The 226,911-nt window shown below is 40.1% G+C and overlaps 18 protein-coding genes across 42 annotated transcripts; 10 read left to right on the top strand and 8 right to left on the bottom strand.

The window, feature by feature from the left end:
* Positions 1-10,311: 10,311 nt before the first annotated feature.
* On the top strand, positions 10,312-21,505 carry tpm1 (tropomyosin 1 (alpha)). Of its 9 annotated transcripts, none has more exons than XM_085282165.1 (10): positions 10,318-10,581; positions 10,971-11,096; positions 14,888-15,021; positions 15,278-15,395; positions 15,706-15,776; positions 16,511-16,586; positions 16,784-16,846; positions 16,957-17,026; positions 17,650-17,728; positions 18,733-19,039. In XM_085282165.1, the coding sequence occupies exons 1-10, from the start codon at positions 10,468-10,470 to the stop codon at positions 18,734-18,736; spliced, it is 855 nt and encodes a 284-aa protein (XP_085138291.1). In that variant the 5' UTR covers positions 10,318-10,467; the 3' UTR covers positions 18,737-19,039. The 9 variants fall into 9 exon arrangements, with proteins under 9 accessions (XP_085138294.1, XP_085138293.1, XP_085138291.1 ...); XM_085282163.1 differs by lacking the exon at positions 10,971-11,096 and adding an exon at positions 11,274-11,399 and having other exon boundaries at positions 10,328-10,581; XM_085282168.1 differs by lacking the exons at positions 17,650-17,728; positions 18,733-19,039 and adding an exon at positions 20,644-21,505 and having other exon boundaries at positions 10,312-10,581.
* Positions 21,506-24,391: 2,886 nt separating this feature from the next.
* On the top strand, positions 24,392-28,533 carry lactb (lactamase, beta). 3 transcript variants are annotated; one of them, XM_085282159.1, is made up of 7 exons: positions 24,392-24,899; positions 25,005-25,071; positions 26,699-26,889; positions 26,985-27,282; positions 27,375-27,540; positions 27,670-28,209; positions 28,366-28,533. In XM_085282159.1, the coding sequence occupies exons 1-6, from the start codon at positions 24,525-24,527 to the stop codon at positions 28,193-28,195; spliced, it is 1,623 nt and encodes a 540-aa protein (XP_085138285.1). In that variant the 5' UTR covers positions 24,392-24,524; the 3' UTR covers positions 28,196-28,209; positions 28,366-28,533. The 3 variants fall into 3 exon arrangements, with proteins under 3 accessions (XP_085138285.1, XP_085138284.1, XP_085138287.1); XM_085282158.1 differs by lacking the exon at positions 28,366-28,533 and having other exon boundaries at positions 24,393-24,899; positions 27,670-28,324; XM_085282161.1 differs by lacking the exon at positions 28,366-28,533 and having other exon boundaries at positions 24,395-24,887; positions 27,670-28,324.
* Positions 28,317-30,623, bottom strand: nrg4 (neuregulin 4). The gene is made up of 5 exons (XM_085282162.1): positions 30,579-30,623; positions 30,352-30,391; positions 30,138-30,231; positions 29,847-29,999; positions 28,317-29,729 (listed from the first exon to the last, which is right to left on the bottom strand). The coding sequence occupies exons 2-5, from the start codon at positions 30,359-30,361 to the stop codon at positions 29,657-29,659; spliced, it is 330 nt and encodes a 109-aa protein (XP_085138288.1). The 5' UTR covers positions 30,362-30,391; positions 30,579-30,623; the 3' UTR covers positions 28,317-29,656.
* A 2,048-nt stretch (positions 30,624-32,671) lies between these two features.
* On the top strand, positions 32,672-64,003 carry tmem266 (transmembrane protein 266). Of its 2 annotated transcripts, XM_085282156.1 has the most exons (13): positions 32,672-32,717; positions 33,137-33,234; positions 33,566-33,969; positions 35,400-35,499; positions 42,007-42,195; positions 54,462-54,616; positions 55,681-55,754; positions 56,649-56,705; positions 56,910-57,048; positions 57,614-57,729; positions 58,109-58,301; positions 62,159-62,221; positions 62,301-64,003. In XM_085282156.1, the coding sequence occupies exons 4-13, from the start codon at positions 35,486-35,488 to the stop codon at positions 62,936-62,938; spliced, it is 1,638 nt and encodes a 545-aa protein (XP_085138282.1). In that variant the 5' UTR covers positions 32,672-32,717; positions 33,137-33,234; positions 33,566-33,969; positions 35,400-35,485; the 3' UTR covers positions 62,939-64,003. The 2 variants fall into 2 exon arrangements, with proteins under 2 accessions (XP_085138282.1, XP_085138281.1); XM_085282155.1 differs by lacking the exons at positions 32,672-32,717; positions 33,137-33,234 and having other exon boundaries at positions 33,259-33,969.
* Positions 64,004-64,109: 106 nt separating this feature from the next.
* Positions 64,110-72,086, bottom strand: etfa (electron transfer flavoprotein subunit alpha). The gene is made up of 12 exons (XM_085282157.1): positions 71,938-72,086; positions 69,780-69,929; positions 69,176-69,257; positions 68,743-68,825; positions 68,421-68,520; positions 68,159-68,269; positions 67,907-68,008; positions 67,708-67,776; positions 67,534-67,616; positions 66,465-66,530; positions 65,513-65,593; positions 64,110-64,369 (listed from the first exon to the last, which is right to left on the bottom strand). Exons 1-12 carry the CDS (start codon positions 71,974-71,976, stop codon positions 64,334-64,336), a joined length of 1,002 nt encoding a protein of 333 aa, XP_085138283.1. The 5' UTR covers positions 71,977-72,086; the 3' UTR covers positions 64,110-64,333.
* A 2,409-nt stretch (positions 72,087-74,495) lies between these two features.
* On the top strand, positions 74,496-78,866 carry isl2a (ISL LIM homeobox 2a). Of its 2 annotated transcripts, none has more exons than XM_085281096.1 (6): positions 74,496-74,705; positions 75,148-75,337; positions 75,738-75,952; positions 76,327-76,613; positions 77,407-77,574; positions 78,023-78,866. In XM_085281096.1, exons 1-6 carry the CDS (start codon positions 74,513-74,515, stop codon positions 78,137-78,139), a joined length of 1,170 nt encoding a protein of 389 aa, XP_085137222.1. In that variant the 5' UTR covers positions 74,496-74,512; the 3' UTR covers positions 78,140-78,866. The 2 variants fall into 2 exon arrangements, with proteins under 2 accessions (XP_085137222.1, XP_085137221.1); XM_085281095.1 differs by having other exon boundaries at positions 75,693-75,952.
* A 1,218-nt stretch (positions 78,867-80,084) lies between these two features.
* Positions 80,085-138,278, bottom strand: scaper (S-phase cyclin A-associated protein in the ER). Of its 4 annotated transcripts, none has more exons than XM_085282151.1 (31): positions 137,958-138,278; positions 131,099-131,216; positions 130,239-130,315; positions 128,744-128,941; positions 126,169-126,269; positions 124,949-125,062; positions 124,324-124,439; positions 123,939-124,225; positions 123,099-123,443; positions 121,716-121,883; positions 121,501-121,567; positions 121,298-121,415; positions 120,846-120,957; positions 120,282-120,422; positions 120,043-120,198; positions 119,810-119,952; positions 119,189-119,270; positions 118,942-119,094; positions 117,637-117,744; positions 113,798-113,934; positions 110,011-110,076; positions 109,455-109,581; positions 101,941-102,056; positions 95,386-95,509; positions 93,249-93,478; positions 91,537-91,692; positions 89,216-89,450; positions 87,671-87,820; positions 81,959-82,150; positions 81,050-81,098; positions 80,085-80,811 (listed from the first exon to the last, which is right to left on the bottom strand). In XM_085282151.1, the coding sequence occupies exons 1-31, from the start codon at positions 138,126-138,128 to the stop codon at positions 80,714-80,716; spliced, it is 4,455 nt and encodes a 1,484-aa protein (XP_085138277.1). In that variant the 5' UTR covers positions 138,129-138,278; the 3' UTR covers positions 80,085-80,713. The 4 variants fall into 4 exon arrangements, with proteins under 4 accessions (XP_085138277.1, XP_085138278.1, XP_085138279.1 ...); XM_085282152.1 differs by lacking the exon at positions 137,958-138,278 and adding an exon at positions 136,741-137,114; XM_085282153.1 differs by lacking the exon at positions 123,099-123,443.
* An 830-nt stretch (positions 138,279-139,108) lies between these two features.
* Positions 139,109-143,517, top strand: rcn2 (reticulocalbin 2). 2 transcript variants are annotated; one of them, XM_085282149.1, is made up of 9 exons: positions 139,109-139,168; positions 139,595-139,735; positions 139,829-139,931; positions 140,014-140,210; positions 140,294-140,407; positions 140,533-140,626; positions 140,727-140,866; positions 141,278-141,362; positions 142,318-142,455. In XM_085282149.1, exons 1-8 carry the CDS (start codon positions 139,166-139,168, stop codon positions 141,323-141,325), a joined length of 840 nt encoding a protein of 279 aa, XP_085138275.1. In that variant the 5' UTR covers positions 139,109-139,165; the 3' UTR covers positions 141,326-141,362; positions 142,318-142,455. The 2 variants fall into 2 exon arrangements, with proteins under 2 accessions (XP_085138275.1, XP_085138274.1); XM_085282148.1 differs by lacking the exon at positions 141,278-141,362 and having other exon boundaries at positions 142,318-143,517.
* On the top strand, positions 142,998-152,408 carry pstpip1a (proline-serine-threonine phosphatase interacting protein 1a). The gene is made up of 15 exons (XM_085282147.1): positions 142,998-143,127; positions 144,104-144,204; positions 144,292-144,366; positions 144,492-144,526; positions 144,617-144,723; positions 144,844-144,906; positions 145,443-145,547; positions 146,984-147,029; positions 147,258-147,337; positions 147,891-147,989; positions 148,074-148,170; positions 148,350-148,434; positions 148,535-148,611; positions 149,316-149,413; positions 149,581-152,408. The coding sequence occupies exons 1-15, from the start codon at positions 143,098-143,100 to the stop codon at positions 149,710-149,712; spliced, it is 1,230 nt and encodes a 409-aa protein (XP_085138273.1). The 5' UTR covers positions 142,998-143,097; the 3' UTR covers positions 149,713-152,408.
* A 291-nt stretch (positions 152,409-152,699) lies between these two features.
* tspan3a (tetraspanin 3a) lies at positions 152,700-156,458 on the bottom strand. The gene is made up of 7 exons (XM_085282150.1): positions 156,259-156,458; positions 155,158-155,349; positions 154,897-154,971; positions 154,582-154,683; positions 154,307-154,459; positions 154,098-154,181; positions 152,700-153,562 (listed from the first exon to the last, which is right to left on the bottom strand). Exons 1-7 carry the CDS (start codon positions 156,319-156,321, stop codon positions 153,470-153,472), a joined length of 762 nt encoding a protein of 253 aa, XP_085138276.1. The 5' UTR covers positions 156,322-156,458; the 3' UTR covers positions 152,700-153,469.
* A 1,492-nt stretch (positions 156,459-157,950) lies between these two features.
* Positions 157,951-160,329, bottom strand: ch25hl1.2 (cholesterol 25-hydroxylase like 1, tandem duplicate 2). Its single transcript, XM_085282146.1, has one exon. The coding sequence runs from the start codon at positions 159,623-159,625 to the stop codon at positions 158,792-158,794; it is 834 nt and encodes a 277-aa protein (XP_085138272.1). The 5' UTR covers positions 159,626-160,329; the 3' UTR covers positions 157,951-158,791.
* Positions 160,330-160,503: 174 nt separating this feature from the next.
* LOC146569684 (uncharacterized) lies at positions 160,504-165,904 on the top strand. 3 transcript variants are annotated; one of them, XM_085282145.1, is made up of 13 exons: positions 160,504-160,684; positions 161,944-161,987; positions 162,131-162,691; positions 163,229-163,288; positions 163,402-163,454; positions 163,539-163,683; positions 163,782-164,122; positions 164,219-164,447; positions 164,534-164,648; positions 164,822-164,933; positions 165,035-165,146; positions 165,419-165,531; positions 165,725-165,904. In XM_085282145.1, the coding sequence occupies exons 3-13, from the start codon at positions 162,143-162,145 to the stop codon at positions 165,792-165,794; spliced, it is 1,899 nt and encodes a 632-aa protein (XP_085138271.1). In that variant the 5' UTR covers positions 160,504-160,684; positions 161,944-161,987; positions 162,131-162,142; the 3' UTR covers positions 165,795-165,904. The 3 variants fall into 3 exon arrangements, with proteins under 3 accessions (XP_085138271.1, XP_085138270.1, XP_085138269.1); XM_085282144.1 differs by having other exon boundaries at positions 161,779-161,987; XM_085282143.1 differs by lacking the exon at positions 161,944-161,987.
* A 2,450-nt stretch (positions 165,905-168,354) lies between these two features.
* ch25hl1.1 (cholesterol 25-hydroxylase like 1, tandem duplicate 1) lies at positions 168,355-169,384 on the top strand. The gene has a single exon (XM_085281094.1). The coding sequence runs from the start codon at positions 168,380-168,382 to the stop codon at positions 169,217-169,219; it is 840 nt and encodes a 279-aa protein (XP_085137220.1). The 5' UTR covers positions 168,355-168,379; the 3' UTR covers positions 169,220-169,384.
* A 4,327-nt stretch (positions 169,385-173,711) lies between these two features.
* kti12 (KTI12 chromatin associated homolog) lies at positions 173,712-180,099 on the bottom strand. Its single transcript, XM_085282142.1, has 9 exons — positions 179,868-180,099; positions 178,100-178,151; positions 177,936-177,988; positions 177,798-177,853; positions 177,634-177,713; positions 177,353-177,512; positions 176,515-176,577; positions 174,592-174,660; positions 173,712-173,941 (listed from the first exon to the last, which is right to left on the bottom strand). Exons 1-9 carry the CDS (start codon positions 180,016-180,018, stop codon positions 173,798-173,800), a joined length of 828 nt encoding a protein of 275 aa, XP_085138268.1. The 5' UTR covers positions 180,019-180,099; the 3' UTR covers positions 173,712-173,797.
* A 1,131-nt stretch (positions 180,100-181,230) lies between these two features.
* Positions 181,231-189,598, bottom strand: znf592 (zinc finger protein 592). The gene is made up of 9 exons (XM_085282140.1): positions 189,435-189,598; positions 186,772-189,023; positions 186,140-186,318; positions 185,872-186,045; positions 185,625-185,784; positions 184,847-185,110; positions 183,565-183,677; positions 183,339-183,480; positions 181,231-183,255 (listed from the first exon to the last, which is right to left on the bottom strand). Exons 2-9 carry the CDS (start codon positions 189,001-189,003, stop codon positions 182,755-182,757), a joined length of 3,765 nt encoding a protein of 1,254 aa, XP_085138266.1. The 5' UTR covers positions 189,004-189,023; positions 189,435-189,598; the 3' UTR covers positions 181,231-182,754.
* Positions 189,599-191,803: 2,205 nt separating this feature from the next.
* Positions 191,804-200,758, top strand: slc28a1 (solute carrier family 28 member 1). Its single transcript, XM_085282141.1, has 18 exons — positions 191,804-191,912; positions 192,188-192,267; positions 192,341-192,423; positions 193,229-193,320; positions 195,188-195,377; positions 195,474-195,615; positions 195,825-195,938; positions 196,392-196,466; positions 196,552-196,632; positions 196,731-196,811; positions 196,927-197,052; positions 198,007-198,137; positions 198,241-198,409; positions 198,959-199,156; positions 199,249-199,330; positions 199,431-199,529; positions 199,623-199,728; positions 199,871-200,758. The coding sequence occupies exons 1-18, from the start codon at positions 191,909-191,911 to the stop codon at positions 199,989-199,991; spliced, it is 1,974 nt and encodes a 657-aa protein (XP_085138267.1). The 5' UTR covers positions 191,804-191,908; the 3' UTR covers positions 199,992-200,758.
* A 942-nt stretch (positions 200,759-201,700) lies between these two features.
* alpk3a (alpha-kinase 3a) lies at positions 201,701-221,334 on the bottom strand. Of its 6 annotated transcripts, none has more exons than XR_014893389.1 (16): positions 215,073-215,440; positions 214,488-214,758; positions 214,028-214,060; positions 213,542-213,663; positions 213,020-213,137; positions 211,581-212,931; positions 205,892-208,247; positions 205,310-205,457; positions 204,633-204,760; positions 204,493-204,528; positions 204,127-204,401; positions 203,934-204,022; positions 203,607-203,824; positions 203,456-203,504; positions 202,842-203,364; positions 201,701-202,769 (listed from the first exon to the last, which is right to left on the bottom strand). XR_014893389.1 is itself a non-coding variant. In XM_085282134.1 (16 exons), exons 2-16 carry the CDS (start codon positions 214,613-214,615, stop codon positions 202,736-202,738), a joined length of 5,424 nt encoding a protein of 1,807 aa, XP_085138260.1. In that variant the 5' UTR covers positions 214,616-214,758; positions 221,192-221,334; the 3' UTR covers positions 201,701-202,735. The 6 variants fall into 6 exon arrangements, 5 of the variants coding, with proteins under 5 accessions (XP_085138260.1, XP_085138259.1, XP_085138261.1 ...); XM_085282134.1 differs by lacking the exon at positions 215,073-215,440 and adding an exon at positions 221,192-221,334 and having other exon boundaries at positions 203,026-203,364; XM_085282133.1 differs by having other exon boundaries at positions 203,026-203,364.
* malt3 (MALT paracaspase 3) lies at positions 216,512-225,047 on the top strand. 2 transcript variants are annotated; one of them, XM_085282138.1, is made up of 15 exons: positions 216,512-216,625; positions 216,836-216,897; positions 217,021-217,148; positions 217,248-217,386; positions 217,471-217,646; positions 217,777-217,873; positions 218,360-218,407; positions 218,529-218,732; positions 219,280-219,457; positions 219,576-219,650; positions 219,817-219,944; positions 221,223-221,372; positions 222,342-222,496; positions 223,113-223,229; positions 223,317-225,047. In XM_085282138.1, the coding sequence occupies exons 2-15, from the start codon at positions 216,861-216,863 to the stop codon at positions 223,638-223,640; spliced, it is 1,956 nt and encodes a 651-aa protein (XP_085138264.1). In that variant the 5' UTR covers positions 216,512-216,625; positions 216,836-216,860; the 3' UTR covers positions 223,641-225,047. The 2 variants fall into 2 exon arrangements, with proteins under 2 accessions (XP_085138264.1, XP_085138265.1); XM_085282139.1 differs by having other exon boundaries at positions 216,555-216,625; positions 216,818-216,897.
* The last annotated feature ends 1,864 nt before the right edge of the window (positions 225,048-226,911 follow it).

Below are 226,911 nucleotides of genomic sequence, written 5' to 3'. Positions count from 1 at the left end.
CTTAATTTGAGGAAAGTGTTTAGGAAACAAAAATTAAAGGTTGAATTGAATTTGCTAAAGGAAACTTCAGAACCTGCTAATAGTTTTTGAGTATTTAAAAGCTTCATGACACACTTAGTAATCCCTTGCACCGACAGTGTAAATCTCCGGCATCCTGAATGTTCTAAACTTGCTGTGTTGGAAAGTTTGTTTTGCTGTGTCTTGTGCCATGCCTAATCCCTGCAGTCTGGCAGCCATTTAGTCCAGGCTTTGTTCCACGCTCAAGTTCCTAAAAGTGAAGCCAGGCTAACACATAGCTGGGCCAAATGACACTTGATCACCTCTACACTTTAATCATTTCAGAGCTAATCTAAGGTCTGCTTAAGGCTGATACTGGTTTATATGTTTTCCAGTTTCAGTGGCAGGCATTTTAATATAAGGTCCGAAGTAATGCAGGAATGGAATTAGGGCTTAACACTAAGAAAAGCCTATGTGAGCTTGGGAGTTGTCACACTGGAAAGCTGTGTAGGCACTTTTTGATAATGCTCTGTCAAATTTTAGTTTTCCATGTCCTGGTTTGGGTTTCAGGGATTTCTTTAATAGTGTAAACAGCGGTGAATGCTTTATAAATTAAGAAAAACATTCATAAGTCTCATGCTAAAAAAGCCTCTATGTGAACTCACTGTATCATTATTATTATTTTGAATTCGGTTCAGGTAAGGCTAAACCAAACAGACTGAGAAAGTATAAAGGTCTGTGAATTCACAGAGAGTGAGACAGCCTTTACCCTGAGCTATTTTTTCTTTTCACTTTTAGAGAACGTGATGAAAGAGGAAGAGAGGTTTGGAAAAAATGCACATCAGGAAAGGCTTTTGGGTTTTTGGGCTGGGCCTTTTTGTCCACAGCGTGCTACTGAGGTTTTCCTCTTTTATGTTGTTGCCTTTGTGCACAGACAACATTTTAACCTGACAGTGTCCTTCTTGGGTCTTTCTCTGAACAAGCAGCCTGTGAACAAAAAAGTTATTGCTAGCTATGATCTCTGGGAATACAAGATGTTTTTCTTTCCAAGCGCACTCATTCTTCCACCTTTTTTACGGTAACATGTTTTTTTTTTTTTATAATCCTACTGAGACACATATTTCAGTGCAAAGAAGTCTAGAAGAAGGCCATAAAATAAGCTTATCAGTTCTTCAGCAGCCGTGTCAGGCTGAAAGTAATTTTCAAATTATTCAGGCTGATACAACACTGGAAACCAGTATTGTTTATGGGTTGAATGGCTACTTGGCTTCAGTCCATTTTTTCCCAAAACTCTTACAAGGTCCAGACCCAAACAAGGTATGATAACATAAAAGAAGAACATATTTAACAAGCTGTTCCTTACAAAACTCTCCATGGAATTTGCTTTTCCTGTTATTTATATTATATCTTCTCAATATTAGCATGGTTTTAATGTATTTTCCAAATCTGAAATTCAACCCTGCATCTGGGGAAAGGCACTTTTACAGCCAAACAAAGTTTTCTTCAGCTGAAATGATAAACCACTTCATGTCTCACAGATACTGCCAAGAGCTTTGTGTAAATATGCTTGTACTGTCTTGGTAATCACATTGTCTAACAGTTATATAGAAGAATACAGTGAGGAATCACAGCATGGTTTTACCTAAATGAATGAGGTCATTGTTTCAGAGGATGCCTGCTGTTTAGGCATACTCACATACCACTGCTCTGAGAAGCAGAGCTCCCTAACATAAACCTGGGAGACAGCAGCTGATGGATCTTAAAGAGCATTTCACTCCACTCTGGAAAACATGACTATTTTAGGTAATTAGCGGGGTTGTCCCAACATGTTGACTTCTCCACTTACAGTAACTAACAGTGTATAACCTTTAATTTAAAACTAAACAGAGTCAATATAGATGATCTCTTTCATAACTTTGAGCTCGTTATTGTCTAATTGCTGTGATTTCACAAGCTTAAAACACAGGTTAAAATAATAGTACAGGTATGTTCATACTTGGACTACATAAAATAGAATACACCAATTTCCAAAAGATAAGAGCATAATGGGTGTATTTTTTTAAAGGTAGGTAGGTTAGAAAACAGTCACACTCAGAATCTCAATCGGCCTGCTGAGTGACAAAATTCACTGTCTACCTTTCCCCTGACAGCACAGCAGCTCCTTCAGTCATCGCGTAAGGAAGGCACAGTATTTCTCAGTCAGCAATGAGAGGAGGGCTATATTGGGACTGAGCTGAGACTTAAAACTTGGGTGCTAAATTTGGAGAGCTTCACAAGTAACATCAGGAATATCTATTAAATGATATCCTCTGACTCCAAACACGTTCTTCCACAGTCAGGTTTTCCTCAGCAACTTACTTACACTTTGCTCAGTTTTGCTGAAAACGGTGTCGTGATAGAGAGCTGAGGAGCAGCCTGTCTCAGATGGTGCTGCCGGATGCATCTGATCTGCAGAGCCTCCTTGGATTTAAGCTGTCCAGAATGAAACGTAATACTCCGCCATCCAAATGCTTCTGTCTTAATAAGGAGACTTTGCTTAGCACTCGTCAGATGACAGGCCGCATTTCTGTGGAGGAGAAAAAAAAGAGTCATTGGCTCCTTTCTTCACTCAATCCTGTGGCCTCCCCACCCTGTGTTAAAGCTGAATAAACACTCTCTGCTCAGCGAGGTTTTCTCAACACTGACATCAAATTTCACACAATTTTGGTGTGAGAACCTACATTTAATGTGTCATTCTATTATTGTATAGACATAGGGGGCTTGGGGGCACCCCTGTTATGAACACAGAACATACATACATAATATATATGTACATATTACTCCAAAGTAATATGTACAATACTGTGCAAAAGTCTTGAGCCAAACCTCATTTCTTCATACTTTGTTCTCAAGGAGCAACAAAAGTGGTTTCAAACAATAGCTCTCCAGGCTTTCTGAAGGTATTCCAAAGTTTTTCTTCGGACACTGACTGCTTGTCCTTATTCTTATCCAATCATTGCAAAGGAGGTTTTTTTTTTTTTTTGATTGATTTTTTTTTTTTGGGGGGGGGGGGGGTTGTTTGTCTGTTTGTTTTTGCTACCCCACTTATCACTGATCTATCACTGATCTATTCAAGCACATAATATGCACCTAACTCAAGGGATGAACCAATATGTGTCTGCACAACTTTTAAATTGTATCTCCAGGTTCTTTGTTACTAACAGCCTGTTATAAAAACACAAGTGTTCTCATTTTCTTGGTCAAATCTACAGAAATACCAAACTCAGGAGAAAGGCACAATGGTGAACACAGAAAAGTAATGTCAGATTTTAATCCACCATACAATACCATCTGGAAAACATCTCATTAACAAAACATTAAGAAACAATTCTAAATACACTGCCAGTGGAAAAGCAAACCATGGATAGAAACACACAGTGGAACACTATCAGTGGTAGATTGGCCTCCCCAGACCCCAAACCTCAACATTATTGCAGCAGCGTGGGGCCATTTCGACAGATGGCAGAACAAAACGCAGCCAATATCCAAATAAGATGTTTGAATGTCCTTCAAGTCGCCTGGAGAGCTACTCCTGAAGACTACTTAAAGAAATTACAGAAAAGCATAACTAAGAGAATCCTTGGTGTGCTGAATAAAGGTGGTGGTTAAACCAAATATTGACTTTAAATCTTGCCTTATATGCCTTATATATTGTCTTTCCATGTATGTTCATGCATGGAAAGACATGCTTCAGTAATTTGTTACAACTATTTCCAATTTTTCTGATTGAGACTTTTCGACAGTAACTTCTTTGATTCTGTGGGGTTTTGATGAAAACAGTTCTGAAGATGCACTTGAAGCAACAGTTGACGATTTTTTTCCCAAAATAGCAAAGCCATTAAGAGCATATAAAGGACATGTGCTAATTGCACAAAGGTCAAAATGTGATTGATTAGGAAGCTAGGAATCATAAAGGAATAGCATTTAGATACCTCAGCTAACTTGACTCTATTCCTATAAATATAGTGGTTTAGGCCAGTTTCTTAAGCCAACACACTGGGAAGCCACAAGCGCTCACAAATGTGCACTCTCATTGCAATTTATCTGCTTCCCCCAGGCCTGGAAAAAGGAAAGGGTTGTTTTGCTGCCTTCCAAAACCTGACTGGCTCACTAAAAGTAGTTTGTGCAGAAAAAAAAAACATGCTTTAGATGAAGCCCCCCCACAAATATGCCAGTGATCCCACATCTGTCCATTGGCTTAATTCTGCCTTTCATGAAGTGAATTTCAGTGTAAATAAACCATTAAGTTTGCATATAAGCATGCATCAGTGCTCTGAGTACATTTTGCTGATAACATTTTCTGCATTTGTACTGAAGTACGATTTAATTCATCTAATTCACGAAGCAAGATTTTACATTCATGTCCTGGTGTTTTTATTTAATAAAGGGATCCTCCCACCACCAGTCTTTCCTGTTCTTTTGATGGGAGTGTCTTCGGGCAGCCTCAGCATAATGATCCTTTTATCGTACTGTACATTGTTATCTCTGACATCCAAGGCCCCAGCGCAGGAACTAAGCAGACCACACCAAATGAGTGTCTATTTATTTTCATGTCTATCCGCTCAGCTGCTTTATGACCGACTTTGCACAACTGTTTTATCTAGATCCCTAGCTGTGTGGTGAGTCGTCGCTTTGCTGGGAAAACTGTCGTGGCATCTGATCAAACGTGGGGCCACAAGACAGGCTTTGGTATGAAAATGCAGGTGTTGCAGAGTTGTGGGTTCCTGTGGCATTTCTCGCTGCGGAGAGGCCACTGTGACCCAGGCACAGTGAACACAGTGCGTGTGTTCAAACAGCCAGCCAGAACCACACTGGAATGTCTCATCACCAGAGGTTCTCACACACACTTCACATTATGGCCCTTTCATTTAGTCAGCTTGAAGTCTGGAACTCATACGAAAACATGATATGAACCATCGTCTCCTGTTTTGGATTTACAACATGCAAAGTCTTTTGCTTACTGACATGGCAGTTGTAAGTAAGGAAAATCACTCTCCCTCGAAAAGAATTCTCATGAGAGGATGCATTAAGAAAAGTTTGTATGAAGTGATTTAGATTACATCAAGCAAAACCACAGAAATACAACACAATCTCAGCATCCTCCTCCTCTGGCCATCCGTGCCAGAGAGCTCTGACAGGCAGGGAGAACAGTGGCTGAGCTAGAAGTGCATACCAAGACATTTTATAGCCCCAAGGAATGAAAAGAAATATCGAGTATGCTTTTGGACCTCACAAAAAGCCCCCGCAAGTTAGCCCTCTCATATGTCTACCTCACTTACACCAGAGAGCCCATATATGGACACATATATGAAAGGTTTTTCGTTCGTGCGCAAACACGGAAACTTCTAGCCCTGTGACACGAAGGGCAAAAGATTGAAGGCAAATATTTGAATAGAGCTATCCTCGAGATATTCGGCAGCTGCGAACTCAGATGTACAATGCGACAATAATTGGTTGAGTACGTCAGCAAGCACAAAGCAATAGATGGGCATTTAAGTTAATGATAGAAAAACACACAGGAAAGAGGTTTAGAAAAATGTTTTAACAGCTTTAAATCCACCAAGAGTAAATTTTTGGACTCCTTATCTGGAACCGGGAGATGTCAAAGCTGCCTGTAAACAACAGTTCACTGCACTTCCGGCTTGACTCGCCCTTCTGTGTACAAATAAAAACAAAGGCCAAAAAATGTGATTTTGCTGGAGACATATTTGTAAAGCTGACTGTCTCACAAATCAGTGTTTTGTTTTTTTTTCCTTTCACTATTCGTGCCTTGACATTTCTTGGCTTTTGAGAATTTGATTTTACACTAGGATTGTGGCATGGCATCCCACATAAGTGTGAAATGAATCGTGACAGTTCCCCACAGATGCCAACCCCACCCGCTTCTAGTCTAAGCTGACTGAGCAGCATCAGATATGGCTTACAATCTTCCCTCTCTGTGTGTCCCCCCTCTAAGAGGGGAAGAACACAAACAAACTGTCTGGGAGGCGCCCTGCCGAGGCCACAAATATTCCTCCATTATGACTTCTACCCACATTTGTGTTTGCTCTACTGAACGTGTTAACTTTTGGAATTTTCCTCCATAGCTCAGCTTTTTCTCAATAACTTGTTGTGGCTTTGGTATTGTCACAGAGGCTTTTCTGCAAACTTGAAAAATGAGCTTTAAATCTCAGCTTTGACCGATTATGAATTTCAAAAATGCATTTAGAAATTTATTTCAGGACTCCCAGGGAGCATCATAGACATACCGTATGTGTTTTTTATAAAACTGAAAGGTTTGTGTCTCATTCGTGGACTGTAAGAGGATTTTCTTTCCACAGCCTGTGGGATGACAGATCCTTTCTTTTAACAGCACCTACTTGTGCTGTAGCAAAATCTTGGCACTGGAAGAAAGCTACCCATCTTCAGTGGAACACCTGCAGCTGAATTATGTTGACCTTCATACCAAAGGAATTTGCTTTTGGCGAAAACTGTGAATTCTGATCAGCTCATACTGTACTTTCAGTGTTTGTCATTTAAACAATAGGTTTGCTGGGATTAAAACAGAACAAGGAACGTGCCGGTGTGATTTACACCCTTAATGACAGATTTATCACCACACAAAAAGGAGTGACTCAAAGTGTCACAGCCTTATTGCAACTATCCATCAAGTTAAATACTGTAGCTGTCTCTGTGCCATGGTTGGATGTCCACATGGTTAGATGTCCACCTGTGCTCAATAATAAACCAGTTCAAGTCTTACGACTACCAGTATATGTCAGTGGAACATTACTGTGGATAAACCAATCATCAGTAGGGCATGGGCTGGGCTTGGGTTACATCTTAAGTTGCACCCTCCCAGAACCCCATCTCAGTTTTTGCTATGCTAAATGCCCCTGCATGGAGCTATCTAATCACGGGGGTACCGTCCCAAAGGGCCAAGAAGTTTTCTCTCTATATATATCTGGATGATGTCTGCAGAAACCTTAAGATGTTATTTGACGAGGGGTCTGCAATCACTGTACTTCACTCAGCAGCCATGCACTCAACATGGAGGAGAACCGCCCTTGAAACGTTCACTGCTGTGTATCGGTGCAATCAGTAATACCGTGCATCATTAGAAAATAATCACTCACAAGTTGGCTTGTGGTTTCAAAGCATATGGCAAAACCTCAGGAAAGTTTTTAAGTGTTTTCCTGGAAGAACTTCCAGTCTTTGCATCCAATAACCTTTGTAAATGCACACAACACAATAAACAGAACAGAAGCAAATGGATCCTTTCTCTAATGTAGTAACATTTAAGCCATGACTAGACCCTGAATATCTCTCCCAAGTGTCTTCTTATGCAAACATGGGTTCAGGCACAGCGGCCAAGTAAAGCTCGGCTACTCCCAGAGCGTCAGCTGAGGAGAACCGGACATTCCACATACAGAGTGGGCTGTCATTGTAGGACTAACAGATTAACTATTACAGTGTTACAATATTATAAAGCAGCTCCAAATGGCTGCTTTGTGTCATTTAAATTCGGGAGGATCACAAACGGTCCGTAATTGAAAGACTTTCTTTCTACCAGCTTTTGACCTTTTTGCGTCTATATTTATGTGTTTAACATGCTCTAATTCGATTATGTATGGCATCCTTTTTTAAACCCTTATTTATAAACATGTGAGCTGCAAAAGCTTTCACTGATTTGAATTTGAATATGACGATAGCCCCACCTGTCTCACTCAGCTGTCCCCTCCTGCAGACCAAATCATGATACGGGGAGACAATCAGAATTCCAACATGACAGAGTATCCCAGACCTGTCCAGAAAACAGGCAACAGTTGTCTGATTGCAAGTCTGTGTTTTCAACTCACAGTAGGACGGAATTCTTCCTTGACTGTATTCCCCTCAGTTGTTTCCACCTCTAAGGATAATTGTTAAGAATATTCATGGCCTTTAAATGAGTATTTACTGTTTTCAACACAAGAAATTCTTTACTGATGCGGCAAAGCTTTGTGGGAGAAGACTGCATAATAAGAGTGAAGTTATTTATAATGTTCCAACAAGTAAGTCCCAAGAAAGCATTTATCTTTAAATCCCAGCTTCAATGCTGCATATTGTAGGACGTAGGCTTAGACTTATTTAAGGTTGGCAGCTTTAATGGGCTTCAGAGACCGAGTTTTTTCTTTTCTTTCAAAGAGCTCAAAATTACATGTCTAGATCTTTTCTTTTTCTTTTCTTTTTTTCATTCTGCAGCCTTGAAAAAAAAACACTTTTTCCATGTGGTGGCTTTCTTAAATGCCTTAAGCCTCAAATACTGAAAGAGTTTGTTATTGCTTTCTCATTTGTAAAAATGAAAGAAAACTTAAGTGTTACCTTCAGCTGTGAGAGTACCTTTAATTTTCCAGTGGAATGCAACTTGGAGCTCGGCAGGTTTTCACTAATATCTGGATTTCATTCAAAATAAACATATTAGGCCCTGGGACATTCTTAATGTGCCAACGATTTACAGTAAAACATGATAAAAGGAGCTTATTTTCATTCCAGGGGTGCTACAGGAACTCTGGCATGCCTTTTAACTGGAAATACTGTTTAAGATAATGAATATGGAATTCCAAATCAAGAACAACCAGCAGTGCACTATAAATTATACATTACTGAAAACATAAATGGCAAACTGTGCATAGGTATTGTAACCAGAAACATCCACAATACTGTGAACGATATGGCAACAAACAAACAAAAAAAGGACTGAACACTCAAAGCGTTAAATAAATGAAGTGGCTTAATTTACTAAGTCAGTCATGCAAGACTCAAGAAAGACCTCTTCAGCAACCTTGCAGACTTCCTTATTTATAGAGAAAAGCTTTCCAGAGCTTTGATTTTAGTGTGAGAGAAAAGCAATTAGACACAAACTCTGTAAACAGTGTCTTTCATTGCCATTAATAATTAGAAAACAAAGGCTGTCCCCAGATTAGCAAAATGCATTTTCTTTTAGGGCTCATGACAGTCAAATGTAAAACAAACAAACAAAAAAACAACCACTAATGGCTAAATTGGAAAGAGACAAATAAATCAATAGGATAAGAAGTCTCATCTTTCTCTGGCACTGTAAAAATCATAATTTGCTCCTTATTATGTAATTATTTCTTTTATTCAGTCTGCTAAGCATAGCAACAATATTCTATAAAACAGGCCAAAGCCTGAGCAAGACAGCGATTATTTTAAGAGACATATCTAATGCCTTTAGACCTTCCACTCTTGGCACAGTGTCTTGGATCCATTACAGACTAAGGCAGGTGCATGGAAGAAAAGTCGATCCTAAAAATATCCTTGAGAAGACTAAAAGACACTTGGAGTGTCCTCAGTCACCGTAGTGTGCTTTGACTTTTCACTAAGTTACTGCAGAGGGATCATTACTTGATATAATTTCTGTTAGGCATATTGTTATAATCGCATTGAATAATAATTGCTTAAATTTAGTAAGGCTAGTAATAAATATGCAATATGATGTGAAATTGTCTTCTTCATTAGTTTTTAAAACAGTAAACATTTCACAAATCACAAGCCAATCAGTGACTTAGCCGCTCTTATTGAAGTACAAAGCTGCCAGGATGCTGTGATGCCAGACAAATGACACATCAACGGTTTACATGAGGGATATCTGATACATTATCAGGTAAACACTTCCCTCTGTTGAGCCCCCTGGACTGTGAACAATGCCTCTAGGGCTTGCGTGGCTAACCAAAAGCATCTCATATCACAGAGAGCCACTACAGCATATTCCAAGTGAACTTACACTCAGCCACCCAAACACACTCAGGCAGAGATAAAGAGCTACCATAGACTACACGGTGACAAAAGCTTGTTCTGCAGCTGGCTCTGGTCACTCTCCCAGCTTTTCCAAAGTAAGAAGAGATGCAGGAAAACAGGAAGGCACTGCCACTGTGAAATAAGGCCAGAAAACGTAATTTCCTTGCAAATTAAACATATGCCAACTTTCAGAAACTTTGGGAAAGTGCAGGCCACTCAATTCAGAGACAGAGGCTGCATGTTGCTTTTAAATGGGTGACCGGGGCGTTAACGCAAACGTAAACAGTCTTTTTCTGCATCTTCTCTGACATTAAATGGCAGGAACCCTTTCCGTGGGAGCATACCCATACTCGTCACACCCCATATAAAGGCGTCTCAGATGTATAGGAGCAACGAATAGCCAAGCAGATCCTTAAAAAAACGCCGGAGCACCCACACACGCCTCCTCCCAAAAAGTATTGGATGTCCAAAGGAATCCAGTCACTCCCCCACCACCACCACCTTGAAAGTACATATTTGACAGTGCAAAGTCAGGCAGAGCCTGCACTCCAGCTTAGCGTTCAGTTAGGCACAGACGCCCCAGCCCCTCTCCCACTCTATCCTTGGTTTTCCGTTGGACGTTTTGTCGGTGCCGCCGAACAACACTAAGCAGCCATGGATGCCATTAAGAAGAAGATGCAGATGCTCAAGCTCGACAAGGAGAATGCCTTGGACAGAGCTGAGCAGGCCGAGTCAGACAAGAAAGCAGCAGAGGACAGAAGCAAACAGGTCGGCTGTTTTTTGGTTTTTTTTGTCCTTCTTCCTTTTGTGGGAAAACCCGAAAGATGCAGTAAAAATGCAGGAATACCAGTTTAAATGGACCGCCTCCTTAAAACGGATTAATTATTTTCATGGATAATCCCAGTTAAGGATTAAAATTAAGAATAATCCATCCTTTAAACATTTTTTTTGCATTTTTAATGTCATTTTTGAAGAATGATAAAAAAGAAATCATCCTCTCCACTGTTTTAGCAACTGTTGATGTAATCCATAAACCATATAACCCAGAAATCATTTTTGATTAAGTCAATTTAAGAGAAATGTCACTTGATCGTTGAAAACTGCATGTTTCTGTTATATTCTGTTTAACTGTATAATTTGTTCATATGCATGTGAAGTTAGAGGACGATATAAGAGAGATGGAAAAGAAATTGCGTATAACTGAGGACGAAAGAGATAAAGTGCTCGAGGAGTTCCAAACAGCTGAAGAAAAGCTGCTGACTGCTGAGGAGGTCGCCACCAAGGTATCTGATCCTGAAGTGCATGGGCTTCCCTAACTTTTCTCCTGTCTCTTTCTTTTCCGTGTGCTGTCCCCTGTCTCTCTCTCTTCTCTGTGTGTATGCGCTTTTGCGCCTGTGCGCGCTCACGCAACTCCGACCCTCCGCTGATCACCCCTGAAACTGTCCTGCACTGAAACTCAGCTTGAGGACGATTTGGTAGCTCTGCAGAAGAAACTGAAGGGAACTGAGGATGAGTTGGACAAGTACTCCGAGGCTCTTAAAGATGCCCAGGAGAAACTTGAGCTGGCTGAGAAGAAAGCCACCGATGTAAGTAAGGAAGGGATTTACAATGGCACCATTCCTACACGCTACCCCACATCTTCATTCTGCCACCTCTAAGGGAAGCGACAGTTCACCACCACTGCTCCAATCTGTGGATGGGTTTTTCCCCAAAGCTGATACACTACAAACTTTTATTTATTTGTTTGTTTGTTTGTTTTTAATCAACCATTTAGACCCGTAGTTGGAACTGTCGTTTCTTAAATTGTCACACGCACAATCACAGTCCAAAGAAAGTCGGTTTAATTGTTCAAATATAGCACTTTCAAAACATCTATTTTTAAACTCAGTTCATCCTCCCCTGGAGCCTCGTCGGTATTTCTGTACAAATTTGTAACAATCTCTCGTGTTTGTGGACCGTGATCTCCGCCTTTTAGGTCTTTTCAGAGCGATAAGTCATGCAGACTGAACTCACAGCCTTCCCAAAAAGCTCAAGCGCCTAGATAAATATAGCCCACTGCTATATATGGTCAAGATAGAGCTCACATCTGCGTGCTGCGCTCTTTGCTGACCAAAGGAAAAAACGGTTCCCTATCAAAAAGTCTTGGGCAGCACACAAATTAAAAAGGAAAAAAGAAAGGAAAAGAAAGCTGCAGCATTTTTTTTCTCGATTGAATAAAAAGTTCTTTAAAAAAGAAGAAGAAAACTTTGTTTTGTTGCCCCACTGTTTTATCCCCTTGGTAATAAATGCGTGACAAAAATAAATAAATAAATAAAATAAATTATGTAAAGAATTTAGATTTTGTCATCTTAATGGCCTCATAAAGTTAGGTTTTTACGACAGGGGTCCCTCGAATGACAAGAGGTGACGGCCAACATCAAGTTCGGCAGATAGAGACGTTTGCTTATAAAACTCAATCAGACGAATCCGGTTGCAGAGGGGAAACAAGCTGTAATAATCTTTTAATTGGATCTCAAAGTAGGGGGTAGGTGGGTGGTTAGGCCAAAGTGGGTCAAAAGTCAATTGAGTAATTGAGTCTTCTCAGCTCGTATTTGATTGGACATTTCATTCCCTATAGAAAGCGTATTGTGGTGCCCCCCCACCCCCCACCCCACCCCAAAAGAAAAAGATATTTACCAGATAGTTTGTGGGTTGTTCGAGCAACTTTAACTACTACTTGTGTTTTATGGACTTGTTTTTCCCTTACATATTTTAGGATTGGTTGTTCCGTGATATTTGCAAAGTTTCAACGGCAGCCTGTAATTACTGTAGCCAGTGAAGACTTATTGAATGTCCTGCACTCTCCAAAACATTTCACTGCCACGTATGTACTGCTCGCGGCTGACCCGCAGAGGGGGCTGTAGCACAGTGTACGCTACGAGTACGCTCCGTTGTGTGTGGGTCTGGGTGTGTTCACGTCATTAAACAGCATTGGTATTTTGTATCTTTTACATTTTATTACATTTTATTATTTTATAGTGGCAGTGCAGCATGTTATCGCGGTCTAAAGTTTTGTACAACCCCGCAGGATACCGGTTATTTTTTCATGCTTCGTTTGAAATCACCGTACTTCCTGGTAAATACATTCACTGCACAGTGCGTCTCCAGAAGGCTTGCGCACTCTTTCGCCTCTCTTCACGCAGCCCTCTGCACAACCAAGGACGTCACCTCGTTCCTGGTGAAATTCTCGGAAACTGTGCTGCAGCGCAAAAGTGTAGTCCTGTTTTTTATATTATATATCTAAGTATATACAACGGTACATAAACAATGGCAGGAGTGACATCGCTGGATGCAGTGAAACGAAAGATCAAATCCTTACAAGAGCAGGCAGACGGTGCTGAAGACAGAGCCGAGAGATTACAGAAGGAGTTGCTTGCGCACAGGAAAGCCAGGGAACAAGTAAGCATGTTTATCGCGCTTAGAGCCTACCTGCGAGCGCACAATTGCCTCCTTTTTGTCTCCCTCTCTCTGTATCATTTCCTGTGCACTTGTGTAGAGTTCATGTAGGGCCATAGTTTGAATTGATACACAGTGAGATAGCGGGATTGCTCTTGACCCACCCCAGTGCTGGAAGCTGAGCTTTTACTTGGCTCTCCGTGTGCCACCGCAAGTCTCAGATGAAGCTTTGATAGCCCGCTGCTCCTGGATAAGCGCCTCTAATTGGCAACGTTAGGCCGCTGATGCCCTGTTGGCTCAGCAGCAACTGTGGCACTTTGTGTCATTGTATTGTCTCATCTCCTTAAACGAGTTCACTTGCATTTCCTTTACCGGTAAACCTGACTGTTTATATATATATATATATATATATATATATATATATATAATATATATATATATATATATATATATATATATATATATATATATATATATATATATATATATATATAAATATATATATATATATACATATATATATATATATATATATATTGCGATCCTTTAATTCATTGCTCCAGCCCAACCAGGAGCAGGCCACACATTTGAATAAAGTATTTTCAGCAACCAGGAAACTACCACTGTGGCAACATTTGAAGGTGCCAGTGTGCTCTGTCAGCTTATGCTCTTTGACTTGCCCTTATAAGGACAATATAGTTTCACAGCAACGAGCAACAGAACATAGCGGTAGTTATCTATACGGGAAATAAATCTTAGTGCACAGGCTCGCAGCAGTCAGAGTTAATCTCAGGCTTAGTGTAACAGCTTGTAATTAATGTTGACAAACTACAATGTATTAGAAATAGTAGTGACCACTAATGGGTTTATAGGTCATTAGAAACTTCCTCATCGTGCTTTAAAAACATCCAGTGCATTCTGGCCCAGCGCTGCACACTTTAACCTAAGGCTGCAGGGGAAAGCTTCTGAAAAGACTTTTGCCTCGTGTGCAGGCTTCTGCCGAATATCCGCTTTTCAGTGACACCAGTGCAGGTCTTAATCCCTGCTGAGCAGTGTCAGAAAGCAGAAGTAGCTACATGTTTGAATAATCATAAAAAGACCCACCTTTTTTTTCAATGTGTGCTCGTGTATATCAGCTTTTCTGCAAAGATACCACCCCATTTAACACAGATTCCATAGCTTACACTGATGACCAGATAAATTACACTTAAATGTTTCAAACCCCAGGGAGCCTACTTTGTAGCTGTACAATGCAAGCAGTCATTTTCAGAATTCATTAATTGTGCCAGGCCCTTTTGACTTGAGCCTTGTTAATGTCCTCTCAGGGGAGCTCAGTAATGAGGCGCGGCATTCAGCCTTATGTTAGTTTGGGGAAATTATCATTATACATAGTCAATGAGGAGTAGGCCTGGTGGGAGGGCTTTTCCCAACAGGTGGCTCACAGATAACACTTCAGAACAACCACGATTACACTCTCTCAGTGGGCATAAAAACAATGGTGGCGACACCTACTCTAATAAACAAATACATTCACCGGTTGCTTTCTTTGGACCGACTTTCTTGTTGTGCTATATGTGACTGATTTGTTGAGCATACCTGCAAAAACAATCTCCCGACATGATGTTTCTTCTTTCCTTAGGCTGAGGGAGAGGTCGCTTCCCTTAACAGACGTATCCAGCTGGTTGAGGAGGAGTTGGATCGTGCTCAGGAGCGTCTGGCTACTGCTCTGACCAAGCTGGAGGAGGCTGAGAAGGCTGCTGATGAGAGTGAGAGGTGAGTTTTGTGAGGCAGCTCAGGCTCAGACAGGGAGGTAAACAGGCCATGTGAACATGTTTCCACTCCTTTGTAGAAGTGCCTCTGCTCTTTTTTAATATCGGAAAACATTTAGGTATTCACCTTAGGAGCACATTAAAGATTTACTTGCCAGCACTACTATTTAACCACATATGGGTCCTCAGGGAAAACTGCAGGAAGTCTGTCAGGTCTCACCACTTAATTCTTAACATTCTTTGACTGTTCCCGCACACAGAGGCATGAAGGTCATTGAGAACAGGGCCATGAAGGACGAGGAGAAGATGGAGCTGCAGGAGATCCAGCTGAAAGAGGCCAAACACATCGCTGAGGAGGCTGACCGCAAATATGAGGAGGCGAGTTTTTTTTAAGCATTTAGCTTTGAAATTGATAGCTCTGCAACAGACGTTAATTCAGTTATAACAACCCTGAGCTCTTCATTCTGTTAAACTTGTTTTTACCCAGTTATAACACTTGAATTTTCACTGGAAAGTTTATAATATGTCCTGTATCCTTTAAACCTTGTTTATAATTCACCAGAATCGGCGTTGCAAGAATAATCGTAAGCGGGTGAAACACTCTGGGCTGGATGTAACCCAGTGCTAACTTTCTCACAGTCATTTCATGGTTCTTTTTTCTAAAAACGTTGTTGTGCTACACCAAAAGGTTGCCCGTAAACTGGTCATCATTGAGGGTGATCTGGAGCGTACAGAGGAGCGCGCTGAGCTGTCAGAAGGGTAAGTCCTTTTGCCTTTTTTTTCACACACAAAATCTTTGCTTAAACTTGCACGTATGCTGGAATTGAAATACTCAGGAAGCTTCGAGCGCTAACACTTAAAAGTCTAGTAGTTGTTTCCATTTGAACAGTGTGCCCTGTGTTCTTACTGTATGTGCTGATTATTTGCATGCCCCTCGTGGTTTGAATGGTTTTGGCTTGCACATGCGCGCCACACCCACTAACAGGCGTGCTCGAAGAGTGGAGGATGAGCTAAGGGTTTTGGAGCAAAGCATGAAATCACTAGACTCCACAGTCATACAGGTACTGCAAACAGAAAGCATAACACACTTGTATCTCTGAGTGGCTCTTCTCACTGCTTTGCTTGCTGTGCTTGCTCCTCTCCTTCATTGTGCTCTTTAATTCCAAGTGCAATTAGACTGTTTCATGCCTAACATGGCAGGGGCTGTGCAAGAATAACACCACAGAAAAGTATGATATTTCAATCCAAACAGATAAAAAACACACTGCTACTGTGTTTTCTCACATTCCTGCTCTGTTAAGGCACTTTTGAGGTACTTGGCGTTCCCTCCTTGTTAAAACCCTGTAGTTTTTATTTATTATTTTGTTTCCTCTCCCCCTCCTTTCTTCTTTTTCCCTCCACCTTTTTATTTGTGTCTACCTTCGGATCTGTCCATCGTCGTCTCCCTCCTTTTTCCTACTCGTCCTTGGCAACTTTATCCCCTAAAACACCAGCAAATGCTCTGAGCTTGAGGAAGAGTTGAAAACTGTGACCAACAACCTGAAGTCACTGGAGGCACAGGCTGAGAAGGTACGTGCCATCCTTCCGGGCGACTGCATGCTGTCAAACCCTTGCAGCTCCCCTGCAGACTTGATGGATGGGGCGCAGAAGAGCCTCTTCACTTCTGTTTTTTTTTTTTAAACTCATTTCTATAAATGCAGTGAAAGTATTTATCTCAACGCACATGTTTGCGATTCCTTATAGCTGTTGTTGCTTTTGACCCACAGTACTCACAGAAGGAGGACAAGTATGAGGAGGAGATCAAGGTCCTCACTGACAAGCTGAAGGAGGTACAGTTTCACAATGCCCCATCTGGTGTTTTAGACTCACACCAGGATAATTTACACAAGTTTCCACATCAAGTGTTGGACTGACTTCTGAATCTGTCTCTGTAATGCAGGCTGAGACTCGTGCTGAGTTCGCTGAGAGATCAGTAGCCAAGCTTGAGAAGACCATTGATGACCTGGAAGGTATGCTTTTTGGGGTTTTTTGTTTGCTTGCTTTTCTGCCTCCAAACTCAGAATGCTACTATGATTATTTTTCCAATGTTTATTGTATCATTGGAAGTGTTTTGGGTAAGTGTTTCAAAAAATCTCCTAGGTCCCTTTTTCACATTTCTTTTTGAACTCTATCCTGTTTCATCTTCTCTTTTTTTTTCAGACAGCATCTTATTTCTATTTTGGTACTTCTTATTCTTTCACTATTACATTTAGTTGGTTGCTTTTTTCAGTTCCAGTTAGGAATGGGTGGTTTTAAAGTTAAGCAGCGATATCAGGCTTAGGTGTTGATTTAGTCTTATAAGCACCACATTGCAGTGAAATACAGCCCATTTCTCAATGGTGCTGAAGAATCTAACCTTAGATCTGCTGCACATCCACTCTGTCTTTCTGGTGTAACTTTGTTTCCTTTTTTCCCCCCTCGTTTTTCTGTCCTCTCTCCATGTTTTTTTTTCCTTCCCTGTCCTGCAAATGGTCTGGATGCTTCACCTTCCACCTCCTTGTGTCATGTTCCTCCTCCACCTTTTGCTTTCAATCACCGCCCTACCTCCCGCCCCACCCCCAACATGAACCTTTCACTCCTGGCCCACCAATAGATGAGTTGTATGCCCAGAAACTGAAGTACAAGGCCATCAGCGAGGAGCTGGACCACGCCCTCAACGACATGACTTCCATGTAATTTTTCTACTTGCCGTACCTGCTTGTTTCCACCATCATGCCCCCTCTCTCGCCTCTGGCCTGCACCTGTGTTACCTACACATCAAATGTCTCACCTCTTTTGTCTCCCTCATTTATTATTTTACATGCTCACTAGAACTAAACATCTCATCTATACTAAAATTCCTTTTTTATATATAGTCTTATATATAAAGTTTCAAGTCTTAAAACAGAAATTTGTTCCCTCTGTACTTGAGCTGCTCCTGTAATAGATAATCCTGTCTTTAATTGTGTCCTTATGATGATACTGTATGCCTTTTGTGTCAGTATCTTTGACATTTGAGAGTACAGAAAAAAACGAATGAAGTCAGTTCATGCATGAGCAGAACGCAGCATGATAATATTTAGATTCTTTTATGAGTTTATGTTCAAATGCCCATTGTAATATCGTTGGACATTTTCACTTCTTAAGCAATGCATGCAAGCTGTTGATTGACAAAAACTGCAATAATGATTTTTTTTTTTCACTGAAACTGGTTTACATCCTGATCCTCATGGTTACATGTAGTGTCCCCATTTCTACTAATATGGTCTACTTCCGTTGAGAAGAAAGGCCCACACATGTGTTTGTGATAGCCTCCTTTGCTATGTCAATATACCAGGTGAGGAGAAGAGGCCATAGCGTAGCACCAGTGTGGCTGAGCCCACAGTTTTTCCTAAGTAAAATTCCCAGTGTGTAAAGATGAGAGCCACAACTGTCTGTCAGTTGAGCGCTGCACCTCGTGATGTAGCAGGAAGGTGTTGATGTAATCACAGGAAGGACTTGCCCCAACCCTTCAGTGTGTGTGTGTGTTTGCAAGTGTTTTCCAATACACAGGATGCATTTATACTGTGCATTGTGGTTTTTGTGGTGCCCTTCCGTGACTCCCGTGTGTCTGGTGTATTTTGGTTGGCATTTTACATTTCCGTAGGTCCCCCTCCTGCTCCCCCCAGGTTCACTCTACTTCTTCTCTTCCACACAGATAAATTGTTTACACCTCATCAAAGACGCCTCCTGCCGGCTGAGCAGCATCTGTCTGCTCTCTCCAGCCTTTTCTCCATTTCCCCCCCCCCCTTCCCTCTCTGTCTTTGCTTCCCTTTCCCCCTCATGTCTTCATGTCAACATTACTTGCATCCCATCACTTGTACAGAATCCTAGAATCTTTCTGCGTTGTGTAAAAAAAATAAACGTCCTTCCTTCTATGTAAAGCTGTATCTCTTTTCTCTGTCCTTTTTATTTTTCATTCATATTTATTTTTCACTGGCTCTAATAAAACCAGGAAGCCTTGATTTTAAGTTATGCTATTGAATCATTTTCTCTTTTTTTTTCTTTTCTTGCATCTCAACAAACCACTAGGTCCTCACTCTTCCTTGGTGTAGTTTTATGGATTTCAGTCGATGCTCATTTTCTTCTTCGTCCAAAGTTTTTCTTTTCTGTGAAGCTGATATAATAGGAATATCACAGCAATACTGAAAGCACAGAAACCTCCAGCATCTGTAGATACTTGACTGAAATCTGAGTCTAGTTGACTGATGCATGCAAGCACTTTTGAACATGTAGTATTGTGATGGGAGTAATTGGCAGGAAGGATGTTTGAGCTGGTGGTAATTGGTGTTGGGCTGTTATCAGCAAGACTGTGGCAACGTAGAGTAATGGTTGGCGTGCAGAACAGTATGTAAGAGTTGTGGAACCTCATCTGACGATGAAATATTGGATGAAACTGACTGACATCAGTGATTATGACAAACAGGCTTTGTATGATATATGGTATCTTGTCATATATTTAAATAAATACACCATGACACATTCAGACTCTTTGTATTAAAGTCATTGCCATAAATTGTGAGAGATCAAGATTAGCAGGAGTGAGCATGAAACCAAATTTGGCCTAAAGACTGGCTGAGGTTTAGCAGCCACATTAAAGATACTTACAGGAAACTGAGTGAATAATCAAGACAGAGTAGTGATTGAATTCATGATTTATTTTTCTGTTTCTTCATTTTTCAACTTAAATGGTTCCATTTTAGGATTTAGATCTTTGGCTCTTTTTTTGTCACAATGCTCTATCTTCTGTTTCTTATTCTATGCACAGCCCTGGCTCGCCTCTTGCAGACAAAAAGAAAAAGCAGGAACCATCAAAATACTTTATTTTGTAATATCATCTATTATTATGGCTATTTAGACCTTTTACAAAGATTAAACCAATCTCTCGGTGCTCCTTTCTAGAGAAGGTAGATGTCAAAGGGTATTCCACTTTCTCTTTTCCTGTTTTCCTCTGATTTCCTATTCTCTCTGTTTTTTCAACTTGCTTTCTGACTGCAAAGATCGCCTCTACCATCAACTTGAGAAAAACCGCCTTCTCTCTAATGAACTTCGCGTGGCCTTGAATGAGGACTAACTTGTTCATGCGTTTGTTCCGTTCACTGCGGTTTTGCTTTCGGTGTGCGTATGACAATCGGATCCAGCGTAAGCTCCAAAGCTCTTCCGTTTGCATTGCCCGAGTACGATGCCTGTGCTGCTCGATGTGTCTGTGTCGCTGCTGGTGGAAGTGTATTTGAAACCGTAAAAATCAGGGATTATCTTTACATATAATTTTCTAACCTTTAGTTTGGCATTAATAAACTGTTATAACCAACACTATAATAATCTACCTGTATACTGTTGCTGTGTGTTCTGTGTCAGTTGCAGTGTATTTGTAATCTGCATGACTGCTTGCTATTCTGTGTGTTTCTGTTTGCTGTCAGTGCTGTGCAGGTCGGGTTAAAAAGCACTCAGATTTACCAACTGACCTGAACAATGTAGCCAGCTTGATTATTAATACAAGCTAACCAGCTGACTCACTTGTATGTGCTTGTGTGACATTAAAATGTTTTCATTTTGATTGTTCTAACAGAGAAAGTATCACAAGCTAAAGAAGAGAACCTCGAAATGCACCAGATGCTGGACCAGACTCTAATGGAACTGAATAATTTGTGAAAGCACGGTCTGACCCCTCCCCTTGCCCCTCACACACACATACACTGTGGTTTTGGCTTTATGTATTTGCACCTTGCTTACTGTAAACCCCTTCTTCTCGTACCTTGCCAATGGTGGAGAACAAACAGCCAGATGCTATTCTTATTGCATCGTTCTGCCTTCAGCAGAACTCAAAGGGGAAGTAACGCTTAACCATTCCCTCTCATGAAGCCTAAACTGAGAAACACGGTTGTTTTCGCAAGCCAGTTTTTATCTTTGCCTTTTGCAATCCTTGATTTTTTTTTTTTGACAAGTCATCTGGTGAAATGACCATTGACCAAGTACCATTGGTTACAAGATTGTTTTCTACAACTGCATTTAAGCTGATCTGGTACGTAGCATTCTGCCTTGATCATGCACATACCAAAGGACAAAGTGGAGAAATTTTGCACTTAGTAAAACCTCAGCATTATTCATACAACAAACTATGTTAAAAAAGAGTCATTGCACCCCAGTGAATATACACATGAAAGTCATCACAAGTGTATGTATACCCTGACAGTCACTGTCAGTATGTATACTGGTGCTACTGTAATGTTAAAGAAATGGCACAAGACTTCAGCCCTTTTTGTTGTTGTTGTTTAAAACCAAGGTTCAAAATTGTTTCATTTTGTCTGTATAGTATGATTTTTGGTGTACCGGTAGTGCTTTGTTCTAGCATTGTTTTAATGTAGACGTCTCAAGTGTCATCATATCTAAAATGTAAAAAATATAAATATAAATAAAAGCATGTTTTGAAAGTTTTGTAACTTTGTTTGTGGTACATACGTAGACTTTTTGTTTTGTTCGTCAGAGGTGACCTGTAGTTGAATGAAGCTTGATTGCAGTGCAAAAGAAAAGAGAAAGCTTATTTAATAGATTTTATTTTATCTTTCCATATGTAAAATGTATTACATTTTTCAAATAGCTAAAAATTAAATAAATCTATTAATTTTGCAGCATTTTCAAAACTTCTCTCTCTTGTTTCTTTTCCTTGGGCCTCAGTTTGACTGCCATCTGTTCAAAAGCATTGTAATGTGTTTCTTTGGTTCACTCCAGCTCACCCAAAACAGCTACTATATTTGTTCAGTTCAGTCATTTACCCTCTGAAATCTTCTAAATAATTGATCCAACAAACTATAATAATTTTACAATAAAACATCAGATATACACTCACTGGACACTTTATAGGTACATTGTGCTAGTACTGGGTTGGATACTCTTTTGCCTTAATTCTTCATGGCATAGACTCAACAAGATGCTGGAAACAGCATTTGTTGTCGGTTAAGAGATTTTGGTCCATGATCCCATGATAGCATCACACAGTTGTTGTAGATTTATTGGCTGCACATCCATTATGAGAATCTGCCATCCCAAGGGTGCTCTATTGGACTGAGATCTGGTGACTGTGAATGCCATTTGAGTACATTATCATGTTCAAGAAACCAGTTTGAGAGGATTTGAATATTGTGACAAGGAGCTTTGTCCTCCTGGAACCAGTCATCAGAAGATGAGTACACTGTGGTCATAAATGGAGGGACATGGTCGGCAACAATATTGCGGCATTTAAATGATGCTCAGTTGATATTAAGGAGCCCATAGTGTACCAAGAAAATATTCCCCACACCATTACACCAACAACCCAAGACTGAACTGCTGATACAAGGAAGGATAGAATCATGCTTTCCTCTTATTGTTCTATTACAGCAGAAATCAAGACCAGGTAATATTTTTCCAATCTTCTATTGTCCAGTTTTGGTGAGACTGACGGAAGTGGCATCCAATCTGGTCTTCTGCTGCTGTAGCCCATCTGCTTCGAGATTCAGCGTGATGTATATTCAGAGATACTCGTCTGCATACCTTGGCTGTAACAATTAGTTATTTGAATTACTGTTGGCTTCCTATCAGCTCAAAGTAGCCAGCCCATTGGCCTCTGACCTCTGACATAAACAAAGGCATTTTCACTCAGAGAACTGCAGCTTACTGGATCTTTTCTCATTTTTGGCCCATTTTCGGAAAGCCCTAGAGATAGTTGTGTGGGAAAACCCCAGTAGTTTGGTAGTTTTGGAAATATTCAGACTAGCACATCTGGCACCAACAACCATGCCACGTTCAAAGTCACTTAAATCACTGTGAAACCCATTCTGATGTTTGATATTAACTTAAGCAGGCAGCCTTTTCATCATATCTGTATGTCTAAATGCAGTAAATTGCTGCTATGTGACTTAACTTTTGGTGTTAAGCAGTTGAACATAAGTACCTAACAAAGTGGCTGGTGAGTGTACTATATAGTATGCGAAGTACTTCACTTTACTTGATAGATATCAGTGAAGTTAAAGTTGAAAAATAAAATTAACTTTCACGTACTATATGCACATACAGTACAATTAATATATTAGTCACTAGTTTATGTTGGCACAGAACACTGTGCTTGCAGCAGTTAAATAACTGGCAAGCCCACTGACATTCCTTTGCTGCTACAGCAGTGGAAAGATAAGGGTCTGTGTGTGGGTGAGAGAGAAAGAGAGCCAGAGTTTATTCTCAATGCGGTTGCACAAACCTGAAGTTTGGTCTCTAGCTTGTGTATGTAGGCCTATTGTGGTTATATGGGTTGGCATTCTTAGACACTGCAGATGGAATGCTCCCCACTGTCTGTTCATGTGTGTCTGTGTTTTTTTAAGCAAATGCATTTGTATATTAATGAAATGCATATTAAGAACGATGACTTCACTTCATCTAAATATCAAATTATGTTAAACAAATTATGTTTAGAAAGCACTGTTCAGCATCACCTTTTCAAAACTGCCAAACCAATATTAGCTGGTTAGCCCAATCCCCAAAATCAAAACGGGGTACTGAATACCCTACAATCCCACGTTCACTGCCGGGAGATCAGGATTTACCCATGATAATAACACACCTTGTAAAAAGTAGTGTAAACAAGTTGCTGTAAATTCTATGTTAACTTACTGACATCCAGCTACAAGTCTGTTACTGTAAATTTAATTCACATGAGATCCCGTAATTTAATTACTATAAATTAAATAACTGAAAGCTATCATACATTTAATTTACAGCATATTTACTGTAGATAATACAGCAAATTACTACCAGCGACTTTACTGTAAATGCAGTTGTAGCATGATGTAAAAGTGTTTACAGTAACGTTAGCAACTTTACTGTAACTTAAAGTAACTTTAACTTTAAGTAACTTTAAGTTACTATAAACAGTTGTTTCCAGTAAATTAATGGTGTCCAGCTGCCAGCAAGTTGCTGCACAGAGTTAAAACAACCTATGTACAGCACTTTCTCGTCTGAAAGCCAGTTTTTTTACTTTTACTTATTTATTTGATTGTTTGTGTCATTATTAGTAAAGTTAATCTACAGAATAAACGGTGTTTTTAGCATTTATTTCTCTAAATGAATATCCCTGCTGCTGTGTGCTTGTCTTTGTGTGATTTGTTGTAGTATTGTTAGCACTGAGTAGGCCAACATACACAGTACACACGTCAATAAATGCTGATATTGTTCAAGGACAAGGTTTTATGTTCCCTGGTCTCACCCAATGACTGTATAAAAGTCATTGGTCTCACCTCTAGCTACAAACCCTGCCCTATTCCCCTCGATCAACGTTCTTTGAATCATGATTTGATTTATTTGGTCTTGTTCGAGGCGTTCCGAACGAGGACGCGTACAGGAAGTAAACAAGCTGTTGGTAACGGTGAGCAGATCATTGACTGGAGCCACTTGTCGCCGACAAAGAAGGAGTGCTTTCTCACGATGTTGCGTTTGTTTTTGTCCAGGCAAAGTACTTTTTGTACCAAATGCAGCATGTTAGCAGCACGCGAGTCGCCTGTGACGACCCCGCGTGCAGGAGCGCGAGCCAGGCAGCAGCAGAAGTCAGATAGTATTTTTATTCAGCAACAAAGGCGATATGTGGGAGGACCAGCCTTTCGTAAATACCGGTTAAAGTCCACGATTTGGATGTATGGGGTTGGAGTGGGGATCGCTTTAGCTGTCGGGCTGAAATACAGCAGCGACGGTGCCAGCAGTTTCTGCGATGTTAAAGTTACGAGAGCAGAGAAGACGGATCGATACAAAGATGCTATAAAAGTTAGCAGAGACCTTGTGGAGCGGATAAAGGTAGGCACAGAGGTAGGCTTATAACTTGCTTTGTAATTGATTGACTAGTGTCCCTTTGCGCTGTCTTATTAACCCGAAGCCCACCTGTAGCAACTCGGTGTGTTTGTGTGTTGGCAGGATGAGGTCGGTGCTCCGGGAGTGGTAGTTGGCGTCTCTGTGGATGGGGCTGAGGTCTGGTGTGAAGGTTGGTGACCATGCATCGCACTATTTTCATCCCATCCCATAATTCCCACATGCACAGTGTCCCACATTTTTAATGTAGGGAGTTTACAAAAGTTTTGCTCAAAGTGTGATTCAAAAACAGCTAATCCAACACAAACATGACGTGACCGCACAGAAAAACAGCTGAAATAACGACTGCTATTATAGAAAAGAAAATAACCTTCTCCCATACGATTCTGAGAACAAACTAGGGCTCATTTCGGTACCTCCGGTGTGTACACTTTTGCTTTAAAATATAAATTAAATAAATAAGGGAGCGCGCACACATCGGATGTTGATGAATGAAATGGTAAGTCTTAAAATATATCCTACCATACACTGTGTAATTTGTTGAGAACAAAATTGTGTAATAATGGTCAGTGGAAACCATTATTATTAACCCCTTGAGCGCTGGATTTTTTTACAGGGTTCTGAAAAACTAAATACAGCCTTACTGCTTCCATTTGAATTACATGGATAACTCACAGCTAGGTGGTGCTAGTCAAATGCAAATGCACACTCACTGATTATCAGCAAGTGTGAGTAGTGTGAGCCCTATAGGCTTCAGTTAGCATGTTAAATGTTAAAGTTCATGTCAGTATAATTAGAAAAAAATAAGCAAATATATCTTGTTTGGACAGGGTTTCAGGAGCCTCTTCTCTCTAAAAAAAAACAAACAAACAAAAACATGGCATGTGGAACTATGTCCTTTATACAGATCAGACCAACATGGAGATGTTTGGCAAAAAACAAACAGCATATCAACACAAACGCCCCATACCAGCTATCAAGGCACAGGACTTGGGCACCTTGCAGGCACTGATTCAGCCATGAGCTCCTCTATATACCAAAGTCAAATGTGAGTCCATCTGTCTGACAGCTAAAGCTTGGGGCAAACTGAGTCATGTGATAGGACAATGATCCCAACCACAGCGGCAAATCTACAACAGAATGGCTGAACAAATCAGTCAAAGTCCATACCTGAGTATGACTAAAATGCTGTGGCAGGACCTTAGGAGAGTAGTAGATAAATTAATCCCCACAAACATCAATGAACTGAAGCAAAGTTTTAATAAAGTGTGGGTCCGAATTCCTCCAGAATAATGTGACAGACCAACTAAAGGTGATACTACAAGCTACTGAATCATGGAGTGCACTTTAAATATGTAAAAATAGACACTGTTACAAATGTTTTAACAGTAATGTAACACTGGCTAAAGGTTAAAAAGGTTAGCAGTTGTTGTACAAGAATGGCAGCAAGTCCTAAAATTTGTTATTGTTGCTATTGTCACTGTTGGCAGGCTCTGAGTGGCTCAAAACAGACATTTTAGGTCAAAGCATGTAGCTGCTTTTGACTCAACTGGAGGTAGCCCACTGGTATCTGCTTGTATTAGTATTTCTGCATATTTATCATAGATTGTATTTAAATTGTGCTTTGTTGCAGTGCTAAAAAAAGATACATTTAAAGGGTCTGTGTTCAGTTTCCTTACTGCAGAATGTTTTAAAATATATAATTTATTAGGTTAATGAGTCATCTGTAAACACCGGTATATTTCCCTAAAAATGCATTGCCATTCTTATGACTTTTTAAAACACTTTATCTAATTTAGGAATTGGTTATGCTGATTTGGAGAATCGTGTCCCATGCACGCCAGAAACAGTGATGAGAATCGCCAGCATCAGTAAGCCCCTCACCTCTGCAGCTGCTGCACGACTGTGCGAGGAGGGGAAACTAGATCTTGATGCCCCAGTCCAGAAATATGTCCCACAGTTTCCCCAAAAACAGTTTGATGGGCAAGACGTAAGCAATTTCAAATACTGCAAAAAAAAAAATGACATGCAGTATCTCGTTCTTCTAGCATTTTATCTATTTGTTTGGTTTGTATTGTTTTTAAGGTCACAATAACCTCACGTATGCTTCTGTCCCACCTGAGTGGCATTCGGCATTATGAGAAAGATGCAAAGAAAGTGAAGGAGGACAAAGAGAAAGCCAAGCGACTTTTAAAGCCCCCGGTTAAAGAAAAAGAGAATGAAAAGAGCTCATCTGAAAGCAAAGACAACAAAGCCGCAACAGATCAGAACACCAAGAAGAAAAAAGAGTTTGAGCACGAGGAGTACTACTTAAAGGACAACTTTGAAAGTGTCATTCAGTCTTTGGACCTTTTTAAGAATGACCCCCTCATTTTCAAACCTGGTAAAGCTCAAACTTTATTTCGTTGTTTCTCTGTATTCACAGTTACAATGCTAACATCTTGATGAGATGTATGTTTTACTCCATGCATGCAGGCACAACCTTTCTGTACTCCACTCATGCCTTCACGCTGCTTAGTGCTGTTGTGGAGCGGGCTGCTGGTCGGCGATTCCTGGACGTCATGATGGATATGTTCCGCGAGCTGGGAATGCTCAATACAGTGCCCGATGAGAATGACCCTATTATTTACAACCGCTCTAGGTAGTGTATAATCTCCAGTCTCAAGTTATGTCCAAATTGCCTTAAAAACATGATGCTCATGCTTGTTTGTTTTTTTTTTTGATGAGGTATAGCAGTGAGTTTGTACTACCTGTCTATGCGATTCCACAGGTTTTATCATCACAACAAGCGCGGACGTGTTGTGAATTGCCCGTACGTAGACAACTCCTACAAGTGGGCAGGAGGTGGTTTTCTTTCCACTGTGGGAAACCTGCTGCTCTTTGGAAATGCTCTGCTTTACAGCTACCAGGTGGCTCACTTGCAGGATACTAACGGCTTGCTTCCTGGATTTCTCAAACCCAAAACAGCGATAGAGCTTTGGGCACCAGTTGATGGGACTGAAGCCAGCTGGGATAAGGACGGACTGTATGCTCAAGGCTGGTTGGTAGTGGAGAAGGTGCAAAAATATGGCCAGTGCAGGAAGCGCAGACACTATGTATCACACACAGGAAGTGCTGTGGGCGCTAGCAGTGTCCTCCTGGTGTTACCCAGCGAAGAGATTGACCAGTGCCAAGGACAGACCCCGATCCTCCCACAGGGGGTGGTGGTCACCATCATTGCTAACATGCAGTCCGTGGGACTCAACAACACTGCACTGAAAATTGCGAAGGAGTTTGATAATGCCAGAAGGAAGTAGAACTGTTTACACAGGTGTGTGAGTTTACCTGCAAGAAAACTTTGTGATCTTGTGTCATTTTGATAGAGCTTTTCAATGTGTCTGAACTTTAAGGAAATAAAATTAGTCTTAAGTATCCATTTATATAAATGTTTTGAGTTTATTTACATTAAGCATTTTCTCAATTACAGCATTAAAGTAAGGAAGACATTCTGCCACTAGACGGAAGCAGTCCCCGCCTCCCCCCAAAACAGACTCTGATACAAGTTTCTTGGATTTATATAGAAGGCAGTTCAATTCTCTTTAAAACGTAACACGTCAATCCAGAACATTTTTTTTAAATAAATTACTACTTTTAAGTAAAAAACATTTCACTCACAATTTATTTAAATCAGCTTTGCGTATTTTCTTCCTTTTAGGGCTGTCTATATACAGATATTTCCTTAAAGAGGGGGGGGGACACTGACTACATATTTTTTGCTCTCTAATGGTTTCACTGTAGCATTTTTAAAATACCAATATCAACAGCCACAGTGTCAGTCCTGACCTAATGCTGGCAAGAATTCTAAAGTGAAACCATTCAGTCAGCATTTACAATGTTGTTTCCGCCCACACATTTTTTTTATTTATTTATTTATTTTTTTAAATTTGTTAACAAATACAAACTATGGGAAATGCAGTCCAACAAGTTTGGATTTCCTCCTCTGTGCAGCAAATTGAAGCCAATTTGGTGACACCATTCTCATAAAACTCCTGGGATCACCCGTGCCCCTGTTTTTGTTAGATTTAAGGACACCGATGAATAGCTTGGGATAAGCGAATTATACAGACCCCCTACACACATGCATGTGTGTTCATGCATGTGTCCAGAATTGTGGGATCCAGTTTTAAGTTTTAAAAACTGCAAAGTGCTGACATCTTTGTAAAGTGAGATCTCACTGACTGGTCCAGGACACCTCAATGAGCAATTATACTTTAAGAGATGTGATTAGATGTGAGATTAGGTTAAGAGTGGAGGTTTGGAATGAAGCATTGAAGAGGAAGAATTACTAGTGCGTTAACGTCTCACAAGTAAATAAGAGTGTGTAATGGCATGTCACCAGAAATCACACATTCAAATCATTTAAAAAAAATGATGGAATATATTTACAAATGCAAAATATTTTCTAATAACATACAGAAACTTAGTTTATAATCCCACAATTGCCACAAATTTTAAAAAGTCACACTTAAACTGCACTTTAATATGTTTTGACAAGGTGAAATGTGATTTAACATCAGAGCAATGGTGGTGTGACACTCGTCAATTTGCCCTTTAAGGTCAGTGCAGTAGTTTTTCACTCTCATTTTTTTTTCATTTTTTTTTAGCTTTTTTCAAAGTCATTTTCAAAACCTCAGATAGCATGACAAGATAAATGACACTTCTCACAATTCGTTCCTGAAACCATCAAATGCACCACCAAATCAAATCAGAAGGAAGGATCATGCTCTTGATTGTACCTTCCAGTATTCTTGGTTGTGGTTCTGTTGTCTCTGTTCCTTCGCTTTTCGCATCCTGTGTGGTGGTAAGTAATGGTTATAAGCTTAGAAAGTATGTACAGTAATACAAAGACGTCCTGGTGCTACTTACAGATGCTTTGAGAGTGTTTACCTAAAACCACAATGTACTTACTTGCGTATGTAGTAGACAATAAATCCCAGCACTATCAAGATAAGGAGAGTAATGACAATCACAGCTGCAATTAAACCAGCCTCATCTGAAATGGGCTGTGTGACTCCGAGCTGGAACTGTTCACATCTGCTGCCTTTGTAGTTTGGGTTGCACCTGCAGGCAGATAGCGTTGCACAAATATTTGCAAATTCACAAACAACATTGCCAGGTTGGGTAGTGTCCATATTTTTTTACATTAAGACTTTTTTTTCTAAGACAATTAAAAACACTGATTGATTTCAATAAACTTACACACAAGAAAGTGTGTCCATGGAAGATATTTTATAACATGTCCCTCCATTCATGCAGTAGGTGGCATCCTCTGCACTGCAAGGGTTTCCATGATCTACAGAGATAAAAAGAAGGTAGGATAGCTATAACAGAGCTGGAAAGATGCTTTTTCTTAATATATAGAATTTGTTCGCTCCTCAGAGGGTTTTAGTTTTATGATTGTTGGTATTATTACCTGACATCATTGGTAATGTTCTGTTTTTCCTGCTGTCTCACTAAGAACACAAGGAAGAATTTTGACAAAGAAAAGTACATGAGCACTCAACACGAGGAAAGCACGTTTTTAGGCAACATGTAAACAATTTCTGTGAATCTGACAGGAGTCATAGCGTTATTGATTATTACGTTAGAGAAATAGATCTCTAATATATCTGTTTGAATAAATCAACAATCTGCCCTTACCAGCTCATAAAATCCCAGCTTTTGGGTGGTTAGCGCAGCTCCTGAGTCTAAGTCATAATGACACCTGGATCTCAGAGAACGTAGTCTTGAGAGTGAGCTCCTCCCTAGGCCTAAAAAAATGTTGAGATTGCAGTTTGTCCGCATTGCAAGTTAAGTTAAAGACACTTTACCCTACTTGCCTACTGGTGTTGGCCAGAGGGGCCGATGGCGCGATATGGCAGCCTCGCTTCTGTCAGACTGCCCCAGGGCAGCTGTGGCTACAACTGTAGCTGCCTCCACCAGTGTATGAATGTGAGAGTAAATGAATAATGGTATTGTAAAGCGCTTTGGGTGCCTTGAAAAGCGCTATATAAATCCAATCCATTATTATTATTATCATTATTAAATGTCAGGATACAGGCTGGTAATGTTTTAACATGAAATGAACAGTATTGTTGTTTTTGTTGTTGTATAAGCAAATCAAAATGGTTTTTAGAGGTCTGCAGAGCTTCCTGGAGGTCATTATATGGCTTATATGACCTCTGTGAGTGTTAGAATCGAATGAAGACTGATTACATGACATATTGGTTTTGCTTTTGTAGGATAAGTTTCGTCAGAAAACAGGTGACGAAACCGACTTCTGTGAATGCGAGCTTGGTATGTCTGGGTTTGGTACAACTGAAACTGAATGGAGTGGCATGCAAAGAATGTGTGAATGTAATCGTGGGATGAGTTTATAGTCAACGGAAGTACTGCACTAATTCTTGCATAGAGATAATTACTACACTGCTTAGAACCGTTAGGTGACAATAAGCTGGCTATTTTTAATCTTTTATGATCATGTTTTTCTAAATTTATGTAACCCAGCATCATCCAGTGTGGCAACGGTAAACTGATTTAATTAGTTATCTGTTCAATTTGTGATTATTTAATGCCTCCTACGCTTTTCATTTAGCTAATATACCGAGGCACTGTTTTTCAAAGGATGTACAGTTAAGAACTAATTAACAGTAGCCAATCACTCAATGAGGCTTTATAGATAAGTTTGATTTGTATATACGCTGCTTTGTTTGCTTTATTCTGCTCTTAAAACTTTAAATTTATCAAGAAATACTTTGTTTTATGACCTTTATGAAATCCCAAAAAGTTGATTCCGATCATCATCATCAGTGAAAGAAACATTTCATCACTCATCAGAGTGACTTCTTCCGTCTCAGCTGACTGCAAGTTTCCCCAATCTTATAAACAATACATTTGCAGAATGACTGAAACTAGAAGCACTGACAAACCTTTTGGGATTTCCTTACCTGGATGATTGAGCATGCATCAAGACCTTGATGAAAAAATACAAAAGGAGACGTTCACATTTTTCAAAGCTGTCTTAAAGCATTAGCTGATGCTCATTTATTGACCTACTTTGAAACAGGTTTGACTTGCTGTAATTATTTTGTTCTATTCATATAGGCCATTACAAAAAGGCCTTTCATAATGATCATCTAGTTGGCAGTTGGAGTAAATATCCAGTGGGAGTAACTGTCTTCTTGTAACTACATTTCTTATTTGTTTTTCTTTCTGCTGCAGATAAGGAGGAAAAGACTGTATGGAAATAAAAGGTTTTCAGAATAGAAAGGCTGACTTAGCAAGATATGCAGTTAAAATTATATTAACTTATCTCATGATAACCTAAATATATTTTTAATGATTTTTTTCAACTTTGTAATATGTTATATTTTTCTTTGTATTACATCCTTAAATTGATGCTTGATCCACTTCTAAGCTCATCCTGACTTGCATTAACCTGCAAAATTTCTTCTTATAGTTTTGATTTTATTGTACTTCAGTGACTACGAGGCATCCATGGACTGATCTAGCACAGCAGCCCCAGTGCTCCCTCCACCATGCTTCACAGCTGGATTGAAGTGTCCCTGCTCCAGTGCTCAAATGCCTTTGTTTCCTCAAACCTCGTCTACCTTTTTTTCCTCTTGCCAAAAAGTCCAGTGTTTGTCTCACCTCTTCACAGAACAGAAAATTAGGTAGACTGTGATATTTTTGTCAAGCTGTAATGATCTTGCTGTGTTCTGGGTGTTTCTTCGCCTCTTTCAGGATTGCAGGATTGCTGAGCTCGATAACCCACCCTTCCAAGAAGTGTATGGAGAACAGGTACACACATACTTTTTATTCAGCCTGCGCTTTGAGTGTGTGTGTTTAATAAAGATAGGACAGTGCCATTGTTTATTAGTTTCATGGGTTGGTGTTTAGGTATCATTTTAATTTAAGTTTTAGAAATCTATTGGAAAGTGGTGGTAATTTTCTTTTAACTGTACCGGTACTTAAAAAAGTTGCAGTGTCATCATACATTTATAAGTGCAGGCTTGATAGCTTAGTGCACTAAAAGTGAAAAACCTCATGAGCATCTATTAAGGGATGACTTACTGTTTTTTATTTTCTGCAAAGGGATCTAAAGCCTTGGCAAATTGTTTAATACCGTTTATAAAAGCCATTAGTCACAACTTATGAACCCTTTATAAATGCTGCCTTATGTGATGTTCGGGGATCTAAGTCCTGTTAATGCATTTTAGGATGCAATTGAAATGTCGCAGAGAGCCTGCTGCTGGGTGTGCTGCAGACTGATAAACTGCATTAAAATCACCACCGAGGGTCACAGAAACACTTCACTGTGAGTATTAGTGATATGTTTTTCTTTTTTTCGCGCGGGTGGGTTGTTATCGCGAGGAGCTCTGAAGCTCAAGAGGTGAAGTGAAGCGAGAGTGGGCTTTTTCCCTTTTTTTTTTTTTTTCTTTTTTTTCTTTTTTTTTTTACGTCGACGCTTCCAGGGTGGCATAGAAAGGAGGACTTTTGCGGGCTCTGATGGCTTAGTGGGTACACTGACTGCATACATGCTTTATATGACATCATTGCGAGGGTTTGGGGTAAATCTTAGGCTATCCGTTTCCCTCCCGGAGCACTGCTTGTCACACATCTGTAACCGCTGGAATCCTTTTTTTCAGCACCTGGACAGCTCCCGCTCGTGAACCTCTTATTATTATCGGGCACATGGAGTCCCTGATGTGATTCTGGGGGAAGCCCTGCAAGCACATCATGCCTCCCTGCGAAGATGTCGTTATCACCCTGATTCAGTGACAGCCTCGTCGTCTCCTTCTGAAGGATGGTGCTTACAGTCCGGAGTAGGTGTTTTTGTCGTGCGCTATCTTCTGAGAGGCGATACGGGTGCTTGGCCAACGCAAATCTAAGGCTAATCGCAACCTACACACAGCAAGATCCGAGCTTCCCTCACACTGATCATCATCATCATCATCATCCACGGCGAGGAGGGAGATATAACCATCATCACTGCGAGGGCAAAGGAGTCACGACCACACTTTACACAATGTAGAGCAAGACAACACAAGAGGTTAGTGTGTTTAATTCCCCCCACCCCCTGTTTCTCTTTTTCGAGGGGGTGTCTAATCTAAAGCGCACCGAGGAGTTGATGTGTCTCAGTTGGGTTGAGCATGAACATGAATGAGGCTCTATGGCCTCTAAGAACAGCGCGGAAAAAAAACAAAACAAAGCACGTTAACAGCTAACTGTTCGTGTAGCAATGACTTGGTGAAAAACGTTTGCAAGTGAATCTCGATTGCGCTAAATACAGAAAGCCTCAGACAGAAACGAGTCACAGGGAACTGAGAAGAGCCCAGGAAAATGTGCTGCATTTGTGGACCACCCCCCACCCACCGACCCTCGCTGATGAAGTACTTACTGAAGGCTGTACTTATAGTAATAAGGGTCAACTCAATTTGCTGATTGTGAAATTCGAGCTTTCTGATAGAGAGATGTCCAGAAATATTTTTGGTATGTAGTGCATTATCTCCAAAAAGGACTGGCACATATCTTTCAGTAGACTTGCCTTTCCAGTCACCTCCACAGTTACTCCTCACTTTTGGCACAGTGTTAACCTTTTTGACTTTAGTCACCTCTCACTGGCCAGTTCTTTCTTTCTTCTTGCACGTTTAGGGGGGTGCTGCAACGAAACAGTATCACCCTCAGCCCTTGAATGACCTGGGCTGATTTATCCTGAGTAGCATTTAATCTGCTGTGCTTCACTACATTACTCTGCTGTGAATGCTGACTCCTCACCTCTGAATGTCCGGAGGCTTTTGCTATGCCTTTGTATCTAAAACACTACCGCAAATTCATCAAATGCCTTCTAAATAATGAAGGCATGGCCAACACTATGCTATCATTGCCATTATTTTGCTTGTAATAGTCAAGATTTCATTCAATCTTAAATAAACGGGTGGCTGTGTTTTTGACTTTCCTCCCAGGTCATGATGTGTCCGTTTCAGTAACCGGAATGGGCTTTCACTAAACAGGCTTGGACATCAATGGTTCTCTATCCTGTGGCACAAAGAGCTAGCATCCTGGTGCACTTGCTATGCAAGAGGTGTGATGTTCCTCAGCCCCTGATTCACAGAGCGGAGCGTATATTGGAGGAGATTTAAAATCCATTACAGTTTATTGCTCCCCAGGAAAATAGTTGAACAGAGCATAGCTAAAGCTGGAGTTGGAGCAAGGCACCTTCAGGAAAAACATAAGCACCGATTTTTCATTGATAGCTCTGAATGCATTTGTGCTGCACGGCTACAATGTAGACGCCTCATAATTTTGAGAATTGCTGTTTATTGTTAACCTTGGGGCAATCTGCCCACAAGACCTATTAGTTGCTGCTCTGGAGCTCCCAATCATAAGCCACAATAAGTTTCAGAAGAGGGAGCTTTCCTATTATTTACCTCTTTATGTGCTTTGTCTGTTTTTATCTTGTGTTTCCTGTATGTGTGGCAGGAGCCCAGTCTCTGCAGCGGTGAAATCATATTTCACACTTGGGGTTATTTAGCGTGGACGTCTATTTGCAGCAACAAGACCTCGACATGAGCAACACTCAGTAAGTATAACACCCTCCGGAGTCTTGTTTGAAACCATGTGTACGAGAGAGTGTGAAATCTTAAATCTCTATTTATGAACATGTTGTATTATGCGCAGTTAGTCTCGGTGTGGTGGGATATGATTAGCAGAATGGGACCTGCACATGCTCGTGTGCCTCCCGTGAGTGACTTTAAACAGGGGATCAGGGAGAAAGTAGCGCTTGTCCTCGTCCAAGTATTTCCGGGAGCGAGAGAATGGACTGCCATCTCTTAACATTCAGGAGGGATGTTCACTTGTCATCTTCTCTTATTAATACAGTTTTTCTCAAATGTTAAAACACAAAAGCCAATCCTGTAACCCAAATGACCAGTAGTCTAAACACATTTACTAAATGTAGCCACCATATTCCAGTACCATAAACACATGTCACATGAAGACACAATTCACAAAACACAACCCTCTGTACTCATAAATCTAAACACATTTTTCCTTGCTAAAACACATGTTGCAAAACAACTCTGCTCATATTCTCAAATGAAAGCCCATGTGATGCAAAATGCTTGCCACAGTCCCCAATCTTTGAACACAGGGAACACACCTGGCGTCATTCACTACACACAATGACTCAAAATTGAAGACACTTGTTGCTAATGCTGTACCCACATGTAAAAGCAAGTTCAGAGTGCACAGTATGCTGAAGGTTCCAAACAAACACAATGGATGAAGGCAGAGTCAGGGGAAGAGGAATTTGATGCAGAGGAGGGAGAAGAGCTGGCCCTGGAAGAAGAGGAGCAGGCCAATGAGGAAGAGGAGTTCAAATGAGAGGAGGAAGAGGAGCGACCAACGAGGAAGAGGAGAAGGCCAACATGGGAGAGGAGAAGGTCCAGGAGGGAGAGCAAGACAACCTCGCACCATCATTACGGACGAGATGCGAGCAACAGCTCAGCGACATGATGCCGCACAGTGATTGTGGTGTGTGTGTGGTGTGAATAACGTAAATAAAAAAACTTCACACCCTGTTCATGTTTTCAAGATTACTGTTGTGTGCAATAGATTCTGTTTTTGCATTGAGTTGTGTTACAGTAGTGTACGTACATGCAGGATTTTCTATAGATTTATACTACTCATATGAAACTCACAAATCTAAATGCCTAATCCTCTGCAGAGATCTACGACGATCCGTTACTGTATAGTTTCTAAAATATGCATTGGCAGTTATGAAACAAAGAACCTTCTCACAAATTGAGCATTGTGTTTTCAATTGTTTTGCTGTAGTGTGTAATGCTGTGTATAGTGTTTACAGTTTTGACAGCTTCGAGCTGCTCTCTTGGTGTGGGAGTTTGAGTTTTGCAGTGGGAAGGTGTGGTTGTGTTTATGTAGCTTTAGAGAAGGGTGTTGTGTTTGGACATTGGGGGACCTGGTGGTAACGTTTGTGACATGTGTTTTAGCATTTGAGAAAAACTGTAATGCTAAGTGCAGCTGACTGTCTGAGAAGTGGCAGATGTGGCAGATGGGGAAACTCGTTCAGATCTTCTGAATTATTTTCACCGCTTGAATCTGTATTAAATCTCCCACCTCCCTCCCACATGTGGTGTATTATTTTTTTCTAGAAATATGACGTTTATATTTTTATATGATTAAGTCTTTTTTCTGAGTGTCGTAGATTGGACAGATAGATTAGATTCCCCTTTAAGATTCATTAAATAGCTTAAAGTGTCTAACTATATAGCATATATGTGGCACCAAAACCAAGAAGTAATTGCGTCTTCCTCACTGTCTGTATAGTCAGTGAGGTAAATTAATGACCTTGTTCTTTTATGCGATAGACCTTTTTTTTTAAATAAAACACCTCTATGAGCCACGCTGTTAGACTAGGTGATATTGGTGCTGGTCTGTATTTGTTTTTTAGCAGGGATCTCTGGATACTACACGTGAATGTTTCAGGCATCAAAGTCAAAACAAGGTCCCACTGAAACTCAGCATCACAGGGGTTGCCAAAAATATCTGATCCCTATAAATGCACCATTGTGGCAGAGGCTTGTGATGAAATCATGACAGCGAAGTGCTGTGCACCAAGGAGCAGCCAGTTTGTCCGCATTCTAACTCACTGGGTAAGACAAAGCAGCTGGGTTATAGATGGTCGGCCAGAGATACTGTGGCAGCGAGCGCTCCGAATGACAATGATACCAGTGCCCTCTGCAAACCAACAGTTCGTGCTGAGGCAGCACTTTTCAATGCAGTGACAGAAGCTGGAGATTTATTGCTCTGAACAGGTTATTTAAAATATTAAGTGACAGGCAGCAGTCTTAACCTTTCTGACAGAATCCAATAATGCATGCCATCTTCTTTTTTATTACCTTGTTATCATATGTTGTTGGCAGTTTAAAGTCAATATTAGTAATTATTAATATAGCTACAAAATTCTCATACATAAACAAGACGAAGTAAACAAGATGAAGTAAATCATGTTCATCCATAACTCAATGAATACAGAGATTTGACATCACTTAAATAAGCTAAATTCAGTTTCAGTCTTTCTTTCAAACTGAATTTAGTTTAGTTTAGTTTAGTTTAGTTTAGTTTAGTTTAGTTTAGTTTAGTTTAGTTTAGTTTAGTTTAGTTTTGCACTCACGGTTAAGGTTACTATTAGGTTGCTGGTTCAGTTCCAACAAATAACAGAAATCCCCTTTGAGGTTGGGTCAGGAAGTGTAAAACTCTGCCAAATCAAGCACACATAACTATCTACTTCCTCCTCCTCTTCTTCTTCTATATAAGGTAGTTTTTACTTCATTGGTGTTTAGATTAATTAAAATACATATTAAATTACAGTTTCCTTACATGACAACCTTAAAGACCTGGCTGTATTAACCAATGCCATGTGTATGCATCTGTGTGGCATTTCTAAACATTAGCTTGTGAAGAAGAAAATTGCATATTTTGGGTTAGTGTTAAGCTCTCAGTTTTACTCTGTATAGGTGCAAGATTTTCCCTGCAGCCATGCATGCTCTCTCTTAACCTTGTTGCTTCCTCGTGGCGTGTACTAATATTGCATGCTTCCGAAAAGAGACTCGCCTTTGGCATGCTGCCGGCTGTCCTTGCCTGCATCACTGAGGGGGGCAGCAGGGTGTTCATATGTGAAGATTCCACTCACTCCCTACAATGGCAACCAGCCACTCCACTGCACCCTGCACATAATCACTCCTGGCCTGCTTTGTGATTGTCTGAAAATGTGATTTTGATGCACTAAACAGTTTGTGGCTGTCATCAGTCATTAGCGTCCTTGTTGCAGCTGGTCAGAAGTGCCAACTCGACAGATAACAACGCAGGCATGTTTTGTAGAGGACAAAGTTATATATGGGCGTTTGACCCTGAAGCTGAGCACCAATTTCAAGCTGGACTCGCATAACAGTCAGTCATTTTATCTACGAAAATCAGGGTAGAGTGTTTTGTTTTTGTTTGTTTGTTTGTTTGTTTGTAGTCCTTATGTGCAAATCTAAGAATATATTTCAAGTGAATTCTTGTGAGAAGAACAACATGAGCTTTCAAGGAAGTCCAATACACAGCTGTTAGTCAAGAAATAAATCAGGAAAGAGAAGGACCTATTTTCTTTAAAGGTCTCCCTACGTTAACATTTACCATGAAGGTGGGTCTGCTCAGTGATCTTCTACTAACTGGTTCCACCCTTTCTGCTTCACCTCCAGCGCAGAGGTTGTAGAATTCACCAGCCCAGTGGCTTTTGATCCCTCTGCCTTGTAATCAATGACTTCCCCCACTGTTAAGTACTCCGGTTATTGATGTCTCCTCGCTGGCTGCACTGGGACTGCAGCCAAGGAATGTGACTCTTCTCTTCCATGGTGCCTTCTCCTTGTCTGCTATTGGTTGAGCTTGTGATATCACAGCCCTCCCTGCACATTTAAGTTTTAAGATCTCATTCCTAGATCAAGTGACACCTTGTCTGGTCCTGCCAAATATAGCTAGCGTCACGGAGCACACAAAAAACCAAAGGGGGGAAAGATGGTTTGCTCTGCAATGCCATTTATAAAATTTGACAAATACAGTTTTGTTCAAAGTGTATATAAAAGATGGATGTAGCCAACATGATGTCACCTAGGGGTTTCTAGACTGTGCATTTTGAAGCCTCAACATCAGTGTTTTGGTCTCCACTGTGTTACTTTTTTGAAGAGCAGCTGAATTACTAAGTTATCGTATAAGACCTGTAAGCCTGGTAAATGGTAAATAGACTGCACTTCATACAAAAACTTTTTTCTATGCTTAAGTTCTTTCTAGTTAATGTTCACACACACGCATTCACCAACGTTCTCATTAGTAAAAGGGTGGTTGTGACTCATGTAGAGCAGATACTCTACTAATCGGAAGGTTGGTGGTTTGATGCATGCCAAATATCCATGGGCAAGATACTAACCCCGAGTGTGAGCAGATAGAAAGTGTAGAAAAGGGGCTTGTATGAATGGCTAAATGAGGTGCTCAAGTAAGAACCAGATCGTTTACCATTTAGTAGATGACCAGCCACCTGACCCTACTTATTAGATGTATTCACAGACTGTGTGGATGCACTGCACAGACATTATTAATTCGAATTATTGCTAAGTTGTCATGGTACTGGGTCGTGTGACCCAGTGTTCTGAGTTTCTTGATGTTTTGTTATTCATTTGAGTCAAGTTCATTTCAGTTTATCTAGTTACATTCTGTCATGCCTAGGTTACAGTTTTAGTTCATGATTTATCAAGCTTCCTTTTTGTCTCATCCCTGTGTTAAGTTTCCCGCATCGGCTGGTCATGTTAAGTCTACGTGTGTTTATCTGTCATGTTTCATGTCCAAGTTTTCTTTGTTTGTCAAGTTCGAGTCATGTCTGTGTCTTGTTATGTCATAAACTTCCATTAAAATGCCCCAAAGGGCACCGACATCCCATATCAGCACACCTAACCTATCACATCTGTCAGTCAAAGCTACCAGGCCCTGTGTGACAGGTGTCACTAAAATATAGAGCACAAGCATGCTGTGAACTAGTAGTTATTGTGTGAATGCTGTTCCTGTTTCTCTTTATTGTGTGGATGCTGTAGGCGTCCACACGATTTTCACCATTCAAATTTCACAATATTCTGCTACTTCAGCTCATTCCTGCTATATATTTTTGTACTTTTAACTATTATACTTTTTAAAATATTAAGCTTTTTATGAATTTTTTTGTCCCATTGAAATGAATGGACCACATTATCAGTGTGGTCATTGACTTTGCTTGCTGGGGTGAGCTGTGTTTTAGCTCAGTGAAATGAGCAGCCTTTTTCAGAGCAGGAGGCCCAGATTCAAATCCCGCTTATGGCAACATTTTTTTCAGTTAACTTTTTTAACTCCTTTCAACACAAATTTCAGCTTCTTCACCCCTTTTCAGCAGAATTTTCAGTTTTTTCACCACTTTTCAGCAAAAATTCCAGATTCTTCTATACTTCTTTACCCCTTTTCAGTAGAAAGGTTTGCTTCTTCACCTCTTTTCACCAGAATATTCAGCTTCTTGGCCTGTTTTCAGTGGAATTTTCAGTTTTTTCACCTCTTTTTAGCAGAAAGTTCAGCTTTTTCACCTGTTTTCACCACGAATTTCAGTTTCTTTACCTCTTTTCAGCAGTATTTTCAGTTTCTTCACCAGTGTTCAGCACAAGTTTTTGTTTCTTCATCTCTTTTCAGCAGAATTTTCAGCTTTTTCACCTCCTTTCAGTTACCTGAGAACCAGTGAGATGAGTAGTTACCTTGGGACCAGGAGGCTGCGTTCAAACCCTACTCATGGCAGCATTTCTTTTCAGCAGACAGTTTAACTTTTTCACGTCTTTTCAGTACATATTTCAGCTTCTTCACCCCCTTTCAGCAGCATTTTTGGCTTTTCACCTCTTTTCATCACAATTTTCAGTTTCTTTACCTCTTTTCAGCAGAAATTCCTGCTTCATCAGCTGTTTTCAGCAGATTCACACTGCATTTTCGCAGGAAATGCAACTCTTCTAGTTAAAATTGTAACTGTGCTCAGTTCAGGCAAATTTAAGTCATGGGTTTACACAGATTAATGCAAAACGGTGGCTTCCTGTAAGGTATGGGGCCAATCCACATTTATTCTACTTTGCTGTAGAAAGCAAGAGTCTTTTCTCATTAAAGCTGGTGTGTGTTTTGTTTTAGTGAACATACTATTTCCATGTGTGCAGTTAGGTGTTGTGAGGCAAGAACACAAAGAATTTCAGGATGTCGTGGTTGCACTGACTGAGACGTTTTCCTGGTGAGAATATTGGGTAATTTAAATAAGCGGCACATTTTCATGCAACCTTGCTCTAAAGGCTGCATGAAGCACTGTCACTTGTGCTTTATAACTCTCGCTGCTGCACACAGACAACATGTAGATACCAGTTGTCGCTATCGTATAATCAGCTAGAACTTGCAAAATTACTCATGGATGACTCTATCAGCAACCACTTCAGTTCTCTGACTTCACTGCTGCTCTGTTTATGGTGTGTATTGCATGTGACAGGGCTCCTCCCCAGACCGGAGCCTCAGAGCTGGAGGTCATCTCCCAGCAGGTAGAGGACGACAACCAGTGTGTGGCCCCCGTCCAGCTGGTCAGCTTCACCTACAGAGATTTGCCTTTGGCGGCACTGGACATATCCCTCGCTGGATCCCAGCTCATATCTAACCCAGATGAAGAGGATAGCAGAGAGGGGTGAGTCCCATCATTTGTTTGCTTGGCAGCTTGTGGTACCCCTTGGAGTGATTATATAACTAATAAGCACTTGTAACAAATAAAAGCAGCACAATGAGGTCAGCTTGTGATTTGTGTCTCAAACTTTGTGCATTTTGAGACAATTGGAAACAAACCAGTGGCACGATTGCACATGGAAATTTTCTATAATTAATTTGTGTACTAAAAAGTCCCAAGATGTAATTATGTATTGATTGATGTTCTGGATATTTGCCTCCACAATTAGGAAGATACTAGAGATATGGTGACTGAGTCATTGTGTCTGCTTTTTGCGTGTTAGTGCCACATTCATAAGTAAGGCAGAATTGCAATTACTGCAATCTATAATCTACCCTGGCGGGGGAGAAGCTCTGCCATCACTCTCTCCATTGCTCGTTATTGCACATTGTAATTACACCTGGCATATTGAATCATTCCGCATTTTATATTGGAGTCCGAGAGTGGGGGATATTTGGCACTGAATTTATTAGTGTCACTGTGTTAAATGGACAATGTCTCCACTGATCTGTTCATTTCAGCTCAATGACACAGCGATTTCTCTCACCAGACAGGCTTCTGTTCACAATGTTGATTTCTGGCAGGAAAAAAAAAAGAGCACCATAGCTGTCCTGAGCTGTCAGAGCCCTGGTTCTCTCCATGAAGCCTGCTTGTCCTGCGTTTGTGTTGTTTGCTTATCACCATATCGCCGTTTGGCCCAGTGTTCTCAGGATAGGACACACCCCTCCTTGAGCACCCCTGTAGCGAGTGTCCATGGCTTTCCACTCAGGACGCGTGACTCACAACCCTTTTGGCATGCTGCAATGCTGGCATCCATGCAGAAAAAGAAGACGAAGAGCATAAGGTTAATTGGAGCATCCATTTTTTTATTTTTTTTGGGGGGGGGGTGCCATCCAAGCCCTGGTGTGTCAGATGAAAATATCCCGCTGGACTTTGCCTGATATGGCCTTGTCCAGGATGATGGCTCTGCGGGATGAAGGGCGAGAACAGATGGGTCCTGTCCCGAACACCCGCTCTGTTATCGTACCTCATATTTTTCTCGCTCACTTGCTCACAAAATGAACAGAAAACAAGTGCATAGCAAAGCCACGGCAAAAGGGCAGGATCTGGCAGCCCAGCAAAATGATCATCACAGCAGGCAGTCTCAAAGGACACCATATGAAGCCCTGGTGCCCCAGAGATTTAGCATTGTGCTATGAAAAACTCATGCGGTGTCAAGATGTGACTGTGGAGGATTTATGAAATCACCAGTGTAAATATGATTTGTGATGAAAAGTAAGTGGGTATTTAAAGCTGATTGAAGAAACCCCCTCTTTGTTTTTGGCGAGATTTGGAAGCACTCAGCACACTGATGAAACTATTAAGCAATCTCTCACCCATGAGAGCGTCACGCTGTGTTCGATGACCTTTTGTAGATTGGAATTCCTGATTTTCAGGTCACTGGAATTCCAGCCACATACCTGTCATTACTTTCACGAGTGCATTTGTCATTGTCGCTCTCGGTGACAGCTCCAGCGTCACAGGTTATAGCTACCTTTATGAATCAAGTGTGTAGCATCCAAGGAATGACACAGCGGTGGCCACAGGACTTTAAATCAGTCAATGCCAGCCTTCAATCAGGAGTGATGACTTGATCAAGCTATTATTATCTATAATTGCATTGGCCTGTAAATACATTTTCTCTTGTTTATTGGAATGTGCTCTTGTGAAAACTCTTCTACTAGGCATGTAATTGGCTAAATTTAGCTCTCTGTAAGTGATAGTTTACGGGACAGTAAACCTGCTTTGGTCGTGTTTTGGTTTGCAGTTATTTTTTGCTTCTGTGTTGGTGATTAGAAATCCTTTTCTTTTTTCTAGCTATCATCACTTACTTTCACTCACTAACTTTGGTTGTTGTTTTTTTCTTTTTTTTTGGTTTCTTTCTTTTTTTATTCCTGTGAAAAGTGAGCAGAAAAACAGCATACCAGAGATGCACATTTAGTCCTCAATAACAGCTTCTCATGGCTCTTTATCAGGAGATGTGGGCGACTACGTAGGAGGTGGATGTTCTTGTGGACTACCAGGGGCACACACAGTACTTGCAGATTCGGTGCAGTGGTGAGCAGGGAGGAATTATTAATAGATTTTTGGCTGCTCACTTTTCCCCAAAACTTGCTGTAATGTCCATATTCAGGGCAGTGCAACTAGCCATCCACCTTTGGTGACTTAAATATGGCCCCTTATCTTTTTATATTAAATAATAATAGTTTTTTTGTTGTTGTTGTTGTTGTTGTTTTTAATATAAACACACTAACTACCCAGTTGTAGCAACCTAATCAACCTTGTGGCATTTAATGTGTAACAGGGCTAATGAAAATGACCAGACCAGCCAGTTGTTTGTGTGCATCTAAAGCACATACCTACTGACTGTTAAAATATTGTAGTACTTGAATTATTTGCAAACCTGGAAGCTGTACAGAAAAAAAATAGCAGCGCGGTGAAGTGGGCATCTGTTCAGTCACAGGTTACTCTATTTCTTCAACACAAAAAATCTGTTTTGAAGCTGTGAAACCATCACTATCCCTCTAAAAAAAAAAACTCTCAGAACTCTGTCGGCCAAGAAAAAATTATGACTGGTTTAAGCAATGGTACAGTAGCAAGGTGGCATATTTAGTTTTACTTTACTCCTTGAGCCTAATGACCTTTAATACTAGGTGGAGTCTGATGCAACAACAGTGTATACACACAAAAGCCAATTGTACACTGTTTCCCACACATAAAGGAAGAATGTAGACTGTGTGGACCTCACAACACATGTTCTTTAGAATCAAGCAAGTACACTGAGGTGGGGTTGAAAATCAAGCTCAGAGCTTGCATGTATTGTTATAATAAATACCTGTTGTTTCTAAACACACCTATTTATACTAATATGTACAATTTACCATTCACAAAGTTTATTACAGATCATTTAGTTCATGCTCAGTTTTATTGGGTGTGTTATTATCATTGGAAATTGGTGGTGTAAATAGCTGTGAGGCTGCATATTGGCTTTCTTTCCTTGTGTGAGCTGACGCGCCTCTTTGTCTCTTGTTTGCTATTCGACTGCTGCCCATGTTTGTGTCTGCTGGGGTCCTCTTTAGTTTTTTCTTCAGATTTTTTTCTTCTGTTTGTTATTGAGATCACTAAATACATATTTCCAGTTGTTTTTCTCTTTTCTGCTTTGCTAACAAGTGTTTTAGAGTCCCATTTGGGACTTCTTTGCTGTTTTCTTTAGCTGTTATGGCTGTTATTCAAAAGCTATTTTGCAAACAGAAATTCTTTGTGGAAGTAACAATAAGGGAGTGCCTGCATCTGTTCATGCGTAAAGGTTGGACCAAAAATCAGGCTTGTGGACATGCACACTGAGATTTATAAAAGGACAATATATATGCCCCAGATTACTGATATGCTTTTTTACAAAAAGAAAAGAATGTATCTGCACAATTCTGTCAGTCCAAACGCACTTTTAGATGTGTATCTACAAAGAGTTTTATGCTTCTTTCCCTTAAAGAGTGTCTGCCTGGCCTCAGCCTTTAAACCCTGAGCTGTACATCCTAAGCTTGTCCTGTCTTATCATCCCCAGATCAGCCTGCTGTCCACAGCAGTAGTAACATATGCCACTGATTTCCAGGGGCCAGACTAGGAGGTGTGAAGCACTGCAGCAATGACAGATGGTTCATATGGGTTAACCTGCCATTTTGAGCGGAGAAGAGAGGCGGAGAGGAGAAATGGAGCACACGACTTTCCTCCGCACTTTAATTCTCCAAGCTGCCAGCTGCAGATCATGCTAGATGATTCTGTTTGATGAGTGCCATTTCTCTGTGTGTTGTGTGGAATTAGCCCCGTGCCATGTTGCATGGAAATGTTAGACATTAGATAAGGAAAAATTGTGCCCAGGCACCTGGACTAATTGCACTTGCTAACAAAATCTTTATTTACTGCCTGAATTAAAGCTCTCCACCCTCTTTCTCCCCATGAAAATGCATTAATATAGCAGCATGTCAAACTGCACATTATTAAAAAAAAGCCCAGGGTTGAAGTGCTCAAGGTTGAAATAAGATGTAATAATTAAAAAAAATCCAGACTGTAGAATATAGCTATGAAGTACACTGCCAGAGTCTAGTGTGAAGCTTGGCAGCAGCAATATGTCATGGGGCTTTGGCACCAGAGCCATACTGTACCTGTTCTTTGTTGATGGATGTCTGAAAAGAGAACAGGATTTCTCTTTTTTTTCTCTTCCCTCTGACTCTATTTCAAACACACACAGTAACAGTCCTCTCTATCAAATTGGCTCTCTTGCCTGGCACCATGTGCGACACAATAGATGACATTTGAGTGCAGGGTTTGAGGGTTTGTTAATATTCACAGACATGCAAAGTGTGAGATTGCTTTTTAGGCTGAGAGCGAGAGAGATCAAGTGTCCTGGTGAAAAACCATTTATCAGGGACAGCTTGTCTGCTGCTCTGCACATGGAGCCCCATCCATCTCCATTTGCTTGGTATCTGTGGCCCATTTCTCTGGCTGGGACTATTGCCGAGCCCCTTCTGCTAGGCTGTACCATGGAGTGAAGTGATGATAGCTGATTGCTTTCCGAAACCAGTGGAAATATCTGGTTATACTGAGAAGCTGCATGGATTTTCCCAAAGAAGGTTAGAAGGATGCAGGTGGCACACCAGACACACATGCTAGGTCCTTAACTGTACTTATTGACACATGCAAAAAGAAGCAGACCAATAATATTTTTCGGACAGTATCAGTTCATCAGTCATAAAATGATTTTTACACAACATAATGCAGGAAAAAAAATGCTTGAGGTGATGCAGAAGTAGTGTCATGCTCAAGTCAGAGGGGTTCGAACCACTCAGTCATGATGTATTAGTTACAGTACATCATGCATAACCATTTGCCACTTTTTAGGTACACTCATTAAATTGCTTGTTGTTGCAAGAATCTAATTAGTCAATAATATGTCAGCAACTCAATACATGTAGGCATGTAGACATGCTTGGGATGACCTGCTCAATGAGGACAAAAGATAAAAACTTCGATGATGGCATAGTTGTTGGGGCCGAATGGGGGCTGAGTATTTCACTGCTGAGCTACTAGGATGTTATCACAAAACCACAGAGTTTACAGAGAATGATAAAGAAAAAATATCCAGTGAGCCACAGTTCTCTGGATGAAAGTGCCATGTTGATGACAGAAGTCAGAGCAAAATGACCAGACTGCTCTGGGTTAATAGGAAGCCAATAGTAACTAGTCGTTACAACCAAGGTATGCAGAAGAGGATCTCTGAATGCAGAATCCTGCCTTGTATTAGCTGTTTAACCTTGTGATGGTGGTGTAATGTTTTGAGGGATACTTTCTTGGCACACCTTGGGCTCCTTAATATCAGCTGAGCATCATTTAAATCCCACAGCCTACCCGAGTGTTGTTGCTGACTACAGTGTACCCATCGTCTGATGACTTCTTCCAGGAGGACAATGATTCATGTCCTAAAGCTCAAATCATCTCAATCTGGTTTCTTGAACATGATGCGATTACCGTGTTCGGACGGCCTCCACAGTCACCAGATCTCAATCCAATAGAGTACCTTTGTGACATTGTGAAATGAGAGATATCTCATACCAACATATCTGCAGTGTCTGTGTGATGCTATCATGCCAACATAGAGCAAAATCATCACGGGATGTTTCCAGCATCTGGTTGAATCTATGCCACAAGTAATAAAAAGTCAAACTTGCTACTAGGTATTTGTTATAAAATATGAAGTACAAAGAATTTATTATATGATGTATACATATGATAATTTTTACATTCTTAAAATAATTATCTGTATTGGTCTATTAGTAGTATATGATTCAATAATAAACCCATATTTTTTAAAAATCTTGAATAAATCTTTTTACCTTGGTTTTTACCTTGTAAGATATTACTAGCAGCACTTAAGGTGATTTGCTGCTTAGCTGGTTTCTTCTTTCAGGGTTTCTTTCCTTCTTTTGGTTCTAATAAGACATGACTTGATGACTCATCGGGCATTTTACAGGTTGTAAGTAGGCATTTGATTTCATATTCAATAAATCTGGGCAGTGCTTTCTCAGGAAACTGAAGTTCTCAAGTATGAAAAAAAAAATCAGTGTTCTGTATCGTATCTATTATGAAATGCCTCTTTAAGTGTAAAAAAGTAAGCTAAGAGATAGGTGTAAAGCAGAGTGCTTGAAGAGCCTGAATGAGATTAAGTCTTCTCAGTGCTGCTGTGGAGTAGCCTGCAGGCGCACACGGTTGTGGTCCATTTTCCCCTGTCCGATCCTGCTGAGTTCAGCAGATTGGTGCGAATTGGTTCAAGTTTATAGAGGAGGAACCACAGGGCTATATAGTTATTTGAGCAGGGCGAGAGAAATTGAGAGGAGACAGACAATCTGAGTCAAGCAGCACTTCAAAAATGTCTTGCTGTCAGATAGATCCACACGATGTCTGCAACTTAAACCAGAACATAGGATATCAACATAACCACTTAGATGAAAGTATCCATACAGCTGTATGTGCAATGCACATGTGTAAGCACAAAGATGTTAGGATGCAGAATCCAGTTATCAACAAATCCATCCCTCCATCCATCTTATTCAATTCAGGCTCATGGGTGGGCTGGTAACTATCCAAGCTATCGTTGAGCGAGAAGCAGGGCACGACTAGGACAGGTTTACAGTCTGATGCAGGGCTGATAATTTACAAATCATTTTAACAGTTGAAACTCATTATTGGACGTCACGGTGGGGCAGTGGTTAGCACTTTTGTCTCACAAGAAGAAGGCCCTAGGTTTGAATCCACCATCTGGAGTTTGTGTGTTCTCCCCATGTCTACACAGGTTCTCCTTGGGTACTCTGGTTTCCTCACAAGACCAAATTAGGGGATCCACCTTTTGTTAGGATAATTTGTAAACCACTACACTTCAGAGCTTAACCTTCCCCAGTGTTTATTTATTGAGAAAGCAGAGAGGGTGACATCTTTCTCTGTCAGTTTATCTGCTCTTTTTGTAACTAATTGAGGTGTGGATGTAAAAAAAAAGAAAACAAAGAGTTATTTGTCTGTCTCTTTGTTACCATGGTGGCCCTAGTGGGTTAAAGAAAGGTCAATGAAGGTATGTGACTGACCTGTTACCAATTAACCTAATTAGCCATGAGACTTTCTACTGTTAAATGTTTTATAGCCTTGAAGGCAAAATAATTTTGTCTCAGATTCAACATTTAATATCTGTGTGTACTATTTTCAATGAAATATAGATGATTTTGATGATTTGTAAGTCATTTAATTCATAGACACACATCCCAGAAGCTTTATAAAATTAATCTAAGGAGCAAATACTGCATCTGTTTGGTTAAACTCATGTTCTGTGCTCGTAACCTGAAACCAGTGGTCACATTCATTCATTCTGAATGGCCACTAGGCAGTGATCTGGGTCTTGGCCTGGTATTGAATGGACACTTTATGTATTTTAGACCTAAATCATAATTAATGGTGAATTTATGGCAAATGTCACCGCTCTGCACCCTGGTGTCCTTATTTTATTTTCACTGAATAGCCAGTCAAGAGTTTCAGAAGGTAATTTACAAGACAGCATCAAGAGCAACTGTATATTAGTGCTTAATGTTTGCAGTTGTTTATTGCTTCCCTTTATGAGTGTGTGCGTGTGTGTGCTGTAATCAATTAATCAATACCTTTGAGGAGCTCATAGTCACTCATTCCTTCTGGATAAATTTTCCCATTTGCAGCCTCCCCCCTTCTCTCCTACCCTACAAACTTATACACACAAATAAAGCACCACTTCCCTTATTTAATTACCATCTAACTTGTACCTGATGAGTTTACGCTGTATTTTATCTTGTCTCAATTACTGGAGACAGTATAATAAAAGACATGCTCCTAGCATCCTCATCTCAGTGAGAGTTACTTAGCTGGGGATGGAGCCAAAACGCTGTCCCATCTGTGTGAATGGGCCCCAGCAGAGCAACCAGACACTTTCATCAGTGCCAGTCATTCTGCTTAACGTCTTTGTCTACTTTGTTGCTACTATAGTGGCCATTCTGCAGCCAGCATCATGTACAGCATTGATCGATCTTATGATCTAATCCCCTTTTTCGCCGCTGCTGCCGGACTCCCTTCGATCTTTTGCCGCTGCAGCCACTGGTACATTGATGTCTTTATAAACCTGTCCACAGTTCATGCTACCCCGCATCTTTATTTCTTTAATTTCCTCTGTACACAGTGTCCCTTAAAGTATACACATGATGTTTCCCTGTGCACATACAAGGCACTTCTTTTTTTTAGATTTGTCATACTTGCATGTTTCAGATCATCAAACTGATTTTAATTTTAGACAAAGAAAACCCAAGTAAAGACAAAATAGTTTTTAAATGATGATTTAAAAACTTAACTGCTCCTTTGTTTAAAAAAAGAAAAAAAGAGTAAATGCTCTCCCTTGTTAAATCATTAACTACCATTAGTAATAAGGGTGGGAGTGGGGGGGAGGAGGAAAGGGTTACAAAGCCATTTTTAGGGCTTTGGGACTCCAGCAAGGAAACCTGGAACAGTGGTTGATAGTGAACCTTCCCAGGGGTGGCCAGCCTACCAAAGTTACTTAATAATTCTCAACTCAATAATGACTCATTTGGGTCACAAAAAAACCCAGGACAACATCTGAAGAACTGCAAGCCTCGCCTCTGTTAAGGTCAGAGTTGATGATTCAATAATAAGAAAGAGACTGGGCAAAAATGGCATTGATGGGAGAGCGCCAAGGAGAAAACCACTGCTGAGCAAAAAGAAAACAGAGACTCGTCTCACATTTGCCCAAAAAAACAAAAACATCTTGATGATAAAATTGAACTTTATCAGGTTTGAGACTTGTTACATCTCGATTAAAACTAATATAGTATTTCATAAACGGAACATCATACCAGCAGTCCAGCATGGTGGTGATAGTGTGATGGTCTGGGGCTGCTTTGCTGTTTCAGGACCTGGACAACTTGAAACCATAAATTCTGCTCTCTACCATAAAACCCTGAAAGAGAATGTCCGGCCACCAGGGGCTGAAGGGAAAAAAAGAAATGAAACAAAATAAAGCTTTTGGAGACTTAAATCTGATTGAGATGCTTTGCCATCATCCTATATTGGCCCCCAAAACACTCAAAAACGCTCCAAAGTGGCTAAATTCAAACAATTCTGCAAGAAAGAGTTGGACAAAATTCTTCCACAGTGATCTGAAAGACTTATTGCCAGTTATAACAAATGCTTGATTGCAGTTCTTGCTGCTAAGGGTGGCACAACCAGTTATTAGGTTTAGGGGGCATTTTTCCCCCTAATATATAAAATTACCATTTAAAAACTGTATTTTCTATTTACTTGGGTTATGAAGCATTAAAACTCGCTTAACGAGCAGAAACTTTTAAGTGTGACAAATACGTACACAACTAAAAAAAGAGGATGTGGCCAATTCTTTTTCTTATTATATGCGTGCATGAGAAATCCTTGAGGTATTACTCATTTGGTCTGAACCTGACTTGACCCCGCAAGAAAGTGAGGTGATTTTCTTCCTTGGCTTGCTCCATCACTGAAGCCTCACTTCCTCATAAATACTTCAGGTTCTCAGTGTTCAAGGTTTAAAGCGATTTCCCTAAAATTAAGTTTCTGAGCTTGGGCTAATCCATCACTGCCATTTACTCTGCTTCCAGACAGGGTTTTTCTTTACAGGTTTATTAAATTAATACCTTTTCTGCCTGGCTTGTGGGAAAGGTCTGAATGAATTATGATTCCACACAGTATGAGTTAAATCATGCTTTTCAAACATGAAGATAAGTGAGGTGTCTCTCTTGGCGTGTGTGTTGCTCATTCTATCTCACTCTATCTAACTAATGGTGCACAAATGTCCTGTGACTGTGTGCGAGGCACATCATTAGGTAAATCTTTCTCTTTTTTTTTCTTGGCTCTTCTCCACTGGCAGATGGGGTTTGACATTGTTCCCTGGGAACGGATTGGTGCTGGGGAAAGTCTCCGAGGTATTTGCTAATGATACCGTTATGCTGAACTACCTCTTTGTCACCTCAGGTGTTGAGCTACTAATCTGTTAGTATTGGCTGGTACAGAGGGTTGTTGCAGAGGGCCGAGAGCCACTGGGAGAGCAGTGGCACAGTGTGGCCAAGCTCCAGCCCCTCTGCTGACCTTGGTGAAGGATAGAAAGGATATGAAGCTGTGCTACACCAGAGCTGTAACTGCAAAACTGCAGCACTGCTCAGGATCGCCTCTTTCTTCCCACTTTCAAAGACAACCGTGTACTACTACAAAAGCCATTTCTGAAATGGAAGCATCAGGGAAATGAAAAAACAAAAGGTCTAAGAAACAACAGCAGTCAGTCATACAGGCTGCAAATAAGTCACCATTACAGCTAATTTATGTATATAATTGATTCTGAAGGTAAAAATAGATATGAACAATGCTGCTGTTCTTGTCTGCAAAAAAATCTATCTATAGGACTGATGGCCAAAATTACAAAAAGGACCTAAAAATGAGAAAAATCCTTGAACTAAATTTGTATCTTTCTCTGTTCTCGTTTTCATTCTTCCTGTTCCAACTGCCCCTCCTTCCTTTCTGGCTCTCTCTCTGATTCTCTTTTGGATGAATCCCAATGCCTTTGAACCGGCTGCACCCCGCTTTCTCTCTCTCAGTGTCTGCCTCCTTCATTCTGAGCTCAAGCAAAGGAAAGAGTAGAATAAATTGCATCCTCTCTTCTCCTCTGACAGACATTGCCCGTAGCTTTACTCCTATGGGGGACAGGTAACAACAGATAGTGGTTATTTTCAAAGGACAGCACTGCCTTTCTCAGTGATGCTTGTGAAAAAAGATGGCAACCCTCGTGTGTGCGCATACACACTTTCCTGTTTAGAGTACCTCTGGTTAGCGTGCCTGGTTGGATGCATGACTGTACACGCATTGGAAAAGCCCTGTGTGGCTCCTGCAAATGTATCAATATTTACCGCCCATAACTCCCTACGCATCTCAACAGGTCAGTTTCTGATTGGAAAAACTTGAAATGGAGCTCAAGGGTGGATTTAAGGCAAGTGTGACACTTATCTTCAGCCACAATGTACCTGTGCAAAGAAGAAGCACACTAGGGACACTCCAGACTAATGGAGTGTTCATATATCACCGTGGAGATGGCTGTATAAGGCACCAGTGGGAATAATAGCATGTAAAGTGCATCAAAGCCGGGATCGGGCAGTCCAACTAATACAAGCTTTGCCTCTACTTCACTCTCAAACGCGCAGGCAGGTATGAGAGGAGAAACAATTCTTGTGCTGAGAACAAAACAAAGTTGAAGAAATTGTCATTTAGTTAAGAAAACATCTGCGTCATGCGTGTATATGTGTCATGTGTGTGTATATGCATCCTCCAAATGGTGCAAGTGCAGCCCCACTGTTGTACCAGGAGAGCTACATTATTGAACCAGTCAGTCATACAGAGCTCAAACACGAGGGAACCAAGAAGTTAACTTTCAGCCAGGCTCTTAACAAAAAAAGTCAACAAGCTAGACAGTTTCCTGAAAGAAAGTTTTGCCTTCTCAAGCAGTGAAAAGCAGAGACAAGAATTTCAATTTAAACTTGAGTGACCTTTCACCTCCTTTCTTGGTGCTCTGATGTTTTAGCACTAAATATATCTTTACTGTCTACAATTAGTGACTGGTATTGATTTAACTACACTGCTTAATGATGGCAGAAAAAAACAGACCTTAAAAACTGAAGGAAAGGTTGCAGAAAAAGCCAGAAAGAGAAGTTTTAAGAGGAACTGAGGGAAAGGACACCCTTTAATTCATACTTACGATTTCTTCATACTAATATATCATTTCAGTCCTAGCGAACTGTGTATTTATAATTCACATTCACTTTTTAAAATTCTTAAATCTAAGACTGTAAATTCGTTCATTCATTTCTTGCATTTTTTATGGCGTACATGAGGAATAGTGCCCTCTGCTGAAAAACATTTTAGGAGAATGCTGAACTGAGAAGGTTGAATACACTACAAATTTGCTCAATTTTGATGTTCCGTGTGTTTTATTGATTCGACCTTGAGTGTTCCCGTCAGATCTGAGTTCTGTTCAGCGAGACTCACGGCGTGTCTTCTCTGCCTTTCTGTGTCTCACACCGCCTTGCTCCCCCTCCACTCAGGTCAAACTGGCTGAAGCCATGCTGTGGACGAAGGGCAGCGCTGTGGCAGGTCTGTCTGCTGTCGGCAGGCTTCAACTGCTTCCTAGTGGCCTGTGTCATTCTGGTGGTGGTGCTGCTGCTGCTGGAGCTGCTCATAGACACCAAGCTGTTACAGTGTGAGTGAAAAATGAGGGGAAAATGTGGCTGGGATTTTTTTTTAAAAAACTGGATACACCCTCATTTGCATAAAATGAATCATCAATGAAAATCATTGTGACGTAAATGTGAATTTAAGCAATCCTTGTCAAAACTACAATGATAATATATATTTATTAGTATTTTTTAAATCGTATAATATATTATTTTATAAGTAAAGAACTTTGACTAGAATACATTTCAGGCAAGTTTTTGTTTTTGCAAAGAAACTAAATCACTGCTAACCTCATCTCGTAAATCTACTGTGTAATGAGAGAGTGTCATTTATGATCTGTTCTGGGACCCAAGGCTCTGATCAATCACGGTCTGGGGGGAAAAAAACCTTCCATTAGTATTCCACAGTTAACACTGAATGGCAGGTGCTTGAAATTCCAGTCCGACCCATCTCACCCCAGTATCACCTTTTATCTACATTATCTGGCTCGGTGGAGACATCCTCATCTGTCATGAGCAGAGAGTCGGGAGCGTTGGCCTTTTTGATGTCAGAGGGCTAACACACATGGTCTTACACCAGCAATATCCAAATGCATTCAGGTCTTTACTGTTCCCCCGGGACCGACTCACTGACCAGACAAAAGGAAAGTGAGACAAATGCATGAAGGGAGATAGCGGACAAAGGAATCGAGCAACGCGGAGTCGGCTGCCGGGTGATTGTGGGGAGGACTGGAGGAAGATGAATTGACTGATAGACAGATCACTGAGCACAGCAAACAGAGACAGATGGGGAAGACGTGGGGTGTGACGAGAAGCGCTTCAGCTGACAGCGTAGTGCTGTTTGAGCTTGTCCACAATTAGCCTGATGAATAGAAAGAAGGCGCGTGCATGCACAGTATGCACTGGTTTCATACTTGTCATGATGCCTCATTCTTCAGTTGCGTTTTCCACAGATTTACTGCAACCTGTCAGTGTTATGCAGCATGTACACTGCAGGTTGTTTGTTATATTCCTAACAAAATCCAGCATCAATCTTTAACCACAGCTATCTCCTGATCAGTTTTTTCCTCTCTTTTTTTATTCCCTTTAGTTAATAATGCATTCCAGTTTGCCAGCATCATCCACTGGATCAGCCTGGCCATTCTTTCTGTGTTCTTCACTGAGGTGAGTCTTCCTCCACTCGACGCAAAACAACAGTCTCACTTACAGCTGATGCAGCTGCCTCTTGATTAATGCTACGTTGTGCAGTATGTGTGGGCAAGTGAGTTACACTGGCAGATTCTCATTACAATACTAATAACGCCATGAAATGCCCGATGCCCTCTGTCACGGCATGATTAGATTGTGATTAGTGCAGGTGAACAAGAGCACACCTCCATTTATCGCGCTCATATATAAAAGATTTAAAATCGTGCACACGTACCCTGAATGTGCACGTATAACCACTGCTGTTAAAGCTGGCACGCCCGGTTCCTTCTTAGGTTGTTCGATTGATCTGCGGCATTTGTTTTTAAACTGAACCCTTCGGGCTTTTCTGTGCTGCCAGTTTTAAATAATTTCGAGGCCCCAGGTAAGTTCATTGTATTGTATTGATCACCGTTTCCCTCAGAGCCAGCCGCATTTGTCTTAGTTTCTTAAACTTGACCATCTGAGTGGTAACTTTTGTTTCGCTGGAGTCAACAGAGGGAACCCCTCAGTGTTACTCTGAAGCAGTGGATTCAGCAGTTTGACTGGTTTGTGGAGTTTGTTCAGAATGGCAGAAGATGGAGGTTTGTTTGCTCTCCGCAGTCGCTGCTGTGTCAGCAGAAGGAGATAGTGCGGTGCCTCTAATTTTTGCTCTTGCTGCGTGTGAATACAACTGATGAATTCGCACTGAAAGAATAAAAGAGGGGATGAAATGTCCCGTTTATTATTGACAATGACCACAGACTGCACTCTATCTCTCTCTGTCTCTCTCTCTCTCTCAATTTAGCTGTGATTGTATTCGTCCATCTTGCTCCTTTGTAACTTGCTCACTGTCCCTATCTCTGCCCCCCACCCCCATTCCTACTGTCTCAGACCGTGTTCAGGATCGTGGTGTTGGGGATATGGGATTACATCGAGAACAAAGTAGAGGTAGGCTCCCGTGAGTCCCATTAGTCCTGACTTGGGGCCCTCTTTCACTGCAGTGTCATTCCTTCAATGTCATAGCTCAGACTGGCAACTACATAAGCTCAGAGCAGTATAGCAGTAACCTGGTGTGTGTGTGTGTGTGTGTGTGTGTGTGTGTGTGTGTGTGTGTGTGTGTGTGTGTGTGTGTGTGTGTGTGTACTTTCTCAGGTGTTTGATGGAGCTGTCATCGTACTCTCTCTGGCCCCCATGGTGGCCTCCACAGTGGCCAATGGCCCCAGCAGCCCCTGGGATGCTATCGGTCTCATCGTTACGCTGCGGATCTGGAGGGTTAAGAGGATCATTGACGGTAAGGCTGGGAGGGGCTGGTGTCCCCTACATCCTGTCCTTTACTGTCAGTTAGATAATGCATAGTGCACCCAGTGGTATCAGCCTCTTTAATCTGCAGGTTGTTGGCTCACTTGAGACTTTTATCATTTTTTTATTATTATTTTTACCAGTAATGATAGTAGAAGGACATAATATGCGATAATGGATTCAGTACTTACAGAAAAGCCACTATAGGCAAATAATTTGATCATTTTTTCAGTATTTTCATTTAGAGAGAATAAATAAATCCTTTTTTCATGTTCATGTCCTTTCTTATAGTTTTTCTAAGAGATACTTTTTTTTTTTTTAAAAAACACTTCTGTTTCAAGTCAGCTGTCAGCACCTACACCAACCACTCAAATGATGCTGTGAAATCTAAAGCACTCCAAAAATATTTTCAAATCTTCTCTTAAAACATACAGATCTTTTTACACAAGCTTTGCATGTAGTAGTCCATGTCATCTGTCACCAACTTTGAAAATATGATGGCTTTTATTTACAAGATAAAAATATCTTACTGAGTGTAATATGTCCTTTTCTTCCAGCCTACGTCCTGCAAGTAAAGGTGGAAATGGAGCTGGAGATCCAACAGTATGAGAAGGCCAAGGCTGTGAGGGAGGAACAGCTTGATCGACTCACCCAGATCTGCCAAGAACAGGCCGTATGTGTCCTTATCTCTTCTCTATCCCTCGTGCAACTTTATAGCTGTGTCTGACCAGCAGAGGGCAGCAAAGTGATGTGCACTAAAATAATAAATCTGCACTCAAAAGGACAAAGATGATAAGACAATCGATATGCATAATCTTTTTGCTGCAGTCTGGATATCACATAATCAGCACTATGCAATACCTCAGAGCACTATATGGGGTTGCGGTTCTGTCATTGTTTTAAGTCACATTACCAAAATAAAACAGTGAACATCACTGTGTTCTCCACTTCAATCCAGAAATGAAGACAAAGACTGTTTGTGTTCAAAACACTTGTGTGTCTTATTTTAAAATTCTTCTGTCCTTTTCTCTCATCTCTTTTTCTTTTGTTAGTTTGAAATCAGGCAGCTCAGGGCCCACCTGGCTCAGCAGGACCTGGATCTTGTTGCCGAGCGTGAAGCAGCCATGCAGATCCACCATATGTGGGGTAAACAGAGCAGCAGTTTCCAGGAGGTGGACGGTCTGGCCCCTGGGGCCTCTGAGCATCACAGGCCAAACAAAGTTAGAGAGCCTGGGGGTGCTGCAGGTAACTGTCCAGAATACCCAAGCTCTTTGTATTACAAGTTATCAATGACCTGTGTGCATGGGAAGGAGTCCAGGCTGCGCTTTCCGTGGTAAATCACGTCCATGCTTACACATGGAGAAGGGGGAATTTGTAGACTAAAAGAACCTGGCCAACCTTTGGGCTGGTTAGAAATTTTGAAAGAAATCCCTTCTGACTCAAAAACCTTGAACATTGCTCCGCTCTTCATGGTGGAGTGTTGGGCCATTAATCGTGGCCAACATACACGACACAGTGTCAGTGTCCTGTTTTCAAAAACGTTCAGCTCAGAGTCCACATCAAAATTCTGGTGCCGCACATAGATGGACTATAAACCTTTCACACAGTGACAGGTCATAACTTACAGGACTTAAAAGCAACAAAGCACTGTCAGTACAGGTGATGTCAGGGCTCCAAACACTGAGGCTTTTCCTTTATCAAAGCTATAAATCACAGTGCGATCTATCATACATCTGAGCCACAGTGTTTCTACTCAGACAACCTTTTAACTGGGCCTGAACCTCATATACTCATGTGGTATTGATCATTTGGTGATGGTCCTTTGGGACCTTGGAAAGCACTTAAGAGAAACTGTTTGACTCATTTACTATCTGTGAAACATTTCCACACACCAAAAGTGTTCATTACCATTGAGCTGAAATAATTTGTAAGCTAATATATTAATAGTAATTACTGATTAGTTGTTCAGTGGTAATAATATTTCAACCAAAAAGTATAAAACATTTGCTAAATTCATATTTTGTAATAAAATCATTTTCCTGATTTATGTTTTATGTGATTGTAAGATGATCACCTTTTCAATTTGGACTGTTTTGTCACATAAAACAAGTACTTGAAAGAGTTTATTTTCATTTAAATTAAAGCACTGGTGTCAAACATAAGGCCCGGGGGCCATAATCGGCCCAGCAAAGACTCCAATCCGGCCCCAGTGAACATGTTTTGAAAATGAAAATTCAAAAACCCTGGATTAACGGAGATGTTCGCGCGGCACTGGCGGCACGGAACACCGCCTTTGCCTCCGCGAACACATCGGACTACAAACACGCACATTACCAACTCCGGAAGACGATCAAAGCAGCCAAACGTGAGTACAGGGACAGGGTGGAGCAACAGTTTGACAACCCTCGGAGTATGTGGCAGGGACTAAACACAATCACAGACTTTAGAGGGAAAACCAGCACACCGCAGACCACGGCCTCTCTGTGTGAGGATCTAAACGTATTCTACGCTAGATTCGACACAGCGAACACCATGAGACCGGACAGTGTGCGCACCGCGGATGACGTCAGTGCGCACACTGTGTCTGAGGAGGATGTGCGGAAGTGCTTCAGGAAGGTGAACGCACGCAAAGCTACTGGTCCGGACGGGATTCCCGGCCGCGTCCTCAGGTCATGCGCGGCTCAGCTGGCTGGAGTGTTCACGCACATCTTCAACCTTTCCCTCTCTCTGTCTGTAGTCCCAGCCTGCTTCAAAATGGCCACCATCGTCCCTGTACCCAAATCCTCCACCATCTCCTCATTGAACGACTGGCGACCTGTAGCCCTGACCCCCATCGTAAGCAAATGCTTTGAGAAGCTGGTCAGGGACTTCATCTGCTCTGCACTACCCGACTCACTGGACCCTCTACAGTTTGCATACCGCCACAACAGGTCCACTGATGATGCCATAGCCCTGACACTACACACTGCCCTGTCACACCTGGAGAAGAGAGACACGTATGTGAGGATGCTGTTTGTAGATTACAGCTCAGCATTCAATACCATCGTTCCCTCGAAGCTGGACAGGAAACTGCAGGATCTAGGACTGAGCAGCTCCCTCTGCAGCTGGATCCTTAGCTTCCTGTCTGACAGACGCCAGGTGGTCAGACTGGGCAGCATCACCTCATCCCCCATCACACTGAACACTGGTGCTCCACAGGGGTGTGTACTGAGCCCTCTCCTGTACTCACTCTACACCTACGACTGCACAGCCACTAACAGCTCCAACATCATTGTGAAATTTGCGGACGACACTACAGTGGTGGGTCTTATCACCAACGGTGATGAGACGGCTTACAGGGAGGAGGTCAGCGCCCTGACCCACTGGTGTCAAGACAACCATCTCACCCTCAACGTCGCAAAGACAAAGGAGTTGATAGTGGACTTCCGGAGGTGCAGAGAAGTACACACCCCCATCACCATCAACGGCGCTGCTGTGGAGAGAGTGAGCAGCTTCCGGTTCCTTGGCGTACATCTGGCTGAGGATCTTACGTGGTCAGTACACACAAACAAAACAGTGAAGAAGGCGCAGCAGCGCCTCTTCTTTCTCAGGAGACTGAAAAGATTCGGCATGAGCCCCCGCATCCTCAGGACCTTCTATCACTGTGCCATTGAGAGCATCCTCACTGGATGCATCACCACCTGGTATGGCAACAGCACCGCCTACAACTGCAAAGCTCTCCAGCGAGTAGTGCGGTGCTCTGAACGGATAATTGGAGGTGAGCTTCCCTCCCTCCAAGACATCTACAGGAAGCGGTGCCTGAGGAAAGCGGGGAGGATCATCAAGGACTCCAGTCACCCCAGCCATAAACTGTTCAGACTGCTTCCATCAGGAAGGAGGTTCTGCAGCATCCGGTCCTGTACCAGCAGACTGAGAGACAGCTTTTTCCATCAGGCCATCAGACTGCTGAACACTTCATAGACACCTCAGCTTCACTACTGGAACTTCAACATTATGCACTCCACACTGTATATAAATGCCACTTGTTTTGCACATATTCAACTCTGTATATTTTATATATTTTATTATTATTATTATTATTATTTTTATTTTTTTATTTTTTTATTTGTTTATTTTTTTTACTATTTAATTTGTAAAAATGTGTATACACACACACACACACACACACACACACACACACACACACGTAGGAAAATATTTAGTATACACATCCAGAAATGCATACACTATTATATATTGTACATATATTTATTAGTTTCAGGTTGGCCATTCTTGTATTTTGCTCGTTTGTGTTGTTGTGTTTGCACATCTCTGTTGCTTGTGGGGCTCGCACACAAGAATTTCACTCGCATGTGCTGTGCCAGTGTGCCTGCACATGTGATGTGACAATAAAAAGTGATTTTGATTTGATTTGAAATGTGAAGGAGGGCATAGATTTTGGGCTTTTAACTGTATTTAAGTTTTACACTTTTTCCTACTGATAAAGACCTCCCCCACTGCCATTCATACTACACTACATTAAGTACTAGATGAGCAATAACAATTAAAATAGAGAAAGGTTCCAGCTTTTTCATTATCTGCCAGAGAAATTTCTATATTTTTTAGTGTGTGAACAGTTTGTGTCTACTATGCAGTTCGTCTTGTTTCCACATGCTTAAATAATGTGAGTTGCTGTCATGTGATTCGCTGATTAGATATTTGCGTTTACCAGAAGCTGAACAGTTGGACTCAATAAATTATTGGTTAGTGAGTGTCTAGATTTTATTGTATTCCAAGTCACCAGTCATACACAATTTCAATTATGCAATTTCAAAGTAGTTGAAATTCTTATGATGTAGCTTGATGTTAATAAATTGTCCCTTAATGTCAAGAAAACTATATTCATGATTTTTGGAAATTGAAAAGAAGATGAAGAAAATATTGAATGACAGATCTGTAATAATAAAATTCTATGATGATGTAAAATTTTTAGGCATTGTGATCAATTGCAAATTAACATTGAATGAACAAACAAATAATCTGTAGTCCATGCTTTTAGTTTGGACAACAGATCAGCTTCCACGTTCACTCTGAATTCCATTTTTCCTCTTTTGTCTTTTTAGATCATCATGGTCAAGATGACATGAACAACTATATCAGCCAGTACTACAGTGAGCCAAGCAGTGGTAAGCTTCAGCAGACTCTTTCTTCAATCAAAGTGGCACCACAATATTTCAGGCTCTTACACATTGTCTTATTTTGTAGACACAGGGATCCCAGACCCAGCGCGAGTCATTACAACAGCAGCCATAGATGTGCACCTGCCTAACAACCCGAGTCAGCTACCGCCCTCTTTGGTAAGCGCCGAAGCGGTGCCGTCCAGCCGTTTGCAGCGCACAGGCAGCTCGGTCAGCGAAGCCTCCACAACCACAGTGTCCCGTGCCAGCTTCAGCACCCGTCAGCACAGCATCAGCAGCCACACACTTGGCTCCACCATGGATTGCAGCTCCACGGTGCGCGAGGCCTCCACGTCCACAGACTACAGCGACCAACGTTGCTACCCTCCGCCCTACAGCAGCCCTCTGGCTCTGGGCACTCAGCCGAGAAGGAGCCCCAGCGCTGTGGTGCAGGAGTTGCTCTCTTCTCTGTCTGAGGACTCGTGTCTCACACAAAAGGGCCTCGACCCCGTCAACCTGAAACCACCCAGCCCAACAGGTTCCACGAAAACCAGCCCCGAGCTGGAACACAGGGTCAACATCTACAACAAGAGGAACCAGGAGAGCCGAGTCGGACTCAACTCCAAGACAGTCATCCATCTGCAGGGTAACGAGCCTCTCCTAGAGGAGAAGTATAGGATGATGGGGCCAGTAGATACTCAAATCAACCGTCTATCAGAGACATAAGAGCCTGTAAAATGTATAACTTCACAGGACTCGCTCTTTATTTCAGCCACAAAAATTATTGCTCTACTAAATTCCCAAACTTCGCTGCTGGGAGTCACTGGCACATAAACTGTATGTCTGACATCCTCTTTGTACTACTGGAGCTGAGAGGATGAACCCGTGGGAGCAGCACAAACAAAGGGCATGGATGAGAGAGGGAAGCAGACTTGTTATCAGGCAACACTTATCAGGAATTGAGACTCATAAAAACACTTTTACTAAAAGAAACCAGCAACGGGGCTTTTGTCCAAAACTGAAAATCACTTTTGATACATTAAAGTCTGATTTCTAGGAAATGAAACCAGTGAGAGGATGGTGCTGAGGGCTTAGTTCCTCTGATACACTTTGTAGATGTGGAGATAATGGCGTAGGGACTGATTTGAGATATAAAGTGAAAGTTTCTTTCTGAGTGTAATATGTATATGAGCCGTTTTGTCAGTCTAGAATCTCCAAACTCATAAAGAAAAGTCCTCTTTGATGGACTGCTGCAGGGTACCATTGGATCTTCTTTCTAATCCGTTTCTATATTTGCGTTAACATTTTAAATCTAAATTCTTTGAGTGAAGAGAGTGCAGAATCCTTTTGATTGATGGATGATTCGTGTTGAGTTTTTATCCAGATGCCATGACTGGAAACCGACCAAACCCAGCTGAGTCAATGTCTGAGATTTTGCAAACTATGGCATGACCATCACTCGACAAGCTAACTGAAAACCTACCTACACATGACATATTTCACACAATTCAGGTCCATCTTTTTTTCTTTGTATTACTTTAATGTTTGGAAGTTGTGTAAATATTTCAGATTGGGTTTGGTCATCTAGTCGCAGCTCAAAAACAGCGAGGGACTCGAAAGCTAGAATAAAATGCTGAAGAGGACAGAATAGCATGAACCTCTCAGATTTGCCACCATATTGCAAAGTCTGTTTATTGTTCTGTCAACAGGCACTTTCTATCTTGATCATGGAAAGACATCATTGCAAAAAGAACCCAATAAAGTCAAAAACATGGCAAGTTAATAAAACAAGTCATTAGTGTCAATTAAATAAACTTTCTAAGAGCATGTCATTAGTCACATAACCTCTAAGTCAGCACGAAGAGCTACATCTTAGAAGGAATCACAGGGCTGAGAATTTCCAAAGATCTCCTTTAATGTCCCAGAAAGTTACATACAAATAACACATGTGCTACCGTAAGCAAAAAAAGGAAACCTCCAGCCAAAAGGTAAGTACAATGTATTTGCTGAGAGTAACGGAGAGAAGATGATGAAATTCTCTGCAAGCAGGACTCGCAGCTTTAAATATTTCTTAAGGTGGAGACTGGTCGTTCTCAGATTCTGGTGGGAGTTTGTCTCTCTTCACTTGCTGAGAGCTTCAGTCATCTCAGGAACAGCCTTAAAAGAAAAACAGTGAAGACATTTAGTGTTGGTCCACTATTTCGCACTAGCACTGTTCAACAAATGCATTGCATTACATTTCTCAGCTGCATGTTGGTACTCGGAAATTTATCAATAGTACACCAGGCTGCAGATACTGAAACATTCAATGATGAATTCAGAAAGACTTCTGGCCTAAAAAATAAATAACAACCCTGATAATGTAGTCTGTACAGTTTAGAAAAAACAGATTCTAAGGCCTCTTTTAACTGCTAAATATAAGTGCGAGGCTATTAAAATTGTTGTTCTGGTGAGCTGAGCAACTTTCACATCAGAATCAGAGTACAACATGTAGTGAAAATCGTGTGTCCGAACTGCGGACAGGCTGCAGACATTCCAGGGCTTGGTTTCTAGCATAGGCAGGACCCTTACTGGATACCGGGTGGGAATCAAACTTGTGACTCCCACTCCGAAGGTGTGTAGTCTTACCACTACACTACCCAGCTGGGTATCAATTCACCATTTGGAGGCAGTAGTAGAAAGCCTATCCATTTTAATCAGTTATCTGTGGAACGATCACATGTAAGATGATCTCATTGCCCGGTAGGTCGCAACTCTGCTGCCACAAGCTATTATTACTAATCACTGCTACAGAGTTGGTCAGGACACCTGGGCTGCTCAGGCACTACTGAGGACCTAAATAAAACATGATCACCAGGACACAAATGAAAACAGACTTTTGCAGGCAGCACTGGACTCCACTGAGTCATGCTAGTACACCTGGCTCGCCATCCCAAAGTATCAGCTAGACACCTGAATGCAACTGAGCATATAAGAGGCCTGGCAAGCAGAGGCTTTAAAACCACACTGAAGCCAACTTCTGTAAGCTATTGATCTGTTTTTATATCTTCTGATATCAGGAGAGTTATAGCTTGCACTCTCCTCAGATTAATTCAAGAATTTAATAATTCAACGGTTGCACATTTCCATTAGGTGGAATAAAGCATCATGCAAAATTTATCCAGGAGAGAGCAAATGTTATATTCTGGCTATCACTCACGACTCGAGAAACATACAAAGTAAATCCAGGCATTGCTTGGTTGCTTCCTAATGTGGGATCATAGTGACATCATTATAGCCATATCAATCCCAGAGGCTTACTTTGAAAAGATCGGCTACCAAACCGTAGTCAGCCACCTGGAAAATAGGAGCTTCAGGGTCCTTGTTGATAGCAACAATAGTCTGAAGTGGGAAAAAAAGACAAAAACAACCAAAATGTTACATTTATGTTTCTTTAGATTTTACTTTAGTTTTCACAATGGACACAGAAAACGGATTGTTTAAAAAACAAAGTTGTGAACGGGCAGACTTTAATATGATGCTTCACTCCTGACACAATTTTGAACGTTTTGCAATTCTTGCAATTCGTTTTCCTTCTTTTTTTCTTCATGTTCCACAAGAATACAACCAAAATACAAACAAGCTGGTAGCCAGTTGTGCAGAGTCCCGTCGAGCGATGCCCATTGAAAGAGACTGCCAACATGTTACCATCAGTCAGAATCAATCTGTCTGCATTTATAAATTAGATGATAACTATTTGCAGACGTTCAGCATTCTCTCTGGGAGCGACTGCAGTCACTCCAAATCAGACTCCAAATGTTTGCAGAAAGGATGCCGTCTATCAGGCGAGATGAGGCCTGTTGTTCGTAGTATTTTAATTTATTTATTAAAATATCAATATTTGATGTCCCTGTATCGATCCAACATCGCCAAGCAAAATATCATTCTATTTATGCATTTGAGATGTATTGAATTTTTCCTCCCACTGCTAACATAAAAGATTCATGATATAAACAAGACAAAAACAATTAAAACCCACAGCAAAGATCAAAATCATCTCAGTGGGTATTTTGAGCGTAACCATACCAGGTAAACATGTTTTTGGATCATAATGTTAAGTCACCAGAGAACACCAAGTGCAACTTTATTATTTTTTTAAAAAAATTAATATTAGAAGTGAAACTTTCCATTCTGTTTATTACAAACTAACAAAGTTAAGAGAAGAAAATCAGAAAAATAGAAAATGGAGCACACACCGCTCCAGTGACTTTACCTTGCTATCCTTCATTCCTGCCAGGTGCTGGATGGCTCCTGAGATACCAACAGCAATGTACAACTCCTGTGAACATGAAAAGCACAATACAACCAGGCAAATGTTACATGTGTTACATGCTTAGGATCTGAAGTTTAAGCTCAAGGCTAGGCCGTGGACTCTGGCTGCATAGTGTCTAGATGAGCCTGGAAAGGGTCGGCCATTACTACATCTCCTGAACCTTCCTTGGAAGAACGCTCCCAACCATTTTAATACCATATGAATATTTTAGTTCAGGGTTATTGTTGCACTTGGAAATTTCAGATGATAAGAACATCATTCTACAAACGTGACTGACTACGTTCAACCAGTCGATGAAAAAGAATATATATATATATCACATAAACTGCAGGTTTCCATTTCCACAAAGCAAACAGCATATTTTTTTAAATTAGTTTGTCATTCCAAATGGAGTTTTTTTTTTATTTTTTATATCTTAATAACACAATAATGACTTTTATGTCAGTCAGCCAGAGCCCTTTTCACACACAGCTCTAACTGATTCCAATTAGTCAGATAAGAAAATTAAGATATACATACAAATCTCTAGACAGACATGTTTTGTACTGTTTATCACTAAACATTCTTAGATTGGTGGGGTGAATAAACTAACCAGATTTAGACTGTATTTAATTAACTAAGCCAAATTCAAAACGCTTGTCATAACATTAAAAAAAAATCTAATTTGGACAGTCTGGACTGGTCTGGGGCTCTGACCAGACATTCACTGCACTCCATTTTAATGGATCAGCTAAATCATTTAGGCGCCTGAAATGTGCTATCATGTATATTTTGTGAGGCCTAATGTGTGGGTAATCACAGCTGGGGTAACCTGACAGAATCACATAATGGGAAGTTAACCTTTTTATTAAAAAAGAAAAAAAAGGAATAGCAGCCATCACAATCATAGTGATTTGCTACATGAAGGCTAACAGGCATCAGTCAAAAGCAAACTTACACAGACTTTGTCCCCTTTTAAACCTTAATTTTCACTATAACCAATCAAAAGTAGTTTGTTTTGTTAACCTACCGGTGCTACAATTTTGCCAGTCTGTCCAACCTGCATGTCGTTAGGGACGTAGCCAGCATCCACTGCAGCTCTGGATGCACCAACTAGAAAAAGAACACTTTGCAATTAAAATGGGGCCAAAAAAAGCAACCAAGCAAAGTGATAAATGACCCAAACTTTCCCAGAATAGAATACCTGCAGCATTCATTTTGTCTGCAAGGTCATAAAGCAACTTGAAGTTTTCTCCACTCTTCAAGCCCCTACCTGAGGGAGGAAAAAAGAAAGGAAAGGAGGAACCATTAGTCTACTGTGCACATTGTTAAACTATACAATAGCAAGTCTATGTTACAAACAAATATTTTGCCAAATTCAAACTTCAACAGTTTTTGCACACCTCCTGACACCACAACTTTAGCACTTGTCAGCTCTGGACGGTCACTCTTTGTCAGACTCTGTTTCAGCCACTCAGAAATTCCAACCGGAGAGGAAGCAGACACTGCAGATCAGACAAACCAGTAACAATAAAAAAACAAACAAACAAACAAACAAATTTCAAACATAAAAACAAATAAGGTGCTGTTGAACATCATCCAAAATTTCACCTAGTTTCTAAGCGTGTTCAGGATAAATCTGTAAGCTACTACACCTTCTTCTGATGCAGCACCCCCTCCCTCTGTTGGAGCGGCTTCAAAGCAAGTCCCTCTGATGCTGAAGACCTTGATCGGCTCGTTGCATTTCACAGTGCTGAGGGCATTTCCTGTTTAATCCCAACATTTAATTAGATGACTACATTACAAAAAAGCTGACTTCCATTATAAAAGCGAAAGTCAAACTGATGCAGTTCAACAAATCTGTAACTCAATGAGAATGCTAGATCTCTATATCACAACATGCTTACAAAAGATTACCTGCATAGATGGTCCTAACAAAAGTATCTGAAGATTTGACTTCAATAATATCTGAAACTGGGGCGACGTCCAACTTGGCAGCCACTCTGGGAAGCAGGTTCTACAAAAGAGGAAGGCAGCCACAGTATAGTTCACAGAGATGTTGCTTGGCATTTTGTTCACAGCAGGATTTTCACAAAATAACATCAAGTAAGAGCTTCTGATTTCAATTAAATATACACAATAGAATATTAGTTCATTTAGTGACTAGACAAAAAAATTAAATAGTAATAAAATACAGAAATACAAGTTATACGAGCATCATTTGTCTACTGTGATTTACCTTTCCGAAAGCTGAGGCACCAGCACAGATGTGAGTGAAGTTGAACTGCTTTTGTGTCTGCAGGATAAGTGGAGTCAACTCCTCTAATAAAACAAACAAATCAGAATCAGCATACTTTATTAATACGTAAGGAAATTGTGTGGGTTACAGTTGCTCCAATACAGTAACATTAACAGAAACAGACTAGACTGTTTAACAATACAATATGTTACAGATTTAGGAAATAGCACAATATATACAAATCACTCAATAATAAATAGTCCGATAGCAGAAACAACATTAGGCAGATGGCATACTACGAATGCTGTGACACCTGTTCTTAATCTCTTAACCATATGAGCGGTTAATTAAATACATTATTACTCTCTGTGCAAGTTAATTACCACATCACTCAGAGACTGGCAAATATTTAAAAAAGAAGCGCCAACAATACCTGGTAGGCCACCTTTGTAAGAATCATGTTGGGCCACCAGGACCTTCTTCACACCTTTCACTTTGCTGATTTCCTCTGCAACCTGAAAACACAGAAACGACATCCAGCTTTCTTTGTGCATATCTTCGTGTGCAGCAAAATACACATTACAACATCCTACTCCAATAGCGAAGCACAAACACACCAACAATAGCAGAGGTGATCCATGCCTGCCTTTGTTGCGTTTTGTTTTACTTTGTTGTTTAATAAAGGGGGAAGGGAAGCTGAATTTAGTCTCCATCTAAGCGCTCCATGATTGTACTTTTACATTAAACCCAATCAATTTTAGCTCTGGAGAGCTGGAAGAAGTGCTGAATAAAGCCTGTCCTACTGTGCCTGTGGCAGCAGGAGTGAGTCTGTAACTTTATCAGCACCCCACCACTCTGGTCAGAACCAGATTTCCTGCTATCAGCCACTTTTATTGCACCCTTAACAAGTTTGTCATCGGTTTAACTAATATTTACGTCACGTTTGCTCCGTAATGGCAACACAATCTGTCGTCATTTTAGTTATTCCATTTACATGCACGCACACACATACTCTGCACATCAAAAGCTTTACCTACCTTTGCACAGTTTGTTCCAGCAACCAGACAGGATACCTCTCCTCCCACTTTAGTAGCAGCCGTAATGGCATTGAGGGTAATAGGAGTTAATTTTTCATTGTTGTGCTCTGCAATGACCAAGGTGCTTTGAAACCTCTGCAGGAGACCAGTCTGAAAACACAATCAGTCAAAATGATAATATATCACTGTTTTGTTGGTTCTGCTGCCTAAAGAGGTTAAAAATAAAATACATGCTTGGTAACATATGATTTCTGTATTCTTATCAAATTTGTTTTTCATTTGAAAGAAAAAAAAAAAAAGATAGATATTGCTACCTAAAATTGAGCACAGACACCATAATCATCACAGCACAATCATCCTGGAGTAGTGTTGAGCAGAAAAGCTGAATTCAGTTTATCTTCATTTCTACCACACAATCCAATGTCATAAGTATCAACTGACCAATGTCATGTGTTCAAGAGTGAGCAGTAAAATTGTATAACTGGCAAATGTCCTACATAATAATTTTTACCTAATGCTTTACCTGTGTTTATACATGCATTATTTAGAATAAATGGTTGTGCATTAAATATTTTGATACAGAGTCTGAGGTCATCTTTAGAAATAAATGCTGTGGGAAGGTGCACACATAATGTCCGGATAGAGGGCAAACAATTTTCAGTGCAGCCTCTAAAACGGCTGCATCTCACTCAGTCAAAGTAAAACAGGATGCTGCAAGCCTCATCTGGACATAACTTGACACAGTTAACCAGCCATGTGACGCAAAGGTCATTCAGATAAAGACCAGCAAATGGAGAAAAAGGACAGGTCATGTCAACTCAACCAGGGGTTCCCACAGAACAGTGTAAATATCTTTTTCCTGTGAAAAACATTATATGCACAATGCACAATAGAGCACTCGCAAAGGTTACACAGGACAGAAAATTATAGTTTCCACCTAAATTAAATGACAGATTTGAGTTTCATAAACCTACCTATAAGTGCTGTCTGTCTTCATGGCGTAATCTACTATGAGTTCAAGTTTTTATCAGGTTTGATGTATTTTAGAGGATTTGTGTCAGATCCAAAGAATTTTTAATAATGAATCTATAGCATACGCATGAAAAATAACACAAAACATTTGCAAAACTTTATAAATACCGTGCAATCAATAAATGCTAAAAAAACACTTCCTCAATTCTTTTACTTTACAGCAATGTATACCCACTACAGCCTGTACATACTTATAGTTATAGCATATTCATAACATACCTTCATACCGTGTACATTGTAACATACCCATAATAGAACCATTTTTGTACCCTCATACCTATAACAGACCCATTTCTGTAATATATCTATATACTTATATTATTGCTAATATATATTTTGTAATATATCTATATCACGGCTAAAGCACTTCTGGATGGACGCAAACTGCATTTCGTTGCCTTGTACTTGTGACATGTGCATTGACCATAAAGTTGAATTCTATTCGATGTTATTCTATTCGGTGCAGGTTGGACCTGTGCAGTTTCAAGGTGATATAGGTGGTTTAATCTGACAGATACTGGCCTGTGAAGCTAGATCAAGCTAGTTATTTTTGACATAATGAGTAAAATAATTAAGATATTTCTAAGTAACCCTTCCAAATTCTCATTAACTATGGTAGGGCATGTAAAGGGGAAGGGGAGGGGAAGGGGGGTTAAACAAAAACTGATTGGATAACAGGGAGAATCCCAAAATACAAAATACATAAGGAAACTACATTTTTCCTCCCACTTATTGCCTACACATCTCACCAGACATAGGTATTTTTAATTTTGACTCTTTGGTAACACCTGCAAGTGGCAGTTTCGTAACCGTTTCATAAGCATAAGGCTAGCCAGGCTAGCACTAACTAGCTTTCGTTCCAACAATATTAACTCCTTTTTAAGCTATTTCACAAAGTAGAGCTAGTATGCAGATTTATTGTCGCATTATGTTAACTAATACTGCCACATGTTTAAATTCCTTGTAGCACACTTGCGTCTGGAAACGACAATGACCCGGGTAATGTGTAGCTAAGTCATAAAGCAAGCTAGTAGCTGCTGCAAAGAAACCATCGTTTACTGTTAAAAACTGATTTAACCAATTAATGCAATGCCTCACTGTAAGTTAGTGTTAGCGTTATTCTTACCAAATGTTTCAGATTTGATTTGTTAAGAGCTCTGTTCATCTTGGACCCCGAAAGCTACAGCTCCCTTCCAGTCCTGCAGACACAAAACTGTGCCAAAGGTCATCTGACGTCGGCGAGGAATTCTCGCGAGATAGCTTCGATCAAGAACCGCAACTTCCGGCCAACGCTCTTGCTCCTCCCCCTCTCCCTCTCTCTCTCTCTGTAAAGTTTAACACCAAAATAAATAAATAAAAAGAAGCTTTCTTTTTATGTTTTGTTTTCCGGGTCTTTTGTATTAAGTTAATATTTGTTTTCCTCTTCAAATCAAGCAGGAGCACATTTAACTCTGATTGGAGAGCCTCCGCTACTTCCTTATATATGCAAGTGCTGCGTAGAGAAAACGCAAAATAACAAAAAATAAAGAATAATAGAATAAATTTCGAAACAGAAAGAAAGAATACATTTTGAATAAATATTATCAAATATTACCGAGATATACTCACACTTGATTCTTTGAAAAGCTTCTTTTGTGTGCAGTTTGAGAAGTGAAAGAAAGTGAAAGAAAGTTTTTCTCCCCTTACTTTATTTTTTAAACACAAATTAGCTACAACACTAAAAAGTACTTGCAACATGAAATTACCAATATCTATAAACTCAGCGTACATCAGTTCCATACTATGCGATGGAACTATGTCAAACTACATTGTTCCTTTTAAAAAAAAATAATTTTTGTAATATTTTTTTTAAACTACTTTGAATAATCATAATTTCTTACAGTGTAATCCTCTGTTGGGCTATACTGGGTCCTGACATTAAGACAAATGTTACAGGTTATATGTAACACCAACCTGAACTCTCAGTGTAACTTGTTGGTGAGTTACAACGTGACTTAATGTAACTGCTCAATGCCAGTAGATGGCCTTCTCCAGCATACTTCTCTAGAAGAAAACCTCCAGGGGCATTAGAAAGCCCACGGGACTGACCAGACTAGAGAAATCCCCATATCCCAATGAGAGAAATGATCACCAGTGTCCTTAAACTTTAAATACTTTAAATTTTAAATCGTACTTTAAATCTTATAATGGCCAATACCACTGGATGCGACCACTGATGCGATCCAAAGAAATGTGACTAGCACATTTACTTAAGTACTTTCCTAAAGTCCAGTTCTAATGTACATGAGTTATGTTGCTTTCTCATTCTTCTCTACTTTATTTTTCATGCAAATATTTGTATTCCATTCTACTTATATTAAGTAAATGATCACTTACTGTGTTACTGATAAACTGCAACCCAGCAATATGTAAGTCATTAAAATCATCAGTTCTTTTTTTTTTTCATTTTCCCCCCACTTGCAAAAAATTTTCCAACAAAAACTTGTATTTGAACCTATTTTTATTTAATAAACCTATAAGACACATGACAAAATCGTGTCCAGTATACCTATTTCCTGTGCACCCCTTGACTTGTTCTTGGTCCAGTGCCACCCAACTGATAAAACCCTGGAAACGCCCCTTATCACAACCCGTAACAGGTCCAACCAAACTCAAAGAAGCCACACACTGAACTGCAGGACTCACCATGCAAGACCTCCCCGAAGGTTTCTTTGTCCATGCCTCACGGATCAGGCCTGCAACATTATTTTCTGTTAGTTTTGATTTTGCAGCTGATCGACGTTTAAAAAAGAAAATAAATACTTCGTTTTTTTCCACTAGAGCAAAACTTCAAAATACTTCGTTTTTTTTTTCTTATTTGAATTTATAGGTGCAACTCAAGATACCCAAGAACACCTTACAAGCAATTGCATGCTAAAATCACCGTATGAATAAAATAACAGTTTAAAAAAAAAACAGCGCGCACAGGGCTGCTTGATTAGGGCGGATGGTGGATATGAACTACCTTCAACCTGAAGTATACATATAAAGGACACCTTGCAGATTGCTATTATAGGACTTCTTTTCCACTAGAGCAAAACTTCAAGAGCTGTCCAAAGCAGCGATCAAGATTTATGTTTCACTTCTCCAGGTGATTGATATTCAGCTGATCTATATTTCATCCAGTAGAGGGCTCCCTGCTGATGTGAGCATTACTTACTATGACAGCTTGAAGACAGGGTTGGAAAAACCACCTTATATGATATTTGCATAAAACAGCTACAGTTTAACCAAATAGGAAGAAAAAGAAGCAAAAGAAGAACTAGCTTTAAGGCTGCGTTTTCATTAAACCTTCAGATCAATATCACTTTAAACGCATCCTGCTAGCTTTAATAGCAAAAATCTCACAGCAGAAGCAAAAATTATAATCACATAAGAGTAGAGGAGATAAGGCCCGTGTGTACATTTTCAAGGCAAGGAATACTAACAAAAAAATACAACAACTGCATAATGCATCCAAGCCACACTTGCTTGAAAATTAAAAAGAAAAATCGCATACACACACACACACACACACACACACACACACACACGCTCCTCCTGCACACAAAACCAGCCCAAGAAGCCAATAGAACAGAAAGAGCAGGGGGTCTTGGAGGAGATTTGCATGGCACCCTCTCCCCGGACCCACAGACGTCCAGGTTTGCAGACGTCACTGGTCGATGATCTTTGTTTTCTCTCCACCTCTCGGAGGAGGAATACAAGTTTATCATCCAGCCCGGGACGGGACGGTCTCCTCTGCCTTTTGCTCCTCTTCTTCCTCCGTCTGTCGCCTTGCACTCGGCTATTCCTCCTGTATGGTGGATATCCTGCTCAACACTTCTTTCTTGGATGATATGGGGGATCATTCAAAAAGTAAGATTATTCCCTTTCTAATCCCCTTTATTTTGTGCGTGCGAGGGGGTTTATTTGGACTTTTATGTCATTGACGCTGTTTAGACGCCTGGGTTTGATGATTAATCTCTTAATAATATTCAAGGCTTGCAGAAAATTCCTAAAAATTTGCAAGAGATCCGTTCACAAAGCCTGTTCACACCTCACCTTTAACATAACTGGGCTATAAAAAACGTGTGTGGTGGTCATATTTTTTTAAACCCACGTCGTTATGCTTGGGGATATTTTTTAGCTCCTGTGGCCTAATTATAATTATTCAGCAATATTCTTGGAATGAACCTACAAGCTTGATGTGATATGTACGCAATAGTTTCTCTTCTTAAGCTTGGCGTGGGTTTGAAGGGATGTCGTGAGGATTAAAAGAGCACATACGATCTTGCATTATTGCATTCCCACTTCACAGAGAAGTCAGGAATCGCAATGTGTGTGGGCTGTGGAAGTCAGATACACGACCAGTACATCCTGAGAGTGTCCCCGGACCTGGAGTGGCACGCAGCCTGCCTCAAGTGTGCAGAGTGCAACCAGCATCTGGACGAGACCTGCACTTGCTTCGTCCGAGACGGAAAGACTTACTGTAAAAGAGATTATGCAAGGTAGTAAGTCAGCAGAGTTTTCTGGATTTTCTTTTTTCCTTTTCTATTTTTTAAAGAAACCGTTAAAAATACTGGTTATTTTTTATTTATTTTTTAAAGGATGAGGCAAAAATGATAAGTCCATCATGATGGGCTATATTAATTGCAAATGCACAGGTTAATTAAAGCCCAGAGCTCAGTCTGATTTGAGTTATAGACATTCGGGGCTTAAAATTATTGTCCCTGCCCAGTTAAACTAGTGCTCGTTTTGTTAGGATCATGAAGTGAGACCAGCATCAGATTTAAGTCCAAATAAATAATACGAAATATACGGAATTAATGCATGGGACCAACACATCTCCGTGATCCTCTGCAGGTTATTTGGCATCAAATGTGCAAAGTGTAACATGGGCTTCTGTAGCAGCGACCTGGTGATGAGAGCCCGGGACAATGTGTATCACATGGAGTGCTTTCGGTGCTCGGTGTGCAGCCGACACCTCCTGCCGGGGGACGAGTTCTCCCTGCGGGACGACGAGCTGCTGTGCCGGGCGGACCACGGCTTGATGATGGAGAGGGCCTCAGCAGGGAGCCCGCTGAGCCCGGGGAACATTCACAACAGACCGCTACACATCTCAGGTACAAGCTGGCTTATTGTTTACATACCAGGCACATTATTATTATTATTATTATTATTATTATTATTATTATTATTATTATTATTATTATTATTATTATTATTATTATTATTATTATTCATATTTGTATGTATCTATTAACCGGTTATGTGTATATACACCAAATCTATTTTTGACACATTCACTATTTCACGATTAATAGGCCTCCATATTTAAATTGATTGTGTTGATACCATTGGAGTATATTTGACCGTTTACAGTGATACCTGTAATAAGACATGGGGTATTTGTATTTTTTAAAGGCTTGTCTACTTTTGCCCCTTAAATAAAACATGCAGTTATTTAGTTTAACTTTTAAATTTTCCGTCTCCTTAGATCCAGTTTCGGTCCGGCACCCTCCACATCACCGGAACCACGTCCACAAGCCGTCCGAGAAGACCACCAGAGTGCGGACGGTGCTCAACGAGAAGCAGCTCCACACACTGCGGACCTGCTACAATGCCAATCCGAGACCGGACGCTCTGATGAAGGAGCAGCTGGTGGAGATGACCGGCCTGAGCCCCAGGGTGATCCGCGTCTGGTTTCAGAACAAGCGCTGCAAAGACAAGAAGAAGTCCATCCTGATGAAACAGCTTCAGCAGCAGCAGCACAACGACAAAACCGTGAGTAAACGAGGGTTTCAGTTGCAAATAATCTGACGTTTCAACACCTACAAACACAAGTCTACTTTGTAACTACTGCGCAGCAGCTTATCGTGGCGACTTTCATTTAAAGCGGGACAACTGAAGCCCAGTAATAACACGAAAAGGCAGTGCTGATGCTTATGACTAATGTATAACAATAACAAATTCATAGAAACGCTGATAATTAAAAAAAATGACAAAAAGGGGGGAAAGTCACAAATAAAATCATTTAAAATAAGTGTATCTTATTTTACGGAATTGTAAAGGAAATGTAAATTAAACTAAAAAAAATAATAACAATAATAATAAAGCTTTGAAACACGGAAACCGCTCCATATACTGCTATTTTGCAAGTTAAAATTATTATTATTATTATTATTATTATTATTATTATTATTATTATTATTATTATACGTGGATATTTCCTGCATTTTAGTTTGTTATTTTTTAAAGCGTATGAGCTGCATTTTATTTATTTCCATTACGTTTTAGCTATTTGTTTATACGATAAGCTATAAGCTAAAAACAAACAAACAAACAATGCGCCCCCCCCCAAAAAATAAATAAATAAATAAAACCCCAACAAAAAAACCCCAAAACATAATAATGCAAAACGTAACAAAGGAAATAAACTAATAATTTAAACACATTGAGATTGGAAGGTTTTACTCGGCAAACAGCGCACTAACCTTTATCCCAGCTTTATCCATCCGCTGACTAACGCATATTTGATTGAACTGAATATTTTGTATTTTTTTAATCTCTCTCATAGAATCTGCAGGGCCTGACAGGCACACCTCTGGTGGCAGGCAGTCCTATCCGCCACGACAACACCGTGCAGGGGAATCCTGTGGAGGTGCAGTCCTACCAGCCTCCATGGAAAACCCTCAGCGACTTCGCCCTGCAGACCGATCTCGACCAGCCTGCTTTCCAACAACTGGTGGGATTGAACGTCATAAATTATACTCAAAATGTTGAACTGGCATGAAGGGTGCTGCTTACATACATGCGCAGACAGGGGGAGGGTAAGAGCGAGACCTTAGTGATGAAAGACATTTATATAAAATTCACAGTTATAAATGGCTTTATCCATCAGATTGGAGACATTTAAACGCAAAATGCATGTTTTGTGTGTATCAAGTCACTTGATCTGGCGGTCATCTTATCGAAGATGGGGATTCGTGAGATTATGCGAGGAATTTGGGCCTATAGTTTTAAATGGATTCATTTCATACTTTTAAGTTTTTAAAAGAAAAAAAACCCTCTCTGTGTGTATATAAAGATATATTTAAATGCTCCATTCACACATGTTGAAGTCTCCCTAATGTGGTCTTGTTAAAAATGTAAGACATTTCTCTGCTGAATTGAATATTTCCCCCTTTTGGCAGGTGTCTTTCTCTGAAGCGGGCTCTCTGGGGAACTCCTCGGGCAGTGATGTGACCTCTCTGTCGTCTCAGTTGCCGGACACTCCGAACAGTATGGTGCCGAGTCCCGTGGACACGTGAGGAAGTACCGGGATCAGCTGGAGGCACCGAGCTGCAGGACTGCGCAAAAACCCTCAGTGACATTCAAAGAACGAATATAACAGCCAGGATGGATTTTGCTGGAGGATCATTTCATTCAAGTCCCCTTTGGAGGATTTGAGGTCTGACTGTTCCCTGTACATCTAGGTATCTGATCCCACTCTCCTGCCCCATGACACTTCGGCAGGACACGCAGCTGTTCATGGACATTCTGGTTTTCGAGCTATATATGGGACACCTTGCCTCCACAACGCCCACACCTGAACTGAACACAACGGGAATATATGGTGGGATTTAAACACGGGAGCCTGCTCTGGACGTCCGAACGCTAATGCTTACAGTATGTTTTAAAGGGGAAAAAAAATACAAGCTGTGTAGATGTGCATGATTTCCACGTTCACTATCGACTATTGTAAATTATTGAAACAGATTAAGAGTGAGGTGCGTGCTGTTCGCGGTTCCTCCAGAAAAAAATAAGTTATTATTATTTATTATTGAAGGCAGACATGGCTGGACTTAACAATAAAGGGACTGATTATTGCATGCAAAATCCATTTGTTCCATAAGCATTCAGAAGATTTTAATTATGGTCAGTGAAAATAAATCAGTTTTATGGGAAATGACAGCGCATCTGCTGCTTATAAAGCGTGACTTTGTTTAAAGTGGGGATTGATCTGGAAAAGCTCAGGGAAAAAAAGTGGTGCAAAAAAGAGAGAAAAACTCACACTCCTTCGGCCAGTTCAATCTTTCAGTTTTACACATGTTCTTGTTTCTAGAGGTGCAAACCTCCACATCGTGAGGCAGGGGCCTGCAACACCGAATCTGCTTATATTTAGCGTTTCTGCGCCAAGTGGATCAGTGACTAATGGTTGACAATATATTATTATTAGGCATTTGGCACATGTATCACGGCTCACTGAGTGAGACACAATAGTCTGCGGCTTTTTTAATCTGACTTGATATGTTTTTATGGCTTTGAATGTTTACACTGGCTATATGAGTATTAATGCGCTCCTCAGCCTGGGGCTGAAATTTATAGCAAATTGTGCGTAATGTTATGTTCCAGTTATGGCGATAAAATGATAAAAATCGAGCTTTTTTAGGGGGGAAAGTGCAAAAAAAAAAAGAAAAAAAAGTGAACCATTACAACCATGTGAATCCCCGTGGTTAGGCTACAAGTCTAGACAGAGGACAGGCTTCGGCGGCCCCCTTATCTACATCTGGCATCACCTGCAAAGGATACGCTGAATGGGCCCACAACAAAACGCGCAGCGCTGAGGGGACTCCCAGCCTGCGGACGCATTCTGGCTTGTCTTGAGTTTATTTTCATTCCAGTAGGAATCCTGAGCGACAAATAGCCGCTGGACAAGAGAGCATACAGGTCAAGCCGTCACTGACATCCTACACCCGCTACAATTTGTCGGGGAGGAGCTTTTCTTTAAAAAAATAAAAAAAATAAAAAAATCACTGAAGGAAACGAGATCTGATTAAAATGAACAATCCTGTTACCTGCTGGTAAATATTTAAAAGTGGCAAATTAGATACAGCAGTGGTAACTATTTATTTAATATTAAAAAAAAGGCTATGGGGTGATATAACCTGTGGATTTTAACAGGGATTATCTTGTAACCGATCAGGACAACCTAAACTTGCAATGTCAAGACTGCATTTCCGCACAATGAAGTGAGTCTAACCTGTAGATTGCCGCATTTCAGTTTTTTCTTCTTGTAGTTTGATTTGGGCAGCTAGATCCAAAAAAAACCTCAATATGTCTCAACCAGTTCATATGTACCGGTACTCATGTGTCGTCAATGACAGCTCACATTGGGCATCATTATCCAACTCCATAGGAAGCCAAATTAAGGGGGGACATGGAGTTTAAATACCTCTGCTCATTGTGCAGAGAAAAAAATCTGACACCACATAATCACATATATTTGTTTTATTTTTGATTACAAACTCAATAAATTATATTAATTTGTAAGTTCCTCCTAACAAAAAGTGAATGAACAGGAAAAAAAATGTGACATTTAAAAAATAGAACCTTTAACACATATCAGGAATCAAGGCAGGGCATTTTTTTTTAAACTGGCATTATGTAGACTACAGAACATTCTAGTAATTCACATTCAACCAAATAATACACACACACACACAGTATAGAAGAAAACGTTTGGCAAATTATATATTACAGTATAAGTAAGTACTTCATGTTTAGATGGTCACTACTGTAAGCTTTACTGTCTACAAACGGAACAAACAGAAGTAAATGGCTTATTTAGACGATAAATGAAGTAGTTGTGTGCATGTTCTCACTGAAATGTACAAATAAGACATTTTGTGCAAATTCCTCTTAAACAACAGAATGACTTTCAAGAAATCAAACTAGATGCACAAATATACAAGGCTTCTTTCTTTCTTGTACATCTGACACAGTTTGAAGAGCATATCTTTTACTCATGTGCAAAAACAAAAAAAATAGCTGAAAACATCTCCACATCTTAGTGTCTTTTCTAACGATTAATACAGTGCTTTGTCATCACGTTTGCAGCTCCATCAGTCCTCCTGCTTTTTGAGGAAAAACTGCAGCGCTGAATCCCACTGATCTCTTGGAAAGCGGTTGGACAGTTCACAGAAATCCAGTGGCTGAAAAACTGTAGACAGAAAAACAGAAATCCTTTTAAAACCCAGTGTAGAATTTCACAAAAACAAGTGGGTGCTGAAATTCTTCCCGAAGACATTTTTATTAATCCTTTTAACAAAAAAAAAAAAGGGAAAAAAGCACATAACAAAACAGATAAAACTAATTGCAGATATGGTTTTAACCACCCCCATGATATTAAAATATTTCTACACAACTAAAAATTTACTGAACTAAACTAAAGAACTTACCCGTTTTACTTGGTTTATTGTCTGAATCCTTCTCCTCTGATGCACAATCCTAAGAGAATACAGAGGCTTTAGTATCATCATACAGTGTACTGCAGATTATGCAATATGAGTAATATCTGAATCAATTAAAATAAAAAATGTTCTCGTTGCAATTTACTCAGTAAGCTAAACCACTCCGGATTAAATCGTTCCACTCTGAGGAATGTTCCTGAGGTTAACACAGAGATGAGGGCAGCGGGGCGAGACGCCATGCGTTATTGCTTTGTTTGAAAGACGTGACAATAGCTTGTCTCCCTCTGAATGGAAGTTAATCTGTGTCTAAACAGTGGAGCTTGCAGAGAGGTGAGGGGGCTTGTTGTCAGGAGGAAGATGAAGGAGACAAGCTGTTTACTGGGAGGTGAACCAGTGGCAGGTAAATCCAGTGTGAAGGAAACCGTTTGTCTTTGTAAAGCCCGGCCTGTTACTGATTCACCGGGGCCTGGATGAGCAGTCGTCAATCAGCTGATGCACAGGGGCTACCTTATGGTGTGAATGAGATTAACTGGGTGTGGATGCTCTATTTAGAAGACTGGACTCATTTATAATACTTTCCGCATTTCTGCAAATTCCTCTTCACAAGAAATCAAACAGATGCACTGATATAAGGTTCAGATGTTATGTGTGTGTATGTTTACTACTCTTATTTTGAGAAACATACAAATCACTCATACAGTTTAATCAAGCCTGCATCTCTAAGAGGAATTTATGCCCTACATGTTGGAATATACTTTACGTTTTTATACAAACACTGATGCTAAAGAGCAATTAGTGCTAAATGTATATATCCCAACACGTAGTGGTGATCAACAATTGTGTATTTAAGTGTTTTTACAAAGCACAGTACAAGTGTGACAATGTTTCTATATTTACCTGAATGAATCTGGCCAGCAGCACGCAGCTCATCTCCTGCTGCAGGATGACCTTGTTCTCAGGGTTGTTGTAGCAGGCCGAGATGAGCGAGGGAAAGAGTACTTTGATGAGGCGTGGGTGGCTAAAGTACTGGAAGGGCAGCTGACACAGTTTCTGCAGTACGCTGGGCTGGCGGCCAGATTGCACTATCACCTGGAACACACAGGGAGCGGGGGATAGTCAGTCACCGAGCCAGTCGGTGGCACTGCTGGTTGTAAATCAACGCCCTGTACACCTCCCACATGTAAATCTGCCACTAAAAACAACACACCAACAGCTATTAGGAGGAGACCTGGGGGCGGTAGGGGGCACAGCCTCCCATGACACAATCACAGGCTATAAAACAATGATGGGATGTTTTGTTGCAAAAACGGTTATAGCGGAGCTGCTGTAACATGCACGAGGGGAAGCGAGAAATGTGAAGCGATGTTATCGTTTGTGACTAAAACGTCACTTTCGAGTTTCGCGTTAAGGTCTTTAGGCAACGCGAAAGCAGGAGGGAATCCGTGAAGGAGTGAAGCTCAGGTTGAGAGGGCATTAACAGGGCAACAGGGTGGGGTGGCGTGTGAAAGGCAGGCTCCACCGACAGCTTGGCCACCCCCACTTTAAGAAATGAGCAATACCATTAATGGCATTTTCACCAGGCTGACATCCTGCTCTCCATCACAGCCAGTCATTCTTACATCCGGACCACCAGTATTAAAACCAAATCACTCGCAGCCTCATTTGATTAGAAAGGTGGCTGCTGCAAAGAGAGGGGTCTCCGGCTAATGCTCTGGTCATCGCCCCTAAGCTCGACAGGACCATCAGCACGTGGTCGAAAGCCGGGAAGGTCAGCCTGTTAAAGCCTGGCTGGAAAAACATCCCGCGTTGCTTTACAGGTACAGACTCCGCGCCAATGGAAACCAGAAGGGCAAGGAGAGGTCCACGAGTCCCAGTGACATAAATTCACAAGATTTACAAGATTTTAAAAATACTCTCTGTAATACTCTTCCATTGGTTTCTCCTTTGATAATGCACTTTGAGTTCGAGCAGCCGGATAAACAAAGCGATAATTCATTGCTTTTTATCTGTTCAAGGTGAAGGTTCTCAGAGCTGGCCTCTACAGCGGAGTTCAAAGGGACACAAAACAGTGTCATTCCCCCATCATCATTTGTTTAAAGAATCCATATGGACAGTCTGAACTTTAAGGTAACACAAGTCCTTGAAAAGGGCAGAAGCAGTGAATTTGTCAACCTGAAATGTAAGCACTGGGAGAGAGCACGCAAATCATGTGTGCACTGGTGTGTATTACTATATCACTGAAAACCTTCTCTCAGTATCCGCAACACTTTTCACTCACTTTTCTTCCCCTAAGGAATTTGGGGACCCAGACATATCAATCCATTGACGAAAGCAAAAAGTTAGGTTCTGGTTGTTTCTACATGTAGGGCTGCTTATTTTCACAGGGTCTAGATTTAGTATTTTATTGCTACTTCTTCCATTAAAGCCTACATTTTATCTTTTGTGTTGCAACGCTGCCTGAAGATAAAACTGGAAACAAGGGCGTGGAAATTTATGCACTCGTATTCATCCGAAAGCCAAAGCTATGATTATGCAAAAGCTAAAGCATCTCTTCGTTCTTGTATATTAACGCAGAGCATGTTGGGGTATCATAATTTACACCGCAGCAAGTACTGCATGTTTGAGCAGGAGTTCTAAGGTGATCCAACACACAAATCACCCAGGGATCTCATAATCCTCCACTACGCACAATTCCATCTTCAGCTGCCTAAACAAATTGTCCAACTTCAAGTGCCTGACGCAGAAAAGGCATAAAACACAGCCTGGTGGCAGCGACAGCCTGGAGGTAAAAGAACAGAGTCGCCTGCCAACTTTCCGCACCTCTACTAGGTGAAGAGCGGCACCGGAGTCTGAAATGGCTTCCAGCTAAAGATTATGCTTTAGCATTACTTCTCCCGGCATAGCTGAAGTATCAGCGGCGCAAAAGCTCGACGTCATAAAACTAACAACAAGCATGTGAATCTCTGCGTCTGGTCCACATATAACGCAGGCCCTGTAAAACCTCAAGTGTCCTGGCTGCTCTGGTCTTTCTTAAGTTCAGAGACACGGCCTTTAAAAAAAATGTTTTTATGATGCTCCATTACATAACTTCCTCACTGGTCACAATGACAACAACAAGAGTGTAAAGTTAATGTTCTGAAACAAACAAATTCCTGGAAAAAAGCCAGCGTCAAAGCTGAAACCACAATTTAAAGGAGAAAAGGAAAAAAAAAAAGATTGTAATTATACAGTCTCACAATACAGTACACTTCTCAAATAACATAAATAGCCTGTATGGATGAGGTTGGCATTTATTTCTTACTGATTAAATTTGTAATGTCACAACTGTGGATGCATTTCCAAACACCTCAGGAGGAACCAGAGCCAGAGTGGGGTCATATATCTGACACTTAAAGCCACAATATAAACCAGATTCAGTGGGACTCCTTTACTGATAAGAAAAGCAGCACAACAGACCACATAAAGCAAAGTTTCTCAAATAAGTGTTTAGTGCTTTTTTACAGCAGTTACAATGGCTGATGGGGATGTGTGCAGGACGCTGTGTAAACTTCCTCTGGACAATTGGACGTTAGCCGCAGACACTGACAAAAATGCTCCAACTTGACGTTTAAGGTAACTTTTTTCAAAAATGAGCTCACTGTTTACACAATAAAGCTCAATAACTCTTTATTTATGAGCTGCCGCTGTCTTCCCATCCCAGATTTACCCAGTGATAATTCTGCACTGAAGCTAGCATGACAACAGTGTTACAGACAAATGGAAACTCCTCACTGAAAGGCCCGCGGGAATAAAAATATCCTCAGCTTCACTTAAAATCAGCTGGACCTGTGCTTCACCCCCGGAGCTGGGTGTAAATCATGGACTGAGCTAACAATCGGGCACTCTTCTGCCAGTTAGTGGAGTGTGTATGCATGTCTGTGTCTCTCTCTGCCTCTGTTTACTCTGCTGGGTGATACAGAGTGTGCATTTCCCGCTGCTGGCTCCCCATGGTCTGCACGAGCTGCACTTACCCTGCAGGCAGTAAGGGCTTGGTTGTCTTGGCAGTAATGGACTGCTGAAGGAAGAGTTTCAACATCAGGTTAACAGGAATTACAGGCCTAAAGCCTGGTGTGGGCCTGCGGGGCAGAGGAAACGCCCTCAAAGAGAATGGGAAGAAGAAGACTGACCCCACAGAGAATGATGAGCTCAGGAGGTGTGTGTGTGTGTGTGTGTGTGTGTGTGTGTGTGTGTGTGTGTGTGTGTGTGTGTGTGTGTGTGTGTGTGTGTGTGTGTGCGCGCGCGCGCGCGCGTGGGATGTTCAGTCTAGAGACAATCCATAGCTCATGTAAAGGCTACTGGTATAAAAACAACCGTTTATGAAATATAAGCACAGAAAAATTAGGTGCTCTCAGATGCCTCCAGAGTGAAACATCCATACAGTACCTGAAATCAGACCCGCTGTGTGTGTGTTGACAGCACTTGTGTGTGGCTTCCTTTGCTTGCGTGTGTGTGGCAATTTTCCATGTGCTGTATTCTTAAGATTTCCACACTCTAAAATTGCTTTGTCTTTCTAAAAGGCGAGCAGGAGTCAGGTGGGTTAACATGTCACCAGTTTATAATTACTGCCCGTCAGCTTAAGATCCAACATCATCACTACGGATTAATGTATTAAAGACACGGAGATTAACAGTGCATCTCTCTGGTGAAAAAGGAAATACAGTTTCATGTCAGTCAGCTACAAAAAAGATTTCACTTTTGTCCTTTTTTTGTGTCAAAAATTCTTTACAGACACAAGCAGCAGACAATGAAACACATGGCTACATGACTCGGTGGCCCCCGTAAGCAGGGACACACTTATGAAAACACACAACCCTACATATGTCACTCTCCCAATGGCTTTTTGTGTGACAAGGTGAATTATTCATGCCCCCCAGAGCAGAGGGAATATATCACTATGTAAAGGGGCTGCTTCAAAGTTCTGCTTTTTATGAGCAGCTTTATTTCTAGAGCATATATATAAACAAAAGCTGGTGTGCTGACAGTGAATCAGCAGTCTCTGTGACCGCACAGGCCTTGGGTTGGGCCGCTTTTGTGTTCTGCCAGTGCTTACATTAGCTTGAGAAAAGCTCAAGCTGCTCTAAATATTCTCCTTAACGCCATCCATCTTTGGTGCAGAACTGAATGGACGCATTCCAGGAACTGGACCACTGGCAAAGATCAACTCTGTGTGAAGGTTGTGAGGGATCTTGTTTCCTGACAATCTATACACAAATGTGTGTGTGTGTGTGTGTGTTTTTTTTTTCTTTTAAAGATCCAAATGCAAGGTAAGTTCAGGCAGCTTCCAGGTTGTGAAGGAAGTTTTTGCATCAAATTAGCATCATGCAAATGTTTTAATAAAATATGGGATTACATGTGCTTTGTTATCATCGCTGTGGCTGTGCAAAGACAAACAGTCTTAACGCTTAATTAGTCAAAATAATATGCAAACTGGAGCTACAATGTCCAACAAATGCAAATTATGTACATCAGAATAATTAAATTGGGGTTTGCCCTCTGCTACTATCCAAAGTAGCACATACACTGGAGGCACCTTTAATTAGAAGTAAAAAAAGAAAAAGAAAAAACGGCACATTAAAATCTGTAACCAGCCCATAAATTGTTGTGATAGGGGCTGATTGTAACAGTGTGGGTGTAGACTGAAGCGCTGGCTGCTGCCTGTGTGAGACAGGCTTAGCTTAATCAAAGGCCAGCCAACTGTAGCACGACTAATCAAGGGGCCGGTAGACGGGCCATGCATGACAGCCAATTACACAGCAGCCAGGTCTGCACCATCGCATCCTGCTCACTTCCACAGTGCCCCCTAAGTAGTTGTAACACCAGGACCAGCACACAGCCCCACTTTTAAAAGGAGCGAACAATAGGTCGCTCTGTGGGACAATAGACGACACGCGGACCAAAACCAGGAAAGTGCCAAGGCGTGAATCTTTAAAGAGGTGCTTTTTGTTACAATTACAAAACGACATCCTTTTTAAACCCCTGACCAATTATACACGAGAAGAACAACAGTAAGATGATTATCACCAGTCTTTTTTAAACTCAACTGACAACTCTGAACAAGTGTGAGCAATAAATGTAACTAGTGCGGAAATATCTAATTAGCTGACAAATAACAGAAAATCTGTTGCAAGTTTTATAAGCGATTAACAGGATTAAGTAGAGGTTAAATGATGCTCATCAGTTTTAGTGCTAAATAGGTAATCATTTAAATTTTTTTTTACAGATTTTAGTTTTCATCAGATACAAAAGGCAATCTGAACAAATAGATGGCAAGAAATAAATCGAGAAAATCATATGATGATCTCATAATCCAAAATAAAACTAATAACTTCTTAACGTCTTCTGAAGGACTCCAAACAAATTTTCCAACAAGATTTTCTTTTCTTAAATGCCTCATCTATGAACAGTAAAAACTAGATGTCCAAAAAAAAAAAAAAAAAAAGGACAAAAAGTTACTCCTCCCTTTATGACAAACAAAATATATATATGTGCAGTGTTTATGTTAAGAGTAGCTTGGTTTACAACACAATTAAATATGGTGCGCCAGTGTATCTTAGGTTCAAGCTAGTTTACCTGGTTGTCGGGATGGTTAACGGTGAAGTATCCCACACAGATGATGACTTCGTGCAGCAGCTCTTCAGATGATTGCTGGGTACAGTACCAGAGCAGGGAGCTGACGATGTGTCGGAAAGCTAGAGACAGGCCCTCTGCCCCTAGAACGGACTGACAGGTCACAGAAAAAGCACGTCAGCGTGCATCACAGGTAATTTAGATGTAAACTGACTACGACTGTTATTGTAAAGAGCTTTTACAACAATTACAACACACAGTAATAAAAGGTTATATATGTTTTGCTGGTGGGAACAAACTTGGTGTACGTGTATAAGCAAATCAAAGGGGGTCTGACCGTAAAACACCCCGATCCCACACTGAAATGACATACTATTAGCTGCCAGCAGACAGTATTTATTAAACATGTCAGCGTGACAAAGCGCTATAAGATCATCACATGTTGCACTACAAGCTTGGTTGTGTTAGCCTTTATACATAATAAAAAAATAAATGAATTAAATAAAAAATAGGAAAGTGAATTCAGGTTTTGTGTCATGAAACAAAATATATTTAGCAAAAAAATAAATTTAGATTAAAAAAAGAAAAAAACAAAAACAAAAAGGGAAACTGGAAAATAATAGCGAACGGCACTGCATTCAAACAAAAACAGGCTCTTTTACTCTTTTTGATGAGGTTTTCCTAACAATGACTTGCAAGTTTGTTGCTGCATTTTTCTGCCAAAATGCAACTAACTGTATAACCCAGTTATATTTATACTGACTGAATTCTTGTGAAATTCCCTTCTAAACACAGCACTGAGAGCTTATGTGGTTGCAAATTGAGCCTGAACAATAGCCTCAATGCAGATCAACCATCCATTTCAAGTATATTATGTACTAGCTGTTGCAGAGCGGTAATGCAAGACACGAGGTGATTACAACTCATGGCTTTTTTTTCCTTCTTCTTAAAAAAACCCAAAAAACCAACCAAAAACCAGAAACCACACATTATTTAAAATGTTCATAAAACTACGACAGTAAAACGCTTTCATTTCCAGCTGTTTTGAGTTGCCTGAATATGGCGGGTCAGTGAGAGGAAGCTGCTTCAAAGTAATTACCACAAGACATTAAGATAATTAACAGCATTCTCGCTCACTCTTCTGGCTTTCAGTCTATGCGGTGACTTAGCACAGTGAAGCTGTCGCCCTCCCCTCCTTGCGCTGGGTAATGTATGGCCCTGCATACAGTGATAATCACTCGCTTTCTGTTCGAACTGCTGACCCTTACTGCTCTATTCAACCCCCCCAAAAAATGACCTGGGGATGGGGGGTGTCAAAGGGTACCTGTGTTTATGTGCACAGGTCATCTTTGTCATGGGGAGAATAAAGTCTTATAATGGAAATATACTAACACTCAGCTGATGATATACACAGATTTATTAAATCCAGGGCACTTTTAGGTAATTTAAATATTCTCCTGCTTTATATTTATATTATGTAACTGTCAACAATGTGCAAAATCTTTATTAATAAATAAAAAGGAATCAGAATACATTTTATCATTTTACCTGGAAGGCAGACAGGTCAAGAAGGGCAAAACTGTTGAGGAAGCGGATGCCTTGTAAAGCCACCTGGATGACCCCAGGGCCGTAGGGCTCCTGACTCTGGCAAGCAGACTCTGGCAAGAAACTGTGAAGCAGGATACAATACAGGGTGTGCACCACCCCTACCAAGTCTGTCGACTGCAAGAGTGCCGTCAGTCCAGTTGGGTCCTGGCGTTTATTGTCGAATATACTGGGAGCACTAAAGAGGAAGACATGCAACTGTATGCTCAGAAACAAAAATACAAAAACACAAAACTAAAATAAATCGATGGGGAAGAACACTGACAAATAGAACGACAATCATACTGGAACACATTACACAATACTTTAGGAAATACTTTAAATATTTTGTTCTTTTCTGCAGCTGATGCCACATCCCCAAACTAAGGAGACAAAACACAGCTCAGACCTCGGCAGCTTCTTGATTTACTCACCAGACACAAGCTTAAAAAAGATTTTCCTTTAGATAAGAGATACTACGCTGTTAACGCTGCTGGATTACCTGACTGGGGCGAGTGGAAGAGCACCAAGTTTGAAATGTACTGTATATTACCCGGCTGGATCACACGGCAGCTCTCAAGTTCATCTCCTGCCATTTGTGTGCCTCTGGTTTATTCATGGAATAACACTTTTTCATTTTGTTGCATGCAAGAAGCTTCCAAGCTGCTTCATTTTTGACTTAATAAGTACCATAAACTGACAGCCAGATTAGCTAAGGAGGGAGACCTTCAAGATTCAAGATTAGCCCTTTCCCTCGCACTCCTCCTACAGTAAACACAGCAATACCGCGATGTGAAGCTCATGGCAGTGATTTCAAGCTGGTAGACTGCAGTGAGTTGGCTGACAAGGTGCTGAGCGCTCTAGTACATTTACTCAGAGTCTGTCTCAGGTTTGTTTGGCTCAACAAAGACGTTACCGTGTTGGTTAAGGGGACTGGCAACGCACTGTTTTTGTTATACTTGCATTTAATATAAAAATAAATTAAAACAATAAATAAAATTACAAGATAATCTTGGCAGACAGGCAAGTAGATCAAAGCAGGACAAAAGCATCATAAGAATTAAACAGTTTGTTGGTTTAGGTTTTTAAAAGTAAAAACGTCATAAAACCCAATCTGAGACTTGACTTGAGAAACCACTACAGGAGATAATCATCAAAATTACTGCAATCTTTAAAATGAAAAAAGAAAAGAAAGTAATTACTGCAGTAATGTTTTTCAAGACTCTCCGTTGCAATGCGGATGACTCCAGTGAAAACCCTAGGCTCGCACAGAGACAATTTAAGACTCCTGCAGCAGCACCCGCTATGATTTGCAGCCATGCAGAATGGAGGGTGTGTGACCTTTGGATGGAACCTACAGTGCATGCTGATACTTGATGTTAGCCAACAGGCTTTGTGTGAAATATGCTGCTAGGCAAGAACACAGCCTCGTAATGCCATTATAATCCCCTGACACAGCAACTGGCATGGCACAAATATCCCACTACCCCATGAGCACTCTTCTGCATGACACACAGATAGCCGTCGCGGGACAGAGCTCACCGGTTGCTGCTTTTAGTGTCATTAAACACCGTTTTCTCACAAATATTCAGTGTCATCCAGAGTTCTAGCTGTTCTTTGGCACTGCAGTGTGAAGCAACTGGTTATTAATACTGCAGCACATTATAGCTGGCAAGGTATAGCAACACAGTGTCTGACACTGAAAATGTTAAGTTTGTTTAGACAACACTGCTACTTAGATTTGGGATGTCAAATTGCATTTAAAATGTCATTTTGAATATTATTCTGATATTTCTGTTATTACGGTCCCCTTTTCCCTTTAAAGTCAAAAACTGTGGCACTGATGTCCCTTGGTGTGATAGTATGCTTAGCCTCCGTCAGCGGCGCCACTGAATCTCTTTGAGTAGAGGTCACCGTAGCACATGTGGGTGGGCTCCCCCTCCACTGCAGGCTAAGGTTTATGGTGAGTGACAGAGCACTGGGTCAAGTAGATGCCTATCTCCATCTTCAATAACGACAGCTTAGCCAGCTTGCTGACTGGAGTGAATGACCTGCTGGCTGATTGCAGAGGAACGACAGATTTGTTTGAGTAACAAAGAGAGCCGTTTTTATGGATCCTTTTGACAGTCCAAAAAAAAAAAAAAGAAAAAAGAAAAAAAGAAAACACAGACAGTGACTCAGCCTCTGTCATTACTTGTACAGAGAGGTGTGTGTACTGATTGTCAGAGGACGATCAAGAGATCACAAAGATGTCGAGGTGTGTAACGAGTAAGAAACAGGCTCACCGTCCAGTTACGACAAAGCACAGCTTGCACATGCTGTGCAGCAGAGCCGAGGCTTGCTGGAGGAAGGCTGACATCTTGGGCTGCTCATCTACAGGACCTTGGACTGACAAGAAGCAGCCGTACAGCTTGTCAATCAACCCCATGTTTACCACATAGCTGGAAAGCAAACAGAGAGGAAAATGCATACCGGGGTTTATTCAATTTGTCCCTAAATGTTAAAACAAGTTAAAAGTGGGGAACATTCTTGGTAAAAAGCTAATCGCACAGGCAAACAAAGACCTTTACTGTGCATACCTTCACAGTGGTACAGCTGAAAGCCAATACCTCACCTAAGCCATCCACCCCCTGCTATTACTGTGATATCTTCAATTTGTCTTTGCCAATGACAGGTCTCATGATCATGTTCCCTGTACTCTTTCAGCCACAAATCACTGCTAATAGTATCATTAAAGGGCTGTTGTGGCCCCTGTGCCAGCCCAGCTCTGGGCCCTTAACAGTCTCCTGACCCGAGGCTAGTCTTCTCAAAGCTCCCGCATGCGTTAACCTTTGGGTACAAAGAGCTTACGGAAATCTAGAGGGAACTGCAGCTGCCAGTCCAGACTTTCAAGTTGCTGCTGTGAAGTCAGTTTTCCCTCGTCTTATCACCATTTTCAACGTTCACTTCTTTTGTATAGCGTTTCTGTTAGAACTGTCACTCACTGATCTCCTCTCCAAACAGGTGATTATGAACTGAAATGGACACTTGAACCAAGTGCCATTGTTTTGACTTGATCCTCTTCCACGTCTTTACTTGGGCTGAAAGGATCTTTCATCACACTTTTGTCCTGTGCCTGCTCTCTGTTTAAAAACCTGTTTGGTGGTCGCCCTTGCCACTTCGTGTTGCACTATTTGATCATGCACTGGAAACACAACACATACAGTGGACTAAAAGCAGCCCAAAACAAACTGAGAAACCAACAATGGGCAGAAACGATGTGAGGAGAGTCTTTAAAGTGCTATATACAATAGATTGTTTTAAAAAGGGAGACTTTTGCAAACACTTACAATGTTTTCATCTTATATTCTTTCTCGCATACACATTTTAAGACAGTTGAGGTAAATCTTGCATTTGTACTCAAGACTATCAGCCTGAAGACACCATTTTTCTCAGGCCCTCTCTTGCCTCTAGGGTTATAACTGGGTCAGTGGATGAGATTGGTGGGTCTGTGCAGCTGCTCTGTCCAGATGAATCATGGTTTGTGGGAGGGATACTGGAAAGACTGCACTAGTCCACAAGGTGTCATGAGGCCGGGCCTGCCTTTCCTCACAGTCCACATTTCTCCATCACAGCCTCGACTGCTATAGCACAGACCCACATAGCTTGAAAACCAGGTTCAAGGGTAACTTTCAAAGCTTTGGAAGTGAGCGTATCATGCCACTTTGTGACTCTCCCCCCCTGAGAAGCAGATTTTACTTAAAATGTAGCACAAGCTGGAAGGAAGCCAGATTATACCTCATTCTCACACTACTCCCATTCTAACAAGACGCTGCTTGGACCGCTTCCAAGCAAACTGTCATTCTGTCAGGATATTCTTTACATAAGGCATGTTGTTGACCAACTCTAAACCCAGTGAAGAGGAGTCCAGAAGTGATGTGCAGGAGAGAAAAAAGGGAGCCATGCAGGAGGAGGAGAAGCAGCATGAGAGTAGTATAGAGCAACGGAGGGAAAATACCTGATTAGATCTTGTGTGCGAGTGTTGAAGGACTCTGCGGCAGAGCTCTTGACCTTGGCATCTTGGGAGGAAATGCACGTGTTTTCACCTTGCCCAGAGTCAGAGATATGAGGCCACAGGGACCCTAGGATGGTAGAAATAGTCTGAAGAAGGCCTGTCGTCAAACCCTCAAAGACTTGTTTGTTTACACTGCGCCCAAAAATGGACTTGTCCTCATCAGGGACGTAGAGCTGTTAGAATAAAAGAGGGGGCGTGGGGGGAAATGTTGAAATAAGAAAGCACAACAAGCAATTATAAACTTATTTTATCTACACTAGATTTTTTTTTATGAACCCTAATGTTGAGAGACTACAGTAGAAATATAATATTAGAAGCTTGAAAACTTAGTTTTCAGCATAAATTTTAAATACAGTTTAATTAGCAAAGATGTTAATGTTAAATTCTTGCAGATTTTCCCTGTTGGAAACAGAAAAGCAGCAGCATTAAATAAAATCATTTCTAACAAATTGTATTGTTATACTGTTAATTACATTTAATTCATGCAAGAATAATAGACCTTTTATCAGTGGATGAAAAATTAGTTTTTACTAACAGCTACAATTAACACCATTACGATATCACAATAACGATTTAACACTTCAGATAAAAATGCATGGAGGTGCCGAGGCTGTAACCATAACCATATGGCTACAGCCTCTTATACCTAAGCCATGTTACAACCAGAACAGTCTTAAAAAAAATTAACAGCCATTTACAATTGTCTTATATTGACAATATTACATTTTAAAATATCAGAATGTAGTTAAAGTCATATCCCCTTCTCCAAAGAAATGCAAAAAGCTTTTCAAAGCATTTCTTGAGGTATGCAAACCTGAAACATGAAAAAGATATACAATAAACCAGCCACACGACAAGATATAGTCCCAAATAAAAAGGCTGCAGAAAGAAATCAAACAGCACAGCAACACAAGTATTCGTCTCATTTTTATTTCCAGGCAAACTTCACGAAAACAGCAGCCCACCGCTAAAATATAGTGCTACTGTTTAATGTGAAACCCCGCAAAGGTCGAACCTTCCCATTTGGTCTAATGGTTAGGGTGAATGCTGACAGCGTAGGTAAATCCACCGACATTCTCCACAAATCTAATTAAAAGGGGGCATGTTCATATGGCAGTGCAACCCCCACTGCTTTACTCTCACACAAATTCCAAAACATGGACGCGCACATGAATATGTGCAGGCGTAGGCAAAACTCAAAGTTATATATATAAGTTGTAAACTTAAAAAAATCAAACAAATAAAATCACAACTTATGAATCGAATCGGAGTTCGAGTGAATGTTGAGCTCAACTCTTAATCTGCAGTCAACGTGAGGAGAAAAGTTAGTTCATCCTCTGCGGTGCTGTTGGATATGTCAGTCAGCAGAGCAGCTGTGGGGATATGTTTTATATAAACTGAAGCATACAGGCGAACCTCTCCCTCTGTGCCCTAAGGAAATATGACTGCTTGGATTGGAACTCGACTGGGGAAGGAAGCCCCAGTAGAGTTCATGCGTGCACCACAGCCCTGTGTCTGTGCCTTGTCCTGTCTGGGTTGCGAGTGTAGGCGGCTCCAGTGAGCCGCCACCGTTGGATGTGTGGAGCGGACTGATGTTTACAGTCCTTCTCTCAGAGTGCTGAGGGATATGGGGCTGACATGCCGCCGCAATGCAGCCTCCCATGCCCGCGTGCCTCCCCGAGTGACTATGCTCTCACATTCCCTCAGTTGAGAGGCATCTGTGGAGAAGTCGGGCAACGGTTTGTTACTCGCTAGCTCTTTGTCATACTCTGTCTTTCATTAACACTGCGGTTGTAGCAGACAGCAGTAAAAACGCTGCTTCCTTTATGGTCAAGCCAGTGTATATGAGCAGATAAATGTAAAGAAAACATGGAATTCTTAACATGTGCAACATTTATGTGTGGCTAGGAGAGAGGCTGTGTTTGTTTGATCACACCTGGAAGCACCCTTTGAGCATGTTTGCCTCTATATTTCCTGTACTTAATAGGAATGTAAATAATGTTGTTGGCAGAAACTAATCACACAAAACACTGTATTACATTGCATCTCTCATCTTCTGCATTGGGATGCACACACTTACTGTTAGCTGATGCAGCAGCAGGTCCACAAGGAGGACTATCTTGTTGCTAAACAGCACATAGGAGCAGTTGAGCGCGCAGCAGGAGCATGCCAGGTTGTAGATATTTACAGCAGAACAGAGGGATCTAACAGAAAAAGATGACAAAACTGTTATTGATCAAAAGCTTGACATAAGACAAACCTCAGGGCACAACGCTTTACCCCTTCCAATTTGTTAAAGAACATGAACTACTGGGATGTAAACGTGACCGGGGCACTGACAAGACTATCTGCAGGCATTAGAAAACCAAACACACTCTTCTATATTTGTGGTTCCTTAAGGGTGCAGTTTGTCTTCACGAGTCAAAAGCATATCTCACTGACAGCAAGAGTAAGGAAACCGATTTGAGATATAAAACACTCATATCAGCTACTTATGCGGACACTCCCTTCACGAGAGCCACCTTCAGAGGTGCTGAGTTCAATCTCGGTCTCATCTTGGCAGAGATGGTGCAGCATTTCCGCTGGAGAGATAAAACTATTTCTCTTAGCAGCTCCTCACAGCACAGCCGCCAGGCAGCCCCAGGCAGCAGTCAGCGCTGAGCCCGTCAGCGTGCCTCTGTATTATGTCTACTCTACAACAAGCCCCAGAGAAGATTAATGCTTCAGATAACTGACCAATCATTCTGCTGTGACTGCTACTCCCCCCCTTGCCCCGTTTCATCAGTTAATATTTTCTGACAACTGTATATTTTAGCCATTGGAGAAATAGCGTGTCCTATCTGCTCGCTGGAAGAAAGGAATCCGCCTCTCCAGTGCCTAAAGTAGGCCATGTTTATTTCAAGTGGTAAACATTTTGATATCTACCGAACCTTCACATCTGCTGCGCGTTTTCGGTCAAACCACACTGGGACTGTGAAGAAAAATGGATTAGGTGGAGGTTCACTAACGTCTGTCAATAACGCTGCCCACTTTTTTTTTTTAACATTACTGACAGAACAGTTTAAAGCTCTAAGACATCGAACGGTGTAACAATATGAGAAACATTATGTTTCGAGGATAGCAACCAAGTTTGACATCAAGGATTACGTCCATACACCTGAAAACAATGAGAGAGCGCTAAACAATCACGTCAAAAAACTACAAACTGTATCATTAAATGTGCGGCAAATACATTGACAGATATTTGAGGAGTTCATGTCTTTATGAACTGGAAAAAGTTAACTAATGGTTAAGTGCACTGATACGGGGAGCGTTTGTAGAACAACAAGGTGAGGTAACATGAGAACTCAACCAAACTTTGCTTTGTGTGCAGTCATGCAGCATCAGATTCTCACTGCTCGATTCTCGAGTCAACGTTGCACAAAAATTCGCTTCGACACAAACACCAAACCGACAACTCAAAAACTTTTCACCCATGAAAACACTGGTAGCTGCCGTGTACAATCTTCAAAGGGACACGAATTACTTTCGGTCACCGGCGTGTCATTCGAGATTATGTGACATCTGAGTGAAGTAGTGCACAATAGTAGGGTTATCAAATTATCGATCAGATTAAATGGCAAGGAAGGGTTTGACTTGATTACTGTCATGTTAGCATTCAGGTTACACTGAGATTTTGAGGGTTTGCAATCTGCCAAATGCTTGTGTGGAATTTTGATGGATATAACTGTTTTTAGGACAAATAAGTCATTAGAAATTTATTTATTGCACTGTCAAATCCCCTTTTTATTGTCCAATCTAGTGCTACGGCACCGACTTCATTTTGTTTCACATTTTGGTCGGTCTGTCCACAGCTGAGACTTTTTAAATGCAGTCTATCCGTGACTTCATTTTTTAAAGTGTTCCCATGGTGACAAAGTTTAAGTATACCCCTGTATTCACATTGGCTGCTGCAAAACACTTTTCCTTGTGAAAACTGCTGTTTCCACGGTTTAGCGTCCCATCCCTGTGACTAACTGGTGACCAGTCCAGGAAGCGTCAGCTGGGATACACTCCGGCTGCTCCAACAGCTCCTCAGCCACCACCACCCTACACTCCACCCTCTTAAAGGAGACTATAAGGACACACTGGATATTTACTTTACTAAATGATACTACAAAGTGTATTATTAGAACAAAAAAAATAGTCCAACAGTAGTAGAACAGTTAAAACTACTTTTAAAAATGAATTCAAGGCAAGACTGATCAGGGTATTCTTATTAAATTGCTTGGAAAGTAGTAAGAGAGGCCTTCAACTCAATTAACTTCTCATGTAATGAGCATTCAGTTGCTTTGTAACACAGCTAATCAGGGCTGTCTATGGCCATCTCTTAACAAATGAGTAAGCTGTCAAAGGCGTGTTTGAGCTATATGCCCTTACACCAGAGTGTACAATGAACCACCGCGGTGATCTGTCTTTGGTTTCCTCCCACCTAATTGAGCTTGATGAGCACGACACCTGATAGTCCAGCCCCTCTGGGAATCTCACCCCTCTAAACAGCCCTCATTGACAGCTCCAGTCAAAGATTTTGAGGAACAATTTGGTAAAGTGCCACACCACCCTTTCTCGTGTTACACCAAAACTTTGTGGGGACTGATGTGCACCAGTCTATTTAAACTCTCCACATTCCTCACCCTACACCACTATGGGATTCTCATTACATTGGAAATATTGTGTTTACCAGGTTTCCAAAACTGCTGGCTATCCCAGGATTTAAGCTTTTAAGTATCAACATGGATCATCACTGGTGGACTTGGGAGCGGAGTTTAAGACAGACCATAATGTGTAAATAAAAGAACAATGTACGTTCCCTACACTAAATTTAATCCCACACAAGCAAGGAATATTATTTTACATGAAAGGTAGGCATATTCATACAGACATGAAAGTAGTGCACTTGATCTTGTCTCGCACCCCCATAAACCACTTAAAACCACAGGAGCCAGCTGGTTTTTAGTGATCATAATCAACAAGGATAGGCAAACAAATAATTCAATAATATAACAGCACAAAACTATTCCAGAAGCAGAGGATTTGTCTGCAAAAAAACCCAGAGTGTGGCTAATAAACTCTCTGGAATAAATCAGAAGTAACAACCATAAACACAGGTTCCCTAGCGCTTAGATATACGGCTATGGATTGCAGCTATCTTTCACCCAAGTCCATTTATCAAGGTAAATGGCCAACTGTCTGTTCAGCTGACAACAGGACAACAAGCATATAAAAAGGGTCTTTATGCTTTTTGTCACTGCCTTGAGTTATCAGCAATGAGATCTGTGCTCCTCAACCTCAGTCTCACATTCCTCGCCCTTTCTGTGAGTTTCCTATGTGTGCAGTCAAGCCTGACGGGGGCAGCGCTGTAGAAATCTGACTAACTTCCAGATCAGGTTGAGCCCTTGCCTCTTAAACAGGGGAAGAAAAAGAATCCTAAGCCAAAATAAAAGGTGAGGAGCAGACCCATTTCCTTGTGCTGTCAAACAATCCCTTCATTCAGAGCTATCTAAATGACATTTAATTTGATTCTGCTGTTGATCTCTCCGATACCCTGAGTGCTTCCAAGACATCTACCCTGGCTGTCGTGCCACACTGGCCTGCTATGAAGGAGGAGAAATCTGATGAGCCGTCACGCCGCACCATGCACACAAGTGAAGGCACACACACCTACACACGCACACACTCCCAAATGGCGGAAAACATCCTGAAATAAAACCACAGGTAGCAGGTCTGATTTCACAGGATACAACAGGTCATGTGAGACAGAAGTGGAAAGACAAATTGGGTTAACACGCATGTCCAGGGACTGTAAACTTCTCTCTGGAGCTCACCTGTTACAATCACAGCGCCGTCTTTCTTTAAATTACTGGAAACTATCGACACAGAATATGACCAGACCCTCAGAAAATAAATGTTTGAATTTCATCTTTGCTACCTAATGGCACAGATCAGCGCCTCTGTTCCTCTCATTGTTCAGTTTGTGTACAGGAAGATAACACTTTGCACTGAGACTGTGAACATTTGTGCATTTTGTTCCCTTCCCCACTGTGACCCCTATTCCAGTCACAAGGACAAGGCATCTGCAATCTAAATACCAACTCAGTATAAGTTTCCATCAGTGTACAAAAAAATGCACTGGATTTAAGCTAAACTCATAATCTGCAGCTGTCATTATGGAAGGACAGTAAAAGGACACCGGCTACAGAAACGAGGATCAACCCCTTCATTTATTTCTCCCACACTAAAGAAACACTTTCAACTGAGTAGGACAAAACAGCTAGATTCTGTGCAGCTGGCACACATGATGAGGGGTAAGATTCAATGTTCATCTATAAGATGATGTAGTTATGTATGCAGTCTTAACCACAAATATCAAAAAGGAAACCCAACCATAAATAAGGTCTAGTGATTCCTGTAGACATCAAAGTTAATAATATTTGGTTTTGTACAGTTAATTTGATAATACATGTAGACTTGTAATGGATTTTTCACTATAATCTAAGACTGTATTGATACAACAATAAACTGTGAGGATACAACCCTCAGCTGTGTCACTTAACATTAAACAATGTCTCTAATAACAATGACTTAAAATGGGGACAAATATGAATTACTGGAAAAATAATGAAAACAATGAAAATCAAAAGTTAAAAATCTAAACTGATGTAAATTCAACAAAGCTCATGCCAAAGTTTGGGATGTTATTGTGCCTCTTGTAAGAAATCTCTTCATCTGACGTTAACGACAGCGACTGCATAAACCCTGATCTAGTCACTCCAGCGACCACAGGGTTACACCAGAACATTAGTGGAGCCTCGTCGAGGAATTAGCTCATTAATGTAATGGTAACAAGATGGAATCAGCTTCCCTTGGGAGAGATATGGCAGGAGCATCTCGGCAGCTGCCTTTTTTTGTAAATCACTCTGCTTATCTGGTGGGAGGAGGTGATCAATATGGCAGCATCACTGTAAACAGATAATGTAGCTCACTCCGGGGTTAGCGTCTGTATAGCAGCCCATTAGGCCACACAGCAATCCAGATGACAGATAGTGATAAGCAGACGGCCGGGCTGTGTCCTTATGTTGCATCTCGTCATGAGCCGCCGACTGCACTGACCTGACTGACACAAGAACAGAGCGTGACCTCTGCTGCGTTTTACATTTTACAAAAACCATAAAGAAATCTCTGCTTACAACCCTCTGGGGTACAAAGCTACTGTAATAAGTGCATTCATTTATTAAACTGTTGTATATGTTGTAAATAAACTATCATACACATGCTTTTCTTCAGATAATCACAAAATCCTTTGTAGCTATTGAAAAGAACCATTCATTTTAGACCTTTTCAATAGCAAAAATAATTTCTTCCTCACTCAAGACTTTGCTTGTATTGTTACCCAACAATAGAAACACATGGCCCTAATAATCTACCTTTTCATTCAAGCATGTTAAAGAGATGTACAATGCCAAGGAGATTATTGTGAGCACGTTTTGTGCTGCAAAGATAGTCTCATTTCAACAAAATACTGCTTCGAATTCAGAAGTCTGCTTGAAATTCTTAAAGACTGCAATGATTGAGAAAGAGAGAACACAAAAAAAACAGAAGAAACAATATACATGTGATGCCCTTTAAAAGCATTATAAATATAAGAAGCATTTGTCCATTAGCAGAGACTCAGAGACCAGTAAATGCTAATGAATGGGGGAAGCAAGGCCATTCAAGTCCATTACAGAGTCCCACTTGTGACTATGGCAGGCTCTCTGAAGTTATCTACTGGCAGGCCATGCAAGCGCCAGACCCACAACTCAAAAATATTTCGTACTCTAAATGACAGATGGGACACATGTGCTTTTTGTGTTTCGAGAGAAAAGAAAGAACACAAATTGATTACAGAAATGGAAATGCTTCCCATTTGTTGAAGGGCAGCGCTGTTATTCATTAATACATTTTGAGAGTATTTATTGAGATGAAGCAACTGTAAACGCTGATAAAGTAGGTTAGCTGACATTAGCTCCCTTGCTTTATGCGATTGCAAAAACGTTCACATGGAGCAAACAGAGCAGCAACTGTCATTGAAAGGATAAAGTCATAGAGGAGTCATTGCAGAGAAGGACTGTAAAAGCTAAGAGTCTCTGTGAATTCAGCAGAGAACAGACAGACAAACAATATGGATCATTCAGAAGCATCCCCATCCTTCCTTCCTTTCTTATCTTTTAGTTAGAAAAAATACAAAAACAAACAAACAAACAAAAAAGCAACATGTGATAATGTTAATACCACTGTATATTCAACGCTTTGGCTTTTATTTATTGCAACACAAAGCTGCACTAAGAGAACTTTGTCTTTTTAAAAATGAGTGTTTAAGGTGTGTACTGCCACAGATAAATAACCTAACCCGATTCTATGTTTTGTGTTTTTGTTGTCCTCCATGGTTATTGATTTATGTATTTTGTAGTCTAATCAGTATCTTTAAAATTCAAACTCCAACTCTGGTCAAGCCAGAAGCAATAAATAAATAAAGCAAACAATTAAAACAAAAAACACATTTATATGTTTTGGTTCACATGAATACAAAAATTCTTAATTTTGTGATGATACTCACTTGAGAGGAATGCGGGGAACTGCGGTGGGTGTGGAAGCAGCAGTGATGACCTGTAAAATTTGTTCCAGAGCAGACAGGCCACCGCCTACTTGGAAGGCCACTTGGTCTGCATTATTCTGTTGAGGAGAGGACAGAGAAAGAGCGAGGGTAAGAAAGAAACAAAGGTGTAGTCAGGGGACAGCAAGCAGCCGGCCTGACAGGGGATTACATAGCTCTTGCTGGAGACGGAGCCTTTCTTTCTCCTACAGGGGTAAAGGATTGAAATGTGAAACAAAGTGATCCCTAAAGTATTCCTGTTTAATCTCAAAAGTGCACAACCTGACTCCGCCCCACAACAGTGAACTTTCAGTGAAAGGCAAAATGCTCTGCAGGCTCCAGTTAGCATCAGGGTGGTCTCAATGGATCACAACAGGCTAAGTAAAAGTGAGAAAATGCCACGCAGGCGATCTAAGAACAGAACAACCCAGAGAATTTGAACTGTTCTAATAGCAAGACACTATAGCTCTACTGGATCATCACTATTATTCATCTTCTTTGGGTTTGAAACATTCCATTTTAGGTGAACTTTAATAAATGGCTGAATATCAAAGTGGCTCTGGTCAGTTCTTTTCATGCTTTTATTTACGACTGCTATATTATAGTTTACAAATACAAATGAGAGGGCAGTGGCTGATGCCACCAGCTGGCATGATTATAGAATACATTATTTCCAAACCGAGAGTTGAAGGCTCTCACACCAATAATATGGCAATGCATTTCAGAAAGCTATAAAAACGTCAACAAAATTAATTGGTTAAGATTTATAGATTAAATTTCCATCCAAGTTTGTTGTAGACAGCAAAACCTTGAGACTAGGAGTTTTCAAAGTTTTGATCACTGAGTGCCAATATAGGGATGCGGCATATGATGATAGTCAACCTGGAAAAAGCACAAATTAAAGTCTTTTAGTCAGTGTTTTTGCCATCTTTGTTTAGGGGATATTGGAGTTTCCTCATGGAATTCAGTAACTTTGGATGGGTTTGTAGTTTTTTAAACTCTCAGTGAGCCGCCTTAGGAAAATGTAGTCAGCACTGATGGCTGAAACAGAAGAAAAACTGGAACACAAGTATAATGCTAAGTTAGCATCATTTTGAGTTCCTATATCACAAAATGACATGAACCGTGGGTAAATGAGATGCACAGTGGTATATTTTTTTTACTCTAGCACTACATAAATTATTATCAGGGGCTGCACTTTGGCTTTAGACAAATAGGAATTCGATTGGTATGTAAAACTTATTTAAAACAATAAAAAAAAAATAAGGTTAGATATTTTAAATTTTAATATCTTTGGGTATTTCCAACTTAGTAAAAAGATTGGCAGAAATAACCTTTGCATGAATCTTACTAACATTAAATAGAAAAAAATAGAGAAAGTTTTACTTTGTTCCTCTGTTCAAACCAAACTTCCTTTTTGAATCCTAACCCTTAATCGGCATTATTATTAGATACATCTGCTTGTCACACATCACTTGTCATGTAATCAGTGAGGAAATGAACTAATAACTACAGAATTTCAGCAGGAACAAATTAATATTTAAGAAATATTTCTTACTTAAAATGATATCCATTGGTTCCTCTTGTTGAATTATTTTTTCCTTACTCCACTTACAATATAAAAATACAAATAAAATGACTCTGCAAAGGAAACCTATAATTATAGCGGATTAGATTTCTAACATCATGTAAATAGATAGGCCCCGTCTCCTGTGACGATAGATTAATTGGCAGTATGTGGGATGCTGTTGCTACAGCTTCTCGTACATCAACAAATACAAATCCTGGAGTGGGTACTGACTATGAGGCATGTTTGTGCCTGGCTGGATGAAGAGCAGAGGAAGTGGAGGTGAGCTGCTGACGGAGGGCCTTCTTCACACAACTACAGAGAGCCTACAGGTCACTCCTCCACCTAATGAGGTTACGGTCTCCTCAAAGCTGTGACAGCACTAAAATCCAGCCACTTCACAGTGCTTTTGTTCCACAGATGGGAAGTTGCCAACAAGCCCGAACACACTGAAAGACAAACGCTTTACTAAATTACAGATAAGCTCTTCATCTGTCATCTGTGCCGGCTGCTGAGGTAACGGCTTCTTAATTCCAGTGTTAAGACGGAAAAAAAATATTTAAACACGCAAAAAAAAAAAAAAAAAAGTCTTTACATTAAACATAATGGCAAAAGTCTCCATGACGCTCTCAAGAGTCAACGCGAACATTTTTAAAAGACCTTACTTGTGACTTCCTTTCTTTACACTGCCAAAGGTTTCCGTGTTTAATCAATTAGGTCTCGATTACCGAACTTGGCTCAACCCCTCATCAACACACCAACCTAAAAGCTTCTGGGCTAAATGAGAAAAGGCAGCTCATTCATAGTAGCTTCTCAAATGGTATTAGAGTGGGTAACTTGGACCTGCCCAGTCCTGGTTGTCTCCTGCAAAAAAATTAAAAAAATAACACAGAAAAGACTTTGTTGCTCAGTAGCTCCTTTCCTGTCCTGCTGACAGATTTATCTAGAACAATACAGGTGAAGAGATTAAGCTGAAGCTACCTGAACTGCTACCTTTAGGTCTACAGAAAACAAAATCAGACTGTGATGGTTTAAATAAAGCCTTGTTTTGTATGATAGCAGCCTGCGATCTAGAATTGCTGATCTTGCCGCCATGTAATGCAGTTGCCTTTCTAAGCAAATGGAACAAGCATCTGGCGATGATATATCCTTTCTCCAAACCCAAGGCGGAGCAACAGTATTCGTGTTTATATGAAGGTAATTACAATGACAGCATATATACACAGTAAGCTGAATTTGCATGCACACTTAACTGAATGAAAACAGTGTTCTGTTTCTCTAAGATCAGAGGATTCACAACTTGCATTCCTAAGAGACAGCTACAATAAAGATCCTCCATCCAGGGCTCCCAACAGGATACTCCAACACTTTGGGTAAGACTGCAAATAAGTACATTTCCCCAGAGTAGATAAGATTATCAGTTAGCAGTTCCCTCCCTACTCATTGTGGCCACCTTAGCTCAAAAACAAACAGGGAAACTAAATCTTACGCATTCACTCTAATGTTGCAAGAACTGGGTTGATGACCAAGCGAGTTGTTGGAGACTATATTCTTAGCCACATATCAGTGAGGTGAGGTGATAGCATTGCCAGCTGGTTTTTATTAAAAACAAACAAACAAACCCTATTAAACAAACCCACGATAGGGCGATCGTGGCTCAAAGAGTTGGCAGTTCGTCTTGTAACCGGAAGGTTTCCGGTTCGAGCCCCGGCTCGGACAGTCTCGGTCGTTGTGTCCTTGGGCAAGACACTTCACCTACCACCTACTGGTGATGGCCAGAGGGGCCAATGGCGCGATATGGCAGCCTCGCTTCTGTCAGTCTGCCCCAGGGCAGCTGTGGCTACAACTGTAGCTTGCCTCCACCAGTGTGTGAATGTGAGAGTGAATGAATAGTGGAATTGTACAGCGCTTTGAGGGCCCCGAAAAGCGCTATATAAATGCAATCCATTATTATTATTATGTCTTCTTCTTAGTCATTGCACTTTCTTTTGCATGTTTTTGCAGAACAGTATGGTGGCACAATGAAGCTGACCTTTCTCTATAAAACATCTTCGCTTTATCCTAAAAGATATTGTGTGGCAGTTGGTAAGTACTTCAGTATTCCTGCTTAAGTTATGGCCTAAAACATGTCTTATGAGGTCACACAATCTGTACATATCAAAGACAATCTTATAGTTGCAATATGGGCTGTGAAATCCAGTGTAAAATATTGTCAGTATATCTAAAACAATTACTGCATGCACATAAAGTTTTACTGTAGGCTGAATGTTATCCCTTGCTCTAATTCTTTGCATTAAACCAGGTTAACCATAGCCAAAGTATGATCATAGATTAAAGACGAGTAACAGTGCTTGAAGTTCTAATTGGTCTTTGAGCGGTAGCAACCTGGTAAAACAAAAAACTTAAGAATTAAAAAAAAAAAAAAAAGACTGGGCAAAGACAGAAAGTCAGAGGCAGCTCCTGAATAACACATCGGGAGGACTTAATCTAATTTTCGCCCTGGGTAACTATTGTTACGCCGGCTGATGGGAGGACCAAAGCAGCTGGTATTTTTTGCAACAGTGACCAGGAGAAATTGCTTTTCATAGTCACCTAAAACCAGACAATCCAATCAAATCAAAGAGGAAGGCACAACTGTGCTACCTCACGAACAGATGGAAAAGAACTGGCAAAGTAAATTAAGGCAAGACTTAAACTTTCATCTGGGTCTTCATTTATGTCAAGGGTTCATCCTCCCTCACAACCAAGTACACCAGATGATCATCTCCTTACATATATGTCATCATTATACAGCATGCCAAGTCTTCTGTAAACCACAATAAGGCTGCAGGAGTAAACACTTTAAAGTCAAAATTTCTAAGTATAAACATGTGTTTATACAAGTCATAATGGCATATGATTTAGGAGGCTGTGTGGAATCATCCATTTCCACATTTGCTCTTCATTCACAAACTTTGTTTATTTCAAGAAAAAAAAAAAACACATGATCAATCAAAAGGCCACAAAAACCAAAACCTACCACAGAAGCCACAAACTGTCTTCAGCTAAATCTAATACAGTAAGAGGTTTAAAGCTATTCCACTACCCACTGGTCTCATGGTGGAGAAATAACAGGGCTGTTTGGAAGACAGAAATGACAGACTATAGTTAAATTTCTGTAACACTGGAGCTAAAACTAAGAGACACTTTTCATCTTCCGCCAATGATCCAAATAATTTTTAGAATTATCTTCCCCATTTGGTTAAGCCAAAGAAAAACCTCCAGGTCTGATATAAGGATTTAAAATAAAATATATCAAACTTATCTGAAAAGTCTGCTTTATGAGTGACTTCATTTTTGAAGGGGGATAATTTAGAAAAATGAAACAATCATGTCAGCCTAGATTTCCCCAGGTCTACACAGATCATTCATTGGCACACTACATATTTAAGGACTGATGCTTTTGGGAGAACCTGTTTTCGACAGTAAATGGCAAAAAAAACCACAAGAAGCAAGAAATATAGCAATAGAGTTGTTTTTGCACATAAATGTGATTCATGTCCTTTCTTACATGTAGCACAAATCAAGAGATAGTCCACTTCAGATGCATTATCACTTCTGCCAATATTCCGATTGGTTTAGATTAGGAAACTGTTTGAGCACAGAGTGCAGCAGGCAGGATACAGAATGAAAACTCACTAGCGGCACTGAGCCTTTATGCTATTCTATGCAGTTTAAAGATTGTGATCACACTGTTTGCAATAGTTGTGTTCTCACATGTACCTACACCAAGCTATATCGAGAAAGGTTCAGATCCGCTGTGCACGTGCTTGTCCGAGAACCTCAACATCTGAGTTTGCAACTCTCTTCAAAATAAACTGTTTATTTTAAACCAGAAATTAAAATTCAACTTCATTTAAAATGTGCCAGAACACTATGTTTATAATTTCACATTTATTAAATGAACTAAGTAATGTGTTCTCCCTCTTGTTTTTTGGAAAAACTTCTGACGCTGCTGATCTGGGTTTTAACCTGTCAGTCAGCTGGAGGCCCCAGTGAGAAACCCTGTAATCCTTCCACTCTGCCCTTCACCTTCCCCCATGTCCCCAGATACAACTCCCACCAATCCCACTACTCACTCAAATCAAGCTGTGAGTGCTACCTAATGAAAACGAAACAATCTTGGTGCAGTATTTGGCTCTCAGACCCATGCTCCTGCCCTTTTCTAGACAAGCTTCAGCTGAAGGGAATGGTAAAGACTTTGAGCAATATATAAATACAAGTGCTTAACAATAAGGCGAGTGTGCATTAGAAAGAAAGGGGGAGCACATTGGGAGAATTGCTTCTCTTAATCACCCTAAGTAAGGAGGGAGGGGGCGAAAAAAAAAAATCAGGTTTGACACAAGAAAAATCATTAGAGGCCACAGGGGGAGAAACACAGTGGGGTCAGAGACTAGACGTAGCCTAGAGAGAAAAGAAGGAGTGAGTGGTGGTGGTGGTGGGGGGTTGGGACCCAAGCAGCAGCGCAGGAGAGGAGCATCGGGTGTTGTTGAAGGGATTAGGAGAGAAAGTGGAGACTGAATCAGATATGGGGGAGAAAAACAAATCTGTAGGTGAGTCAATGACATGAGAGATGCTTGTTAGGTCAAATAATCAAAACGGCTCCGACTTGAAGTGACTCAGGGGCCAGACAGCCATGCTGATGGAGACTCTATTTATTTGACTTTGTCAAAGGATTAAGGAGAGAAGCACTCCCCAGACTGCCTCATTGGTTAATCATGATTCGACACAACTTTGAATGGATACCACTGCAAAAAGATGGTAGAGGAGAGCTTGACAAAATACTTCACAGACTTGCTTTTAAACTGAGGAAAAAGACAAGGCAAAAGGACTTTCACTTGATTTGCTTATTGCAAGTGACACCACTGTTGAATGCAGTGCATCTCCTCTGGCCCACTGACCTGTGACCTCCCACTGGGACCACGTGGAGCTGAGAGGAGGAGTCCTCGTGTAGTAACAGCTTGCGCGCTAGTCACATCACACCGGTCCCCTCCTCTCTCCTTACAAAACACCATGCCACCCACCTCTGCCACTTTATTCTCCGTCTCCCTGGGGAAATTCAGTAATAGCCTCTCCAGCCGGCCCCGTCACTACTGATGGGACACCATAATGTCTCTATCCTCACGCCCAGAGGCATGCTCAGTGGGATGTTTTGATGGTTCAAACCACAACTTGGCAGGAAATTTATGCCTCATTACAGGAAGTGGGCCGTATATTCTCCTCATCATAAACATGGTGGCAGGTGTTTTAATTCCAACCCTCAAAGTCTCAAATTGATGCGACTTTTACTGTTTAAAAAAAAAAAAAACTGTAAAAAAAAAAGGCAACAAGGCTTATAGAGCCTTGTTTCACCTGAACTGTATTCAAGAAAGTTTGCCATTACATTTTTAAATCATTTATTTATACAGTTGTGGTAGGAGTATTTATAATAAAAGCCAACCCCTCCTTGTTTTGTATAGTCAAATTAAAAGATCTTTGCTGAATAAAGTCTTGTGCATCAATGACATTTCATCTGGAAATCCAATTTAGCAAAGTCTAAACCAGCGACATCTGAGTCGTGCAAACCACACAGACACAAGACAATGCTTGCTCTCGTGCTAGGAAGCCTCTCTATTGGTACCATGTGCACAGTGTAAACACTGTTAATCTGGTCTTCATTAGCCAACAACCAAAGGCAAGTTGGTATGCAGAAAGCGAAAACATAGCTCATAACTAAAAAGACGGCTGGCATGACCTCTGCACTGCGGCAGACTGCTCAGTGTAAAACCATAGATCAGTCTAGCATATTATGCAACCCAAAAACCTTTGTGATAGACCTTTATATTAAAGAAAAGGATGGCTTCACGTGCATAAAAACATAACAGACAGTTACCTGCTTCTCCAAGATGCGTGAGATCTCTCCCAGAGTTCGGTCCAGACCAGACACCTTGTTGTTGGCCCACTGCCCGCTATCTTGGCCCTGCAACTGCTTCAACAGGTCTTTCACCAACCGCTGCAACCTGAACATAACAGCCAAAAGTTATAAATCTGTTAAAACATCTGTCCTTAATTTAGGATTTTTAATACCACTGGTAAAGCTAAAATGTTTAACCAATTAACTGATTAGTCTACAAAAAACAAAACAAAAAGATGATTAAAGAACTCTTCGAGTCAATTTTAGGAACACTTTACAAAAACAAATAATAATGGAACAATAGAACATTTACATTTTTTTATATTTTTGACACTTGAGATATAACTGCACTCTGATTTATTTACTTACAGATTTAAAGATGTGATTAAGAAAAAAAATAAGCAATGGATTTTTTTTTTAAAGAAAGCTTTAGATGTAGCACTACAAACATCAGGGGAAAAATATTAATACAGAAGAAAAATGTCATTTTTTTTAAAAAAAAAAGGGAAAACCCCAAACAAAAGAAAACACTTACTTGGCCTTGTATGGGGAGTCAGGGACCTGAGTCTTTGCCTCCATTGATGTCTCATATTCCTTTGCTCTAAAGAGAGAGAAGTAGGAAACAGTCCTTGAATCCCAGGAAAAAAGTGTTTGGCCCGTCAGTAACGAACACGAAGGATCAAAGTGTGAGGAGAGAGAGAGAAAATACTTCAAACCCAGTCTGTTTATTTGGCCTGTCAGCCAATCACCATGTAACTTGGCTTAAAATAATCAGACAGCAGCACTGCAGGGACCTGTGTTTTGCTGCCATCTACTCATGTCACCAAGGCTTAATTCCCTCCTGCCATTTTTAACAAGGAGACCAGAGTTCTTTGCTGCCCTCGCTGTCAAACAGTTAATGGGGGTTAGAAGCAATACAACCATGGCTATTAGAGAACTGTCATCTCCATGGCGTTAGTCAACATCTCCAGTCTGAAAAAGGCAAACTTTGTGTTTGTGCATGTTTGTGGGTGAAAATGGGTTATGGAGAGGTCCATTTATCTGTCAATCACACACTCCCAGACATGATAAGTAACTATTGATCAGAGGTTGACAGGGCACCTTCCGGTTAATCATCTCTACACTGATAGAATCAAACTCCTCCCGGAAGACGACAAGTGGATTTCCTCCAACAGGCCATACCTGCTCCAACTAAAGTCTGCCCTTGAACACGAGAGATTGTGAAGAGTAGATTGTTCATCCAAAAGACACTGACATTTTCCCCTCACAGTTTGACCAAAATGACTAAAAATCACAGATAGCCAGTGCACAAATTTAAGCAGTCAGAAATTCAATATCAATGCTAATTTTGTATCTATTAATTTGAGGCCATTGGTTTAATCCTCAGCTCCTCTAGTTCACATACAGTGTCCTTAGGTGAGATAGTGAACACAAAATTGCCTCTAATGCATTCCAATGTGAATGACTGGGTGAATGTACCCTATAGTGAAAAGCGCTAGTCCATTTAACTGATTATGTTATTTAAAATTAATTTATCATAAAAATCCTTAAAATCAGTTTTACTAACAGAAAAGAAAAAATACTTACTTACAAAATAATCATTAGAACAGATTTTCAACAGTTATAAGCAAAGGGGGGAAAAAAATCCCTAAGTGGCCTGATTCAGCGTTCATTCTGAATATGTAGTGATTTTATGTGCCACGTGAGCAGGATAAATAGGTAGCACAGACATGGTTTAATAAGGACTTGAACTATATCCACTCTGTTTGCCATTCATGAGATTACAATATTAATCTGACAGGTTTATATCTAATCAGGTTAAACAGGGAGCAATTGCTACACAATTTATTATAGTCATGTAAAAAATGGGCAATAAATCTTAGTGTTCGGCAATAACGGAGAAAGCCCATTTCTACAGTGTAGGGCTATAAGCACTTCATAATACACGAGATCTCGATTCCTTATAATTATTCCATTTTGTTTACAGAGAATTTTCTCCACGTTTACATCCAAATCATGGCTACACTGCAAAACAGACCCACTTTGAGGTCATAACAAGTGGTAAAACCTTTATAAAAGTGACAATGGTTCAATAATTCAATCTAGTCCATTTAGCTTGTCTGTGTATTATTAAGGACATATGTTTTTCCTTTAAGGGAACCTCTTTTTTCTCCCTTTATCTAAGGAATCAGGGTGGTAACACAAGCTAAGGCCATGCTTAGCACCTCATGCAGTTCTCCATACTCTATAAGGCGCGTCTACATATTCACGTCACTCTTAGGTCCACGTAGCCAACAAAACAAACCACAAGCAACCAGAAACAGGCAAAAAGCTCATATCTGAGTATCAGTGTGTACTCTGCTTTGAAAGTCCAGAACTCATCCTGACACTGACAGGCTACTTACATTAAATTTTAATAGCTTATTTTCCCTTCCAAAAAATTTATTATAGAGGAGTTACACCAAATAAGTGGGCTAAAGTATGTGTGTGCCACTTTATGACACAACAGGGCTCCATGCAGGCCTAGTTTAAACTCCTGTGAGACACACTCACATTTTACGGACACCATACGGTGTTCCAATAAAACGGTTCATTTCCACCCAGCGGTGAAGCAGCTCACCTTTATGTTTACAGGGGCTCTGTGTTATTTATGACCTCTGAAGGCCTGCTGCCTTTGAGTGCTAGTCTCAGCAGAGCTGGTGCGCGAGTGATGGTGAACAGAGGCAGATCATGTTGTCACTTTCTCAGTACCGCTGAGTCTCACAAAGCCAAAAACAGCAGAGCTGAGAATAAAACATTGCAGTAGAAAGGCAGTTTCAGCTTGTAGTTGCCTCTTTGGAATACATTTTTCCTTCTGAACTATAAATTATTAAAACAGTGAAAACTCATTCATTGCCAAATTTTCAGCTTAATTGTGATAAGATTTTAGAGGATCATTAGGTCAGCCTACACTCACAAAACAGCACAAACCCCTGCGATAACAAATGACGACATGTACTCGACCATCACAGCCAGTCTTTTTTCCTCTCTCTCCCCCCTTCTCTTTACCAAAAAAATAAAAATAAAAATATTAATGACGAAAACGAAGCTATCCAACCTTAAAATTCATGAGTGGTGGTGAATTCTTAGAGAGCAGGAGAAACAAATGTTTAGTCATGCCATTAACATTATCAGCGCAGTGAGTAAAATGCTCGTGCGTCCACGTGCACTGACCGGACATCAGGGTTTGCTCGAGGACACTTAACCCCTTGAGGACAGGAGGAGGAGGGGGTTCAAAGTACCAACACTACAACACCTGCTATACTTCGGGAGCCACAGTCGTGTCATTACATTGGTATTTTTGTGTGTACATAAAGTCTTTATGCTCTTCCTCTGGCGTGTGTCACCACTGTTTTTTCATTTAATTACATCTTCAAGCTCGGTTGTAAAAGCGAATATTAAAAGTGAAAAGAATAGTAATGTTTTGATATGGTTCCTGGCCAGTAACGATGAGTCATCAAATTCAGTTTAGGGAATCAGTTTTCAGTGATCAAACATGGAAGATGAGGCATCCAAAGCGGTAGCTAGCTGGATCAAGAGTGTCGTTGAAAAAACACAAAACAAAAACATGTTCAGCAGATCACTTTTTCTTAATGTCTGCATACACATTTGTTAATATGATTTTTCAGCCCGTGACTAAGTTTGATAGATATAATATGCTGATTTATAATTCATTCATTCTTTTTATTGTGCGATTGCTGTCTTTTGAGGGTAAGTCTTCCCAATAATAAGCATCGGTACCATCTCACCATCTCACAGTACGCACTGCATGTCTCATCCCTCAAATCTCTTTTTTGACAGCCAGCTGGATTGATTGAGTTCAGGTCCAGGTTCTGACACACAGCAGCGTCACCTCCTATTTGTTGATTGCTATTGATTTTCTTTGATACTTCATTTAAAAATCAATAATTCAGAACAAGAAAAATAGGCATGGCTCATACATACTTGAACATACATCGCTGGTACTGAGGAAGGCTTCAGATTTGGCAATGCCATGGCAGTAATTTGGAGGAAAGCTCTTTACAGGTGAAAGCTGGAGAGCCACGGATCGATTTGCAGCTTTGCTCCCCAATCACGGAAAGTGGTCATAAATTAACATCATCAGTGTTACCTTGTAGAAAGCCTGGATGCACGTAACATCTGTTTTCCATATCGTTGTCACTCATAAAAAGAAAAAGAAAGGAAAAAAAAAAGTCCTGGCTGAGGTTTGTCCTCTCCTGCCTGCGAGAGGGTGGTGAGAAAAATCGAGACTGACAGTAACAGAGAGAAAATGGATGAATTACCTGGAGTTCATCCTGGCGCGGAGCTTTTTGGCCTTCTTTCGTGCCTTCTGCCGCTCTTCTCCATCCTTCACGCTTTCCGAAGAAACAGAGCTGTCCGTCAAAATATCCACAATGTATTTTTTTAAGGAAAGATGCTCCTAGAACAGGGAAGAAAAAAAACAGAATATCAAAAGCTACTAACAAATTGTTCTCAGGTTATTGGTTATAACAAACTCCGAGAGCCGCACTGGAAGGAAAATAAGTAATTTTCTGCAAGTGCATAACTTTAGCACTCATTTCCTGGAAGGCAGACATTGTACTTTTATGGAAACAAATATAGGTTGCACCATGTCAGCCACAACACAACACTGCTGCTTGCACCAAATATACTGTTCCTGTACAAACAGCAATTAAACAGCATTTGCTTGCTACTTTTTACGTACAATTTTAACACTCTTCACTTTATACGCAGTAAACTGAAGGAAGGCAAAGACCAAAAGAAAGACTACACTGACATATCGCAGGAAAAGTAGTGTCTGTGTTCGTTTCTCCTCTTTGAGTAGTGAAGATGAGTTCCAACGTTTTTTTCCTCCCTCAAAAATTTTGACTTTAATCTGAATTTGACAAAAAACAAAAAGACGTGCCCACTTTGTACTTTTTCCTGTGACCCTAATCCTTTTCCATATTATTAGACGCAACTTGTAGTCTTATGAATGTGTTATGTGACACATTGTTGCATACCTCTCAGTAACACCACTGAATACTGTAATTACTCTCAGTAATGAATGCTCTTTTGAAGCCACCTGCCTGCCCACGGACATGCTGCAGGCCAGGAGGTGTTGCTTCCTGTCAGACAAGTATGATATTTCTACTCATAGACAAGAGAATATAACCCAATTTGAACAGCATGACACATGCGGAAGAAACCAATTACTAAATTACACTGTCATCCAGCACCCCAAAGGATACAATGGCCCCAGACAAAGGGTTTCAGTTATGTAGGCAAGTTATCTTGTGTGATGCCACAGCCTTTGGTCAAAGTTTTTCCTGCACCTGCTCCCTGAATAGGGCTCTTCACCGAGAGGCGTCGTATGAAACAGTTGTCATTAGTTGGGCTCAAGTGTGCAAAAGCAAAACAAGTGCCACAAAACTAATGCCTAAAACTAAAGGATTACTTACTGCGGAAAACATCGTTTATAACTAAAGATTCACAGGATTTCAACCATGGGAGACTAAGAATGGGACATTTGCTTCAAATACATATAAAATTGAAAAGAGAGAGAAAGAGAGCGAGAGAAAAACTAAGACACTGTCTTAATGTTCAAGAAAAGAATAAAAGAAATCAAGGCACTTCATTTGGAAGCATTCTTGAATGATTTGGGTTTTTTTTTTCAAAAGTAAAAGAGTGTGACTCTAGTTCTAGTTTCTATACAAAGTCGACACAAAACACGCCAGTTTAAATTTGACCACACACACAATCACAATATTAAATTCAATTAAATCTCAATATTACATTCCTCATTTAAAGTTGAAGCAAGATTTTCAAAGCTTCAGGACCGATTCACTGAAATGAATGTGACTGTAGTTTCCTCTGATTTGCATTTGCACACCTCTGCCCTCGTTTCACTGATATCACAGGTCACTAATATCTCGTGACCGTAGCTATCCCTCGCTTAGAAGACAGCAGCTCAGTAATCTCTCAGAGAGGCCATCCTGTGAACTGGCTGCTCACTTAATGGAATTGCTTCACCAACAGATAAAACACATCTGTTGGGAAAGACTAGTTACATAAAACGTATCCATTGGGATATAAATTCTGTTTTTCTTTGTTTTGTCTTTTTTGAAGGTTGTTATGTACTTTGTGAATTTAGGATGAGAAGATTTAACAACATATATTTACCTACCAAAGGAACCTCTGCAACAAAACTACACAAACACTGGTCAAAGGGCATTGCAGCTACACGTTGCCTCTGGTGAGAGAAACTAGATAGTACTATAAACATCTCATCTTCCTCTTGACACAAACTGCCCTTTAACAGATCAAAAAGACAGCCTACAGAAATACAAATTCTACAAGATATGCTCATCCAGTCCATCTTTTCTACCATACAAAGGCCAGCGTGGTAGACTTCCATTTGGCATACACAAACAGCCTTTTCATGCAGTCTCTTTGATAAAGAGATAAGACTCGGCTGCTAGTTGAGCAAATCACACAGTCATAAAAGAAGGACAGAAGTCATACAGAAAGCAAACAAAAAAGCAAATCAACTATTCCTTCATTATCAGGTAAATAATCTTAAATCGCTTGAACTACACAAATAAATTCTGGTGGAGAGACTGCTCTTTTAAACAGCAGCTTTGTTGCTATACCGAATCGACCGCACATCTCAAAACCGTGTGTGGTGGGAGAAAATTTCTGGACATTTCAACAGGCGTCTCTATTTGTATCTATCAGTACAGCTTCAACAAGTCCTTGAGGACTACTCAGTGCCTCGCCTAAGTCAGTTCTGATACCCGATGCAGCGTGGCGATCACTCTACTCATCGTGCTTGCCAGTCGCTAAAGACAAGAACAGCCTTTCCTCTGAGAAACCTATTTATTAATTACCCTAGATATAAATTCCTTGCGTTATATGGGTTTTGGATGTTATTTCATTATATCAAAGCAGAAAAAAAAAAAAAAGGAAAGCAATCTCAAGTCCTCTACCCGTATATCGATCCACCCTGTTGAATACAAGTGAATTTTCAATTTAATTCACAAGTCTCTCAGAATGGGAGAGAATGAAAAAATATGAGGGCACATCGGCTTCTGCTGAAAAACTATGGAGTGACCTCACAGACCTCACAGCACAGTTGGACAAACCATCTTCATTTTAATTAAAAATCCTTCGCTGCAGGAAGAGTTATGGAGCCACAGTGAAAAATAGTTGGCAGCGGCGTGAATGAAATTGTGAAACTGAGCTTTGATATAAATAATATGTGGGGCAGATGAATCTATCCAAACAAAGTCTCTTCACTTTAAATAAGAAAAGATAATTCTGGACATCTAAATGTTATATATTAGAGGTACAGGAATGGCTAAAGCCTCAGTCCTGTAATAACACATCTAATACAAATTGTCCAAGCATGACATCAAGATTAAGATGCAGGATATTATGAGGATGACCTCAGCAACGACCTAAATTCTGAATGATTAGTGCTGAAAAATGACAAGTTAAGGTTGTATTAGGATTACTGCTAAAAATGTAGTGAATCAAGCAAATACAAGGCATAAGTGTTCATATATAAACTGTTTTTCTCCCCAAACCCAAGGTTATGATGCTGTCAAAAAGGAAACAAAAAGAAACTGCATTTGGAAAGGAAATGATTAAAAAAAGGAAAGTTATCAATTACTCATCACTGAAAAAAAAGCTTTGAATGAAGGAGCTGCTGAAGCCAAAGGTTCTGCGTACAGCACCAACAGTTGTCACCTTCACAATGAGCCCTGCTGAAAAGCCAATCTCATATTGCAGCCTGAGAGGTTACCTTGCATTAATGAGCTGCCTTCCCATGGAAAAGTGCTCCATGACACACAAAAAATAAAAAAGCCTGGAGACAAGAGGGTGATGTCAGTCCTCCACTGAAGCGCTGAACCTTAACTGAGTACATTTCAAGGCTCATTTGTAATCTCACAAAGCCAGCTACAGGCCTGTGGCAGTATATAAGAGGACGTATAAACATCAATAATGACCGTGTCATAAAAGACTGTGCTCTTTGTCTATTTTTATTTTTTTATTTTACATGAAACAGGCAGCAACAGGGCAATACTCTTTGGCAGAGTGAGAGGATGTTTGTTCCCAGCTGGGTGACAGTGATACGCACCACTTCCTCATCGGAGAGCTCCCGTCCCTGGATGCTGCTGCTGTCTCGCACGGCCTGTTGGTGCCTCTTGCCCTTGGTGTGGCTGAACAGGTGCACCTCTGAGGTTATCTACAAATACAAACAGAGTGGTCAGAGGTCAGTGCTGTGGACACAATGGAGAAAGAGGCAGGAGAAGGTCAACAGGGCCCCATGTTGCCGTGGTGAAACAATATACCACAGAGACACATACACTGGGACAAGAACTGCCTCCTCTAAAGCTTAGTTTAGAAAGGGATTTATTATGTTTAGGTCAAGCTCCATATACTCTGCTATAGCAGATTTGCACGACTGACTGTTCAGAATACTCATCTTATCATATTTTGGGTCTTGGCATAACCCCTAGGTTCATTCACTAAAATAAGCCAATACCAATGGATGAAGATCTTGGGGCTGACAATGGTTAGAGCAATTGCCATACATTATGCTGCAGTGATATACTTTTGTATCTCACTTAATTGTTCTGGTTTTTATTATATAAACAGAACTTAGGGCAACCATGTACATACAAGGGAAAAAAAAAAAGAAAAGCAAGCTGATGACAACAGTTGACTCATCGCAAATTGCTGACTAGCTGTAGCGGATGTTTGAGAAACAGGAACTAGAAGAGACAGGTGTACAACAGGCAATGTTTTCCTGCCATTTCTGGAAACAGGCCCATTTGGAATGGTTTGTGTTTAATATAATTAAATAAAGTGCTTGCTGCTGACCCATCTATGATCCCTAGTGTCAGATGCTGGCCAAGGTCATCTAACATTTTAACAAGATTCCTCCCCACCCCTTTTTCTGATGCTGGTTTGAAAACTCAAGGTGTCCCACCCTTGTTTTGGTGGCAGCCAGTTAATCAGAGATAAATGTGTCTGCTCGTTGCCTGATGCTCCAAAGAAAGAAAGGAGGGGGGGGGGGGGGGGGGGGGGGGAAGGCATAATCATGGCCAGTCATAAATCTGTTTAGGTGACTGTGTTTAATCGGTGCTGTTAAATCCTCATTTAAATGTGGCCTCTTTCAAAACTCCTCTGAATCACCTTCAGGTTAGTAATTCTGTGTACATACAGCCTGTCAAATGTGGTCTTCTTTTTTTTTTTTTTTGCTTTCCTCGTGTTTATATATAGCAAAGACGCATAAATATATTAGTTCAGGAGATTAAAATAAAAATATTTAAGTTAATTGGTAAAGTTAGTTGTAGAGTTAGTTAATAGTTCGGATACTGCATTAAATATTAGTGAAGTACTCTAACTGATCCAGAGACTGATTGGAAACTTTACATACCACAACTCCACACAGTGAACACTGTTTCTTGCGCTCATATGGTGTCAGTTTAGGTGCGTAGTCTGTGTTAGCATGTCGACCACTGCTGAGCTCAGCAGCCTTTTCTTTCCTCTGTTCGATTTGCTCCATATGCCTGCGGCTGCTCTCATCATGCTATGGAAGAAACCAAAAAACCCAGGTCATACGAGAAACATGGACTCTTGTCTAATGTTTGTTAAAGAAGCAAGGTGGCGCTGTATAAATGTACCTTCATCTGAATTTTCTTCTGCAGCTCCTCCATGGCTTCTTGTTGAGCAGCGCTGAGAGCAGCCAGACGCTCCTCTCGGTCTCTGCAGATGGGACATAAAATGAGTGCATCTAAAAGTCTTAAAAAGACAGCAAGAATCAAAGTGATGTAGCCTGTTTAATCAGAGGGTGCGTTTCTTTTTTTGACACTACGACTTGTAGATTTCATTTGAATAGAACGGCTATTTCAGCTCATCAATCCACCCCTCAGTAATCCATAATAACAGAGAAAACATCTACAATAAAACACTTAACTACATCATTCATAAAAAATAGCTAGATACTTTGCTGGGCCACTTAAAGTTGTGGTAAGCTGTATTCTGCTTACTGGAATAATTTAGCACCTCCTCCAATGTTTCATTGTGAGCAGGAAAAACTGCACAACTATATCAGGACAGTTTACAAAGTCACAGACAACTGACACTGTATGAAAGTCTTGTCCTGGGCTATTGATTGGTGACTAAAGAATAAAAATCAGATATCTTCCCATTTAAATCTTAATCTCTCAATCTTAAACCGCCCCCTCAAAGGGGGACAAAAAGTAAGTTTTCCACTCATGCTGAAGTGATTTGGAAGTACAAACCTCGCTCTTTCCCGTGCTGCATCCTCTCGGGCTTTCTCCTTTTCCTGCCTCTGCTGTTCAATACGAGCCTCCTGCTCCTTCCTCTTCATCAGCAGCTCCTCCACTCTGGCCTGTCGCTCTGCTTCCAGGACCCGCTTACGCTCCTACACAGGAGCGGAATAGATGGGGGATTGGTAATTTAAAAATCCTATTAGAGAACATAAATGAAGGCAAAAAAGGTTTTTCTTAATCACCTGCACAGCCTCATCTCTGGCCTGCTTCTCCTCCTGCCTCCTTTGTCTCTCTTCTTGCAGTTCATTAAGTCGTTGTTCATATTCACTTAACTTGGCAAGGGCATCGTGCCTTTTATTTTGGGCTTCCAGGGTGTTGATGAAAGCAATTTCATTCACCTGCAAAAACACATCCTTGAATGACAATATGAAAATATATATATATATAAAATGTATGACTGCAAGAGATTCGCTCTTAATACCTTGGCCTCCTCTTCTTGAGCTTTCTTCACAATAGCCTGCAGTTGCAGCTCCCTCTTAAACTCGGCGTGCAACAGTTTTTCCTCCATCATCCTCCGCCGCTGCTCCAACAACTCCTCTTTCCATTTCCTCACATCCTTTTCCTGCAGAAAGTGAAAAGCAAGCAGCAAGAAAAATCCACAGTGTATTCTTTAAGACCAAACAGACAATAGATTCCTGACCGCTCGGTTTCTAACCTCTGTCAGTGTGTTCACGTGGGGATTAATGAGACTAAACACCACTTCATGGATTTATGTGGTTAACCTGAATTATTCTGGGACTAACTCCTCTTGCCATGGCTGAGAGTACAAAAACAAACTTCATGAAAGACTGTTGATTTTGGCTGGGAGTCTCCATTACGACTGCCTGTGGCCAGCTGGCCTAGATGTGACTGGAATGGGTTACAATATTTGGTGATTCTATCGGGCAGTGTGCTGACAGAATCTCTCGCTGCGAGCCAGGCTAAGCTTAGCTTGCATGGAACTTCTTCGCGGTGCTTTCCGTCAAGTTCATGCAGACTTACTCACCCTCTCCAACAGCTTCTGCAGCTTGAGCGTCTTTTCTTCTCTGAGTTTGTCCCTCAGCTGCTGCGCCTTCAGCTGTTTCTCCTCATGTTTCTTCTTTGACTCTGCAATGGTCCTGTCAAAAATATGGAAATGCATCATTCATCTCTTTCCCTCTCCTTATCAACAATGTGGAAGGCAGACGCAGACCCTAACAGACACCTAGGGCCTGTTTAGACATTCTGGGTGGTAAGCTAAAAAGAAAGAGGTCAGACACAGTAAGTGAGCCTTTGATTTTCCGGATGCAGGGATCAATCCTTGTCAAAGTAGGGGAGGGGAGAGGGCTGCTAAAGAGTAAACCTTGGTGCTGTTCAGGAAGGCAAAAAGAAAAAGAACTGTGCTGATCTCGTTAGTTTGAGTTACGAAATAAGCCAACTAGCCGGGAAAAAAAGAAAATGCAATATATGATGTGGTACCTTTTACGTGACGGTGAGGACAATTTCTCATGCATGTGGATGCCGTGTCCAGGAGGCCGAGCGGGCTCTTCCTCTACCATGTCGCCCCATGATGTAGTCTGCCGCCATGGTTCCCGAGCTACAGGAAGGACAACAAAAATAGACTTGAGTGCAGTGTTTACCTTTACAAAAAGTGTTTAAATCTCAGATGTTGCCTTTCATACCATCGTAATCCGCCAGCATGTCATTCCAATCTATATTAGCTCCACAGCTTCCATTACCGATGCTGGCCTGTGGTAAATAATTGAGGGTTGTTTTTTGTTTTTTTAAATAGTAGATTCATAATAACAAAAAAACATCTTAAATACCATTTTAATGACTGTCAAATTAAAAGTACCAAACATTCAAAAGCATAATAAAAAAACATGACGGATCTTACAGAGAAGTCACTTTCATTGTCAGTCTCCAGGTCATTGTTCTCAGCCTGAATCTCTCTCGTCAACTGCTCCTCCTCAGCAATGGCACTAGCGATTGCCTCTTCGTTAGCCTTCTCCAGCCGGTCTGCCAGCTCCTCTTTCTTGGCCAGGACCTCTGCCATAGACTGGGGCTGAACAGAGAGCACAGATTCCACCTCACACATATTTCACATTCCATAAATGTTAAAACTATCCCACTGTACACCAAGTACACTATTCAATATTGGTTTACACTGAACATTTGGTTCAAATACTAATTTTTTGTGTTGATTTGAAAAATAAAAGTTGCAGAATTGATTCCTCTTTAATCAAAAATAGCACTGAAGAAATGTAAGTAGTTAGATTAGATGAAAGCTATATTATCCAATATCTCTCCAGCACCACTGAAACCCTACTTTCCTGAACTATTCCTGAACCAAGAGAGAAACTGCTGGTCAATGAGCTATTAAATACTAAACAAAACAGGGCCACTGTTTGTAATTGAAGAAAAGCGTTCATGAGAACATCTGTATATATTTTAGCTTCTGTAAAGGTGATTTGATTTGTCACTGGAACCAAATATAAGGGGGGATAACATACCAACCCAATCACAGTTTGTACAACACAATCACCACAATTCTCACAAGTGAGGAAGCATCCAAAATACATGCATGGCACATTAACAGTGAGGATGAAGAGATGGTAGAAGGAGGCATGGTTTTGCTCTATGAAACTAGCAATTTATTTAAGGGTTTTATGTATGAGGACTTGAGGTATTATTGTGAAAATAAGGGATTATTTCAGGGCCGGAATTACTCTAAATCAAGCGTAAACTAACAAGGAAGAGGCTTCTCAAAAGGATCTGCATTTGCAGCAGTATACACGAGTAGTTTTCAGTGTAGGTATACCAGTATTCTGCAAAAGATCAGACTAGTTAATATTCAGACTAAGGGAAGGTTCTACATAATATAAATCATATTTAAATGCAAATTCATCCTTTAATTAAATGGAACTGTGTGTTTGCATTCTCCAAATGAGGCCTTAAAGAAAAGACAAAGCCTGAAGCAGAAGACAACAGTAATTAAAAACTTTATACGGAAATAAATAAATAAATAATTCCGTTTGTGGAGCATTTTGTGTTCAGTAAAACTTGGTTGGAGTAGGTTGAATACAATCTACATCTACACACAACTATTCTTAACAGTGAATGGTACTACAACAACACTACACAGAGCTATATACTCTTGCCTGCACATTTGGTCTGGAGGTCTCTTAAGATTGACTTTGTTTAGGCGGTGAAAGATCCTTGGGGATCCCTGCCCTCCCAGCCCTCCCCTCCCTCTGCTCCTCCATCTCTCAGCACTCACAGTAGAAAGCTCTGTGGGGTCCAGCACACTCTCCAGTTTCACCGCTGCCATGGGAGTCTCGACCTGTCCTGCAGCAGATGTGGCCATGCCCTGTGACGTGCCCCCCTCAGCCCCACTGTCCCCAAAGGCCAACTGTGTACTGAGGCCATCCGTCTGGGGTAGATCTAGTGATGTGGCGAGGGTCACGACAGAAACTGGGACTGATAAGGTAATGTCTGTGGGTGAGGTTATGGATGGGGTGTGCTCTGGGGGTTGGAATGGGGTAAGGGCTGCTATGGTGGGAGGCACGTCTTCACAGGGTGCGTCGACACACTGCCCCGAGCCTTGTGGACTCTCTGCTGGGGGCTGCACCGACAGTCACACACACAAACACACGCAAACTCAATTAAAGACATGCATATATAAAGCAATTCATGAAAGAAATTCAAAAATAAAACCAAAACAGTCACTATTGGACACACAGCTGAAAAACAAATCATGCAAGGAAGCTGGAACCGACATGCCCTAAATATCCACTTATGATTAAAATAAACAAAGAATGCAAATACAATTTAGATAGCTATAACACACCCTTACCAAGTGTGTCTTGATGCATTGTCTGCGTATTTATTTCATGACAGTGAAGATGGGCTTTATGCCTCTGAAATGTCAGCGCGCAATCAATCGTTTCAAAGTTGATATCCCCGTCTCGACAGTCTGTCTATGAATACCATCAAGCCCAAACAAAAACAAATACGGCTGATAAAATGGTCTAGTGTTACAATACACGCTTATCATGAATAATTGATATCCAGGGACTGTTCGGGCAGAAAGACGTCACAAGGTACTAAACATTAGTACCTCCATTATTTGTCCATTCTCTGGACCTTCAACCTCCTCTTGTGGCTCAGGCTCCGAAGGGATTTGCTGCTTGGTGTCTGTCTGACTCACGTCCTTGTGGCGGGGACACTCGGGACGGAGTTGCTCATTTGCTTGTGGTGGCGCACGCGACTGGTTACCCTTATTGTTGTCCTGTTTTGGGGTGACGCAAGCCAAGACAGGACTGACCTTGGCAACCATGGCGGCAGAGCGAGGTTTGGCAGTGCGTCCTCGCTGTACCGTTTCCCAGCCTTCTGCGTCCTTTTTACCTGTGAACACACAAGGCGCTCCGTAAATCAAGGAGAAGATTAAACTGCACTCTCTTTTAAGTACAGAGTGAAGTGCGATTTTATGAGGGGTTTCTTACCAGGTTTTTCTGCCTGGGATGTTGTGGGTTGACAGGAGCCAAGGACGGACTGAGTGCACTTTACTCGGTCTGCCCAGCTGGGGCCTGTGTGAGAGTGCCTGGTTGCAGGAGGACCACTGATGAAGACACATACAGAGCATGCATCAGAACAAACAAATGGCCATTAAACTCAACAGGTACAATCCCCTCCTTCAATGTCTGAGCAGCTCCTACTGTGTTGCCTGTCTGTAAAGCTTCAGCAATCTTAAGAAAGCGTCTAGCCAAAGCATCTGAGTACATTCCACTGTGAGATAGCAATGGACGTATTGGACAACAGGCCTCCGTCATGATCAATATCCATTTCCTGCAGCATCAGATTACAGAGCGGTGCACATATTGAACCGATGCTTCAGCAGACTTTAACTGACACTTTCATCTACACCTTCCACTGATTCTGCTGCCCAAGAGTGAGACACTCAACAAATTGCATTAAACAAATGCTTCATTGGCTGTCTTGCTAGATAGTCTGCACTTCCTAACCTCTACAAAAACAACCATAATGCATCATAACAAATATTGATTGGTGAATCACAGGATGCCTTATGATACAATGCTAGACTGGAAACAATAACAGGTAAAAGCTTACCCAAAGTTGAGGGCGCGACGTGCACCTGGCGTAGGTACCATTCTGTCTGTGGGGCTTGGCATCACATGACGTCCCGGAGACATCTTACGCACCTCCCAGGCTAAAGAAGTTGGCCTGAACAAAAGTGAAAGTGCCGTACATCACTAAACTTTTTCTAGTTGCCAAACACAAACACTTGACTCACACATTTGCGAAATCAGTCAGATGGTTGATTCACTTGTAGCAATGTATGCAATAAATGAAGCATGTAAAAGTTCCAGGTTGTTCTATTGATTAACAGCCCGTTTCAAATTTACAGCTGCAATGGTCACTGTGTTAAAGAGAAGCCAATAAACTGCTGGATCTCTTTGAATTAAAGCCAAGGCTATTGATTCATTCTGTTTGTGACTCAAAGCCAGGGACCGGACACCCGCATTTTTGGTTCCACCTCAGGGAGCAATTCAAAGTGGGACGAGAATGAGAATGAAAGAAAAACAAAAACAATGGGCCTCATACGAGTTTGGAAATGCCCCTTACTCTGACCAGAAAATAGTACCGTTCAAGAGTACTGTCGGATTTAGGAAAAAGGAAAAAAAAAAAGCACACAAACCAATTTTGTTCTGACAGAACAAAACTGTGGGTATGTTAGTAAATCAAAATCAGACCTGATTTGGTTTCACATCTCAATCTGCATGCTACCATGCGTCTGTTTCTCTATATAAGAAAACAAGTTTCCCTAAGTGGATTTCCTTGGGAGTGACATATTGTGCATTAAATATCTGGAACGTTTTGTGCCCTTTATTTTGTCTGGTCTTTGTGTTGGTAAAAACTAGTATTGAAAAGGTTGCATATGTTTAATGGAGGAGGGGGGGGGGGGGGGCTAGCTTACACATTGTCAGTTAATATACTATGTTCTAAACATGCAGTTTAATTCCTTATTATTGTTTATGAACATTTTTTGGCTTAGCTTGCTTTGGAAAACTGTAAATAGTAACTAATAAGACACCATCACTACATCACAGTTCAAATATGTGTCTTTACATTTTTTTTGATACAGTCTGGCTTCCATCAATTGTAAGCATGATTTGAGGCAAATCTAAATGTCCTCATAAAATAATGTACTAAATGTGTTTGCACACAGATTTGTGCACAAAATGTATGCCTAGTTTACAGTCAGATTGTTCGTGAGCAATGCTTGTGAATGAGGTCCACTGAAAAAGTGAAGAGCATCTTAAAATGACCTGTTCTGAGCATCTGTTTTCTCCAACTTCTCCTGAAGGTTGATCCAGTCTATGAGAGCTTTGAAGTCCCGTACATAGTTGTCCAGCATCATCAACACCTCCTGAAGACAGCAGGTATAACAGTACAGAGAAACCACAATTTAGAAAACACAAAATATGAATAATAAAAAAAATAATAAAAAATATAGCACACAAAAACCCCTCAAGTTTAAAATAAATAACTGATGGATGTGCACTCAATATTTGCTCAACACTAAAAGCATTTTAAAATATTCTTACATATCCCTGCAAACACCAAGAAAAATCCATTGCAGTGTCTGCTGTAAATTGTGCAAACCACAAAGCAGAATTCATAGTCATACGTTTCCAAAAGGTTATTTAAAAATAATCATTAGCTGATTTTGATCTGAGTTTGTAGTCAGAAATTTTTAATTCACTTGTTCCAGCGTTTAGGTACATTTGAGTATATTGAACATATATTATTGACTAAAATAAGATATTTCAGTGTGGTACCATGGACCACGGGAAATAAGGTTTGGCATGTTTAACCCTTTTGTGACACTTTATTATCAAAAGGATAAACTGAAAAAAAGAAGTGAAAAACAGCCTTTTTATTATCTTCGTCACAGATTTTTTTTCCTAAAAAAAATAAAATAAAATAAAAAATTGTACTTAACGAATTAAAAACTGACAAAAGAGAACTTGCAAAGTTTTGCTAGAAAGCAGGAGCTGATCCGCAAAGTTTCAATGAATGTTAAGAAAAACACTTGACTGAAAGCTTCAAGAACAATGAAGGCAAATTCCTTTTAACAAATGCCCATTATCTGCACTTGTACTCAGCCGGTGTTGGTTACTCAGAAGTGGTAGGCTGTGGAGGGTTTTTTTTCTCCCCAGAGCTCTAATGAAACAGACACAACTGATTGATGGGGAGCATGAAGGGAGTGGTAATTGAGAGTAAACCTTCACAGTGCTTTTAGTTAATAGACAAGTCAGTCCAGTGAAAGATGCATTGAGCAGGTTTGCTGATTAGGGCTGGTTAACAGCCAGTGTCTACTGCTGCGGCTCGCTTCATTTGGTAATGAAGGTTTGCTGTGCATTTGACAGCTAAACCAACATTGAGTGAAAGCACCATAAAGCAGAGGACAGAGAACAGACACGCTTAGCCAAAAATAACCACCAAATAATAATTCATGAGAAATGGATTTAACCTTCACGAGGCATTGTCATAAAGCAAGAGGGCCAGTAAAAGCTTGTGGTCCAAACAAAAATGATCAGCCATGTCATGTTCAGTCAAGGTCAGACTTATTGACTTCTGGGAAGGAAATATTTTATAGTTCACATTGTCTTGTGTTTTTTTTTTTTTTAATTTATTTGAACGCCAGAAGTCCAGAATAGCCCGTTTCTGTCCATGTACACAAATTAGAAAATACAAGTCTTAACTGATCTCAAAGCAAGAAGAATACAGAGTATGTTTCTTGCCTGTACTAGGTGGGTAAAATAAGCAGTTTGTGTGAAGTAATTAGAACTGAGGTTGTGGGGATTATGCTTAAACATACAGGAATCATTCTGCTATATGGACAATTACCCTGTAAATGGAAAAACATTAGGTCAGGGCTACATTCCCCTCAAAATTGCATAAAGTATTACAGTAACAGAGCTGCGGCAGAGAATTACTTCCTGATAATGATTGTGTTGATGTTCATAAGTTTTTAGGTGGAAAAAATGGTGAGCCGTTTGTGTGAGAGAGTACACATGCTGATTGCCCACAGCTACACCAGGGGATTGTGGCTGGGGGCTATCAGAGCACTCTGCTTCCCCTCCAGATGACTCCATCATTTATCAGTGTCCATTAAGCCCAAGCTGGGTGGGATGGGGGATTATGAACAGCGCCCAGCTTCATGGCCATTAGACAGCATTAGCGTGTTGAGAGATATAGTGGTATGAGAAAGGAAAAAACACAACTAGCAGCTTGTTGTCTGACACAGGACACATGACAGCGTGCTGATCACGCCACAGGGAGCTGCGCTGTGGCAATGACAGCGAGCCGACCACACCAGAGGGCTGTGGTACTGACCGCAGACCGTTACCAGGACAATGATCAGCATAATGCACCACGGCAGAAGAATCAATGACCGGTACTATCACGCCCATACGCTCTGGAGCGACATATCAGTGCTACCAAAATACACTTCCGCAAAGCAGAGAATCAGAAATGTTGGTGGTTTATGTCAAAGAGCGGAAACCGCCAAACCCTGTTATTAACATGCATACGTATTGTTTACAGTCAGTCATCAATATTATTCATGCCAATGTGAAGAGAGAGCCCTGTGATAATTGTCTCACCAGCAAGCCTTTAGAGAGCCCCTCTGACATTAAGCAGACTCGAGATGAATGTGAGATGTTTGTCATGCTTTCAATGTCCCCCTCTAGTGTTCACAAATCATACGACATTTCAAACTTGCTAAAGACATTTGTACTGGTCAGGACATAAACCCAGTGATCCCAAAACTAGGATCAGCATTCCTATGCAGAACTCTTCCCCCCCCCTTTTTTACGCTCCTCGATGCAGACTAACCTTGCATTCTAAGACGCTCTGATCAGATTCACAAGTGACGTAAATCTCATCCACAGCCCGACGCAGATTATCAAAGAGGAATGCCCAGTAGCGCGCTCGCAGGTCCACCTTTCGGGGCTGTCTGACTTTTGTGGGGCTCTTCTCTGGCCCCTTTTCCAGCAAAGCTCCAGCTGTGCCTTTATTTTCCACGGCAGCATTCTGTGGAGAAAGAGCAAACTGAAAAGCTCCGTCTTCCCCCTACCATTTACAGGTGCTCTGTAAGGATTTCTGCTGACTAAGGCACCGAACATAGGTATCATAGAGCCAAGATAATAGCAAATATGCTGGAAACATTACGTTGAACTACCACTTTGAATGCAAACACCACAGAAAACACCACAAGCAGAGCCCCACGAACAATAAGAGAGAACATTTAGGAAAATGGCAAGAATATTTTTTAAAAACGTAAACATACACATTATCGCAATCTCTTGACAAATTATCTGTACTTAAGGCCAAAAGTAAAACACAAAGCACTCCAGTTTATTAATGAGTCCCTTTATAACAGTATGGTGTGCTTTACTTTTAGGCTTTAGTTTATTCATTTGTTTTATTTCAATATCTAACTCACAAATTTAAAACAAATATCACTTCAAAGCCTTTAATAAACACTTACTGTTTAGTGATTAAAAAAACAAAACAAAATAACAACAACATTAAACTAAAATTTGACAAATGGTTAAAAAAAAAAAAATCAAATTTGAGATCTGCAGGTAAAGAAGTTTGGACAGTAGCCCAATAGCTTCTCATAACTGGGAATCTGATAAGGAAATGACTTCTGACTGAGCTCAATTAATCTTTTATTCTGAAAATCTCCAGTGTCCAATAAATAAAGAATAAGATATATTATAAATTTTACCTCACTGCATATTTTTGGTTTTGAAATGTTTTTCAAACAGCTACTTGCACTAAATAATGAAGATTTCCAACTAAACCCTGATCAGTTTAAAATAATGATAAAAACTAAGTGTTAAATGAGAAACTTTGACTGCTGAAGCACTGACATCACAGTGAGCTGAATTTTTAACATCATGTGGCTGGATTTGTAGGGAAAGCACAAACACTGACTGCACAGCAGTGTTACAGAGTCATGCTACCTTTACCTCATTATTTTTATATGGAAGCCCACTCACAAAGAAACTAACATTATTAAACATTTAACAGTCCAGTTGATGCAATAATCTCTTGTATTGGTAGGCACAAATAGTTTGCCAAATTTCAGGTGCATATGAGAGAGAAGTACACACTGTGAAGGCCCATCAGAGCGCTAACTTGAGGCAGATTTTGGTTGCATCCAGGAGAAAAATATTAAAGGACTTCATACAAAGTTTCGCAACCACCACAGACAGGCTTGCATCAAGTTCGTTTTTTAGGGTTTCAGGGGCATGAGGCAGAAGTCAAAGATGAAATAAGTTAGTAAAAAGTGCCCTCTAGTGTTGGAGGACGGTATTCCAACCTGCTTTTTATTCCTTTGTTGTCCCGAATTGATTCTCTGAGACCTGGAACTGCCACTGGAGTTGCCTTTGGACTTTGCTAAGTAAAGAGGAGAGAGGAAAAAAATATGAGGCTTGCATTTAGATAGTGGATAAATAATCAGAGCTTAAATCTGGCCAACAATGAATATATAATTGTTGTGACAAATAAATACGTCACATATGTAAAAAAAAAAAAAAAAAGAGAATCATTGAGAAGTGAAATACAAAATAAACACTTGATTGTAAATGATTAATTATAGAGTTGCAGAGGATTAGGTAAGCCTTATGTAAAAAAACAAACAAACATACAAACACAAGATTAAACTACAATTTCAAAAGCTGGACCTTAATTCATCCTCAAACTTTGGAGCAAAAACAAGGCCTTAAATAAATAAAACTGAACTGACCCACAAATAAAAGAGAAGCAGAGTGAAAATGAGAAAAATGGGTGAGCATGTTGAGTGGGTTTCTCAGAAGTGTTAGGATTAGACTATTTCAAAGACAACCCCCCCATTGTCACCATTTAAAAACACAAATATATTTTATTTATTCTAAAACACAAGAGCATGCATCAAGTTTAAACAGTCTGCTTAAGAAATCTGAAGTACTCATTTTATCAGTTGAGCCATGAGAAGAAAAATAACCATCTGGTTCCAGTTGACAGTGTACAACAACATTTTTAATGAATAACATATAAAATGCTGAACAATATTGGCAAAGACAGATAACCATATCCTGGGGTCACGGGCTATCACCTTTAATAAATTATCCACAACAACATCTGCAGCATCATAAATTAACGGCATAAAATTTTTTTTTTACTTTGCATTAAGCTACCAACCTTCCTCCTCTTTGCTCTCTAGAGGGACGCTCCAGGCAATGAGGTTTCGAGCAGCACGGCCCTCTTCAGCAACTATCTTTCGCACTTTGTCATGGCTGTTGGAGCGCTGAAATGAAGCCTGCGGGACAGACATAAGACTCAACACATTAAATCTGACTGGATTTTCCCCCTTCATTTTATTCTCGACCTAACAAAGGATGAATCAGAGTGTTAGTCACATTATTTGTGCCAGCAACATCAAGGCTCACAAAACTTTGGGCCAGCACTCTTCAGTTTTTGGTAGCCCAAAATAAATTTAAGTAGCCCGAATAAAAAAAGAGAGCAATTTTTTTATGTTTTGTTTCCTTTACAATATTATACATTAAAGTATAATATTGTAACGGAAAAAAAAAATTAATCAAAAATTGTTAAAATACAAATCACAACAGCTGTATAAAAATTACAATCATCAACTCAAATACTTGGTTCTAATTGAACAGAAATTTCTATGAACTTGCAAGAACTGTGTAGAACATGAATCAGTCTGTGTCAGATCCTGAATCGGAAATTTCCACTGAAGTCACGGGTAAGACGTAAGTGGAACCAAGATCTAGGCCATTTGCTTTTTGAAGTTTGCAAAGACTGCTAAATTTTGCCAATGGTAGTTCACTCTTTGCAACATAGTACGCTGTTGTAAACAGATTTTTCAGGACTTCTTCTTGTGCTTGGTTTATTTTTAGTATGTTTTTTGCAATTGCTGTTTGTTCTGGGAAAGACATTGCAGACTGGTCAATAATGCATTTTTTGCATTTCTCATGGGTTCTGATGGGGTCTTTCTTAAAATTACTGGTCCCAGTAACAAAGGCGCTTGTCGACTCAGAAATCGAATTAAACTCACAACACACCTGGCAGAACATTATGTTATTTAGCTTTTGTCCATGAAAACCAAAAAAAGCTGCGCTTTCTTTTTGCCTCATAGTCTGATTTGTCATAACTTTTCCGTTTTGTGGTAGGCTTTTCTTTGGCTGCACCTTCTTCACCCTGACCTGTCTTATTTGGCTGAGCAGAACTAAAATACCGGTGTAAATCCTGCTGCTTTTACACATGTACTTACATAACGGTCAGCGATTCTCTGCGCAATCAACCTCTATGACATGTTTAAGCTTGCTGCGGGAGATTTCACTTGTCACGTTTGAATAGTAAGCTAATGAGTGATAAATGGTAAATGGCCTGTATTTATATAGCGCTTTACTAGTCCCTAAGGACCCCAAAGCGCTTTACATATCCAGTCATCCACCCATTCACACACACATTCACACGCTGGTGATGGCAAGCTACATTGTAACCACAGCCACCCTGGGGCGCACTGACAGAGGCGAGGCTGCCGGACACTGGCGCCACCGGGCCCTCTGACCACCACCAGTAGGCAACGGGTGAAGTGTCTTGCCCAAGGACACAACGACCGAGACTGTCCAAGCCGGGGCTCGAACCAGCAACCTTCCGATTACAAGGCGAACTCCCAACTCTTGAGCCACATAAGACGATGTCAGAGGAATTGGTGCGCAATTAATCGTCACTCACCAATCAGTGCTGCCGCACTCTACACACCGTTCGCGCGATCGCAAAGTGACAGTGAAAGCAAAAAAAACAAGCGCAAATTCAAACGCGATTTCAATATGTCACACATTGACAGTGGCTCATCGATGCCAATGACATAATTACTCAGCTACATTTTTGAAAGAATGCAAAAGCATTGACATATAGTTTTCCTATGATAGCCCGACGGGCAGGGCTAAGATAGATTTTGGTAGCCCGACTGGAAAAATCGCTAGCCTCGAGACGTCGGGCTAGTGATTTTGCGAGCCCTGAACATGTCTCAAAAAACTTGGAAAGGAGGCAACAAAAGGGTTGTGGGAGTTTTTCAGAAGTAAAGATGGGCAAAGGTTCAATCTGGAGAAGTGCATGTGTGTGACAAGGCTGGAAAATCAGCACTGGCCGCCATGACCTTTGGACCGTCAGTTGGCACTGCATTAAAAATGTTTTATTCTTTTATAATGATAACTGGATGCATTCATGAACACTTCTAGAAATCACTGTCTAAACACAGCTCACCATACCATCCACAAAAGCAGGTTAAACCTCTTCCACCACAGTCCATGGGCCAAAGCTAGAAAGATGATGATAAACCACACACAGTAGCCATTAAAACACCATGGCTTCATAGCTGAAGAGCTAGAATCCCGTATCAAGAAGAATGGGACGACACTCATCTCATAAAAGACAATAGCTGATCTTCTCAGTTCCCAGAAGTTTATGGACTCTTGTTTAAAGAAGAAAAGATGCTACACAGATGCTCAAACATGTTCTTCTCACACTTTTTTTGTTGCCATCACAAAACTACCTGATTTTTTTTCTTTATAAAGTACACTAAGTAATTTTTTTATGTTATTTAAACGAATAAAACCTAAAACAAAACATGTTGTACTCATAAATATACACTGATAACTGTGCAATGACATCTTCTAACAAATTAACATGTTCTCATAAACTTAGAAGTAATCTAGTAATACTTCAGACATGTGACTGGTTAGTGTAAGTCACCATGTTGTCTCGCCATCTTGAATACTATAGCTGAGATGAGTGTCGGCATTCTGGCTAATCACATTTTATGTATGTGGCCTGAGATCGACCACATATGTAGTTCGCCTCATAAGTTACTTTTAATTTAAAAACCACAAATAGCACTTTTAAACTATACATAACCATTTAACATTTGTACATGTACATTTTTTATCAACTCTTTCTCAGTATGCTTTTATCCTCCTCGACCACTGCTCCGTCCCTGATTCCACCTCAGCGTCTTTCTCCTCACCTAAAACCTAATCTTCTGAATTAAAGTCAGGGCTCTAACACAGGAAAATGGACATTAACGTGGTCGTTTATTCCTGATATTATTGCAATTACTTATTGCCAGCACATTAGACAGGCAACGAGCCACATAAAACAACAAACAGCTGGTTGTAAGCTAACATTGTGCCAGCTAATATTAGGCTTGAGTGACATTTAAAGCAAAAAAAAAAAAAAAAAAATTGGGGCAGTAAGAACACAGAATTGCTATTGCAATCTACTGACATCTAGTGGTGAGATTTTACACACTGTTCCTTTGAAATGGCAAATTTTCTTAGTTCAAACATTTGCTATGTTTTCTATCTTCTAGTGTGAATAAAGCATGGGTTTATGACATTTGCAAATCCATGCACTCTCTTTTAATGTACATTTTACAGACCCAGTTCAAATTGGAGCCTGCACTGTCTTATTTTATTATAAATGGTAAATGGCCTGTATTTATATAGCGCTTTACTAGTCCCTAAGGACCCCAAAGCGCTTTACATATCCAGTCATCCACCCATTCACACACACATTCACAAACTGGTGATGGCAAGCTACATTGTAGCCACAGCCACCCTGGGGCGCACTGACAGAGGCGAGGCTGCCGGACACTGGCGCCACCGGGCCCTCTGACCACCAACAGTAGGCAACGGGTGAAGTGTCGTGCCCAAGGACACAACGACCAAGACTGTCTGAGCCGGGGCTCGAACCGGCAACCTTCCAATTACAAGGCGAACTCCCAACTCTTGAGCCACGCTCACTTATACAATAAATTAAGTAAACATTCACAGCTTAAAGTAAATAAATAAAATATGTTTGTGACCCACTTTTTATGTTCAGCATAAATAGAATTGTAGATAACATAAAATACATACTGACTAATTCTCACCCAGTTCTTTCAGCAATAATAGTTTTATGAGCAATGAGCAGGCCTGAAGCCTAAGCACTGTTGCTATGGTTACTTCAGTTTTAATATACCTCAGACACTGATTTTGTTCAGCCGTTAAAACAGTGTTCCGCAGTACAATGTGTTTTCATTGCCCCAAAAAACAAAACATAACGGGCAAAAAACACTCAAACAAGGAAATCAATGGTACTTTATGTTCATTCAGTGCATTTTCGGCAGATTTTTATGTCAAACAGTAAGCAAAAAGTACATTTATAGCAATTTTAAAATTTTGCCATAAAAGCTCTGATTATGTTGCTTTGATATAAAAGTGTATGGAAGCGGTCTACGAGGTCATACTGTGACAAGGAACAGCTAGAGGCTGAGGCTCTAAACCCGTTCTGTGCAAAGGATGCATCATGGTTGACCTACACATTGAGTATGCATCAGTGAACTTGACTTTAACCCTGGGTGAAGCCGACACTGCGAACCAAAATAAATACAGCGACATCACATTCATTAAGAACCCATGTGATGAAATGTAGCATCGGCATCTTTCTGGATCCATATGTCATAGAGAAAATAAATGGCTATTTGTATCTCTTAGACAGCTGATGCATTACTGCAGAAAGAAAAAGTGGCTGAACAATAACAGCGCAAAAAAGTGGTGTACCACTGCAGTCTGCTTGATTTAATTTGGTTCTTACATAACTAAATATTCTGATTTCTGGCAATCAGCAGCAATCAGAGGTTTATCATTCTGCATCTTCCACTTAGTGTGTTTTTCCCCTAGAATAGACCGTACCACTTCTGCACTTGTCATTAATTATTTACTCTACTGTTGACTAGAGTCCAGACCAAACTTGAATATTTTAGACAACTATGAATCATAGTTTTATACCTAATGAAAATAACTATATAAAATAATAAACATTTAAAAAAAAAATCTAAACTGAGAGCCAGTTCTTCTCTTAACAGAAATGAGTCATGGAACAAATCATTCTCTCTTTTCCTGGATGTCTCTCATGAGCGCTACTGTTCAGATAAAAAAAACAAAAACTGTCCTTTTACCACATTTGCAACTGAAGAGATGAGGCATACGTTTTCAGAGGTAAAAAAGTAAAAATTAGGGCATAGCTTAAAATAAAAACAGTATATACATACACCACCTTAAATTCAAAAATAACAGAATAATGTGAACATGGCTCATTTGGCATTACACATGCAGAAACAGAATGCGTGTATCGGTCTGATACCATTTAATGTCCCTAAGGGAGATACCCAGCTGACCTACTTTGGTGAGCAAAATTCTTTACATATCAAGTGGCCTGAGCTTTATTTTGTCAAGTGGAGAATAAGACGACACAAATATTAAAAAATATATATGTATATATACAATAAATCTCATTCAACAACACAAATCCATCAAAGTAGCAAGAGCTACTGATGCAGCCTGTCCTATCTCTTTACAGTAAATGTTTACTCGGTATCTCCAGTGCTTGGCAGCCAGTGGATGACAAATAAGTGTTTTGAAAAAACCTTACCTACTCGCAACTGATGGCTATCGGAGTGCAGCAACCTGAGGCCAAAAAGGCTTAAAGCAACATTCTCTTTATCCACTTAATCAGCTACAAACAAGCTGTCTCCCATTGCACCATAGAAGAGAAAGATACAATGTGGAGCCTATCTTCTGCTGTCTTCTTTGATCAGGCAGTCCTTCCACATGCACAAGAGAGCATGTTTATTTTCTAGACTGTGCTGAGTAAGGGGCAAGTGTAAGGTTTCCCTTCTGGCAAGGTCTACAAACAGAAGTAGCAAGACAGTGGAGTGGGTGAGAACAAGCTCATTAGTAAAAGCAGTAAAAATCCACACATCACAGGATACGTACAGAATAGAAGTACAATCTGTAAGCAGGCTCTTCGTCTTTATCCACTCCTGACATACTTGACAGCCCACTTCAGGCAACCTGTTCCCTCTCACCAGCATTGCCACTTGTGCAAGGTGACATCGTCATCTGACAGCAGGACCAAAATAGACTCCCTATGTGTAGTCCACACTGTTATAGCAACTTGCCCAGCTGTGTTAACTCCTCTCCCAGTGGCAAGTGAGAGACAAGTGCTCAGTAGCCCACCATGCCTACCTTTTACTTTGACTATTCTGTTTGCAATTCTTGCCTGTAATCTAGTCTGAGCCCCTAGCACTCTGCTGAGTTAGCAGCCACCTCTTAGGCCCGACTCCCTGCCTGCTGCTGCCTATCTGCCTACCACTGCATGCAGCTTCCTATATTTACAGCTCCCCTCCTCTCACTGCTCTGCATCAGAGCCCCCGCTCTCTCCCTCTCTCTCCGCTTCTCATTTCTCACTCTTCACTCTCCTTCTACCACAACACTGCGCAGTCATGTGCACAAAGCAGGCCTGGCTCTCTGCCCCCCCATCCTGTACTTGCCAGTGATGAGAGTATAGCTGCAGGGTCAGAGACAGTGTGTGCGAACGCAGTGCATTAGCCACACAAAGTGATGCTTTAGATCTGAATGGACCCGGCATTCAGTGATTCATATGCTGCTGTGGGACAAGACATACAAGGCCACATGGTTTGACCAAATACAAATGGTGCAAACTTGGAAAGTCTGTAATAACACTTTGGGACAAAGAAAGGAATCAACATATTTTGATATAGGCCTGTTTACATTACTGCTGTTTTAATTTACAAAACAGTCCCTTTACTTTCACAGTTTTGCTTTAATAACATGACAATACATGTATGCAGACAATTTGTAAAAATGATTAGCATCTTCAAAAATGTAAATTTTATTGGGTAAACTATTACTACCACCACTACTACTACTACTAATAATAATAATAATAATAATAATAATGGTGATGATGATGATGATGATGTAGGCATTTTTCTTAACCAAGAGGACAAAAAAAGGTAGAAACGAGATTTGACAATATCACACCATCAGAAAGTAAGGTCACCCAAAATATGTTTATTTATCGCGAGAACTTGAATTCCTAGCAAGGAATATCAGGGAATTTTTATGTTCTTGGTTAAATCAAATGTTTTACTTCAGTTGTTAGCTGCGAAACACAAAGCAGCGCATACCTTCAAAGCAGTTATGGATGCATTCTTGCTTTTGCCACCTCCATGCGAGGAGCCTGAGCTGTTGCTACCAGACCTTTCCCTCCCGTCCCCGCCTTGGTTGCTAACTCTTGGGCCGAGACGGTGCTGCCCAGCTCCGCGCCGCCGTCCATCATAGCGGTTGTCTTTGGACATCGACCCGCCTAGTGTTCAACGCTCAGTCGGTGACAAATTAAAGTCTACGAGTAAAGTCGCCCTGTTGTCAGAGGTGATGGGAAAACATGTCAGATAAATACATGACACTGTGGATAGCGTAACAGATGCAGGAAGTCTGAGCACCTTGCGTTTTTGACTGGCGTTTGGATGGTCCAATGAATTCGTCGTATGGTAGAACCAACAATGGCGCCAGCCAATCATGTAAATTATAGTAAGGTCAAAGGGTGGGATGCATTTTCGAGGAGGCGGGACTTCGAATTGTCTACCATGGCAACCACTAAGATCAGGCGGGACATTCAAGGAAGTTTGGTTGATTTGGTAGGACGTCAAGTCACCTTCAAACCGAAGGAAGACCACGAGGTGGAAAACCTGACTTCAAAATAAAGTCTTCTGGGGGGGGGGAGGAAAGTACATCACATTACACTAGCATTAAATCACTAGTAAATCGCGGGGGCAGTGTTTTTTGTTGTTGTTGTTGTTGTTGTTGTTGTTGTTGTTTGCTGTATACATATTAAGTATATCAAAAGGCATTGGAACCTGGTTCCATATAAGCTCTTTTTTTAAAATCAAATTGGCTTGCTTGCTATCCAGTGGGTAACACCAATGACTGCATAAGCCTTACAAACTACTGCAAACTACAACTTCATGAACAAGTACAAACGAGCATATTTAAAAGAGATTGAAAAGAGATTTAAAAGAACATCTTGCTAAACTTTTTTGTATGTGGGTTAAATGTATATTCTGTGTTACATGTACTCTTTTCCATTCTTTATCATTTTCTTATTCTTTTCCCCCTTGTTTCCTAAACACGTTGTGCCTGTGTGTAAACTAGTGAGGTAGCCATTGAAGCCTATTAGCCTTGAATAAAGCGCACATAACACATTTGAGAGGCGGCATATTGACAAATTATTTTTGGAGTTTGCATAATTGTTTTATTTTGAAGTTTTTAATCGGATGTTCGTCGTTCTTCGAGGTAGAGACTACGGTGGAGGCTTGAGTTGTACGAAGAACTTCCCATGGTAATAACACCTACGTTATCCTATATTATTTGAGTAATATAAGGGTGTTTTGGCTTGTTCGCGTCTCTTTTATATGTCTGTTTGTTTGTTGTAAAGAACGCTGTTGTTGCTTTATTTTTCTTGACTTCCCTGTGGTTGTCGTATTCATCCTCTCTCTTTCCCTCTGTGTTTCAAGCACCTGAACAGAAAAAATAAATACATAACGTTTCGACGACTTCCAGTTTATCTGGGTGATCCTTCGCCTTTCACTCCGTCTTTTTACCGTCTCAGAAACAGTGTTTCACATTAGCCTTATCTGGCTTTTGTTTTTATCTTTCACTTGTTGGCCACCAGATAGCACAGTTGCATTTTGTCAAGTCTGTTTGCAGTGTGCACTTGTTTTCAGTTCCAGTGTTGTTTCAATCCTAGCGTGTTATAACTCAACAGATGACATCCTCTACATTTTTGGTACTGCTGCTTCTTCAGTTCGACTTTGGACAAAGCTCCCATAAACATCTGCATGATGATCATTACATCGGACAGCAGCACAACCCTGAACACGACATGAATGTACTGCTGGGAGATGAGGTGGCTTTTTTTCATATTTTTTGCACTTTAGAGCTCCATTTCTATCCTTCATCCAGCATCTCCTCACTTTCTTGCCCTGCTTCTTTTACGCAGAGGACTAATGAGATAAAGAAACTCAGCCCAGCAGATCAGAAGATAAAAATGATGGATATTGTAAAGAAGATTGATACAAATGGTGACAATCTGCTAAGTGCAGGTATATTTGTGCTTCTCCCAGTAAAGCACAGACAAACAAAGGGGATTAATAATCACACTCAGGCTGTCTGTTTTATCCACAGAGGAGATTACTCTCTGGATTCAGCACGTCTACAGAAAATATGCTCTGGATGATGCGGAGGAGCGCTTCCCTGAGTTTGACACCAATAAGGATGGTGTTATAACATGGGAGGAATACAACACGGTGGCTCATAACCAGCTCTTTAGTTTTGATGACGATGTTGTTCTGGAGGATCCAGAGCAAGAGTCTCTTAGACATGTGAGCAGACTTTAACTCTCTTCTTACACATCACAGATTAATATATCAATCAGAACTCTAACACGGGCTCATACACCATGCAGCTCCATCGAAAGGAGAGGAGGCGCTTTGACTTTGCTGATGTGGATGGCACACCTGGCCTCAATGTGACAGAGTTTCTCGCCTTCACCCACCCTTCTGAAGTGGATCACATGGCTGTGAGACATTTAACTCCTAATCGTGCAAAACCTGATATGATAATGCATGTTTCCATCCACACTAAGTGTGCTCTTTGAGTTTCATGTGAAAAATCTATTGGGGTTTTCTTTTATTTTTCTAATAGGATTTTGCCATTGAGGATGTCTTGAGTGAATATGATACAGATAAAGATGGATTCATCAGCCTGAGTGAATTTATTGGAGACGTTCGCGGCGATGGTAAGGCTGAGATTAAACCAAGCATGCAGCCTTTTCGTTCTCTTTCTCGTCTGTGCAGTGTTAACATTTCTCTTTTTTCTATGTATATTTTTTTAATCAGATGGTGCCCCTTCGAAGTGGGAGATCGAAGAAACAGTGCGATTTAAAGAACTGTATGATCAAGATAAGGATGGCAAGCTGAATCGAGAGGAGCAGCTCCGCTGGATTGCACCGAACAGCTACGGATCAGCAAGAGAAGAAGTAATGTCTTCTATCATGTGCTCAGCTTTTTTTTCTTTTTCTTTTTTTTCTGTTTATAGTGGATAAAATAAAGAGTGAAATTATTATAAGCGCGACATTTTAGAAGAAGAACAAGTTTAAACTCCTGAGCTTCTAGCTTCCAATTGAAATTCGAAATAAAGAATTACTAAGGATTATGAATTATTAACAAAGCATTTAACCCTTAACCTCCTGAGATCTGATATCTTGTGTTTGCTTTTTTAATTTCCCCTGGATATTTGGGATTATGTGAATCTGTTAAGCGCCATCTTTTAACAGAAATATATGTGCAGTTTAAGATATGTCATATGGGGATGGGTTTATTTTAAAGTGTAAAAGAATAAAATCAATCAAATTGTGTATTTGACTAATTCTTCATTCTTTATTGAGCAGAATGAAGGATTAGGTGCAGAAAAGCTGATATCTAATGTCCCCATGTGAGGATGCAGGGTCTCAGGAGGCCAGCAGACCACTTAAGGTGAAAAATAGTAAACACTTGTGAGGGAGAGAAATGTTCTCTGAATAGCAGTGACTTATTTTAGTGCTGCAGATGAGATCATGTTGCAATAATAATGGTGATGCGTCTCTCAAATAGTTCCACACAAAGCCAAGACATAACTCTATTTAACTTTGATGCAGCCCAACAAATGTCCCATTTCTGCATAGACAGACAGGTCATATTCAAACTGAAACTTTAGCTGACCGTCCTGACCATGTCTACATGCCTAAATGCATGCATGCTGCTTAAATACTGCTGTCATGTGACAGTATATATTTGCATTGTTCGTTTGAACAGGTGTTCCAAACAAAGTGCACCTTCTGATACAGTAAACTAACATTACCAATTTGTATGATATTATAATAACAATAGAAGTTTATCAGAAAACCCTTAAGACACACCCAAACTTGCCTCACAGCGCACCATTTGTGACCTCATGTCCTAAGAGGTGCACATGCATCTCCTCCTCAATGTTGTAAGGCTTTTAAGACATGAAAATGTTTGCAACACTACAAGCAGCAAGGGTGACTTGCATCTGTGGCAATTTCCCATCAGCAGAGTTGCCATGCAAACAACCTGAGCACCATAACAGTCTCATATTGTGCAAATGTTTAACATCATCTACATCCACGTGGAAGTAAGCCTGCGTTTTGCAGGTTAAAGGATCGTACAGTGAATGGAAGAGGGATGTTTATTTTACGATAATTTTCTTAGCTTTTTTTTTATCTTTCTTTTTTTGATGGTCTAACCACACCTTTTAAAAGCATGCGTCATACCTAAAAATTAGGTCATGGAATATCCTGTATATTAGACCCTTCCTTGCCCAGAGGTCCTGGAAAATTTTCTTAAATTAATCCGCAGTTAAGGCTTCTTTTCTCTCCAAGATGATTTGGTAGCATATACACTGATATTTTTGCTCTCCTGCCATCAACAGGCTCTTCACCTCATCAAGGAAATGGACCTCGATGGAGATGGACAGATCTCAGAGGCTGAAGTTTTGAAAAATCAAGAAACATTCATGAACAGCGAAGTAACAGACTACGGCAGACATCTGCACCTGACACATGATGAATTATAACAGTCTCCTTTGGTTTAATGTAGAGCTGTTATTTGTTTCAGTAAATGATTTCATGTCGTTTTTTTCCTCCCTGTCTGTTATAGAAAGGTTGTGGTATTTACGTCACCCACCAATGATCTCAGCAGTCACAGATCCTTTGCGTGTTATATCTGATCTATTGTTCGGCTCGTGTACAATATGTTACAAAATGTGAACAAAAGCTGAAGACTTACACAACAGTACATGTTTGTGGGCAAAGTACTGGATTGCATAATGTTGTAGGGAATTCCTTGTATTACCCTTAAAGAGCAAGAAGCATCACAAAGTGGAATTTTCAGTTTTCATGAAAAAGTACTGAATCCAATTCACATTAAACAAAGCAGATTTTGTTTTGGTTGCATGCTACAGTTTTTTTTTTTTTAAATAGTGTCCGCTATCACTTCAGCTTTTGGTAAGTGCTGACATGTTGCAGCTCTTCCTCATTTAAATCAAATGAGTAAGTGAGTGTGAGCTCCAGCATGAAGCTTCGCTTCCTGAATGTGTCATGATCTGTTTCACTTGTATCAAGCCACAGCCAGCTACGCTGCTTGGAGTTAGAAGTGGCTGAAAGTTGAGTGCACTCTACAGCTGGGACTATTTTTTTAATATACGGCCAGGATGACATTACAGTTTAAAGATGCCTTTTGGGTGAGTCGTTGTCATGCTGCTAATTTTTCTTTACTTCTGGGTGCTTTGCATGTGCAGGAATAAAGTAGGCTACAGGTTTTATTGAACCGTGAAGCCAAACTTTCTGAAACTACATAATGTATCTGCACACTACTAAGCATGTACCAGAGATTTACTTAGTTTGTCATAGCCTCTCCATAGGTAGTTCACTCCTTTATCATTCAGCTTTTTTTTTTCTCATTTGAAAACACACTGAATTGTTACAGTAAGTGATGACCAGTGGAAGCATTTTTATATCTAGATTGTGGTCATCATGTCCAGTTTATCTAGACTGAAGTGTCACACGATGTAAAGGATTCTTTCTCAGCTCAACCTTTTCATAATAAATAAATAAAAAAGTGGCTCAGCACAGTTGAGGGCTTCTTTTTTCATCGGGCGGATACAAGGTCATTTTAGAACATCTATGTGCCACCGTGCTAAATACACGAGCAAAACCACAAGAACTGGGTTGTCAGAAAGAGCAATCAACTTGTATAACTTAGAAGGTTAACTTTATACCGCAAAGTTATGTGCTTCCTTATTCCTATCTACCTTATCTCAGTGTTTTATATGAATGTAGCTTCTTTTTTTTTTACATGAATAGAGATGTTTGGTACTCTACCCACACGGTTGCTTTCCATTCAGAACCTGCTGTGAAAGAGTATATAATAGTTTCCATTCAAATGCTGGTGAGATGCACAGTGTGTGTCTCCATGGCAAAAAAAAAAACAGTCTCAAAATATCTAAGCAAACCTCACTGATAGTCATTCAAATCCTCGGCTCCTCTCTAAAGGTGATCACTGATTTTTTAAACGTGGAGGAACAGGAACGTTTTCTTACAAATGAGCATGGTTTTGGATTCGTTTTTACTTTCATTCCAAAACTGAATATCGGTGTGTGATTTCTATTATGGCTGAGAACTTTGTTAGTGAGCATAGCTGGTGTTTTATCAACCCAGGGATCAGACTTCATCAGCAATGTTGGTTATGAGACGATTCTTCAGAGGCTTAATGATGGTCGGCGGACGTGCAAAGAATTGGAGGAACTCTTGAAAATGAGGTGGGCTCTATGATTTTGGCTAGATTTGTACATTTGAAAGTTATTGCATTAACATATGGCTGCATTTATTCCCAAATGTCAATGCAGAGCAACAGCAGAGGAGAAATATGGAAAAGAGCTTATCACCATTGCCCGCAAGGCCGGGGGCATGTATGAAATCTGGTAGGTATCAGGTAGAAATTGCTTATCACTATACTTACTGCATCTAAGCAATAATTCTCTGTAATAAGAAAAACTCGGCGCTTTTTTTTTTTTTTAAATAAATGATCTTTGTTTTATTTTCACAGCACTTTGAGAGCATCGTTTGATGAAATGAAAACACGTAAGCAAAAGATATCACATTATTTTACCAAAGCCGTTGTTACCCGGTCCATCCTTCATGTTCTTAGCCCCATGTCTTGTCCCTTTTCAGAAATTGAAAACATCGGAAATTTGCACATTCAGTTGTCTGGGCTCCTAAAGGAGGAGGTGAAGAGAATGGAGACCTTTAGAGAGCGACAGAAAGAACAGCGGAAAAAGGTGCCCATTTGAATGCTCATCTTGTTTGCATAAGCAGGATATTTTTATTTATTTATTTTTTTGGTTGCTTCTCTGTGTGATTTCCTGGTAACAGCAATGACTTTTGTTCTCAATTCTTAGTATGAAGTCATCATGGAGAAGGTCCAGAAGACAAAAGTCTCTCTCTACAAGAAAACATTAGAGGTGAGCTCAGCTCTTGCTATCATGATGACAGACCACAGGTTTGTGGTAGTTATTGTTTTTACTTTCACAGACACATATTGGTTTGAGCTTGAGTGAGGACATTTATTATTCATTACATAAAAGGCTTTAAATAGAATGAACAATGTCATTGACGTTTCTCTGTAAGGCCTGTCGGGCCTTGGGCCTCACTGTAACCCTAAAGCATTGTTGTGCATGTTTTAAAAGGCAAATTGTTTAAAAAGTCAATACAGCATATAAAAAAGGGGGCAGATTTTGCACCCTTGTGTTACACTGTAGATAAACAAAGATGCCTGTTCTCTGCTGAGAGGAAGGAAGTGAGTGAACTATTTTGTTTCTCCGGGTGCACATGCTTGACATCTCTTTTTTTCTTTCTTTTTTTTGACTAAACCCCCTCCAACTGTCTCTTCCCTCCACCTCCCACTCCCTTTCCTGTCAAGGCCTCATAAAGCAAGGTTTTAATGAGCAGTGCATGGGTTTTGTAGTTTCACATGGTTTCGGTTTGATTTCTCTTCCAGTCCAAAAGATCCTATGAGCAGCGCTGCAAAGAGGCAGATGAGGCAGAGCTAACGGCTGAGAAGCTGGGCACCGCCCCCACAGCCACCCCCAAACAGATTGAAAAGGTAGGTTTGCTCTACTGTGTGATTATTTGACCAAACTGTTGTTTTTGTTCCAGTTCACCCGTTTCAGTCTGAGCAAAGTCATTTCCCCATCAGTAAATATGATTTTTACATTGCTAAATAAGCTTGAGTTGACTCTGTTTATAACCTTTTAATGAATAATCATTTCAACAGTAGAACTGCAGGAAACATTTTTTTCAGACTCACTGGTGCATGTGGATTAATAGTTTCAGGTTTTATTCTTGTCAGAGTTGTCAATGATTCCAAGCATTAGTATTGGCATCAAGCATCAAGCCAAGCTTGTATGTACACGTTTTTAAATTTAGGGCGAGCTTAGAAAAACTTCAGCAGAGGAACATAAAAGAAAAAAAAAGTTTTCTAGAGTTAAACTCTGAATCTACATCATTCCGAGCAAAGTAGTTTAAATATCTGACTGACTAACAATAAGAGTGTCTTACGCACTGGCATTTAGTCACTAACAATATCTATGATATTCCAATTGAAAGCATGAAAAAACTTTACACAGAGAAATACAAAAAACGGTGAAGATTTACTAAGAAATCAGGAACTGGGTACTTTTTGTAAAACTTGGGATCATTGAGTGTTAATGAGTTACTAGAGAACATATAATTTATTAACTGAGGATTAGCTGATTATGTCAAGTGTTAGAATGACTTCCTGAACAATTTATTGTTGCTTAAGTCCAAACTGGCTGCCTATTTGTCTAAAACTTGACACATTAGTTCCTCTTTCTGTGAAAAAAAAAAAGAACAGAAATAGACACTTTTAAGTTGTATTTTAAGTAAACTGATACATCTCACTATTTCATATTCTGTATAGTTTTTCATATTTATATCCTGTTCATATCCTGTACATAGCTTGTACTCACTACAGCCTGTACATACTTATAGTTATAAAATATTCACAACATGCTTCATACCGTGTACATTATAAAATACCATAAGAGACCCATTTCTGTAATATACTTACATATCTATATTATTGCTAATATATATTGTAATATATCTATATCACTAAAGCACTTCTGGATGGATGCAAACTGCATTTCGTTGCCCTGTACCTGTGCATGTGCAATGACAATAAAGTTGAATTCTATTCTATTCTAACAAGTTACTGTTATTACTATTACTATGTTAATACTGTTCCCCTATTGCTTCACGATTTTGATTAATAAGGTAATAATTTGGTGTCACTTATTGGCTGAGTCAGTGTTAATCAAAACCTAATTAGTTTTATGTTGATATCCATCCATCCATCCCATTCCATTTTTCCATTTTATTAAAACTGAATCCTCTTGTTTGATTTTATTGTTTGAGTAACTATAAGCTGTGGGTTTATATGTGCGTTTATATTAATTGTGGTATTATCATTATTATAATTTTTTGTGTCTCATATTTTTGCTCTTTTTTATTTATCAGATGAACAACAAATCCAAACAGTGGAGAGAGGCTGCAGAAGAGGCTGGTAAGGACAACTAATAAGCAAAATTAAGTAGGATGTTTGAAATGCAGGTAGGAAACTGACAAGACATGATATTTTTTTTTAGGTTGGTGCTCCTATGAACTTCGCTTTTACTTGAAGACACGATAAATAGCTCAAAGTGCAGCTATTTATTTTATATTCAGGATAAACTGAACATTAAAACTCAAAATGTTTACTTTGGTTTTTGCATTTTGCTCATTTTTCCTTTAGAGAAACAGTACACGACAAACATTGAACAGCTTGACAAGATCCGTCAAGAGTGGGAATCGACTCACACTGACACATGCGAGGTATGCTTTTAAAATGTGCATTTTCTCTCTCTTTCTCTCTCAAATTGAAACGGCACGCTATGGCTTAATATTTTTCTAGAATATACTGCTATTTGTATATTTATAGAATATACAAATAGCAGTATTTGAGGCCTGCTTTGCCTTTGAGCGAGTGTAATACTTCCCATTCACAGAGGATAGTGACACATAGTGAGTCACTAATGTGCCCAGAACATTTCCGGGCAATAAGACCTCTCTTTATGTGATAAGATCAACAAAGCTGAACTAACCATTCAACAACTTCACACAACCCTATAAGAACACTTGCAGATGTCAACTCATAACACATTTACATACAAATGAAAACCCATGCTCAAATATATCTAAAAAAATGTTTGTTTGTTTGTTTTTGGGGTGGCAGGGGCAAGGTACTAAAACCTGTACTTTGAGCTCACCGAAGGCTTAAGTTTCCACTTGTGCAGGAAGCTGCTAGTTGCAACACTTTATTTTTAAGACTATATAAATACAGTTTCTAGCCTCAACATAAGTGTCCACTCAAACTGCTCTTTTGTAGATATTTCAGCAGCAAGAAGAAGACCGCATCAGTGTTGTTAGAAATGCCTTGTGGGTGCATTGTAACCACTTATCAATGCAATGTGTGAAAGAAGATGAGGTGAGTGCAGCTGCTTTTCATTCACCTGAATTGGACAGAGAGGTAGCATGCTTACAATGTTTTCTGGACAAACTGTTCTTTCAGTGCTATGAAAATGTGAGGAAGTCGCTGGAAATGTGTGACATCGTCACAGACAACAACGGCTTTGTTGAGATGAAAAGCACTGGCTCAACCCCCCCAGGTAGGTATTCAACCTGCTGCCTTCCTGAATTGGATTTGAATATGTTCTAAGCTGAACATTTTAATATTATCTTTCAACTCTAAAGCATGCGACGGAATGCTTAGCAGAGGAAACAGGAAAGATGAATGGTGTACCAGGCTACTGGATCTGTAAAAACAGATTTTTCTTTCTTTCCACAGCTCCAGTTGAATATCAAAATTACTACGATAAGAATCCTACAGCTGAGAGAAACGGCGGAGTTGGATTTGTTGGAGTCATGAAGAGGTTAGATTGTCACCACATCAAGAGAATAATAAACATAGCTTGTACTTCTTGCTCAATATCTTTTGTGTATCCCTTACTGAATACTTTCCTCAATTTCTAGGTTTTCAAATCTTCTGCAGGGGAACTGTTCCAGTGGCTCGAAAGTAAACATCAACGAAGGAGTTCCCCAGTCTGCAGGTAAAGTACCATCGTGTTGGGATGACACTGCAATTTCTTACTGGAAGTAAACAAATGTGCAAGTCTTTTAATCTTGGTAACAAACGGTGTAGAACAGCTCTAAGTTCTTCTTTATACAAATGATTTCCAAGCTCGGGAATGAACACAAGGTTGTGCTTATGACGTTATAGTGGGAAATGTGGAAGCAGAGCAGCGAATCTGACACAGTACAAGTTTTGATTCCAAATGTTTTTAAAAAGTCCTTAATTAGAGCCTAACTGGTTCAGTTGGTGAAAGAGTACATCAGCTGATGTTATCTGGCTGTGGGGTCAGAACAAGGGAATGGTAATACTGCTGCACACCGCACCAAAAACTAAATGACCTGATCAGATGTGTACTTTGAGCTAAATATTGTGAGTGTGTGTGCTATACACAGTAGCGGGGTGGCTGTGGCTCGGGTGGCAGAGCAGATCAGCTACTGATCGGAAGGTTGGTGGTTCGATCCTTGGCTTCCCCAGTCTGCATGCCAAATATCCTTGGCATGCATACTAACCCCAAGTTGCCTTCCGATGCGTTCATCGGAGTATGAATGTAGTTTAGTTTGCACTTGAGTTTAGAAGTGAATGGGTGAATGAGGCATGTTGTATAGAGCGGTTTGATTACTCCGGCGGAGTAGAAAAGCAATACATAAGAATGAGTCCATTTAACATGTGATGTGTCTTTAGGAGAAACATCAGATGGAGTATATGCGTCCATTCCTGGATTCCAGGCGTCCCAAATGGGAAGTGATGAATACAAGGCGATATACGACTATGTGGCACAGGTCAGGTTCTGGGCACGGATTTTTAACTTCTACATAAGACATTTTCATGGCTCTAACATAGTAAAATAGGTTTTAGAGTAACATTATTTGCAAATCTTTGCATTTTAGTTCTAAGCATTTTGACTGATTTGAAAGATCACCCTTTGATTGTTTCTGTACCTGTTTAGGGAGAGGATGAACTCCCTCTATCTGTTGGAGATATTGTGATTGTCTTGGAACAAGGTGAAGATGGCTGGTGGACAGTGAAAAGAAATGGTATTTCTGGACTGGTTCCAGGCTCGTATCTTGCTAAAGAATGAGTCTAACAGCCGTATGTAGGACTGTGTAACTGCTACATTTCTGTGTACCTATTGTAAAGACTATGGAATAGAATAACCCCAGAGCTTCATCTTATCCGCCATTACCTTTCTGTTGTAAGTATCACTGAAGCACCTGTAGGATTTAGAATTTTGACACCCTGTTATGGAGAGAAATCAGTCTCAAAGGTGTCACAGATGTGCATCTACAAGCACAAACTAGGATGTATAAATGTGTGTATAAATTTTAAGAATGCACAAATGTGTGCTCTACACCCAAATACAAAGCCATTTGAACACATTTAAAAATATTTTATATTAGTTTATTATTCTTGAATAAATGGTGATCATGTATGCACAAATTTTAAAGCTTGACTTTACAGATCTGATCATTTACACTTTCAAAAAGCTTCCTCTGCTTACAGGTGTCAATTAAATGACTGTAATCTAATAAGGACAGATCATGTCAGGTGTGCAATTGGGGTATGAGATACTTCTCATTTCTTTCAGCAGTGCACAGATCCATAAATGCATGTTGTTTTTAAATGCTAGAATAAAAACTGGGACATTTGGGTTTTCTGCTTATTCCTATCCTAATTCAAATAAATCAGGTGTATTTTCTAAATGAAGAGAATAGCTTGTTAGCCCTCGACTAGAACATAAACCAATTACAGATGCTATACAGACTGATGCATAGCATATGCTAAAGTAGTAAAACCTACAAGCTAATATAGGCTAATAGTTAAACCTATAAAGTAGTTCACAAGTGAAGCAAAATAAAACAGACAAGTCACAAAGACATCTGCTTTAAAAGCAAAAAAAGGGGGAAATAGAAGTAAAAAATTATTGTATTTCTTTGTGCAGATATCCTTTGTGCAGAGTCCCTGACCCAATATCTGCTACTGGTACTAAGAGTTCAAAGTTATAGCTGGAAGAAATGTTTGCAAAACGTGCAGGAAGCCAGCACACTGCGACATTTTAACACACATAATTTAGAGGGTTGCTGGTAAAGGGCCCAGTGTGAACAATTTCAACAGCACCGCTTTCAACATCCTGTGAAAGCTGAAGATGCTGTGACAGAGCCTCAGCTAAAACTATTCTTGACCACATACAAAACAAGATAGCAAATATCCAGTAGTGTGTATTGCAGTCTCACCCCAGTGTACTTCAGTGGAACCTGTGAAGGGAGAAGTGACGTCACCCTATATTTTAAGTAAACACAAACAAAGAGTACAGTGGGGTTTTTTTGTTTTTTTTTACCTGCAGATTTTAAAAAATCCTTTCTAGGACAGTTTGTGTATGTTTTTAACAGACTTGAGGAATCAGAACCATGAAAGGGAAACTAACTGGAAAGACAGTTAGTAGTTGACAGTGGTACAACGCATCAAGCCTCCACAAAACATTATTCCCCAGTGTTCTGCATAAGCCACAGTGAAATCAAACTTTTTAATTAATCTTAGACTCGTGCATGACTGTTAATGAACTATTTTAAACCACCTTGCACATGGGGTCAACAATGACAGCCATATTTTACTCAGCTTAGTCAAATACCCACACATCTAGCTGATTTCTCTCCATTTTAAAACGGGAGTGTACCGGTTAGTTAAGAGCCTCAAAAGTAAAGCGAAAGACACTAAAGATGAAAGATTTTAGGACTAATAAACTAAACACATAATCCTAAAATTGATTGAATGTGAGCAATAGTGCAATTTATTTTCAACAAATTCAGCTGTTCAGGAATAACAGTCTATACTTGACTGCTTATTTGTTAATTACACTTATAGATATGTCTTATTAGTGTCATATTTAAAGTGCATGTGTTTTTGTAAGTTTATTATGAATAGTTTATTCATAATAAACTATGACATACTATTATTAAAGTTCTCACTTCAAATACTTAAGCCTAATGAAAACAAAATCAAAATGGCTTGTGAATAAAAAATTAATGCTAGGAGCTAATTGACATCTGCAGATGCCAAAATGCTGACAGTTCACGATCACTCATTAGGCTTACATTAATGTTAGTTTAGACGAATAACCGTGACCATTTATTAATCTTCATAGGCTGCTGAGTAGTATCTGTAATAGATAATCGTATGTGTTCTAGATGAGAGGTGATGATTGTATTTTGTTTATTTAGAAAGAAAAAAAAAAAAGGTTATTTGAAGTCATGTAGGAAGCCCAGATGTCCCACTCGCACTCAAATGCAGCATGTGTTTGGGGCTGAAAGAGTGAAGTGCAAACATTATCAGATTTGTGATTTGTGGGTAAAGTGTTTTCTGTTTGGGTGTGAATTGGAGCACGAATTTGTAAATTTCTAAATTGCACACAAATCATTGTACATTAGATTTAAATTTTTAATTTATGCTTTTGAGGCTAAAAAGGGAAAGATTAAAAATGAGAACATCAGCAGGACAGTTCAGAGCAGTTTAGAGAAACTTAGGAGAAGATGTAATGGATGTAGTGAAGGAGGAGACGCAGAGGGTGGTCACATCATACACATTTGTGAAACTTGTGAGACTCATTTCTCTTTACAGCTCCTAGTGGCAGCAATATAAAAGCCTGTGGAAGTAATGCATACTATACAAAATGTAAAAAAAAGGCCTTTGTATATTTTCAATGTGCAGATAATTGTAGTCTGAACACAAGTGCATGTAACGCATTTATTTATATTTATTAAATTGAACTGAAAAGACAAACCTATTGTTTTTTTTGTTTGTTTGTTTTTTTTAAAAACACCGTTAGCTTTATGATTGCAGTAAATACTATTACTGTGTTTTATTAGAACAGTCTATTCTTAGATTATGTGGCTAACAACTCTTTGCTCTCTGGTTTCTGATTACGCAGGAGTGGGCGTTGCTGCAAAGTTTTTCTCAAGTAAATAAAGCAGAGATATTTACCAGAAATCATATGAGTCTAAAATCGTAATTTCTTTTGACACCAGTGTCTTCTGACCTTTTGACTCTTTGATAGCAACAAGAACAAACACAAACCGGAAAACATTCGATTTAATTTTAAATATGCTGCAATTACATTCTGGAGTCTTGCCGCTGCTACATTTTAGCAAGTCATGTTCTAAAACTACCATTGGTAGACTGCAAACAGAAAGGGACAAAGTCAATGCATTACACTCCAAATACTAAAAGGACTGATTCAAAAGATAAAGCTCAAATAAGTAAAAGCCAGTGAAGTTACACAGTTTACACACAAAAACATGCAGTGACCTTTACTTCTACTGCAGTTTAAGTATTTCTTGACAGAATACTGCTGATGAAAAATAAAGTTTAAAACGTACGTGAGCTGCAGGAGTAGTTCTCATAGTAGAATAGTAGTAGCAGTAGTAATAGCAGTTGAAGTACAAGGTCAATTATATTCTTTCTTTCAAGTACATGACAGATTTAAAAAATAAAAATAAAAAATACAATGTGTTAGCCGTATATATAGTGCAAAAAATAAGAGGGAACTGCACTACACACATAAAAACTCTGAACATAACCAAACCGGGTTTCAGTTGGTATAAGCGGGGCCTTCCAACCACAATGCTTTCCACAGAGCAAATAATGCCAACGTTTCAATCTCAATGACCTTTATAAAGAATTTGGACAACAGCTTTTTGGAAAAAAAAAAACAAAAAAAAAACCAAACAGGTAAAACACACAAGTTAACTTGGTTAGTGCGTTAAGGTTAGTGTGGTAATAGATTATTTCATCCTCTCACCTATAAATCCTTAATTAATGTTATGGTGAGAAATGCTTTCTCTTTATGCATAGGTGCCCCCTGTAACTAGCAGCTCGTAGGCAGGATCCCGGCTTCTCCGGCACAGCACGACACATGCACACAGCATCCCCAGCATCTAAAGGAAATGCAACACTCAGTTAAAAGTACTCACACATTATAAGGTGGGAAGTCCTGCAACGTATAGCAGCACGTATTATACCAGACTTTAAAATATGTGTTGTTTTCATCATGGAACACTGGCTCGCACTGTGGTCGTTGCCTTTGAATAGCTTGACACTTCTGCTTCTAACGCTTAGAAAAGGTATGCCAAAATCATTTTACATCATAGGCCACATGCAGCCCACATTACAGAAAATGTATTAATTAAAAATTAGGGGCCGGATTTGACCTGGGCCTTACAATTGACACCTTTGACTTACAGCATGGTAAGTGCAAATACGTTTTTACCAGTGAGGAACTGGTTTCTTGGGAGTAGGTGGTGTGAAGCTGAAGCCTGTCACCTGCTACTCCATACTAAAAGTAATTTGAAATATAGATACCCAGTTCTGAGTAACCAGCTGTAATATTCAAAATGTTAATATATATTAATAAAATATTAATAAAATATTCATGGTATACCTAATAAGCAATCTTCTTCCTGAGTTAAATACCTGCATGGCAGCAAATGTCAGCGCAGTCCAGATGACATACATCATGATCTCCTGTAGTTTCTTCACAACAAGTGCTTCACAACCCTATAGAAGCATATAATATACATATTTAGATGAATATACAAGAAGAAGCTGTCACGTTAAAAATAAATAAATAAATAAATGTGTATCCAGCATGACAACTTGTGAGGAGATAAGAGATTGTTTACTTCTTGGTAGAGAGCTTCAGGATGAGTAAGAGACCCCGTACAGGTTCCAATGTTAGATTTGCAGCAGCTGATGGGTACGCTGTTGTTTTTTGATTTTTCATACCAGCGTGTGTGCTGCCAGTCTGAGTAATTGTGAATCCCACAACACTGAAGCTAAAGATAAAGAATCAAAAGTAATGTCAATTTCTTGCAAATACACATAAAAAACAAAACAAAACACACCACACACAAAAGAGACAGACAGCTGATAAAGAGAATATGATTTTTATCCTCACCTGTCTCTGAACATAGTCAATGGCGCGGCTCTGGGCGTTGCTATTTGTGCCGTTGTACTCATCATAAACTTTCATAATAGAACTATTAACTTCATTTTCAACCTGGGAAGAGTTTTAAAAAAAAAAAAGAAAAAAAAAAAGGTGAGAGCTAAGCGTTTGTTGACACATCTTCTTGAACAAATCAACTTTACACCAGAGTCACTTAATAGAATTTTCAGCGGTTGACTGGCTGGGTGTTATCAGAGAGATCTACTGTGCTAAAGGCTCAGAAAAAAACCAAACAAACATGTAGCAAGCTGTATTTGACTTCCTCACCTTTGCTCTGTAAATGTATCCAAGAACCACCACTGCCACTTCTGTCATGAAAACCAACAGGAGAATGACGACAAACTGTGGATTGAATTTCAAGATTAAAGACAAAGGGACAGTTGTCAAAAAGGTTATCTTTGGTCTGGTTTAAGTTACACTCACCCTACCTGTTAATTCATGCTTGGTGTTTTGCATTCAGGGCACTATATAATGCATCGTGAACTACACCTTTAATATTTAGCACACTCTTTAAACTGGTTTACTGACCGATGTAAGTCCACAGTAGCTCTCCCTCACTGTAGCGCAGCATCCAATTAGCCCAATGATGAATAGAAGGGCTCCAACTGCAATGATGATCACCGCTGGGATAAGAGTGTACACATCTTCAAAGAAGTGATCATAATCATCATATGTAATGAAGACATAGGCTCCAACATAGCAAAGGATACCAGCAGCGGCCTGTGGGTGACAAGAAAAAAAAAAACATTACAATAAATAGTATCCATTCAGGTATTATGTTTCAATTTACTCAATTCAGAGTCAAGGGCCTATCTCAGCAGTCACTGGGTAAAAAGCTAACACAGAGAGACAAACAACCATTCACGCTTAACCTAACCCCCTTTAAACTGTATGAGAAAGAGACAGGCGAGAACATGCTAATTCTGCATATAAAGGCCCCAGCCTGGATTTGAACCCAACGCATTCTCGCTGTGAAGCAACCGTGCTGCAGCGATTAGCACAATAAGTGTATTGCCACCGTGGCAACAGACCTTTGCCATAGGGCCGTTTCACATGTGTCTTAGTGCACTAGGTATGAACTCTAATTCTTAAAAACAACATGCTAGGATCGGTTTTACATAACTACTGTACAGTTAATCAGCACTAACTGTCCTCATCCCCAGAGACTATCATGTACAATACAGTGGACCTTAACATTATACTCCAGTACATTTCAAAGAAACATGCTGAGAGTTAGATTTACTTTGTAGCCACGTCCAACAAATAAAATAAAAAGAAATAATGCATCTGCTTAAACTTCTGTTAAAGTTCTTAAGTTATGATAACACAGCAATATCTATGTCACACAAGTACACAAAAAGGTAGCTTCACTTCAGGAAGCAACATAGCAAACAGATCTTTTAATATAAAACGTAATGACACATGGTTCATTTAATATAAGCTCATAGCGGAAACCTAAATATCTCATCAGCAATAGTCACGTTTTTGGGCTGCCTCTTGAAGCTAGCCCGTCACTAGTGAGACAAAGGTCGCAGCAAGCTAAGCAGCTGGCGGCACACAAACACACAGCTAGCTACAGCCGGTTAAATGTGACGCACGTTTAAAACCGACATAAACCTCCAAACTTACCCAAAAAATCAGGTTTAGAAAGACCAACACCGTCTTCGACGATGTGATGCCACACTGCCCCATCGTCAACACGAGTTTTTAAAGCTGTTCGTTTCGGAAAAATAATGCAGGTTTCTAGTCAGACATCTCCCAGCTGGCCCCACCATTCACTCTCCATAACCTTAACAACACACCGTTGGACAGCTGCCTGCGACACAGCGCCCCCAACAGCAGAACTGCGACAACACACCCTGCACAAACACACAAGTTAACCACGCCCCCGAAATGGTGACTGGTGCCTTAAAGCTTACTGTCCGGTTTATCTGACCAGCCTTTAAGCAATATTCTTTTCAAGCCAAGAAGCTATTATTGTGTTACAAATGATAAAAATGTAGCAAATGTTAAAAACCCGACATATCAATTTTATTTATATATAAAGCTGCTAGTTGCCATCTAGTGGTATGACATAAACTCACCGCCACTTTGTTAGGTACACTTCTACACCTGCTCGTTAATGCAAATATGAAATCAGCCTCTATTACATGATAGAGTAACTCTGAACGTGGCATGGTTGTGTAGAGGTGGATGCTCCAGCTGCCTGCCACCTTGCTGCTAGAAAACCTGCATTTTGCCAATGAGGGACAGTACAGGATATTTTTATTTTATTCTGTTCAATTTTATTGTTTGTTGTTTTGGATTAGTCTGAGTATTTCTGTTAGTCTGATCTATTGGGATTTTCACACACAAACCTTTCTTGGGTTAATAGAAAACAGCCAGAAAAAGAGAAAATATGCAGTGATTGAATGAGCTGACAGGGATGCACCAGTAACTTAAACAACCACTTGTTACAACTAAAGTATGTAGAACAGGACCTGAATATGCAATACATCAGTGACAGAAGACCGCATAAGTGCCACCTTTGTCAGCTGACAAATCTGAAACAACAGTGTGATGCTATCAAGTAAACACGAGCCAAACTCTTTGAAGAGTGTTTTCAGTATCTTGTTAAATCTAGGCCACAAAGAATTACAAGTCTTGCCGCAAAAGGTGCTAAACACAGTACTAGTAAGGTGCATCTAATACAGTGACTGTTTAATTAAGGGTTGTCAAACTCATTTTAGTTCACAGGCCACAAACTACACATTGTAGTACAACTATTGCACAATAACATATAATCCTCTAAAAGTCTTCTTTATTAATGAGTAAAGAAGTGCAAATACATAAGTAGCATCTAATAAGCTAACCATTTCTGAAACAGTTAACATGTGAAAGTTTTGTACCTTTATAGATCCACTGTCGAGTGTTTTATCTTTATGATTCCTATCATTTGTCTACATTTAAAATGCTTTTATGTTCCCCATTCAATTTTATCTGCCTTGATCTCACCTTATCAATCACTAAATCCATTAATTTTATCTCAGGTCTTCCTCTCTCCTCCACTATCCCTCCTCTGCATATGTCCAAACCATCTCAGCCTTGCCTCTCTAAATTTGTCTCCACACTGCTCAACCTGAGCTGCCATCTTGGTTTCTTGTCTTTTTTGTCAATGCCACCATCTCCAAACCATACATCATAGCAGATTTTACAACCTTCACTTTCACTCTTGCTGCTATCTTCCATCACAAATCACCACTGACACCTGCCTGTGCTCTAATAAGCAGTTTTTCCACTTTAACAAAACCATCCAATGGGCCAAAATTGACCTTCTATCAGGCTGGCTGTTTCCTGAGGGCTCCATGCTTGACATTCCTGGTTTAATTCTCATCCTTGACTCTCATACTTAAAACATTTCAAGTGTGGAATTACTAGTCAGGTTATGTGATCTCAAAAACAGAGAAGGAGCAATGTTTAAAATTTAAAAAGATAATTTCTTTCTAAAAAAAATAAAAAATAGAAGTATCTCTAATCAGGTCATTAAAAATATCATGTACCTTTTGTTGTGGCTTTTACACAGAAATTTATTAAATTACAACCATTAGGAATACAGTATATCAGCAGAACATTGTTGTGAGCAAATACTGCAGTAGCTGATGTTTATCTGTTGTTACATCAATTTTTTTGCTTGCATGAAAGTTTAAAGATAAATAAAGATAAGTAAAGTTAAAAACAATGAAAACTTCTTTGTTTCCCTGGGAATAAAGTCAGAATAAATAACCACAAAAAGAACCAACTAAACACAGAGTAATAAAATGTCACTGGTCACATTACTTGACTCAGGATTACACAACTGCATTGCTAGATACATTCTTGTTGTAGTTTCAAACTAAGAGAAAATAAACATGCACTGAAAACACAAGGTTTCATATAAGGGAGAAACTGATAAGCCATGCCCAAAGCTCAAGATCACTTTCAAAGTTTAGAAACCACACATTTAGATTATGCACATAGTTCAAATGTTAACATTTTCATTGAATTGGCAACTGTCACTAAAGACACAGAAAACTATCAACACAGTACTGGCAGTAATTTTGCTCTATTTGTGTGCAAATATGTTTTACAGGCACATGATTTGAAAAAGAAGCACAATAACACACGTCTCACTGCTTGCAATAGTTTACTTCGTAGCTGAGGAGAAGCTAAAATCAGCATGTGTGCCAAATATTTTGTCCCAGTGACTGAAGTGCGGTGCAAAGTTTGTATTGGGTTTCTGATGGTGCACATCATGTTTGCTGGGCCCTCCGTAGATGCCAAATGGTATCAGACGAGATGTGGACCAGGGGAAATCATAGCCGCAGTGATCTTCTATAGAAACATACACATGCAACACCATGAAGGCCCATGTAGTGAACAGGTGACATCTCAGGATCACAGGATTCAGGGTGGTCCAGAAGCCCACTGTAACCAGCTCCCAGCCACCAAGACACTGAGTCGCAAGAGCAAAGGGAGACGAGTAATTGTGATGGATGGCGTGGAAGGTGACATACAGCCAGCGGATCCTGTGATGGAGCAGGTGCCAAATGAAGTACTGCAAGTCAAAAAGCAGGAGGTTGCCTATCGCCCCGGCGATCAGCTCCAGTAGGAACGGAGCCTGGTCTGGCAGGTCGGCGGGTGGCCTCCACGCCCACTGGGCCACAGATGCTGGAAGCACAAGAAACACATGGTTGTACAAGGTGACACCTGCACAGTGCAGCAATGCAGAGGCCGTTGGTCGACGGCTCGGCTGTATCTTGAATTGCTGAACCCACGGCCATTTATCCCCCATTATGTCACAAAGAAGGAAAGGGATGCAGAAGACAAAGTATGAAGAGACAGTCAGCACAATGGGGAAGAGCGGAGATCGCAAATAGTCTGTGTAGTTGAGCCTCAGGCTGTCCCACAGAGGCTGCAGCAAAGACTTTTCTCTTGACCAACTCATCCAAATATCTACACTGGTTTCTACAAGATCCATGATGAATTAAAAAAGAAAAAAAAAACACAGTGAAGGTGTCTGAGGAATGAAGGTGCTTCAGCCAGAAACAGCAGCTTTGGCAAACACTTTTTCCATGTGTGTGTCGGCTTAGGCTTTTCTGTCTGTGTGGTATCAAGTGGCAGCCAGGTACAATAAATTATTTATACACCCTGTGCAACAGGTAACTTATAGCTCTCCACACAGGAACTGTTGACATATAGGTGATTATTCTGTCTTCTGTTTATGCTGCATCTCCTGTTTGGTTGGTGTATTTTTTCATTTTCACTTATATAAAATAAATACTGTGACGTCTTGCACAGGTCTAGCCATAAAAACAGATGAGTTAAAGAAGAGACATATAGGACAAAAGAGAATGGGAATTTTTTTTTTAAATCTGAAAAACCATAGAAACAACTATCAGGTCTTTACAGGAAAATAAATATATTTAAAATTAAATACAAGGTCATACGTATTTAAAGCAGTTCATACTGTAGAAGGCAGAAGAGGAAGATAGCCTCACCACAAAGTCCATTTACTTATCAGATGCTTTCCTTCATAACAAAGGATGTTACCAGCGGATGATGTTTTCACTGTACAGCTGTTTTGGATTTCATTTTTAGCCACTCAGTTCAGGATTATCCATGCTAGCTTTGTTCTCCTGTGCTCAAAGGCTCCAGAACAGCTACTGACAATTTTTTTCAAGTTTATTTTTGTTTCCTTTGATTTTATTTAATTCGTTCTACCTAGAAATATTTTATTTACCGTCCCTGGCACCAGTTTTTATATGTGCATATTATTTTGGAGCCTATATGTATTATTCGAATACGTTTCGAGGAATAATAGTATTAAAAGCCTTTTTGTCGCATATTATGACGCATAACTCTTGCGCTGATGTTTTTACAGTCCACGGTTAAGACGTTTTATAGCACGTATCGCTGACCGTGCAGTCACCTGATATGTAGCAGCCTTAAACGGTTGTTTGAGGGTTTTTTTTTAAGACTGGTACTTGTCGTTATCACGCTTGACAAGCTTTTACGAGAAACTCCGTGCATAAACGAGGTAATTTCGTCTTTTTAATTAACTCCTTTATAAAGTAAACATTAGCATGCGTACAGTCGTACGTAAAGTTTAGCTAACTTTGCTAGCTAAATCGTGAGCGTTTGAGTTTTGTATTATCTTCGATGTTGACTAGCTTTTTACTGCTAAGTTAGTAATTATGACAGAGAAATACTGCCCATATGCTATTTATGATATGATATGATATCGCATTAACGGTGGGTGATTTCTAGTTATAGCTGTAAGTGGTGGAGATGGTCAAAAGACACCGGTCAGGTCAAGTGTAACTAATTTCAGCAAAAGCATTTAACTTCGTTGTCATTCTTACGCTCACAGAAAAAATAAATAGGTCAAGTTGACATAAAACTGGTTAAAGTCCATCCCCTGACGCAGTTTGCGATTTACAAATGGACTGCGCATGCTCAGAACTCACCATAGCGTATATGAGCACGTCTTTCATGGCTTGAAAGAGTTTATTTTATTTAAACGAAAGGGCACTGATACTGTAGAATTTGGCAGTGTTCCAATACAAAGTAAAAATAGGCCGGTATCACAAATACTGATACCCATGAAGCCAGCTTATGAAGGGGAGAAACGTGTGTGGATTAATGAAGTTAATGCATATGCTTAATTTGAATGCTTTTTAATGACAAATAAAGATGGGATTTTTGCTTTCCACTGTCAGTTAACACAACAAAACACATTTCACAGCGTTTTGAAACATTTTTTTTCTTTTGAGACCCGGAATGTAAACAAAGTTGCCCGGAAAGGACTTTGTGTCGACTTGTTTTGTTTTTAACGTGCTGTTTAAATAAAATAAAATAAAAAACCTTGAAAATTAACATAAAAGCGTTATTTTAGTCAGATATTTTCATATTTCATGTCTGAGATATTTCTTTCCGGTCAACTCAAGTAATTAACACGTTACAATAGGCCTAATATATTATTTGAATGTCAAAGTAAATGGTAAATGGTAAATGGCCTGTATTTATATAGCGCTTTTCTAGTCCCTAAGGACCCCAAAGCGCTTTACATATCCAGTCATCCACCCATTCACGCACACATTCACACACTGGTGATGGTAAGCTACATTGTAGCCACAGCCACCCTGGGGCGCACTGACAGAGGCGAGGCTGCCGGACACTGGCGCCACCGGGCCCTCTGACCACCACCAGTAGGCAACGGGTGAAGTGTCTTGCCCAAGGACACAACGACAGAGAAAGTAACAATCATGATGACTATTCTCACTCGCATGACTGCAGGACAACAAATCACAGCATAGCAGGGACGAGGGTGCTTGAAAGGAGTGAGTGGTGTTTGCACAAACTATTGATATCAATCCACCCACCTGTAATTCACAGTACTGTATGATCTGTTTCTTGAATTTAATGAAGGCTTGTATTAGTAGAATAGGCCAAGCCTGTCTAAAACTTGTTTTTATTCATCCAGGTATTAATAGCAATGGTGAATAGTGAGGAAGAGAGGATGGAAGAAGGTGGTTTAGAGGGAGTAACTCCAGCACAGCAGCTGTGCCGCTTCTTTTCTCAAGGACGTCATTGCAACTTTGGGAAAAAGTGTAAATTTCTGCATGTAAGAGATGATGGCAAAGCTCATGGGAAGGAAACCGTCAGCACATCCTACCCAGCTGCATCAGTGGGCCACAGGCCATCACCTGTCCGCCGGCCATGCCGCTACTTCATCGCAGGACACTGCACCATGGAAGACAGATGTCGGTTCTGGCATCCACCACAGTTAGCCCTACTGGATGACCAGCCTGTTCCAGGCAATCAGACGAGAGCTGAACAGAGAATTCAACCAGTGCCTCACCCCAGCGTCCTTCAGGAGGTGAAGCTGAGTGACATGACAGAGGATATCGCCAAACAGCTACAAGACACAGAGATCGGTCAGCTGAAGAAGCGTTTTCCCAAAGATCAGCTGATTATTCAGGAACGTAGTGATGGGAAAGTTACTTATTACCGTGCAACTGTAGAGGCCACAGATCCAGACTGGGTAAACACTTCATTTGTTCTTCAAGAGCTTAGTGGGAAAACCCATATACACATCACTTCTCTTAATACAGTACAACTCTGTTTTAATTTGTAAGCAAGTTCTCTCCTTAATTGAGAGCAACACAGAAGACCAGTGATGTCACAGAGTAACAAATACTGAAGTTTGTTTCTATTCATAAGGCAATATGAAAGCTCACACAGTAAATTTTAATTCAGTTGGTAATTGGTGCAAGATAATTCAGGCCCAGTGTTAAACTGAAACACTAAGCTTGAATTGTTGTAATGCGAAAGAGTTAAAGATTTATTTATTTAAGCATGTATATAAATATTTACAGTTGTACTACTTTAAATTGTCTGTAAGCTACCAACTGCTGTAAGACCTAAAAGTCCAGTCTGATCATAATTTAGGCTACAATTCACAATTATTAATGAGCTAACTTTAATACTTTGGTAATATTATTAGGTTGAAAAAATGAACATAGCAGTTCATTGCAGTCTTACCTGGAAATTTATTCTGATGTTGCATTTTAACTTACAGCCTTTTGATCTGAAAGAAATTGACATCATGGTGAGCTTTCCAGACAATTACCCACAAGAGGTAAAGACCGCTGCTTCTTCTTAAACCACAGTTCCTCTAATATTCCACACTAAGAATGATTGTCATGGAAAGAACAGTTTGTCATCATTTTGATATTTATTTATTTTTCTTAGATTTTTACTTTGGATATACCCCTGGACCAGGATCTGCCTTCTGTAATGGCGAGGTAAACGCAGTTGTGGTTCATTTCTATGTGTTTATTGCATTGATAGCTGTTGCAGTCATCTCTACAAAATCTTTTGCTAAATAGGCATGTACAGCAAGCATCGTTGGAGTGGCTTCAAGCCAAGCATTCGACCAATCAGCTCATGGGAAAGGTAGAGCTGCTTTTCAGGCCTTTTCTTCGCTGGCTGGATCGCAGCTTGGAGAGGCTGTTTACTGAAGGAGCCCGGCAGGTGAGATTGAAGTCTAATCATTGTGTTTCAAGCTCAGTATATATATCAAAATGACCTGCAAGATCTCTTTCTCTCTTGCTCTTTTTTTTTTTTTGCAGTTGAAAAAAGACATTGATTTAGAAAAAGCTGGACTGCAGTTTATACCCTATCAGGAGCTCCAGGTAACTGTGTCTGAAACATCTGAGCCTGCGTCTGATGCTGCTGCTGCAGACAGAGATGAGGATATTGAAATGACACAGGAGGAAGGGAAGTTGGTGCAGCAGGAGAATCTAGGTGGTGATGAAGGGACAGAGAAAGAGGAGACGAGTCATCTGGTGGAGAACATTAAGATCAGCGACCCTCGCCGAGGCACAGAGGTAAAGCTGCTGGGATTGATGCTGGGAGAGAACACCGCCACTGTAGTCGCCCCGCAAATTACTGTTTCTCTTCAGTGTAACAGGTAATGAAGATAAGAAAGCATCAGACACTGTTTTTTGTTTTGTTTTTTCAGAGTGAGAGCCCATCCACAGTTCTAACATTCTAACTCTGTTTACAGGTGTAAGGTGACTGCAGACCTGACACTCACTGGAAGGACCCCCTGCTCGGCTCAGTGTGAAAACTGTACCACAAGCATAAGTGCAGCATTCAGACCCTGCATGCTTCACCATTACAGTGATATCCTGGGTTACTTGGATCTCCAAAACACTACAGCTGTGGACCTAGTACTTCAGGAGTGTGAACTCACTGTGGGCTGCCTGAGCTGTTCCCAAGAGGGCCCAATGCAGGTGACGAAACATGTTATGCTTAACATACCAGAACAGCTGCGCTGTGAAATTTCATGCAACCGAAAACAAATGTTTTTTTCCATCAGAACCTTGCCTATGGACAAACAAAGGAGTTCAATTGTGAAAACTGCCACACCAAACTCAGCATCCTGGCTGAGAGCACTAAATTTCACTACATTCAGCCTCGCACCAATAAAACAGGTCAGAGCTCATCTACATATGACATCATTACAATATAAGGATATGTCAACAGTTTAAAAAACGAAAGCTACTCGATTAAGCATGAGCATTTATAGATACTGAAATAAACTTACGCCTCATCAGACCACAAGGGCTAAACTACTGTGTCTGTTTTGCTTTCTCATTTTGTGCAGGGTCAAGTGGTGTCAGTTACAAGACATTAAGAGATCCTGCTGTGCAAAAAGGGAAGCCACTGCCAGAAAAAGGAACATGCAAACATTTCAAACAAAGCCACCGCTGGCTAAGGTATTGTCCTCCCTCTGACCTTTCTCTTTCTTATGTGTCTGTACAAGAGGTTTAATAAATGCACGTGGGAGTCGGTGAAAGATTTGTACCCATTTTTTCAGGTTTCCCTGCTGTGGTCGGACCTACCCCTGCGATGTGTGCCATGATGAGAACCAGGACCACCCCATGGAACTCGCCACGCGCATGATTTGTGGTTTCTGTGCTAAAGAACAGGTGGACTATAGATTTGAAATTTCATTAAATCTTACTTGTCAGTCTGTATATTAGTGTAAACCTTACAGTCTGCTCATTGAAAGTCTAATATAAAGTCTAATAACCAAGGTAAAGTATCAGTGCATGTATAACAGGAAAGGCTCTGTTTTGAGTTGCAAATTAATTATTTTTCATTAAAAATGTATTTGCTTACATCTGGGAATATAAATGCATGGTAGATTACGGCTCTAAATGATAACAAAATGTCATCCAAACTGTGTTTGCTCTTGCAGCCATATGGCAATGGAAAGCCATGCGTCAGCTGTGGAGGCATGATGACGAGAGGCACGTACACCAGCCACTGGGAGGGAGGACAGGGGTGTAGAAACAAAGTCAAAATGAGCAGGTACTTAATTACATTAAGGTTCATATCCTGGGAACTAATAATTAAAATTTTATGGGATTAGTTTTTCTTTTTTCTTTCTTTCTTTCTTTCTTTCTTTCTTTCTTTCTTTCTTTCTTTCTTTCTTTCTTTTTTTTTTTTTTTTAAAAAATCTCTGATTTTAAAAAATTAAGGTTTTATTCTCCTTTCTCTTCAGAAATGATCGACAGAAATATGGCAACTCCAACAAAACGGTTTCGAGGAAGGCAGCCGCTGAGAAGAAGTAGTTGGTGAAGAAGAGCCTCATTGCATTCTTTTATCACAAATCATTACGATACACAAATCATTATTTCAATGAAACTGTCCTTTTCCACAATAAATTCTGTGTTTGAGATCATTTGGTGTCAGAACCGTTAATATTATTACAATGTGGTATTTAAACTCTTAGATCAAATATGATTTCAGTTAGAGGACTTTGTGCTCCTTTAAGCCATAAGGTCAGTTTACAGAACATTAAATTACATTGAAGTGTCCTGGTATTTGCAATATTATATTAGTTAGTGCAGTATTAAATGTTCCTTAAGATTAGAATCTTATTTTCAGAGGTCATCTGGCAAAGAAAGGGCAGCATTAGCAGGATTGACCCAGTGACTTAAAGTGTATGGAGGTCAGTTGGTCTCATTACACAGATTAAACACTAAACTTAACCTAGTTAGTCTAATCTAGCTGACCCTGTTGATCCTCTTGTAACAGCAATCTACAGCCAAAATGCACAGAGGACTGCAAAAGTCTCAAGTCATCCCACATTTTTTTTAAATTTGTACTTTCAAGGAGGCAGACTTTCTTGTAATTTTAAGGTGATATTGGGGAAACAGCTCTCCATACTTTGGACATTCCCCTCTTTTTCATTTAATTTCAGTCCCGTCCATTTACAGAGGAATACATTTTTGAGTTGTTAGTTTTAATTTTTTAAGCAATATTAATATCGACATATGAATCATTCAAATATATAAAAACTACCTTTAAGGGAATTAGATGTCTTTTGGAAAAAGTGTTAGGCACTTTGTTACTAGCAGCCTGTAGCAAAAAACATTTTTTTCTTCCAATTTATTAAATTGGCTCTACCAATAAAAGACAAAGATGACACAGCTAGGCATAAAATTGTATTTTTACACCAACATTGGCTATTAGCTGAAAACTTGACATAGGATCGCCATGGTGTGGAGTGTCTTTAAGCTCATCACCACTGCATGGGAGAGGCAAAAGACTGAGGTGTGGGAAAACTACACAAGAACTGGACTGAAAATCAGTGGCAACAGGTCTGATGGTGATTAATCAAACTTTGAAATCTTCGGTTCAAATTGTCTTTAATATGTATAAATGAGGACAGAAGAGTGGCGGTGAGTGTCTACAGCCGTCTGTAAAACACGGCGGAGGCTGTGTCCTGGTTTGCAGCTGTATTTCAGCCACTGGCGTTTAAGATCTTGTCGAAATTAATGAAATCGGATTTGGCTCCAGCATGCAACACCATCTGAAAAGAGTCCGAATGGCAACAACTTCATTGTTCAGGCAATGCAGTAAAAGCATACCTGGATAGAAAACTAGAATAAATATGATTAACTTTTAATCTCCTTAGGAGTGAACTCTGCTTTCCTTTATATGCTATATTTACATGTATGTTTACACATTTCTCAATTAATCGCTGCGCACAGATAACACTCCAGCTTTTCACTGAGCCATTAATGAGTGTAAGAGAGAAATATACAACGAACTAAACAAAAGAGAAATAAGTCCGTTTCCGAACATCAAGACAGCCAAAAAAAAATCCTTGAAATATTCCTACTGTGAGTCAAACACTTGCCTGATTTTTGTCTTCAGAATTCATTTTGTTAAACAAACAAACAAAAAACAATAGCACATCTGAAGAAAAAGAAAACTGATCTTTGAAAAGATCGATCCTAACCTGGCAGTCACTACGTCATCATTCACAAGCTTTGTGATCCTGTAAAACTCATTACAGAGTCGGACCATTTTCAAATTAACTCTCAATCTCGAAAGACGGACGCTGACCTGAGGAAATGTTACAGGCTTGACTCCTTCCCTGTCCAATTTGCAGATGTGGGTCAAAGAGTGCTTAAATCACCAAAAAGCGCCAAATGGCACTGGATGTACTGTTTGAATGAACCACCTGGGTGTGAGGAGGAAAACAGGAGACTTAGAATATTGCGCACATATTTATTTTGTTAAAAAGAAATTACATTACTTTGTTCGCGTAAACGCTACGGTTATGTGTTTAAGGTTCAAGTCGACACCATAAATAATAATAATAATAATAATTTCATATACAGTAGAGTATATGGTGCATATATTTCATCAGACATGTGATCGTTGACCAGCATAATAGGATGATGCAAAGTGACCAATAAAGAGGTATACACAGCTTTAGTCATCTTTTTTTTAATGTATCAGCAACAGAAAGGCAGAAAAAAGCAGAGAAATACTCCGATATTCTGATTGTTTTCCTCTAAATGAGATGACACCACTATATGTTGTATTGTCAACAAAGAAAACAATCAGCTTATTGTGAGATGAGGAGATATTCTCCAAACTGGGACACCAAAAAGCTTGGAACATTTACAAAAAGCTGTTTTGCTTTCTTTTCTTGCATTCATTGAACCGTTGGTGTTCCCTTTGGCATTGACATGGCATTTTTTGTACGTTAAGCTGCTGGGGGGGGGGGGGGGGGGGGGGGCGAGGTGGTGGTGTGACTGCGAGCAAAGCCCCTCCAGTTAAACACCTCTATATAAGGCAGAACCTTGTCTTGGATCATAAGACTTGCATCACAAGCGGCCTTCATTGGTATCACACCAAGATGCTGAACATCGCTGAACCTTACCTGCAGTTCTTGCCTTGCAGGAGCTCAGACCCTCTTCTGCAGCCATTCTGGGATTATTTACTTTTTCACTATATGCCTCTCATCTCATCCCCATTTTTCCCCGTCCTACTCGCCTTTTCTAGCTATTTTTTCTTCAGTTTACCTTTTTCTGTGCTGGACCTCTTGGGAGAAAAGGTGCCTTTATTCCATCAGTACAAGATCCAACCAAACAGGAAGCCAACTTTGAAAATGATGGGTGACAACTTCATGGTCACTTTTTATAACCACATCTTCTTTGTTTTACCAGCTGTAATAATCAGTATTTTCATTATGCCTGCACCACCACTGCCACGAGATGCTCCCACAGTATATGAACTGTTTATTGATATGCTGGCTTTACTGCTCCTCTTTGACACTCAGTACTTTATTTGGCATTTCATTCATCATAAGCATCCTCAGCTTTACCGCTGGATCCATGCAGTCCACCATGAATACATAGCACCTTTCTCATGGTCAAGTGAGCGGCTCAGCATCCCAGAGCTGATGACGGTGGGATTCTGGAGCAATTGTGATCCAATTCTTCTAAACTGTCACCCGCTGACCACATGGTGCATTACAGTTTTTAGCATCTGGATGTCTGTTGAAGACCACATAGGCTATGACTTGCCGTGGACCTTGAACCACCTGGTGCCTTTGGGGCTGCTGGGTGGAGCACCAGCTCATGACATGCACCACCAGAGGCCGAGCACCAACTATGCTCCTTTCTTCAGCCACTGGGACAGAATTTTTGGCACTGCTGCCCCTTTGAAGAAAAAAAATGAACTGAAAAGCAAATAAGAACTGTTCTGTCAATAAAGCCTGTTTTTTTATGTGGCATTGTTAGCACTGCAACACTCTTTTAATGCCCAATCCTTTAATTACTGCTTTCTCTATGTGGGGCCCTTGCTGTCTCCGCACTCTTTGGCAGTGTATATATATAAATATCTAAATATATATGTGTGTGTATATTCTCAATGAACCGTGTTAAATGAATTTGTTGAATTTTTGAATTCAATAAAAAACATTTTATTTACAAAGAATCTGACTCTTTTGTTTCATTCATTATTAAATGGAATAAAAAGTAAATAAAAGCTGGCATATAATCACTCATTCAATACTGTGGTGAAGCTCCAGTAATCACTTATAATTGCAAGAAACTTCCTGTAGGGAGGGGTCTGGGTTTTCTGGTAATCGTCTTACATAATTTAAAACCTTTGAAAGAGCCTTACTCAGCCTTCCAAACTTCACAAGGGAAAACAGAGTTCATAAACAAGAAATGTACTGTTTGTCAAACTAGTCACGCTGAGTTAAAGACATAAAAAAGAAAGAAAGAAAAAAACATGACTGAGGGAATTCAGGCTAATCCATCCCTGAAAGCGCAGAGCTCTAACTCCTTAAAGGTATATTGATTTGAATATGCCAGTAATTTTAAGTCATTAAAAAAAGGAAAAGGACTCCTGCATTCCTTTTGTGGAACTTTGTGGAAAAAATCATTGACGTGTTCTTCTAGGGATCGCCAAACTGGATAATCTTCCTCCATCTCCCTCCTGTGTCACACCCCATACCATAGGGAGGGGGCTGTAGCTCAGATGGCAGAGCAGGTCAGCCACTAATCAGAAGGTCAGTGGTTTGATCTCAGGCTGCCTCCTGGCTGCATGCCAGATATCCTTGGGCAAGATAATAACCCCATGTTTGCCTACTGGTGGTGGTCAGAGGGGCCGGCGGCACCAGTGTTTGGCTGCCTCGCCTCTGTCAGTGTAACTGTGGCTACAATGTAGCTTGCCGTGTGTGAATGACTGAATGTAGTGTAAAGCGCTTTGGGGTCCTTAGGGACTAAGTAAAGCGCTAAACAAATGCAAGCCATTTACCATCCCATCATTCATAAATCTTCTCTGATCTCTTCCTCTTACCTTACTGCTCCATATTCAACACCCTTTGTCCAATCTATACACTATACCAATCTATAAGGGCTTGTCTCTCTTTGTCTCCAGACTACTCATTTCTAATCTTGTCCATCTCAGTCACTCCCAGTGAATATTTTCAGCTCTGCCATCTCTAGCTCATCCTCCTTTTTGTTAGTGACACCTTACATCATAGCAGGTCTCACTACCACCTTGTAAACAATGCCTTTCACTCTTGCTGTTACCCTTCTGTCATGAATCATCCTTGACAGTCACCCCCATCCACTCTACCCTGCCTGCTCTATAGTAAGCGGTTTCCACATTAATAAAATAGACTTTCTGGCAGATCAGTTCTTTCTCATCATGCCTTGTTTAACTCTTGCCTGTCCCTCATACATAAAGCATTTTAAGTAGGCTTTCACTGGTATAGAAATACTGGTCAGGTTATGTGATCTAAACCTTCCCTTTCAGCCTTCTTGCTAGCCCTCTGTTAGAGATCACCCCTAACACTTATCTCCACCTGCTCCACCCTGCCCACACTCTCTTCTTCACCTCTTTTGCTTTGGATGTTTCCCCCATTTACTTCTACTGACCTTCATTCCTCCTCTCTCCATAGCATACCTCCACCTCTTCACAGTCTCTTCCACCCTTTCCCTACTTATACTACAAATCACAATGCTGTCTGCAAACACGATAGTCCTGAGACTCCTGAGTGACCTCATCTGCCAGCCTGTTCATTAATATTGCAAAGAAGAGGGCATCAGATTCCTGATGTATCTCACCCCCATCTTTCACTCCTATTTGCAGTTATTTGTAAAAATGTTTGGAATCGTATGATTTTCGTTCCACTTCTCACGTGTACACCACTTTGTATTGGTCTTTCACGTGGAATTCAAATTAAAATTGATTCATGTTTGTGGCTGTAATGTCACAAAATGTAGAAAAGTTCAAGGGGGCCGAATACTTTTGCAAGCCACGATATATCTTGTAAGATAAGATAAGATAACCTTTATTAGTCCCACACGTGGGAAATTTGTTTTGTCACAGCAGGAAGTGGACAGTGCAAAAGTTATGAGGCAAAAATTAGAATACAATAAGAATAAATACAGTACACAACTGTACAGAATAGAATAAAATAAAATAAAATACTATATACAGTAGAATAAAATAAAATAAATATACAATAAGATAAAAATAGAATACAAATACAAATACTATATACAACTGAGTAAAAATACAACGATGACAGAAAGGATTATTGCACTTAGTATTATTGCATATGTATGGATGTGTGTGCTTGATCAGTTAAAGTCTTTATTATGGAGTCTGACAGCAGTGGGGAGGAAAGACCTGCGAAATCTCTCCGTCCCACACCGTGGGTGCCGCAGTCTCCCACTGAAGGAGCTGCTCAGTGCTGTCACAGTCTGCTGCATGGGGTGGGAGATGTTGTCCATCAGGGATGACAGCTTAGCCGCCGTTCTCCTGTCACTCACCACCTCCACTGGGTCCAGAGGGCATCCTAGAACAGAGCTGGCCCTTCGGATCACCCTGTTCAGTCTCTTCCTGTCCCCAGCAGAGATGCTGCCGCCCCAGCAGACCACGCCATAAAAGATAGCAGAAGCCACAACAGAGTCATAGAATTTCTTCAGGAGTGGGCCCTCCACTCCAAACGACCTGAGTCTCCGCAGCAGGTACAGCCTGCTCTGCCCTTTCCTGTAGAGGGCGTCTGAGTTATGAGTCCAGTCCAGTCTATTGTTCAGATGAACACCAAGGTACCTGTAGCTGTCCACAGCCTCAATGTCCATACCTTGGATGTTCAGTGGTTGCAGTGGAGAATGCTTGTGCCTGCGGAAGTCTACCACCAGCTCTTTGGTTTTACTGGCGTTGATCTGGAGGTAGTTCAGCTGGCACCAGTCCACAAAGTCTTGGGTCAGACCTCTGTACTCCTTGTCGTCCCCATCAGTGATGAGGCCGACTATTGCAGAGTCATCAGAGAACTTCTGCAGGAAGCACTGGGTGGAATTGTGGGAGAAGTCTGCAGTGTAGATGGTGAAGAGGAACGGAGCCAGAACCGTTCCCTGTGGGGCCCCCGTACTGCAGACGACCCTGTCCGACACACAGCCCTGAGTCCTCACATACTGTGGTCGGTCGGTGAGGTAGTCCAGGATCCAGGTAGTGAGGTGATGGTCCACTCCAGAGTTCACCAGCTTGTCCTTTAGAACCGAGGGAAGAATGGCGTTGAAGGCACTGGAGAAATCAAAGAACATGATTCTCACAGTGCTTCCAGCGGTCTCCAGGTGAGCGAGGGAACGATGTAGGAGGTGAATGACGGCATCATCCGCTCCAATGCCAGGCTGGTAGGCAAACTGAAGTGGGTCCAGTGATGAGCTTATTAGGCGCCGAAGCTGAGCCAGGACCAACCGCTCCAGGGTCTTCATCAGGTGGGATGTCAGAGCCACCGGCCTGTAGCTGTTGAGGTCCTTGGGGCGTGAAGTCTTTGGCACTGGTACAACACAGGTTTTCCAGAGCTGTGGGACTCTTCCCAACCTCAGGCTCAGGTTGAAGAGGTGCTCCATCACCCCACACAGTTGGTCCGCGCAGGACCTGACGACCCTCGAGCTGATGCCACCTGGACCCGCTGCCTTCTTGCCATTAATCCTCCTCAGTTCCCTCCTAACCTGGGTGGTTGAGAGAGACAGGCTGGAGCCTTGTGTTGAGTGTGTATTGGATGCTGTTGTTGGGGGTGGGGGGGAGTGAGCAGGGTGAATAGAGGAGGTGTGAAGTGTCTGACTTATTTGAGCTACCCTACTAAGTCCAGATGTACTAAATAGAGGACATCATGTGCTTTCTCATGTGCTTGGGTGGCCTCTTTGAGTTTCAAAGAGGAAGAAAATCAAACAAAAAAGTTCAATAGTTAGATTCTCTTTTCCTTAGTTCTCTGGAGGATATGCTGTCTCTAGGCCCACAAAGACACAGTGCCAACTCCTTAACTTCTTTATACTTCTCTGTTAAAACTCCTAAAGAAAACATGGCATCTCTAGTCCTCTTTCTCAGCATGAAGCCATACTGCTGCTCACTGATTACTTAAACTAGCTTCAACTCTTTTCCATAGCTTCATAATGTGGCTTATTCCTCTGTAGTTACTACACATGACCCTTGCTCTTAAAAACTGGCGCAAGATACCTAGTCCAAGTAGGTGAAATGCAAAATAGGTTCATTTTTAAGTCCAGGTAGGTCAAGAAAATAAATTCTTGATCTGCTTGGACTAACATTGAAGCTATTTGGGGTTTTGCCAAGACTGAGCAAATCCCATATGGTGAGGAAGGCCAAAAAGGTCCTAGAAAGTACACAAATTTAAAAATATAACCAAGAACAGCAAAAACAGGATGTTTTTGTTAAATACATTTATTTGTCACGGAACAACTGCAACCCCCGCCCCCCCAAAAAAACAAAAAACCCCAAACACTACACACTGTCAGTGCAGACTCTTATTTAAATACTGAACAAACATATTAGCAATTTGTCCCGTGTTTTCTGTCGGGTGCAGCTTGGTGTAGCTGATGAACTGGCGCCGTAATTTCCGCAGCTCTGCCATGTTGACATTTCTGGTGAGCTCAATGTTTAACAGCGAGTTAAGGAACAAGAAAAATACCACAGGTAGAACCTAACAGAAGCCCAAATTATCTCCAAGCCCCAGTATTGCATTTAAACCTTTGAGCAGGACAACAGGACGAAATAACCTGTACTGAATGTTGCTGGCATCATTTCAAATTCAGATTATGCCCATTTTATTAAAGGTTGGCCAGAACAGAAGATGATGTGCTTTTAAGTTATGCTGTGCTTGGACCAACATCTTCAAAGAAGAAAATCAAAGTGGCTGGTTCTGAGAAGGTGCTTCACAGTCCTGCAACCAATGAAAATCCACAAATATAATTTGGTTTCTCCCCACCACACATCCCACAGCATGCAATTACAGACAAGACCTTTAACATTGCTTAGTAGATCCACCTTTCTTTTAAGTCATGTGATGGCCACACATTCCTCCACCTCCTCATCTAATGCTTTCAGATAGAACAGTGTTGTCCCCCCCGCTATTGAGGGGAGGTGATTAACCCCGGGAGGTAAATGAAAATTAGCATTTCACACAGTCATTAAATATGACAGACGTCCCACACGGAACTACAAAAATCTGTTTAATGTGAAAATATTAATCAAAATTGTGTGTTCAAAATAACTGGGCACACGCAAGTTGTGTTTAAAAAAGGATATCTTTTCCGAAGCTCCTGGAACTGCGATAAGATCCCCGGGAACGCTCGTCTTCTGGGCGTTAAAAATCGCCTGAAAACATTTAATTACATTTATCAAACACACATATAAAAATGAATTTTTAAAAAAGGGATCTCTACAAAGAGTATAAGGAACAATGAATCAGAATTAGAGAAGTATTTACTCCTCTTAATTTATTTTGCTGGAAACTTTTGCAGATATTGTGCAACAGAACGTCGTGATCTGTGTGAAATCGCAAAAAGAAGGAAGTGCAACATGTGGCATGCTAACAAATACATGAGCTCAAAACAAAGACAAAGAGGAGGTTATTTTTTATTATTGATTTTTTTTGCTGATTTATATGTTTTTACTCTGTTGCCTTGTTTTGGTAATCATGCCATGCTCATGTCATGAATGGCAGACAGAAATTCCCACACTTACAACGTGCAGGGGTGCATTCATTTTTTATTAAACGTTGGACAGTCAGCAGTTAACAGCTAAAGCTGTCGATTGTTTTTATAATCCTTTCAACACTTTGGATTTTAGCATTGAGATCCAGGAATTTCACACAGCCACAGTCAGTACTTTAACATTGATCGCAGGATGTAGATTTTCACTCCATGACTGTGAAAAAATCTCACCGACCTAATAATATTTGTGGGCATTTACTCAAATCTTGAGCTCAACATCTGAGTCCTGTGATTTTATTGTGTTTTAAACAAATCTTTATAAACAGCAAGTACCCATTCATATAGTTTAAATGCCTAATGCCAAATGTAGTTATCCCCAAACTTTTAACGACTTTAGACCGGTTCCCCTCAAATCAGTTGTAGTGTAAATATTTGGAAACAATGGTGAAATCAGAGATTTTAAGGCCCACTGAGCATGTGCTTGACCCCATTCACTTTACCTCATGCTAAACTGATGTTACTCATGCTGAAAACCAGTTCAACGTGATTGACAAAAGTGAATAAAATGAGGCAAGCAAAAAATATGATCACTGATTTTAGATGCACTCATAAACACAATGTCACATCTATTAAGGGTCAGACTGTTGAAGTTCAGTGTTATGAATGTCTTTGAAGCTGTGTGCACCAGCGAGTCTCCCGTTTGAGAAGGCTTTCTGGTTTCCACATTGATAAAACTGCGATGGGTTTATTTTATCGTTCTTTTGTTTAATCCGATTTATCTCTTTCTTTGGGCTTGTGGTCTGGATACTTATCTGTAAACGAATCGAACTGTTCAGTCATCTAACAGGCTGACTGGTGAACCACAGCTGAACTTAGAGCCCCTGCACCTAGGAAGCCTGCAGCGGTTGGCTGGTTCACTTTTTCTTGACGACTCACACCCTTTGCAAGGTGAATGTAATAGACCGACAAGGTTTAATTAACAGCTTTGTTCGAGCAGTCATTACTTCACAGGAACAGCTATGTCACTTTCAAGGGCTACGTGATAACCAAAATTAATTAGAATTAGCTGTTATTTAATTTCATATTTTGCACTATGCGCATTTGTTGTCCATTTGCATGTGTTTGCATGTGAGGATGGATGACTCACGACTGCAGAACAGTAACCTGTACCTGAACCTGAACCGGGCTATTATTGTGTGCCAAGATAAATACCTCATCAGCGCTTCACTCATAATTGCATCTTGGCTGGTGATGTAACGTATAAAGCTGTAAATACATGTAATACCTTCTGAGTCATAGAACAAAGTCTACATTATGCAGAGGAATGTTGATACCCCAACAAAGGATTTGTAAACATTTTTCTGAAAAAGACTCTTCTGTCATATTTCACTTAGAATATGACATAACTCAAAAAGCAGTCCAGCTCAGTGAAAAAAATATCATGGGAAACTACCTGAATGACCAGTAAATGATGTGAAACTAGAAAAAACAAACAAACAAACAAAAAAAAACATACCATCAAGACATCTTGAGTGATCTTGTCCAACTCGTATAAAAAGTTTGCTGATGACAGTGGTTGCTACAGAGAAGAAAAGAAAATAGGTTTCCTTCACAATCAGACAAAAAAAAACAAAACACATGCATGCAGTAAATATTGTAGATTTCCAGACTGATTGTAACTAGTGTCTCTTAGGCTATGTCCACACTAATGTGCTTTCGTTTGAAAATGCATCGTTTTCTCTCCGTTTTGGCCTCCCGTCCACACTGAGTCTCGAAAATGCATACATTTGAAAACGGTGCTGTCGCGTCGCAGTGTGGACAGCGAAAACGGAGCCATTTGGAAAACGATGACACATTTTAGTCATGTGATGCAGTCAAGTGACCAATTAAACTAAGTTAGCGGAGGGCATTATACAGCGGTTGCTTTGTTTGCTCTCAATTTTGACAGCCCTATTAAAGATTACTATCAGTTTGCACATGCTTCAGACAGCTTTTCTTCAAATTCTTTAATTCTCACTCGCTTTTGCAACTTTGTACTTTTGTGTTACCCTCAGCAACAACTCCACCTCATTGTTAGTCCGTTTAAAAAACTCGGTGCTTCTCCTCGACATTTTGCCGCGACGTTTCAAGGAGCCGGAAAGTAAATAAACGGCAGACAGAAATGAGGCAAGTCGAATTGTCTTTTGTTTCAAGCATGCGCAGTACTGGAACGTAAGCGTTTTCGGGCCGTTTCAACGTGGACGGACAACTCTGTGAAAATGACTGAAAGCGAAAGTGTGGATGCGGAGCATTTTCAGACGAAAACGCCGTTTTCAAATCTATCCGGGCTAGTGTGGACGTAGCCTTAGACTTACACTCTGAGTAGACTGGTTCGGTGGGGGTGCTTTTCTTTTGAAAAGCGCATCAGAAATGGCTTCAACTGGAAGTGTGTCATCTTTCAGAATAGTGAAGAGAGGGCTGTCCCATCGGTTTCTGGAATCCGGAGCTTCAAATCGCTGAACTAATGCGTCAAAGCTTCAAAACACCAAATGCATGTGAGACAGTTTGCAAAAAAAATAAAAATAAAAACAAAAAAGACATGCAACAGTGCAGGTAAGGTAAGAGTCGTGCTCTCATACTGAGGCTTCTCACTCACATGTCCTGACTGTACTCATCAGCAGCATCTCTGTTTGTGTTCCATAATGAGCTCTCTTCATGGGACGTCAAACTGTAGACCTTAACAAAGAAAACCCGCAAACATACCACGATTGCATATGAAGGTAACATTTTTTCAAAATGTATGTTTAATTGTCTACTTACCAAGCAGTGTGGAGTCTGTGCATGTTTGATGAGGCAGAACAGTTCATAGCGGTAGCCTGTAACATATTTAAATTTTAAACTACAAATCACAATATTTAATGTAACTGTGACAATTACAGAATAAGTAGTAAGACTTACCTTTTATGTAATTTAATGAGTCTAGAATAACAATGTCATCCTTGTTGACTTTCCTAAAAAAAAAAAAAAAAAAAAACCCAGAAAAACCAAAAAAAGAATTAGCATTAAAATATGTGTGGGTTTTGTGCAACATCAGCTCCTACAACAGATTTTTAAACACTCACCTCTCCACTTCAGCTTTCAGAGACGCTCTGACAGTTTTCTCCTTTTGGGAATCTGAAACATTTCCAGTAAAATTAAGTAAATGCAGAAGTCTGCCCAGTTGAAGCAAACAGTCTCCTTAGTCATGTTAACAATTACGGAAATAATAAAGAACTAAAATTTTGAAAAACAAAATGTTTAATTCTAAAAGCATAATAGCAATGTAACAGTAACACAGTTAAAATGATCAGGTCCAAGTGATGTGCCATGTCATATCACCCACAATAATAATATGAATATCAAAGTATCATATTATTATGTAGTTGCTATAGCAACATCCTGCTTAAATTCCCTAATGCACACAACGAGACAAGCCCAGGCATTTGTGAGAGCAAGAGCCTCTGATGGTCATTTGGTAGCTAAAAAGGGAGTTGAGTCAACAACTTTCAGCAAAGCAGTGTACTTTTCAAAATATCCAAGAAAACTGTTGTCACTAACTGTGGACACAAACTTGCAGCTTGAAGCAAAAAACCCAGGTTTTTTTTGTTTTGTTTTTTTTACCACCAGTCTATAAAGGAGGAGATACAATCAGCTGGTTATGTTAGACCCAGAAGTAAATAAAATGACTTCACTGAGCATGGCCGGCTGCACGCGTTATTGTTAAACTAAAGTATTAAGCAACTACTTTATACTTAAAATTTGCAGGGAAAACACTACCCAGGCTTATGACTTATGCTGTGTCACTGTATCTGTTGCTGTGTTATTACTTTTGCACAATAATGCTGCTGCCATTGTACCATTGCTCTTCAAATTAGGAAGTGTGTCATCAATAACAGCAGCTCATTGGAGAAGGAGAATTGAAACTGCCCTTCAGTTACTCATTTAGGAATCCTGCTGCTGCAAACGTCGATAAAATGTCGCTTCCCCCCCCTACATCATAATAAATCTCATAATCGCAAGTGTTTTTTGAAATGTCATGATATATTTCCCATTCCTAGTACCATACTACTCTATTACTAGCAGTTTCCGCTTACATGTGATTTCAGGGGTTTGTAAAAGTAGAATGGGCGCTATCAGGCAACTCTGCTGTGGAACCAGCTCCCAGTTTGGCTTACAGGACACTCTCTCTACTTTTCAAATTAGCCTGAAAACTTCCACTTATGACAAATCCTATAGTCAGGCTTGGATCCGATCTCTTAGGAATATAGCTGCTGCTGAGGGATTTTCCACTATGCAGTAAGCACATCGACTTGATGCCCCTTTCACTCCCTATGCATTTATATGCTACTACAGCATGAAATTAACTTTTGTTCTATTTGTTGCTAATAGTCTCCTTTCTTTCCTCTAGCCTCCAACCAATCATCCTCGATGGTTGCCCCTTCTTTAACTGGTTTTGTAGGGTCTCTTACTGTTAAAGAGCAATCCTTCTTCCCCACCTTCGCCAGGTGCCCGTTCATAAGAGATTACTGGACTGTCTCTACTACTAACTACTACTGCTGCTAACGCTAAATAAGTAAAATTAATTGAATAGTAGCGCTCATAAAGCAGGCGAACACAGTTGTAATTGTCATGAACTTTAAAGCCGCCCCAAGCATCGATAAGCGCAAACGCTGAATAAGCACTCCTGCCTCTGTTGTTTTTTCCCCCGGCTAAGCTTCGTGTAAGGCCGGTGATGTTACCTCAGTATTATGTGGCTAATAACATACAAAAATATGCCAAGTAAGACTGAAAGCCCTGGAAGCTGAAAAGCTTTAAGAAGCACACTAATGACGGCGTGCTAAGCTTACTTGCCTGCGTAAACAGTGTTTTTCTCAACGCCCAGGCTTCCGTCTCCAACAATATGAACCTTTCTTTCTGTGCTTTCTTCAAAATACACCTTCAGCTCTTCTGCCCTTCGTGACTTACCACTACAGGGATAACCACACATCACTATTAGGGGCATAACTGGGGCTAGTTGCCACTCAAACTACCCTGGGATGTGATAAAAAGCACGTTGCCACTTTCACCCGGATATGTTAACTAAAAGCGGTTTTTCCCCTTACCGACCGGCAGGGGGCGCCAGAAACTTGATTATCTGAAGGTACTGTGTGTGTGCGAATGTGACTTGAACATAGATGAAAACACAGACTTCCAATACATTCTCTGCGCTTTTAATAAAGTCATAGACAATATAAAGTAAAACAACAGAAGTGTTTCTCACTTGCCAACATATACGTGTTATGTTAGACAAAAAACAAAACATAATTTAGCTGATTTTCACAAGAGCAGAAACCCTCTTCATCAGCAGGATGTCACGCAACAACTGATCGAACTGGATGTCCTTCTTCTCTAAATGCATGAGAAAAACACAGAAAGCTGTACAATGGAAGGATTAACAGCGGTATTAGACTGAGTAATAATACATAACTCACCTGTCTAGTGCCTGCTCTCCTTGTGTTTGTTGGGCAGTTTTCAGAATATGGATGAGGAGCGCCTGCAGGTCTTCCACTCCGTGCAGAGGTCTCACATCTCTGCCTTCAGCTGTATCTTTTATATTCTCAAAGGCAGAATTCACAAAGGAACTATCCACAATGCTCTTCTTGCCCATGAAATGTCCTTATTAAATGAAACATGCAAACTCTCTGTAAATATTGCATTTTCAAACAGAACAAAGAAACAATCATTCAGCAGTGTAATTTTTAACTTACCCGTTGCCCACAGATTCCCCCTGGGATTCACCTTGAGCTTTGAAACTTTATTTCTCAGCTCAGTCAAATCAAGAGTCATTGAAGTTGTCAAAGCAATGTATGAGATAAGGATGAAAGAAGACAGGAGTCCTCCCCTGCACATCTTTGTCACAGTGCCTTTCATTTCTCAGATGTGCTTCCAATTAATTTGGAGCTGGTCAATTAAAAGAAATCTCTTCTGTTACTTTGGGTACAGGCAGTTATACTGAGACAGGATCGGCTTAATATTCTAATGGGATGAAGTCATCCATCTGTGGTTGTTGCTTATTGGATGCATGATGCACATTAGAGTGCCTTGTGCCTTTCTGACTTGCTGTGACGATTTTAAGCACGTGACCTCGTCGCAAAACTACTGATTATCACACCCCGATTACATTAAATTCTTTCAACCCAGCAGGTCTGTAATGAAAGACAAGACAGAGCAGATCTGTAATTAAATGCACCAATTTATTTGTAAGTACTTTAATGTAACAGCAAGGCACGTAGACCACTGCATGCTGAACAGATGAAATGGCTTAAGAAATGCTGTAAATCCAAGTTTAATTGGCTACTGTAGGTACACAAATTCTTAACCAAGTCCTCACTGTACACAGTATCAAAAAGTACAAATATCTTTCGACAAGCATTACAAAAAGACAAACAGTGAACAAGTAATTCCTCTCAGCCCCTGCAGGTAAGCAGCTGCAGTGTGGTGATTCGAGGGCTTACAGAGAATCAAAGAGCTCACACAGCACTTTCATAGAAAAGTTCACTTGTCAGTTGAGTCAATATGACCATAAAAAGACTTAATGTCATTCCCAAAATAATTTATAAAATTTATTAATGTGGGATAATACATTTTTAAAACTAATTTTTTTACATTGCACTGAGATTAACTGCAACTTCTCGAAGCCTTTCGACGTTTAACAATCACTGCCATTTACCACGGAGGTAGGAACTGTCACGTAGTCAATACAAAACGAGGTGTCGCTTCACATATCAGAGCCTGCAACCGAAAAGTATCCCCCTTTTGCCAAGTGCTAATCTAAGATATTTTTTTATTTTAAGTCACTGCATTCCCATTCACGTTCCCAGGTGCTGATTCATAAAACATTAACTCTGACATGCTGATGAATTTCACTCTCACACCTTCTCTGGATCATCCTCAACAAATGTACCCTGATTTGACGTAACATTGACCGTTCACTTGCTGGAAAAAAAAAAAAAACCAAAAAAACAAAACCAAAAAAAAACAAAACACTTCTGGCAATTTGAGGTATTTTCAATACAGCAATACTGCTGCAGAACACATGTAATACCTCTTTGTTTCTCCCAAACACGTGAAAGAACACCCCCAAAACAGACGGTATAAAATTGTTTTTTTTTAAAAAAAAAAAGGCCAAACCATGAACTTGTAATTACTGCTTTTACATGAACAATCAATTATACTGTGTTTCGTAAAAAATAAAAACCTACTAATATTAAAAAAGCAGCCTGAATCCTTCAGGATTTAGTGTGAGGCATTAAATAATTTGAAACAATACCTGAAACTCCACCAATACACTGTTACAATAATCAATACCAGACCGTAAAACAAACACACATTCCTGAGTCTCCTGCCAGGGTGGATGGAAAATGTTAAGCAAAAAATTTTGACGAAAAAAGAAAAAAACAGAAGGGGGAAATGTTTAACCGTAGTATGAGTGATGAGTGCAGTTATATGTGAAAGGCAAGATTAATATATTACCAACATACAAGGTTAAATTAAAAAACAAAAAAATAATATGAAAATATTTGTTCTGTATTAAATATATGTATCTGCTGGAATATACTGCACCGCCTCTAAATAGGTTGTCCAAATTAAAGGCATTACATCTTTGTACCACCTGCCTAAAAACATCAAGCATCCCTTATGACTTTCACATGAAAACTGAGGATATTAAAGCAGCTTTAAACAGGAGCTGAGGTGGCTCTCACTGCTGGAGAGAGACTGCTTGTGTCTGAGAGTGAGTGCTCAGATTTAAGTTACAGTCTGTGCTCGTGGAGCAGTGCGGACTTTCTTGCTCTCCGGCCGGTGAGGGATCAGATTTGTTTAGCTGGTGAAACAAATCGTTTTCCTCATCAGATTCTGCTGATCCAGCCAGCTGATTATCCTGCTCCTTCTCTTTAATATCTCCCTCTACTTTTTTCTCCTCTTCCTCTGGATCTTTGACTTTGTGTACGATGAAAAGATGTCTATTGAGAGACAGCACGGACGTGAAACACAGGCCACAGTGAAGGCACTGAGGAGTGTTCTCGTCGGTTTTATGCTGAGGTATATGCTGCTGGAACTCTGTGCTGTTGTCTGTGACGAAGCCACACTTCGAACAGCGGAACTGAGTTTTCAGACGCTTAGCTGAAGGAGCCTCGAGACTACCTGCAGGATCCTGAACCTCCATCTGTGTGCCCACATCAGGTGTTGCTGATACAAGCCTCTGGAAATCACAAGTTATGCAGTTTAGACCAGTGAGCAGATTGGAAGCATTTATGTTTGTGTTGAGAAATAATAAATTGCTACCTTGTCCAAAGCATTTTTGTCTACTTGGATGGGCATTTTTGGCATTTGGCTAAGATCAGGATTTTTTATTCCATGCATAAGGCTGATGTGGTTCTTCAACATCACACTTGACGTGAATATTGTCTTCTTGTCCATGCAATACCTAACAAACAGGGATGGAGCAACAATTAAAAACTGCTTTGTGGCCAAAGTTACTATTATTATTTATACATTTTCAAAATCTTACCAACAGGTATAAGTCCTCTTTTTCCCATCATGATCATTGCGAATGTGTCGTCTCAGACTGATTGCAGTGTTGAAAGACAACACACAGTGTCGACAGGGATACTTCTTCACGGACTGTTGACAAAAAAATAAAAATAAATAATTTGTAGGAATGACAAGATGAGCTTAAGTGAATTATTTAAGCATCAGCCTTGAAACAGACAATTTTGGATCTAACTGGGAATTCAAACCAGAATAAAAATGCATCTTGCTTATACTGGTTGACCTAAAAACTCTGACTTAGAGGTACAGGACTCATTTCTGCCCTACTGCTCGTTGGCTACTCACAGCTGTGAAATACTACTGGTCCAACTAATAGTATTTCCCAAACACGTACTCAACTAAGTATTTTTTTACTGGTTCAATTACTTTATTTCCATTACGCACAAAAACAAAATATGTTCATAATAAACATAATAAACCTCACCCACCCCTTCTATTTTTTTATTTTTATTTAACTTGAGTCACAGTTTACAGCACAGGGGACTCTCATCACTTCTGTTATTTTTATCTACTATATTTTTATTTTATTCTGTATTTCATTCTAACAGAACAAACTAGGAAAAAGTGTTTGCTTTGAGAACGTTATTGTTTCAGTTTCTTGAGCTGGAAATTCTGTGCTATTTTGGTGTAGTGATGAAAGCTCTACAGCTTTCTCCATGATCCATCTCGAGCTAAACGTGTTGCATAGTAATATGTATAACAGTATGGTAAAATATGTAAAGCAGTATAGTAAAAAGAAAATAAACAAAACAGAGCAGTGTGTATGGGGAATAATTTTGCATTTGTACTCATTTGGTAGCAGGGTAAGACGATTTCTACTCAGTGTGAACTGAGGCCCAATGAGTCTAAAAACTCACTGTGTATCCTGGAGAAAGCAGAGGGCATGGGAAAAAAAGGAGGGTGGTGGTAATTGGCAAGCTGCTCCAGAGTAATACTGTATATTCTACATGACCCAGTTTCAATTCAAAACACAAATTTTACATTCTTAAAAAAATAAAAATAATTGTGTTTATATGGAAAAATGCCAATTCAAGGCATCTAAACCCAGGTACCACAGTTTTAATACAGGAACCCAGACAAGGCTTTACATGATTTACTGATGTTGCTGTCTGAGCGGTCTTCTGTGGCACACTGTCGGTATATCTGTCAAGATTTTAAGACACCAACTCAAGACATAAGAGCGCAACACTCAGTAATGTTTTGCATCAGCAGACGTCAGTGCGGGGTCAGTGCACCCTTACCTTTCCGTGTGTGGTCTTCAAATGGGAAACGTAGGCATCTCGCTCAGTGAACTGCTGCAGGCACTCGTTACATGTCCATCCAGCGGGTTTCACACGATTTAGGATTTTGCTGTCTTGCTCAGATTTCTCTCTAGTAGCAACTGTTTGTTTAATAGGGTAGTGACTCTTCTGTTTTTGGATAGACTGAGACTCCTGGTGCAAGTCAGCATGCTTAGTTTCTTTCTTCTTCTCTGTCTCTTCAATCGTGTTTCCTACATGGACACCCTGCAGAACAGGAAACACAAAATTCACATTATTATGCTCAAACGTATTTACACAGTAACATTTAACTGTTTCTTTGCTGGTGTTTTAACAAAAGAACACTACTGCTGGAGCATAAGTTAATGATTTCCCGTGTTGATTGATCTGTATCAGGTGTATGGTTTTAAAGGTTTAAAAAAAAAAAAAAAAAAACCAAAAAAGTAAACATGATAGGACACAGCACCTTACTTTTACTGGATGCACTTTATAACTCTTCTATGGACTAAGGAACCTTTTTTTCCCCAGATGTCTGACAACTTTAGCACAAATCATTTTAGATAAGAAGTGTGGCCGCAAATATAAACTCCTATAGACATCCTAAACTCCTAAAGGATCACTTGCAGGGAATATATTAAAAAATACTGACAACCATCAGTGCTACACCTCACCAGTGCTTACTGACCACTTTTTATGTCTGAGAGGTAAAAATGATAAACATGTAAAACATCTAAATAAAATGCATATATTTAATTCTAACCTTGAAATGCTGCATTAATAGCAGCTTTTGTGGAAAGACTGAGTTGCATTCTGGACACTTAAATACAGACGTAACACGCTTGCTGGAATTCTGATAGAAATGCTGAAACAGTAGCTGCTTTTTCTTGAACATTTTCTCACAGGAACACTTTAAGATTAACCTGCAAAAAGAAAGCAAAAACTGTTAAAGCAGCCTATGAGGAGAAGCCCACAGTTTTCAACCGTCAGGTCATGAGATGTTAACTTACTCTGGAGTTGTTTTGCTAGTACTGTGTTTATTTTTCAAATGCAGTTCACAGTTGTCGGAGGTCTTGAATGCAACCGGGCAGATGGAGCACTTGTACAAGACCTCACAGTGTTTTTCTTCGATATGAGTCTTTTGTCCTTGAAGGGTCCGGAAAACCATATCACAGTGAAGACATCTGGAAGAAAAGGAAAACATAATTGTTGCAACAGTGCACTGTACACTGTGGGTTTTTTTAAAAAAAAACCTGCATTTCTTGCCAAGTTACTCACTTGTACCAAGCCTTGCGAGCATAGTGCAGGCAGTTTTCCCTGACGTGCTTTTGGATGTCTGCAGAACGACACAGGGAACCACACTCAGGGCAGCAGTAAGGGGACTTATGTGCATGAATGCGTAGGTGAGCTCTGAAACTGCACTTGTTGGGCAGCAGCATTGAGCAACCTTTACAGATCTGGTATTTCACAACAGAACAGAACAAAAAGACAGTTTTGAGTGGAAAACAAACAAACAGTGGTGCCATTAAAAAGGACAAATCTGGTGATAGAGAAAATACATTTGTTTTTATAGAAAACAATCCAATTAACAGCTACAATGAAGTAAGTAATTATACAAAGCAGTATTCTCTCTTTAGCTAGAATAAGCTTACTCATCTGTACCTCAGTAATCAATCAGAAACAGATCAGATAAATTATCTACAAAGTGGCACCAGGCATCGTGTTGCTTCATTATGATAAATCTATGCCCTGAAGCGCACTTTTCTACTTTGATTTGAGTGACTTTTACAGATTAAAAACATTTAAGAGTAAGCACTAATAGGCTTAGATACTTGCTAAATTCTGCAAGGTGGTCTTCTCAAGTGATTTGTTGTCACCCTTATACTTGAAAATGTCAATTAGCTACTCACCAGTTCTTCTGTATCTTCTGACAGCTTCTGGTAATGGCCTGCGAGTGCTTTGTAGTCAGGCAACTGCTTGTTACACTCCAAACAACGGAGTCGATGGCGGATGACGCTTTCCGGATACAAGGGCAGGACAGGCTCACTTTTAGGCAAGACTAATGGCGAGGAGTAAGTGCCCACACTAACCAGTTCACTACTCAGGGGTACAAACATTTTTTCTTCTGCTATGGGCTTCAAATTGAGCTGTGTGCACTGCATCACTGTGCCACCGTTCTTGTGTTCCCTTGCATGAGCCAACAAGGCACACTTGTTAAAAAACACCAAAGTCTTTGCGCAGTGTGTACATCCTACTTCAATGTGGACACTCCTCCTACTGTAATGAAATGCGAGGCTCTTCTCCACCCCAAAGGAGTCCCCACACTCGAGGCAGCAGTATCCATGTGGTGGAAGGTTGATATTGGTTCCCGGAGGTGGGTTCAAGTTTGGCACATATGTAGGCACAGGGTTGGCACTGTTCAACAGTCTGTTTAAAGTTCCCGCAGATGGGTTCGGATTAGACAGGTGGGGATAAGAATTGGCTGTTTTGACCTGATGCACTAATGGGACAGTACTGTACACTGTGGAGGAGAGTGTGCGTTGACTTTGTTGATAGGAGGTGGTTCGTGCAGCTACTGAAGCAGCAACGCTGTGAGGGACAAGGTTTAGACTAGCTAAGTGCATTGCTTTTGGAAGGAAGTTTGTGGTAGTTGCATGGCCTGTAGTGGCTGATACTCTCTTTGGTTTGTGCACTTGATGTGCGGCAGATCTTTTGACTTTAGTATTACGGACTACTGGTGCAGAGCGCATTACACCTGACCTCCGGGAGTTTTCCTCCGACTTCCTGTTTGAAACTTTTGCCGAAGCTGTATTGGCTGCATTACCTTTACTTGGCACCCCAACAACACCATCAGGAGCTTGAGACTGATGTGGAGATGCATTACAGTATGAATCATCACTAATCATACTCTGCGATGGAGAGGATTCGTAGGCAGAATGCACGTCTTCATTTTCTGAATCTGGGAGCACACTGGTGACGGTACGCTTGATCTGCCCAGATGTGGTTTTAATGGTCTTAATCCTGACCTTAGGTATGGCTGGAGGTGAACCAGATACCACTGCAGGGGATGCTTTGCCACTACTGTCACTGCAGATACTCACAGGGCTATCAGGTGGTTTCCTTAATCGTTTTACTGCTTCAAGTGGACTTCTGGGGCTTCGTGGGGATATGGGGACCTTGGGGCTAGCTTTCATGCAGTCACTTTGAACAGCTGGGGATTCTCTGTGATCTGTCTGCTCATTGGGATCTTTTCTAGCATTCAGAGCCACCAGAGCGTCAAGACAAGAGGATAATTTACATGTCTGTGACTTGACATGTGGATAAGGGGCAATAAGGGATAAGGGAACAGTCACTGGTGCTCCTGAATTCCAGTTGGTTTCAGTGAAGTTCTGGTTTCCTAATTGTGGAGGAAATTCACTGTGTAGTCCAGGTGTTTTCTCTGCTTCACTACTACCACAGATGTCAGAAAGCTCCTCGCTTCTACTACTTTCTGCTCCTTTAATCCTCTGTATGCTTTCGTAATTATTAGAGTCCTTGGAAGAGTTATCAAACATGCTAAGGTCCATTCTTTTGGGATTGTGACAGACTGAAGTGTCCAAAACTGAAGCTTCTGGGAAACATAGTCTGTCTTCGTTTGGAAGTATTTCCTCTCTGCTTGATTGGGTGTTTTCATGCTCAGGACTGGAGACTGGACTTAAATCTGAAAGTGCCTGAGGAAACAATGGTGCCTCATCTGGTATAGGTGGCTTTCCAGAAAGCTCACTTGAAGCCTTCCCATTCAATGTGGACACAAATGATTTGGAGAAGCTGGTATTAGTTGTCTCAGCAGAGGTCACAGAAGTGTCTTGTCCCCTAAATCCATTTTGCAATGTTGGTCCCGAGTGAAGTCTATCACTAAATTCTTCAAGTAACTCCTGCCGACTTGTATTTTTCACAATAACACTTACAGCTGGGACATCTGAGGGTGGTATAGCTTGGTTAGTCAGTAAGCTGTCATCCAGACACATCTCTGTGTGTTTCAGCTGACTTTCTGTTTCCTCATGACTCCCCTGGATGGGCTCTTTGGCATCCAATCCAGTGGCATCTGGGATGTCAAAAGCTGCCAGGAGATCATCAAAATCTGGGGTCTTCATGTCACCCATGGCCGTACAGTCTCACAAACCTACAGAAAGACGCAGCTGTGACTTAGCATGAGCATAAAGAACTGTTACAATAAAAAACTAAAAGAGAAAAAAAGCTGTTTTATAAACTGAAGAGTAACTATTTAGCAAATGAGACGCGTCATATGTCAACGCTAGCTTTAGCCAGCAAGCTAAACGTGGGCAACATCTCCAGCGCTAATGCTAAATATGCAATAAAACACGCACAACACAAGCGATTTAACAGATAGCACAAACTTTAAACCTACTCACTGGACAAATTATATGACAGATGCACACAGGAGCCAGCTAACAAGCTAGCTGTAAAATGGAGCTAAGCTAGCGAGTTAGCCCCCATCTTAGCAACATGCTACAGCGTAAATAATTCAGCCAAACGAGTAAAGTCGTCACGTAATGATACACAGGGTGCTCACCATTTGATCCGAGTGTGTTAAACAGCTCTAGTAAACTAGCTACTCAGCCATTTAACTGTCTGCACTAAATATTCGCAGGCTAGGCTGTTTTAATGTTTCATAGCTAGGCTACAAGCTACTAACGTTAACTTCGTTTTCCTTTTCCTCAGTGGGAAATTGAAACCCTCGGCGCTGTCTTACAGACCTGAGGTTGCAGCGGGAGTGACTGCTTTCAACGACAGTACTAAAGGTCCACCAAAATATTTATTCAGGTTCAGGACGGAGTTGCAACTCACAAACGACGAAGCTTCGGTGTTCGGTAAGGTTGGGTAATGCTAACAATATTAAAATTTAATGCAAATAAAAACCTTGAGTCCGGGTGAATGTATAATGAGGCACTAAATCCTACTAATAATATTGAAAATGCAAACAAATAACATTATTATAGGTGTCGGAAAGCTTGTTTCGAATTCCCTAAAGCTCTTGTCTTTGGTTAATGAAAAGTAAACACAGAAATATAGCCTTGTCCTCCTAATTTGGGTGAATTTAAAAGAAAAATTCAAGCCCCAAACGACCCAAAATGCAAAAACAGTGCCTTTCATCAGACACGTCTGCCTGGCAAAGATCTCTCAGCTTCAGGGGATGTGCAAAATACTATGTATGCTCAAAATACCTTTAAATTACGGTTTTGTAAACCGTGATATCTGTATACAGCTATTCATAGACATAAAACTAATCCTATCAGAAATATATAAACATCCCTATAACCACCAATTATCAAGTTCATTTGGCTTCCAGTTATTTGTTAAAGTGTTCATCAGATCCATGCTGTGAAATGTCACAAATCATGCTGTAAACTGGAAGTCATCCCAATATGTCTGTGGTATTAACACTTTATGGGCTAATAATGGGTTTTTGGCTGTAATTAAGATGATAATTTGGTGAGGAGGGTGATCTTCTCTAAAGATCCATGACCTCAGCAGCCTCTGATTTGGGAAACTGCCAGTATTTTAGTGAAGAAGCTATATAAACGTCCTGTAAGACATAACTGAGGGCATTAAAGCTCTACAGCTTCCTTCCCGCAAGTCAAGGTTTCCAGAAGTGACAGCAGTTCGCATTAAATTTATAGGCGCATGCACTTAGTCATCAGCTAACAATAAATAAATAAAGGCTTTATTTAGTGTAAACGTAATAGAAGTAACATGCTATTGATTGTATGCATTTAAGAGATGAAACAAACTTATTTTGCTGGTTTAAAAAAAAAAAAAAGATACTTAAATATAAATTGACAGACTTATCAAACTCAGTTTAATGCTGGATGAAGTAGAGGGCTTCTTATTGAATTAATGGTACATTATTCCCACTCCACTGCCAATCTGAGCTTGCTAGGGAAATTAACATAAAAACAACTCCTCGGGCTGCTGATTCAGTCTATTTAATGTTGCGTCACAAAATCTGTTACTGATCATTAATATCTGTTAATGGATTTCAGGGTGCCAAGCTTTCTAACTGAAGGCAAATGGGCTGCACTTTTAAATATTAATTATTCTTTATCACTTCCTCCAGACAGACTGAGTCCCCACTGAGTGTCACCAAGCATGCACTAACTCTGTTTCAAAGGAATCATAATTTTTTATGTGTTAGACAAGATTATATTTAACCAGGTGAAAGCGGAACAAACAGCTGCCACTACACCCAATCGTGAATCATCACCATGAAAGTAAAGTACGGGTTGCGCTGCAATATACTTAATTGACCAGATAACAGCTGCAGCTGAATTCCAGGCTCTCTGATTCTGAAGCACTCAGTGTGCTTACTCTTCAAAATAATCATAAAAAAAAGGAAGAAAAAAGATTTAATACAAGTTAACTTGACACTGCTGACGCTGACTTACCAAAAAGTGTCTTATATATCAAAGCCTTTCAGGGATAAAATAGTTGCAGTCAAATGTAAAGTGTTCACTTTTTGAGAGTTATGCTATTTTTGAAGGGTTATCAGCCACATATTGAGCTTTATTTTTAAGGTAGGCTAATATAACTATAGACTTATTCTGTTTGTGATATAAGGGCTCCTTTCTGTTATTAATCATGTTGATTATTCAGAAGCTTGTGACAAATGTATTTTTAGATACCCAATTTTAGTTTTCTATGACTTATAGGTGCTAACAACCTCCCAAAGATAAAGTCATGCCTGACCTACTGTGTTTCTTAGGAAATGCCTCTTAAGAGTCAATTCAAGACTCATCTTCTGTCGTTCCAGCAACTTAGGAAATGCAAAACATGGTCAGCTTCACGTCTCAAAGTATTGCTTCATAAGGCACATTAAATCATTCCTCCTGAATGACACAAACGTCTCCGTTGTGTACTTCCTGAGAGATTGGAGAAGTACGCTACGTGTCTGTTAATTAATGATAAGATGTTTCATTGAGGGCAGAGTATTCCCTGCGGTGTATTTTACAGCACAGCATTTGACAGCTGGGTCTAGGAGGACGCACAATGAGTAAGCCATTAACTCTGCTTTTCCTTGTATTAAGCTGTTTGTTCTGCAGTTGTGAATTTGTATTTTTGTGGAACAATTTTCATATAGATTCGCATAAGATTTCAGGATTATGTGGACATATGTTAAGCTTTCTTTATCTCACAGAGCAAAAAGCAAAAAAACCAAAAAAATCGAGATTTGATTTGTCACTTATTGTTCCTGCTCCTGCTTGTTAAAGTTGCAGCTGCTTTCCCACAGGCAGCTGGATAGAAGTGAATAATGATCCTGTTTTTCAGCGGACCAATACGATGTCCACCTCGAAAAGATAAGCCAGAACAATGGAAGCGGAGTGGACAACCATGCTTATGAAATAGAGGTATGTGTTATGTTGTCCTGTATTTTACTTTCAAATGAAACATGCTTTTAATAAATTACCTGTATTTTCCTAGGAGAATGACATTAATCACTACAGCAGCATAAAAAGTGAGACCAAAAAGCCTAAAAAAAGACTGGAACTGGGATCATACCTAAGGTGTGTCAGTTCAAGTTGTTTCTGTTTATAGAACTAGTCCTACAGTTTTATTGTGAGCGCTGTAATGTAAGTTTTTATAGCATGTGCCTTAGGCCTCTGTGCTGTATTTGTTTACTCGACAGTTTGTGTGTATACTTTACACACATACAAAACAAAATCTGTAATGGATAAGATTCTTTTAATCCAGTATATGGCTAAGATTTATCTAATGTTGTATAAAATAACCTGTGTGGACAAAAGTATTTGTGCCACACCGCTTAATCTTTGACTTCACGTGTTTTCAGTCTAATTGCCGCTGCTAAAGTTGTTGAAATAAACACCTGTTCGTGCATTCTGCCTTTAAAAACATCTGTTGAAGACAATTTTAAAGAGTTCACTGAATTTGACCATAGTACTGGAACACAAGGCTACAGTTGTGACAAGTCCATTTGTGAAATTTCCTCTGAAAGTATTTATTGTACTATTTATTGCATTGGTTTTTAGGAAACGTAGTTCAGCAACAAAGTGGCTAAAGAGTGGGGTAACCAAGAGCTCTAAAGATCACCAGCACCACTCAGTAACAGCACAGCTCCTCTGCCATTAATGTCAGCACAAGAACTGTGTGCAGGGAACTTCATGGCCTGGGTTTCCATAGGTCGAGCAGCTCGTGTAGGAGTAGCGTGTAGCTGACCTAGTACTTTTGTCAATATACTGTATACACAACTTGAAAATAATTTGAAATATGATTCTACTTACTCAAGAGAATTGCAGTGAACAATTGCTTTTGACTTTACTTCTGATTTTTGATTTTATTTCTCTACTTCAGCAAAGTTTCCGGACCAATCAATGCCACAGAGAATTACATCAAGGCTCATTCAAAACTCTTCAAATACATTGTCCTGGGTGTACTCGGAGCAGGTAATAATTTATGAAACATCAGTTTATTCAGCAGATATGCATCAGAATCCGAATCAGCTTTATTGACCAAGTATGTGTAGATGTGCAAAGAATGGGGCTTCATTTTCTTTTCTTTTTTTTTGCTCTCACTCTATTTACCCAAATAAACAAACATACAATAGCAACCTGTACAGCACATTTATATTCATATATACAGTGGTGCAGAGTGCAAAGATGTTGGAATACATTATGGAATAAATAAAAGATTGATTACAACAACAACAACAACAACAACAACAATCTTTATTTATAGAGCACATTAAAAGCCAGGGGCATGCCAAAGTGCTTTACATAAAACAATAAAATGATTTACACTAAAACATCGGAGTCATATAAGTGTGGGATTATGTTCACAGGTAAAAACCACTAATAGGAATAATCTATAGCACACAGCTATAGCAAAGTAGAACTGTACCATCATACACAGTGATAGAGAACATAGACAACGCAACAATAAAATAATAAAATAATTAGCACTATAACGTCAGAGTCATATAAGTGTGAGATTATGTTCACAGGTAAAGACCACTAATAAGAATAAACTATAGCACACAGCTATAGCAGAGTAAAGCTGTACCATCAAACACAGTGATAGAAAACATTGACAGTGCAGGACAACGCAAAACAACCAGACACATTAATAGAATAACTCACAAGAAGCGAGGCGAGAATTTAACTAGTAGAAAAAGCAAGTTCAAACAAATATGTTTTAAGCCGTGATTTAAAAGATTGAATAGAATCAGACGCCCGGATGCCAATCGGGAGATTGTTCCACAGCTCAGGTGCAGCTAGAGCAAACGCTCGATCACCTCTAGACTTCAAGCGAGATCTGGGCTGAACCAACAATAACTGTGAGGAAGATCTTAAGGCCCTCGTAGGAAGATATGAATTTAAGAGTTCCTTAAGATAACTTGGCCCTGTGTTATTAGTAATTTTAAAAGTAAACAACAGAATTTTGAATTGAATACGAAATTTCACAGGCAACCAGTGCAGATCAGCAAGGACGGGAGTGATGTGAGTAAACTTCTTAGTTTTAGTTAGAATGCGTGCAGCGGCATTCTGGACTGTCTGTAATCTATGTAAAAGGGTAGAGTGGAGACCATAATAAAGTGAATTACAGTAATCTAGTCTTGACGTTACAAAGGCATGGATAAGCTTTTCCAAGTCATTGTGCGGGATGTAGTGTTTGGCCTTGGAAATAAGGCGAAGTTGGTAGAAACTAGATCTGACGACAGCAGATACTTGTTTATCAAGTTTAAATGAGCTGTCAAGTAGCACACCCAAATTCCTAACAGTGTCAGGGAAAGAACTAGTGAGAAAACCAAAAGCATCATGAAGTTTGGCACGAAGAGCGTCACTGCCAAAGATCATAATTTCAGTTTTCTTATCGTTAAGGATAAGAAAATTTGCCAGAAGCCATTGCTTGACCTCACACATGCACTCTCGAAAGTTACTCACGGACATAGCTAGATCATCATTCAGCTCAAAATAGATCTGGATGTCATCGGCATAATAGTGAAAGGCAATGTGGTATTTCTCAAAAATGACACTTAAAGGAAGCATATACAGTGAAGAACAGGGTAGGGCCTAACACAGATCCCTGGGGGACACCACAGCAAACAGGTACTACTGCTCTACATGCAATATGCGATATGCATGGGAAATGACAGTATTATGAATAGTATATAGGTATCTACAATGGTATATAGATATATACAGCAGGGTTCTGCATGGTATCCTTTACACAGGCAAAGTTTGTGACTTTTCTTTGAGTAAACTAATTTCAGTATAGACAGTGATCATGATGAATTGCTTTTCTCTTCTGTAGGTTATGTGGCGTACTTCATTGCGGCATGTGTCCTGGATTTCAAGAGGGCTACTGCCCTTGTAGTCCTGACCTGTTTGGCTGTTGCTGCTGTATCACTGGAACTTTTGAACAAGTACAAGGGGAAAAGCATCAGTCGCTTTTTCAAGCCCGCCGTCAGATGGTTTAAATCAAACTTGAAATGGATAAAATGGTGAGTGAATTTAAAGTTGGTGAAAGAACAGACTCTTTGTGAAGAAACTCCTTGTGACTATTAAGTCATGATGTGTGGCTTTAATGTGTTTTCCAGGGTTTTCATTTTGGTGGTTGTGGTCTTGCTTGTGGTGTGGCTCGCTTTAGACACAAGCAAGCGTCCTACCCAGCTTATCTCATTTGGCGGAGTTTGCGTGTTCATCATGCTTATATTCCTCTTCTCAGCACACAGGACAATGGTTAGTTTTCCACTGAGTCACAGCCTTTACTGTGATGACATCTCTTTCGAAACATTTTTGGGCATCGTATCTCAGATTATCTCTGTCCTTGTGCCCCTATCATCTTACAATTTAGTTGAGTTGCTTGCATGGAATAATTCTGAATTATATGGAGACTGCTTTATGTATCTCATGGCCAAAGCATTTCTTTTTTTCACATTTTGTTTTAGGTATCATGGAGGCCTGTGTTTTGGGGTCTCGGGATACAGTTCTGCCTTGGCCTTTTTATTATACGAACGGAGCCTGGATTTATAGCTTTCGACTGGCTTGGAAAACAAGTGCAGGTATTATATGACGATGAGCATTTCATTGTCAATCAAATTATAATTTAGACACCACAACTATTCAGCATAACACTTCCAAGTAACATTAACACTCATTCAGTTCTTTTATCATTTATTTACCTTCCATTTAAATTGTAGATGTTCCTTTTATGACACAACAGTGTGGACTCATGTTCTTTTATTTACCACACATGCTTATCTTTAGACCTGCTTTATTACAATATTCACCTTTACTCTTTGGTCCTCCGAGGGTTGAGTGTGTACACGCACGTGGCCTGCTAATTAATATACAGTGTGTTTGACATCTTATAATCTCTAATAATTGGCGACTTTATTTACCTTAATAAAATGTATTGGTATGTGCATCAGAAATGTCATGAATTCATTTACTAAGCAAATGAATAATATATGAAATCTTATCCTGAGTTTCCATTTTTACAATTGTAATTTCAGATATTTCTCGACTACACCAAAGAAGGTTCATCGTTCGTTTTTGGCGATCTGATTGGAAACATTTTTGCCTTTCAAGTAAGTAAATGAATGGACCCTCAACCATGATTATGAATTATTTAACTTGAGCATTGCTAACCCGAGTTTTATGATTTTCCCTCAGGCTTTGCCCATTGTTATTTTCTTTAGCAGCGTGATGTCGGTCCTTTACTACTTGGGGATTATGCAGTGGTTCATTTTGAAGGTAAAATACACTGCTTGCAGCATCTTCAATGCTTCTGTGCTCCTATTGCTCATGTAGTAATAATCTGCTACTAAGGGCCACGATTTTTGTCCATGCAGATCTCGTGGGTTATGCAGATAACAATGGGAACGTCTTCCACAGAGACCTTGAGTGTGGCAGGCAATATATTTGTTGGGCAGGTACTTCTTGCTTCAACATTTTATTCAACACTATTTTACGAACATCATTGTTTGAACTTTTGTGCATGTACCTGTGAATAAGTGCAGAAAAAATTAAATGTTTTTTGTACATTAGACAGAAGCACCGCTGCTGATCCGCCCCTATTTGAAGGATATGACCAAATCAGAGATCCATGCTGTTATGACTGGTGGATTTGCCACAATTGCGGGCAGTGTTATGGGGGCATTCATCTCATTTGGGGTGAGATAAAACTTTTAAGATAAACCTATTTTCATACTAGCATAATGTATCTTATCCCATACAGAAGCATACAATAAAAACGTAACATGCACAAAAAAAGACAAAGATTCAACTGTAAGTTAAAGAAAACCCAAAGCAATTTAAGCTCTGAGTGCAAAACAACATCTTAAAAAAGTTGCAGTGAGGGGCATAGCCAGTACTGATTTCTGGCTCAAGGACCTTTGTTGTTTTATTTAAACTCCTGAGAGGGAACAAGCACAGCACTGTTTCTCAGTTACTGTAGGAACACAAACTGTGATAAGGCACCTGATTACTCTGGACTGAGGCTATGAAGTTAGTTGCAAACAATTTTATATAAAGAAACATTAAAAACCCTCATGGCAGTATTAAAAAGAAAAAGGAAAAAAATGGGCCCCAAAACTGAACACATACTTAGAAATACACCTGAATACCTAATGCAGATTTAACTCATTCCACTTTGGTCTTAGAGCTGAGAGAAAAACAGCCTTTGAGGTTTCTGAGAGTACAGAGTAATTTAAAGTTTTCAGTAGTTCTGCTGACAAGCATCATGACCCAGATTTATATAGGAAAAGATGGTAGCTGGTAGAGACATAGGTGTGGCTCCTTATCTTATCTAACGTGAGGTTTCTATCTGGGTAAAAAGCTGAATGAGCATTACAAAAGGATAATGAGGACTAATATCAGTGATTGTGTTTACCCAGGTTTTTCTTATAGCAACAGCTTTATTGCTGTCAGCAATTTGTGATATAAGAAAAAGGGAACCTTAAAAACAATTTACATGACTTGATATGTGGTATGTGTCTGTCTCGTTGATGGGTGGTTTTAATAAGTCACAACATATTCAAAGCATGCAAATGTATATTACCGACAGCGTTGCTAATCACTGCTGTAATTACCCTAATCAGTTACATGTTATTTAATTGTGTTTCACAGATTGATGCATCTTCCTTGATATCAGCCTCTGTGATGGCTGCTCCGTGTGCTCTGGCAATCTCTAAGCTTTCTTACCCAGAAACAGAGGAGAGTCGCTTTAAATCAAAGCAGAACATCAAAGTGGCTTCTGGGTGTGTACACAATTGAATTTCTTCTCATGATGTTGTCTTTTCTTTTTTGTGTGTGTTCGGTTCAGAATATCTTGTCTACATTTATTTATTTTTAACATTTCAGTGATGAGCAGAACATTTTGGAAGCAGTCAGCAGTGGAGCATCTGCATCAATAGGGCTTGTTGCTAACATTGCAGCAAATCTTATAGCCTTTCTTGCTATCCTCGGATTCATAAATTCAGCTTTGAAATGGCTTGGAGGAATGGTGGGATATCCTGATGTCACATTTCAGGTATGTTTTAGCAACAGAAAGTTAATGTGGTATCTTGATCATTTTGTAAACTCCTTAGATTTTAGAATTATATTTTTATATTATAACATTACAATGAAAATTAAGCTAAGTAAAGTTATCTAATAATAAATACTTGTGTTTGATCATTTAAATAATTATATCATAACTGTATGACGTGTAGTATTTTAATATACTTTGACTTGTATTATGACAGTGTAAAATAAATACCCAACTACTTATTCTGACAAATGTATTTAGATAAGTTAAGAATTTACAGCATAAACTTCCTATAATAGTGATTAATGTTTCTGACCCCACCCAACAAAGATAAACCATCTCTGGCTTGTGTTTGCTGGGTGGGGTGAATATGAGAAAGAAACCATAAAGTTAAAGTTGTCTGCTTATTTCCGTGTGTTTTATCTTAGGGAAACATTAGTCCGTTATGCACACAAACTTTGCTTGACATTCTGATTTACTGTGCTTTCCTTTTTCTGAGAATTTAAGATATCAGTCTAACAAATTTCAAATAACCTTATCTGGTCTTTGTAGTTAATTTGCTCTTACGTGTTTATGCCTGTGGCCTTTATGATGGGAGTGACATACGATGAGAGTTTCGTTGTGGCTAAGCTAATTGGGACAAAGCTCTTCCTCAATGAGTTTGTGGCGTATGAGGAATTATCTAAATTGAAGCAAAACAGGCTCGACGGACTTGCTGAGGTTATTGGAGATGAAAGGCAGTGGATATCTGTGAGTATATGTTTTTAGTTCTGAATATATTTTAAATTTTGTCAGTATGAATGTGAGCTGGAAATCTTTTTTTTTTTTTTTTCTTGTTTCAGGTCCGATCAGAAATCATCACCACTTATGCTCTTTGTGGGTTTGCCAATTTCAGCTCACTGGGCATTGTGATTGGAGGTCTTTGTGAGTATTAAATCATATTATTGTCACATTTTTGCCTTGATCCAGAATGTGTTCTCTCAGTAATGGATTCTCTAACACTGTGTGTTTTCTTTTCTCCAAGCATCTATATGCCCATTAAGAAGAAATGACATCTCATCTCTGGTGTTTAGAGCCATGATCACCGGGACATGTGTATCTCTCATCAATGCTTGCATTGCAGGTAAAGTTCTGTTAGTTTGTTTTGTTTCCAGTGTATCTCCACAGCATCTTTCTGTGCAGTTTTTACAGAGCAGCTCTCACTCTGATTTTTCAGGCATCCTCTTTGTTCCTCCATTGGACTGTGTGGAGGTTTTTAACGGATCACCCTTCAATGCCACACTTTCAGACGTTGCAGAATGCTGTCAAGAGCTCTTTCAAAGGTATGCATTTACATTTTCATTAAAAAGAAGCTTGCGGGTGGCTAAACTAATTGGAAGAAATCAGATATGCACTCAGGCTATTAAGTATGACTTTGTGATATCTCGTTATTTTTCTTAACATGTAAAATTAATTATTTTGCAGCACCATAAACAACGGGACCGTCTCATTTGAAGGATTCTGGGGCAATGTAGCAAACGCCACCATATTTCTCTCCAAATGTTGTCAGTGTTGTGGCTTTCCCGATGTGGATGTTTGTATTTAAAGAACAACCCGTAGCAGTCGTATGCAAACCACATGCAAAACATTTCTACAAGTATTTTCAACCTCTGTTCAGCTTTCCTGTGAGGTTTGTAAGTACAATTTGCTTGACTCACCAGTCTCTAATTGGACAAAGTTGTTGTGAATCACCACAGAAATTGGCAACGGGCCACCTGATCCACTTTGATGAGTTTAACACTGTCAAAAGTCATATTAAAGTACCAAAACAATAAAATATTAACTGAGTGGATTGACATAAAATGCCTTTCTAAAAAACTGTCTTTTTTAAACAGATATGAGCTGTTACCAGAAGTCACAGCCATTAGTACATCAAAAGCGAAAAGATTACAGTATATTATTAACTATGCTGTGCCACTTTAAAAAAAAAACAGCGAAGCAAACAACCTCTTAGTAAACTGTCACATAGCAGTGGTGATTCATGTGCTGGTAAACAAGTTCCTCTTAATGTATTACTTTATTTTATTTGTTAAAATTCATGCATTATGATCAGTGTTTTCTTCAATGTGAAAATCAGTCACAAGTCAAGTGCCAGTTTTTTTTCCCCACTGTAGCTCATTTGCATACTAGTTTGTGTATTTGTGTCACATTTATTGTAAAAATGTAAAGCCTGCAGTACATGCATAACATTTTTGAGCTGATTTTATCTTTTATGTATTATATTGTAAATCGGTCTTATAAAAGCCAAACTGGGATTTTGATTAATTTTGTACATATATAGGAGAGAACATGTACATATGTACATATATGTACATATATGTACATATATGTACACACACATATATATATATATATATATATATATATATATATATATATATATATATATATATATATATATATATATATAGCACAAGAACAAGCTCTGAGCACAAGATCCATAGAGGCTGGGGTCTATCACACCAGGCAAGACCCCAGGTGCAGGCTGTGTAAAGATGCCCCAGAGACAATCCAGCACATAACAGCAGGGTGCAAGATGCTAGCAGGCAAGGCATACATGGAACGCCATAACCAAGTGGCCGGCATAGTGTACAGGAACATCTGTGCCGAGTATAACCTGGAAGTCCCGAGGTCAAAATGGGAGATGCCCCCAAGGGTGGTGGAGAATGACCGAGCTAAGATCCTGTGGGACTTCCAGATACAGACGGACAAAATGGTGGTGGCTAACCAACCGGACATAGTGGTGGTAGACAAACAGAAGAAGACGGCCGTAGTGATCGATGTAGCGGTTCCGAATGACAGCAATATCAGGAAGAAGGAACACGAGAAGCTGGAGAAATACCAAGGGCTCAGAGAAGAGCTCGAGAGGATGTGGAGGGTGAAGGTGGTCCCCGTGGTAATCGGAGCACTAGGTGCGGTGACTCCCAAGCTAGGCGAGTGGCTCCAGCAGATCCCGGGAACAACATCGGAGATCTCTGTCCAGAAGAGCGCAGTCCTGGGAACAGCTAAGATACTGCGCAGGACCCTCAAGCTCCCAGGCCTCTGGTAGAGGACCCGAGCTTGAAGGATAAACCGGCAATGGGCTGGGTGTGTTTTTTATATATATATATATATATATATATATATATATATATATATATATATATATATATATATATATATATATATATATATACCAAATTTACATTAATTATATATAAAACTATGTTAACTACTATAAAACATATGGAAATAAAACTCATGACTGGACTTGTTTTACATATTTATTTCTTTAGAAAAGCAGACACAGTGTGACATACCAAACATACCAAAGACACATTTATTCATTCACTCAGTCATTCACTCGCACCCTCACTCATTCACTCATTTATTATTGTTCTTTATGTTACTTTGCATATTTACTCCATTTATTTATGTACACATTATGTGTTATTATTTTGTTTTTTTTCACATATTCAATTTAAAATATTTCCGTGCTTTCTTTTCCTTCATCTATAAGGCTTCATGCAGTTAGTGAATACACAAATGACACCAGCTGACATGTGCTAGTTTGGACTCTTCTGAATATCCTTATTAATCATTAATCAAGACACAAATTCCCAAAGCTTGCTTTTCACACAGGTTTGGTGTTATTTGTAGGAGAGAACTGACCTCTGTTGGACTTTAACCAACCAAAGTTAATGTGATAACTGAACGGGTTTTCATCTTTATCGTCTCCAAATGTCCCTGCTGGCCTCGCGCAAAATAAGAATAAAAAGGTTATGTTAATGAAGTTTCTGCCTAATACTGACCAGCGGTACACTCCCAAAACAGCTCTTTTCTTTGAGATAAAGTATAGTTTTGCCATCTAAAATGTGAAAATAATGGAAAGGGACTGGAAAAACAACAATCAGTCACAATAACTAAAAAAAAAGCCCAAAACAAAGTGCACACAAACATTTTTTTTATCTAAAAATGGTGCTGTTAATCCACAGCATGAGCTCAACTTTGCTGTGAAGAAAGTTTAAATACTAGCAATAAATATTAACCCAGAAATGAGCACACCTTTTACTTGATACACATTCTGTACATGACGTGAACATGCAGCATCTACGTATAATACTTATAATACATTCTAGAAAGCGAGTGAAACATACATACATTGTGGCCATGTACATTTTATACACGACATTTAAATGAAAACATCTTAATGTTGACATCTCCTGTTGGCTTATTTGGCAAATATTGCTTGGAGAGTTGTTTGTCCACTCATAGAGCTGATAATACTCTGAGGCAGGTGTTCAAAGATTCTTAGAAAAGCTGTGTCAGTTCAGTGATTCCTCTTCTATAAAAGTAGAAAAGCAGACTATGAGGTTTAAAAATCGCTGTGCCCGTCATGCCAAACATTCTCACAAACCTTTTAACTACGCTGAGGATGGACGTCTCCTCACAGGGGCCAGATATTCACAATAAGTTTTTACCACGTCAAGCTGACAAATGACTCTTTTTCTCTTGCCGCCTTTGATAACTGGAAAGTAACACTTAACACTAAACCAATAAAAGCAATGAGATATTGCTAGAACAAAAGCCCTTTTTCCTACCTTTTTTCAACAGTGGCATCAGTAATTTCTGCTGGCTTTGGTTTTGCACTTGATTTATTGTCCTCTGTCTCCTGACCCTTTCTAGTCACCTTTGGGCTAGAATTAGCTTTTCTAGCAATTTGAGGGCTGTGTCCTTTTCGCTGGAGCTGTGGGCTGGTAGACCCCGCTTTGCGGTTGAGCAGAGGGCTTTTTGAGCCCTTCGCTTTGGCGGGCTGCTGCAGACTGTCCATAGTCTTAAGCGGGCGCAGGCCAAGAAGCCCGCAGTAGTAGTTGCATTGATGGAGTGTCAGGAACTGGTTGAACACCTCAGGTGAGCCACACTCAGTTAATCCTTGGTATCTGAAGAACAAAGGGAGGTGGGGGAGGGGTTATTGCAGCTATTTAGCAGCAAACAAACAATAATTTTGCATGTAGGGACTGCGATACAAACCCTTTTGACTTGGTGACAACTCTCACGTTTGTAATCTTTGTTTCAACACCTAGAAAAAAAAAAACAAGCCTTAGAGAATCTTTAATGGTCATGATCCCGCTAATATTCACTTTAAATGATTGCCTTCGTGATTATTTTATGTGTGGCGTACCCTCGAGCTGAGTGACCAACAAATTGCCATGTGTCCACTGATGGATCCAGTGCTGGAAGCTGCAGCATTTCTGCTCTATCTCAGAAATCTTTTGCATAACCAGTTTCCCTTTAGCATCCATTGTGCAATACTTAAGGAATAAACCAGTAAGATCAGCCTCCACTGTGGCATACGGCACAGAATTTGCTGGCCGGTACATCAAATAGCGAGGAATCACTCTGTGGGCAACATGAAGTAACAGTGGGATGATCACAAGCAGTAATATACTGTGTATAGTATAATTTTAATGGATTTAATTATCAGAACAAAAATATATCTGTTGCTTACTCTAGTGAAGGCCCAAAGGTTTCAATAACTCTTGCTTCAGCTGAGAAGATTTTGCAGTATTCTCGAATCATGTTTTGGACTTTGCATTCCTAGAAAACAGAGATTTAAAAAATAAATAAATAAATAAAGCAGAAGGAAGCACTATTTAACCATATATACTAAAATGTAACAAAAGTTCCTCAGTGAAACTCACGTGCTTAGTAATTTCTAGATTTCTCTCTGCAAGGTTGCTCTCCTGTTTGGTCCCATAAGTGATGGGGCTTTGAACTTTAATAATACAAGTGCTTCCGGACTCAAAGACGGGATCCAGGCCATAGATGACCTTCACCTGGCTGGCTTTGTGCATGCAGCCCTCCCCAAGGTGCAACCTCTCTGTCATGATCCGACCAAAGTACTTGTCACCCCAAGTGCCAGAGTCGACCAAGCCTTTGGTGAACAGGAGCGGGGTCATCTCTATCTCTTCTCCAACTGAAGCAAAAACAGAGTTACTCTGGGAATCCAGTTAAAAATAGTGTATAAACAAAGGCTCAGATGCATATAGTGTTTAACCAAAAAGTACCTTCCAAATCATCTTTTAGCAGTATTTCAGACATAACTGTAAGAGAGAAAACAGACAAAACCTTGAATAAATTGAATTTAATATTAGTAAAACACTCTAAATTTCAATTTCGATTTTTTTCTATACATGCTGTTTCTTACTGTCTATACTGAGGAGGAAGTCAGTACTGTCCGTCCCGTATTCATTAGTGATCGTGCAGCCATATACACCACAGTCTTGGTTGGACGCGAGAACAATTGCCAGTGCTACTTGGCTTTCATCTCCTCCACTTGAGCATAAAATAAAGAAAAAATAAAGAAAAAAAATCCACACACACAGTCATGAACGCATTCAATCGAGAGACTCCAATTCCCCAACAACCCACAAGATGTCACTGTGAGACAGATGCTCGTGCTGTGTGGCAGCAGACTGCTGACACAGCAACCATTCGCACATATATAGACTTTTAATGCACCCTGGAGATGGGAAAAATATTGTGTCAGATTACAGTTTCTGTGTCTAGCCAGAGATTCACCTCTCTGTGTCACAGCTGTGGGGTTCACAGTCACATGAGCTGGACATCTTTTGCAGTGAGAATATGAGAATGACAGAAGACCATGGGATGCACTCAGGCCCAAATAAATCCTGCTTATCCTTGAAGCATTATTGTTTCATATTTGGAACCCGCCCATTTGTCATTTTGGCTGGAAATCCTCAGAATAATAGCAATGGCAAAGGTGAAAAGTAGCTCTTTTAATACCTAAAACAAATTGAACATGTGATTTTACAGATAGGTAGGGTGGTTATGACCATAAAATGAGTAAAGGTGAAAACTAACCTTCTTTTCACCTCTAGAATTTCTTCCTCATCTCTGTACCACTTAATGGTGGAGTCGCCGAGCACGTTAAAGAACTGGCACCAAAGCTTCAGGTGTCCAGAGGCATCTGGGAATGGCTCTCCCCGCATCTTACGGATAACCTGCGGAGCTGGTGATGCATGGAAAGGAGAGTCGAGCTCATGTGATGTTTCTTGTTTCTTAAGTGGCAGTTTATTTCACATTTTTTGCACTGATGATATATTTAATATAAATGATATATTTTGAGAAAAGTATGAAAACAAGGAAATTAGACAGTCCACTGTGATTTAACAGATAATTGCTTGTAACTCCATAGAGGCTAATTATCCATCTATCCATCCATCCATCCATCCATCCATTTGTCTCCATCCATCCATCCATCCATCCATTTGTCTCCATCCATCCATTTGTCTCCACTTATCCAATCCATGGTTATGGGGGAAAACTGGACAGGTTGCCTCATTATTTATTTATATTCCACGCATATATTTAGTTAATATGATAAAAAAAAAAACCTCTTCATTTCATTATACCTTTGCTAAATTAAACAAAAGAAGACTTTACCTTTCAAAGGATCTATCTTTTTTTCAGCAGGTTTCTCTTCTCGTTTGGTGCTGGCCGGCTCTTCTGTGGGAGTCTCCCCCACCACTTTTGGCACCTCCAAGGTGGACTTTCGGCGATTCAGCAGCGGGGAGCGTCTCTCGATAGGTGGGGTTTTTTGAGCCTGCAGTAACGATGCCCTGCGGGCCTGGCTGGGTGACATGTAACTCAAGATCCCTTGAGTATCTAGTGCTAGTGTCCCATCTATGTCTTCTTTAGGTTTTGGGATGAAGATTTTGCGACGAGCTCCAGAGGCCAACTCCTCAGGGGTGGCAGAGCGTATGAGAGTTAGACTGTCTCTGCGTTTCATTCGGGGACTGCTTTCACAGGAAAGGGATGACGTTGGTGTAGACCCTCCGCTTAGATCTTCAGCTGCCGCAGCCTCGTTGTCTGAGTCTGCAGCAGCTTTGGATATTAATTTGCGGAGACTAGCTGGACTTGTCGGGGGCTTGGAGCTGAGTCTCTCAACAGAAAATCTGTTTTTCTGGGGATCTTCAACTGACACTGAATTCTCTGTCTTGGCATCTTTGAGGGATTTGGGTTTCAAAGTTTCAGGGACAAGGACGTCCACTGTTGTTTTGCTGAATAACGAAACACTGTCACCGACTTTTGGTTTCAGAGCTTCATATAGCACAGTGGGAGTGTTCTCTTTGACACTTCTTTCGTCAAAGTTAGGTCTTCTATTTTGAGCACTTTCAGGCTTCACAGCCTCATTTTTGTCACTGTCATTCTTTGTTCCGCTTTGCGTGTCAGCTGAAGTTTCCATTTCTGTCGGCTCAGTGTAAGTGGGCAGGCTGAATTGTGGTAGATCACTTTCATGACAAGTGACAGAAATTGGTGGTACCACAAACAAAGGCCCCTTTGGAGTTTCAACAGCCTGCTTTGTGTCTGACACATGGTTGTTTAAACATGCATCACCCTCCTTATCATCAGTGAATGAAACATTTATAACAGGAATTAATGCATAGCTCATCTGAGGGGGCTCTTCCCTCCCTTCCACCTGTGTATTTTCTGTCTTGCCGTCTAATTGTGCAACATCTTCTACTTTCTCCGTAGGTGAAATGTGATCATCTTTCTGCATACCTTTCTGCGTGGGCAACAAGTCAGAAGCAGGAGTTGCATCATGTTTTTGCAAATTGCTTGAGTCTGGCTTGTCTAGGGCCAAAATAGTTAGTGGCAAAGTAGACTCTTTGAGCTCAGCCTCCATTATTTCAATTTTGGGGATTAGAAATTGCTCACTTGGGCTCAGATCTGGCACATTTGGTTTACTATCAGGGATATCTTCAATAGTCGATATCTGGATTGCTGGAATATTCTCTGAATGCACACCACTCCAGCCACTCCCACTCATGTTTTGATGTGCAGCATTACTCTGCTCCTCCATTTGCTTTATCTTTGAGTGAATCGGCTCTTCTGCGTTCACTGGAGTCTGCTTTTCTGTCTCCGCTTCAACCTGTAAACTCTCATTCTTCACTTCAGCGCTCTCCACTTCTAAACACACTTGCTCCTGTGTTTTTAGACTGTCACACAGATTATTATGTCCTTCTTTCTCTAAAATAGAATTTGCCGCTTTGTTTTGCTCATATCTTCCCCCGCTTCTTGTAAAACCAGAGCTTGAACTTTGTGTAGCACTAACATCGCCGACTTCTGTGATTTCCTGTGACCTAGTACGAGTGGGTTTATGTTGCATTTTTAGGTCAACCTTGTCTAAACTCTCAGGGAGTGTAGTGGGCGGAAATCCTGTATTCATTTCCTGAATCAGTGAAGTACATTTGGTCTCCTCTTTTAGACAATGTGTCTCTGCACTGAATGATTCCACATCAGGAAAGTATGAAAGCACCTGATCAGGCTTTTTAGATTCGCACGCCTCTATTTGGCTTTCCAGAGAAGATGTTGACAATTTAGTCATCTCAGATCCGTTTATACCTGAAAATCCCTGCTTCTTTGATTTCACTTCGGCTTTCTCTTCCTCATGTAACTCATTAAAAGAGCTAGCCTCCTCCATGTCAACTTCACCTTGCTTCCCCTCTTCTTGCAAAGTTTCAGTGGGCGTTTCTCCAGGACTGTGGCTTTCCGCTGCTGAGACGATGCTGTGAGGGGGAGTCCAGCATTCTCCCAAGCTGGTGAGGGTGGGCGTTGGGGTGCCCCCTTCTTTATCAGCCAAGTCTTGGGTCTGTGGCAAGGCAGACTTATCATCCTCTGGAACAGACTCATCTTTCTCAGCCTGCTGATTACGCTGTGGTGAATCTAGCTCTTGCTCAGTGACGTGAACCTCTTTGATAACCGAGAGCACCTCAGTGTCTTTATCTTTAAAGTCAGCCTGATTGAAAATAGAAAAATCATCGTAATGGCATTTTCAAGTATAAGTCACAGTCAAAGTCACATTTATTTATATAGCACATTTAAAACAACACCTGTTGACCAAGATGCTGTACATGTATTATTATGTTATGTTTCAGAACTCCCTCTAAAGATGCATTATGTTGCATGCTATGGATGCAAATATTTTTACCACTTTCATTTACTAGTTATAGAGGAACTGTATGTGTTTCGGTCTCAAGTGTTTTTTTTTCTTCTTGTTTTTAAGAATCTTGTTAAAGCGAATTTACACCTCTAACTTGTGACTATGTGTCATAGATTCTGACAAGTTTTTGTGCCATGAATTACAAAACAACTACAGGAAATCTGAATATTTGTAACTTTTTTGACCGGTTAGCTTCTTTTAGCCACATTTTTTTTTTTTAAACTGCCTACAATGTGCAAGACAGCAGTTTACATTTGTGAGGGTCCACTAAAATTGCTAAAAAAGTTTTTTATTCTTTCCTTTGGAGCTTTAACTGATTAACATTTTACGCCAACCTTCACTAACCTTCTGGATGAAACACTTCAAAGTTATGAAGTGAAATTCCACTGGCTTTGAAAGTGCACTTGTTTTGCTCTGAGGTTGAAAGATAAACAGGGGATTTCCCGCATAAGCTGACATTGATGTGCAGTTTACACAAAAGTATTTGCTAGGTGGTGAATGAATGATAGCTTGTAGCTCAGCCAAAGAGCAGTCACACATGACAGATAGAAATCTAATGTAAATATTGGGTAGCCTCAAGCCTCAACAATAGCCGATAATTAAAAAAAGAACAGAATTTGACTCTGAAGAGCAAAAGTCCTAATTAGAAAGCATAGATCACAGAGTGGTCAAGCTTTGAGTTACATAAAAAAGTGTCATCAGTTTCCTTTTGTTTTTTCCCGCTTAGAGCGCGTTTCCCCTCTGTCCTCATCATTAAAATGTATACATAGCTGTAAAGCAACCATGTGATGCCTCGTGACAATAAGTGTGGCCGGCAGTGACTGCCAAAAAAAAAAAGAAGTTGCAGCTTTCGATGGAAGGGAACTGGAGTCGCATTCAAATTAAAGCTGAAGCTATTTGTCACCATTGTGTACATTGTGTGTTAAAAAAAGGTCACAATCATGTGAGAAAAGATTGTTCAGATAATAGTTACAACTTCCTCTCATTATTCATTTAAAGAGCCTTGTACCTAACCACAACATAGCAAAGGTACAGTTGTAGTTCCACATTATGGATATGCAATCACTCAGCAGGTGGATGTTTAAACATAGCTACTTCAGTTCCCTTTTCCACATATCATTGTGCACCGCTTGGACATTAATGCTACGTTACAATTAACAAAAACACACACAGGAAATTTATGAATACAACTACAAACATTTGTTTGCAACCGAAGAAGTTGTAATTACTTACTTGTCAAAGCTATTAATACTTAGTGGCATTTTAATGCGGCTCATAATACCCATATAAGGCTTCTTAAGTTATCACATATTATCCCATAAATATTCCCCTTCTTCTCAAGCAAACAATACATTTAAAAAATGCACAGAAAAACAAAAGCTGAATAAATAAGAGATTAAAAAGTGCAACTAAAACTATGTAACTGTCACTGTTCTGGGTCGGTGACCCAGTGTTTTGAGTTTCTTGTGTCTCTGAGTTTTTGTATTACGATCTTAGTTCTCTTTGTTGCCCCAGTTTATTCTTTAGTCTCGTGTCTTAGTTTGGCTTTCTTGTATTCTCTTTAGTTTTCTGATTATTTAGTTAGCCGCCCTCTGTGTCTCCCTGTTATTGTTCTCTGTGTTTCTTAGTTGCTCTGTCTCCCCTAGTCAAGTCTGTGTCTATGTTACATTTCCTGTTTTACTTTGAAGGACTGTGTCCTACGTGAATGTATTGCGTTTCGCTTCCCTTAGGTCTCGTTATGTTCGATTTCTCCCAGCTGTGCTCCCTTTCTGTGTCTCATTCCCCTCGTTATTTCCCAGTGTATTTAAGCCCTGTGTTTCTCTGTATCAGTGCGTGATCTCCTTCATGCTGTGTGTGTCGCCCTGTGACGCTTGTTAGCGTCGTCTCAGTTTAGGTTTTGTAGATGTTGTTTGTTCAGCAATAAAAGCTGCCATTTTGAGTTCAATCCTGTTTCTAGTGAGTTTGCGTTTGGGTCCAATTCCTGCCTGCACACAGCCGAAACATGACAGTAACACCTTTTTCTAGTCTGAAACCTTTAAAGGTAACAGTGTAATGCTTATTGGGTAATTTCAGGTAAATATCAATACACTTGTGCTACATATTTAACTGTGTAACTGATAAGACAAACTACTAATGAAAAACTTCACTTAAAATCAAAGAATTGTGTGGTGATCAGTTTAAGGCTGCTTGCTGTAAAGGCCAAAGGTCAGACACATAGACTGTATCAGTTTAACTCTAAAAAAAACACATTTCTAACATACATGTAGCTATTTGACAAGTTGGACAGTGAGATGACAGAAGTGCTGCCTTCCTCTCTCTTGTCTCGATGAGGAAAGGGTTTATTTTAAGGTATGGGGGGCAGTGAGGAATGTGTCCCTTCCTTTCATGCCGAGACCTGCCGCCGGACTCACTATACTACCGCTGAACCTCTTTAAAGCAAAGCCCTGTTTGTAATGTGAGACCCGCATCTGACATTCAGGTTTCATCATGATCTCTGACGCACTCCTGGCCCCATTCACCACAGCCAACATGCGAAACCCAACATGCAGCCTATCTTACAGTGCAGATGCACAACATCCCCTGCCCCTGCATGTAACTAGTGAAATGCATCTTAAGCTTCCCTGTTTCTCCCACACTGTTTTTGTGTGGTTTATCTTTGCAGCAAAACAGTTGTGTCACACCCTTATGCTGACTCACTCCTAAAAGTTGCTGATCACTAATATTATGCGTGTTTTTAACTGTCTAGAGACTCATGATTACAACATCTAATCATCGTTTTTGCTTCTTTACCACTTCTAAAAACTTTGTGTATAAATCTGATTGAAAACTGAAAGTTGATTTTTTTTTCAAGGATGTTAAAAAAACTTAAAAACTGATAAAATTTTGTTCTATAGTGAAATCTTAATCATTTTATCTAGGTGTTAATTTTTAGTACAACTCACTGATACTTTATTTGGAGATGAAATAACCACGATCAGACACTCACACAAAGGCACTTCTTTCCCTCTAATTTTCTTTTTAACGATTTTTGTGTGGGGTGGTGAGGAAGTTCATTTTGTGCTCAACTCGTGCTCTTTTGTATTACACGAGTGGATCTAACGTGCTGCTGTGGAAGACCCCTGTACATACCTCTGTGACAAATTGAAGCCTGGGCAGTGGCACTTCTTCACCTGCGCTGCTGCTCTCCATCCCCACAGATACCTCCATGGCTTCCACGGCTTCCTCACTTTCTGTCACACTCGGACTTGTGGACTCCACTTGTGGCAGTTCATGTGATGGTGGCAGGGCCGAGTGTTGTGCATGGTCTTCATACTTAAATGTATCTGGCTCTACTGACGGTGGCTCGTGTTCTGTAGCCACGGTAGTTTCTGAAGGCTCTCTGGGTTTATCCATTTCCACAGGCGCGACTTCCTCTGTAGGAGGTTTGGACATGTCTGGACTGTGTTCTTCTTGCAGCTGAAATGATGGTGGCATTTCTGGTTCAGGAGCCTCCACTGAGTGCTCAAAATCAGCCTCTTCATTCTCAGTGTGACCATGAGTGCTTTTCTTACTCTTACCAAAGAAGAAGTCTTTGACTGAGTGGAGCATAGAGGAAATGGAGGTCTGGATGTGGTGGTGGTCGTGATCCTTATGGCCCTTGCTGTGATGTTTGATGTCTGGGCCATGTTTGCCATGGGCTGCTGTGTGCGACACCTGGGGTTGCCTTTCTCTTTCTTTTTCCCTTCTGATGGCCAGTTCTTCCTCTCTTCTTTTCTCTTTTTCATATTCCTCCTGTAGAGCTTTTTCTTCTTCTTCTTCTCTCTTTTTTTGCAGCTCCTCTTCCTCCTTCTCTTTCTCTTGATTGTCACACAAAACAGCTTCTTCCACTTCTTTATCTTTCTCGGCTTGAGATGAATTCTGTTTTTCCTCCACAGCCTGGGACTGAAGAGTCTCTGCCAAAAACTGTGCCAAACTGATTCCTCCATCATAACAGTTTTCACCTCCAACTCCCATCATATGGCTTCGGCTACTATTAATTCCAGCATCTACACCATTTGACATCTTTATTCTTTTAGTGGCCAACGTCTCGTCTGATGGACCTGTCTCGTCCTCAAGACCTCTGTCCCGGGATGCCAAAGAAGCTGTTTCCTCATTTTCTGAGCTAATTCCATTAGGTTCTGCAGTAGCTCCCAGTTCCTCTATAGCCTCAGACTCTTTGGCTACTTCCCTCTCCTCTGGTGGTGGGACAGCCCGTTTCCTCTGAGGGTGTTCTGGACTAATCAGTGGTTTCACTTTCTGAACATTTTCTTTATTCTCCATCTTGATCTGCTCCTCTGCATCTTTTCTCTTCTTTTCTGCTTTTTGTTTCAGCTTAGCAAAGAAGCGCTGGTGGATTTTGTACTCATTCATGGTGCCAACCTCCAAAACACCAGAGCAGGAGACAATACCTTTGCTATTGCTGGCTGAGACTTGGTAGATGGCTGCATCGTCTACTGTGCAGCTAGAAACAGAAGCTCTTGTTAATGTCATTAAAACAAACAAAGAGCTACCTCTCTGCAGTATGATTAATGCAAGCCTGCCTTACATACTTGTAAATATGAAGGGTATGAGTTTTTCCATTTCGACGAATTTCATATTTCGGGAGTCCACAGTAGCGATCCATTTCCATATCGTCTTTATACCACTTTAGTTCTGGAGCTGGGTAACCTGACATGGAAATGATATAATGAACACCTTTCCTCTGGCTTGTAAACATTACACTCCCTGTGCTACACTGTGCTGTTAATGTGCAACAGCTAAATTTCTCATATATTAAAAATAATGACATGCTTAATAAAACACAGTGTGGAAGCGTTCACTTGAATGTATTTTGGTTATTGCATCATGTTGGCCCAACCATCTAGCTTGCCTGAGGCCCAAAAATTCTTGAAAAACGAGCTCAAAATTAAGCTGTGCTGAAAAAGTAATACAGGAAGAAGTGCTGCCTTCGAAGCAAAATCCTTTGTTTTCATATTAGTCACATCCTGCCACTTCACACCCAGCTCAGTCTGAGAGGTTTCAGTTATTCCGGAAAACAACAGGGCACAGACGCTACCTTGACGTAAGCCTACCTGTTACCACACAGGTGAATTTCACATTGCAGTTCTCTGAGACTGCCTTTGACTTCAAGGTGGTCTCGAAAGATGGCTGTATGTCCTCAGTCAGCTGAGCCATGACACTGCACAACGTGCTCCTGAAAGGAATTGCTGATCCATTAGAAAGTCAGCTTCTTGCTTCAAATAGAAATAGTGGATACTTTTATAATTTATCTCAGTTAATCAGGTGAACCCTTTCATCTTTAACTAGTAGGCTCCAATTACTTTATTTCTAATTTTTAAATTAAAACAACAGGAAAGGATGTTAATGGGAATTTCTGGTAGTGACATGGATGTCAAAGGTTGACACAAACTTGTGAGATGTCAAGCAAAACAAACTTGCCAACCCAGCACTGAAACCAATGTTGGTCAGTCAAAACTTGTGTGGGTTTCATTCGTGGAGTAAACCAGTTTTTGCAGTTAAGATGTTAGTGGGTAGAAGTGTTTTAAAATAGAGATTACCTCGCCGGCCTGTAGTGAGAATACCTTGAATAGCTATTCAGAGAGGAGGCAAACGAAGCAACGACAGTGATTAATTAGGGTCTGCGTATTGGGACTCTACCCCAGTAAAATTGTTTCACAGCTGTCCTCCTCCTACAGTTTATAGATAATGCACATGCAATTATTTGTGTGATATATCTGATTTTATCTGAAAACTTAAGTGGTTGTGTTTAATTTGGCAAACTTCATCTAATGGGTCTAGTTTGATCAAGTGTTATACCAGTTAAATGACATAAAAGATACAAAGAAATGTTTATTATATTTTATGATTTTTTTATTCGACCTGCCAGACCAAGACTCTTTTTCTTGATCACTGTGCACTTTATATCTTCTTCTTGTATCAATCTGTATCAATACAATATCAATCTGCTTCACCAACATGATCTACAAACACATAAAGAATACAGATAAGACTGTCTACCTGTTTTCAGGCCGGACATTTGAGAGGTAAGTATTGCGGCCATTGAAAGATGGGGCCTCGTCGTCACTGAAGCTGCTTGTCCTCCCATTGCCAGAAAAAGATCGAGTCATCAGCCTTCTAGAAGTCATTGTCCACTATGGTAGCGCACCAAAAACTTACAATCCGAGATAGCTGAGATAAATCACCCAGGCTAAAAAAGCACTCTGCTTTCACATCCACAGCTTTCCAAGATCAAGGCTCAGATTAAATGTTGCTGTCCATGCAGAAGCTCCTGGAGAAGATAAAAGAAACACTTCAGAATTACAACAAAACCTGTTGGTTGTTAATTAAAGAAAGCAAACGACACACTCTGTGTTATTTACCCATACAAAACTCAAACACACATTTCAGCCCTAGTGCTCGTCCTTTCTGACCAAGCAAAGCAATTGCATTGGAGCAAGTTATAAATAGGATCATGCTATCGGGTTGTGAAAGCGCTGTTAGTGGTCAAACACAAACCTAAGAGAAGTAATTTACTTGTATGTCTTAGGAATACAAGAGATGTCTTTCTTGTTCACGGCAAAACTCTTTAAATTTCCAACTTACCATTAAGATGTTGTCAGTGTTACTTTGGAGCCAGAGTCTGTGAAGAAATTCTCTGTAACCTCCTATCATAGACATGCATGTGTTGCCAGAGTGGCCCTATTTATAGCAGGCCCACAAATAGGTTCAAGAGCACATCAGATTTTCCGAAACTAGACTTTAGACTTTAGCAAAGAAATCTACAAACAAACTGAATTCAGATCAAAATGTTACCCATTTAACCTAGAACACATTTGCCTCAAATCTATCTTTTCATTAACATTCACAATGCAAAAATCTCACTGCAGTGTTTGGATCCGGCTCAACAAGCTGGAAAAACTTAACCATCTTGGTGAGACACCCTTGTGGATTATATGTAGACTCGATTCATGATGTAGCTGATAACAGCCAATGGTCTAAGTCCAATGCTTTGCTCAGGAGTTCCTAAAGGACAGCCCCTCTACCCCCCACCCCTCCAACACACATATACACTTTGTATTGCAACACATGGTTAAATCACATTGACCTCCTTGTTGCTCATATGGCCTAAGGGGAAAAAAAGGCTTACAAAACCTGCACTTTGATTTAATAATGTTAGGAAGGAAGGAATAGCTATTGATGACTCATTTTTAAAACATTAAAATTACTGTCAGGATTGCTACATTTTACTCTTTCCTCTCAAATGTCTGTCTCTGTTCTCTGTGGGGGTTTTTTTCCCTATCACATTTTATTACATTTATATAAAATGTAGCATTAACAAGCAAATATCCCAAAATTAAGCCAGTATATGTATTAAAACCTAATGCCCCTTTAAAAAAAATAGAACATAGGCATTCAATCGTACATTTTATTGTGTACTTTACAAAAATAAAACCACATATTATAGATTAGTAAACAAATTGTTGGAATATGTTGTAATTAAATGCTTATAAACAGCCAATAAGCGTTCATGGTCGACCATAATATCTACTGAAACATATAAAGAGACATTTTAAACACTCCGTATTTCAGATTTGTGCTATGACGCAAGGTTTTTGAAGCTTGCTTGTCTTCAACGTGACATTTTTTATTCGCGTTGCACCACGAACAGACATCTAGTAAAGTTTGAGTTAGCCTAACTAACTAACTAACTAACTAGAACTGAAAAACACCGTTTTACTTTGCTGCTCTCCAGACTCTGACCTCAGACAGTGATTATGCATCAGCTGAAAAGGGCCAGATTGCTCATTACCGTAATGCCAGAAAAAGAAGTTTGGCTTTTAATTTAAATAATTTACATCGCTCTAACAGGCACAGAAATGCTCTCTTTTGTTTCTTAAGTGTAAGATATGCTTCAGTATTATAACTAAAAGGAGACTTGGGTTTGTTTTTAGCATGATATGGATTGGGCTTTACTGCTTTGTTGTAAGGGTGCTCCAGTATTACAGACATAACGGTAATGTGTGCGTGCGCCTTCTCGTTCCGGGAAAGGGAGGAAGAGTTCGGGCTATAAATTTGAAGTTATGAAGCCTGAGAACAGGAAAACATATTCTGGCCGAGGGGTGACAGCTTCTCAACTAGTCCGAGGTTGACGGCAGGTATGCAGTAAAACACGTAATAGTTACGGTCATATTAAACACCTAATTACTCAGTTAGGACGTTTTTAAATATATCCTGGAGTTTTTGTACGGTTAACAGCTGACCTGACTAGAAATGAGAGGTTAAATACATCGTTTTCCTTTTCATGCCATTCATTTGGAGTTTCTTTTCTGTACGTGGGGATATTATAGGCAGTGATTTTCTTACAGTTCGGCAGAAGAAGAAAATGCACAGATGACTGGATCCTTCCCCAAGCACACAATGATCAGTGGTATGTTTTAATCTCAGCACCAGCACTGTTTCACTAGTGTTATTTTTTCCAGCGAAACAGAACTAAGTTTGGTTTTATGAAACTGAAGTTGTCGCTTTTTTGTTTTGTTTTTTTCCTCACTAGAAATTGTGATAGTGCGTCATCCTGTCTCTGTGTGTGTACCTGTGAACCATAAGGTGACTCTGAGTGTCCGTGCTCAGGGCACGGGCATCCTCAACTACCAATGGTTTACAGATGGTGCAAAAAAAGAAGTATGTGAATTTAACTTTCAAGAAGTTAGTTTTCAAGCACTCTTGTTGGATTTAGTGTGCAAATGACCGTTTGTTGCTGTCAATGATTTCCTCCCTAAGGTACCTAATGGCACTCTAGCTGATCTGACCATCAGAGCTCAACAAACTCAGCTCTATGTGTGCCGAGTGAATGACCAGTACTATAAATGTGTGTTCAGCAACTGGGTGAAGGTCAAGGTGTTGGACATTGATAAATCAGGTAAATCATCATGCTGGTTGCATGTCATTTTTGTCGTATAGATGCAGTTTTCATTTCAACCCGTCTTTTTCTTTGAATCGTCAGGCTTGCCCATAGACTGGCAAGGTGAGCCTCACATTGCCACCAACCCCAAGCCGCAAAAGATTCAACCAGGTACAAAACTTGTTCTACAATGCGCTGCCTTTGGTGTCCCAGCTCCTTCCTACCAGTGGTACAGAAATGGACAGCCACTGCTGGACATGAAAAGCGGTACACTGCAGGTAAGGAGGAACGGTGGTGAAGATGGAGTGTTTTCTTACCTCTGATCCCACTGTGTAATTCATTAAACAATGTAGTTAATATTTCACTTTTGGACAGAGACACGAACAATGTGATTTATTATATTTGCAGATTGAGCGCGCGACAGCTGAACACAGTGGAACATACCTGTGCTCGCTATCTAACACACTAGGAGAGAGGTGGACTGAGCCCGTCGATGTTGACATTGGTAAGCTGAAAGTGAAACCTAAAACAAAAATCAGTACAGTGATACCTGTCTTATCCCAGTTTCAGGACTGTATTCTTTCCCATTCCTTTACTTTCTCTATTACTAATAAAATGTGTCAAGGAGAAAAATAAATGCTTCACACTCCTTTCATTCCACTGGTTTAGCTCTAAGGCACTAAGTTGTTTCCATTATGCTGGAGGTACTTTCCCATTTCTACAGACTAAAAAGGAAGTTGTTCTCCAAATAGTGCTGGGCTCAAGCCTTATACACAAAACAGGAAAGTGATGTAAAGTGAAACTAGTTCTTGAAGCGATTCTCCTGTTTATAACTTACTTGGAATAAAAGTGACTTTCACAGAGAATACTATTGAATCTTTGAGTTCTATTGTTCTCTATATGCTCCCCAGACAGAAATGCTACTTTAGGTCAGTTTTTTGTTTAACATGAACTGATTTTGTGCTTCCTTTTTCTGTTTTCTTTTTTTAAGCACAATCTCTAGTGAAGAGTGATCAACCTCCTCCAGCAGCGCTCACAGGTAAAGTTTAATGGAAAGAAACATCTTGTCATTTGATGTGTGGAGAGGAAAACTGTCAGAGTGTTTGAGAATTTTCTTGTGTTGGAGTGATTTTTGAATCAGACATTGAACTTTCTTGCAGCCACTGATAAGGTCGCCTTACTTATTGGCAACTTGAATTACTTCAACCACCCGGCCTTGATGGCACCCGTCATGGATGTTCATGAGCTCGGCAACCTCTTGCGGCAGCTTGGCTTCAGAGTCGTCTCCTTGCTGGATCTGACCAGAGAGGAGATGCTTACTGCTATTGAGAAGTTCATTCATCTCCTTGACAAAGGCGTTTACGGTGAGCGTTATAATTTTTTTTTCCTGCCTATTTCTTTTGGAAAAAGCTTTTGTCATTAGCTGAATTTCAGTATTCAGCTGCTGTTCTTAGAAAATGCTGATGCTATTATTTAGAGGTTTATGTGGCACCTAAAGCACTGTAACTTCCTTCGTCATATTCCGTGGTTCTTATCTTGTCATCAATGTTAGATAACGGCTGTATGACTTCATACGTATGTGGGACGGTGTGGCTATTTCCACGTGCTTGTTAAATAACTCGTTCTTTTTATGTTTTACTGTTCCACTTGTAACAGTGTGTTAGTGTTATTAAAAAATAAATAAATAAAAAAGTGTTGGTGTCAATAGCACAGTTTGGAGCTGTGAGGTGATATTATCTGCTTCTATTCTCTCTTTCTGTTTTTAATAATGAAACAAATGTGATTAGAAGTCAGGCATCTTTATGATGATGTGTTACCTCCTCAGATTGACTGTCATGTATTCCAGGACTGCAGAATTACTGCAGCACTTTTGTTATTGTCGTAGTAATCAGATGTGTATTCTCTCTACAGGCCTTTTCTACTATGCGGGCCATGGTTATGAGCATGCGGGAAGGAATTACTTGGTGTCCGTCGATGCTCCGCAACCGTACGGAACCGAAAACTGTGTCTGTGTGCAGAGGATCATGCTCAGCATGCAGGAAAGGCAGACTGCACTGAGTGTAATCCTGCTGGACACCTGTAGAAAATGGTAAGTGCAATAATTAATTTCTGCACGGAGCCGATATCTGGATATGTAAATTTCTTTGTAAAAGCTCAGTTAACATGACATAGATTTGTTATTTGTTTAACTTCATTTCACTCTGTAGGTACAACCAGGGTTCCTTACTATCTGCCATCAAGCCACTGGCACCCAGCGGGAACACAGTTTACGGTTATGCCACGTATGTAGTATTAATTGTTTTGTATTCAACTGCAAATGGGGGGGGGAAATCAATTAATTGATTTCATGTGCAGCTTGTTTTTGGTTTATAGCATAAAATTTTAGAAAGTCACTGTTGTAGAAAGTCATGCAAAATAAAAATAACCCCTCTCCTTTAATTATTACAGGTGCGAAGATGCTGAAGCATTCGAGGTCCAGGACGGGGGCAAGAGTACTGGGATCTTTACAAAGTACTTGAACAAGCACATCCTGCAAGCTGAGAAAGTCACGCATGTTTTAGAGAAGGTTTCAGAGGGTAAGAGTTAAATTGGAAAATTAAGAATGGGGTTTTTACTTTGTTTACATGATGATTCATTTCCAAAATGCCTAATATAAAGGGCTGCTATATCAATAGAAATGGCTTTGACTGAGTGAGACATTAATGTGGCTGACACCAAAATCATTTGTTTCATTTTTAAGAAAACCATACATATCAATTAAAAATGTACATTTCCTTCTTTTTGTTTCTGTTCAGTTTATTAGGGATATAAACACATAATTCAGTAGGCTGACAGTTAGAGATGAAGGGTAAACAGCACCGAGGGGAACAGGTTGCCCTTTGGTATACACCACGGACCACAGACAACTTTTGGAATCGCTTGTATCTCATTTTAATGTTGTTTACTCGGGTCCTGTAAGTAAAGCGATGACTGTGCCGATGAAGGGAAGCTGTTCAGTGTGTTTGTCAGTTTGATGGGCCCCCGGTAGAAGAAATTTTCAAAATGCCATTAGCATGTGACCTCATTCTTTGGAAATTCACACTGTTGGATAGAGAAGAGCAAGAAACCTGAGAGCTGCAGAGTGCAAGACAGCTGCTCTGCAGTTTGGGCACTCCCTGCCACTGCTCTCATGGGCTCACTAACAAATTAGACTTACCAGAACAGGACATCCTGCTGACAGCCCTGTCTCTGTGTGTGAAAATATTTAAATGAATAAGTGTGGTGTTGGATATGAAAATTGTTCTTTTTTTTTAACTTATTTATTTATTTATTTTAAATTTGTGAGCCTCTTTAAGCCTCTCGTTTGGTTGTTTGTGTTATAGCAATAACCCTCTCATTAAAGGAGTGTACTTGCTTTATTCAGATGACAACTCTAAATTTGTGTCCTATTCTGTGAGCATAGTTTTAGTTCTCCCTGAATATCCCCCGTTTAGTCCTATTAATGACTTTTGTTTTGCATGCTTGACATCTTGTGAATAGGGTTTTTTCCCAAAACTCGTGTCATCAGTAACAGTGAATTTTAAAAATGCCTTTTTTTTTTAAAAATATCCCAGAGTTCCTCAAATACAACCATGAGATTCTGATGAATCTCTCATATTTGTTTCTGGAACATTCCTCACTCACTGCTGTCCTAAGATGAACAGACCACTAGGACAATTGCAAGGTTGCCAAAGTTTTCAAGCAGTGCTGATTTTCTTAAAGTTGTTTAAACAGGACCGAGTTAAAGGAAGGGGCCAAAGAAACGCTAAAAACGTGTGTAGCTGCTGTATTTCATTGTATTTACCTCCATCTGAACCCCTCCTTTTCTCCACCAGATCTGGGCAGAGATCCTCTAATCACAGGCAAACAGGCGGTGGAGATCAAACACACACTGAAGGAACCACGATCCCTTGCAGATCCAGTTCGAACCACCGGCCACACAAAAGAGCTTCACCTGCGAGATGCCTGCTGGAGACAAGCAAATGGTGAGATGGGAGAACATTTTCCTTCTTTTTTTTTTTTTTGTCTTTATCGATGTTACTGCTGGTGACAGAATATGTGCAAATATGCTTTATTTTCCTCTGAAGCAAAACAAATTAACATGCGGCCATGTCGCAGTCTTTAATAAACTGCACAAGCCATGATAGGGAAAAAAAAATACTCCTCTTTGTCACGGTCAGTGTTTTTCACGGTCAAACATATCTGTTCCTCTAGTTTTTGCACTTGTTTGTAAATTCCCTGACGTCCATTCCGATATTTCAGCAATCCTCCTCCAGGAATTTGCTGACATTTGAGAGCACTTATATCGAGGCCATGATTGTTAGTCTCATGCTGATGAATTCAAAAAAGCAGCTGGAAATGTACAAGAGGGAAGCGACTGTGCCGAACGGGCCAGTAACAATAGTGGCTGTGGGCTTCGTTGACCCGACGTGCTGTTAGTTACATCGGAGGTGTTTGCGGTCATGACGTAGATTTCTCTCGCTGAAACATAAATCCCCACAAAGAGAGTGATTGATACTGTTTAACCTTTTTCTCACCTCCTACTCAACAATGTGTGACAAACTAAATCTGCACACTGTGGTTTAAGGTTTTTTCAGCATAATTCATGATTCCGTTTGATTAATGCAAAGAGGGAAATGGTTTATTTTACGCTGTGCATTTTCCCCTTTGATGGAAGGAAGTCTGTTTTGACAACTCAGACTTCCTCGTATTTTCTTGATATTGTGGATTAATCTAAGAACTCTTCCTAGATGGAAGATAAAAGTCTGTGGCTTGAGATAAATGAGTTGCTGAAAGTCCTAATTTGGTCATGGGCTCTGCAAAATCCTCCTTAAGTAAATAGCATAATGATTAAAAAAAAAATGAAATGTCGAATAAGTTTTGGAACATGTTTTTATGCATGCTTTTTTCCCTTCTATTTAAAAAAACCAAAAACGTTTCACATCTGCTTTCAGAGCTACCACGGAAGAAGCGGCTGATGTTTCTTTGCAGAGTAGAAGTGGAAGTCAGCTTCTCAGCTTTGTACTCTAATGTTCTCGTAGCTTTTGCCACTGTAAAGACCACAGGCCCCCATACCCAGGACTGCGTGGTCACACTAAGCAGTATACCTGTAAGTATTTCTTATTTTCCACTTCACTGTCAGACTTTTTCACCAAATTCGGCTATCCGAACAAGCCTAAGTAGGCCCTGGAGTACAAAGGCAGGGGCATTGTTAATGGCAGTATGTCTAAATTGCAATACACTGAAATGTAACTGTTACATAACTGCTTTTGATTTTTGGCAAAGCCTATCAGTAAACTCAGGATTTGGATAAAATTCTCAGCTTGTCCCTACACGACAAATTCCACATGGCTCATGGCAAAATGCTTGTCAGTTTCCACTAGACAAAATGAATTTCTCAATGATGACCATTCACACCCACATTTCACATGTGTGAGGAAGTTCTGCCCATATATAGGCTTCCAGCATGCTGCAACCGCAGATGACTCAGGAAGCAGTAATGGTTATGAGCAGCTCTGCTCTTGTGAAATAATTCCGTCAGTTTGGCTGACTTTGACTCTTGCGTAATCCTGACATCTAGTGGCTGATTTTTGAATGTGATACTGCACTTTTTTAGCAACGATTCAGTGCCAAACCACTGTAAATACAGCTGTTTATTTATATTGATGAAGATGGTTTACATATATAATAATAATAATAACATTATTTGTGCTTTTAATCCTCAGACAATGGAAGACATATTTTCCAGGTCTGGCAGGTCAGAGGAGATGGACTCACTACTACTTATGAATAATGTTAACCCAGACTGTACTCTGAGGCTCTGTGCTCTTCAGAAGCTCAAGGTATGTCTCCATATATCTATACTAATACCTTTCTCTAATAGTGTTTACTCCTTACAATAATTGTTTTTGTTTTTTTGTTTTTTTTAGGAGTCTATGGTCATAAAGGTGGATCTACACTATACTCACAGAGACAGTAAACTGCGTCAGACAGAAAGCCAGCAGGTGGACATAGGAAAGCCTCTCGTGGCTTCCTGCAAGCTGTACAGGAGGAATCATGGAGCAGCAGGCAGGACACGAGAAGGCGCTTTTGCTAAAAGCATGGGCAACATCGCTAGCAGCAATCCCCCGCTGCATCAGACTGGGTCATGCCGCCCTTTCACTAGAAAGGCGGTGTGTGCTGCTAAAATTCCTGTTACGTGGAGCAATGAACCTGAAGAGAATGATGAGAACGACTTCAGCTGTCCACATTAAAACTTTCTGGTACTACTTTTGTAAATACTGGTTGGAAATCTCTTGTTTTGTTTACAGTTGCTGTAAACATGTTTGTACTTGTCTATGAATGATGATGATAATGTATAAGTGAGTAAGTGATTGAGGTTTGTTTTTGTCTTACCAGCCTTCAGCTGTTAGATTAGTAGGCACAATAACACTGTAAGCTGATTTTCATCATAAATTATATGCTTAGAAAACATTAATTGTATATAACACTTTTGTTTTTTCCATCAGTGGCAAGCTGGCTGGCCTAAATTATTAAATGAAGACAATACTGTCAGTAATTTATCTAATGAAGAATACTACGTTGATCACTTTTTAAAAAAAACAAAAACAAACAAGCAATTTATTATATCAATATGTTTTGCTGTTGAACTTTAAAATCTACATTTTAATTGTTTTGGGGTTGTTGTTTTTTTTGTTTGTTTGTTTTTCTCAAGGAGCATTTTCACAGTGATGCTTAATTCAAGTTTGTAGAATAAATTAAAATATGTCAGTTTTAACTTCGCTAGTACTGGGTTGGGCCGTCTTTTGCCTTTGGATTGTCTAAATTCTTCATGGCATTAATTCAATAAGGTGCTGGAAACATTCAGTTAATATCTGTTGTCTGTCTTAAGTCTTAAACCTAACGTACATTATCAGATTGTCACTATATTTGAGTAAAATTTGCTTTTAGCTCAAAACGAAGAATTAAAATCTCAAGTAGCTGCTAAGTCTGGAAAAATCAAAGTAGATTTTTTTTCCTTTAGTGCATAGCCTATACCTAACAGATAAATTAATTTTGTCGTATACAGTCTAAAAAATGCTGTGGGTTGCATTATTCGATATATTACTGTGCAAAAGTCTCAAGCCACCCCTCAGTTCTTTATATTGTTTTCAGTAAACTGGGATATGGGTGCTCTGATTTATTGGAACATGGAAATACAGCAAATAAGACAAAAACAGAGTTTGTTCAATTCTGTTGAGCTTGAAAGACAATATTTGCTATGATCACCTTTATTCATCGAAAAAAGTCTGAACTGTCTTAGGCAGCTTTCTTGTAATTTCTTTAGGTAGTCTTCAGTTTATGATTTCATCAACTTTGTTTTTTTCTGTTTTTTTTTTTTTTTTCATATTTCTTAAGAACATGAGTTTGAGATACTGCTCATCTGCCATGTTTTTGTTTTGCTTTTTAAGCTCACCACTTCTGCCTTCGTCCTCCACTTTTTCAGTTTCCTCTTTTTAAAATGTTATTTTAGTGCAGCTATAAGCCAAGTTTTCAGCTGTCAGGTTTTTGGGAATCACCTTGTTGGTGCAAAAAATATCTTATGGATCCTGTCAAACTGTTCTATCTTTGGCAATTTCTGCAGATTCTGGTAAAGAAATGGGAATAAATTATGTGTTTTTACAACAGGCTGCTATAAACAGCTTAAAAGTGCTTAAAGATGCAATTTAAGATTGCTGAGTCTGTCATTTGTAGACCCAACACTGGTTTGTGCCTTTGGCTAGTTGCATTTTCTTATGCTTGAATGGTTCACTGGTCAGTGTTAAGTGGCAGAACAAGCAAATGGAACAATAGAACAAACAAAAAACCATGGTCTAAAAAAAAAGCTGAAAATGGTGTGAAAATGAGTGTCCAAAAAACTTTGACTCGAGATTATTGCTCAAGATCTTCTTTTTTTTAAACTTACAAAAAGTCTGGCGAACTGGAAACAAAATAGAAATAAGGGGTGACTCCTGAGTTGTATAGTACTGTACTTCTACAATAATGTGATTACATTTTACCATATAGCAGGTGGACATAATGCCCACGGGGGGGCAATTCTAGCTCTCCGACTTCCTGCATAAGAAACGGATATTGTAGTCTTGACCTTGCTAGTAAAAATATCAACCGCACTATTAATTATTGTATATATGTGTGTGTTTATTGGTACATGCTTTTTTTTTTTATCTCAAGTAGTCTGTTAGTTATGAAAGAAAATGTAAAAAAAAAAACAACCCCAAAAAACCAATTACAATTGCAGCTCAAAATAGTCTAGATCTCCTCTAACCAGTGGCGTGTCTAGAAAATTTTTGTTGGGGGGGCCAGGTAGGGGCACAGATTTGGAGAAGGGTGGCAGATTTAATTGGCAGATAATGTTTTAAAAAAAAAATTCTACCAACCCTTAACCATAATTCAATAATCCTATAAACCTAATAACCAAATGCACTTTTAACTCTTATTAGAATGAGATTTTAACCACTACGGTGCAAAGTTTTTAGATACTGCGTTGATAAAGTACAAGAGATACAATCAGTGCTTTGTCAGTGTTTACTCAGCAGTCAAGGACAGCAATATTTGCATAGTATTTTTACTGACATATAGTGCACATATGTTTTGGGCAAAAACATTTTTGAAAATTAAAATACGAACATTTGTAACAAACAATTGACAAATTAGCCAATGCAAAACTTTATCTGCCTGTTAAAAAAAGAAGATAATCTTCTCACAAACTGGTGTTTGATTTTGAAACAGGAAAAAAGTGGGGAAACAACTGAAAAGACTAACATTTGAATGAAACCTGAAAGCAAGTAAATACTTTCTATGCTGCCTTATCGTAAACTTTGGTAATATTGATAAAGAACAACACTGGCTGATGATAAAATACAGTCAGCTGGCATGGTGACACTGCCAGTATAACCTGCAGGGCTGGACTGGGACAAAAAAATTGGGCATTTTTACTACAGACCGACCCACCAGGTAGTAAAGCCATAAAGACTTTGACTGAAAACAAACCCTGTTGTGACAGTGATGTACAGTCTTGTTGGTATATGTATGATTTCTATACATTTTACGTCAGATAAAAACTTTGGTTGTAAGATTTAGATAATTATTTAATAAAAACTAGGTATTTTAAATGAGAATAAGAAAGAAAAGTATTTCTTTGTGCCCACCTTTCCCTGTTAATGCCCTACCTGGCCCCCTGGCAAAACTTTGCTAGACCCGCCCCTGCACAGTTACCAGCTGTCTGCTACATAAAAAAGGATCCTGGTGTTATTTGTCTCTCAGAAACAGTTCATAACTTCCCTTCAACTCATTCATGTCACCTAAAAGGTAAACCTGTTTCTCCATCACCTGTTCAGCTCTGATGGTTCAGTAAGGACATCTCCTGGTTTCATCTTCATGTTTCCCTCTCACCACATATCTAAACAGACATCATGACCAGCAGCTTTACAGCTGTGGCTCCAGCAAACATCAGCTGATACTAGAAATTAATATTAAATAAATTCT

This window comes from Mchenga conophoros, linkage group LG7 (assembly GCF_057382185.1).
Source record: "Mchenga conophoros isolate Kocher_MC1m ecotype Shallow Benthic linkage group LG7, M_conophoros_male_GT1.1, whole genome shotgun sequence".
NCBI classification, from domain to species: Eukaryota; Metazoa; Chordata; class Actinopteri; order Cichliformes; family Cichlidae; genus Mchenga; species Mchenga conophoros.
The sequence above is the reverse complement of the archived record's forward strand: the minus strand, read 5'-3'. Positions and strand labels throughout refer to the sequence as shown.

Excerpts from the sequence above, each read along its gene's own strand:
- tpm1 (XM_085282168.1), top strand. The coding sequence starts at position 10,468 with ATGGATGCCATTAAGAAGAAGATGCAGATGCTCAAGCTCGACAAGGAG. Across the intron at positions 15,777-16,510 it reads CGCGCTGAGCTGTCAGAAGG|CAAATGCTCTGAGCTTGAGG; the intron begins GTAAGTCCTTTT and ends CTAAAACACCAG. Across the intron at positions 17,027-20,643 it reads GACCATTGATGACCTGGAAG|AGAAAGTATCACAAGCTAAA; the intron begins GTATGCTTTTTG and ends TTGTTCTAACAG.
- lactb (XM_085282159.1), top strand. The coding sequence starts at position 24,525 with ATGTTGCGTTTGTTTTTGTCCAGGCAAAGTACTTTTTGTACCAAATGC. Across the intron at positions 24,900-25,004 it reads GGATAAAGGTAGGCACAGAG|GATGAGGTCGGTGCTCCGGG; the intron begins GTAGGCTTATAA and ends GTGTGTTGGCAG. Across the intron at positions 27,283-27,374 it reads CCCCCTCATTTTCAAACCTG|GCACAACCTTTCTGTACTCC; the intron begins GTAAAGCTCAAA and ends CCATGCATGCAG.
- nrg4 (XM_085282162.1), bottom strand. Across the intron at positions 30,000-30,137 it reads ATGGACACACTTTCTTGTGT|GTGCAACCCAAACTACAAAG; the intron begins GTAAGTTTATTG and ends ATCTGCCTGCAG. Across the intron at positions 29,730-29,846 it reads ATTGTCTACTACATACGCAA|GATGCGAAAAGCGAAGGAAC; the intron begins GTAAGTACATTG and ends ACCACCACACAG.
- tmem266 (XM_085282156.1), top strand. Across the intron at positions 55,755-56,648 it reads TTTCTGTGTTCTTCACTGAG|ACCGTGTTCAGGATCGTGGT; the intron begins GTGAGTCTTCCT and ends CTACTGTCTCAG. Across the intron at positions 62,222-62,300 it reads CTACAGTGAGCCAAGCAGTG|ACACAGGGATCCCAGACCCA; the intron begins GTAAGCTTCAGC and ends CTTATTTTGTAG.
- etfa (XM_085282157.1), bottom strand. The coding sequence starts at position 71,976 with ATGAACAGAGCTCTTAACAAATCAAATCTGAAACATTTG. Across the intron at positions 68,826-69,175 it reads TTACAAAGGTGGCCTACCAG|AGGAGTTGACTCCACTTATC; the intron begins GTATTGTTGGCG and ends TTGTTTTATTAG. Across the intron at positions 68,009-68,158 it reads GGGTGCTGCATCAGAAGAAG|TGTCTGCTTCCTCTCCGGTT; the intron begins GTGTAGTAGCTT and ends TCTGATCTGCAG.
- isl2a (XM_085281095.1), top strand. The coding sequence starts at position 74,513 with ATGATCTTTGTTTTCTCTCCACCTCTCGGAGGAGGAATACAAGTTTAT. Across the intron at positions 74,706-75,147 it reads TATGGGGGATCATTCAAAAA|AGAAGTCAGGAATCGCAATG; the intron begins GTAAGATTATTC and ends CCCACTTCACAG. Across the intron at positions 76,614-77,406 it reads AGCAGCACAACGACAAAACC|AATCTGCAGGGCCTGACAGG; the intron begins GTGAGTAAACGA and ends TCTCTCTCATAG.
- scaper (XM_085282151.1), bottom strand. The coding sequence starts at position 138,128 with ATGTCCAAAGACAACCGCTATGATGGACGGCGGCGCGGAGCTGGGCAG. Across the intron at positions 117,745-118,941 it reads GTTCACTGTGTGGAGTTGTG|ATAACCTCAGAGGTGCACCT; the intron begins GTATGTAAAGTT and ends TTGTATTTGTAG. Across the intron at positions 87,821-89,215 it reads TTGACCTGTCTGCCTTCCAG|TCCGTTCTAGGGGCAGAGGG; the intron begins GTAAAATGATAA and ends GTGACCTGTCAG.
- rcn2 (XM_085282148.1), top strand. Across the intron at positions 139,932-140,013 it reads TGACAATCTGCTAAGTGCAG|AGGAGATTACTCTCTGGATT; the intron begins GTATATTTGTGC and ends TTTTATCCACAG. Across the intron at positions 140,211-140,293 it reads AGCAAGAGTCTCTTAGACAT|CTCCATCGAAAGGAGAGGAG; the intron begins GTGAGCAGACTT and ends TACACCATGCAG.
- pstpip1a (XM_085282147.1), top strand. The coding sequence starts at position 143,098 with ATGACATTACAGTTTAAAGATGCCTTTTGG. Across the intron at positions 145,548-146,983 it reads CCCCCAAACAGATTGAAAAG|ATGAACAACAAATCCAAACA; the intron begins GTAGGTTTGCTC and ends TTTATTTATCAG. Across the intron at positions 148,435-148,534 it reads TTTGTTGGAGTCATGAAGAG|GTTTTCAAATCTTCTGCAGG; the intron begins GTTAGATTGTCA and ends CTCAATTTCTAG.
- tspan3a (XM_085282150.1), bottom strand. The coding sequence starts at position 156,321 with ATGGGGCAGTGTGGCATCACATCGTCGAAGACGGTGTTGGTCTTTCTA. Across the intron at positions 154,972-155,157 it reads GCTACTGTGGACTTACATCG|TTTGTCGTCATTCTCCTGTT; the intron begins GTCAGTAAACCA and ends TTCAATCCACAG. Across the intron at positions 154,460-154,581 it reads TTGACTATGTTCAGAGACAG|CTTCAGTGTTGTGGGATTCA; the intron begins GTGAGGATAAAA and ends CTTTATCTTTAG.
- ch25hl1.2 (XM_085282146.1), bottom strand. The coding sequence starts at position 159,625 with ATGGATCTTGTAGAAACCAGTGTAGATATTTGGATGAGTTGGTCAAGA.
- LOC146569684 (XM_085282143.1), top strand. The coding sequence starts at position 162,143 with ATGGTGAATAGTGAGGAAGAGAGGATGGAAGAAGGTGGTTTAGAGGGA. Across the intron at positions 164,649-164,821 it reads GCCTCGCACCAATAAAACAG|GGTCAAGTGGTGTCAGTTAC; the intron begins GTCAGAGCTCAT and ends CATTTTGTGCAG. Across the intron at positions 165,532-165,724 it reads AACAAAGTCAAAATGAGCAG|AAATGATCGACAGAAATATG; the intron begins GTACTTAATTAC and ends CTTTCTCTTCAG.
- ch25hl1.1 (XM_085281094.1), top strand. The coding sequence starts at position 168,380 with ATGCTGAACATCGCTGAACCTTACCTGCAGTTCTTGCCTTGCAGGAGC.
- kti12 (XM_085282142.1), bottom strand. The coding sequence starts at position 180,018 with ATGCCCCTAATAGTGATGTGTGGTTATCCCTGTAGTGGTAAGTCACGA. Across the intron at positions 176,578-177,352 it reads CGAACCAGTCTACTCAGAGT|CAACCACTGTCATCAGCAAA; the intron begins GTAAGTCTAAGG and ends TCTTCTCTGTAG. Across the intron at positions 173,942-174,591 it reads TTCCAGGAGCTTCGGAAAAG|ATTGAGCTCACCAGAAATGT; the intron begins ATATCCTTTTTT and ends TCGCTGTTAAAC.
- znf592 (XM_085282140.1), bottom strand. The coding sequence starts at position 189,003 with ATGGGTGACATGAAGACCCCAGATTTTGATGATCTCCTGGCAGCTTTT. Across the intron at positions 186,319-186,771 it reads CAGAAGATACAGAAGAACTG|ATCTGTAAAGGTTGCTCAAT; the intron begins GTGAGTAGCTAA and ends GTGAAATACCAG. Across the intron at positions 183,678-184,846 it reads TGAAGACCACACACGGAAAG|TCCGTGAAGAAGTATCCCTG; the intron begins GTAAGGGTGCAC and ends TTTTGTCAACAG.
- slc28a1 (XM_085282141.1), top strand. Across the intron at positions 192,268-192,340 it reads ACCATGCTTATGAAATAGAG|GAGAATGACATTAATCACTA; the intron begins GTATGTGTTATG and ends GTATTTTCCTAG. Across the intron at positions 196,467-196,551 it reads GAAACATTTTTGCCTTTCAA|GCTTTGCCCATTGTTATTTT; the intron begins GTAAGTAAATGA and ends ATTTTCCCTCAG.
- alpk3a (XM_085282134.1), bottom strand. The coding sequence starts at position 214,615 with ATGACTTCTAGAAGGCTGATGACTCGATCTTTTTCTGGCAATGGGAGG. Across the intron at positions 214,061-214,487 it reads AATGTCCGGCCTGAAAACAG|CTATTCAAGGTATTCTCACT; the intron begins GTAGACAGTCTT and ends CTCTCTGAATAG. Across the intron at positions 213,664-214,027 it reads TCTCACTACAGGCCGGCGAG|GAGCACGTTGTGCAGTGTCA; the intron begins GTAATCTCTATT and ends AATTCCTTTCAG.
- malt3 (XM_085282138.1), top strand. The coding sequence starts at position 216,861 with ATGACTGGATCCTTCCCCAAGCACACAATGATCAGTG. Across the intron at positions 218,408-218,528 it reads TCCTCCAGCAGCGCTCACAG|CCACTGATAAGGTCGCCTTA; the intron begins GTAAAGTTTAAT and ends ACTTTCTTGCAG. Across the intron at positions 221,373-222,341 it reads CTGCTGGAGACAAGCAAATG|AGCTACCACGGAAGAAGCGG; the intron begins GTGAGATGGGAG and ends ATCTGCTTTCAG.